At 50.3% G+C, this 260,252-nt stretch overlaps 76 protein-coding genes across 76 annotated transcripts in view; 45 read left to right on the top strand and 31 right to left on the bottom strand.

Moving 5' to 3' along the window:
• IWZ02DRAFT_1750 (uncharacterized protein) overlaps positions 1-1,358 on the bottom strand; it is a 2,167-nt gene extending 809 nt beyond the window's left edge. Inside the window, exons 1-4 of the mRNA XM_066762228.1 lie at positions 1,185-1,358; positions 450-1,038; positions 244-291; positions 1-6 (exon numbers count right to left, since the gene is read on the bottom strand). The exon at positions 1-6 is cut by the window's left edge and continues 27 nt beyond it. Of these exons, the coding sequence (XP_066626742.1) occupies positions 1-6; positions 244-291; positions 450-1,038; positions 1,185-1,189 (648 nt within the window). The 5' untranslated portion in view covers positions 1,190-1,358. The remainder of the gene's footprint in view (positions 7-243; positions 292-449; positions 1,039-1,184) is intronic.
• Positions 1,359-2,006: 648 nt separating this feature from the next.
• IWZ02DRAFT_1891 (uncharacterized protein) lies at positions 2,007-2,685 on the bottom strand. Its single transcript, XM_066762395.1, has one exon. It carries the CDS (start codon positions 2,548-2,550, stop codon positions 2,194-2,196), a length of 357 nt encoding a protein of 118 aa, XP_066626741.1. The 5' UTR covers positions 2,551-2,685; the 3' UTR covers positions 2,007-2,193.
• Positions 2,686-4,803: 2,118 nt separating this feature from the next.
• IWZ02DRAFT_1621 (uncharacterized protein) lies at positions 4,804-6,427 on the top strand. Its single transcript, XM_066762076.1, has 2 exons — positions 4,804-5,206; positions 5,254-6,427. Exons 1-2 carry the CDS (start codon positions 5,090-5,092, stop codon positions 6,184-6,186), a joined length of 1,050 nt encoding a protein of 349 aa, XP_066626740.1. The 5' UTR covers positions 4,804-5,089; the 3' UTR covers positions 6,187-6,427.
• A 1,460-nt stretch (positions 6,428-7,887) lies between these two features.
• IWZ02DRAFT_1611 (uncharacterized protein) lies at positions 7,888-8,709 on the top strand. The gene has a single exon (XM_066762067.1). It carries the CDS (start codon positions 7,991-7,993, stop codon positions 8,627-8,629), a length of 639 nt encoding a protein of 212 aa, XP_066626739.1. The 5' UTR covers positions 7,888-7,990; the 3' UTR covers positions 8,630-8,709.
• Positions 8,710-14,284: 5,575 nt separating this feature from the next.
• IWZ02DRAFT_1586 (kinesin family protein) lies at positions 14,285-17,889 on the bottom strand. Its single transcript, XM_066762038.1, has 4 exons — positions 17,401-17,889; positions 17,086-17,322; positions 16,803-17,037; positions 14,285-16,754 (listed from the first exon to the last, which is right to left on the bottom strand). Exons 1-4 carry the CDS (start codon positions 17,592-17,594, stop codon positions 14,487-14,489), a joined length of 2,934 nt encoding a protein of 977 aa, XP_066626738.1. The 5' UTR covers positions 17,595-17,889; the 3' UTR covers positions 14,285-14,486.
• A 2,309-nt stretch (positions 17,890-20,198) lies between these two features.
• On the top strand, positions 20,199-21,203 carry IWZ02DRAFT_369385 (uncharacterized protein; the record flags this gene model as incomplete). Its single annotated transcript, XM_066764427.1, has 1 exon — positions 20,199-21,203. A coding segment is annotated over one exon (1,005 nt), but the record flags the coding sequence as incomplete, so codon positions are not given.
• A 1,703-nt stretch (positions 21,204-22,906) lies between these two features.
• Positions 22,907-24,042, bottom strand: IWZ02DRAFT_438253 (uncharacterized protein). The gene has a single exon (XM_066766717.1). It carries the CDS (start codon positions 23,692-23,694, stop codon positions 23,059-23,061), a length of 636 nt encoding a protein of 211 aa, XP_066626736.1. The 5' UTR covers positions 23,695-24,042; the 3' UTR covers positions 22,907-23,058.
• Positions 24,043-24,113: 71 nt separating this feature from the next.
• IWZ02DRAFT_370023 (proline dehydrogenase) lies at positions 24,114-25,857 on the bottom strand (the record flags this gene model as incomplete). The annotated part of the gene is made up of 4 exons (XM_066764479.1): positions 24,114-24,278; positions 24,330-24,569; positions 24,612-25,098; positions 25,163-25,857. 4 exons carry the CDS (start codon positions 25,855-25,857, stop codon positions 24,114-24,116), a joined length of 1,587 nt encoding a protein of 528 aa, XP_066626735.1.
• Positions 25,858-27,409: 1,552 nt separating this feature from the next.
• On the top strand, positions 27,410-30,140 carry IWZ02DRAFT_438251 (C6 zinc finger domain-containing protein). Its single transcript, XM_066766716.1, has 3 exons — positions 27,410-28,437; positions 28,486-28,742; positions 28,875-30,140. The coding sequence occupies exons 1-3, from the start codon at positions 27,602-27,604 to the stop codon at positions 29,852-29,854; spliced, it is 2,073 nt and encodes a 690-aa protein (XP_066626734.1). The 5' UTR covers positions 27,410-27,601; the 3' UTR covers positions 29,855-30,140.
• Positions 29,965-30,780, top strand: IWZ02DRAFT_1508 (uncharacterized protein). Its single transcript, XM_066761924.1, has one exon. It carries the CDS (start codon positions 30,075-30,077, stop codon positions 30,597-30,599), a length of 525 nt encoding a protein of 174 aa, XP_066626733.1. The 5' UTR covers positions 29,965-30,074; the 3' UTR covers positions 30,600-30,780.
• A 1,221-nt stretch (positions 30,781-32,001) lies between these two features.
• On the top strand, positions 32,002-33,909 carry IWZ02DRAFT_1468 (6-phosphogluconate dehydrogenase). The gene is made up of 2 exons (XM_066761852.1): positions 32,002-32,854; positions 32,903-33,909. The coding sequence occupies exons 1-2, from the start codon at positions 32,174-32,176 to the stop codon at positions 33,713-33,715; spliced, it is 1,494 nt and encodes a 497-aa protein (XP_066626732.1). The 5' UTR covers positions 32,002-32,173; the 3' UTR covers positions 33,716-33,909.
• On the top strand, positions 33,910-36,128 carry IWZ02DRAFT_1493 (putative peroxisome biosynthesis protein). The gene is made up of 2 exons (XM_066761895.1): positions 33,910-34,406; positions 34,466-36,128. Exons 1-2 carry the CDS (start codon positions 34,104-34,106, stop codon positions 35,738-35,740), a joined length of 1,578 nt encoding a protein of 525 aa, XP_066626731.1. The 5' UTR covers positions 33,910-34,103; the 3' UTR covers positions 35,741-36,128.
• A 155-nt stretch (positions 36,129-36,283) lies between these two features.
• Positions 36,284-37,372, top strand: IWZ02DRAFT_486301 (uncharacterized protein; the record flags this gene model as incomplete). The annotated part of the gene is made up of 3 exons (XM_066769245.1): positions 36,284-36,421; positions 36,476-36,898; positions 36,950-37,372. The coding sequence occupies 3 exons, from the start codon at positions 36,284-36,286 to the stop codon at positions 37,370-37,372; spliced, it is 984 nt and encodes a 327-aa protein (XP_066626730.1).
• A 1,404-nt stretch (positions 37,373-38,776) lies between these two features.
• IWZ02DRAFT_438235 (uncharacterized protein) lies at positions 38,777-42,412 on the top strand. Its single transcript, XM_066766715.1, has 6 exons — positions 38,777-38,907; positions 38,972-39,135; positions 39,205-39,503; positions 39,555-41,246; positions 41,298-41,607; positions 41,669-42,412. Exons 2-6 carry the CDS (start codon positions 38,998-39,000, stop codon positions 42,197-42,199), a joined length of 2,970 nt encoding a protein of 989 aa, XP_066626729.1. The 5' UTR covers positions 38,777-38,907; positions 38,972-38,997; the 3' UTR covers positions 42,200-42,412.
• Positions 42,253-42,944, bottom strand: IWZ02DRAFT_1395 (uncharacterized protein). The gene has a single exon (XM_066761733.1). It carries the CDS (start codon positions 42,829-42,831, stop codon positions 42,331-42,333), a length of 501 nt encoding a protein of 166 aa, XP_066626728.1. The 5' UTR covers positions 42,832-42,944; the 3' UTR covers positions 42,253-42,330.
• Positions 42,945-45,342: 2,398 nt separating this feature from the next.
• IWZ02DRAFT_486299 (uncharacterized protein) lies at positions 45,343-47,844 on the top strand (the record flags this gene model as incomplete). Its single annotated transcript, XM_066769244.1, has 4 exons — positions 45,343-45,559; positions 45,619-46,137; positions 46,229-47,230; positions 47,753-47,844. 4 exons carry the CDS (start codon positions 45,343-45,345, stop codon positions 47,842-47,844), a joined length of 1,830 nt encoding a protein of 609 aa, XP_066626727.1.
• Positions 47,845-48,668: 824 nt separating this feature from the next.
• IWZ02DRAFT_466806 (Bax inhibitor family protein) lies at positions 48,669-49,836 on the top strand (the record flags this gene model as incomplete). The annotated part of the gene is made up of 4 exons (XM_066768520.1): positions 48,669-48,964; positions 49,018-49,257; positions 49,305-49,428; positions 49,480-49,836. 4 exons carry the CDS (start codon positions 48,669-48,671, stop codon positions 49,834-49,836), a joined length of 1,017 nt encoding a protein of 338 aa, XP_066626726.1.
• Positions 49,837-52,151: 2,315 nt separating this feature from the next.
• IWZ02DRAFT_438207 (uncharacterized protein) lies at positions 52,152-52,639 on the bottom strand. The gene has a single exon (XM_066766713.1). The coding sequence runs from the start codon at positions 52,594-52,596 to the stop codon at positions 52,384-52,386; it is 213 nt and encodes a 70-aa protein (XP_066626725.1). The 5' UTR covers positions 52,597-52,639; the 3' UTR covers positions 52,152-52,383.
• Positions 52,640-87,534: 34,895 nt separating this feature from the next.
• On the bottom strand, positions 87,535-89,018 carry IWZ02DRAFT_438201 (putative RNA-binding protein 8A). Its single transcript, XM_066766712.1, has 2 exons — positions 88,336-89,018; positions 87,535-88,232 (listed from the first exon to the last, which is right to left on the bottom strand). The coding sequence occupies exons 1-2, from the start codon at positions 88,624-88,626 to the stop codon at positions 87,978-87,980; spliced, it is 546 nt and encodes a 181-aa protein (XP_066626724.1). The 5' UTR covers positions 88,627-89,018; the 3' UTR covers positions 87,535-87,977.
• Positions 89,019-89,144: 126 nt separating this feature from the next.
• IWZ02DRAFT_438198 (Endoribonuclease L-PSP/chorismate mutase-like protein) lies at positions 89,145-90,196 on the bottom strand. Its single transcript, XM_066766711.1, has 4 exons — positions 89,974-90,196; positions 89,899-89,912; positions 89,502-89,669; positions 89,145-89,443 (listed from the first exon to the last, which is right to left on the bottom strand). Exons 1-4 carry the CDS (start codon positions 90,131-90,133, stop codon positions 89,282-89,284), a joined length of 504 nt encoding a protein of 167 aa, XP_066626723.1. The 5' UTR covers positions 90,134-90,196; the 3' UTR covers positions 89,145-89,281.
• Positions 90,197-90,668: 472 nt separating this feature from the next.
• IWZ02DRAFT_1239 (phosphoribosyltransferase-like protein) lies at positions 90,669-91,678 on the bottom strand. The gene is made up of 2 exons (XM_066761510.1): positions 90,916-91,678; positions 90,669-90,862 (listed from the first exon to the last, which is right to left on the bottom strand). The coding sequence occupies exons 1-2, from the start codon at positions 91,460-91,462 to the stop codon at positions 90,705-90,707; spliced, it is 705 nt and encodes a 234-aa protein (XP_066626722.1). The 5' UTR covers positions 91,463-91,678; the 3' UTR covers positions 90,669-90,704.
• Positions 91,679-92,717: 1,039 nt separating this feature from the next.
• Positions 92,718-95,229, top strand: IWZ02DRAFT_438192 (P-loop containing nucleoside triphosphate hydrolase protein). The gene is made up of 3 exons (XM_066766710.1): positions 92,718-93,929; positions 93,998-94,623; positions 94,678-95,229. Exons 1-3 carry the CDS (start codon positions 92,744-92,746, stop codon positions 95,038-95,040), a joined length of 2,175 nt encoding a protein of 724 aa, XP_066626721.1. The 5' UTR covers positions 92,718-92,743; the 3' UTR covers positions 95,041-95,229.
• Positions 95,230-95,556: 327 nt separating this feature from the next.
• Positions 95,557-97,716, top strand: IWZ02DRAFT_369486 (glycosyl hydrolase-like protein; the record flags this gene model as incomplete). The annotated part of the gene is made up of 2 exons (XM_066764439.1): positions 95,557-97,328; positions 97,590-97,716. 2 exons carry the CDS (start codon positions 95,557-95,559, stop codon positions 97,714-97,716), a joined length of 1,899 nt encoding a protein of 632 aa, XP_066626720.1.
• A 3,131-nt stretch (positions 97,717-100,847) lies between these two features.
• Positions 100,848-101,234, top strand: IWZ02DRAFT_428836 (uncharacterized protein; the record flags this gene model as incomplete). The annotated part of the gene is made up of 1 exon (XM_066765944.1): positions 100,848-101,234. One exon carries the CDS (start codon positions 100,848-100,850, stop codon positions 101,232-101,234), a length of 387 nt encoding a protein of 128 aa, XP_066626719.1.
• A 125-nt stretch (positions 101,235-101,359) lies between these two features.
• Positions 101,360-102,973, bottom strand: IWZ02DRAFT_1180 (uncharacterized protein). Its single transcript, XM_066761437.1, has 3 exons — positions 102,611-102,973; positions 101,673-102,560; positions 101,360-101,620 (listed from the first exon to the last, which is right to left on the bottom strand). Exons 1-3 carry the CDS (start codon positions 102,707-102,709, stop codon positions 101,486-101,488), a joined length of 1,122 nt encoding a protein of 373 aa, XP_066626718.1. The 5' UTR covers positions 102,710-102,973; the 3' UTR covers positions 101,360-101,485.
• Positions 102,974-105,887: 2,914 nt separating this feature from the next.
• On the bottom strand, positions 105,888-107,044 carry IWZ02DRAFT_1152 (uncharacterized protein). Its single transcript, XM_066761422.1, has 2 exons — positions 106,860-107,044; positions 105,888-106,776 (listed from the first exon to the last, which is right to left on the bottom strand). The coding sequence occupies exon 2, from the start codon at positions 106,579-106,581 to the stop codon at positions 105,985-105,987; it is 597 nt and encodes a 198-aa protein (XP_066626717.1). The 5' UTR covers positions 106,582-106,776; positions 106,860-107,044; the 3' UTR covers positions 105,888-105,984.
• Positions 107,045-107,097: 53 nt separating this feature from the next.
• Positions 107,098-108,643, top strand: IWZ02DRAFT_411377 (uncharacterized protein). Its single transcript, XM_066765719.1, has 2 exons — positions 107,098-107,228; positions 107,292-108,643. Exon 2 carries the CDS (start codon positions 107,321-107,323, stop codon positions 108,155-108,157), a length of 837 nt encoding a protein of 278 aa, XP_066626716.1. The 5' UTR covers positions 107,098-107,228; positions 107,292-107,320; the 3' UTR covers positions 108,158-108,643.
• Positions 108,644-109,354: 711 nt separating this feature from the next.
• IWZ02DRAFT_486287 (uncharacterized protein) lies at positions 109,355-112,039 on the bottom strand (the record flags this gene model as incomplete). Its single annotated transcript, XM_066769243.1, has 1 exon — positions 109,355-112,039. The coding sequence occupies one exon, from the start codon at positions 112,037-112,039 to the stop codon at positions 109,355-109,357; it is 2,685 nt and encodes an 894-aa protein (XP_066626715.1).
• Positions 112,040-112,524: 485 nt separating this feature from the next.
• IWZ02DRAFT_438180 (maintenance of telomere capping protein 1) lies at positions 112,525-114,570 on the top strand. The gene is made up of 2 exons (XM_066766709.1): positions 112,525-113,141; positions 113,256-114,570. Exons 1-2 carry the CDS (start codon positions 112,595-112,597, stop codon positions 114,209-114,211), a joined length of 1,503 nt encoding a protein of 500 aa, XP_066626714.1. The 5' UTR covers positions 112,525-112,594; the 3' UTR covers positions 114,212-114,570.
• Positions 114,571-115,559, bottom strand: IWZ02DRAFT_438177 (uncharacterized protein). Its single transcript, XM_066766708.1, has 2 exons — positions 115,183-115,559; positions 114,571-115,108 (listed from the first exon to the last, which is right to left on the bottom strand). The coding sequence occupies exons 1-2, from the start codon at positions 115,242-115,244 to the stop codon at positions 114,892-114,894; spliced, it is 279 nt and encodes a 92-aa protein (XP_066626713.1). The 5' UTR covers positions 115,245-115,559; the 3' UTR covers positions 114,571-114,891.
• A 277-nt stretch (positions 115,560-115,836) lies between these two features.
• IWZ02DRAFT_1023 (uncharacterized protein) lies at positions 115,837-119,602 on the top strand. Its single transcript, XM_066761263.1, has 6 exons — positions 115,837-116,584; positions 116,678-117,504; positions 117,552-117,590; positions 117,642-117,746; positions 117,800-118,341; positions 118,389-119,602. The coding sequence occupies exons 1-6, from the start codon at positions 116,083-116,085 to the stop codon at positions 119,413-119,415; spliced, it is 3,042 nt and encodes a 1,013-aa protein (XP_066626712.1). The 5' UTR covers positions 115,837-116,082; the 3' UTR covers positions 119,416-119,602.
• IWZ02DRAFT_438173 (DNA photolyase, FAD-binding/Cryptochrome) lies at positions 119,599-122,318 on the top strand. Its single transcript, XM_066766707.1, has 2 exons — positions 119,599-121,341; positions 121,396-122,318. Exons 1-2 carry the CDS (start codon positions 119,750-119,752, stop codon positions 121,943-121,945), a joined length of 2,142 nt encoding a protein of 713 aa, XP_066626711.1. The 5' UTR covers positions 119,599-119,749; the 3' UTR covers positions 121,946-122,318.
• IWZ02DRAFT_438169 (NAD-dependent malic enzyme 1) lies at positions 122,296-124,989 on the top strand. The gene is made up of 3 exons (XM_066766706.1): positions 122,296-122,573; positions 122,694-123,649; positions 123,705-124,989. The coding sequence occupies exons 1-3, from the start codon at positions 122,511-122,513 to the stop codon at positions 124,507-124,509; spliced, it is 1,824 nt and encodes a 607-aa protein (XP_066626710.1). The 5' UTR covers positions 122,296-122,510; the 3' UTR covers positions 124,510-124,989.
• Positions 124,990-125,262: 273 nt separating this feature from the next.
• Positions 125,263-125,807, top strand: IWZ02DRAFT_438168 (uncharacterized protein). Its single transcript, XM_066766705.1, has one exon. The coding sequence runs from the start codon at positions 125,399-125,401 to the stop codon at positions 125,621-125,623; it is 225 nt and encodes a 74-aa protein (XP_066626709.1). The 5' UTR covers positions 125,263-125,398; the 3' UTR covers positions 125,624-125,807.
• A 7,013-nt stretch (positions 125,808-132,820) lies between these two features.
• IWZ02DRAFT_954 (uncharacterized protein) lies at positions 132,821-134,128 on the bottom strand. The gene is made up of 2 exons (XM_066771469.1): positions 133,513-134,128; positions 132,821-133,387 (listed from the first exon to the last, which is right to left on the bottom strand). Exons 1-2 carry the CDS (start codon positions 133,898-133,900, stop codon positions 133,008-133,010), a joined length of 768 nt encoding a protein of 255 aa, XP_066626708.1. The 5' UTR covers positions 133,901-134,128; the 3' UTR covers positions 132,821-133,007.
• A 1,222-nt stretch (positions 134,129-135,350) lies between these two features.
• IWZ02DRAFT_369228 (uncharacterized protein) lies at positions 135,351-136,183 on the bottom strand (the record flags this gene model as incomplete). Its single annotated transcript, XM_066764416.1, has 2 exons — positions 135,351-135,983; positions 136,049-136,183. Coding segments are annotated over 2 exons (768 nt in total), but the record flags the coding sequence as incomplete, so codon positions are not given.
• Positions 136,184-136,867: 684 nt separating this feature from the next.
• Positions 136,868-138,427, bottom strand: IWZ02DRAFT_428826 (UTP-glucose-1-phosphate uridylyltransferase; the record flags this gene model as incomplete). Its single annotated transcript, XM_066765943.1, has 2 exons — positions 136,868-138,235; positions 138,290-138,427. The coding sequence occupies 2 exons, from the start codon at positions 138,425-138,427 to the stop codon at positions 136,868-136,870; spliced, it is 1,506 nt and encodes a 501-aa protein (XP_066626706.1).
• Positions 138,428-140,443: 2,016 nt separating this feature from the next.
• Positions 140,444-141,389, bottom strand: IWZ02DRAFT_369829 (Dihydroneopterin aldolase-domain-containing protein; the record flags this gene model as incomplete). The annotated part of the gene is made up of 2 exons (XM_066764462.1): positions 140,444-140,662; positions 140,712-141,389. 2 exons carry the CDS (start codon positions 141,387-141,389, stop codon positions 140,444-140,446), a joined length of 897 nt encoding a protein of 298 aa, XP_066626705.1.
• A 152-nt stretch (positions 141,390-141,541) lies between these two features.
• IWZ02DRAFT_438154 (armadillo-type protein) lies at positions 141,542-145,470 on the top strand. Its single transcript, XM_066766704.1, has 6 exons — positions 141,542-141,793; positions 142,143-142,243; positions 142,292-143,198; positions 143,249-144,001; positions 144,046-144,469; positions 144,519-145,470. Exons 1-6 carry the CDS (start codon positions 141,629-141,631, stop codon positions 145,295-145,297), a joined length of 3,129 nt encoding a protein of 1,042 aa, XP_066626704.1. The 5' UTR covers positions 141,542-141,628; the 3' UTR covers positions 145,298-145,470.
• Positions 145,471-145,851: 381 nt separating this feature from the next.
• On the top strand, positions 145,852-147,361 carry IWZ02DRAFT_438152 (uncharacterized protein). Its single transcript, XM_066766703.1, has one exon. The coding sequence runs from the start codon at positions 146,031-146,033 to the stop codon at positions 146,901-146,903; it is 873 nt and encodes a 290-aa protein (XP_066626703.1). The 5' UTR covers positions 145,852-146,030; the 3' UTR covers positions 146,904-147,361.
• A 105-nt stretch (positions 147,362-147,466) lies between these two features.
• IWZ02DRAFT_438150 (mitosis protein DIM1-domain-containing protein) lies at positions 147,467-148,791 on the top strand. Its single transcript, XM_066766702.1, has 4 exons — positions 147,467-147,867; positions 147,956-147,967; positions 148,090-148,119; positions 148,209-148,791. The coding sequence occupies exons 1-4, from the start codon at positions 147,687-147,689 to the stop codon at positions 148,415-148,417; spliced, it is 432 nt and encodes a 143-aa protein (XP_066626702.1). The 5' UTR covers positions 147,467-147,686; the 3' UTR covers positions 148,418-148,791.
• Positions 148,792-150,051, bottom strand: IWZ02DRAFT_438145 (60S ribosomal protein uL14). Its single transcript, XM_066766701.1, has 5 exons — positions 149,951-150,051; positions 149,785-149,832; positions 149,415-149,661; positions 149,237-149,314; positions 148,792-149,180 (listed from the first exon to the last, which is right to left on the bottom strand). Exons 1-5 carry the CDS (start codon positions 149,962-149,964, stop codon positions 149,148-149,150), a joined length of 420 nt encoding a protein of 139 aa, XP_066626701.1. The 5' UTR covers positions 149,965-150,051; the 3' UTR covers positions 148,792-149,147.
• A 150-nt stretch (positions 150,052-150,201) lies between these two features.
• IWZ02DRAFT_438142 (FMN-dependent dehydrogenase) lies at positions 150,202-151,841 on the bottom strand. The gene is made up of 2 exons (XM_066766700.1): positions 151,441-151,841; positions 150,202-151,378 (listed from the first exon to the last, which is right to left on the bottom strand). Exons 1-2 carry the CDS (start codon positions 151,681-151,683, stop codon positions 150,374-150,376), a joined length of 1,248 nt encoding a protein of 415 aa, XP_066626700.1. The 5' UTR covers positions 151,684-151,841; the 3' UTR covers positions 150,202-150,373.
• IWZ02DRAFT_438140 (lipase B) lies at positions 151,842-152,740 on the bottom strand. The gene has a single exon (XM_066766699.1). It carries the CDS (start codon positions 152,659-152,661, stop codon positions 152,113-152,115), a length of 549 nt encoding a protein of 182 aa, XP_066626699.1. The 5' UTR covers positions 152,662-152,740; the 3' UTR covers positions 151,842-152,112.
• Positions 152,741-155,888: 3,148 nt separating this feature from the next.
• On the bottom strand, positions 155,889-157,097 carry IWZ02DRAFT_369418 (uncharacterized protein; the record flags this gene model as incomplete). Its single annotated transcript, XM_066764432.1, has 3 exons — positions 155,889-156,257; positions 156,307-156,797; positions 156,830-157,097. The coding sequence occupies 3 exons, from the start codon at positions 157,095-157,097 to the stop codon at positions 155,889-155,891; spliced, it is 1,128 nt and encodes a 375-aa protein (XP_066626698.1).
• An 845-nt stretch (positions 157,098-157,942) lies between these two features.
• On the top strand, positions 157,943-158,929 carry IWZ02DRAFT_714 (Alpha/beta hydrolase fold-1). Its single transcript, XM_066771117.1, has 2 exons — positions 157,943-158,464; positions 158,522-158,929. Exons 1-2 carry the CDS (start codon positions 158,048-158,050, stop codon positions 158,855-158,857), a joined length of 753 nt encoding a protein of 250 aa, XP_066626697.1. The 5' UTR covers positions 157,943-158,047; the 3' UTR covers positions 158,858-158,929.
• Positions 158,749-161,074, bottom strand: IWZ02DRAFT_685 (uncharacterized protein). Its single transcript, XM_066771068.1, has 3 exons — positions 160,846-161,074; positions 160,161-160,796; positions 158,749-160,109 (listed from the first exon to the last, which is right to left on the bottom strand). Exons 1-3 carry the CDS (start codon positions 160,928-160,930, stop codon positions 159,001-159,003), a joined length of 1,830 nt encoding a protein of 609 aa, XP_066626696.1. The 5' UTR covers positions 160,931-161,074; the 3' UTR covers positions 158,749-159,000.
• Positions 161,075-162,256: 1,182 nt separating this feature from the next.
• IWZ02DRAFT_428816 (serine carboxypeptidase S28-domain-containing protein) lies at positions 162,257-163,872 on the top strand (the record flags this gene model as incomplete). Its single annotated transcript, XM_066765942.1, has 2 exons — positions 162,257-162,573; positions 162,627-163,872. 2 exons carry the CDS (start codon positions 162,257-162,259, stop codon positions 163,870-163,872), a joined length of 1,563 nt encoding a protein of 520 aa, XP_066626695.1.
• Positions 163,873-164,255: 383 nt separating this feature from the next.
• IWZ02DRAFT_368437 (uncharacterized protein) lies at positions 164,256-165,067 on the top strand (the record flags this gene model as incomplete). Its single annotated transcript, XM_066764377.1, has 3 exons — positions 164,256-164,299; positions 164,388-164,644; positions 164,739-165,067. 3 exons carry the CDS (start codon positions 164,256-164,258, stop codon positions 165,065-165,067), a joined length of 630 nt encoding a protein of 209 aa, XP_066626694.1.
• Positions 165,068-166,645: 1,578 nt separating this feature from the next.
• Positions 166,646-167,020, bottom strand: IWZ02DRAFT_428814 (uncharacterized protein; the record flags this gene model as incomplete). Its single annotated transcript, XM_066765941.1, has 1 exon — positions 166,646-167,020. The coding sequence occupies one exon, from the start codon at positions 167,018-167,020 to the stop codon at positions 166,646-166,648; it is 375 nt and encodes a 124-aa protein (XP_066626693.1).
• Positions 167,021-168,315: 1,295 nt separating this feature from the next.
• On the top strand, positions 168,316-169,173 carry IWZ02DRAFT_369557 (uncharacterized protein; the record flags this gene model as incomplete). Its single annotated transcript, XM_066764442.1, has 4 exons — positions 168,316-168,490; positions 168,566-168,733; positions 168,791-168,975; positions 169,027-169,173. The coding sequence occupies 4 exons, from the start codon at positions 168,316-168,318 to the stop codon at positions 169,171-169,173; spliced, it is 675 nt and encodes a 224-aa protein (XP_066626692.1).
• A 670-nt stretch (positions 169,174-169,843) lies between these two features.
• IWZ02DRAFT_369066 (3-hydroxy-3-methylglutaryl-coenzyme A reductase) lies at positions 169,844-173,529 on the top strand (the record flags this gene model as incomplete). The annotated part of the gene is made up of 4 exons (XM_066764408.1): positions 169,844-170,194; positions 170,242-170,625; positions 170,673-173,122; positions 173,172-173,529. The coding sequence occupies 4 exons, from the start codon at positions 169,844-169,846 to the stop codon at positions 173,527-173,529; spliced, it is 3,543 nt and encodes a 1,180-aa protein (XP_066626691.1).
• Positions 173,530-174,324: 795 nt separating this feature from the next.
• IWZ02DRAFT_369121 (alcohol dehydrogenase) lies at positions 174,325-175,557 on the bottom strand (the record flags this gene model as incomplete). Its single annotated transcript, XM_066764411.1, has 2 exons — positions 174,325-174,441; positions 174,481-175,557. 2 exons carry the CDS (start codon positions 175,555-175,557, stop codon positions 174,325-174,327), a joined length of 1,194 nt encoding a protein of 397 aa, XP_066626690.1.
• Positions 175,558-188,164: 12,607 nt separating this feature from the next.
• On the bottom strand, positions 188,165-191,545 carry IWZ02DRAFT_428810 (uncharacterized protein; the record flags this gene model as incomplete). The annotated part of the gene is made up of 1 exon (XM_066765940.1): positions 188,165-191,545. One exon carries the CDS (start codon positions 191,543-191,545, stop codon positions 188,165-188,167), a length of 3,381 nt encoding a protein of 1,126 aa, XP_066626689.1.
• A 1,352-nt stretch (positions 191,546-192,897) lies between these two features.
• Positions 192,898-195,930, top strand: IWZ02DRAFT_486262 (uncharacterized protein; the record flags this gene model as incomplete). The annotated part of the gene is made up of 7 exons (XM_066769242.1): positions 192,898-193,193; positions 193,233-193,299; positions 193,349-193,666; positions 193,714-194,321; positions 194,371-194,654; positions 194,702-194,923; positions 194,972-195,930. The coding sequence occupies 7 exons, from the start codon at positions 192,898-192,900 to the stop codon at positions 195,928-195,930; spliced, it is 2,754 nt and encodes a 917-aa protein (XP_066626688.1).
• A 1,356-nt stretch (positions 195,931-197,286) lies between these two features.
• IWZ02DRAFT_370097 (protein SSU72) lies at positions 197,287-198,369 on the bottom strand (the record flags this gene model as incomplete). The annotated part of the gene is made up of 2 exons (XM_066764483.1): positions 197,287-197,944; positions 198,254-198,369. 2 exons carry the CDS (start codon positions 198,367-198,369, stop codon positions 197,287-197,289), a joined length of 774 nt encoding a protein of 257 aa, XP_066626687.1.
• Positions 198,370-200,019: 1,650 nt separating this feature from the next.
• On the top strand, positions 200,020-201,797 carry IWZ02DRAFT_466781 (uncharacterized protein; the record flags this gene model as incomplete). The annotated part of the gene is made up of 3 exons (XM_066768519.1): positions 200,020-201,397; positions 201,450-201,541; positions 201,765-201,797. 3 exons carry the CDS (start codon positions 200,020-200,022, stop codon positions 201,795-201,797), a joined length of 1,503 nt encoding a protein of 500 aa, XP_066626686.1.
• Positions 201,798-203,197: 1,400 nt separating this feature from the next.
• Positions 203,198-204,218, top strand: IWZ02DRAFT_466780 (glycoside hydrolase family 43 protein; the record flags this gene model as incomplete). Its single annotated transcript, XM_066768518.1, has 2 exons — positions 203,198-204,077; positions 204,133-204,218. 2 exons carry the CDS (start codon positions 203,198-203,200, stop codon positions 204,216-204,218), a joined length of 966 nt encoding a protein of 321 aa, XP_066626685.1.
• Positions 204,219-206,374: 2,156 nt separating this feature from the next.
• Positions 206,375-207,417, top strand: IWZ02DRAFT_369525 (glycoside hydrolase superfamily; the record flags this gene model as incomplete). Its single annotated transcript, XM_066764441.1, has 2 exons — positions 206,375-206,858; positions 206,918-207,417. The coding sequence occupies 2 exons, from the start codon at positions 206,375-206,377 to the stop codon at positions 207,415-207,417; spliced, it is 984 nt and encodes a 327-aa protein (XP_066626684.1).
• A 1,342-nt stretch (positions 207,418-208,759) lies between these two features.
• On the top strand, positions 208,760-211,066 carry IWZ02DRAFT_369767 (chitin synthase-domain-containing protein; the record flags this gene model as incomplete). The annotated part of the gene is made up of 6 exons (XM_066764457.1): positions 208,760-209,561; positions 209,630-209,943; positions 210,025-210,198; positions 210,248-210,430; positions 210,482-210,791; positions 210,900-211,066. 6 exons carry the CDS (start codon positions 208,760-208,762, stop codon positions 211,064-211,066), a joined length of 1,950 nt encoding a protein of 649 aa, XP_066626683.1.
• A 9-nt stretch (positions 211,067-211,075) lies between these two features.
• On the bottom strand, positions 211,076-212,931 carry IWZ02DRAFT_422 (UDP-N-acetyl-D-mannosamine 6-dehydrogenase). The gene has a single exon (XM_066765855.1). It carries the CDS (start codon positions 212,444-212,446, stop codon positions 211,193-211,195), a length of 1,254 nt encoding a protein of 417 aa, XP_066626682.1. The 5' UTR covers positions 212,447-212,931; the 3' UTR covers positions 211,076-211,192.
• Positions 212,932-214,185, top strand: IWZ02DRAFT_421 (uncharacterized protein). The gene has a single exon (XM_066765840.1). It carries the CDS (start codon positions 213,417-213,419, stop codon positions 213,960-213,962), a length of 546 nt encoding a protein of 181 aa, XP_066626681.1. The 5' UTR covers positions 212,932-213,416; the 3' UTR covers positions 213,963-214,185.
• A 1,343-nt stretch (positions 214,186-215,528) lies between these two features.
• On the top strand, positions 215,529-217,757 carry IWZ02DRAFT_503675 (laccase; the record flags this gene model as incomplete). The annotated part of the gene is made up of 6 exons (XM_066770344.1): positions 215,529-215,651; positions 215,718-215,922; positions 215,971-216,096; positions 216,150-217,127; positions 217,185-217,358; positions 217,410-217,757. 6 exons carry the CDS (start codon positions 215,529-215,531, stop codon positions 217,565-217,567), a joined length of 1,764 nt encoding a protein of 587 aa, XP_066626680.1. The 3' UTR covers positions 217,568-217,757.
• An 86-nt stretch (positions 217,758-217,843) lies between these two features.
• Positions 217,844-219,316, bottom strand: IWZ02DRAFT_428799 (uncharacterized protein; the record flags this gene model as incomplete). The annotated part of the gene is made up of 1 exon (XM_066765939.1): positions 217,844-219,316. The coding sequence occupies one exon, from the start codon at positions 219,314-219,316 to the stop codon at positions 217,844-217,846; it is 1,473 nt and encodes a 490-aa protein (XP_066626679.1).
• Positions 219,317-219,502: 186 nt separating this feature from the next.
• Positions 219,503-223,077, bottom strand: IWZ02DRAFT_438094 (uncharacterized protein). The gene is made up of 2 exons (XM_066766698.1): positions 222,396-223,077; positions 219,503-222,338 (listed from the first exon to the last, which is right to left on the bottom strand). Exons 1-2 carry the CDS (start codon positions 223,037-223,039, stop codon positions 219,629-219,631), a joined length of 3,354 nt encoding a protein of 1,117 aa, XP_066626678.1. The 5' UTR covers positions 223,040-223,077; the 3' UTR covers positions 219,503-219,628.
• Positions 223,078-223,173: 96 nt separating this feature from the next.
• On the top strand, positions 223,174-223,798 carry IWZ02DRAFT_438093 (molybdopterin synthase small subunit CnxG). The gene has a single exon (XM_066766697.1). The coding sequence runs from the start codon at positions 223,462-223,464 to the stop codon at positions 223,720-223,722; it is 261 nt and encodes an 86-aa protein (XP_066626677.1). The 5' UTR covers positions 223,174-223,461; the 3' UTR covers positions 223,723-223,798.
• A 258-nt stretch (positions 223,799-224,056) lies between these two features.
• On the top strand, positions 224,057-226,870 carry IWZ02DRAFT_404 (major facilitator superfamily domain-containing protein). The gene is made up of 5 exons (XM_066765649.1): positions 224,057-224,344; positions 224,398-224,704; positions 224,761-225,025; positions 225,079-225,396; positions 225,581-226,870. The coding sequence occupies exons 1-5, from the start codon at positions 224,302-224,304 to the stop codon at positions 226,625-226,627; spliced, it is 1,980 nt and encodes a 659-aa protein (XP_066626676.1). The 5' UTR covers positions 224,057-224,301; the 3' UTR covers positions 226,628-226,870.
• A 353-nt stretch (positions 226,871-227,223) lies between these two features.
• On the top strand, positions 227,224-229,571 carry IWZ02DRAFT_376 (FYVE zinc finger protein-like protein). Its single transcript, XM_066764862.1, has 4 exons — positions 227,224-227,991; positions 228,152-228,362; positions 228,418-229,329; positions 229,381-229,571. Exons 1-4 carry the CDS (start codon positions 227,354-227,356, stop codon positions 229,456-229,458), a joined length of 1,839 nt encoding a protein of 612 aa, XP_066626675.1. The 5' UTR covers positions 227,224-227,353; the 3' UTR covers positions 229,459-229,571.
• A 9,839-nt stretch (positions 229,572-239,410) lies between these two features.
• On the top strand, positions 239,411-243,177 carry IWZ02DRAFT_438082 (uncharacterized protein). Its single transcript, XM_066766696.1, has 2 exons — positions 239,411-240,775; positions 240,826-243,177. The coding sequence occupies exons 1-2, from the start codon at positions 239,507-239,509 to the stop codon at positions 242,707-242,709; spliced, it is 3,153 nt and encodes a 1,050-aa protein (XP_066626674.1). The 5' UTR covers positions 239,411-239,506; the 3' UTR covers positions 242,710-243,177.
• IWZ02DRAFT_466773 (beta-lactamase-like protein) lies at positions 242,982-244,141 on the top strand (the record flags this gene model as incomplete). The annotated part of the gene is made up of 4 exons (XM_066768517.1): positions 242,982-242,996; positions 243,224-243,607; positions 243,646-243,695; positions 243,748-244,141. 4 exons carry the CDS (start codon positions 242,982-242,984, stop codon positions 244,139-244,141), a joined length of 843 nt encoding a protein of 280 aa, XP_066626673.1.
• A 678-nt stretch (positions 244,142-244,819) lies between these two features.
• On the top strand, positions 244,820-245,245 carry IWZ02DRAFT_290 (uncharacterized protein). The gene has a single exon (XM_066763770.1). It carries the CDS (start codon positions 244,930-244,932, stop codon positions 245,149-245,151), a length of 222 nt encoding a protein of 73 aa, XP_066626672.1. The 5' UTR covers positions 244,820-244,929; the 3' UTR covers positions 245,152-245,245.
• Positions 245,246-246,198, top strand: IWZ02DRAFT_334 (cytochrome P450). The gene is made up of 3 exons (XM_066764209.1): positions 245,246-245,547; positions 245,602-245,730; positions 245,780-246,198. Exons 1-3 carry the CDS (start codon positions 245,340-245,342, stop codon positions 245,986-245,988), a joined length of 546 nt encoding a protein of 181 aa, XP_066626671.1. The 5' UTR covers positions 245,246-245,339; the 3' UTR covers positions 245,989-246,198.
• A 108-nt stretch (positions 246,199-246,306) lies between these two features.
• IWZ02DRAFT_486246 (cytochrome P450) lies at positions 246,307-247,058 on the top strand (the record flags this gene model as incomplete). The annotated part of the gene is made up of 3 exons (XM_066769241.1): positions 246,307-246,311; positions 246,363-246,429; positions 246,480-247,058. The coding sequence occupies 3 exons, from the start codon at positions 246,307-246,309 to the stop codon at positions 247,056-247,058; spliced, it is 651 nt and encodes a 216-aa protein (XP_066626670.1).
• A 558-nt stretch (positions 247,059-247,616) lies between these two features.
• Positions 247,617-250,051, top strand: IWZ02DRAFT_503643 (long-chain fatty acid transport protein; the record flags this gene model as incomplete). The annotated part of the gene is made up of 4 exons (XM_066770343.1): positions 247,617-247,644; positions 247,682-248,136; positions 248,214-249,163; positions 249,213-250,051. The coding sequence occupies 4 exons, from the start codon at positions 247,617-247,619 to the stop codon at positions 249,715-249,717; spliced, it is 1,938 nt and encodes a 645-aa protein (XP_066626669.1). The 3' UTR covers positions 249,718-250,051.
• Positions 249,785-251,425, top strand: IWZ02DRAFT_59 (taurine catabolism dioxygenase). Its single transcript, XM_066770930.1, has 2 exons — positions 249,785-250,243; positions 250,293-251,425. Exons 1-2 carry the CDS (start codon positions 250,189-250,191, stop codon positions 251,312-251,314), a joined length of 1,077 nt encoding a protein of 358 aa, XP_066626668.1. The 5' UTR covers positions 249,785-250,188; the 3' UTR covers positions 251,315-251,425.
• On the bottom strand, positions 251,360-252,658 carry IWZ02DRAFT_438068 (uncharacterized protein). Its single transcript, XM_066766695.1, has 3 exons — positions 252,386-252,658; positions 252,106-252,330; positions 251,360-252,039 (listed from the first exon to the last, which is right to left on the bottom strand). The coding sequence occupies exons 1-3, from the start codon at positions 252,543-252,545 to the stop codon at positions 251,537-251,539; spliced, it is 888 nt and encodes a 295-aa protein (XP_066626667.1). The 5' UTR covers positions 252,546-252,658; the 3' UTR covers positions 251,360-251,536.
• Positions 252,659-260,252: the final 7,594 nt, after the last annotated feature.

Raw genomic sequence — 260,252 nt, 5'->3', positions numbered from 1 at the left:
CATGTCCTACAGCGTGACGGCGACACAGGTCAGTAACGTTGCGCGAAGAAGGGCAAGCCCCATCTCATAGTCTGTGTGTATGTGCCCGTGTGCCCGTGTGAGAGAGAGTCGAGGTTTCCGAGACTTTTGCTCAGCTCTTTGGCCGTTGGAACTGCGCCAATGGACGAAATGGGAAATGGGTGGGGGGGTGACGTGGAGATAGGCTCATAGCAAACAGATGAGGAGGTCATGAGGGTAACGTACCTTGTACCAGTGCTTCTTCACACTGCCCTCGGTCCGGGTGGGAAAGGTCTAGACGCGCGCAGCCGTCAGTCCCCACCGTGTAAAGTCATGGGTCACTTGGTCCGCATTTCTCGCTGTCTTCAAAAACCCGCATCTGTCCTCCTCTTGACCACGGTCGCTCTCATCTTACGTCTTCCCTCACACAAAGAGGGCGGGGTCCGCCTTACCTTTGCAATCTCACTCCAGCTGTTTCCTGCGTCCCTCATAATCTTCAGCCGCTGCTCCTCGGCCGCAGTCCAGGGCGTATTCGTCCTCCCCTTTTTTGGCGGCGGCGGCTGTACTGCCCCAGCGCCCGCCACCGCGCCCCCCTCTGCCATTACCGCCGGGTCCCCTCCTGCTGCTCCCCCTCCTCCACCCGCCGCCCCGAGCCCCGCTGGATCCGTATACGCTGTTGTTGCTGCTCCGGTCGACGTCACGCTCGCCGGCGCAATTGTCGCCGTGTTGGGCGCGAGTTGCGTTGTTGTACCGGTCGCAGCTCCGGACGCGCGTCGTTTACGTGGGTTCGTCGGTGATCCGCCTGCTGTTCCTGCCGTTGAACCGATTGTTGCAGGCTGCTGAGCGTAAGCGGTGCCAGCAAAAGGGTCGACCACAGCGAGCGCCGCCGTGGTGTTGCCTGCCCCTGCTGCCGCAGCAGCCTGTTGAGATGGAGCAAAAGCGCCGGGCCCAGGTGCACCAAAGGAGTCGCCGGAGACGGTGAGCTGGGAGGGAGAAGCAGAAAGGGGTGTTGGTTTGAGATTGCGTTTGGATGATGACGACCTGAGAAGACATGCCAAGTTAGACCTGTTGGCGATCACACAAGAGGTACAGTCGAATGCGTGGTTACTTGTAGCGCAAGGTAAAGAATTGTCGTGAATAGATTCGACTCGAGTCATGCTGAAGAGTTGTAGACCGAAAGTACTCACGACATGGTTGTTTGCGCCGCCTATTGGTCTGTTTGGTCTCTTCTTCAACGTTGGCTTGGACGTGATTCCTCTTCCTCGCAATTTCTTGGTCTTCCCCTCTTTCAAAAAGATCTCACGATAGGGCTGCTGCTATCTCGGCGCTGCACCTCGTTAGTTTTCGCAGCTCATACTGCGCGTACAGCCAAGTCTTTTTTTGATTTTTGATTTTTGATTTTTTTTTTCAATAGCCTACCAAGCCCGTAATTAACGGGGCGGGCCGGCTGCGGTTGAGGAGTGGATTTTAAATATGCTTGGTTGGGACCGTTGTCGTCGGATTTGACTTTGTTCTGTTTTGAAACACGCCGATGAGGAAACAACTGGACTTCGCCAGTGCTTGGACCTTGGTTGGCGGCGCGAGTGGAAGAGCACCCGGCTTTGCAACCCGGCAAGTGCTGGTCGTTGATGGTGTCCGGTGTGGAAATAGTAACTGTCGTTGGCCAGTCGAAGTGACTGTAATTCAGCCTTGTAATTTTGATCAACTGCGGCTCTTTTCTTGTCCGTCCAGTCGTTTGCAGGACAGGGAAGTTTCAAAGCGTCTCTTCCTGGTCAAAGAACCAACATGTCGACTGCGCAGCTGCAGCAGGATGAGGTGGTAGCGGGGATAAGGATGTTTGGTTGCGTTGAGGGCGCAACACGTACGGAGTCAGCAAGTCAAAGGAGGGGAAGGGACAAGGGAAGCTGCTGCGATTCGGCGTCTGGAGGAGAAACGTGACCGACAGGGTAATTGGACTGGCAAAAATGACGGCTACAAGCGGGTAGGGTATCGGGAGGTATTCTTTCTGGCCAGTAGCGGTAGAAGATGGCGCTGCCGAGACCAGCAGCAAAGGCGCTAGACGAATGTGCGAGTGCTGCTATGGTTGTCGTGGATAGCGTTGCTGGTAGCGCTGGTAGAGACGTTGGCGGTGATGGACCGAGTGGTGGTGATCTTGGAACGACGGTCGATCAGTGATGCACTGATTTCGACTGCTTCTCATGCGGCAAGGGGGCGAAGGGACGTCAAATGCAAGCTAGCCGCCGGGAGCAAGTCAAAAGAGGTTGAGAGGCAGGCAGCGGAGGCGTAGAATAAAATCAGCAGAAAGACGAAGAGACGCGCGCGACACTTGGGCGACAAGGCCAGATGAAAGCAGGTATGTAGAGACCAGAGGTCGCCGAGAGCAATCATCAGCAGCAAGCAGCAGCGGGTGCGCACGCGAAGATCCAAGCCCGTACGCGCAGCCAGTTGCATTTTGCGAGCAAGGGTAAGGCAAGTAGGCCTCATTGCTCTCCTCCCCTCTGACCTCGAGACCGGGGGCCGGCGACAGTTGGACAGGGCACGCAAGCCAAACATGACAAGCCATGTTCAGGCCCCTTCCGCACTCATTCACCATATCATTCATCATTCAAGAGGCGTGTTTCGTGTTCGGAGCACCTCCGATGTTTTTTGGACTGACAACTCATGCCTCAGGTTGCTGTCTCTGCCCGCCGGACCGAACTCGTATACAGAGTTGATGCTGTCGGGGAATGATACAACTTGCTCTGTCCCTACCTACCTGCTGCTGTGCGATCCAGTCGCTTTGTCAACTTACGGATTTTGCCTTGAGGGCACGCGGGTTCCGGCTAGCCACGCACGCGAACGGTGCGCCGGCGCATAAGCATGGCCCGCGAGCAGGGCCTGCCACTCGCCGGGCGCAATAATTGGACATGGTAGGGTCTAAGTGTAATTGAGCGGACGGTGCGGAGACTCTGAGAAGGGAGGGGAAACGAGGAACATGTGTTGTGGGCAGAGACAGACACAGGCAGAGTGTTTCCCTTGGCGGTCTTCGGACAGCAAGAAGTCGATCGGATGCGCGTCAACAAGTGGCGCTCGACTTTGGACTGCTTCTGGCCGCCAGTCGTGGCTTGGTCGTCTCGTTCCCAGGATGCCGGGGCGCCGATAGCTGCTGATGTTTCTACCGAACAGCAGCAGTAACGGATACGCGGGGTTCTGGCTGGCAGAAGCTGGGAAAACGAGGTAGACGGTACCGCAGGCCGACGTCTTGGGATGTGTGGTTTTGGATTGTGAGGGGTGGGCGTGCGGGGTAGCTCTTGGAGGGCGCAGCTGGCGGCGGCTGGGGACCTATTGGTTGAACGGAGCAAGCGATAGGACGGCGGGCGTTGTTGCAGCGACGAGGCTCGTTTTCTCTCTCGTGAGCATGCAGGCCAAACTTGATTGTCGTCACGCGCGTCCGCCAAAGCCGCGGGCGTCGCCGAGCCGTGAGATTCTTCATGCAGCGCGACAGGCTGGCTGAGGTTGTGCGGCATCGGGTTGCTGAGGTCAGGCCAGAGAACAGCCCTACGAAGACGCAAACAGAAGCAACGGGCTGAGTGGGCGCGTCGTGTGTCGCAGAATGCGAGTAAGTGGACGAAGTTTGGGGTGGGAGAGAGGGAGTGATGTTTGGAGAGGTGAGGTTGGCTCAAAGTCGTGGCCGGTCACTTGCTTGCTTCGTTCGGTTGGCTCCCAGCTGCGCTGCACCTCGACCTACCTACATCCACCTCGCAGCGACACCGTCTCGTCGACGCCATGTCTCTTCCCGTCGCTCCTCGCTCCTCGCTCGAATCATCATGCTCTCCAGCCTCGTCCAAAATACGCGTCCGTCCATTGGCTGTTGCGCCACCGCATCTGACCCTTCACATGTCGACCAAACACGCCGACGTCTTCGCCATGGCACTGCTGACCAATGCCTCTCTCGCCTTTCGTCGCAGCGGCAAATAGCGCCTTGCTTCGTCAACTCTGTCGTTGGCCTTGCTTGGTGACATTTGACGTCTTGTTTCCCGTCGCAACACCTCTCGCCGACCCTTGAGACGGCCGTGGTGCCACACGTACGTTTGAGCCTCGTCGCTGCCAAGAAGGTCGACTGTACGCCGTCGAAGGAGCGGACAACGAGACCGTCTGCCTATTCACCTGAACCAAAGAGTGTCTGCAGTCGCGCAATGCCATCGGTCGAGACATGTCCGACGCTTCTCGCTTGCCGTTAAACTTTTGGCACGCACGTTGCTTTTTCGCCTATCCCGTCTCCCCCAATGCAAACAGGACCTCTGCACATCACCTCTCCCCGGCGACAGTGACATGCCTGAGGTTAAGAAAGAGACACAGCGCGGGCCGCAATGCGGCCAGGCTACCAGAGCATAAGATTTCAGACAAGGTTATCTTCTGGCTGCACACGATCCACACGCGTTTCTCCATTCTGCTAGCGCCCGGCGCATCAAGGCTTGTTCATCGTCCCAGGGTCCGCAATCACTTCGCTCGCATGAGGTGGGATACGGAGGCTCTCTAACCGTTTAGAAACCGCCTCCAGCCCTCCTCAGAACAGCGACACCCTCATGCGCCCGTGCTTCAGCTTGCCCACGCTTTGCTGCCCGCGCTTCCCAGGATGCCCCCCAGCCTAGCATTCAACCGCCTCGCCCTACTGCCGGGACCCCCAGCCGCACTACTCGAAGCGGAAGTGCGAGAGACACAGCTTCGTCGACTGCGCGCCGATCCCGAGGTTTGCAAATCCTTGGTTTTGTTGCAGCTCCTGGCCGCATGGCTGTTTTGGAACTTCAACCTACATCAAGTCCTTTCTCCAATCATGATGCGCCTAGGACGCTCTTGAACCGGCCGTCAGAACAATCTTAGCTTGCTTGGTTCGCCGCCGAGACTTTATACTTATATATGCACCCACCTTTGCCCGAGTCTTGTCTTTCCCTGAAGCGACAACTCTATACTATCCCTCTGTCGGTTCAAGGTTTCGGCTCCAATTCCACCTCGCGCTCGTTACACACCCACTGGTTGGGCTCATCAACGCACATTGCTGGCCAATCGACACTTGTACCGAGACATACATCCAGGACCTTGCCGACTTGATCAGATGGCGCTTCACCGCAGAAATCCTTCTACAGCCTCTTTCAATGACATGGAAAACCCCTCAATGTTGAGATCCCGCAAAATATCCACCGGAGGCAACAGGTCGTGGTCTGAGGAGGAGGTCAGTGCAGTCAATTCCCTCTTACTACCGTCACTGACTTGCATCAGGAAACCTATTTGCTTCAGACACGTATGCAAAAAATGCCCTACAAGCACATTGCCCAACATCTGAAAAAGACTGAGCTTGCTTGTCGTCTTCACTTTCATCAACTGAGCCATGGTTCGCACCGCCGAAAACGAAATCCTTCTATTTCCTCCTCTGGCACTGCGGTATCCATGGGCTCCACCGCGGACAACTCCCCTCGCTCGCAGTTTTCCCTCCCCAACGACTTGGTTGAGGAACCGCAGAACATTACCCCTCCTCGACAGCAAACTCCTATGACGAGGCAAAGTCCCTTGCACCAACATCGCATGGACATGTCACCCGTCCAACATCAAAAGATAATATTGCCACGTCTACATCCAAGACTCATCACCCCTCAGCAATCTCCAGAGCCTAGAGCTGCCCTTCGCGTCGACACTGGCGTTGGTAGTTCTAGACCTGGATTCCCCTTCCACCACCATGGTTTCGCTCCTTCAGGCATGCAGCCGATGCGCATGTCTAATCCCAGTTCTCTCAGTATGGACACGAGACTCTCCGACTCGCGCTCACACAGCCCCATGTCATCGGCTGGACCAATTGACACTGCTCGCCTCCGCTCAATATACGAAGCTCACCGCTCCGCATTTTGGGCTACTATCGCGGCAGATTATGGCCCTGATGTATCGGCTGCCCAGCTTGAAGACATTTGGAAGAGGGGTGGCATGAAGAGTCCTCTCGTTCCCCATGTAGGTATGGGCATTCACGTTCCACGACCACCGACGCCTCCTGACGCAGAAGGAGTGAGCCCGTTGGAGTCGGGCAGACAACTACACGTTCCACCAGCACCAACACGATGGGCGTCGGTGAACAGCGCAGACCGAAGACCGCTCGAGCGTTCATTGAGTGAGCAAAGCGTTCCAGTAGCTGCGCTCCTCACCGAGGACAGGAATCCCCGATAACGAGTCGTGGAATGGGAGGGATGGCGAAGGGCGTTCTGGTGCAAAGGAAGGCTTTCTCGTTGCCGAAATGGTCACAATGGGGTTTCAGGAGTTGGATCTGGCTGTCGTTTTTGGAGACTCTTTTCCGTCTCTCTTGACATTCTCTCAGCAGCTGATGGTGACAGTCTTCTTCCACAGCTTGTCGCCGCTCGCTTGGGCTTAATTTCCATCTTGTATAATTTTTCTACAGCATTGTGGTTGCACTCCGACGAGCGGCCAATTCAATTTGCGAATTTACTCACGATTGACGAATTTTGGGTCCAACATTCAGCGCACTTCAGACTGGAAGATGGATGAAAGCGGATAAGCAGTCGTCATGGATTCGAAATTATTTTCAAGCTTCGCTACACTTACCTACGAACTCCAGGCTATCTTGGTCTGGGAAGAATTGAAGATGAGGGCCTGCAGAGCAAAACCAAAGAGACGGGAGCAGATGTGACGCATGAACGAGGCGATCAAGGCGTTTCCCTCACTCAACCGAGTATTTCATCAGCGGTTTGGGGGACGGTTACTACAACCGACGGCCTTGGGGATCTTTTACCGTCAGCTAGTCGGCATGCCGGACTTTCAGACTGTCCCGTCATCACGACATCTGACAACGTCAACAATCCCTCAGCACCTACAGCGGCCTGCCTCTGTTGCCATGTACGGCACGCTTGCATGGTCGGCCGGAGTCGTGCGTCATGAAACGATCCGCCAGCCACGCTCCGTTTTTAGTCGAGTCGTCGGGCTAGCTTTTCTCATCCTTCGTTCGTTCCTTTGACACAGACGCCATCCCGCGAGCCAAAACGGCGACCTGCGCGAGTGGGCCATTCACGACAGCCGCATAGTCAGCGCGACGTGCGGCATGTCAAAGCTAAACGTAACGGTCTCCATTCGTACTTGCGAGGCACACTGGCACATACAAAGCATCATGACGGAAAGCTCAGCCAAGCCTTTCCGGAGACTCAAGCACTCCAAGACGAGACAAGCTTTTCTTGCCTGCCAAGAAGAGCTTGATGTTGGGAGTCTTTGAAGATAAGGGTCTAGCCAATTGCCGTGCAAGGCTTCTTCCAGCGCACCCAATTCAGCCCCTTTCACAAAACCCTCCAGAACACGAGAGCGAAAACTACGGAACCTTGCTACTATCTCGCCGCTCCCCCCACTCACCGCATCTTCGCAACCAGCTTTCCCCACGCAAGCCCGGCGGGAAGACCACACTCTCGCCAAGCTTTGTTCTCCTCTTGGCATCTCCCCAGCTAGAAGTTAGTGCCCGCAATCTAAACCCTCCCACCCTGCCTGCCCGCTTCCGCTACCTTAACGTAACCCTGCTAGCGTCCGCATTCTCGTCGACCAACCGAGCTGGGTTAGTAAACAGGCTCCCCATTGGACAGTGGTTGGCTGTCGGCGCATCGGACTCTGCAAGACGTACGAGAAGTCGGGACAAGGGGTCGCACGAAGGCCGTCTCTCTGAAACGTGGAAGCGTGGGAGAAGCAGAGCGAGTGGACCTGCTGCTTTGGGTTCTAAGGCCAGTCCGCGTTGGTCGTGTTCATGGCGTGCATGCGAGGATCAAGGCTGACTAATGGTACCTTGATCCTGCAAATCCGCTGGCCACGAACGAAGACGACCACAGACCCAGTCCCTGACCGATACCAACCGGTGGGCCCAGTCGCCGTGTCAATGTCAGATGGGAGGTTCCGCTACGAGCAAATCTTTCTTTTGTGGTCGAGATGTGGAGCTGAAAGAATGACTCGTACTTGTCGCTTCTGACAGTGCTTCCACCCGATGCATGGCCTACAAACACGCCCGTCCACATTACTTGCAGCAAGACGGCCTCTGCCCCAGGCACTCTGCGCGTCAACGCGTGAACACTTGCGTGGCAGGCAAGCGAGCATATCCAACGTTGCGACTGTATGCGTAACTGAAGTGTCCGGAGTGGGTCGACATAAACTTCTGACCCATGCATGCATCCAACGGTACGGAAGATCCCTCCCTCCTGCATATCTGCCCCCTTCGCAACCACCATCACGATGCACCCCACAGACAAGTCGTAGTCGCATGTACCACTGCACCTGGACCTCATGGTTACCCGCCCGCCCGCCTGCGCGCATCTACACCGCACCCGTATCCTTCGTAACACACCCTCTCTCTATCATACGCACACACAGCTCTGACGACATAACCACGTGCCTTGCTGCCCTGCACACCCCGTCTGCTCTGCTGTCGAATCCTCCCACGCGCATCCTTCACTCCTTTCCCTGCCACCTTTGCTGCCGCGGCAACACCAACCTGCTCAATCACACGCATTGCATCACCTTCTTCATCCTTCGAGCGCTGAATCGGGTAGGCGAGTCGAGTGCGCACGTGGACACTACACTGCTCGCGCGCAATCGCGACATGTGTGGACATGTTCGCGGAAAGTGAGCCGAAGAGATGACACACAAGAATTGGCAAGGTCGGCATGCGAGTGACGTACATTTGCTCCTCAGGAGGGGCTGGAGTGCGTGGGAGAGGGGCTCGTGCTGCAAATCTGTCTCTCGATTGATCGGCGATTTCCAAACTTTTCGGCCGACATGAAGAAGAAATGAATGACGGGAGGGGATCGGGGTTGCTGCAATTACTGGCGGCAGGTGTGTTCGAGAGATGCGGTGGAGGCGGGCTGTCAGTAGCGGGAAGTGTCGTTGGGGGTCCACTTCGCTTCAGCCCGCAAAAGTGGTTTTTTTTTTTTTTTTTTTTTTTTTTTTTTTTTTGGTGGCACCACGAAGTGGCTCTTTGTTTGCTTTCCTTTTTGCTTGGGCCATTCTTGAAGAGCGGCAATGGGCAACTTGGCAGAGCTTGGTTGGTTGGTTGCTGGCTTGCGTTGTTCTACGGCCGGCCAGCCATGTGGCCATTCACCCACGCACGAACGCACGCGTAAAACCGACAAGATAGAGAACCGGGCACACCTGTCCACACCCAAGAAGCAGCAAAAGCCGTTCCCTCGTACACCTTCACCCGGCACCACATCTTGGCTCTGCTTGAGGTCAGCTTTGCGAGAGCTCCAAGGTCGAACGTAGCGTGCGCATCAAGGTTTAGGTGCCGCTGCCGATACTCAACGGAGAATTCTTATCAGGAGCCGTTCTCGCTCAGGAGCACTGGCCTGCCTGTCTGCTTGCCTGCTCGTCTTGGCTCTCTTGCAGCTCAGACGGTTGAGAGGTGTGTTGAGCCTCAGCAAGGGTTTCGCGCCGTGTCAGTCTTCATTCCCCTGAGCAATAGTCTGCCGCTCATAGGCTCGCGGTGGTGGACCAGTCGCAAACGACGTAAAACAATTATCAACCCGTCGTCGGTGGTCGGTCACTTAGCTGATACTTGGCTTTTTGACGGCTAAAATAATGGCCAAGGCTTCTCACGTCTCGCGTATGAAATATAATGTCTATGGGGCTTGGTGCAATGTAAACTGCCGTTTCGCTGAGAGATGGTCGAATGAGATTTGCTGGACTTGGCGTTGGAACACCTTGGCGGGATTGAATATTTGAAATCCTGCGGGAAAAGGACTAGGTGGAACGCGGAGTGAGGCTAGAATAGACGACGGGATCTTTGCTGATGATTTCACAGATGTTGCGAATGAGCAGAGTGGCTGGGAGAATCGCAAGGTGGTCCTCTTGGACCAGCCACTTCATCATCACCACCAAGCTTTTTCGAATTCCACTTGGGATGATCACCCTTGACAAGATTGATAATCTGATTTGGTTCCTTCTCGTATGGTTCAATTTGAGCTTGGTTTGGGGGTGTGACGGCAAAGTGAAATGGAATCACCCCCACCGCATGGAGAGGGCGACTCGCCCCCTGCCAACAAACAAGATGCCCTCAACCAACTTTTCCAGAACAAACCAGCCCTATGCAAGCGGGTCTATGGGCAGATCATCGAGTCTGCTCGCACTAAAACAGCGGCATCTTGCCTCCTCGACCGACGATCCTGTCTCCAAGGGGATAATGGATGCGACTAGCCTGCCTCCTGAGCGTCCGGAAGTCGGCGAAGAGAGGAAGCACGCCGACGCTTTGACGCCAAACAGCCGACGGCGGCGACGACACTACCACTCCGTCGACTACTGCCGCCAAGCGTTTAGAGTCTCTGCAGTGGAAGCGCGGGTTCTGTGTCGACGATGGTGCAAGACGTGTCTCGCTTGGCCCGCCCGCATGTACCGCTTTCACCACCACCACCACCACCACCACCGCCGCCACCACCACAGCCACTACGCACACCGCCGCCGACGCTCGACGACGCAGCTCCCGCAATATAGGCATCTCACTGCTGCTGCCAAGTGTTTCGAGCGGAGCTCCAGCGCGGCAATCAGGCCACTCAGCGGGCGCATAAAGTCGCTGATCGCGATCTGGGCGAAACGACGAGCTTTGAGGAGCCACCGCCACCTCTACCACCACCCACCGCTTTGGTGATTTGCATATCCCGGATCTGAGGGGATCCTGTTACGGCTCGTCCGCCACACTCTCGATCCTTTTGGCACTACTGCTGCCAAGTCTTGGGAGAGGATGAAGTGCCATACGGATATGGCGTTTTGCTCTGCCTGGCTGCGTCTCGAGTGACAGGAGGAGATATGTGCCGCCGCCACTTACGACCGTTGGATAGTGACGTCGTCGACCAGACTCGGCGGGACTTTCGAAGACTACCATCCTCTGCCGGGCGAGCTGCGGCTGGGGAGAAGCTGCTCCGAGTTGTTGTCGGGCAAATTCCCAACCAAAGCAGGTCGGAATTGCAAAGTGATGAGAATCTCTGCTCGGATTCAAATAAGCTTTCAAGCCTCGTCTAGGCCACCCTTGCCCTGAAGGCAATATGCACCAACGCCCGACCCAGCGAAAAAAGAAGAGACCCACCCCTTCAGCCTCACAACCCTTCAATCACAGGCAGCGTTTGGCGCAGAAAGATGCATGTTTTACTGTACCGGGTGAGAGGGGCCAGGGCTACCCATCCTCCATCAGACAGACACCCCTCGAACAGAACCTCGACCCGATTCGCCCTCCCGCTAGCGCTCATTCATGCCCCCATGCCTTGCGGCTCGGTGGTTGAGCCAATCGTCGCGCTGATTACCCGGTCGCTGGCTGGCTGCTGCGCATTGAGCCGCTGCTGGCGATACGTATGTCGTCCATGGGAAACGCGCCGTGCCCTTTTGCCATGTCCGTGCGTGGCAAACGCCTCACTTGTTGGGCTGGGGATTTGGATGCATGTATGCATGCATGCATGCATGTGCGAACGCATGAGAGGAGACAAAACGATTGACTGGTTGGTAGTGGCGCAGTTGGCAGACACGAAGAGAGAGATAGAGGAGCGGTCAGGAGTTACGGCACAACTGCGTGCGCGTCTCACTAGGCAGCTCTGTGGACGTCTCCAACCCACGAAGACTGCTAATCCGACTGACGCGTTTGGTGGGTGCGAAGAAATAGGTAATTTTCGGTAGGGGTTGTGGTTCCCACTCTTGACCGAGCCGCGCTGAATTCCCCCCTTTTCTATCCCTCTCCTTATCTCATCCGCTCCCCTCTCGACGTCACCAAGTAAGCTCACTCCCTTACCTGACTGACTGACCGACGCATAAATCACACTGCCGACCCGACCCGGCAGGCATGATCTGCACAAACACTGCAGCAAAGCCAGTGAAGAGGCTCGACGACGACGACGTCACCGTCATCTTCCATCAGCAGCGGCGGCGGCAGCAGCAGCAAAAGCAACCTACAAATCAACAAACCAACTAAAGCTGCAGCCGCCTCGTTTCCCTCGGCTCAGCTCAATTCATCTCAGCTCATGCCAAAATCCCCCCTCTCCCCTCCCTTCCCTCTGCCAACACTTTCTACCAAGGTACCCCAAGCTCCTCATCGTACGAGCAAACGCGCGGCACCCAATTGACTGCAGATTCACCCATCCATCCATCCATCAATTGCCCGAAGCGAAGCCCCGAAGCGAAACGTGCCGCGGCTGCCTGTCTGTCGTCCTGTTTGTCTGTCGGCTTTTACGGCGTACGAGGGCCATCTGCGTCAGCTTGCCTATTGCTGGCTGAGCCAAGAGGGGCTTGCGTGAGCGGGTGGCTAGTGGGTAAATGCGTGGGTTGTTCGTGGATGGGCGTGTTGATTGGGTTGGTCGGCGGTGAGGAAGCTGGGTGGCTAACTAAGATGATGAGGAGGGGGAGGGGGGATCAGGGCTCAGGGGAACTCGCCCATGGAGAGAAAAAGACCACGGAGAGAAAAAGTGAGTCGGAAGATACATCCCTAGCTAGCTGTAAGGCATGGATGCATGCAGAGAGGTACGTCGGAACTCTGTTCTCCTACCTACCTAGTGATTAAGGTCAATACACTCACCTACGTTTATGCCTGTGTGCCTCTCGTGGCAGATGGTCGGTTAGCACATGACAGACCACCTTGCGTTCGCCACCTGCACCTCTAACTACAGCCGTGACCTCTTCTTCCATGTAAACAAGCAGCACTTTGGGGTCTGTCGGCCAACTCCCTCCCCCCCCTCCGTCCCTCCGTCCCTCTCTCCTTCTCTCCTTCTCTTCACTCCCGCGTCCCATCGCATTCCACGTGTCCTCCCTCCCCTGCTAGTTCTCGTACCATACCGTACTCGCACCTATGTCCCATGCCCTAACTATCCATGAATTGACCTGACCTACCCCTGTCCCTGTCTCTGACCCTGTTCCTCTCACACAGCCACATACCTACCCCTACCTACCCACGGACGTACCACAGCAACATAGTAGCACAGAACAGCCACACTCAAGCACAAAGCCTAAATCATCCATCCACCCAGTGCCTCAGCTCAGCGGCGCAGCATCGCGAAGTAAAGAAAAGCAAAGTGAAGCAACATAACACAACGCAACGCATTTTCTAGGCCAACGGTGCTTCATTCATGCGTTTGCAATGCGGTGCGTATCTTCGCTCAGTAAAGCATAGTAAAGCGCAGCAGCGCAAAATCGCATAGTCCACCTAGCCTCTCACATTGTTCTTGGGAGTGTAAACGCATCCATCCATCCGTGAACTGACTGACTGACTGTGACTGGCTGGCACGTCGAGTCAGCGCGGAGGAAGAGGGATGAGCTGAGTGTTTGTGTGCTTGGTGGCCGTAAATTGCATGTATGTGGCCAGGGGTACGTGATTAACTCCTTGATCCCTTGATTTCTTGGCATGCCTGCCCTGCCTGCTTGTGCGCTTGGTGGAAGATGTTGTTGCTGCTGGCGGGGTTCAGGCACATAAATTTTTATACGCATGCAAAGCACACGTCAAGATAAAAAGACAAGTGCATCAGCCAGTGGCGCAAGAGAGGAGAAGATGAGCGATGAGATGGCGCTCGAGGAGGCTGAGGTGGCTGCAGACAGCTCGTGTCTGCCACCACCATACGTACATGCTTGAAAGCAAGCAATCAAGCCTGAGCCAGCGCATTCATTCACACAAACGACGACTATGATAGACCATCACAATTCAAAATTCACAACATGCGAAACCGTTTGAAGTTGTAGCGCTCCATTCAACTCGACGTGGCTCGACTCGACTCGACTGCCAAGTCACTTGCTCACTCAGCTAGCTAGCTACCAGCCATCCAGCCAGCTCAAAGGGCAAGCAATCTCAACCTCACCCTCATATCAGTCTCAAGAGAAGAAAAATCAGAATAGAAACCCCAAGAAACACCAGAGAAAAGCAAGCAAGAAGACAAGAACCCGCAGCAAACCACGCAACCACCAGAAAAAAAACTCCCACCGCCTGCCTGCCAGACCGATCGACCGACCGACCACGGACGAACATACTTCCCAAATGCGCCATCCACCCACCCATGGCCGCGGCCGCGGCCAAACCGAACGATGTGACCTCCTAAATAACGACGACAACATGAGTATAAGCATGCCAGTCAACCAGCCAGCCAGTGCCCCGAACGTGCGTCCATACTACTACTACTCCTCGAATAGCATGCAAATACGCGCTATCTCAAAGACGCCCCAGGCAAAAAGGTGTATTGAAGAAGGGGAAGAAGCGCGAAACAAGAAAAGACAAGAAGAAGAAAGGAAGCGAAAAAGTGCAAGAAGATGAAGAAGAAGAAGAAGAAGAAGAAGAAGAAGAAGAAGAAGAAGAAGAAGAAGAAGAAGAAAAAGAAGAAGCGTCCGACGTGACGTCCACAAGGGCCGTCCAAAAAGCCGCAAAGGAAGGAGTAAAAGAAAAGGATTGCACGACAGTAGACCGGCGGCGGCGGGTACACTTCATCCTCCTAATGAAAGTATGTCGTATCTACCTCAGCTTAGCTCACCTCACCTCACCTCCAAACGCCCTTCTCCGCTCTAACACTGCCCCCAGCACCTGCTCTCGCCCCACCAATCCGGAGCGCTCTGGAATCCAAACCCGGGCGCCCGCGATCTTCGCTCAGCGTGACGCGCCTAGGCGCCGGGCCAGGCGCGCCGTTTTTGCTAATACTACTGCGGCGCGTCTGCGGGGGCGACTTGACGTTTCGCGTGCGAATAGTACCAGTCGAGGCAGTCTTGTGGTGGTGGAGGTGGTGCCCGGATCCGCCGCCGGGCAGGCCGCCATTCGAGCTGCGGCGCATCGACGTCATGGCGGAGCGGATGCTGCGCGCGGCGTTTTGGTCCTTGGAGACGGAATCGAGCCACGACTTTTCGTCTTCCGAGCTGGGCGCTGAGCCCTTGTCCGAGTCGTTGGGCGTGTTTTCGGCTGACGAGGTGGTCGGCAGGGCGACGTTGTGGAGGGGTGAGCGGCCGTGGGTCTTGCCGCCTTCGGCCTCGCGGAGAGGAGATATTTCTGAGTCGGATGAAAAGGCGGGGAGGAGAGATTGTGGTGACCCGGATCGAACTTTGGAGAGGAAGCCCGTTTGAAAGCGGCTGTTGCGGCTGGGCTTGATGTCGAGGGTCCCAAGTTCAGGTGGTGCTGGAATAGGCGATGAATCGAGACTTGTGCGGACCGGTATGCTCGAGAGCGGAGGAGTACCGGCGCGCGATGAACTATTGGATGGAGTATAATCAAGAGCTTGTGGCGTGGCCTGAAAGTCTGCAAGAGCGCCGTCCTCGACATCGTCCCGCCATCGCACTCCGCGTTTTGCGACCTTGATGGGAGACTTTTTGGGCGTGACTTTGACACCTTTCCTGGGTGCACCGTACTTTTTCCGGCGAGGAGAAGACATGGGCTTTGATGGTGATTGGTTCTCACCCCAGACGGGTACAGGGAGCTTCATTGGTGACGGTCCCATCAACTTGGTCGGATTCCTCCTCTTCGGTGTGCCCTTGCTGGTTGGCGGGAAGGCCTCTATGACGGGGAGGCCCCCATCCGGTTTTATGACCTGAGATACTGCGTCAGAGCAAGAAGCGATGATCCTGCCCAGCATCTCCTTGGCTGCCTTGATAGCGTCTTCCTCGCTCATAATCATGATTTGACCGAGAATTGCGACCGTCTCGAAATGCGCTTGGAGCAAAACCTGGACGACGGCGGCATCGCCCCCTCTCTCTTGCTCCAAGACCGTCATGAAGGCCTCTCTTTCAGCGCATGACCTCAACAATTCTGCCTCCCTCATCAAGCTGGAAACATCGCTGCCGCAGTTAGCGGCGTCGGTCTCCTTTAGCTGTCGGATGCCAGTCTGCAGGGCCGTGTCGAGCGCGCGATCCCACGCGCTTCTTGCGAGTTTTTGGTGGTAATGTTGTCTGCTCGCCTCCAGCTCAGCCTGGATCCCAAGGGCAGTCTTCCTCATAGCGATGAGGCTTCGAGGAGGCTCCTCGTCCTCTCGTTGTTCGCAGACCGTATCAAACCCAGCAATCCAGGCCGAAATAATTGAGATGCGGCGTTCGACTTGCCGTAATTTCCTCATCGTACTGGTGCGCTCTTGCTTCTCGGCAGTGCAATTCTCGAATGCCGTGCGGATTCTGGCAATGCCGTCCTTTGCAATACCTTCCCTCTTCTCGCTCTGTTTCTTGAATTTGACGAAAGCGGCGCCTTCAAAGTCCTTCATCTTTTGCTGCATCTCCTCGATCAATTGTCTCTGCTCGTCAATCTTCTTGAGGTAGTCCTTGACGTGGCGGTTGACGTTGAATACATTCTTGGTGACCTTAGTCTGAATGTTTTTGGCTCGGTTCGCGTACCGCAAAGTATTTTGACTCTCGTCAAAATGTGCGCTCGACGGACTAACACAGACAATCATGACGGTTTTGCAGTTGCCGCCAAGTGAGAATTTCAAGAGACGCGTGAGCTTTGAGTTTCGGTACGGGACGTGGCTGTGTTTGCGGACATCGCAGAGCGCATTGATGCAGCTTCCAAGCGCCAAAAGCGATTTGTTGATGTTGGCACCTTCGACAAGACGCTCGCCGCGGTTCTTCGTGGCACTAGCACGCTCACTACCGGCCAAATCGATGATGCTGAGAGTGGCCATGGTGTGAGGCTCGTTGACTGCGGCATTTCGGTCCTTTGTTGACACATTGATCTGGAGAACGGCATGCGAGCGAGAGGATGTTGCGTTTGCTTCGGTGGGAGACATTGTGCGCCACTGGTTTCCTTTGATAATCATTTCCATGACTTCGTTGACCTAGTCAACAGTCAGCGGCTGAGCGGGGATGTCTCTGTGGCTTCTCACGTTGTTGGGGTGGTGGCTCGAGAGCCCTCCAACTGACACGGATGAATTTGCATCCTCTCGTAGCGTCAGCCCCTGCTTGCTGCCACCCGGCACCAGTAAGTCTCTAATCGTCTCGTTGTAAATCTCCAAGTACGAAAGTGAAATCTCCGTCTTTTTTGTCTCTTGAAGGTCGTTTATCCTCTCAAAAAGCTCTTGCATGGTCAAGAAAATGATACCCGGCTGTTGTGGTGTGCCACTACCCTCGTTAGACGGCCCAAAGATTCTCAGCTTGTCAGTCACCTACGTGATTGTGTGGGTCTTTCCGCATCCAGTCGCGCCGTAGGCAAAGACTGTCGCGTTGTATCCGTCCAAGACATTGTCGAGCAGCGGTTTCGTGGTCGCTTCGTAGACGTCACCCTGGGTGGTATTCTGATCAAAGACCTTGTCGAATGCAAAGGTCTGGTCCTTGACCTTTTTGCCTTGAGGAACGACGGAGCGAGAAAAGCGGTGGACCGGGTTGTCTTCTGGGGGATCGAAAACTCTGAAGGTAAACAGAGCAGTCAGCATTTGGAAGCCAAGAGAAAGACGCGATTAAAGAGGTTGCACAGAAAGCACGTACAGACATCTATCGTCGACGACCCTGATGACGGATCGCAGGCCTTTGGAATGGAGCTTGGGCGTGGGCGCAGCTGCAAGACTGCCATCGCCGAGAAACAGCGGACCATCGTCGGCCTTGACGAGCTGAGCAGCCTCTCTGATGGTGAATGGGCGGACGCGGACGCAAACGGATATGGATGAAGCGCCGTCTGCCATTTTGTCGGTGGGTGGGAGGTGGGATGACAAAATGAGGCAGCTGTCGTCGTGTCCAGTGCAGCTTCAAGAGTCGGTCGTCGCTGTTGAAGAGAACATCGGCCAGCGCGCTGTCGGACCCCTGTCCTTGCCTAACGGTTGCCCCGGCATCCATCCACCCACCCACCTCGGCCCAACCCGGCGGCGGCTTTGCCATGCTCTACGTAACTCTGTCTGACCTCGAGTCTGATTAAAAGCCTGTTTTCTTGCCCCCCCTTTTGCAGCTTTCTGATTCTCTCGAGGCCGCCTGCCGCATGGCGACAATCAGGAGCGACCGAAGAATTCTCCGGGGAACAGAACAAGCAAGCTTCCGCTTTGGGTTTAGCGCGGGGGACCTGCGTTAGCGCGCTTAGACCCTGAGACACGTTGCTGGAGAGAATCGTCATCACCGCTCTCCGCGTGATTTATATCACGAGTTGGCCATGCAAGGAACATCTTGGCCACCACTTCGACCACTTTTTCTACAATGCCATTGACGACCTGAAGCCAAGCCAGCGTCATGACAAGAGACGACATACCGACGCCGCATTGCAGAACCACCAACAAGACAAAAAGATGGAAAGGAAAGAGTCTAGGAAAAGACCAATGACTACTGAGACGGTTCGTGATGAGCACTTAAAAACCTTGTCGGATCGTAAAGGCGAGCTCTTCATCGATGCGGGCGGTACTTGGTCAATTGATCTCGTGAACGGGTCAGCCATGCTCTTAACACCACCGGGGACTTGTGAAAAGAGTGGTGAAACAGGAAACAGAGTTGACCACCTCTGCGAAAGTCGTCCTGTTCCCAAGGACAGAAACAAGGGCATAAGCGCTGTCCGCGAGAACAATCGCAATCTCGATGTTTGACATTTCAAACGGGTGTTGCCTCGGGAAGATATACCACTTCTCTTTGGTCGGCCTGCAAACGTCACAACAAGAGGCGCGGGAAGGGAAACACAGGACATGGAGAAGATGCTGTGGGGCTTAATCTGTTTAAGCGCTGGGAATCCCCGGGGTGCCTGTCCTGCGAGAAAAGCTTGACTGTTTCCCGTGCCTGTCATGCGCGCATCCCGAATCCAAGAGGAGGCATCCGAGCCGTCTGGTGTATCTTAAAGAAAATGGCCATGGCAGGCCGGCGCCTACCTGCCCGGCGGTGGTGCTCTTGCGACCCGCTTGGAGAACGTAGGACAAAGAGTGGACGCCTTGGCGGCAACGGCACCGCGCCGACGCGGGCCAAAACAACGCATGCTGCTATTTTAGACGCTGAGCTTGGGCGGTGAGGGTGTTGATGTTCGAGACTGTCTTATTGCCCACGTCGACGATGGTGGTGGATGTCTATTCAGTCGGCAGCCTGCACGTCTTGATCCTCTTGGAGCCAAGGTTTTGGGCTTCAGAGACCAACAGCAGTGCAGGATCTCCCAGAACGGCCTTTGATGGTGGAGCTCTGCTGGTTTGGACAAAGTCCAGGAAGCCTGGAGGTTCAGTCGATGAGTTCAGAGGAGGCGGCGTGGCTGCCACGAGCGACTGGTGCTCCCGTAGCCAATCAGTGCAAGCGAAAACTACCCGCTTGAAACCACGGCGGCGGCTACGCGCTGGTGCCACAGCCAACCTCGCTCCCTCAACACCACCTGCATTCACCACGTCCACAGCTTCTCGCTGCCAATTCTGCCCGTCGCTCGTCTTTCATACACTTCTGATACGCGAAAGATGATCCCCACGTACCCTGCAGCCTGCTGTGTCTTGACAACCGCGCCAGCTCCTCCCGCCACGACGTCCTTGACAAACACTGACGGCCACTGGTCCTGAGCCCACCCGCGGCTTCTTCCAGGATGATGCTACTTTGACCACTCGCTTCGCTCGGAGAGCCTCATTTTCGTCGAGCCTGGCATTGAGCCAACCTGACAATGCTCAAGTGTATCCATGGCCAAGTAAACCGGGCCGCATATTCCTGGTCGTGAACCTCCAACATCAGCCGACCCGGAGCGCCGTTTCACTGTTTCTGTATGTACCAGGGTCCATGTGCAGCTTTTCCAACAAGAGCAGAGACTGCGCGTCGTCTTTGGCCAACCACTGCGGGGCCGGGGTAATGTCCCTGGCGGCGGTCGTCGGGCTGTCTCGTGGTCAAAGAAGCACTTCACATCAGTCGACAGTCGCACCGCATGCTCGGCTTTCATTGGCCCCCATGACTGTCTCTCCGACAGGCGTGGTTCGACGGGCGGCCTTTGTCCATTCTTAAGCCTCAAAGACCCGCCCCATGAGGCGCAACCGCCCTTTGTCCTCGGCCGTTTGTCTCCCTCGGCCCTGTCTCGTCAGTGCCAAACAATGCCACTGCCCACCTAATACACTTTGTTTCTTTCTCTTTGTTGGCATTGTTCCCTTTCTCTTGTCGTGCTGGCTCTCGACGCATATATTGACGTGAACTGGATTTTCACTTTTGCTGTTTCACTTTTCACTTTTCGAACATTCACAGTATATCAAGAATAGTCTACCCACGACACTCTAGAACTTGGACAGAGCTGGCTCTCTTCCACCCGACAACAACTTCAAACCAACCCTCGAGCTCTCTTCGAGTCCCTCAAAACCGCCATCATGCAACCACCCTCTCTCAGCGCCATTGCAACTTCTCTCTTCGTCGCCCAAGCGTGCGCCCACACCTGGATTGAGCAGCTGGCTGTCATCAGTACCAACGGTAGCTACGTCGGCAACTATGGATACCCTAGAAACTACATGGCGCGCACCGACCCCGGTTTCAGTGGCGACAAGGCGCAGTACCTCCTCCCCACGGCGGAATCTGGTAGAACCCGCATCAATGGACAGGACCTGCTCTGCCGTGATTCACAACGCAAGCAAACCCAGTCAGAAAAATGGCCCCGCTTGAATGTCGCTCCTGGAGGCTACGTCGCCATGAAGTACGCAGAAAACGGTCATGTCACGCTGCCAGACAACCAAATCGGCAAGCCGAAAAAGGGCGGCACCGTCTTTGTCTACGGCACGCTGGAGCCCAAGGACGACGAGAAGATTATGGATGTCCTGAAGTGGACCACCGACGGCAGTGGTGGCGACAAGCGCGGAAAGCTCCTTGTTTCACAAAACTTTGACGACAACCGCTGCTATCAGATCAACAGCAGTCCCATTTCGACGAAGCGCCAAAAGGAGTTTCCGGACCCTATTCCCGGCCAGCCCGGCACGAACAACGAGCAGTACTGCGAGACGGATGTCCAGATTCCCGAGGACGCTTCCAACGGCAAGTATGCACTCTACTGGGTCTGGCAGTGGCCGACGGCTCCCAACATGGACCCTGGTCTTCCGGACGGCAAAGACGAGTGGTACACGACGTGCTCTGATGTCAATGTCGTGTCGAGCGTAGCCAAGGTCAAAACGTTTGCCGCCAACAGCGACCAGCAGCAGTACAAGCTTGAACAGCAGGACCCCCAAACCACGGCTCCGGGCTGGTTCAAGGAGCGCACTGCCCTCACCACCGACGTCTGGAAGGGTATGGTCGTCTCGACATCTTCTGGCTCCTCGTCCGCTCCGGCCGCCACGACTCCCAGCAGCGCCGCTTCATCGTCTTCTAACAAGAGCACCCCAACAGCTGGTAACGGCGACGCCAACGGCGGCGACAACGCTGGCCAGGCTACTGTCACCGTCATCATGACCGGCAGCCCCGTCCCCGCCGCCACCGAGTACATCACGCAAATACTGACTGTCACGGCCGGCGCGACACCCGGATCCAACAACACGCTCGTCGCCGCGCCCACGCCCAACCCGGCCTCGCCTAGCCGCACCCTGAAATCGCGCATCGTCGGCCGCCGCCCGCAACCACAGCCCGGCGTCCCCTTCCTCGGCGCCGAAATACAGGCCTCGGGCTCGGCCGCGGACTCCAGCAGTTCCTCGTCGTCTTCGTCGTCGTCGTCGTCGTCTTCTTCTTCTTCTTCCTCTTCCGCTCTCAACGGCGCCGGCATGAGCTACTTGTACCCCGTCGCGCCGCCCGCTTCGGCTTCGAATGGCGCGTGCGACACAGCGGCGTGCATCGGTGCGGCGCAAAAGGCTTCGATGACTGCGGACGTCGATCCCGATGGTGAGAAGAGCGCGGCGCCGCGTGCTGCTGCGTTGCCTTCGACGCTCGTCTTGGTTGCTTTAGCTGTTGTTGCTGTTTTGGCGTAAATGATTCGACAGCTGTGGCACTCCTTTGCTGCGCTGGATTGGGCTGGGCTGGATAAAGTCTTTCTGATTGCTTTGAGCATTTGCTTGCATGCATAGCGCGCGCGCGTCTCCCTTCTTTTCTTTACTCTACTTCATTGCCTTGAAGTGGTTTGGCTTGGCTTCACTTTGTTTGGCGCCCGTCCGCCCCGTCACGTTTTGCTTTGAGGCGGGCCCATCGATATCTGTCTGTCGGGTTGATGGGCGGGTTCAGCATGAGGTGGCGTCGTCGTTGCAGCAGCAGCATTGAATGGCGTTCATTCGTTACTTCGTTCCTCGCTCCATATTTCCTCGTCGCACTTTGTCCTGGCGACACATGTCACACAAACACACACCCCCCCCCCCCCCCCCCCCAACACACACATGTTTCAGCATCCTCTCTCCCTTCCTTTCCCTTTCCCCTCTCTTTCCCCGCATCATCATCATCATCATCACCAGATTGGAATACCCGCAAGGGCAAGCAGGCAGGCAGGCGGGCAGGCAAACAGATGGCACATAGCACACACAAGATACAGGACACGGGGGCGGGGCACATCTTTCTCCTACTACATTCGTTTTCTCGGTTTCTTATGGGCGGGCGATGGAGGAGCATTTGCGATTGAGGAAGGCACAAGGTTCAAGGTACATAGAGACGAGTGATGGCACGAGGGCATGAATGACATTTTTATGACCATATTTACTAGGTACCTTACTTATATGGTGCATCGCAACACAATTGGCGTTGGCAGGATGAATCCGAAGTCGAGAGGTGTAAGCGATTAGAGATGTTTTCCCTCTCCGACATCCGCTACGTTTGCTTGCTTACTTGTGGTTTGTGGAGTGAGCGAACCTGAGTTTGCCTTGGCCAGGCCTTTCGAACCACCAATTCCACTCGGCCCATTGGACCGGCAGCAGCATGCGGGTGCCTGCTCTCTTCTGCCTTCCACCACCCGCCAACAGGCGCACCACCATACCCTTTTCGCGTTGGCGCACCCGACCCGGACCCCCCGAACCGCAGCCAGCGCCCGCGCACAGACCACCTCCCACATCCAAACCTACCTATATAAAAGCGTCGCCCACGACCTCTCTCCTTCTTCTTCTTCTTCTTCTTTCCTCTCCACCGCTCTTTGCCTTTTGGCTCAGATCAAGTGTAGTACCTGTTCTGTTCAGTCTGACCACTGAACCAAGGCTACGGCCTTCATTCTTTTGGTTGACCTCTTTTTGCAACTCGATGCGCCCTGCGCCGCTGGGCTTGCTCATGCGTGGCGCGTCACTGTGTCGCTCCTTTAGCACTACCGGGGGCTGACGCGACTCTTGTCGTTGGTTCTTTTTTCCGTTGAGTCGTTCGCCTGAGGCGGGCGCTTGGAGGGGATGAGCTTCGGGTTGGTGGTGGGGTGGAGGGGTTTGGTGTTTGCGCCGCTCGCGGACGGATGTCTACATTTGTCCAGCGGACGTGTCGGCATTCGCCCTCTCCTTCGACATGTACAGCGCGAGGAGCTTCTGGGGAGCTCAGGCCCAAGACAGTCAAACGGCAAGCAAAGACTGGTGGCAAGAGAAAAGAAAGCGAAGGATGGAAAAGAAGACTGATGGCCTGTCTTGACCTCTCCACCAGAAGGAAAACAGCCCGCCCATCCAATGCAGGCCGGCATGCATAGTCGGCACGCGCTGGACAGACAGCTTGCCCGGCGGCGCGACATGCTTGTTTGCTTGCTTCGGCTGCTCTCACACGACGATTTCCTGCCTGTCCCTCTCCGTCCCATGGATGGCATAATTGACTGGCCGGCCAATCAGCAAGACACACTGTGTGGTACCTAGGTAAGGTATGCAGGTACCTCGTGGGCGCTAGGTGATAGGCAAGTCTCTCGGACCCTGCACTGCACCTCTCTTTCTCTCTAGGTGTCTCCATTTCGTACCTCGTGTCCGCCACGCCCACCCACTTGCTTCGCCGGTCGGTAAGGTCGCCCTCGATTGTCCTTCGTTTGCCTCTTTTGCCGTCTTCTTTTTTCCCCACTCTGTGTACGTGCTAGCTTGACGATACTGCGGGCCCGCTGAGAGAGCGAGGATGAAGGGTGGTAGGTTGGTGGGCCGGAGAACAGAGGTAGGTTGGCAGGTCATTGATTCAGAAATGGAAGCTTCCAGAGACACCGCACAGCACGAGTACGGTACACGCCAGCAGGTTGATTGATTGATTGATTGATTGATTGACCAGAGAGCATTCCTTTTCTATCCTCCCCCGTCAACGCTGTGCTGAGCTCCAAGTCTCAACCCCACGCCATCTCCTCTCCTCACCAAAAGAACCACCACCGAAGAAACCCCTTCACCTCCTCACCTCCTCATCCTCAACCCCTTCAACCCCTCCCAAACCCTCCTCCCAATCTCCTCCCGCATCGCCGCCCTCGTCCCCTCCGTCCTGCCCACCGCATCCCTATTCTCCTGCGCCCGCCGCAGCAAAAACTGCAAACACTCGCCCGGCGTGCCCCACACGATGTTCTTGTACGCGCGCGGCACGTCGAGCAGCGGCCGGCGCGAGGGTTCGTCGACGGGGAAGTAGAGAGGCGGCGAGGCGTTGGTGGCGCGCGCAGAGGACGCCGTGGCGATGATTTCGCAGCCCACTTCGTCGGCCATGCCTTGCAGTTGGGCGAAGGCGAGGGGGATGGGTTCGGAGTTGGGGTTGGGGAAGGAGGAGGAGGAGGAGGAGGCGAGAAGGCGGTTCCGCAGTGCTTGTGCGCGCCGGACGGAAGTGATGTTGTGAGTGGCGAGCATGAGGGCGAGCTGTGGCCACTCCTCTGCTACCTCTTCCTCCTCTTTATCCTTTGCTGCAACAGTAGCATCGCTGTCTGTCGACGCTGACATCTTCAACCACCGCCCCCACCTCCGCTGCAGCATTTCCGCTGCCAGCCCATCATACGCCGCATCCGTCTGCTCCTTGGTCGCCCAAATAGCTCCCCGTGGCTCTTTCGCCAAATACGCGCCGCGCACAAGCTTGACGCCTACCACGAAGCCGCCCTCGCGCGCTAGCCGCAGGTGCTGCGCCAGCTTGGCAGGCGTGCTGCGCAGATACGCCTGGTACGTGTTGTACATGACAGGATGGGCGGGGGAGGAAAATGGCGCCCGGTTGTACTTGGCCATGAGCGCCAGCGTCCACGCGTCGATGCCAGGGTTGGTGATTTCCTCTTCGGCGCCCGGCAGCAGGGAGACGCGGCGCTGGGAGGCCAGCGTGCACACGGCGTCGAGCGCGGATGCCATGGCGGGTGTGGGCGGTTGGGTCTGCTTGAGGAGGTGCAGCGCGTGGTGTCCTAGGCCAGACCACCTGCGTGTGTGGTGTGAGTTGGGGTCAAAGCAGTACAGTACGTGTGAGCAGAAGTTGCACTCACTTGAGCGCGGCAAACTCGCCCTCGCGCACCATCTCGACCGTCTGCAGCGCGCCGGTCCGCCACATCTCGATCTGGCGCGCCGTCTCGTCGCTGTCGGCGCCGGGCGTCTTGTCCGCGCTGCTGCACTCAATGTCGTCGAGCAGCACTTCGAGCGCAAACTCCAGCGAGAGGCCATCGTACCCAACGCTTCTGACCGTGGCGGCCGTCCGCTCCACCTCGGCCTTGCTCTGCCCGGCGCAGAATTGCGAGTAAAACGTCTTCTTCAAAAGGTAGCCGAGCACGCGGTTCTTGTCTGGATCGAGGACGGGGTGAGGCGGATAGGCCAGCAAATGGAGAGCAGAGAAGCAGAGACGATACAGAATAGGATTGGACAGAGCGAGCGTTACGAGATATGTTTTTACTATCTGAGAAAAGGGAAGATAGGAGAGCACGTGTTGCGGCAGACTGGGAGAGGGAGGCTCCACGGTTGGTGGTTGGTTACCAAGGAAGAAATCATGTTCGGGGGATGTCGCGACAGTATTGGACTTGGATTTGCTGGGCTTGACATAGAGTCTGCGGCCGTGATGTACCCGTCGATTGAGCTTTACAGGTGCCGTGTAGACCCTGATGCGGCTGCGGCGTTCCGGGCCGGCATGGAGCAGCGATTGCCGAGGCGCAGGGCAGAAGCGACATGCTTGAACAGTGTGAAACGGCATTGAAGGCTCTTTGGCTTTGGATGAAACAATTCTACGCAGTGTTTTTGCAGTTTCTGGCTCGTTGTAGCTCGGTCCACCAGGACGACGTTCGTAAGCGCAGCAGCTGTCGTAGGGTAAAGATAACCTATCTCGAGCTACCCCTCACGCGGCTAAAGCATAGGGGCGTGACGACATTTTATGGTTGGCGACTACCTAGGCTAGGGAGCTCCAAGTCATGCCAGGCTGCCGTAGCGAAGCTTGATAGGCCTCGCGAACTGTGGAATGCACACGAGACGGCGAGTGATGGTGGTTGTCGAGGCAAAGAGGGTCTGGAAATCATTCCTGCTTTCGGAATCGTCGGTCACGGACGGTGGCAGGTCAGTTGGACGCCTGGCGTCTTCTGCGGGACATCCTGAAAAGAGTTGATCGTCGCAGGACGAGCATCAATGGAGACGCGTATGCAGGCAAGCCAAAAGTCGCCGAGTCGCGGTCTTGAGAGGGACTGGAGAGAAATGGCGGAATCGCGGGCGGATTGGATGGCGTCCGAATCTCCGCTCGATCTCCGAGGCGTTTTAGTAAAGCCGTTTCATTCATGTAGGCGGGCGAGACCTCTCTGTCCACTTTTTAAAAGTCTCGGATGGCAGCTCTTTTGCAGGCAATCCACCTCAAGGCGACGGCATGTTCCACTCGCGTATGCATGCCAAAGCCAGCTCGTATCTCTGTGGAATTGAGTAGAAGCGGGACAGTTAAACTGATACGTAAAGCGACGGCAGAGTGACTGGGTTAGGAAGTGAGGTGACGTAGGGAGGCCATGTTGTTGCAAAACGTGCTATGGATGGGGTCCGCGGCCCAAGCGTAAAAAAAGTTATCTGATCCGTGTCGATCAAATATCAACCAGGGAGTCTGATGGCAGCAGCATCGGCCGCCGCAAGTGCGGTGTGGCGAGCCGAGGCGAGGCGTTGAGGGCGGACGAAGGGAATGAGGACAAGGGTTTGGAACATGTCGTGCACTCTGAGGATGCAGCGGCATACACGTAGGTACATGCAACTCGGTATTGTCTCTGCTTGGTGTGTAGACTGGCGTGGTGCATGCCAACTACCTATGTATCCGGTGCAATAGAGTCATGGCGTCGCAAGTTACGAACGCAGCTTGAGCTATGGCGATTCCGCGAACCCAGTCTGGCAATCCACCAGGGCGCCGGATGCTGTTGCTGGGAATTTCTTCAAGCAACCCCTCTGCCGCGTTGAGCAACATTGTTTTTGTCCGTCTCTGCATGAGCCTCGCCCACCAAACCCTCGACCTTCTGCCTCGACCCCGCGATCCGCGACCAACAGTGGCCGCCAGACAAAACCCTCCTCGCGGCAGGCAGCCATGGCTCACGGCACCTCTCCCACCAACGGCACCCACTTCGCCGCCTTTCACTCTCACTCGCACTCGCACAACAGCCCGCCCACCCCGCGCCATGGCCTCAAGCGCTCCCAGTCGACCGCCGGCTTCGAGAGCTCGCCTGGCAGCCTGCACGACGACGACGACGGCCAGTCGAGCGTCAAGAAGCAGGCCCAGAAGCGCGCCTGCAACGAATGCCGCCAGCAAAAGGTGACTCTCCCTCTTCTCTCTCTAACCTTGCCCCGCTGACGCCCTCCAGCTGAAATGCGACGTCGTCCAAGACCCCTTCACGCCCTGCTCGCGATGCAGGAAGCAAAACCTCACATGTCAAGTCTCGGCCAATTTCAAGCGCATCGGCAAGCGCAGCCGTCACGCAGAAATGGAGCGTGAAGCCATAGATCTCAAGGCCAGAGTCAAGGAGCTGGAGGACAGGGAGATGCAGTTGCGCCAGCAGCTCGCGTCGATGGGTGTGAGTCTGACTCCGTCGTCCGGTTTTTCCGCCGCACCACCACAGGCCATGGCCGCTCACGACAACCCCCAGCCGTCAATGTTCCAAAACTTCCTCGGCTCACAGCAGCAGCAACAACAACAACAACAGCCATACCATGGAGGGTCACACGACGAGGCCGTCTCATCGCTCGTCAGCCTCAAGCACGGCTTTGGCGGCGGCGGCACCTATGAGTCCGCCGGACGGAACCACGCGTACAACTTGGGGCCCGTGTACGTCACCGCCGAACAGGCCGAGGACCTCTTCGCCGAGTACTTTGCCAACTACCACCCGTTCCTGCCGCTGCTCGATCCGAACCAGAGCGTCGAGACGTACATGACCCAGTCCAAACTGTTGTTCTGGACTATCCTCGTCGTCGCCGCACGCCACTACCCCAAGGACCGCAACTTTCAGGACGACCAGAGACTGATCCACAAATTGACCCCCGCCTACCGTGCGCTCGTTTGGACCAACATTTCTGAGGTGCCGCAAAACTACCATGTTGTCAAGGCGTTGTGTCTCTTGTGCACGTGGCCGCTGCCAGCGAGCAACACGACCGTTGATGAGACATTCATGCTCTCGGGCGTCATGATGCATGTTGCAATGCACCACGGCCTGCATCAGCCTTCGCACGCTCAAGACTTCTCAAGGACTCATGTCCAATTGAAGGATGAAGAAATCAAAGATCGCCTATCCACGTGGGCCGTGTGCAACACTGTCGCTCACTGGTAAGTCGTTATTCCCCATCTGCAGCCACTGGTGCCAACGTGAAACAGTGTCTCGGTAGCCAGCGGGCAACCGTCGACCACCCTATTTGACTCGGCACTGTCCTTTGAGCACGATCACATGGACAGACTGCCCGAAAGCCTCGTCAATCACGTCATGCTCGAGCGCTCGGCCGCTAGAATTACCAAAGCGCTGTACAGCGATTCGGGGAGCCGATCTTTTTACGATGACAAGTCCATCCTCATTAGCTACGAGACAACCAATCTCAACGACCTCGAAGCCCGGCTGAGACATGTCAATTTTACTGGTAGGTATTCGGAGTATTTTGCAACCCCTGCCAGACAAAATACCAGTCTATTCATTTCCCCGAGTCTTCTCTACGTCATGCCGCGCAGCATTACCTCCTTGTACAAAGCCAGATATTCGACTGACCAATTAGATTTTGACCTGCTCCATCTCCGGGCCGTGCGGCTTAACCTGCAGCTCTATGCCTTCTTCAACAAGCAAGAGCATGGCTGGCATCAGGATTTGCTCAATCTCCTCCTGGCCACCAACGTATTCCTCGAGTCCATCTTCAGCCTCGATGAAGCCGGCCCCCTGCCTTATACCACCAACTACGTCACGCAGATGATGGTGGCATCCGGCTTCACGCTGCACCGCCTTCTCAACTCCAACTTTGCCAACACGATCCCACAACCTCAACTCTCTGCCTCTCGATCCAACTTTACGCGGCTCATCAACTGCATTCGCAACACTTCTGTGCGTGGCAACGACCTCCCGCAGCGTCTCGCCGAAGTCCTGGCCCAGCTGTGGAAGGCCAGCGGCTCAGGGAACCCCAAGCATGCCGACGTCGAGGCTTTCCGCTCAGCACACGGCGGCAACAATGGCGCAGGCGACATTCAGCTCAAGGTGCGGTGTCGGATGAGCATGTCTGTCGTTTTCGACTCGCTATGGCACTGGCGCGAAAAGTTCCGAGGCAAGGTCAATAACCTGGACGCGGCAGTCGCCAACCCTACCGATCCCGACACCTCATCATCAACGACACCCGCTCCACCAGGACGAGGATCAAACCCATCTCTCTTGGGAAGCGAGCAGCATCAACCGCAGACGTCAGCACATACACACCAACCGACGCCTCTCGGTGGTCCGTCGATCCTCAGCACCGTCTCCTCCTCCACACCCACCTCTTCCATCGCCGTCCCCAGCTCGGTACCTACATCGCTGGATCCAAACTTGCCAACGCTGTCACTGCCGACCATGAACAACAGTCTGAGCATGGGCAGCGCGGACCTGTCAAGCAACAACGCGCCAACCGGGCCTGGGCCCTTTGCAGACTACACGACCGACTTTTTCGACCCCATGAGCAGCATCCTCAACGACCCCATCTTCTTTTCCGACTCGGCGGGATACAGATTTTAACAGGTTGCGGCAGCGAGGGCGACAATCTTGAGGGGACAACAAGTGGAAAGACTTGAGACGGATTGGGGTGGGATAATGAACAAAAGGGACGACGAATGGACGGTTGGTTGGTTGGTTGGTTGGCTTGGGAGCTTTGATGATACCATGACTTTCTCTTCTCTTTTCTGCTTCTTCTTTTTTCGCTGCACCTACCATTATTCGCCAAGACGATTGTACATTGATGGATGGCGTGCTTTTGTTGTTTGCTTTACATATGCCACGGCCTTCTTCTTCTTCTTCTTCTTCTTCTTCTTCTTCTTCTTTTTTGCCCTCTCGTGTGCACACGCTGCGCTTCTCTCTCTACTCTGCTCTGCTCCACACTCTACCACCGTACTTTTTCTTGGCAGCAGTTGCTTGCTGGCTTCTTTGTTCATGCTTTTCGGGTGGGCTGACTGGCTGGCTTTGGCTTGCTTTGGCTGGCCTGGTCTGGCGGTCGGTGGGAAGGGCATCGATGTTCAGGTGCAACCTGTCCAATGTTTCCCAAGCCATCCAGCTCCTCTTGAATCATCATCATTTTTCGGCGTTTTTTGGTTGGGGTATACCTTGTTATCTGTTTCCCTTTGGTTTGTCTTCCAATTACTTGGCTGGGGCATGCAGTGAGGTAGGTGTGGGGGGACAAGCGGACGGGCGGACGGACTCTCTTCGGAGCAGATACCTACAGTCCTCAATGATGGAACGGCTGACTGGTGGACGTCCCTCGTCTTGACGCTCCAGGAAGGGGACTCTTTCGATTGAAATTGGGAGAGGGGAATATGGGAGAGGATGGAAAACAGAAGGATGAAGCGAGGTAGTCGCTGCTGCTGGTAGACTGGTAGGGTGTTAAAAAAAACTCTGGCTGCAAATGAGAAATCAAATGAATTGGAACTAAACGTGTCTCTGTCGGCTGACTTGTTCGTTGCTCACTTGTCTGCCTGCTGCTACTTGATGCTTCACGTTTGCGGGCGGTGATTTGGAGGTAGGCGCTGGAGTGTCGTTTAATGTCGGTCAGTCAGAATTCGGCGTGTCCAATCAGTTCGTGGTCCAGACTTGTCGCCATCCACCCCAGCTACTACAACCTACACATGTCCGTAGATCAGGTACCACCTAGATACCCCACCGACTGACCATCCATCCATCAACCACCCCCTCACTCGCTAACCACCACCAATTCTCCCCAAGGCCCCGCACAAGGCGAAGCACCCAGCGAAAAAAAAAAAAAAAAAATCCAAGAAGGCGCCATCCCGCGGTAGTGCTAGACGAGCGACACCATTTCAATCCAAAAAGCGCAGGCAAGGCCCTTCACAGAGAGCCAGCCAATATCAAGTCCCCCGGGGGAGAAGGGGCAAGCAGGGCAAGGGACAAGAGGGAAGAGGGGGCGGCGCGAGGGGGAGGGGGGGAAAGGGGGAAAACCGAGGGATTCCTTCTGCGGGTGCGCAGGAAGAGCATCTGCGGGGGTGCGCTATACGCAGGAATGGAGAGGAAAAGATATCGTGTTGGGGGGAACGGCTGCGGCTTTTTATAGCGTGCTGTCGTCGCGCCCGTGCCTTGGGACGACTCAGCGATGCGGCGCGTGTGGTGTTGCGCCTAGGATTGAGGGATTGCCTTTTTGGGTCGTTTTGGGTCGTGTTTGGGTTGTGAAAGCGCAATGGGCGGGGAGATAAGTGCAGGTATGGTGTTCGCCTGGAGGATTTCACTTCTCGTCACTTTGTTTGCGGATTGAATTGTTGTTGTTCTGAAGATAGGATGGGTCAGCAAAGTGGTTCATGTCATTGAAGCTGTGCTTGCCACTCGCAAAAGAAGTCCCGAGCCATTTGTACCCCATGTCTCCAAGCGAGAATCAGTCTGCTGGTCTGGATCAAACTCAGCTGACGGAATTTGTCTTCGAGGTTTGACGCGGGCAAACGTTGCTAACGTCGTGTCGCCCCAAAGTGGAGATCGCATAGCCGAAAGCGGCTAGCGCGGGCGCGGGTCGAGACGGGAGGCGTGAGCTTGGTGGGTACGGTAGACCTCTGCAGTCAGCCCTACCACCACGGCCGGTTACGTCACGCTAGCAAGACCGCCGTCGTCACTTGGGCATCATGGCAAATAAACCTTGCTACCTCGCTCCTCTCGCGCCGGACATATCCTTTCTTCATTCATCTCTTCCTGGAATTGCTTTCCTAATTTTGCTCTGTCTGTATCCTACGTTGTCTGTTCTCTGTTGCTAGTCACCATGGTGCAACCTTTGGATATCAAAAAGGTGAGCGATCCCCCAAGATTCTTTTTCTTGCTGGACCGTCACTGACTGTTGGGTAGCTCGCCATGATCGGCTGCGGCAGCATGGGCGGCGGCATGGCCCTGCTGTTTGCCGAAAACGGCATTAAAGTCTCGCTCAAAGACCCCTCGGAAGAAACCATGGACCGCGTTGTCGAAACCGCCAAAAAGGCCCCCGCCATACCTTCAGGCGCCGTCAAGAAGTTTATCGATTACAAAGATCTTTGCGCCTCGTTGGGCAGCCCCAAACTCTTCGTCTTCTCCCTTCCGCACGGCAATGTGGGCGACATCGTGCTCGGGGACTTGCTGCCGTACCTGGAAAAAGGCGACATCATCATCGACGCTGGAAATGAGCACTGGGAGAATACGCAGAGGCGGCAAGGCAAGTGTGTGACCCGCGGTGTGCGCTACATTGGCATGGGTGTCAGTGGTGGATACCAGGCTGCGCGGGCGGGGCCCAGCATGTGTCCCGGCGCTGACGACGAGAGTTTGGATCTGGTGATGCCGCTGCTGAAGAAAGTGGCCGCCAAGGATAAGATTGGAAACCCGTGCGTGGGCAAGGCTGGAACTGGCGGTGCGGGACACTACGTCAAGATGATTCACAACGGAATCGAGCATGGCATGATGAGTGCCATAAGCGAGGCCTTTGCCATAATGCAAAAGGGACTGGGAATGAGCGACGAGGAGATTGGAGATGTGTTTGAGGCGTGGAACAAAGAAGGAGAATTGGTAAGACTTGCCCGTGTAGTGGATGGAGAGCCATGCTAACCAGCGTAGCGCGGGACGTTCCTGATATGGATTGGTGCCGACATTTGCCGGGCAGTCGACAAAACGCGCAACAACGAACACATTCTCGACACGGTGGAAGACAAGGTCGTCCAAGACATCACCGGCGAGGAAGGCACTGGCGTCTGGAGCAACGAGCAGGCCGTGTTCCACCACATTCCGGCTCCCACCCTCACAACGGCCCACTATTTCCGCCTTGCGTCTGCAGACCGAGGCCAGCGTATTCGCGCCCAGAAAACGTTTGGAGGCGAGATTCAGCCCCGTCCTTTGAAGCTCAGCGGTCAGGAGAAGAAGGACTTTCTTGAGGCGCTGCGTCAAGCCGTGTTCGTGAGCTGTCTCGCCAGCTACATTCAAGGCCTCAATGTCATCGAGCGGGCAGACAGGAGAAACCACTGGAACATCGACTACCCGGCAGTGCTGCAAATTTGGCGCGCGGGATGCATCATCCAGGCTGACTACATTGCCGAGCTGCTGCAGCCCATCTTCAACGAGTACCGCAAGCTCGACTCGATCAACCTGCTGTACCAAGGCTCCGTCATGGCAGAAATCAGCTCGAAGCTCCAGGCCCTGCGGACCGTCGTGGCCAAGGGCGTAGAGAATGATTTTGTGATTCCGGCCATTAGCGCCAGCTTGGAGTATGTCAAGTACCAGACTGGCACCCACTTGCCGACCAGCTTCTACGAGGCTCAATTGGATTACTTTGGCGCGCACATGTATGATCGCAAGGGCGAGAAGGGAACCGACCTGCCGACCGAAGGCAGGTATCACTATGAGTGGAAGCCGGCGAGAAGCTCCAAGGAGTAGACCAGCGCTTGGATCTCAACAGTGTTTTGTGCGGAATTCGGGCGCCGAAGGGCGATTGGGGGGGTTTTGAGCAACACAATGTCTAATGCAGCGAGTTTGTTTGGCGTTGCGGTGCTTTGGATCTTGAGGCGCAGGTAGAATAGATAATTGGATAGACACGGAGAGTTTTGTTATGCTTCAGTGCTCGCCATTCATGTGGGACGAGTACATGTAGTATGGGAGCCTCGGCTCCGCGCCGCGCAAAACGAAACCCGCGGCAACGTCACTCCCGTCACATTATCGCGCGACCACCACTCCACCTCTCTTTTCCGTCGCGCGCCCAAGCCTTGAAGAATGCCCCCAGATCCTTAGGACAAGACATCAATGGTTCAGTCACATCCGCCTTGACATGTCCTCTGCCGACTTTGCCGCCGCGCAAGCCCGCCTGCATGCTCGGCGACAGCAGCGCGAAGCCGAATACCGCGCCCGAATCCAAGCCCAACGCGAAGCTCTCAACACTGCAAGCATCTCGCGACTCCCTTACCCGCTGAACCGAGTTGGCACCGCGGGATTGTCCATATGGGAGGATATCAGAGGGAGAGAAGGCACGCGGCCGGCGTTTCGCGTCGGCCAGGTCGATGCGGAGCTCTTGGATGAGGAGCTTTTGGAGCTGCTCAAGGGCCAGGTTGGTGAGGGGCTCAAGCACTTTGGTGTATGTACCGTTGCAGATTCGAATGTTTTGGGATCTTTTGAAAACTGACTGGGTCCTAGAATCACCTCGCCAGCGATTACTCGCCCGAGATCCTACTCGCCCTTCGCGCTATCTTGTTCAAGCTCAGCATCTGGGACCATAACGCCTCGTATGGTGCCGCGCTACAAGGTCTCCGCTACACCGACACGCGTTCCGATGATCTGGCACGTCCACCTCCAAGGCGATGGCAAAAGAGTGCATACGGCCTGTTGACCGTGGGTGGAAGATATGCGTGGACAAAGTGGGAGGAATGGCTTTCAGCGCGAACATCCGACTACGAGCTGCCATCTGCACGCGTCCGCCTCGCCGAGCGATTGACGGATATTCTCAGCACGACGCACTCCTTTGCTGCCTTCATCTCCTTCCTCGTCTTCCTGACCAACGGCCGTTACCGAACTCTGGTCGACCGTTTGCTTGGCCTGCGCCTGACTCCCGCCTCATCCTCCATCTCCCGCGAAGTCTCGTTTGAATACCTCAACCGCCAACTCGTCTGGCACGCTTTTACTGAATTCCTCCTCTTTCTGCTCCCCCTGGTCGGCATCTCGCGCTGGCGCCGCATTCTCGGCCGCTCCTGGCGCAAAATCAAGACTTTCTTCTCGCGCTCCTCCTCCGGCGCCGACGACGACTCCGACGCTGGCAAAGCGGGTGAGCTCGGCTTCCTCCCCGAGCGCACCTGTGCCATTTGCTACAACGACCAAAATCCCACCGGCGGCACCGCCTCCGAGTCTCAAATGATGGCGCAGTCGGCAGCATCTGGCGGCGTTGTGGGATCCACGGCAACCGACGTGACCAACCCGTACCAAGCCATTCCCTGTGGCTGCGTATACTGCTTTGTTTGCCTGGCGCAAAAGATTGAGGCCGAGGAGGGCGAGGGCTGGACGTGTCTGCGCTGCGGCGAGCTCGTCAAGTCGTGTCGGCCATGGGACGGCGATGTGCTTGTCGACCACGGCCGGCCCACCTCTTCCTCTGGAAGTGGTGGCAAGAGCGTTGGATTTGCTGCCGATGCTGACCTGGATGCCGATGAGAAGGCGAGTCTGCTGCAGATGGACCCGGCGCCCGTCGACGACGAGCGCGAGATTGACGTCAGCGCGACAATCGAGACGCTTGACTCCGTGGACGGCGATTCGAGAAGCAGTTTCATGGAAGATAGCAGGCGTGTTGGGCTAGGAGAGAGCGAAGAGTGGACTAGGGCCAGTCGCTATGTCTCTGGCGAGGCTGGAAGAGACAGCTCTGATGAAGATGAGCAGAGCGAACAGTTGGATGAGGAAGAGGAGGAGATGGGTTTTGAGGATTAAGTCTTCTGCTTGTCGGTGATGTGCTAGCTGGTTCTGCGTCGCGCGCCTTTGCTTTGGCGTTCTGTTTGGGATACCCCCTTGAATATTTACGTCGTTTCGTCTGAATATCTCTCGAGCTCATTGCTGACCATCGATCCTCCCTGTCTTTTCACCGTCGCAGCAACGTCTAACGGCCGATGAAAAAATAGTCAAGGATGCGAGAAAGGCTGATGCTCTTCTAGCGACTGCCCAAACCCATTGCTTCGTGGTCCCTCCTTTTTGGCCCGTCGCCAGCGTACATGTACACTACCACGCCTCACACGGCCAAAAATTGCAAAGACAGATTTTTTACTTGCGCCGCCGCCCCCGCCATCTTCTACGCAACCCCATCCATCATCACCCGTTTCACGAGAAACGATGGACCAGGCCGTGACCCCCAAAGAGTGCATGCAAGCTCTAAAACCGACCGACCGACCGACTCAACAGCACCGTCGCAAGGTTAAGGACGTATAGGGGGCGTGATTGGCCTGGTCTGGGCAAGTTGGAGAAGCAACAGCACTCGAGATGTCCGGGCTTGAAGGTCTTAGCATTGTGGCCAACCTGTTTCGGGTGATGGGCTTTGCTTGGGAAATTGTCAAGGAGCTCAAAAACGTGAGCCATGGTGTGGGTGAGCTACTGGAAGGAAACAGCCAACATCTCAAGGTATATTTTTTTTTGTCGTCTCTTGGTTTGTCCACTGATATTCAGAGTTTGCAGATTCGGGACAGTTTGCGGAAGTCGCTCAATGTGTTGTCTATCAAAGACGCCACCAAGAACAAAAATATCAAGAATGGAGAGACCAGCGGCGAAAAGACCAATGGCGGAAAGACCAACGGTGAAAAGGCCAACGGCAAAGAGACCAATGGCGAGAAGGCCAATGACCAAAGTACCAAGGACGAAGAATTCAAGGGTGAAGAGGACCTGGAAGACGTCGCTGGCGTGTTGAAGAAGTTCTTGAATGACGCCGATTCAAAGATGCAGAGACTCGTCGTTCGTACCAGTGACCGGCATCAATTTCCCCAGTATGCCAGAAGTAGCGCCCGCACAACTCTCAGAAGAAATAAAATCGATGAAGTCGAGAGAAACCTCAAAAAGGCGCAGGAAGGCGTTGACACCAGGCTATTGGCCATGATGAAGTGGGTCGATCACACACACCTTACAAGCAAGGAAGATTGACATATTTGGGACAAGAACGAAAATTTGGAGTTTTTCAAGAAGCTCGACGAAAATCGACGGCTAGACAACGAAATTCATTTCAAGGCCTCTGCAGACCTTTTTAAAACAGCGAACGAGATCTTGAAGGCCATTGAGGCAAAAGCGACCGACAACGGAGCGATTGCTCAATTGTTCAAGAAGCTAATGGAAGAGAACAAGAAGGCGAACAGGATTCTGGATGTTCTGAGGCACCTCCGAGATGACCTGTTTACCACGCGATTCAACAACATCGAGAGTGCTCATGAGCGCACGTTTGATTGCATCTTCCAGGACTACAAACTTGAATTTTCTCGTGGGCTCGAGCATGAAGGTAATTCGTTCATAGACCTTGGACCCGTCTTGAGGCAGGAAGTGGAAAGCTGGAAAACAGAGTTGGAAAAGGTCATCACCACACAATGAAGGGACCTCCTCTACAATTCGCGGTCCAAAACGACCAGCGAAGGCGCAGCAATCTTTGATTACGACGTGAAGTTCATGCACCGCACGGTCAGGGACTACCTCAAGGGGCACCAAGAATCTTAGACGCCACCTTGGAGCTTGCGCGAGCGGCTCTGGTGACGCTAAATTGCTGCGATCTTCCAAGGCTGATTGGGAACCAGACAAGACACAAAGATCCGAGCGTCTTGCTCCTGGTGCAAGTTTTGATTTGTTACGCTCGCCAGTACGAGGATGAGCACCAGGAACCACTGACAGAGGTTGTCGACGAACTGGACCAACTCATCTTTGGCGAACAGCTTTTTCACTTCCACAGATTGTTCACGTCTCAGGTACGCGCCGAAAAGCGGCGCAGAGAAGTGTTTGGACGTCGTCCTTTTCGACCACGGCGCAGATCCAGACATCCGCGTGCGGATTGCAGGCAAGTATGGCTTGTTTTACGGGCTCGAAGCCGTGCTGAGTGAGGTGCTTGGACCGGCTCAAGTAGATAGGGCTTTGCGTGTGCTAATGAGAAGGAGAAAGGCGGCCCGACAACTGAACAATTTGCACAGCAATCCATCCGTAGCAGGGGTCAGGGTGGAAAGAGAGGCTGTAATGTTCAATGTAGAAACAGGTAACGTAAATGTGGGCAGAGACATCTTCAACATGGCCATACGGGACGCGAATGTGGAGAGAGAGATGTTCAACGTCGACATGGGGACACGCAATATGGGAGCATTTCAAATCAATCAGGAAAAAGAGGACAGTGGTATCGAAAGACTGGAGGTCCAAAGAGTGGCAGTCGATGTTGGAGGAGGACTGCTCGACACGGAGAAGGGGGAGACCAACATGAGAGGTTTGGATGACGACTCCGAGGCGCGGAAGGCTAAGCGTCCGAAGCTCCCACGTCTGCTTTGCTGTATACGTTGAAGGCCAGTCGTTTTTGGTTTGCTTTGTTTGTCTTCCCATGTTTATTCCGCACACTGCAATTTAATATGTACAATCGGTCTTGAAGGCGGCCGAGTCCTTCCTTTCTTTCCTCCTTCTTGTTGTCACGGTGGCCTGTCATGTATCGATTGACCAGAGGGCCTCGGTGAGGAAGGCGAATGTTGTGCCTATGCTGCATGGCGGCGGTGTTCATGCATCTGCACCTTGTCAGAATGAGGCTGAAGGCGCCAGTCCTGACCGGGGTTGATTGATTGATTGATTGATTGATCGTTTTACGTTCCGCTGGGACCAGTTGGCTATCCAGGACGGAGCTATCTACAGGGGATGCCTCGTACGTTTGTGAAGTGAGTAGGGATGCCCAGCTGATCTGACCGGGGTTGGGGTGGGGGCTGGTAAGCAACGACGGGCTTTACTGTCTCAAGAATCTTCAGTGCACGTCAACGAAGTTTTCCTCAAGAGAACGCTCTTCAGAGAAGTCTCGCACCGGTCTTCTTGACCGTTGCGACTCCCAACTATCACATCTTGCCTTGGCACAGCGGCTTCCCCACTTGTGTCTGCAGCAGTCGCGCCCAGTATTTTCAGCCTTGCCTCCCCTCTTCCGAACACCCCACACTGAACCTCATCTTTCACGCATAGCGCTCTTCCTTGACCCCGGCTCCAACATGGATCCGATATCCGTCCTCAGTCTTGCGGCCAACATCATCCAGGTCGTTGACTATGGCTTCAAGATCGCGAAAGGAGCGAAAGAGCAATACCAGTCCATCGATGGGATGGTAGGTTGCAATCGTGAGTCATTGGAGGTAAACATCACATCTGAACCTCCGAAGTTGGTCAAGAGAAGAGAAGAGAGCGGCCCTAATGTCCTGCAGATTTTACGCGATTTGCGTCGAGTGCAATCCTCGCTCATTTCAGAGCTCTCGTCCCAAACCCATCTTACTGCAGATGCGAAAGACTTGCTCAGAATCTCCGGACTATGCGACGAAGTTGCAGAAGAACTACAGTCTGAGCTGCAGAGTTTCGTCATTCCAGCGACCGCGAAGCATCGAAAAGTGCAATCTCTTAAGCGGTCTTTCCTTGTGATCTGGAAACAATCAACGATCTCTGAAATCGAAGGCAGACTTGGAAAAATACAGAGAGAACTGGATACCAGGCTCATGTCAATGGCTAAGTACGCGTCAATTTTGTGTACATGTCCACGAGCAACATTGACAGAATTCAGGTCCGACACTTCTTACTTGAGGATCAGGCTGGATGAGGAAGCAGCTACAAACAGAAGCCTGCATGCAGACACCTCTGTGCAAATCTCATCGGCAAAAAGCCAAGTCATCGACGCCATCACCGCGCGAACCATTGACTATGGACGAGTCGCAGACCTGTTCACTCAAATCGTGAGTGAAGAGAAGGATGCAGACAAGGCGCGAGCTATCCTGAAGCGCATTTGGTATACGGAATATCTAAGTCGATACAACAACATTACTGAAGCGCACCAAACCACTTTCCGATGGATCTTCGACAATCAAGAGCATGGATTCCCTGACTGGATCGAGAATCAGAGCGGCATCTACTGGATAAGCGGAAAGCCAGGCAGCGGCAAATCCACTTTGATGAAGTTCGTCGCGGAGCACGACCAGACTACTCAACTGTTGGAATCATGGGCTGGGGACCAGAAGATTATTGTCGTAAGCCATTACTTCTGGATATCTGGATCCAGTATACAACGCTCTCGCGAAGGGTTCCTCCGCTCTGTCATCTTTCAGATCCTGCGACAACACCCAGTTCTGATTCCAAAAATCTTCCCAAAACAATGGGCGGAACGTGACGAGCGGGAATTTGGGAATACATCACCCAAAATGCTGGAAGCTGCGCTGTGCAGAATCGTGGATCGATCCGACAGGCCAAAAATTTGTTTCTTCATCGACGGACTCGACGAGTACGATTGCGGACAGGATGAAATTGTGGGGCTCCTCAAGATACTCGAGAAAGTCCCTTCAGTCAAGCTTTGTGTTTCGAGTCGACCGTGGGACGAATTCGAGCACGCCTTCCGCAACAACCCCAAATGCCGAGTCCATGAGCTGACTGAGGACGACATCCGAGAGTTCACACGTGACAGCATTGGTCAAAGCCCGGATCTGTCGGCTTTGATAGGCTCTCATCTCGACAATATGATCGAGCAAATTGTGCGGAGATCTTGTGGAGTATTCATCTGGGTATTCTTCGTGGTCCGAATGCTTCTGAGAGCACCAGCTGAAGGTGCAACTTCTCAAGACCTGCAAAAGAAGATTGATAGCTACCCGACTGAGCTGGACGCACTCTTTGATCGCATCTACAAAACGATAAAGAGCGAGTATCGTCGCGATACCGCGCGCACGCTGAGAATAGCCTTGGAACACTGGTTAGGTTTTCCAACACTGGCGACTTTCCTGGCAATGGAAAAACATGAAGATGCCGAGTATGCGTTCAGCCAAGATTTCCATCCCGTCTCGCTATCGGAGATCAACGAATGGAGAGACACTTTAGGAAAGCGCATTAGCGCACGTTGTAAAGACTTTGTATGCATTGTCCAAATGGCCGACAGCGCGGTCGAAGGAGCCGAAGTTTTCAAATATCACCTGGAATTTTTGCATCGTACGGTCAGGGACTATCTTCAGAATGAATTGATGCCGAATCATCTTGAAAAGGAACTTGGTAACGACTTCGACGTCGACCAGGTGCTTATGAAGAGCGTTTTGGTGGAATGGAAGTTCTCAGACCCTTTGCTGCTGTTGAGGAGCAAGGTTAACGAATACTTCGTCGGCTATCGTCTGTTGAAGGTGCTTTGTCTCGCCAAACAGTACGAGTATCGATGGGGACGGCCAATGACGCGACTCATCGACGAGATCGATCTTCTTTTTTCAGGTGCCAATGCAGACGAGGTAAGAAACAACCTATTCGTCGTGACAGCAATGATTCTACCACTAATGTGGCTTATGAAGCAGAATAAACACTGGAGTTGCTCTGTATCACATTACTTCTACCATGTTGGGCCAATTGACATGATCGATCTAGCATCCTACTACCACCTAAGCTACTACGTCGTGGAGAAGCTCAAAAATTCCAGTGTTCAGGACAAGGCGAGATGGAATCTCCTATGGCATGCGCTGACGCAAGTGGTAATCAGCTCTGGAAAAATAAATCATCGCATGATATTGGACGAGCTTCTGAGTCACGGAGCAGACGTAAACCAAATTGTGCCCGAAGATGGGAGGACGATTTGGGAGACGTTTCTACACGAAGTATGTGATTGTCTCATTACTACACTGTCTATAAACTAACAAGAGTCACAACTGCCAAAAGCTCTATTGTGCAACCACCCGAACCACCTGGGAAAAAGTAGACGAGGTCGTCGGCGACGTCGTTGTGCAGCTTCTCCGCAGCGGCGCGGATCCTGACATTATCATACAACCCCACCGTCACTACAGATTTGTCCTGGATCCTGAGTATTCAGTCGGCGCATTCAAGTACGACTGCGATCAAATCATGCCTTCAGACCCCAAGACGATCGAAGACCTAGTGCGATGTGCACTGCCAGCCGAATATGACAGAATCCTCCTTGTACTGGAACAAAAGAGAAAAGAGCGAGCCAAATCGAGATCCCAGGAGACCTCAAACCCAGGCGAAGCCTTTGACTCGACCCCACAAGCGACGAACTCCCTCAGATCCGCGAATCCGCATCAAGGCCCTCTGGCAAAGATTTTCAGCTCCTGGAATCCCTTCAACCTCTGGCCTAACGCATCGACGCAACGACGAATGCTGGAAGACAAACCAGAGGAAAATGAAGAGGCGTCGGCATCTCAGGTGAACAATCGCGTTGTCTCGCACACCTGACGTTGAGAAGGGCGGAATGGTCTTTTTCCTTGTACGAATTTCATCTATTTTCGGTTTTTGGGATAATTCGTTGACGCAACATTGGCTGTACATACTGCTAGAATGAATCTTGAGATGAGCACTCCCAATTTTCAAATGGCGCTGCAAACGATTCTTGGCCTGGTTTTCACCGCGCGACTGCTTGTTGTGATGTGCAGGCATTTGAGTGTTTCTGAATTAGTGATTGCCACGTGGGTGGGCCGCAATGGAGGTGTTTGACGTGAAGTGATGGCGATGACTAGCAGCAGCGGTAATGGTGAAGACATCATCCTGAAGATAATGGCAAGGAGACACCGAATCCAGGTCATGTCCTGCGGCCCGGCAAAGTGAAAGTAGTGACGGGAATGAGGTCTGCCAGGCGGACAAAGTGCGGCACGTTCACCCCATTCCACCCCTACAGGGCAACTCTTCTTCTTAACCTTTCGGCGTCCGAGTGGGTCGGTGGAGCTCCAGCCGAAAGGCATCTCTCCTGGAGGAACAGCAGGAGGGCTTGTATACGTGGGCAGAACGAGCACATGCTCTGCTCCTGCACTTGACGCTGGCTCGTGGAGATGAATCACAGGCGTTCGCATCTTGCTCGTGACATGACGCATGTGCTGAGCGTCGCTCCTACGGGAAGATCCATTTAAGATTGCCTTGACTCTGGTTGTTCAACTTCTCTCTCGCAAGCCCATCCGCGCGCTCGCTGAACAACGCAACAAATGACCTCGACGACCATTGTCTCGGTACTTGGTGTTGGGGAAGTCGCGGGCGAGCGTCTATCTCTTCTGAACTAGAAGATTCATCGACGTGGTTGAGTTGCGCTACAGTGAAGGCATTCAACAAGGAAAGATTATGGTGACCGACGGCATTATGTAGTCAATGATGTCGATTCTCAGGGGCTGTCTGGCTGGGTTGCGGAAAAGATGAGAAGAGTAAAACCCTGTCTGACAGGCACGGAGAAACGAGCAACCAGTTGATCCGTGAGGATCACGGCGAGAGTCACTGCTTTGATCGCTGCAATAAATTCTCCCCGCTGCGCTTCGAGCTGTGTCCGCCTTGCAGTGAACCAGGAGAGAGAAGGGTGTGGTTTTTATGCGTAGAAAGGAGGGCACGTGTCGAGCGGAGGGGATGAGCATGTGCCCCTTGACGTCCGGCTACTAACAGCCGCGTGTTCATGATGATCGACACATGCCCAGCGCTGCTGCTCGTGTTGGGTATAAAAGACCTTTCGCTCTTCGGTCTGCATACAGCAAGCCCATTCACTCACAAATCTCTACGACTGCCTAAGAAGGCTCTTAACACTGGGTCGGGCGGGAGCAGCATATGGCGACTCTACTACTTGCTCTTTGCTTGGTGAGCTTGTTGGCGGTTGAATTAAAGTGTGACGCAGAATCGGCGTTGTTTCGCTCAAAATGTTGGTGGAGAAGATCTAGCAATGATGTTGATGCTTCTCACCAACAACCACAACTTAATTAGAGCGAAAAGAAGAAATTGGATGAAGTAGAGACTTGGATAAAAAGATGAAGCAAAATGACAACAGTGTCTTGTAACTGTCTGGGCGGGATACCAGTAGTAACATTCCTGTTGGAGGGTGTGAATTCAGGCAAAACCTCCACTCTGGCTTGAGTTAGATAGTGTCTATCAGGGGCGACATGGGGCGTTTAAATACTTTTGCCAGAAGAGTATATGCATCACGCTTGTGCCCTAAGGCCCTGTGCCCTGCGCCCAGAGCCTCCCAACACGTGGCGGTTAGTTAGAGTCACTCAATCATGACCTACATGTGCAAAGCACCTCACTCCGTGGTAATGAAAGCCTTCTGACGTTCAAGCTCTGCTTACTCACTTCCAGGCAATCCCAGACTGTCCAAAGATGGTCGAGACAGCGGCAATCGTACCGGAGCTTAGGAAAGTTGGAGGGTATACCAAAGAGATCGTGTCAAGCCGACGAGAGCAAAACAAAATGGCGAAATGCAGAAAGGAGACGTGATACCCACACGTACAGCATGATACTTGACCCGAAAGACTGGCCTCCATTTAAGCAAGTGTGTGGCAAGATGTGGCGCCAATCAAAGCATCAATTCATCTTCCCCACAGTCGCAAGAGTTGTCTACGGCCGAGTGCAAGAATCATGACCAGAGAGCTGGAGTCACAGGTGGATGACCTGCGCGTAGTGTTCCAGTGTTGGCAGTGACCAGCCGGTCGCTGCCGTAGCCCACGTTGACCATGTGCTCGCGCCGACGGCCAGCCAACTGGATGGACACGCAGATGGAGGTTTTGCCGCCGCTGCTGCTGCTACGGCCGCAGCCGTCGCCACGCTTGCTGAGGAGAGTTGCCGCCTCAGGCAGAAACGGGTCGTGGCTGGTGGGGTGAGTTGGTGGAATGCGAGTAGTCGGGGCAATTCCACGGCGCTGGAATTGTTCAAAGCCAACGCGACAAGAGTTAGTGAATGAGCGCTTGAACTACAGTCGTGGTCAAGAAAAGCTATCGCGTACTTTCCTTTATGCAACGTCCAGTGGCCTCCGGCTTCGTCTTTTTGCGGCCGCAGAGAGGAAAAGGAGTCTCCACGCCCTTGGAACTGTCGTTGCCCCGTCCATCCAATTTCCACCAAGGAACAGGAAGTAGGGTCCTCATTCCGCTGCTGGTTCGCACGCATGATTGGCACCCGACGCAGCTATCGCGCACCATTGCCCCCCCGAAATCGCAAAATGTGGCGGCGAGCTGGGCGGCGCGAGCTGCTTAGCCTACCAGAAAAGCATCCAGTCTCCATCCACACGTCCTGGCTAGCCGATGCTCCTGATTGGACCGCTACCTGACATGATGGTCGAGATTGCGTTCCTGTTTCCTGGGAGGAGCTGTCGTTCTGTCGCCCTGTCAGCAGCCAGAAAGGAGATGCGGGTTTCTTTTCGATCGCCGGAGGCGCTGAAGATTGTCTAGCGGGAGCAACCAAGCGGCCGGCTGGCCGCCCGTAAACACACGGGTCTCGCTTGCTCGTCGCCGTGCGCCGGTCCTTTAAACTTGGTGTTTCCCTGAGCACCGCCTTAGAATCAGTTTTTTGCCACTCCCCCTTACACAGCCTGCCCTCCGTCCTCGCCCGCGAGCTCTTTCCTATACTGCTGCAAGAAAATGAAGCGCTTGATCGTGTGCTGCGATGGCACGTGGATCAGTTCCGACCACGGCGACGATAGCCTGCCGTCCAACGTGGCTCGCCTGGCGCGCATGATTGCACACGAGGGCGAAGACGGGCACAGGAGGCCCGTCCAGCAAATTGTTCACTATCAGGCCGGCAACGCGACGAGCGCCAGCGAGCTGTTGACCCTGCCTGTCTTTTACATCTTGCCAGGTACCGACACCGTAAAGTTTTTGCGCTCAAGGCGCGGCGCTGATGTCGCAGTTCCGCAGGCGTGACAAGTGCGACGCTCGAACCAAATGTCGCCGCGGCGTACCAGTTTATTGCCGCGAATTACTCCCCCGGCGACCCCCTCGCAAAGCCCCCTATTCCAGCCGACGAAATCTTCATCTTTGGGTTCAGCCGTGGCGCCTACACTGCGCGCACAGTCGCCGGGCTCATCACGAAAATGGGCCTCTTGCGCGGCGAGGAGCTGTCCCTGTTTCCGCGCGCATACGAGATATATCGGAAAAAGGACACGACGGCTGTGAGCGTCGAAAACCACGGATACGACAAGAGTAGACATGTTTTGAAGAAGCTGTGGATGTGGGCGGGAGGGGTGAAGAATGTCGAGAGTGGACCGGAAGAAATTTGGCAGCTGCGCAATGCCATGCACGACGGCCCTGTTAAAGTCAAGGTGGTGGGGGTGTGGGATACTGTTGGTTCAAGAGGTCTTCCCGAGAGTTCCTTGACCAAGGTTGCGCCGTGCGTGAATGAAGAGTTCAAGTTCCATGACACTGCGCTGAATGAGAGTAAGTCGGACGCCTCTTGATTGATCTGCGGACGGTCGAGGCGCAGTCAATCGTCTTGAAGGATTGCAAGACTGACGAGTCTGGAAAACAGACATTGAGCACGCCTTCCATGCTCTTGCACTGGACGAACATCGTGGATCTCTACCGCCGACGCTTTGGCATTTGCCAACTTCAAACGTCACGACAGACTTGAAACAATGCTGGTTCCCTGGTTATCACAACAACGTTGGCGGTGGTACCAGCAGAGTCGATACTTGGACAGAGGACTCAACCGACATCGACGAGCTAAGCCTGGCGTGGATGTGCGACCAAGTGGACGGGATGCTTGCATTCAACGACCGAGCCGTTAAAAGATTCCTGGGGCGAAAATGCGAGGCAAAGAGCAGCTGGGCAACGGGGAAAATTGTCGACACCACGACCATGGCGTCTCGCTGGCCCATGTCAGGAGGAGATGCTGTAAGAACACCAGGAGGCTATCATTACGAAAAGACAGAGGGAAGACTGGTACGCCGACCTCGATTCCCTGTACCGTACGAAAAAGTCTCCACCCCAAGCCACGACGACGTCAACTTTCTCATCCAAGAGGCCACGGGGATGCCGGTGCTGTACAAAGGACAAAGCTTTCGCACAAACGAGACAATACACCCGTCCGTCATACACCGAACCACCGAAATGGACCATCCACAGTTTGGATATCGCTCGATCGCCTTTAGTGAACGGATAGACTGGCCATATTTACGCCAGTCGGCGCCAGAATGGGAATGGAATGACACCAAGACTGGAGATGGTGCGTACTGGATGAGGCCGACAGTCCCAAAGCTCAGCGGCTGGCTGTGGACATATCCCATGGAAAAAGAAGTGAGAATTGAAGAGTGGGCGATTAAAGAAGTCAAGGGCCGAAACAATTTTGAAGCTAGATTGCTCCCGAACGAAGCCATGCTGGACCAGTACACCCGCAACAAGACCCGCTTAGAGGCATCTGAAGAAGAAGCGGAGGGCCTTGGGCAGGTATTTTGGACGCGAGTAGGTCCGCACGATCCTCAGATTTACAAGAGGAGGATAGCAGGCACCGAAAAGCCACCACGGCCTCTGAGTATGGGCGCAGCGTCGCCTGGAATCGAAAAGTACCTGGAAAGCAGGCCCAGGTCAAACACCACAGGGGCTGGAACTGAAACCGGGGCGGTTGCTCGAGGGCTGAATCGCACAAACAGTGCTCGGGAAAGAAGCACGCCAAGTCCGCTTCAAAGACGACCAGTGCATTCCAGGAAGCCGTCGATTCCGCTTGAAAAAGGCAAGTCTATGAATTCAACAGAGTCTAGTCGAGCTCGGTCTGCCTCGTAGGTGTACTTGTCTTATCATCTCATCGTATTCGGTTTCCACAGCCCGAGGAAGCGGGAAGATGGCACACTTAACTTGAACGAAACTTTTGGATTTGATTTTGGAAGTTTTCCCCGAGGTGACGATTGCCTGACTGGAGGTTGTGCTGAGACATGGTGTCGGATTTCACTCCCATCCCTCCTCTTTCTTGTCCAATTTTGCTAAATACAGTCGTACATACCCTTCAAATCATTTTGGTCATCCAGCCTGACAAGAAAGCCTGCTAACGGGTAGGCAGACCATTTGACCCTACTGCGGTACCTGCATGCAACGATGCAAATCCTCGGGACTCCGCCTGAAGAAGTGCCCAAGAACGGAAACTGGAACTGACGGGAGCTAGCGGGCGCGGTGCATCTGCACGGGTACTCTTGCACATGTGGTGGCTTGGATGGTGTGGCAATCTTCAAACGAAGGCGAAAATTTCCGGGGATTGTAGATTGCAGGCAGGTACGATTCGATCAAATACATTTTGAAACCAAGAGCCTTTTTCTGGGTAGTGGTTTGGAGTCCGGTGCCTGCATTTTGTATGTTCGTGCGGTTGATGTCCGGGCCTGGCGGACAAGTGCTTAGCGGAGATATTTCTACCACCGCATTTCCCACTGCTGTATGGCTTGGCTAAGGATTTTGTTGGAAAGACGTTGCGCGTCAAATCAAGCCTGGGACATTAGGCGACGAGTTCTGTTCACACCCGTCGTGAATCCCCAGCTCTTTTCAAGAACTCAGTCCACTGGCTCGTCACCAGCGTTGTTGGTGTACGCAAGGGTGCATTGGAAGTGACCTCAAATGCTGGTGAGGTTCAGCGTGGCGCAGTATGTAGTCGTGCTCCAAGACGCGGTGGCTCTCCATTCGAAAGCGAGCGCTTCACATAGCAGATACGCAAAGCTGTAACGGTGCGTTGGATGATCAGAGCTAGAGGGATCTAGGCATTGACTGGGCCTGTCCGTAGAATCGGATTGCGATGACGGCGGCGATGAAGATTCGACGCGCTTCTGTCAGCTGGAGTTAACTTAACCCCGCCGAATGGTCCAAGCTTCCCAGCACGTGATGAGTTTTCTCGACGTCACCTCACTGGTTACCTAGCTTCCTCCATCTCCCGCCGCTCATCTTCATCCAACACCTCAATCCACCTCTCCTTTTTTGAGGGATCATCCACAATGGCGTTTATACTAAGGCGACCGTTCGCCATCACCTCTGCGTTGAAGCAGGCTCCCGCTGCTTCGTCGACCACCATCCGCGCATTCCACCACACGCCACTCAAGTCGGCGCCGTCCAACTTCTTCACCTCTCGCGCCACGACCGGCTCCACCTTTGCTCAATCACGAAATGTCTTCCGTAACACCTTCCGTCGTACCTACATGCAGGGCACTCCGAGCGTGCAGACCGGCAACCTCAAGCAGCGTCTGTTGTATGGAGCAGGAATCTTTGGCGGTGCCATCTTGGCCACCAACCTGTAAGAGTCACAGCCACAAAGGCAAAGAGGATGATACTGACATTCATACCCAGGATATTCAACCGTGAGACTCGCGAGGATGGCGGCATGCCCATTTTCGAACGCGCGTACCTAAACGAGACTTTTCTCCACACTGGCCTTGGTATCGGAATCATCGGTGTTGCTGCGAGTGCTCTCCACCGCAGTGGCTGGAGCTACAGGCTGATGGCCACCAACCCGTGGCTCGTCGCTGGTCTTGGTCTTGTTGGCTCCATTGGCTCCATGTACGGCTGCATGGCCATCCACCCGGACAAGCAAGTTGGCTCCACCAAATGGGTCGATCCAGGCTGACCCGGTCTAGCTACATTCCCAAATACGCTCTCTGGACTGCCTTCAACTTGACCCAGGCTGCTCTGCTGTCTCCGCTCTTCTTTATGCAGCCTGCGCTGCTCGCTCGCGCCGGTCTCTACACTGTTGGAATGATGGTAAGCCAAGACTCCGCCTTACATTCTCTTACACACTAACACATTCATCAGGGCTCCATTGCCTTCGTCGGTGCCACGGCTAAGCAAGAAAAGTATCTCTACCTCGGCGGTCCCCTCCTCGCTGGTGTCGCCATTGTTGCGCTCTCTGGACTCGCTCCCCTTGTTCTGCCCGCCACCGCCACCCGCACGCTGATGTGGACCGAGAACCTGTGGCTGTACGGCGGCCTGGCCGTCTTTGGCGGCTTCACCCTGTACGACATTCAGAAAATTCTGCATCACGCGCGCCTGTCCGAGCGCGGCCTGCTTCCCCGCGACCCTGTCAAGGAGAGCATCAGCCTCGAGCTCGACTTTATCAACATCTTCATCCGTCTGGTGCAGATTCTGGGCATGCAGCAGAGGAGAAAGTAGAGAAGTAAAGAATGGAAGAGTTTTCGAAGCAGGAGTGCCATCAGGCTTGACTTGAATGGGAGACGATGTCACCATCATCGGCGTTTTCTATATTTTCGACCAGGGTTTCCCTTTTTTGGCGATGTGACTTGTGTTCGCACGCGCGTTTTTCTCTCCCCGCTCCTATAGCGATTCTTTGCTTGTTTGAGAAACGGCAGTAGGGAGGAACTGCCCACAGCTAGGCATTGAGCCGAAGAACACGATACAAACAATGGAATTGCTGATTTGGATCTATCATGTCATGCATCCTTCGAAAGATGTCATCGACGCGGATAGGCTTGTACATCAAGTGTGACTGTAAGTCGCGCACAAAGAGCGGCCTCCTTTACGTTGACTGATTACCATGAAGATGCAACACGGATAGCCAGCGCGAGCGCACCGATTAAGGATGTTGCCAGCAACCACCTGTCGATTACAATGCCAACGCCAAACACATCTCAACCCACGCCCCCACCCACAACCAACTCACCAGACCGACCAACAACCACAACCAACCCCTCTGGCACCCCCTTCCCCTCCCTACGGACAAGCCGCACCCCTACACGGCGCTACAGGGGGATTACAAGTTGCAATTACCCAAAACGCCGCCCTCCCCTTACACTTCTCACATTGCCTCTGGAAACTACCACCGGGGTTTGGGTCCGCGACGTCCTTTGTGTCGCAGCAGATTGTGCCCGGTTCCTAAGGAGGGGAGATGAGTAAGCGAGTTTCTAGAGGGATGGCGGGAGGGGCATTCAGGAGGCGGGAGTGGCTGAGAAAGTGGAGGAAGGGGAGGAAGGGGGTGTAATTGGAGAAGGAGGGAGGCAAACGTAAGTACAAAACAGCGCGCCGCCGACCGCTTTGCAGGCGCCGCAGGTGCAAGCTTGCGTCAATAGGACGTTGGTTTCTAGGCCGTTTGGGCCGTTGGGGCTGTTGTCGAGGAGGCGGCATTGCTCGGCGGCGACGAGAGTCGTGCTTGTGGGAGTGTCAGTCGGCTTTATTTCGTGAAACAGAGGGAGAAGAGGATTAAGGGGGTAACATACTAGGTGAGCAGGAGGATAAGGAGGGGTAGAGGTGTGTGGGATTTCATTGTCATTATTAGCAAGATGATGTCCACTCCAGGTATTCTGGGTAGTAGGTACATATAGATAGCGGATAGATGAGGTGTGAAGGTTATTATATGAATATGGTACGGCTAAGCATGCTAGTAGTTTATTTTAGGCTTCTAGCGGCTCTTCGCCAAGGTTCTTAAAAGCTAATTAGGAGGTGTGAAGCCAAGTTGCGAATTACAATCCCAGCAGTCCCATGGCCGGTGAAGAAACAAAAAAGTATCGTTATTCAAGTTGATTGTATTCGAACGTGAGTTGTTAATCTATCAAGAGAGGCAGGGGTTGGAAGCAACTATAGCCGGGCCTTCCCCAGCGCTGACTAATGCCAAACGCTCGGGCCAACACCGGTCCTGCCTAATGACGGCCTCCTTCATCCTCCCGGCGCACTTCATCCCAGTGCTGTCTCTCATGCCAGCTACAGTGTCTCGGGCACCCGTGCCTTTTCCCGCTCTCATGATGCCCCTCGAGTGGGAAGCTTGACCAAAAGCAGAGCCTACGCCGACGGAGAAAATTGCCTCGTGGTTGTTCGCTCCCTGGCTGTCCGCTACATGACGCTACACCACATCATCATCATCATCATCATCATCAACGAATCCAGCAGAATATCTTAAGCCACAATCAAAGCACCCTCACGCACTGCTGCCCCTCACGCGACGGGACGAAGCGCTGTGCGCGGCTCGGGGTAAAAGCAGCTCGACTCCCTTGCTCGCGGCAAAACAGACAAGTAGGGTAAGGTAGGTGGTACCTAGCAAACAACCGCTTCCAGCGGCGCAGACGCGGCCTGCCCTCTCTGTCCCCTCCTGCTGACGCTGTAGCCGCGCAAAACAGCCAGCCAGCCAGCCAGCCATGGAGCTCCGGAGCGGCCCGTTTGGGCGCGGGTTGGGTGTCGAGCCAATCTTGTTGTCTCAAGGGGTACCATGCCATGCCACTGGCTTCTCCTCACTTACTCCCTCCTGTTTTGCAGTGGACGTTCTTGCTCCCTGTAGTGCGTCATTAATCACATCATGATAGAATACCCCGGACGCTTCTGCTGCTATTTGGTTTCGTTTTGCTGAAGTGTGTGGTGAGGATGCTGCCTTGCTGCTGCTGACCACCATTACCACCACCCAGACCGGCCGCCACCATCATCACCGCATCTTCATTCTATGTGCACTGACAGGGCTGGCTGGCTGGCTGGTTTACTATATACCCTACCTACCAACCTACCCATCCGCCTGCCTGTAGGTTCTCGGGTTGAGTTACTCCGCGAGTACTTACCGTCCATCGCCTGTCTCTGCGGCGGGTCTTTCTTTGTGGACTGCCAGGCTGCGCCGCTGGTGTGGTGCGGTCCGTCTGCACGTGCGCCCGTCTTGAGCTACCTGTGTAATTTCTTTTCTCCCCTGAGCGCTGGCGGGGAGGCCGCATCACCGGACTGACTGACTCACGGCGCGCTTGTTGGGTGTCCTATACCATCTGTTTCGTATTTACCCGTCGAAGTCCTTGGCAAGGGGAAGCGTTTATCGTTTCGCGCATGGGTCGCTTTCCCTGAGAAGCCACGAACGGTGGGATGTAAATGGAACCAACTAACCAACCAACCAACCAACCAACCTATTGTCGCCGTTGTCGATCCAGTCATGCCAACTTGGAGACGCATCGTCGATCGATGAGGCTCAACATCGTCTTCTTCTCCAGGCAGATAGGCAGGCAGACAGACGTGCATGCAGGAGCCCCCTGAGTGCCAGCTCTTGAACCTATGTACAGAAGACAGGCGAGAGCGAGCAAGCCACACTGCTACGCCTCGAGTCGAGGCAAGGCAAGGCAAGGCAAATCAAGGCTTCAACATGTCTGCATGCTGCCTAGGCAGAATGGCCGAGAGTGAAACACGGCAGGACTCGTGCACTAGGGTACAACAAAGTCTCTGCCGCATAAATGCGTATGTGGCTGAAGGTACAGTACAAGGAAATGAAAGGAGAGGTACCTACGTTTTGCGGTGTAAAATAAAAAGTATCGTTATTTAAGTTAATTATATTCTATAGTGCGTTATTTTTCTATTAAGAGGGGTAGGGGTTAGAAGTAACTATAGCCGGGCCTTCCCTAGCGCTAACTAATGCTAAACGCTTAGGCTAACATTTCTACCCCCTTTTTTATAGGTAAACTATATAATAGTAAATGCCGTAATTAAGTAAAAGAAATAAAGTTAGAAACTAACGCTAAATAATAACCGTAACCTAGACTATAAGCTAAGCCTATAATCTACTATTTCTAGCTAAATTTCCTCTAGACTAGCCCCTACTAGATAACTCCTAATTATTATAAAACTAGGGCCTACTCCTCCTAAAAGGAATTAAGTAAACTCCTACCTAGAAGTAGTAATATAGTATTATCTATAAATAGGAAGGGTAGTAAAAGAAAAGAAATATAGTAACTAATCTAACTATAGGTTAAATAGTTAACCGTAATTAAAGTACTAAGTCGTTAACTATAGCTTTTTTTTCTTTTTTTTTTTTTTTTTTTTTTTTTTAGGGGGGGGGCATTATCTATGTAAAACCTAAGAAATAAAGTACTTTTTATTCTTCCTATTAGGAAGGGTCCTTTAACTAATTACTACTACTAGGTAGTAGAATACTAAAAGGTTAACTATAGATAAAGTTATCTATTATAAATTATTAAGTAGCTAATATATAGGCTTTTACCTAGAGGCTATCTACTTAGTTAGATATATATAAAATTAAAAAGAACTTAATTAAAGTTAAGTAGTTAAAAGATAAAGTTAAGTAAAGTCTTCTTAATTATTATAAATATAGAAGATACTATATACTCTTCTATCTTCTATATATATTTATATAAGAAGTGAAATAAGAACTAAACTCTCTCTTTACTACATAAATTACTACTTTAGTTACGTTATTAAAATAGATAAGAAATTAATCTTCTTATTACTATATAAAGTTTTATTAGCTATTAAGTAGGCTATATATTCTTAGTAGTATTTATTATCTATTAGTACTACTAGCTTATATAGCTTAGCTAGTTTACGTAGCTTAGTTATAATTAGCTTTAGCTTATTAAGTAATCGCGTAAGGGCGTAGTTATAATATACTCGCGTTACTAGTATCTAATATATGCTTACGTTACTAGTATCTAATAGCTATTACGATATTATCTTACTTAACTTAGATAGCATAAGGGTTAAAATTATCGTAACCGTTATAGCCGTTATACTTATTATAATTAGTATGCTTATTACGCTTATTCTTACTAGTAGTAGACGCTATTATAGCCTTTAGCTTTACTATAACCTTAGGCTTTATTACTACCTTTAGCTTTATAGTCTTAGACTTTAACTTCGCCTTTACTATAGTTTTAGTAACCTACTAAGTAGCTTTCTCCCTAATATTACTTAAGACTTTATTTAACTTCTTACTAGTTTCTTTTATAGCCTTCCTCTTATTCTCTTTATCTATACTCTTCTTATTAATATACTCCCTATTAGTACTCTTCTTCTTTAACATCTTAGAGTTTTATAGAGCTAAGCTATAGAGGATATCGTCTAAGTATTCTTTATTAATATCCTCTTCCTAGTCTAGGTTAAGAGCCTCGTATTCTAAGTAGTCTAAAGGCTAGTAGTTCTCTTTAATAGTAGGCTCTCTAAGGCCTATTCTACTTACTAATCTACTAATAGTCGACTCTTTAACGCCTAAATCGGCCGAGCGTAAGCGTTTAGGCAATATATTATTACCTAAGATCTCTAAGAAAGAGTTATTAATCTTATTAATAGGTCTATCTAGTCCTATACTTAAACCCTAGTAGGTACTCTAATTACTACTAGTATTAAGTCTAGTTACGGCTATACGCTACTATAAAGTTATTAAGTATTAACTATAAACGTCTAGCCTAGGTCTAGGTAAGGGTTTAAAGAAGCGTTTAGGTAATACCTTATAATATTCTAGGGTAAAATCTAGTAGGTTATTATACTACGTCCCCTATTACTTAAGTAGGCATTCTAACTAATAATTCTATTATTCTATAGCCTTTTCGCGTTAAGTACTCTCTACCTATATCTTCTCTAGGTATTATTTAATCGCCTATTACTACTCTATAATTATATACGCTCTATTAATTACGTCTTTTATCTATTAGCTTAACCTCTTTTAGCCTAAATCTATAGTAGTAATAGCTCTAGGCTTAAGTATAGAGATAATAGTAGTAGCTTTTTCTAATAGATATAACTTAGACATATATACTCGGTCTTTCTTAACTACTACTTTAGCTACTAATAGTTAATTAGACTATTTTCTATTCTAAGTTCTATTTTACTATACTAGCCGACCCTTACGTTACTTAAAAGTGCCCTTTTACGTAGTAATATAAGGAGTAGTTTAGTAAAGTTCACCTAGCTATTCCTTTTTATTATAGTATTACTAAACTCCTAGATTAATCCCTAACGCTATATAGCTATAATTACGTATTTCCGATGTATTAGTAATGTTACCTCGCTTTATAAAATAGTATTATATAGCTATATAGGGAGGGTAGTATTTATATATTAATAGGACATCTAGCTAATAACTATAAAGGTCCTTTTTCTTCTACTTCTATCTTATAGTAGGGGTCCTATTAGATTTATAGGTAGTCTCGTTCTTTATAAACGTTTTAAATAGGTTAACGACCTTTCGTACCTCTATAGGGAGTTCTACGATTTATTTCTTAGTAGCTAGCTTCGTAATAAGGCGAGGAAGCTTACTATCTTCTCTAATTTTAAATGTAGCGTTACCTATCGGCCCTATTAACATAGTATACTAATTTAATAGGCGACTATAGTCGTTATTAGTATTATCTTTCCTAGAGTTTCTCTCTTTCCTAGAATCTTTCTCTCTAATAGCTCTAGCTAACGTCTCCTTATTAACTATCCTTAAAGCTACTTACGCATTATGTACTTTTAATAGTACCTTCTTATCGACTACTTCTAAGCCGCTACCCCTTAGCTTCTATTTTCTAAAATACGCCCTATGCGGTAACTAATTAGCTATATACTAAAGCTTCCTTACCTATTTATATATCTCTTTAGTATAGTAGATCGTCTATTAATTAAAGGTATTACTATGTTTAAAAACTTTACTAGAACTAAAATGTATAGTAATAGTAGCTAAGCTTATAGAATAGTAATATATTAGATCTAAGACTATAGCGTAATCGATAACCGCTTATATATATCTAGGGTTATAGTAGTCCGGAGTATAGTAATACTATAGCTCGTCTATAAGCTCGTAATAGGTCCTTACTCTTATAATTAACTACGGAACTTACTTACCTATAGCGCCCTATAATTCTTTCTCCCCTTCTTTAACCTTAAGCTCTATACCTCCTACCCCTATTATTACTTAATAGGGATATCTCTATAGCTCCGGTTTAGATAGAAGAGGTTATTCTTCGCTAAGGTTAGGGATAGCGTTAATATTAATTACCCTATTATTATTAGTAACCTTAGAATGCTCTATTAAAAGGTCGGTTATAGGCTTAGTACCCTTATCTATTCTAAGTAAACTAGCCTCTAGAAGATCTAATACTACTAGATAAACATCTACTTCTATATTATCTAACGTAGTAGAAGCCTAGTTAATATTACTACCGTTAATAAGATTTAAAGTGTTAACCATAGGTAGTAAAGGGCTTCTACTTATTACTAAAACACGGTATTCGTTAAAGGGTTTAATATTATCGCTTATAAGAAACGAACTATCATCCGTAGTAGAAACATTATTCTCTTCTATAGATTCATCTAAATCTATTAAAGCTATTTCCGTTATACCCTTAGTAACGTTATAAATGTTACTATTAGTTAGGTTACCCCCTATATTAATATCTATACTATTACTAGTAATGTTAGTACTTTCTAAAGTATTATTACTACTAGCTTCGTTACTAAGGTTATAGCGTAATTAAATACTTCTCTTATTCGCGTCTATACTACTACTCTAGTAACGTTTAGCGTTAACGAGTATCCTTATATAAGGAACCGTAGTAGCTACTAGTAATGGTTTAGATAAGTAACGCGCTATTATAGGTAAGGTGCGACGCTTTAGCGATAGTAATCTAGTATAGCGTAATATAACGACTAACTGATCGATTACCTAAGGATTAAGGAGAGGGTAAAAAAAAAAGTATTAAAGTAAGATAGTAGAACCGTAAAGTTAAAAGGTTAAGAGTAAAGTTAGAAGGTTAAGAGTAAAGGTTAAAAGGTTTAGGTTAAGTAGTAAAGAATATAAAGCTAAAATTAATAACCGCGACTAGGTCGTTAAATAAAAATAAAAAATAAAATAAACTAAAATAATAAACTAGTAAAATAATATTCTCTATATAACTACTCCTTCCCCCTAAGGCTTACGCTAATAACTAAATATTACCCGTAAGTTAGAAGTCGTTTAGTTCTAGGACCGGATTATACTTAATATCCTAGGTTCTTCTCTACTAATATTCTAGGTTATACTTATCCCTTAATGTTAGCGGTATTCTATAAAGATAAGTAATATCTTTATTATATACTGTATGGTAGATGGTTTATAGTAGAGAATGTAGTAGATTCTTTACTATAAGAGAACTTCCTTAAAGGACTAACTAGTAGGCTACCTAAGGGTGTTTATATAGAAGAACCTATAGATTCTAGAGAGTTCTATCTCTAGGTAATTAGTAATAGGTTCTTCTATTAATAGAAGACGATTTCTAATTAATCTAGGCTAGAAGATTCTAGGCCTTAGTAATGAGACAATCTAGAATAAGGGCTAGAATCTGAAAGAACCCGTAGGAATAAGTTCTTAGTAATAGAAGAGGTCTAGAAGAGTCTAGAATAGTCTAGACTTATTCTTAGGCCTCTAACACTCCCCCTAACTTATTACGCAGGGTAATAGAGAGGAATTTAGTAAAGAGAGCCTTAGTAAGTACCTTAGTTAAGGCGTCTATAGGCATCTCTTTAGTAGAGATATAGGAGAATCTTATAAGATTTTCCTTAACTAGCTGCCTTAAGAAGTGATACCTTATGTCTATATTCTTAGACTTTTTAGTAGCATCTTCCGTAGTAGCTATAGCCGGTATGTTATCCCCTTTAAGGACTATAGGAGTAGGTATAAGGTCTTTATAACCTAACTCTTCTAAAAATCCTTTAATATAAAGGATAACCTTAGCTAGTATACTATAACCTATATATTCTACCTCTATAGTAGAAATAGAGACATAGGTTAGTCTACTAGCCTTCTAGGCTATAGGCCCATTAGTAGAGTAAATAATATAAGCTGCTAGAGAATGTCTATTAAGCTTATTCCCTAAGTTAGAGTCGGAGTAGGATTTTAGATTAAAACTAGTACCCTTATAGGTAATAGTATAATCTTTAGTTCCTTTTAGATAGGATAAGACTCTTTTAGCAGCTCTAAGGTGCTCTACTAGAGGGCAGCTTAAATACTAGCTTAAAGAAGCTAGTATATAAGCTATATTAGGCCTAGTATAGACCATAGCATATAGAAGAGAGCCTATTAAAGATCTATACTCTTTAATAAGGTCTTCACTAGCCTAATAGTCCGCGGGTGGTCTAGGAAGCTCCTTATATAAATAAGGAGTCTTAGAAGGCGTAATAGAGCTTAGAGAGAAAGTCTCTAAGACTTTAGAAAGATAGCCTTCCTGTAATAAAGATATAGTCTTTTTAGACCTATCCCGGGTGACTTGAATTCCTAAATAATAGGAAATAGGTCCTAGGTCCTTAATAGTAAACCTAGACCTTATTAATTCTTTAAAAGAATTAATAATAGACATATCCTTACTAAAAAGTAGGATATCGTCTACGTATACTAAGACCCATATAAATAAGCCTTCTTTAAAGGTCTTAGTATATAAGTAGGCCTTAGATAGAAGCTGTTTATAGCCATTCTCTTCTAAGAAGTGGCTAAAACAGGCTGCCCATGCCCTAGGGGCTTATTTTAGGCCATAGAGAGCTTTCTTTAATTTATAGACTTTATTATTAAGCTTAAAGCCTGTAGGTTGATGTACATAGACGTCTTCATTTATTTTCCCATTTAGGAAGGCGGTTTCGACGTCTATATGTACGATTTCTAGGTCTAAATAGGCAGAAAGGCTTAGTAGTAGGCGTAAAACTATAGGTGAGACTGTAGGACTAAAAGTCTCTTTATAGTTTATACCATACTCCTGATTTTAGCCTTACACTACCCATCTAGCCTTATAGCGGGTAATATTTCCCTTATTATTAGTTTTAATCTTATAGACCCATTTGCCTCTAAGAATTTTATTATCCTTAGGGGGGTCTACTAAGATCCAGGTTTAATTCTTAATAAGGGAATTATATTCTTCCCGCATAGCTCTCTGCTAGTCTAGGCTATTAGAAGAATTAATAGCCTAACTATAAGTAGTAGGTTCCCCATTACTATAGAGTAAGTAATAAGAGATATCTTCCTCTATATTACTTAGGCCTTCTATAGTAACATAGCTGCTACTACTAGGGATTCTAACCTCTTTAAAGGTCTCTCTAAGAGGATGAGGTACTTCTTCTATAGGGCTATTAATAGTAGCCTCTATAGTAGTCGATTCCTTAGAGGATTTTTCTCTAAGGCGCTCACTTCTCCTAGGCTCCTCCCTACTAGTATCTATAGTAGTTATAGACCTAGATCTTAGTCTATTAGGAGGGCTAGTTATAGAAGAAGGAAATATAGGCTTAGTATAGTCTATATCTTCCTTATCTTCTATACTTTTAGTATAGGGAGAAGGAAATTCATCCTCTTTAAAGGTAACATCCCTAGTGCGTATAATAGCTTGTTTTTCTATATCCCAGCATCTATAAATATGCTCCCCCTTAAAGCCTAATAATATACCAGGCCTAGAGCGTGGAGAATACTTAGAGGATATAGTACGCTTTTCTCTAGGGATGTTTATAAAGACTTTACTTCTAAAAGTCTTTATATAAGAGAGATTTATAGTAGGAGACCTGCCCTTAGCTATATTTAGCCGGGCTAGAGGCGAAATACCCTCTAGGGACTTCTTAGGGGTCCGGTTTAGAATATAAGTGGCGGTTTTAATAGCCTCTAGCCAGAAGGTAAGGGGGACCTTAGAATTTAAGAGAAGGTAACGGGTAATAGTATCTATTAACCCATGTGTCCTCTCTATAAGCCCGTTTTGCTCTAGGCTATAAGGAGAACTCTTTTCTAGAGTTATTCCTTTATTTTCAGCTAGTAAATCTAGCTGAGTTCCCCCATATTCTAGGCCATTATCTAGCCTTAAAGACTAGACTTTACCATGCGGCTCTATAAGTTTAAGATAGTAAACTATCTTATTATAGGCTTCTCCTTTAGTAAATAGGGGGAATACCCATGTAAACCTACTATAATAGTCTATAAAGGCTATATAGTAGGTGTATCCCCCTATTCCCTTAGGAGTAATAGGTCCTACGACATCTAGACCTATCTTCTCATAAGGTTTAGAGACCGCTACTAGTATAGTAGATATAGTACGCTTAGATTTAGCTAAAGGGCATATAGAATAGTCTATTTTACTACCCTTAATAGGTAGTAGTGCCCTAAGAGCTTCTAAGTTTATATGCCCTAACCTATTATGCCATAGGTTTAAATCTACTATATATGAGTGATTTATAGTAGATTCTACCTTAGGTAGTATAAATAGGTTATTCTGAAGTAAAACTTCGGCATATATCTGCTCTCTTTTATCTATAAGTCTTAAGTTCTTTATATCTAGATATATACCATGTGTATATAGCCTAGATATAGAGATAAGATTTACAGATAAATCGGGGATATAGAGAGCGTCTAGAAGGGTTAGATTTATCCTTCTATTAGCGTACTTAAAGGTAATAGGTATAGTACCTATTCCTTTAGCATAGATCTCTCCTTTACCTAGTTTTATAGGTAAATTTACTTCTTTTAAAGAAGTAAAGAGATCTTTATGTCTAGACATATAGGCTGTAGCGCCGGTGTCTAGAATCTAGTCATTTAGGCCGGGACCCGCGGTAAAATAAGAGGTATAACCCGTAATGTGTAGGGTATCCTCTAAATCCGTAGGACTACTATTATTTTCTTTACCCTTTAAATTCCTAGCTCTTTTATAGCAGTCCTTTTCTAGATGGCCATTCTTTTTATAATAAGAGCACTTCTTAGTACTCTTATTATTATAAGTAGAGGCGTTCTTTTTAGAAGAAGATTTCCCTTTATTACTAGTTGTAGTAATAAGGGCAGTATTGCTTTCTTCTTCTAGTTCTCGGCGCCGAGACTCTTCTACTAGACGCTCTATAAGGTGGTCTAGAGTAGTCTCTTCTTTTAGCCCTAGCTAGGCTACGGCGCTCTATGAAGAATAGCTACTAGGTATATTACTAAAGAATATACCTAGTTTCTGCCTCTCCGTTAAGGCCATCTTAGTCTGAGATAATAGGGTTATCTCATCTAATAGATTAGCCACCTAGGTATTAATATCTCCCGTATCTTTAAGGATTAGTAGCCTTATAAAGTATGAGACTTCCTATGAAAGTCCCTTAGATTCACATCTTTTTCTAAGGGCTTCTCCCATAGAACTTGTAGTTCTATAATGGGCAATGCTAGAATAAAGTTTAGGATCTATAGAGGTCCTAATGAAAGTCCTTATTCTAGCATCATTAACCTCCCAGGTAGGATCTTCTACTTTAGGTTAAGATTTAGAGTCTAGATGGGCTTTTAGCCCTTCTACAATCACTATATCATTTATAGTAGATTGCCAAGACTCCTAGTTCTCAGGGCCTTTAAGTTTAGGAATGCTAGGGAATTCTTTTCCCATATTTCCTAGTAGAAGATGTTCCTTTCTTAAGGTATATTAAAGATTTTATACCTTATAGAGGTCTTTAGAGTATAAAACTCTATGTACTTATAGTTTTAAGCTGAAACTATAAGTGTATGAAGTCTCGAAGTTTATTAGGTGCTAATGGGCCTGATGCACCTAATAGAAAGTGGGGAGATTATTAGAGTATCGATGTTTTCTCTAATAACTTAGCCGGGAGTAGAGATATAAGGAATCTGATTTCAGATCCTTGTCCGCCGAGTTTTTCTCTTCAAAACGGTATACTACTTTGCTTACTAAGCAAAGTATTCGGGTCGATGCGGGTCGAAAACGTTTCGAAGTGTCGTGAAGTTTTAGTGTTCCTCATGCCAAGACACTAGCGGGAACTAGTGTAAACGGGTAACGCTTAGGCCTAATATGGTATAGAGGCCGCGCAGCCACACCTTATATCAACGTAGTTGATAGAAATGTAAGGAAATCCGGAGAAAGGCGGAGAAAGGTAAAGAATAGGTAGCGAATAAGGTTATTCTAGACTACTAGAAGGTTCTAGAATAAAATCCTAGGTAGATATAGGCCCGACGGTCCTAGGAAAAATTCGATAGGCTAAGAGCCTAAGGATAGGGCTTAGGATACTAGTCCTTACCCTAAAAATGCCTTACTTATATAAATAAGTAGGCTTTCCCTAGACTTCTTTATAAGTTTAGCTTAATAGCTATCCACCGAGATAGTCTTACTAAGCCTTACTTATAAGAGCGGTCTAGTATAGAAAGAATAGTATATTCTTTCTTATAAGTAGGGAAGGAAGTAAAATCCTACTTATAAATTATAAGGCAAGCTATATAGTAATCTATAGATTACTATTAGCCGGGCTCATAACCTGTTAGCGGTATTCTATAAAGATAAGTAATATCTTTATTATATACCGTATGGTAGATGGTTTATAGTAGAGAATGTAGTAGATTCTTTACTATAAGAGAACTTCCTTAAAGGACTAACTAGCAGGCTACCTAAGGGTGTTTATATAGAAGAACCTATAGATTCTAGAGAGTTCTATCTCTAGGTAATTAGTAATAGGTTCTTCTATTAATAGAAGACGATTTCTAATCAATCTAGGCTAGAAGATTCTAGGCCTTAGTAATGAGACAATCTAGAATAAGGGCTAGAATCTGAAAGAACCCGTAGGAATAAGTTCTTAGTAATAGAAGAGGTCTAGAAGAGTCTAGAACAGTCTAGACTTATTCTTAGGCCTCTAACACTTAACTTATCTAGGAACTCTACTAACTCTTTTAACTACTCCTCTTTCTTAGGACCCTCCTAATCGATATTTAGAGGAGGCTTAGCATTTACATTAGAACTACTAATAGCTACTTTATCCTTTACCCTTAACTAAGCCTCTTTAATTTTCTTTCTTATCTTTATAAATCGCTAGAAGTTACCTACTACCTCTTCTTTTATAGGAATATATATCTTAAGGTTATTAACGTAATATCTTCTAATAACGGAACTACTATATAGGTTAACTAGAATTATAGATCTTTTATTACTAGAGATATGGGTAACCTTATAAATCTACTTCTAGTACGGTTAGAACTTCCTTCCCTTCTATATATCTAGTACGAAATTTCGGATAAGTACTAGATCTCCTTTCTAAAATTCCCTACGCCGTAAGTTTTAACGCTTTACTTAAGCCTTCTACTATTATATACGTCGTTCTACGGATAATTATTAAATCTCGTCTAATCGCGCTATCTAAACCTTATATTCCGCCTATATAGTACTATTACTATAGTTACGGACGATATTTACCGTAGTATCCACTTAAAGATAATCCTATATTTATATAATTTTATAGAATTCCGGGTTAAACCTAAATATAAGCTATACTAGGGTATAGCTAATATATTTTAACGCGTAAGTATTAATATTTTAAACTATAGCTTTAAGATAATCGTCCTATCTCTAAATTACTCCCTTATTTTCGGCTAACGCTAGTATTACTCCCCTCTTAACTAGTTTAATATAGCTTTTAGCTATACCTACTAAGAAAGGGGCTCTAGTAGGTAGAGTAATTATAGTAACCCCTTTTAACTTTAAATACTCGGCGTAAACTCTAAGTATAAACTATTTAGCGTTATCGTAATATATTAACTATAGGTAACTAAATACTTAGAAGATGTACTACTCTAATACCTCTAGGACTTACTAACCTTTTAAAATTAGTATTACCTCTACCTAGAGGTATTAGGTTATATAATTAACTATAATTAGGATATACTAATTCCCTCTTATAGTAATAGGAGATATAGGTCCTAAGAAATTAAATCCTAATATATCTAATAGTTCTAGCTTTAAGATAGGTAATACCCTAGTAGAAGGTTAAAGAGGACCTAAACTCTAGTATATATTATAGGCGCGATAGTAATTAGAAATATCCTTAGAACGTTTAGGCTACTAGTAATACCTAATAGCGGCTTTATACATAGTTTAATCTACCTAATATCTATAATAATTATATAGTTAAATTAGGGTAACCTTTACGTCTTTCTTTTAAACGTATTAGCTAAGCTACCTATCTCTTTTCTAATAAGCTAGTATAGGCGGCTTCCTAGCTATAGTTAACATTAATTAAAAGTTATAGGCTTATCGACGTATTTTCTAAGCGTAAGTACGAGAGTATTCCCCTAATAATAGGTCTAAGGGTACTATACTAGTAATTAAGTAATATATAATTTCATTATACTAGGAGTCTAATAACTATAACTTCTACTCTTTAAGCCTTACCTAAATGTTTTTACTAATATCTTTAGCGGTAGGTACGTTATTAGGTAACATTTCGGACCGTATATTAGAAGCTAACGTCTCTATTATATAATTAAGAAGCGTAAACGGATCCTTATTCTAGGTTAGGTATATCCTAGTACTACGTAATTAAGATAGGCTATCTACTATAGTAACCTTTACCCTAGGGACATATTAAATTTTAACATAATACTTAGTAAAGCGGTACTACTAGCGCGAAATATAACCTATAGCTAAGTTACTTTATAATAATATAAGTAACGCCGCATAATTAGTATATAGTTAAACCGGGAATTCCTATCCTATAACTAACTATTATACCTCCTTAAGATAGTAAAGAACTATATATACTTTAAGTTCTATAGTATAATAATTCCTTTCCGCTAGAGCTAATTAGAATAATATATATATAACTAGCTCCTACTTCCTAGGAGAGATTAGAAAGGCGTCCGTACTAATAGGAGCATCTAGAATCTAGAATAAGAAACTATCTAGACCTATAGATAATGCATCTATTAATAGATAATACTATAATTTTTTATTCCTAGTAGATACCGTGTTTTCATATATAGCTTTCCGCGTAATTTTAAAAGCTTTATTATAGGCCGGAGTCTACTTAAATTTATCTATAATCTTCTTCTTCCCTTTATTAGACTTAGACCTAGGGTTACCTCTAATAAACTTATACTAAATTACTCTCTTTATAATAGTTAATAAGTCGGAACGGCTAGGAAGGACTTATTAAAGGAAAGGAAGTTTATATAAGAATAATTCTAGCTCTTTAACTATTAATAGGGTCGGCTATTCCTAGAATGCCTTAACTTTATCTACTAATAGCCGAAGCCTATAAGGCCCCTTTTTCTAGCTAAGGATACGTATTATATTACTAAAGAATATACTTTTCTTTAGGTTAAGGGTTAACTTAGCCTAAGCGACCCTAGAAAAGTAGTAATAATAGAGGAACTAGTAAAGCTTCTTATAAGTAATAGCTCCTCTACTATTATCGTCTATAAACTAGGAAAAAGCTACGTTAGGGTCTACTAAATCTAGGGAGTCTTTAGGATAAGGGCCTAGAATAAACCCTATTACTAAGTCTTTTAAGTAGCTATAAGTAGTATATACTTCGGTAAGTCCTTAGCCTATACGTTTATAATATAGTTATCTAAGAACGGAATGAAAAGCTATCTTATAGGCGTTCTCTAGATCTAAAGGTATAGCCTAATAACTATTTACGGCGTCTAATAAGAATATCTAATATATATCTTTTCTCCTATACTACTCTAATATAGGTTTAAGGCGGTAGGACGTATATATAGAAATAAGAGTAATAGAATTAAGGGGTATAAAATTCTAAGTTATCTATAGCTAGTCCTTTACGGCCTTCTTATTCTTAGCTCTATACTTAGGAATGAATTAAATATAGGTAGCCTAAGGACTTTTATATTACTCTAAAATGCTAGCCTCTATTAAGGTGGGTAGTACCTCTAGCTAATATTACCGCTTAAGTAGTAACGCTAACGCTATACCTATATCTTTTAGTTTAGTATTAGGATACGTAGGGATATAGTATATAATAAGATCCGTTAAAGGAATATTATATACTAAGTTAGTAAAGAGATCGCGATACGTATATAATAACTATACTACCTCCTTTACCTATAATTTATTAAGTAGATTTCCTAACATCTAATATTCTTCTAAGATCTATTCACTAATAGCTTTATTACTTATAGTAGATAACTTACGTCGAAAGAACTCTAGCCTATACTAGGTTAGAAACCCTAGAACTTTTACGCTAAATACTTACTTCTCTAGATAGTCTAGCTAATATATAAAATTTAAAAGGATTAGCTTATTATACCTAGTAGTAGCGTAAATAGAATCGGTACTACCCCCTTTTTATTCCTAAGATAGAGATAAATAGGCGACTTCTATAGGAGTAAATAATTATTAGGATATTACTTCTTCCTTATTAGTAGTATCTTCTACTATTAGTTATAGAGGGGTAAAACGTCCTAAGTTTTCCTACCTAGCTTACGTTCCGTTAATAGCGGTTAACATTCTAGACTACTTAAGTACTAGAAGGTCTTCCTAATACTTTAGTCTACTTTCCTTAGATAATAATAAGCCTTCTACGCTAATACTAGCGGCGTTAATCTTAACGCTCGCTACCTATAATAGCTCGCTTACGGCTAATATTTTAGACCGCTTAATAACTAGAAGGCCTTCCTAATACTTTAGTCTACTTTCTTTAGATAATAATAAACTTTCTACGCTAATATTAGCGGCGTTAATCTTAACGCTCGCTACCTATAATAACTTACTTATAGCTAACATTTTAATATTATTATATCGTTATCTAGCATCCTATATATAGGATTACTTATAACTATGAATTTCCTTAACGCTAAAATCTAATACTCTAACTACTAACTCTTATACCTTATTAGTTACGGCTAATATTTTAGAATTATTACCTAACTAGACTACTTCCTATCCTATTAACTAATAAGAACGGTCTTCTAGTACCCCTACTAGGGCTAGCGCTTTAGATTCTATTTTAATATCTACTCCTAATAGTTTAGTTCTAGTAACTTACGCGACTTTAGTTACGATTAATATTTTAACCCTATACGTTAACTAAGGCTTTTTTAGATTAGGTACGGCCGATATTTTAATTCTACTAGATTATCGTGTATTTTCTTCTAATTATATAGGCGGTAACCTTAATTCCTACCTAGCTAGTAAGCGCTTAGACTAGATTTTCCTTACTAAGTCTAGATCTATAGACCTAACTCTACTAACTTACGTCCTTATAGTTACTAACGATATTTTAAGAACTCCCTAAGTACGATTTAATATAGATGCTCTAGTAACCGCTACTAAGACTAGAGTCTAGTAAAGTAACTATCTAGGCTTTAGGGGAGAAATATAAGGATTAATTATAGTATATTCACTATTAATAACATCTCTAGTAGTATAATACTTAGACTTAAAAATAAGACCCTCATTAAATAAATTTATACTACTAATATCTAAGTCCTAAATCGGCTCCCTAGGAGGGTTAAGTTAGGTAGCCGCATGAATTTCTCTATATATATAAAACTTATTTATATAGTACGACTTCTCTAACTTAGTTCCTACCGTATAGTCGACTCTTAGGCCTAGTAAGGAAATAGAAGAAACGTAAAAGTGTTTTAAATTAGGAAATATAATACCTACTAAGGAATAGGAATAATTAAACTCTAGATAATCGTCTAGTTTTAGGTTATAGAATAGACTTAACACGTCTACTATCTCTATAATAATAGTAGACTTAATTAGTTTCCTAGCTTAGTAGAATCGCCGTTATTAGACGCTATACTACTAGACGCTTCATCTAACGCATTATCGTTACTATTAAGCGATATATAGGCCGCTTCTTAGACGAGTTCGTTTACCTATTAAACTTTAATATCTAATCCCTAATTAGTATTAGAAACCTTAGAATCTAATTCTATAGATTTAACCTCTAACGCGTGCCCTTTCGCCTTAGGTATTACTTCCCTATAGTAGATAGCACGAGTATCGGCTAATATCTTCTTAACTATATCTTTAGGGGGAATAGGACCTTTAATATATCGTTATAGCTATAATTAATAACTATTATCGGCCTAGAACATGATAGTTTTACTATAAGTATCGCGATAGCTATTAGATGCTAGTAACGCGAGCATATTATAACTACGCCCTTACGCGATTACTTAATAAGCTAAAGCTAATTATAACTAAGCCGCATAAACTAGCTAAGCTAGGTAAGCCGGTAGTACTAATAGATAATAAATACTCCTAAGGATATATAGCCTACTTAATAGCTAACGAAACTTCGTATAGTAATAAGAAGATTAATTTCTTATCTATTTTAATAATGTAACTAAAGTAGTAATTTAAGTAGTAAAGAGAGAGTTTAGTTCTCATTTTACTTCTTAAATAAATATATATAGAAGATAGAAGAGTATATAGCATCTTCTATATTTATAATAATTAAGAAGACTTTACTTAACTTCATCTTTTAACTACTTAACTTTAATTAAGTTCTTTTTAATTTTATATACGTCTAACTAAGTAGATAGCCTCTAGGTAAAAGCCTATATATTAGCTACTTAACGATTCATAATAGATATAGAAGATTATTCTAGGTATTATCCCTATCCTACTTTTTTATCACCTAAGGGAGGTATTAGAATACCTAAACTAGGCATACTATATATATAGCCTAAGCCTTATATATGACCGTCTATTATTTAAGAAGGAAATTTAAGTCATCTTAGTAAGGTATATTAGTATTATCTAAGGACTAAAGAGCATTAAGTATATATTAACTATAGAAGTCTTTATAAGGCTATAGTATAGTATGTAAATATTAAGGAGGTATCCTCTCTATACCTACTTATAAGAAAGTAGAAGACTATTCTATGTGTGGATAGTATAGCTAAGAATTAAGCCTACGTGACTAGTACTTAAGAGGAGTCTAGTAGTTAATAATAAATACCCTCACGTAGAGGTACTAAATTACCTTATAAATTAGAGGAAGGAAGAGGATAGGTACTCCCCTTCTTATTATAATCTTTTTACTCCCTATTACTAGTTAAGCTTAATATATAAGTATAAGAGAAAGGTCTTTTTTACGTAATATAATTTTAGGTTAAAGAAGCTTTTAGGCATATTCTACTAGAAGAAGCTAATAACTATTAATCTAAGATTACTCCTCTTATAAAGGGATAAACCTAGGATATTACTATTTATATAAAGATATAAATTAAGACTCTTAAATAAGTTATCCTTAACTTAGTAGAAAGGATTTTAAGTCATTAAACTTCATCGTATGAAGATACTATTAAGTTAATAAGCTTATAGTATTTAGAAGAGAACGGATCCTAGAAGAAGAAGAAATATATACTAAGAGTACCTAACCTACCCGAATTAATAAATAGCTAAAACCCTACGTATAAGTACTAGTAGCTTCTTATAAATAATAAAATCTATAGTAATAAGGACTACTTTAAAAGAGGTACTACTATAGATACTAAGGAAGCTATTATAAGTTACATTCTCTCTAGGATATAGGGTAAGGTAGTATAGTATTTAGTACTATTTCTTCATGCCTATACGAAGATAGATAATCTAATCCTTAATACTAACTTATATTACTAGCTTAAGTAAGTATTTAAGAATCTATACCGGTAAAAGGATGTAAAGAAGAAGCTAAAGGACCTTTATTATAAAATTCCTATAGATCTTTAGAAGTTCTAGTTAGAGTTTATATACCTAGCTTTAGAAGCTAACCTTCTATATAAATAATAGAAAGAGGATTTTCACTCTTTATTAGATCCCCTACTATAAACTTATTTAGTAGGAATTAAATAAGACAACTCTATTTCATTTAAAGAATACCTTTAAAAGGTATACCATATCGCATAAAGTATAATTAAGTACTAAAATAGTTAAAATGTATCTTTATTATCCTAGAAAGACCGTATAAAGAAATAATAATAGGAATAAGTAGGTAAATCTACTCTTTTAATAGGTAGAAGTTTAAGAGAATAGCCTTTTTTAAGGTCATCATAGAGATCTACTCCTTACGTAATAACGGAAAATCTAATACGTAAAGGAAAAGCGGAACTCTAAGGTAATATTAGACCCTACTATTAATATAGAAAGTTTAGATACCTTATCTAATAGTGCCTAGAAACTAAAGTAAAGATAGTTAATACTATAATAGAAGAAGAAGGAGAAGAGCGTACGATATTAGAACCGTACTCTTCTTTATTAGAAAATAATAAGTCTTAGGGGAAGTCTCCTCCCTAAGATATAAGCTTAGAGCTCTATAAATTACTAATTTATAGGTAAACGTTTATAACCTTATTAGAGGACACCTATTTACTATATAAACTATAATTATAGCTAGTAGTTATACCGTACCTATTTATGCCCTAGTTAATACTAGTATAAATAGATCTAGCTTTATCTATCCTTAACTTCTTCTATAACTTAGGGAATTAGGGATTAAGAAAAGAAAGATTACTAGTAGGAACCTTAAAGTCTCTAGGTTTAACTAACGCATAAATGAGTAACTTAATTTTATTTATTAATTATAATTCCATTTCTAACATTAGCTAGTTATAATATACGCCTTTATACTAAATATTAGGCGCTATAATATTATTCTAGGCTGCTAGTTCCTCATATATTATTATATTCTTCTAGATTACCGTAACTAATAACTCGTTTAGTTAGATCCTCTAGACCGAATTTCTTTTTTAAATCTTTTAAACATTCTAAAATTATCCGTATAAAGTAAAGTTTTACGGATAAACCGATTAATTTCTTTAATATATATCTCTAACGATATTAAAGTTAATAACTAAGAAACCTTTTTTACTTCTCTTATAGAAATTAACCTACCTATAAAAATACTAATAGAAGTAGTAGATCTTTATTCTATTATACTAGATAATATTAACGAAGCCGATAAAGATAAAGCTTTTAATGAATACCTTAATAATTATTTACCCTCTAAGTATAAGAACTACCGTAACGTCTTTTTAAAATAAGAGTCTAACTAGCTACTACTATCGCGATAGCTATTAAATGCTAGATGCTAGTAACGTAAGCATATTATAACTACGCCCTTACGCGATTACTTAATAAGCCGAAGCTAATTATAACTAAGCTATATAAACTAGCTAAGCCGCGTAAGCTAGTAGTACTAATAGATAATAAACACTCCTAAGGATATATAGCCTACTTAACGGCTAACGAAACTTCGCGCGGTAATAAGAAGATTAATTTCTTATCTATTTTAATAACATAACTAAAGTAGTAATTTACGTAGTAAAAGAGAGAGTTTAGTCTCATTTTACTTCTTATATAAATATATATAGAAGATAGAAGAGTATATAGCATCTTCTATATTTATAATAATTAAGAAGACTTTACTTAACTTTATCTTTTAACTACTTAACTTTAATTAAGTTCTTTTTAATTTTATACACGTCTAACTAAGTAGATAGCCTCTAGGTAAAAGCCTATATATTAGCCGCTTAACGATTCATGATAGATATAGAAGATTATTCTAGGTATTATCCCTATCCTACTTTTTTATCACCTAAGGGAGGTATTAGAATACCTAAACTAGGTATACTATATATATAGCCTAAGCCTTACACACGACTATCTATTATTTAAGAAGGAAATTTAAGTCGTCTTAGTAAGGCGTATTAGTATTATCTAAGGACTAAAGAGTATTAAGTATATATTAACTATAGAAGTCTTTATAAGGCTATAGTATAGCATATAAACATTAAGGAGGTATCCTCTCTATACCTACTTATAAGAAAGTAGAAGACTATTCTATATATAGATAGTATAGCTAAGAATTAAGCCTACGTAACTAGTACTTAAGAGGAGTCTAGTAGTTAATAATAAATACCCTTACACGGAGGTACTAAATTACCTTATAAATTAGAGGAAGGAAGAGGATAGGTACTCCCCTTCTTATTATAATCTTTTTATTCCCTATTACCGGTTAAGCTTAATATATAAGTATAAGAGAAAGGTCTTTTTTACGCGATATAATTTTAGGTTAAAGAAGCTTTTAGGCATATTCTACTAGAAGAAGCTAATAACTATTAATCTAAGATTACTTCTCTTATAAAGGGATAAACCTAGGATATTACTATTTATATAAAGATATAAATTAAGACTCTTAAATAAGTTATCCTTAACTTAGTAGAAAGGATTTTAAATTATTAAACTTTATTACGTGAAGATACTATTAAGTTAATAAGTTTATAGTATTTAGAAGAGAACGGATCCTAGAAGAAGAAGAAATGTATACTAAGAGTGCCCGACCTACCCGAATTAATAAACGGCTAAAACCCTACGTATAAGTATTAGTAGCTCCTTATAAATAATAAAATCTGTAGTAATAAGGACTACTTTAAAAGAGGTACTACTATAGATACTAAGGAAGCTATTATAAGTTATATCCTCTCTAGGATATAGGGTAAGGTAGTATAGTATTTAGTACTATTTCTTTATGCCTATATAAAGATAGATAATCTAGTCCTTAATACTAACTTATATTACTAGCTTAAGTAAGTATTTAAGAATCCGTACCGGTAAAAGGATGTAAAGAAGAAGCTAAAGGACCTTTATTATAAAATTCCTATAGATCTTTAGAAGTTCTAGTTAGAGTTTATATACCTAGCTTTAGAAGCTAACCTTCTACACGAATAATAGAAAGAGGATTTTTACTCTTTATTAGATCCCCTACTATAAACTCATTTAGTAGGAATTAAATAAGACGACTCTATTTCATTTAAAGAATACCTTTAAAAGGTATACCCTATTAGATAAAGTATAATTAAGTACTAAAACGGTTAAAACGTATCTTTATTATCCTAGGAAGACCGTATAAAGAAATAATAATAGAAATAAGTAGGTAAATCTACTCTTTTAATAGGTAGAAGTTTAAGAGAATAGCCTTTTTTAAGGTTATTATAGAGATCTACTTCTTACGTAATAACGGAAAATCTAATACGTAAAGGAAAAGTAGAACTCTAAGGTAATATTAGACCCTACTATTAATATAGAAAATTTAGATACCTTATCTAATAGTGCCTAGAAACCGAAGTAAAGATAGTTAATACTATAATAGAAGAAGAAGGAGAAGAGTATGTAATATTAGAACTATACTCTTCTTTATTAGAAAATAATAAGTCTTAGGGGAAGTCTCCTTCCTAAAATATAAGCTTAGAGCTCTATAAATTACTAATTTATAGGTAAATGTTTATAACCTTATTAGAGGACACCTATTTACCGTATAAACTATAATTATAGCTAGTAGTTATGCTATACCCGTTTATGCCCTAGTTAATACTAGTATAAATAGATCTAGCTTTATCCATCCTTAACTTCTTCTATAACTTAGGGAATTAGGGATTAAGAAAAGAAAGATTACTAGTAGGAACCTTAAAGTCTCTAGGTTTAACTAACGCATAAATAAGTAACTTAATTTCGTTTATTAATTATAATTCCGTTTCTAACATTAGCTAGTTATAATATATACCTTCGTACTAGATATTAGGTGCTATAATATTATTCTAGGCTGCTAGTTCCTTATATATTATTATGTTCTTCTAGATTACCGTAACTAATAACTCGTTTAGTTAAGTCCTCTAGACCGAATTTCTTTTTTAAATCTTTTAAACATTCTAAAATTATCCGCGTAAAGTAAAGTTATGTAGATAAACTAATTAATTTCTTTAGTATATATCTCCGATAATATTAAAGTTAATAACTAAGAAACCTTTTTTACCTCTCTTATAGAAATTAACCTACCTATAAAAATACTAATAGAAGTAGTAGATCTTTATTCTATTATACTAGACGATATTAACGAAGCTAATAAAGGTAGTACGCTAATATAACGGCTACTAGAACGCGTACGCGAAGGTAAAGTAGGCGAATTAGCTTACGTAACGTTCGCGTAAGGATTTATAGGTAGAATAGTAATATATACTAGCTCTTAGGAGCTAGGTACTATACCTAGACTAGTTAGCTTTACTTTACCTTTTTAAAACTCTAGATATATAGATAATTAGCTAACTATATATAACGTCTTATATAATAGTCTTAAGTTACCTTAGCATCCTCTTAAGGTATCGTATTGCCTTTAGGATGCTTAGAGCGATGACGTTAATTAGATACTATCACGTAATAATTAGTTAAGCGTTTTTAGACCTACTATAATAGGAGGACTTACTATTATTACTAGAGCTAGTTACTTAAGTAAGAGATAGGCTAAAAGTAATAGGAAGATATAATAATAGAAGTAAGGTCTATTATTATTATTAAGGTAGTAGTAAAGAAGGTTAGTTAAACTATAAACCTAATAATAAGATATACCTAGTAGTCCTATACTTTACGCCCTTACTAAAATAGCGCTGGTTAGTTATCTATATAAGTACCTAATAAGCTAACTTAGGCTTCCTATTAGGGGGGGAATATCGTAATAGCTATTAGACGCTAGTAACGTAAGTATATTATAACTACGCCCTTACGTAATTACTTAATAAGCCGAAGCTAATTATAACTAAGCCGCGTAAACCGGCTAAGCCGTGTAAGCTAGTAGTACTAATAGATAATAAATACTACTAAGGATATATAGCCTACTAGATAGCTAACGAAACTTTACGTAGTAATAAGAAGATTAATTTCTTATCTATTTTAATAACGTAACTAAAGTAGTAATTTACGTAGTAAAGAGAGAGTTTAGTTCTTATTTTACTTCTTATATAAATATATATAGAATATAGAAGAGTATATAGCATCTTCTATATTTATAATAATTAAGAAGACTTTACTTAACTTTATCTTTTAGCTACTTAACTTTAATTAAGTTCTTTTTAATTTTATATACGTCTAACTAAGTAGATAGCCTCTAGGTAAAAGCCTATATATTAGCCGCTTAACGATTCGTAATAATAAGACGATTCCATTAATAGAGCTAACTATAGATATAACCTACTTATTAATAATAAGTAACTTAGGTCTCCTCTTAACATAAAGAATAAGACTCGATAAAAAACGCCGGTAATTTCTAAAATAAGGGTTACTATTATATCGACGTAGTTCTAATATCTAAGAACTTACTTTATAACTAAACGCCTAACTTTATATAGCTTAAGGCCTAATAACTTTATAACTCTAGGATGAATAAGGTTTCCTTCTAAACTACTATCTAGTAAGATTCGTTAAATAAGGTAAGTAGGTAGTTAGTCTAGATAAGTAGGGTTATTAGTATCTAGGTAAGTAATTCCTATTATATAAAAATTATTAATATAGCTATAAGCAGGTACGTTACTTAGACTACTAAAGCTTAAGTACGTAGCTAATAGGTTATACGTTTATATCTTCTTTTTCTTCTTTAAATAGGGATCGTTAAAGCCTAAGGCGATAGCTATAGTTATCTCTTACTCGTAGTTTTTCGTCGTCTTTATTTTCTTTACCTTAAAGCTACTTATAGAAAGATTTAGCCCTACTATAGTAGCCTTAGTCGCTTTATCTCTAGATTACTTCTTAGTTTTCTTATGGAAGGGCCTTACTAGATCTCTAGTAACGTTATAGGTTTTAGAATAAGAGGCGTTTAGAATCTAACTAAAGGTAATACTATCCTCCGTAGTAATAGTTTTACTAAGTAATTTCTTAGAGAGGTTAAGCGGCCTAACGCCTTCTATACCGCGGATATTATAAGGTATAGCCCGTACCTAACACTTCTTTACTTATTTTATAGTCTTTACTAGAGGCCGCGCTAATTTATTAGCGGAATTAGAGACGCGTTCCTACTTCTTAGTAACGTTAACGTCTACTTATATAGGAATCTCTAAGCTATATTATGCTAAAGCTTTAACATTAACTTCTATACCCTAAGTAGTTAAGGTTCGACTTCGGGTACCCTATAGAGGAGTAGTATTAGAAGCTAGAAACTCTCCCTAATTATTCTTAACCTCTATAGTATAACTAGAGGGAATTTCTACTATATTAGTACTAGTAGCTAGATTATCGCGTACCTAACGGCGAACTTTTATAGGATTCCTTACCTATAGTAGTAATAGAGGATTTTAGGGGTTAGTTACGTATTTAGTATAGCGCCGTTCCTATTCGGCCTTACTTAACGGTAGAGGCTAATTCTAATTATAGATATAACCTTTACTAAAGTAGCGGAAGTAAGTTACCCTAACTAGGAGGGATAAGTTTAAAGATAAAGAATTCTCCTTATTTAAATTAGTAGAGGATGATTTTATAGGGGTAGTAGGTAATAACTTAGTTAAATTAGGATTAGTAGACCTTAACCTATTAGCTTATATACGGGCAGCATTTAATGCTATCTATTAGATAAAGGTCTCTAGAGTCTTATTAACTTTTTCTATGTTAAGCTACGCTTTAGAGGTTTACTTATACTAATCATTTCCTTTATTATCCTTGTTATTAGAGTCGATAGATTCGCCTAAGACTTTACTAATAATCTTAATAGCGGTTATTAGATCTAGAGACACTATATAACTCCGTACTAGTAAAGCTATACGAAGTTCCTTTAAGTCTAAATTGTTAATGAACTTTTAAAGGAGCTACTTCTATAAGCTTTCTAATAATTAGACTCTAATTAATCTAGTTAACGGCTTAAAACTATTATGAATCTCTTAGGCCTTCCTATAGTACTTACGGCTAGATGTACTATTCTAGTAAAGTTTAGCTAACTTCTAAAGAGTAGTCTCTAGACTTATTAAGATATTACTAGTTTTATACCTTTTACGGAATAAAGCTATAACTAAAAGGAAATTAGCTTTAGCGGATAGACTAAGGCGCTTAAAGTATTATAAAGCTAATCTATATAATACTAACTATAAGGTTATTATCTATATTTCATCTAGTAACTCGTTCTATTTATTAATTTCTCCCTAATTATTAATAACTATAGGTAAGTTTACTATAGTAAGAGTTATAGCTAGCTTATACTACCTTTTAAGCTAATTAACATCTTTATTTTATACCCTATCGAATAGGTATAGGGTAATAGAGGAGGATATTATAGTTATTAGAGATTAATACTACGGTTCTTCCGATATAGAAGGTTAGTAGGAGGAGTAATAAGAGGTAAACACTAGTAGGAATTTAAGTACTAGGGAAAGAGGTAATGTTTTACTAATTAATAGAGTCTTAAATAGTAATAAATTACTAAAGAGCTTAAGAGCGGTAGGGAGGGTAGGTCTAATAAAGTTATTAGAGTTAATAAAAGGTAGAGATAAACGACTCTTAATAGCCGTTAAGTCGTTACTAGTAAAACTTCTATAAATAGTAGTTTAGGGGGTTATTAGTAGTAGCACCCTAGAGGAAGAGGTAACTTAACGAAGCGCTTCTAATAAATCTTAGAGCTATAGGATCTAGTCCGCTTCGGCGTTACTTAATACTATACTATCTTAATTCTAACTAAAGGGTAATTATCTTAGAAGATTTAATTATAAACGTTACATTTAAGGGTAGTAATACTCATTAAAATATTAACTATAGTAGTAATAATACTTACTACTTTAAATAACTACTTATAGTTCCTTCTACTAGAATACTATTCTAGCTACTACTTATTTTCTAAGCTCTTATAAACTCTACTAATAACTATAACCGATGCTTCTAGGTATAAATACTTTTCTAGTAACTTCCTAAAGTAGAATAACTATATTCTCTAGCGAAGTATATTAAAGGCTATAGATGACCTTTTAGAGAAGAAGGGATATAGAGGGCGTTAATTTAGGAAGTTAATATTTCTTAGAGTTACTTCTTTAAAATGCTTAGGATGTTTCTAATTAATAATAAAGGCCTATTACCTATAGGTAATGTTTTAGTAACTAGGAAATAGTAGTAGGTAATAGTATAGAAAAGTAGGCGTAAAGGGTAATTTAGTATCGTAATAACTAAAAGAAGAAGATGCTAAAGGGTAATAGATAGCCCCCTACGTTAGGCTCTAGAATATAAAATAAAAGGTATTATTATTTAAGTTAATTATATTCCGTAGTACATTATTTTTCTATTAAGAGGGGTAGGGGTTAGAAGTAACTATAGCTAGGCCTTTCCTAGCGCTAACTAATACTAAACGCTTAGGCTAATAGTAGCTCTTCGCTTAGCCTAAGAAACTCGTCTATCTATCTACTATTCTACCTTACGGTAGTAGCGATACATGTCGTAGTTATAGTCGTTTATAGTTTATCCTTATTATAAGGCGCGGTAGTAGTTATAGTATAGCGTTAGTAAACGATTAGACGATAATAAATAATAGGTAGTAAGCTAGGTAGATACGGGCTTATAGCGTTAAATAACGCCTTAGTATTTATCTTCTTCTCCTTCTCCTTCTTCTTAACTATTCTCTTAGTTTTATTATTAATGCCGCTACGGCGCTATAGCCTATAGCTTTTTAGATAGAAGGGAAAGGTATAGGATATAGGCCTTAGACACGTAAGGACTACTTATTATCCTATCTATCTAGTTTTATTACTTCTATACCGTAGAGATTAAGGTATATAAAGAATAATCTAGAGTCTATAAATAATAGCGTTATCCTTATACTCTTCTAATATTAATTATTATAAAGTAATAACGGCGGTCCTTATCTCTATCTATATAAGCTCCCCCTTTCCTCTACTATCCTATCCTATTAATACTAAACCCCTACTACTTAAATCTAATAGGTAGTAATAACGCCCTAAGAACGTCCCTAGTATACCCTCTAATTTATTTACTACTAGTACTTAATACTAGCTACGAACGTAGATAGTATTACTAAAGTTTTAGGTTTTATATTTATGAAGCTAGTAGTACGTACCTTTTTAAGTCTTAGTATTAGGGGTAAAGGCGACATTTATATACCTAGCTAGCATAAGTAAGCATGTATACATTAATGGAAGGGGTTAGAAGATGGTAAGACCACGTGACAGCCCGCGTGTATGATAGTCATCACGTGGTTAGGGGGACTAAGTCACCGTGCCAGCGTGCGTGTGCGAGTATGATGGCATGTAAGATGCAGTAGGTAGGTGGGGGTATAAATCGATGCTCCTTCCCCCTCACACTAGCAGTTTCAAAGCCAAGCAGTGCGATTAATGTGGTTGCTCCATGATTATCCGAGGTATTTACTTGTCTCTGGCTCGTTTTTGCGCTACATGTTACAGAAGACTGGGCCAGCATGAGAGTGCATGGTAGAAGAATTTATGACAGTAGCCGCGTGCGTGTGAGGAGCATTCATGGTGTTAGATTATGCTAGTCTACAGCATTTTTTAAAAGTGAAGTTGAGCGTGTGTGTTTTAGGAGCATCCATTAGTGAGGTTAGGCGCATACGCACCGGGAGCACTCATAAAGCTGACAGCGTGCGCGCTGGAAGCATCCCTGAGAGTAGCTGCGTGCTTATTGGGAGTATTCAGTTTTAATGTGAGGCGTGTACGCACTAGGAGCATTCGTGAGGCTAGATGTGTACGTATTTAGAGCAGTCATCCCATTTAGTCGACCGCGTGCGTTTTGGAAGCATTCTGAAGTCAGGTGTATGCGAATCAGGAATATCTGTAAAGTGCAGGTGTATAAATCCCCTAGTAGTTGCTTTTGCAGCAGTGATTGCAATATGGAAACTATCAAGGATATTTGCACCATCCACTTTCGATGGAGAGCTTCATCATGGCTGAACGAAGGCCTTTGCCATTCAAAAGCGGTTCGAATTGGATTCTATCACACACAGAGTATGGGATGAGGGAGTAATTCGTTCCAGTCTGTCGTTGCTACCCCTCGTGTCCACTCGTCCAAGCCAGAGGCTCAAAACTTACGCTGCCGAATGTCAAGTGAGCGAGGTTTTTACATCTAGGGGGAAAGATTTGCGTATAGGGACACGAGTGGCTTCTCAGGTCAGAAGCCCTCGCGAGATGCCTGTAACCGAGGTTTTGAGCGTTAGAAGTTCAGACCGTGTAGAGGGGTCAGCGTGACAACGCGGGGACCACATCATGTGCGCTCGTCTGCAGGTGCTTAAACACCTTCGCGACAACAAGGCTTGCTTTAGCAGGAACTGCTTCCACACTATTCTAGAATTGCGACCTGATCAAAAATCGAACTCCTACGGGGAAGTAGTCCTACCTACCCATTTCACAATCCTCTTTGCTGTGGGAATTGAGCCGGCGGGCGAGCAAACCGTGACTAGTTTCGCCGCACACTTCGACCGCATCCAACCAGTGTAGCATTCTGCGGTATCTGAAGACGATGATAGTTTTTACCGGCGTGTGAGTAAAACGAACATCAAAAGGCTTAGTCACTGAATTTTGTTGCTATCGCGCTGTTGGCAGGTGTTAGACGTCGGATAGCAGGAGTCGGGAGAAAAGGATTTGTTGGTTTAGAGATTAGAATTTGGTCGCCTGTTACTTCGCCCTGAAATTCTGCCTCAATTTTCGAATTTATTCTATTTAGCATCGCGGAAGACTTTCTCGGTCTAGACAGGATTGACACTCCCATGACATTAGCAGATACAGAAGTCATCAAGCCGGGAGGGATACTCAATCAACATTGAAGCAAAACCTGGGAATCGACTAAAGGTTTATGGATGATGTCTGAGCCGAAATGGTAGGTAAGATTGTTGAAGTGACTGGCTTGGTCCATGACGCAACTTCGAGAAGTGACCTGGATGGATGTGTCGACTCGACGGCAGCACTGGCACACCACGCGGACGGCCCGCACCGCCGCATCACCACTTGCGCCTACTTGCGCCTACTTGCGCCTTCTGCACCTTCTACGCCTTGCCAAACATGGCGCGGGCGCAACCGGCGCTCGCTTAATCACCACCGCCTCCGCAGGTATAAAAGCTTCCTCGCTCCCCCCATCCGGACCTTTCCTCTCCAGTATCGTCCAACTTCCCTCTCCCTAGTCTTCGCTCTGCCCTATGTTTTGCGCTTCCCCTTCCCACTTCCCCCTGCATCGAGTCAAGGATGCTCGTCAAAATCCTGGGCGGGCGGGTACTCAGTGGTCGGCCTGCCTCCGGGTTGTGGCCGACCCTGGGGGTTATTTAACACAATTCTTTCTTTCTTTGCTTGATCTTGAGTGCTGTGACATCTCTGTGCGACCTGCGTCAAATAATATCCACTAGAGTGCATGACTACTTTTCAGAAGCGTGTTGCTATATCCTTCTCCTGCTTGGTGTTGTAAACATGGGGAGTGGTGCCGAAGTCAACCACCGATTGTCAGCCTTGTTCGACGGCAAAGCCGGCCCCGAAATTCCTGATCCCGCTAGTCAAAGCCATTTCCGACGCCTCTAGTGGTTTCGAGGCTTCGCAACTGTTGGATATAGCTTCCTATCTCCAGTCGCATTAGCGCGGCGTCGCCTTTTGTTTGTTAGCAACTCTTTGCACTTCGCCGGCATACTTCATGGAACTCCAACGCGTTACTGCTCAAACAAAGCAATGGGGAGAAAGAATTTCGAGACGGCTAGTCGTTCAATCAGCGCCTGCCCAACTTGTGACAAGGTTACGGTGTTTTTTGATCTTGAATTGAGGCTGCAAATGATCCGATGAATGACACGTCGCTCGACCGTCCTTTATTTGACTGTCTGTCGATCTGCGCGCGAAGACGAAGCATTCATCTAACACGCCCCGCCCCATCGCATCAATCTAGTTCTAACAAGACAAGACACCTTCCTACCTACCTGCATGCCCATTTTTCTGCCCTCTGCTCTCTTACTCTCCTACTTAACCCGTCCCTTATCATCCATCCACCACTCTCCCACCCCTTCATTCCGCTTATCGCTGCGCTTTGAGCCGCATGACGCGCACTGTGGTCTGCTGCTCAGAATCAGCATGTGCTTCCACGTATGGGGCATGTTACCTCACCCTTACAGCTATAAATGCCTTATGCTGTTCAGGTCCTGGCTGTCCAATCACCACTAATAACCCTTAGCTGTTAGCTAAACATCGTTGCACGCGCAATGGCACTTTACTGCAATCCACTTACAAAGATCTAACTTAGCCCCTTTGGTTCCTCTTTTCACTTCGCGGAAAATCTTGCTTTTGATCCACACATTTTTCTATCTTGATGTTTGTGTGATGGAACTGAGCAGCAACTCTAGGAAAAAATGCTATCGACCAGTGTTTCTTGATAATGGTGAATGAGCCATATAGTAGGATGACAAGCCCGCGATAAAGTAGTGGCTGTAGAAGATGGAAGGCAGAGGAAGAAGCAAGAACGCAAAAGTTGCATAAGCCGCACTAAGGAGACTAAGTAGAAGTGGCTGACCTGGCAGAACAAAGTGGAACCTTTACTGGGTAGGTTCTGACTAGACCGAAGTTTCTAGTTAAGAGAGAAAATTGCAGGAAAGATGGCGGTAATTTATATCTATAGAAAAAGATACATGCACGGCAGTCATGACCAGAGTGCTAGTCTGTGACATCGCTCTTGCAATCACATAATACACGTGATTGTTGTCAGCGAGGGTGTTATGTGAGTATATAACATCTACTTCACTTCCTCCTTATAAGATATTAACTTCTCTCTTTTCACCGGGCATGGATAACTTTTACTTTCCAACGGGCGGGATCGCTGTGCGGGACCAACATCTAATCATCAACCCGAGACTCTCTTATCTCTGGGAGTCGGTCCAAAATCATCACTTCTCTAAGGTAAGGATGAGGTGTTCTAATGTATTTTCCGCAAAGAACCGAGACGGTGCGTTTTTTCAGCAACCATAAATAGTGAAGACCGATGAATTGATATGCTCACGATGAATTTAGAGCCATTAAAACGACATTTTGGATAAACAAAGCGTTCTTGGCAGAGATTTCATTTTCCTGCGACAAGGAACCCTAAGTACTTTCTTTGTCTCAAGGTTGAGCCTGCGATTGGGAAGCCGGACAGTCAGGTTACTATTTTGACAGAATTTGTAGCTTATGAGGTCTTCTTTAATACCCTGGCGGCGTTGCCTATTGGTCCACCGACGCATGATCTGGAGCCCCTGACCTCTGAATTTCTCACACATCGGTTTTCGCCGGCTTCGCGCTCATGAAATTGCTCCGCATGTGAGTGAACTCTCGATACAAAATCTCAGACCTCGCCGACTACTTTCAAATTGTCCAATATCCTTCGCAGCTCCTAGAGCTGCTTTGCTTGACGCATATTCCACCCAGTTTCGCACTGGTTGGGAGAGAGAACTCAGGCCAGCGTGCCATATTACTCTCGTCACTTTGGGAGAAGTTCTGGAGACGTACTGCGACTAGAATTGTGCCGGCGTTGTTCTTCAAGCCCGGCTTTGTCGACGGAATCTTGCGGAGGTGATGATGGGCAGGCGGAGTCGCCGATGAGGACCACCACAATTTCGAGACAGCGACGAACCAGAGATGAACTGTCCTCTCGTTAGGCAGGTGAGCATATGGAGCAAACCCAAGTGTCAAAGAGTAGTCCGTCGAGGAGCAATGCAACGCCGAAGAAGTGCACTCGAGCACAGCTCTTCCGTTCAGGGGCTTCTAAAAGCCGTACGATGCAGAAGCAACACTGCGGCGGTAGAGGAAATGCCTGGTTACATATCCCAAAATCACGTGGAAACATCTGGCAAATCGACTCAGATTTTGTCAGCTGACCCCTGAATTTCGAATCCCTGACAGCGCACCGCTGGATTCCGGGCCCGGACTCGTGGCTATGTTTCATTGGTGCAACTGTAGGTTACGGACGCAGTTTTTTGTCTACAAAAACAAGGGCAACTGCACTACAATCCATTTGTCGTTCAGCTCAGCACCGCTGGCAGTCAATCGAAAAAGCGGCCAAGAATTACTTGATGGAAAACCTGAAGCAAAAAGGACACTGGGCTTGCGCTTTTCAGGTTTCTAAATCTTCATTTCTTGGATTGAGAAAGTCTCTAGACAGTCACGAAACACTGAATGGATACAGAGCAGCATTATTCATCGATAGTGACAGTTGTCGTCAAGTCTAGTTCGTGCTGAACAGCGAAACCTACCCCTGAATCTGATCCGACAGACGAACAAAGCGAAGACTCGGCTGAGAAGTCAACCAAACAAAGAAAGAGCAAAGAAACGAAAAGTGTACCAGAAATGGTTTGGACCTCTCAGTGCGTCAAGCTGAAACAGTCGGTACTTATCCAAGCTTCGCTGGGTAGACCGATGTGTTGAGCAAGCCAGCTCGCGTAGAGATGAGCGTTTATTTATGCCTCAATCACGAGAGAAACAGGCTCAACACGTGTCACCGACATCGTGATCTCTCCAGCAGCCCGCTGGTGTCCAGTGACCGCTTCGTCGCCTGACCCCTGAACCCCCTGACCAGAGCAAACTCCGCCACCGCACCTGCAAGTCTACAAAATGCCACCGGTTGATTGACCATGAAACTTGCCGATGAATTTCTCGACATTCGCAAAATTCCCACCCCTCAGCATCACGACTCGGGAAGAGAGCCTCAAATTGACTTGCTCAGCTTGCCGACCTGCCGGGACCAACATTTTGTGCGCCGAAAAGAATCAAGAGTTTTTGGGCACCGCTATCAGCACTCAAAGCTCTACATCACCAATGAAAGGGAGCGAACATGATTATGTTGAAGACATGGTGGTTCGGAACAAAGCGCGCGATGCTCGGTTGGTGGAAAGAGATGGAAGCTGGCGAAGCGATGAAGAGCGGACGCCGCAAAGGGAACGCAGAATTAGTCGCACTTGGGATCTCAGTCGACACCAAGTCGACCCGTCGCAAAATATCGCATCTCACAAAGTAGTTCTTTGAAGTCCCCTTTTTACAAAGGTGGGAGAGATGACTGGTACAGAGAAGAACCACAGCAGCCCGGGCAGACGCTTTTATACTCGTAGAAGGACAGCGGAAGCAGAGGCCAGACGTTCAGCAGCTTGGCATCTTGACCTGCTGACCCCCTGCTTCCAATTTCCATGTGACACATCCTCTACACGCCTGTCACGCTGCCCGCCTACGCGCACCACACGGACCAACCCCTGAATCCAACTAGCCGGCCGGTCAAGGCGCGTATAAAAGCCGGCCAAATTGCTTCCTCGTCAACTCATCACCGATCCTCGACTTTCCAAGACGTCTCTTTAAAGGAAATTTCACTGCGTTGGGACGTCGGGCTCGCTGCGGATGCCACTCGTTCACTCGCTTGGAGGGATGTCCTCACTTCTCCACCACGTCCTCAATTCCAGCAATTCCGCGACGAAACATATTTTCCAACAACGAAGCTACACATCCGGTACGCGCTCATGCTGTTCGACATCACCCGAAGACAGCAAAAAGTCTTTGGCGCCGAAGTGACAGCGAAGACATGCCGTCTGACGGAGATGCGGAGGCGGACGACAAATGTTCTTGTTTGGGAAATTGAATTTCGCTACACCAGAGCGACAACTCTGCACATGCTACGGTTTGAAAGTAAACAAGGGAAGAAGGTTTCATGCACACGATAGAAAAAGCAGCGGCACATGCGCCGTCGTTCTGACCTCCGATGCCGCTATCACGAGCGCCAGTGACGCCTAAGACTGGGATTACCATAAGCGAAATGATGCCATTGTGCGTGTGCGGCGTTGAAAAGCATGTGCGCCACGAGCTATATAAAAACCGCTTCACTTCCTGGCTCTGGAGTCTGCATCAGCTCCTGACCACCTCGACGCGCTTCACAGAAATTCAGCCCATGGAGCGACCGCTGTTCTGGTTGTTGTACTAGTTGCACTTGCTTTTTTGGCGGAGCCCTTGGACCGACCTGACTTTGGTGTTGTGTCCAGGTCGTTCGAAAAGTCGCTTGCTCGAAGGGCGTTTCGGTGGGGGGATGATGTGGGCGGAAGTCACTGCTTGATGGTGACGCCTATGGACTTTGCTGTGTGATAAGACTCCCTCTAAGTACAGCAGAAAAAGAGCAACAAGTTACAGGAAAGTCTGCCCAGACATGAACGACGCAAAGTGCGTTGAAACTTGCCTCGCAGAAAGCAAGTAAGATGTAGTCATCAAGGAATGCGAACAGCAATAGCGGCCATCGCTGGTTCTCTGTCACTGCGAACATTGTTGGCACTGTTCTGGTCCTTAGAGAGGAAGAGGAAGTAGAGGAAGCGGTCTTTATACCCACGCCCTCCTCGCCTCTCAGCCTGCCGGTGTTGCAGACACGCAGTTAAAGCGTCATCACAAGCCCGCTACATGCTCGTCTCTGGATGCCCCTGGACTTCCCTCATGACTCCCTCCGCACACTTCCCGCTGATCCGCCAGTGCGAGCTCCAAACTTCCTGTGTATAAAACCCCGTCTCCTTCCCACCCCCCAAAAGCCCTCATCCACTTCGCCACCAGCTCCATCCACGGATGCTATACTGACGGTACACTGCGGGAGCTGGCGGCATAACACTGTCGAGACGCACAAACTGGGGAGGGAAGTTCTTTTGGAAAGTCTATATGCGCGCTTTATTCGCACAGCAACAGTACTAAAACATGGTCAGCGACATGGCCATGTAGCAAAGAAGATGTGTGATGAGTAGGCGCAGCCAACAGTGACAGCGCGGCAAGATGCGAACAAGAGATCAGAAAGAGAGGATTGCAGAGGAAACCGGGGAAAAAAAAAAGAAAAAAAAAATAACAAGACAAACAAAGTGTCGACTTCCAAACGGAAGCGAAACAAAGTAGGCAGACGACGCCTGCAGCCTTTCCTCAGCTCCGCAAGCAAGTGAGTGCCGTCGGGAGTTGCTCTGCGTGCTTAGGCTCGGCGGAGTAGCTGGTTTATATATATTCCTTCTTACCTTAAAAACCTTACTACTATATCACCTTGTTACTCATCACGTCACACGCGACGGGATGACCAGTAAATGTGGCCTCCCGCCCCGTGACGCTAAGGTGTTTGTCTAGAGGTTGGCACGAAACCTTCCCTTGCTCTTCCCTCTCCAGTCTCTTGGGTCAAAGTGGCAGCAACCAACGCGCACAGCACGCCCGATGGGACAATGTGGTCGGTGTTTCCTACTGCTGTCTGTGTGACTGTGTGTCTGTGTGCGTGGGCTTTGTAACTTCACGTACACTTTTCGTGTCTATGCCTTTTTGGTTTTGTCTGTGGAAGCAGAGGCTACGCGGCCTGCAGAGAGAGAGAGAGAGAGAGAGAGAGAGCGCTGTGATGGAGAAAGGTGTCAGGGGATAATGGTGTTAAGTGCTAGCATGCCGTGATGATGTTGATGGCCATCACAGGCACACGTGATATGTAACACTGTCGGTCCGGCCGCCGCGCTGCCGCCATCAAACCTCGTTTCCACCACTATACCCTCTTCTCGCGTCGGGGGAAAGGGGGAAAAAGAGGCGATAGGACAAGACATCTAGGGGGAAGGGGAGGGGCGCAGCGTGTATGCATGGTGATTGGCGAGAGTGTTAGGGGGGGGAGTGGTGTGGAGGCAGGGATGGCGATGGCGTTGTGATGTTAGTTTGTTGATTATCTCATTGCTTTTGTTGTTCTTGTCATGACAGGCAGGTGTAGTAGCGTGTCTACTGAGAGAAGATGGGAATGGAGGAAGAGAGGAGTGAGAAGTGAGCAAGGGCAAAGACGTGCCGCTTTCTATTCCGTGTCGACGACTCTCGAATATGCGTGCTGTTCGCTGCAGATGGTGGAGAGACGAAACATGCACGCTTGTACGCATGCACATCTTGCAGAGGGATCCTGGCCTGGACGAAGACCAGCAGGTACCTCGACTTCTCTCCCCTGTACCGCTCTTCTTCTCTCCATCTCATCATCGTCTCCATCTCCAATCCTGCCACAATTCCAACACAGTCCCACGGCATCCCAAGACGCGCCATCTCGTCCATTTCACTGCATACCATCCTCTGGCCCTCCCTTCCTTCCCTCACGCTCATCCTTTTACTCCACATCACTCTTGACCTCCGGACTCCGACTGCGCGCCCTATCCTCAGGACTGCGACTCCGTCCCCTGCCACCAGCACCGCCGCGCCCTCCACCACCGCGTCTGGGTCCACCGCGCGCGCCCTCCTTCGGCGGTGGCCGCACAAACGCATAGTCGACTGCAATCGTCTGGTCGAGCAGCTTCTTGCCGTCAGCGCCCTCGATGGCGGCGCGGGCTTCGGAAACGGTCGGGTATTCGATGAGCACGTAGCCCTATGAAATCGAGATCAGCGAATTACAACCAGCACAGCGCAGAGAAAGACGGAGGATAAGTAAGAGGGAAAAGGGAAGAAGGGGAAGAGGGGCATCAGCGCACCTTGACATATCCCGTCCTCCGATCCAGATTCAAATGCAAGTTCTTGATCTCGCCAAACTCGCCAAACAGGTCCGTCACGTCTTCCTCCGTCGCCTCCTCGTGCACGTTGGTGGCAATGATGATCCAGCCCTCGATCGAGCGCACCGCGACCGCGCTGCCGTCTTTGGTGCGCGCTTCCACTGCAGCGCCCGAGTGCGGGTGCGAGGTTTGTTTGCTGTCGCGCGTCGGCGAGCCCGGTGATGCTGGTGCCGGGTCGAGCTCCATTTGTGCGTCGTCGTCGGCGACGGCCATGCTGGGCTCGTGGGTTTGTGGAGAGAGTGTAGGGGAGGGACGGTTGCACGGACACTGAGGTCTAGTTTGCGGCGGCGGCGGCGGCGGCGGCGGTCGTAGTTGGTGTTCTGGAGGAGGCTGTTTGGTCGCGGGCTTGGTTGCGGTGACCGTGAAGAGGAGAAGTCGTGAGCGCGGTGGAATCGGCCGAATGATGAGCAGTCGAAGTCGATCTGGGCTTGTGACGCGCTCCGCGGTGCTTGGATGGTGTCAATGACGCGAGTGGGCAGTGTTGCTTAGGTAGTTTAATGTCGGAGAGCTCCAAAAGCTGTGGTCGAAAGGCGCGCGCAGCAGCCGGGCAGGCAGGCGGTCAGAGTGGCTTGGCGTCGGCGCCGACGCGCGGAGACCCTGTTCCCTCTCAAAAAAAAAGAAAAAAAAAAAAAGAAGTAAAAAAAAAAGAGACCCGGCGAGGGGTAGCGAGACAGCAAGGTCTCTTCCTTGTGTAGGCACTCAGGATGTTCAATCATTCGTGTTGGAAAAGATTCAATTCCTTAAGCATTTTTCATTCTATGTGTCAATTCCTCGAGTGTATTTCATTTGACGTGTCATTGATGACTATGCTGTAGAAAGCTACATTGCTACTAGCATAGCTAGCATCCTCCAACTGGCTTCTGCAACCTTAAGCCTTGCCCGCGAGAGCAATGCACTCGATCTCAACGGGGACGCCCTTGGGCAGCGTCTTGACGGCGACACAGCTGCGGGCCGGCTTGTGGGCAAAGAACTTTTCATAGACACCGTTCATCTCGGCAAAGTTGTTCATGTCGTCGAGGAAGACGTTGACCTACCCAACATCAGCCACTCCACCACCAACAAGGAAACATGGTAAAGGATTGGCGCACCTTGAAGACGCGCGAAATGTCGCTGCCAGCCTCCTCGAGAATGGCAATGATGTTCTCGCACGACGCCTCGGTCTTTTGCGCAATGCTGCCCTCAATCAGGTTGCCCTGCGCGTCGGCCGGGATCTGGCCCGACACAAAGACCTGCGATCCGACAATGACGGCTTGCGACTGTTGTTGCGTGTCAGCTCCAGTTGCATCGAGAATGGCCGAATGACGCGAAATGGCGCGTCGGCATGGCTGATTGATGTTGATGACTAGGTACTATGACGGCATCGAGCTCCGGAGCTCGACGGCTTCGCTGCGTGGTGTGATAAGGGCTGGCAGAGATTGGGCGGTGGATTGCAGCGGCGATGATGGCGGCTATTGCACTGGGGTGGGAAATGTAGGTCAAACGTACGTAGGGGCCGGCGGCTAGAGGTCGATCGTTAGCTGCGGGCACTACGGTAGACGCGGTTAAGCGGCGGTTGCTTACGGGGGCAGGCTTTGGCGGTGAAGATCTTCTGCATGTCAGACATGTTTCTGGTGGTCGAAAACTGGCGAAGAGGCGTGGTGCGCGGCGAGAGAGTCAATCGCGGACGGGCAATGCGAGAGAGCGACGTGGTGAGCTGGCGGACTGGAGCGCGGGCGAGCATGGTGGAGGGCACAGTAGGGTTGGAATGCAGTCGGGTCGGGTCGGTCCAGTCACGACTAGCCGGCGGCCATTTGACTGCTCGAGAGCCAATGGTGGGGCGGAGCTCCTATGGCCATGGCGGGGTAGCACAGCACGCCTCTCGACCGACTCTGCCATTTGACAGTACATCTACGTACGCCCTGGATGTTCTATGCAGTGGCAGGCAACACATGTCCCCGAAATTCTATGCCAAGTTGTTCCAGGCCTCGTCGTCCAGTGGCAGAGAGATGTTAAACAAAAAAAAGAAAAAAAAAGAAAAAAAGAAAAAGAAAAGAAATCCGTCACTCCATCCATGCCATGCCATGCAGATAAGCATCATCCATGTGAAATGTCAAGGTCCGGCAAAGTTTCCTGCCCAATCGAGCACCCCCTTCAGCCCTGCACCGCAATCGAGATTTTCTTACCGTCTACGCAGATTTTTCCACGGTCCGAACTCCACTGCTCGCCTCGACGCACTGTGATGACGCGGTCCGGATTCCATGCAGCAGCAACCTTGGGCGCCATCCTGCCGGCCAATCGCCAGAGGGGCACATTTACGCCGAACTCTCCTCCTGGCCCGATAGAAGCGTGTACACGGGCGCGTCGAGCTTGTCGCGGCCCTTGAGGAACTCGAGCTCGAGGATGAAGATGTAGCCGAGCAGCGAGCCACCCAGTTGCTTGACGAGCTGGCCTGCAGCTGCCGCAGAACCGCCTGTTGCACGCCGTTAGCTACCCCAGCCCTGTGTGACGCTTTTCATGACTCACCAGTGGCGATAATGTCGTCGACGATTATGATCTTTTGTCCCGGCTTGATGGCGTCGGCCTGCATCTGGAAAAAGTCCTCGCCATATTCCTTCTTGTAGCTGGCCGTCTGGGTGGGGCCCGGCAGCTTGCCCTTTTTCCTGACGGGGACAAAGGATGCGCCCAGGGCCAGGGCCAGGCTGGGACCGAAGAGGAAGCCTCTGGCCTCGAGGCCGATGATGACGTCGGGCTTTTGGGCGTAGTTGGACGAGACGTGCAGTTCGAGAGCGCGCAGGAATTGCTTGTGCAGGTCGGCGTTGGCAAAGATGGGGAGGATGTCTTCAAAGAGAATGCCGGGCTCGGGGAAGTCGGGAAACTGGCGCAGGGCAGCCCTGAGGTTTACTTTAAGACTGGCGAGTTCGGAGGAGCCGGCGGCAGCGGAGGCGGAGAGTCCTCCTTGGGAGGCATGGGAGGTGGAGGTCGGGTCGGGGGCGCTGGCGGGCGGGTGGGACGAGGTCGAGGGCTTCTCAGCGTGGAGCTGGGTGGCGGCGGTCGAGGTGGGCGAAGACATGGTGGAGCGAGGAGAGGAGGGGGGAATTTATGCGGCGAGTTATCTGCACGTCGGCGGTCGAGGGGAGGTGGTGGACGGGAAGCGGTATGCAGAGCCTGTGGGATGGTCGAAGTTCGCTAAGCCGGGGATGGCAGCTTGGGCGGGCCGACCAGCGCAGACAGAGTCAATTGTGGAACCGTGGGCGCCCCTTTGCTAGCGGCTTCGTGATGAACATTTGGTCTAACTTGGGGTTGGGACACGCAATGCGATAGGTAAGCCACGGCCGTCTCGTCTCGTCTCGTCTCGTCTCGTCTCGGGTGACTGACGGTGCGGTTGTGATTGTGATGGCCACAACCGCCACGGACCGGTCCAATACACACCCACCCACTGCAGGACAGCCAAGGTAGTTCACAAGGAGAAGGACAGCCGGCTGTGGTCCCAGGTGTTGGCTGACATGGAGCCCCAGACGCCCAGACGCCCAGACGCCCCACCATCACACAGACACGTTCGGGGCTTGAGACACGGCCAGAGCAATGCAAGCCATCTCATGTACCTAAACACCTACAGTACAAGAAAGAGGTGGACCTCTGACGGGCCGAAGACGCGAGCTGACTCTGGGTGCCAACGGGCGGACGAAGCGGAGGCGGAGGCGGAGGCGGAGGCGGAGGCGGAGGCGGAGGCGGAGGCGGACAGCAAAGCCGACGGCGGCGAAAGCGGCGGAGCGGAGCGGGAGCAACGAGCCGAGATGGACATCCTCTCCGTGCAAATTCGGGGCGAGCCTGTTGTTTGTGGAAATAGAGCCAGAATCAAACTCGCGCCTCGCACCTTATTCTCATGCACCGCCACACCATGCCCGCCCTGTCCTGCTTCCAAGCTCATCCCAGCCGTTTGCTTGCTTGTTCCTGAATGCCATGACTCTGTCAACTCCATATTGTCGCTCAATCTTTCCTCGTCTCTCCTTCCCCACCATCTCAATATGCGCGAGCCTCGTGGCCACCATGACTGACGCAGTCGTCCCTGCCCTTTTCTTCACGAACAGCGCATTGCTGAGACCCAAGAACGAGGGCTGCAAGCGGTTGAGAAACGCCCTGCCGTCTACTGTATTCAGCCTTGTCCATGTGGGACGAGCGCCGACTGAGTGCCAGCGCAGGCAGCGGCGCGTCTTTGTGATATATCGGCGCGTCACTGAACCATCAACTCACCCCCAACTGTTTCTCTACCCTCCATCCTCCCCTCATAACCCCCCCCCCCCCCCCCCCCCCCCCCCCCCCCCCCCACCCAACACTCACCACACCCTGGACGATGCACCACTTTGAACCACCAAGTTTCCGTGGACCGAGAGGAGGCTCTCGCGGACGAGGCCAAGCCGTTATCTACCTTCCGCCAGACGGTCCACCTTCTGGCTTCATGTCCCGTTACTCGCGACTCAACTCCATGGTAGATCCTTCAGGTGCCTCGATGCCCATGCGGCCCTTGTCCAACGGCGACCACATCAACGGCGCCACAGAATCCCTCGAATCTTCGCTCATCGGCATGCAGGCCGGCATCAAACATCTATACAGCGGCAAAGAAGACAAGCGCGGCAAATTTGAGTGGCAGGACACTCTTCCCGACGACCTCAAAGAGCCCGTCGAAAATGCAGAGACGGCCAAGTGGGCCATCGTCGCCCGCAAAATTCGCGTCTACAACGACCCTCGCAAAGTCCTCAAGCTCCATTCGGTCGTCATTCAGTCTCCGCTGCTCAAAAAGCTGCTTGAAAAGGTCCTCCATGGATATCCGGGCGTCACTGTCACCTTGAAGCGTCTAGAGTTTGGTGGGCTCTTCATGCCATTGGTCCACCGCTGGTCAGAGCTCATGACTGCCATCGACGAGCTGAACCCTGACTCTGAAGACGAAAACGAACGCACGACCAGGGAGCATTCGCTGTTGCTCAAGGAGGTCCTGGAGACGGAATTCAAAGATGTTGTCGAGGCTACCTTCGATATGCGGTTGAACAATGTCACAACATTTGAGCACCTTTGGACGCTCTTTCAGCCAAATGACCTCATTTTCTGCCGCCTCCATGGTCAAGATGCGACCTTGAAGGTGGGCACCTCTCACTATGGCAAAGATCCATACGGCAATTCTTTCTTGACCATAAATTGCAAAAATGTGGAATGGGACGGCAATCGCTTCGGTACATCTCCCAAGACCATGACCATCCCCAGCTTTAGCGGCACGCGCAAAATCACGGACCTTCCATGCTACCCGGTCGGCTTCCATCACGACCAAGAGGTGTTGCACTCCAAACTGATTGAACGCGGTGCCAAGTTCGAGGCGCTCGCTGGAACTCACTACAAAGCGTACCAAGGAATGGCCTGGCAGGAAAACCACCTTCAGAAGAAGAAGGACAAGTACAACGTCAAGGGCCGCGTCATGATTGACACGTACGGCTGGAATCAGTTTGTTCCAGACGAGGCCGTCTTTACGGCGCCCTTGTCTTCTCCTGGTGAGACCTCCTCAAAACCCCCGGGCTGGGATGGGACTTTTTGAACTAGCTGCTGATGCTCTTGCCAGGTTCCGATGAAATTGTCGAGGACGATCTGGGTCTGGACGCAGATGGTATGCCGAACGGTGGTGATTTCCTCGAAGAAGAATCTCGCGAGGCAAGCCGTGCTCCGTTGACCGAGGAGCAAAAGTTGATGACTAGTCCTATTGTCCGCGGCTATTCTTTGAAGAACAAGCAGTGGCTCAAGTTCTTTGTCAACTCGGTCAAGGAGATCGAGTGGCAGGAGGATGCCTTTGAGTCGCTTGTGCTTCCCTCCAACCAAAAGGAGCTGATACTTGGCTTCACAGACGCTCAGCGCAGGCACATTGATGCGTTTGACGACGTCATCGAGGGCAAAGGACGTGGCATCATCCTGTTGCTGTGCGGACCACCGGGCGTTGGCAAGACGCTGACTGCAGAAAGCGTGGCCGAGGAGATGCAGGCTCCGCTAGTAGTGATGAGCGCCAGTGACTTGAGCATCGATCACGGTCTCATGGGAGTGGAAGCCAAGCTGCAGCGCATCCTCGAAATGTGCACGATGTGGGATGCGGTCCTCTTGCTCGACGAGGCCGACATATTTCTCGAAGAACGCTCTCTGCACGAACTCGAGAGGAACAAGCTCGTCACAGTCTTCCTGCGCGTCTTGGAGTACTATGTAAGTTTCGACTTGGCAACAGGGGGCGTCTGCAATTGCTAATGGGACCCGCAGGAGGGCATCATGTTCCTGACCACCAATCGCGTCAAGACTTTCGACCCGGCATTCCAGTCGCGCATCCACATTTCGATCGAGTACCCGGAGCTTTCGATGGAGTCGCGCCGCAAAGTCTGGGAAAACTTCTTGGCGCAGTCGACGCGGCCTCACAGCATCAAGGACCGGGAACTTCACATGCTGTCCATGATGGACATGAATGGCAGGCAGATCAAGAACGTGCTCAAGACGGCGCAGCTTCTGGCTGCTCGCAGGGAGGACGATCTCGACTACCACCACATCATGCAGGTGCTGGAAGTTACGCAGCATCTGCACAATGCAAACATGGAGACGGAGCGGGCTCGTTCGAGCATCTTTTGCTAGACTGGGACGTCTCCGTGTCGGGCGTTTTGGGTACTTCACAGACGGGTAGATTTGCCGCTTGGACACTGCATGGGAAGAGGTTACTTGGGGCACGCGACCGGAATGGATAGATGTTGTCGCACTTGACTGGTCCGGGGGGTAGATCGAGTAGAGTAGACTGCTTGTTAATGGTCAACTTGGATATTGCTGCTTCGCATAAGAGGTGAAACATGTCGATGATCAATACGACTCCAGCTTTATTTTGTGACATGTCCAAAGATGTGGAGAGTGGAGACAGTTTAAAGCCGAGAAGATGGCGGGGCAGCTGATCCCGACCACGGGGATCCTCCATCGACACTGGACTTGTTCTAGCTTGTCCGCCTCCAAATCGCTCTGACAACTAACCTCTCTCTTTTCCTGTCCAATGCGCTCTCTTTGATGCTCCTCCTCCTCCTCCTCCTCCTCCTCTGCGCCGCTCCCATGTGGTTTGTTTCTCGCCATCGTAACCTCCGCCAAGCCTAGGTAGTCGTCAGCATCATGGCCCCAACTCGACGACGTCTCGTGCTCTCTCCAACTCGCTCCGTTTGGCTTCTTTTCGTACTTGTTGCCCTTTTGATACTTTCATCGAGCGTCAATGCTTCTTCCGCCGACCTCAATTCGCTTGCATCGCCAGGAATTCAAAAGCATTCGCATTCTGGAGCTCAAACCCCACTCGCGTCCACGGACGACGTCACACCTCACGATGCGCACGGTGATGCCCAACGAGACGAGTCGACAGCGCAAGATGACTTCGAACAGTCGGAATGGCCTCTCAACCCGCTCGAACAGCTGCACCACGCGCTCGAAACCATGCAATCGCGCTACTTTGAGCTCTGGCTCGGGCAATGGCCGACTGCCATTGACTGGACAGCCGCCGTCATGGCCACCTTTGTCTCGGCCACGCTGCACTCGCTTACGCGCTCGCTGGAATACATCATTGCGGGCAGCGAGCGGTGGATGAAGGAGGGGCAGCGCATCGAAAACGAAATCAGCCTATACTTTTCGCAGGTGGTGGCATATTACTTTGGAGAGGACGCCTTCAGCTTGCGCATGGAGGCCTACGACGACATGCTGTGGGTAGTGCTTGGGTGGCTGGAAGCCACCAAGTTTGTCAACCTGCACGCCAGCCGCCACTACAAATCGCTGGGGCCCGACACCAACTGGTACGGGCGCCAGTTTGTCGACGCGTTTGCGCACCGCGCGCACATCTTTTATGACCTAGCGAGCGAAGGCTGGGACACGGAGCTCTGCGATGGCGGCATGATCTGGAACCCGCGCCTTACGCCGTACAAGAACGCCATTACCAACCAGCTCTGGATCTCGGCCTCGGTTGGCATGTATTTATACTTTACCGGAGACTCCAACACGTCGCCATTCATGGCGAGTGGGGATCTACCCTATGCCCGGCCTCACGACTCAAAATACTTGCAAGCCGCTGTGGATGGTTATGCTTGGCTGCGGTCCTCCAACATGACCAATGCGCTGGGCCTTTACGTTGACGGCTTCCACATCCACAACTGGGGCAAGAATGGCACAATTGGCACGGGAAAATGCGACACGCGCAACGAAATGGTCTACACATACAACCAAGGCGTCATCCTCTCCGGTCTGCGCGGCCTGTGGGAGGGAACCGGCAATATTTCGTACCTCGAAGACGCACACGAGCTCATCCGCAACGTCATGAACGCGACAGGCTGGCGCGGGACGCCCCCACCTCGCCACTACCCAGACGACCCAACCCCTCCACACGCCCCACCGGAATGGGCCGGCCTTGGCCGCGGTGGCGTCCTCGAAGACCTGTGTGACTCGCGCGGCAACTGCAGTCAAGACGGGCAGACGTTCAAGGGCATCTTCTTCCACCACCTCACCACCTTTTGCACGCCTCTACCCCCAGAGCCGCTGGTCCCGGGCCTCACGTACGCCGCCTCGCCGGCCGTCGCCAGCCTCCACCGCCAGAGCTGCAAGCTATACTCGCCGTGGGTCGCATACAACGCGCGGCGCGCGCTCAAGACGCGTGATGACGAAGGCCGCTTTGGCACGTGGTGGGGCGCGCCGGGCGGCGGTGCGGGCGCTGAGAACGACGGCCAACCACTCACACCATGGGAGGATGCGTTCGACGTCCAATTCCCCGTCGGCGCCGTCGATTACAGAAACAACAAGACTCTGCTCCTGCAACCAGACGACAACAACAGCAACGGCGGCAGCAGGGGTGAAAGTATCTGGATCTCACCCCTCGACGCCCCCTCCTCCTATCTCCCTTCTTCCCCCTCGTCTCTCCTGCACCCTCCGCCGCTGCTGTCCTTTCTACATTCCGGTGCTGGCAGCACACCTGGCCCTGACGTCCGCGGCTCCATTGCCGACGCGTCGCGCGCCCTGTCGGCTGGCGCCATGCGCAGGCGTTTCGGCACGACTACGACTGAACTCCGCAAGCGGGGAGACGAGCAGCTGAAGCAGCAGAAGTCGCACCAGAGAAAAGGTACCAGTAATGGTAATGATGGTGGTGGTGGTGGTGGTGGTGGTGGAAAGAGGAGTCCCCTCGCCGGCGTGCGCGACGCCAATGATCGCGGGCGGGGGCGCACGGTTGAGACGCAGGGAGGCGGCGTTGCGGTTGTCAGGGCCATGTGGGAGTTTGTTGATATGTACAAGCGGGAGTCGTGAGGCGGGGTTTTTGGACGTGTAGGTGTAGCTGTGGGTGTAGCTGTGAGCTTGAGTGTGAGAGTGACTTTGAGCAGAGAATAGCGGAGCATATGCATGGAATGATGTCAGCTACCCATCCTTCACCGAATGATAAATAACACTGGTGACGAACCTACCTAGACCATGCGTCAGGAGATGTAGATGTGGATATGGAGTCATAGCTGTCTTCTTGATAGGAACGCTCGCCCAGCTACCCACCTACCATGTATATATAGGTACTAAAGCTCGACATCCTCACAAACGAAACATCTACACCGTCCGAGGCCTAGCCACTCACTCGATCCTTGCCTTCCCACCCACCCGCGCTGCTCAAGTATGAAAGTAATCCGTGCCTCGCTTTCTCGTCCATGCGTCGCGCTGCGCTGCGCTGCGCTGCGCTGCTTTTCCGACCCGACCCGACCCGACGCGAGACCCCTCGGATCTGTGCTTTGCCGAAAGGGGCAGGCATGGCAGAAACGATGGAAAAGAGAGGAAACCTACAAGATGTGTGGACCGACGTTTGTTTCTAATGCTTCAGAATGTGAAGAAGTGGAGAAGGCGGGGGGGGGGGGGGGGGGGGGGGGGGCGGTGGATACGGAAGAAGAGGAGGAGGTGTACTAGGATGTTAGGTAGAGCTACCAGCTACCTATCTACTGAGTACCTTATCCACGGGTGGTGACATCTATACTTAGCACATTAGGCAGGACCGGCTGTGAGACTATTAGGATTATATGATTCATGACCTGACTTCACACCTCCTAGATGTAATTAGCTTTGTAAAACCTTAGCAGAGAGGGGCGGAAAGCCTAAGATAAATCAGTAGCATGCTTGGCTATGTATGCCACACTGATATAAAAATTCCTACACCTCCGCTAAAAAGTTTGTTTAATATTTGCCCACTCACTACCCATGACGTTAGGAATACACGATATCTAGCCAATAATGATGATGAAAACCCACACTACTCTACCCCTCCTCCTCCTCAGTCTCTTCCTCACCTAGTACGTCCTCTTCTTCCTCTGTTTTACTAAAACACGCTAACTAACGACTTCCATAAGCACGGCAACTCTCGTCGCCGCCGAACAGTGCGCCATCCACGGCCGCCACATGAAAGTTGACGACGCATCGACGCACGCCTGCACCTGCAACGTCTGCAGATTGGCCTACGGCGACCCCTTTTGTCCCAATGTGAATTTCCCCCTTCTTCACTTTCTCACCCACTCCCGCCTCCTGAGTGCTCCCCCCTGCCCGCCCGCCCGCCCGCCTGCCTGCCTTCCAGAGACTCGCTAACGCTCGTCTCCCCTCCATAGGTCATGGGTACAGTCTGCTGCGACTTAACAATGAGCATGCACCAAGACCCCGTCGGTACGTTCAGGACTGAATGTGAGTCGTGTGCTAAAGGGGCGTATGTTGCGGATTGTGTTCCCCCTGGGCCGGAGTGTAAGCCTTCCGTATGTAAGGATGGGTAAGGGAAGGTCGATGATGCGGTGGAATTGGGATTTTCTGTGTGTTGTGGTTGTTTGGTTTGTCTGGTGGGTTGGTTGTTCGTTCGTTTGGTGAATCGGTTGGTTGGTTGGTTGGTAGGAGAATGGACTGTGTGATCTTAACTGCGCTCGCGTAAGCCATTTATGATTCCTACCTCTACATTCATCGGGGAGTAGAACTTTTGCTGTGCGCAACTTATAGTCATGCTCAACACGCAAGTTTCAGTCTACGTCAGACACTGAGGGGTGAAAGGCTTCGATGACGCATAGATCGACGTGTGTGGTTCTATGCTTAAGAATGTGAAGCAGCCTCGACCGTATAATTCGCGTCTATTTAGGTCATCCGTCTCTGTTGAAGCAGCCGCTCGGAGCGCAGCCGCAGAAATGATGGCAAAGTGTTTGCCTGCGCCAGTGCCAGGCCAGGCCAGCGGTGCCAGTAGGTAGGCTATGACGTGAAATCTTCTGCTGAGGTAAGGTAGGTCGCTTGATCCAGTGTTTGCAAGGGTCTGGGAGATGCGCTTGATGTTTGTTTGCTTGACGACGGGAGCGATGGAGCGTTGGATTGGATTTTTGAGTTGCGCCGTGTTGTTGCCTTCCCTCCTCTTGGCCAACTTGCTCTGGCTTGATCGAGAGCAATCACCTCATGGCCTCAGTGAAGAACGAGCGCGTAGCTTGATTGCGTGATGAGCAAGCTCTCGGGCATTTCTGCAGCCGATGTCCGCGCCTCAGTCCGCGCCTCAGCAACGACAACATCCCGGTTCATTTTATCTCCCAACTCAATTCCCAAGCCAACGCGCCGGAGCCGAGGAAGGGCCCAGGCAGCGGCAGCGGCAGCAAGCAACAATCATGCTGCTCACCAACACGCGCATCGTCATAATCTTCATGCCGCGCCTGACCCGGAGCGGCTACAACCTAACCCCTTCCCTCCTCCAGGGCCGTGACTCACAACAGCCAACACAACCCAGGAAAGGGCTTTCCCCAACAACCGGGACACCAATGAGGACAGCGTCCTTACAGCTAGGATCCACACCAGTGGCAAAGGTGACAGACAGAGCCCGCGCTGGATCCTCCCGTCCCGAGAAGGATGGCGATCACGGCTCGCGGCGTGGCGCAGAGACGAGTGAGCCCCAAGCAAGCAGGCAAGCAAGTACCTAAGACAAGAAGGGCGCGGCGGCAGAATGACCACGTGCCACCGCCGCATCGAGCCGAGCAGAGCAGCCTTGCTTGGGTCTTGCGCGCGGCAAAGACGCCAGGGTTTCGGTGAGAGGCGCGCGCTGGGGGGAGGCGTCTCGTTTGCGGCGGTGCGCTGAGCCTGGGCGTACTCCATCACCACAACTTCGCCTCTCTTCGCAGCCAAGCCAACTCATGCGGGGCAGACCAAGGTTGTTGTTGTCGAGACGGAGCATTCAGACCGACCAGAGCGAAGCAACCAACCAGCCAGTCAGCCTCAGCCGCGCGGAAAAGAAAAGTTCGAGTTCCGTTGGCGATGCAGGACGAGATAGACAGACGGACGACGGAAAAGAAGAAAAGCGCAGATAAGAGGCAATGGAAGCGACAGGCTCCAACAGTTGGACGGCCCAGTCTTCAAATTGAGAGGCGCGGGACAGCGGTAGAATTTGGACTGACTGAATGATTCCCTGCGAGCTGGGAGGGGGGCTGCACGCCCTGCTGCTGCCAGGCACCTCAGTAGGCAGGCAGGTAGAGCTGAGACGGCCGCCCGTGGCCCCCTCTGTGCAACGCGACCTCGCACCCGTCAATAACCCCCTTTCCATGTATGAGTCTAAAGATAGCACGCCCATGGTGATGAACGCAGCAGCAGCGCGCACGCTCGCTGAACGCCGACGATGCGCAAACAAATCCCAAAACAAAAAGGCGAGCTCCAATATAGATAAAACTCCTCGATGCAAATTGGCCTGCCGCAGTACACAACCAAAACCTGATCCAGTAAGACGCACAGGCTTCCATTTAGTGACTCAAAGGACTAGTATGAAAAGAGAAAAACAGCCACAACCATGACTGCGCAAAGATGCAGTCGAAAAGGATCAATCAGGGTATCCAACGAGGGTATTGATGTGTAGAAAAGTAGCGCGAAATGTCAGACTTTTAGCGAGTGGTCGGGAGACGCGAACATCTAGCGATTGTAGGAAACGGGAGTGTGGGTATCGACGAAACCGAGATTGAGAGTGAGACGAAAAAGCCGAAAGAGATGTAGGTGTGCGCCGGCACTCCTGTTGTAGTGGTGTCAGGGCTGGGCGAGGAGACCCAGCTCACTCACTTGGTAACCATGCCATGCATTGAGCTTCCTCTGCCGACGGCGTCCTCTCCATGGGAGGACCCGACAGCACTTGCGGGAGAGGGGCATAGGGGTTGCCCAATTTGGACAGGATCTGAGTGTCGTGCATCTGGTCTTGGGTCAGCTCCGACGCTTTGAACGACCACATATGTTCAGCTTACCCTCTCCTTGATAATGGCAAACTTTGTCATGTTGTACTTGCCCTGCTTGAGCAGCTCGTTGTCCTCTTCGGTCCACAGTCCCGTGTCTCGGCAGAACCTAGTGAAGCGCATCTGCAACTGTTCCACGGTGCAGTCTTCTTCTCTCTTGGCAAGAAACGCCTCTCGGACGTCTTTCCAGGGCACGTCGTTTTCCACCTTGACTTCGAGCAGAAATTTGGCCATTTTCTCCTTGGCAATCGCGTCCTCCGTCTTGGGCTGCCTGTAATGTCCTGGGCCGAAAGAACCGGACCGCCTGATTGTCTGGCGCTTTATGGATCCGATTCCTGAGCCCAGTTTCTTTGGTTTTTTTTGCTTGGAGGCTCCTTTTTCTCTCGAATTGCTCCGCGATGCTGCCCTTGTGGCCAGGTTGTTGGTTGCGTTGGGCGCCGGATATGGCCGCAGGGGGACTGGCGCAGCAAAGTGGGTCGCAGTAGCGGTACTGCCCTGAGAAGCTGTCGCCGCGGGCTGACTGAAGTTCACTTGATGATTGTTAGGAGCGCAGAGGCTTCCCTGTGTCGGACTGGAATATCCATGGACCAAGGTCGAAGGCCAGCAGTCAAACGATTTGGGTCCACCTTGGCTCACTGGGCTAAAGGCACACGGGCTGCTGCGTGGGCGGACCGGAAGACTGCTGTTGGGAAGACTGGGCAGGTCGTGGGTGGTAATTGAAAGCTCCGGCACTTTCGCTGAAGGGCGGATCCAGTCAGTGTATGTCTCGAGGACGGTTTCGAAGGCGGCCAGATCGTCAGCGGTTGTCGGAAAGTCCATGGCCGTCGACGCTGATTGATAGGGCATGGAGGAAAAGGCAGCGCCAGTGCTGTTGATTGGACCCTGATAGGTAAAGTTGTGCTGAAAGCTGAGTAAGTTTCGGTGAGAGATGTACATTGGAAGAGACGTACGAGCATGCTCGAAGGCCACATGGTGTTTTGCATGTTGATTTCGTCCTCACGGTGTCTTGCCAGAGTGGCAAAGGGCATGGGTGACTCTAAAGGAGACATGATTTCCAGAAGGCGTGAAGTCTATGTCCGGATATGCAGGCACCTTGGGGCGGATATGTAGATTCGGCTAGCTGAGCCAGGTTGTTATGAGAGCAAGTGGTGCGACTCACGGGGCTGGCGCCATGGACAGTTTGTCCAGCAAGTAATGACAGAAGGGCTGAGCAGCAAGGCTGAAGGGACTCTTCGAAATTATTTGAAAGGATTGCAGAGGCGGCTACGGGTAAAGAGGGCTTGCGAGAGCAGAAGCTTGGGCACATGGCCACACACAGAGAGTGAGGTCAGACTGGGACGCCTGCGATGGACCAGGGTGGGCGAGGCACAGGCCCGATTTAGAAAGGGTGGTGGAGCTGTAGAGGGTAAGGTTGCGTCTCGCACACTGGCGGCGCATTGGAGCTCACCCAGAGCCCCGGGCTTCATTTGCAGCGCCGCAACTGGACGACGGGCAATGAACGCACGGCTTGACAAAATCGTGCCTGGGCAGAGCAAATGACGGGTTTCGAGATCGACGCTGGGGTTGCGGCGCTGTCGAGCAGTTGCCCTACGGAGCGTTGGGTTGCGCGAAGGATGGGCATCCCGGAGGATGAAACGGCCTCTTGGTTCGACAGCCGACGCGTGCGTGCCCTTTGCACTGAGATCAAGTCGAGTATCGAGTCGTCATCAGTCAGTGTCATTGACGGACTCTGACCGCGTTGGGACCCGCGCCTCAGGTCGGCGCGGCGCTCGACAGTCCAGGCACACGCACAAACAACGGTACGATTCTTCCAGCTCTTGCATGGCTCGGAGGCGGCGTAGATATGGCGCAGGGTGGCTCCGAAGCCGACAATTGGCGGTCACCCGATGCGTTTGATCAGAGAGGCGGCGCCATCCCCTCCAGCGCAGCCACGGCTGAAGAGAACAAAATGAAGAGTGCAGAGCAGAGCGACGGTCGGACAGGCATATCGATCCTACAACGGGGCAATGGCTTATTGGCGTCGATGATGGCGGACAGCGAGGGCGGTCAGTTGAAGAAGCGAAGCGTTGATGGTGGAGAAGAGAGAGATAGAGAGAGAGAGAGAGAGAGAGAGATGGGGGGGGGCGTGGGGGCGTGGGGGCGGGCAGAATCATCGAGTTGCGGTGCGCGCACACAGCCCCCGGTGATTAAGGCCCTTTTTCTGATCCCATCTGGCTCATTTTGCCGAATTCCACCCCCAAAAATAGACAAACACGTACAGTTTTGACATGGCGTCAGACGAGCCTGACTCGCGCCCGATTCGTCACCTCAAGTCCCAGACTGCATGTGGCCTGATGGCCAATTACCCCGCTTGTCATGTCGACGAGCATTCCAAAAACAACAACATCACGTCTGTCGTGCTCACTTTCGCTGCTGCTGCTGCTGCTGCACTGCACACCCCGACACCCCGACGCCATGGCAGCCAAGGTAGCAGTAGTGCCACCCCGCAATCTCCAAGCTCGTGGCCTGCCCGCGCTGGACCTACAACCTCCCGAACTCATCATGCATGCTGTTGACAGGGACTCCTTCAAATAGCACGTTTTCTCCACGAGAGGTTGCTCATCAGGTCCCGACAAACTTGCATCTGCAGATTCGTCAATGCCATGCCCCGGCGAAAACCAGACCCAAATGGCCATCTCTAACAAAAACAACACAGCTCGCGAAACACTCGCACACGCATCAAACACCAAACACGCTGGGCGGCTGCTGCTGCTGCTGAAGCAGCTGTTTCATAAACGCTCCGCTGCCTCAATCTAATGCCACCCACAATCAGAAAAAACAAAATGCCACAATCAAAAGTAGCAGCAACGGCCCACCCCGTCCCATCCGCACCTACGTGCCACCACAGCAGCTGGCGCACCTCCGTTCGAGTACATGTAGTTAGTTACTTACTTGGCCCCGCCGCCGGAAGCAAGCGCCTGCCGACATGTACCTTAACGCAAGGCGCCGGCCGGCGGCCACAAGTACAGCCGATTGACGGACTGACTTCCTTACTACCTAGGTACCTGGCCTGCAGGCCTGACAGCGACGGCTTCTTCAATCCTTTCCAGAAGATGACGATGACGATGAAGATGAAGATGATGATGAAGATGAAGCTGATGATGGTTGACTATGTGCCCATTTGCTCGCTTCACACGTGGATGGTGGATGGCATCGAAACATCCGGATGTGCATATATATATATATATATGTGTGTGTGTGTGTGTGTGTGTGTGTGTGTGTAGGCTGACATCAGACGTCAATTAATCCTTCCATCTATTTTCTCCCACTCCACCATATCCACACATCTATTTCTATTTTCCACATTCAAAATGTCCCACATCAGATCTGACTGTCTCCGATCCCTTACTCATTCACTCATTCACTCATTCACTGACCAAAGCGCATTGACTAGATAGGTATATTTACACGCTTCCCTCTGCACCGGGCAACTGACTGACGTGTCTACCAATCTCACCGCTCACTCATACATAGGTATGTAGTCGCCCATGCACATGACGACGACAGACACAAAAACAGAACATTGGAATGGAAGCCCCGCCGTCGTCGTCATCGCCATCATCATCATCATCATCATCATCATCGCCATCGTCATCTCCACTGCTCCTCTTTCGTATCCCTCCGCGCTACCACTGTCGATATATTTACACACACTTACCTACTGGCCTGTATCAACTCACTCACTCACTCACTCACTCCAATTCCATCCATTCTCTCTCCTCCACACGAGCGACTGATTGACTGACCGACAGCATGGCCCCCACCCATCTCACAGCACGCACCCACCCACCCTGCATGCGTCGTGCCTGTGCTCTGCTCTGCTCTTTCTCCGCTCTTTGCCGCTCCCTCCCTCCCTCCCTCACTTCTCGGTCTATGCTTCAAGTTGTGTGCTATAATTGGCGCTCGCCACCAATGACACGTACGTTGGTTAAGTGGAGGCGAGAGAGGGGTTACAAGGGAGGTAGGTGGTGGAGTAGAACAAATGGACGCGATGGGAAGAGAAGAGCGTTGTTTTGCTTGGAGCAGCAAAGCAGAGCAAGTGTTGTTGTTGTTGTTGTTGATTTCATTTTCCATGTCTCTCTCGTCTCTTGATCTCGTTTGTGTTGTGTCTGATATCGCTTCAAGCATGCGTGCCAGTCGCGCAGACTAAGCGGATACCGGTGCCACCGCCGCCGATTCCCATGCACATGTGCCTTTTTCCTTGCCTTGCCATGCCTCGCGGCGCCCATTGTAATGCCCAGCAATAGCTTCTTCCCACTTGTCCTCTCTTGCTCTCTGGCAACCCTCACTCAACGATCCCCTCATCCTCCAGACCATACGTATCCTCGTAGCGCGGCCACACGACATCCCACTCCTCCCACTCCAGCACCTCCGTCTCGCCATCATCGCGCTGCACCTCGCCGGCCCAGCGAAACGCCAGCACCATGCCGTCCTTGACCCCGAGTTCCTTCAGACTCTTGCCGTCTCCACCTGCACCTGCACCTGCACCACCACCTCCACGTCCCTTCTTCGCGCCCTTGCCCTTCGGCCTACCAGGTCCCTTTTTCTTCGGTGGCGCCTCATCCATCTCATCCAGCTCGTCCACCTCATCCTCGTTTTCGTCATCGTTTTCGTCGCTGGCGCCGCCAACAATTTCGACCCACCCTTGCTCGGCGTCCGTCGGGTCGACCAGGCGCGCAATGTGCAGGGCGGAGGGCGAAGACGGCAGAGGGCGACCATGCAGGAGACGCGTAGGGTGCGTGTCGTGCAGGGCGTGCAGGAGGTCGGATTGCAGGGCGCGCGAGGAGAGGAGCGGGTCGGCGTGCAGCAGGACGGTTGTGCGGTGGAATTTAAGGCGGAGGGTGAGGGTTGTCGGGGTGGGTTTGGGCGTGGAGATGGTCATTGTGTTTTGTGGTCTTTGTAGTAGTAGTAGTAGTTGTTGTTGGTGGTGGTGGTGGTCTTGTTGGCCACGCTGAGGCTGTTGGAAGATGGACGGTGGATAGAGGATGGACAGGTGGAGTGATCGAGAGGATGTTGCCGCGATTGAGGATTCAATGATGAGGTCCTGTGCTGTTGAATGCCACACAAGGCAATGGAGCTGAGGAAGAAAGCATGAGTGAAGAGCTCAATCGCAAACGACGGGAAGGCGCGCGTCAAGACGCGTAAAGGCGCGTCACTCACACTCGGGAAATGGCAATTGGAGAAGGTGATGGGAGATTTTTGGCAGGCGAAAGAAGTCGAGGGCGTCTTGACAGGTCCCTGGACCAGGATATAAAGCAGCCTGAGGCAAGGGTGCGAGAAGGAAAACAGCAATTGCTCTGATGGTTGGCCAGTCGGCCGCGGGCCCTAAAAGGCTTGGCGATGCATTGTACGGCAACTGCGTTTGAAGTTGCAGGGATCGCATCGAGACTGGAGCCATGCCCAGGTAGGTGGGCGAGTCAGCCTCATGGTGATGTAAAACATCAATCGCCATCCGACCACCGCCTGCTCGCCCGCCCGCTTTTTTTCTCTGTACCACTACAACACCCGCCCGCACTTGGCACTACCGCCGTAAGTTGTGCGACCTCGAACCGATTGACTCTTCCTGCTAATCTGTGCTGAGAATCTTTGCAGTTACCTACCGTACCCATCTCCAGCCAGCCATGCCACCGCAACCACCACCGCTCCGCCCCTCCGCCCTGCTACGGCCCATCTACAGACACCTCTCGCCATGCTCCTCTTCGCATGCCATGCGCGTCTCTCCCATCCTTCCATCCCACCCCTACAGCACCAAACGCACGCCCTCGCCCACCCTCCGCACAACCAGATCAACTCGCCCACCCAGCAATAGCGAAACCAGCGGCGGCAGCAGCAGCAGCAGCAGCATCAAAAAAGGCACAGCCGACCGCGGCCCCGCCAGTAAAGAACCAACGCAAACGGATTTCGGCGCGCTCGACGTACTGGCGTCGATGCCGCCGCCCACCACCGCCATCGACGCGACGCTTCCCGACGGCTTCAGCCTCAACTCGGGCATCGAGGTCGCCGGCGCCGGCGTGCTGCTATACGGCGGCGAGGCGTTCCGTTGGAGGCCGTGGGTGCGGGAGCAAGAGGAAGATGACGAACACGACGGCATCCATGATAGTAAGAAAGAGAGCGGTGGCAGTGGCAGCGGGAATGGTGGTCGCGGCAGCCTCCGCGACGTCTCCGGCCTCCTCTGGGAATGCGGGCGCCGTGCGTGGGGCGTTCTCGACGTCGCGTGGCCCAAACCGGACTTGCTCATCATCGGGACGGGCGCGACGATTGTGCCCATCAGCCCGACGACGCGCCGGCACATTAACGATTTGGGCATCCGGCTCGAGGTGGCGGATACGCGCAATGCGGCGAGTCAGTTCAATCTGCTGGCGACGGAGAGAGGCGTCAATCAGGTTGCGGCGGCGTTGGTGCCAGTGGGATGGAAGGAGGAGGTTAGGGGAGGTGTGAGGGCCGGGAGGAGCAGGTAGAGGGGCTGTGGGGAGCGGGTCGGTTCGGGTTCTTTGTAGAGGCATGGCATCGTTTTGTAGGTGCGCCGGAGTTTTTGGTGGGGCTGGGTGGCCCACGGTTTGACGACAACATGGTACGGACCTGTGGATACATACATGGGCAGGGAGGGAGGGGTCTCTTAGGCAAAGGCACGGCGCTAGATGGATGGACGGGCGGACGGACAGACAGACGGATGGAGCACACCACACTCTCAACTTCACACACAAATTCCAATGAATCAATCAATCAACGCAAACACAAAAGCAGAACCAAGCGGCAGAACCACCTACACACATTAGACATCCACAACAAAATCCACATCTCCCACGTCCAAAGGTCTGACCCCCTCGTCTTCAAAGGCCCAAACTTCACGTTCGAAGACGAGGGGTAAAAAAAAGAATACTTTTAGATCGATGGATGGATAGATACCAGTGTGTGGATACATACACACATACATGTATGGGCAAGCAGCCAAGGTATCGATCTATGTATGTATATCGAACATATGCCTGACTACCTAGCTGCTACCTAGGTCGAGGTAGGTAATGGGATTTGCCACATCATCATCATCATCATCATCATCATCACATGTCATCCGATCCCATTTCTTCGCTCCATCCATCCATCCTTCATGTCTAGGTACATATCCAACGCATATCCTCAGCGACTGATCCACGACGCATAATGGTGTGTTCCTGACACGCCTTGCCACGCAACGGCCTTGTCTCCCTCCTCTCGACGCCGCGCAGGCTCTACGTGGGCGGTACAGTGCAGGGCGACGGACCGCATCGTCTCAATGACTATCCGCGTTTCCTTGTTCTTCGTTCTGACGCGAATTTTTGACGACGTTACCGCGTCGTCGATGTGGCGGCTAGGGAGGCTGCTTCGACGAGCGTGTTACCTGCACTTGGCTCTTGAGGCATGATGGCGGCCGTTCAACCCCACGCTATGGCCGAGTGAGTAGGGATGTGTATGGTGACTTTTTCTGGTGGCTGCGGCCTCGCAGACTCATACTCATACACCGATTGCTCAGCTCGCCAGTCGTCTTTTCTGTCGTGCATGTGTCGTATCGGGCAAAAAGCGGCGGCAGCAGTAGCAGCACCAGCAGCCAGTACCACGAGACCGTACAGACAGAGCATAAATGAATTGAGTCATATACTCCACATTGCACCTCTTGCTCACCCCTCGCGCCCATGCTCCAGCCGCCCCCTCAGCCCCAGAATATCCCGCCGCACATCATCCGGAACGTCCGAGTCGACGGCCGATGGGCCCGGCGGCAGTGGCGGCGGCGGCGAGCCCGCGCCATCAAAGCCAAAGGGGCTATGACTATGGGCATGCGGACGACGGCCACCAGACGAGGAGGGCGGAGGAGGAGGAGGAGGAGGGGCCTGATGATGGAGCGGCGGGGCGGCCGAGGACGTGGGCGGAAGAGGCGGCGGCGGAGGAGCATGGTGATGATGGTGATGGTGGTGCATCTGATGTTGCGGTTGTGAAGAAAATGGAGGTGGCGGCGCTTGGTGAGGTCCGGGGGCGATGGGCCGAAAGGTTTGACTTGCAGGTGCGCTGCCGTGGCCGTATGCCGTCACACTGTATGCGCCGTTGTTGGGCTGGCCTTGGGGAGGGGGATACGGCCCCGTGTAGCCATTGACGGCACCAATGCCCCCACCGACGGGAACACCGTACCCAGATGGCGCTGGGGGCACCGCGGCATTGAGCTGCGTCATGCTGCCAGCTGCGACTTGTCGTTGTTGCTCGGCTTGTCGTTGTTCAGCCATTCGTGCCTTTCTTTCTGCCCACCATTGCGTCATGCTCGCGCTGCGCTTTTCAGACTTGACGGCTTTAAGAGTCTTTTTCTTGCTACCTCCGCCTGTTGCTGTGCTGCCTGAAGGTCCAGGCGCCGGTGATGATGTGGAAACAGGCATGTAATGACCATGTGTTGGAGGAGCGAGCGACGCGTGTCCAAATGGATTTTGGTGCGATGTATTGCCAGGGCCGCTCATGTAGCTAGGGTCCAGAGTGATGCCGGGCATGGGCGACATGGAAGCTGGTGGAATATTGGTGTTTGGTGCATGCGTGTATCCCTGGACCATGAATGGTTGCTGCTGTTGTAGATGATGGTAAGTGGGTGTTCCAGAACCTGCGCTCGGGGCAGGATACGGGGATTCATGACGTTGCTGGTGTTGCTGCTGCGGCTCCTTGTTGCCATGGTCGTTGGGCGGAAGAGCAATATTTTTCTTGTTGCGCGGGCCTTTCTTAATACCCGCGTCTTTGCGTTGCGCCAGATTTTTGCTGCCGGGCGGCCTTCCTCTTCTCTTGCCCTTGGGTTCCGGAGTACCGTAGTTGTCGTCTTGGTCATCTTCTGAAGCGCTGGTGGTCATCATGCTTTCCTCCCTCATCTCGCGAATACGAGCAGGAACATAGCCTTGCTTTTTGGCTGCATTGGCTGCCCTCCCCTTCTTCCTAGGCCGAGGGGATTCGGGCGTCTCAGACTCGACGTGCTCGCGTTTTCTCGACCCTGCAGCATCAGCTGCACCCTCGAATCTCTGAACAATCCGTCTCTTTCTCTTCCCAACTTCTTCCTCGCTTTGGGCCAGATCGTCGGCCGTGACGTCTCTTGCGCGGCGGTGGCGCAATTCGCGACCTCCCACATAGTCGGTCCCGATTCGCTGGCTGAACGGATCCTGAGTTCCTGGAGCTTTCCTTGGGTCAAAGACGTAGCTGTAGATGTCTGCTTCTTTTTGATCGTCAAAAACCCTGGGATCAGTTGGCTGGCGGCCGCCGTTTACGGGCTTGCGCGGACCATTGTTAGCGTGGACCGCCACGCGCTTGTCAATAGTCAGGTACTCGTCTTGCCATGCTTTGAGCGCGGCTTGGGTATTTTCGGCAAGTGCAAAGAGAACGTCTGTCCTGCGTTCTGCCGGGGCGTGCTTTGTCAGTGCGGCAACAAATTTCTGTGCATCCGTCATGGGGGCGAAGCGGGTTTTGAGGACAAAGTCGGCTTGGTCCTCAATGTCGGATTCGGCTGGACTCGCCTCAGTCGAGGCGAACGGCGGAGGAACATCATCTTCATCTAGCTCTTCATCAAGGTAGGTTGGCTTCACTCTCGGCCGGGGTGGAAGTGGCTGTTCAGTGGGTCCCGTCTCCGCCGCAGGCTCGACAGCATCGACGGCAGCGTTGTTTGAGCTGCGCGAAGATTCGTCGCTTGGGAGCTCTGCTGCAGCTTCATCATGATTTTGTGTTTCCCAATCATGGTCAGGGGATTCTTTAGCGGGAGCGTCTACACGACCGCGATTGTTTGATCGCGTCTCGGTCTTGTCAGCAACATAGTCGTCGTCTGATTTGGCGGCGGGTGACAATGCACGAGAAGCGGTGCCATCATCATCGGCGGCATTGGAGAGCTTGTGGTGGCGAGTGCGACGCTTTTTGGGGGTGAGCTGCTTCTGAACTTTGGCTGGGCGACCCCTGCCACCTCGCCTGGGTCTTTCATGCTCGTGACCCTCGAGAGTAGGAGTTGAAGGGTTGGAGCTCTCGCGCTCGATTTCAAGAAACTGCTCGTAGACAGTCTTGGCGCGCGGAGTGTCGTTTTTGCGCGAGCGTTCCTGGTCCTCATGTGCTAAAAGGATGGTTGCAGGGACGTTGTAGATGGTCAGGATGCGATCTCCGTAGTAAGCCGTAACGGGCGGAGGGGCATCATGGTTGGATTGTGAGAGCATGGAATTGTTGGAGGAGATGCGGGTCAGGCGACGGGAAGATTTTGAGGATGAAGAGGACGAAGTTGTGTTGTTGTGGTCATAGTAGTGGTTGGCCTGAGGAGAGGGCGTGCCGGATTCGGAGGTTTTGCCTTTGCCGCTGCGCGTGCGCATGGTGGACGACGGCCAGCCCGAGCGTCGCTGAGGAACGAGCGAGACGAACAAAACGCACACGACAGCAAAAGGTCGGCAATTGTGCCGGGTCGAGTGCGGGCTGGCTTGACTGGGCCTGGAGGCTCCGTCGTGAGGCCGTCGCGCTGGTGATGGGCCCCGGCCAAACCTCGCAAGACTCGGGAATAATAGGAGTTGGAGACCACGGGTCGCGCAAGCAGCAACCCAACAAAACGCAGATGCTGCCAGCTCAATGGATGCGCCGGCGGCCGTCAAAAGATCAGAGGGCCCGGCTTGGAGCGGCGGCGGGCGTGAGGGTGGGCGTGGTGATGGGTGTGCACTGTGGCTCTCCATACATGTCCAGCAGGCGAAGCATTTCGTGTCGTTGATGCTCAGCCCGCCGCAGCCAATCACATTCCCCGCCTTCGTGCAGCCTCCCAGGGATGGTGCAGCGCCCGCTGTTGACACCTCCCAGCTTCACTTGCTCTTCACTCTTCTCCATCCCAACCAACCCTTTCCACAGCTCCACTCCACTCCACTCCTCCCCTCCCCGCCATCATGTCCAAGGCCCTCTCCAAGGAGGAGCTCCTCGCTCAGTTTGACGACCTCGGCGACGACCAGCTCGCCGCTGCTTCCCCCCAGAAGCCAGCGCCCGCCGACCAGTCCAAGCCCGAAGCTGAGGACGACCCCGTTGCTGAGCTCGCCGCCTTGGCCGCTGCGCGCCCGCCCAGCAGGACTGCCACTCCCAAGCTCTCCTCCTCCACCACCAACAGCCGCTCCCCCCGCCGCACGGGCATCGTGACGCCATCGTCAACTGGCTCGCCGCGAAACAGCGAGGACAAGGGCTCTGCTCAGAACCCTCCGCGGAAGTCTGGCGAGGGCACGCGTCCTTTCCACGAAGGCACAACTCCCCCAGCTGAGAAACAAGCTCAAGAGTCCGAGGCCGCCAAGTCGTCTGGCGGAGGATGGTGGGGAAGCCTCACTGGCCTGGCCTCGGCCGCTGCCAAGCAGGCTGAGGCGGCCATGAAGGAGATTCAAAAGAACGAGGAAGCTGTCAGATGGGCCGAGCAGGTCAAGGGCAATGTTGGCGCCTTGCGATCCTACGGTAGGTGATGCGCGGCTACTTTGTAACTCGAACTCCAGTTACTTGACTTTGACCGACAGCTTCGAAACCGCGTCAAGATGAGTGTACGAGTTGTGACTAATGAAATTGGTGTAGGAGACGAGCTACGCTCTCGTGCCCTTCCCACTTTTACGCATCTCCTTCACACCCTTGCGCCACCTATTTCTCAACATGAACGCCTCCAAATTCACATCACTCACGACCTCCGCAACTACCCCTCGTTGGACCCCATAATCTACGCAACTTTCTCCCGCGTCATGTCTCAGGTCGAGGGCGGTGACCTCATGGTTATTCAACGTGGCTCTGAGTCGCAGCACCGTCGCTCATCCGAGGCTGGCTACACTGGCGGCAGCACCGCCGGCTGGAACGACGGCCCATGGTGGCGCGATGTTGGAGTGCAACGTGACATGAGTGCAGTCAAAGGACTTGTTGAAGGAACAAAACTTGCCCGTGTGAGCGCGGAGAGCTATTCCAACGACTTTTTCGCGGGCAAGGGCGGCGTGGAAGAGGCAGCCAAGGCCGCCAGTGAAGTTCTGTCGGAGACGAATCCCGTGCGGAGCAGCGACATCTTTCTCTCGTTGCAGGCCGTCAGCCACGGGGCAGCAAAGGACCTGTTTGCCAGCTCCACTGCCGATCAGGAGAAGAAGGACGCGGGCGGCGTTGAGGAGCCCGACGAGACGGACGACCTTGTCTCCTTTGCGGTCTACCTGCACGACCCTATCCACAGCATCTCCTTCCACAGCCTCTCGCAATCGTTCCCGCAGAAATGGGCCGACTGGCTCGACGCCAGCACGCCGCCCGTCGAAGAGGATGACAACGATCCCGTCGCTCGGCTGCCCCCGCAAATCAAGGAAATCATCGAGACGGGCGGTGTCGATCCCCGCGAGTGGGTCGCCGAGTGGATCGAAGAGGTCATTAGCCTGGCCGTCGGCGTCGTGGCCCAGCGGTACGTCGCGCGCCGGATGGGCGTCGGCGAAGGTGGCATTGGACGTGGCAAGGCGCGCGAGCGCGTCGAGGAAAGCGGCGGAGGCGAAGCAGCGCGGGCAATCTAATAAAAAATGGCAGAAAGGCAAGGGGATCCCGTTCTTGTTTGACTGATTTGGTACGCGCTCTGTGTTATCCGGACATGAGCACGGTTGTACGGCATGGATTCGGGGGAAACTACGGTACCCCTTGGTGTTTTGGTTCATGATTGATTTCGGCTTCTCTCCTTGGTGCCTTTTCTCACGTTCGAATTGGCAATAAGCCACTGAAAGGAATGCTTTTTTTTTTTTGGTATGGGTTTGGGTAGGGGAGAGGTTGGACATGGAAGCTGTACTTTGCAGTAATCCTGGTGGATTGGTAGCCACGCTCTTTCTATGCTGCTGTTTGATTGAGTTGTGCTACTATCTTCAAATGATGAAGTTGACGATGCTCACGTCTTTTTGGCCAGTGCTTGGTCATGAGTGGAAAGAATCGATGGGAAAAGTCAAAAACTGCTTTTCTCATCTTTCTAAGGGTCTCGTCCAATCCGGCAGCTTGCTCCTGGGGAACGGTTCGCCCATTGCGCCTTGTCCACTGATATATTTGACGCCAGCCCACAGAAAAACCCCAAATAACGCCGTCAACATGCCTGTACACCGTCCATCCATCTATCCTCCAACGACCGTCCCCGTCTCAAATTATCCCGTTCTCTCTCTCTCTCTGTGTGTGTGTGTGTGTCTCTCTCTCTCTTTCAGCCCACCACCTTCACCTATTTCTTCCCCTTCGCCCCCTCCTTGCCGCCCTCCTTATCCTTATCCTTCTTGCCCCCCCTCAAAATCTCCAGATGCCCCGCCCGCTGCGCCAGGCTCTTCTCCGTCAGCGCCGTCAGCCCGCCCGTGTGCTTCTTGAGCAGCTTTTTCTGCGCAATCAGGGACTGCTTCTTCGGTGCGATTTGCCGCGTGCCGCGCGGTTTGAGGGCCGTGGGTCTATGGGGAGGAGAAGTGTTAGTGGGTGGGGATTGGTTGGGGTAGGGAGCGGAGAAGGGAGAAGGGAGGTGTACTTTTTGCCTTTTGCGCTCGTCGTGGCGGGTTTGGCTTTTTGCTTGATTGTGCCTTGGGCCATTTTGTGTGTGTGCGGGTGGCGGTGATGTGGGTTGTTGCGGATGTGGTGTGGTATCTCCCGTTTTACACCTTCGATTTTCTTCTCAGTGGTTGAAGCGGCGGAAGTGAGAGTGTGGATAATGTGGTGTGGTTTGTGTAGAATGGTTGTTGATGGCAGCTGGGAAATTGTCGCCGTCGAACATACTGCCGCCGCTCACCGCTTGGTCAGTGCTTTTCTGGGGTCAGCCCAGTTGACGCGAGTCAAGACGCTAGCTGCATTGGGTACGTGGCCAGGATTTCCGCTTTCCCCGCAACCTGGTTGTGTGTTTTCAGCTGTCTCTCGAAGACAGAAAAACAACGACAACTGATATTTTTATTTCGTCGCTAAGTCATCTGTCTGAAGTAATCCAAAGGCTCTGTCGACTCTCTTCTTGACGCACTAATGGCTCGGGTCAAGTCCGCAACAGCCAAGCTCCATGCAGCCGAGTCCGACTGACAACTCTGACGTCAACCGCCCCAAACGGCTATTCAAAGGGCAGGTGACAAGCCCAACGCACCACCGATCGCAGGGCTCTGCGGGGGTAAATGCAGCATCCGCATACTGACCGCCGAGCAAGCACTTTATCCAGCTGAATAACCGGGCAGCAGACGAGTGGCTGCGCCAGCCTGACGAATGGCCGAAGCGCGTTGCGAAGGTGGAGACGATGCGGAGTGAAGAGATGGACGGTCGTACCGCAGTGGTACAGGATGCCGATTGTGGGTCTGGACGGTGAATCGTGGGGGAGAGAGAGAAGTCGTGATATTTATCCCACCATGCGGTCTTGTGGGTGGTCTCGCTGGGACATGTCGGTCTCGCTCTCATGATGCTGCTTTTGCCCTTGTTATTCGCCTCTGCGCTGTTGATTTGTGGAGTAGTGGAAGCTCTGGGTCAGCGACCAACCATAGCCTTCAATGGCACCGCCCACGATTTTCTCCTCGCCAGCTCGTCTGCTTCGGTGCGTTTGCTGCTCGATGCTGCAGATTGGCCTGGGGTCCTCCGTGCTGCGGATGATGTTGCGCTCGACTTTGGCCGCGTTACCGGTGCAAATGGCTCTGTCGTCTTGGATGAGAGCAATGGACATCGCGGCAATGCGTCTGCAACTTTCAATGTCACGGGAAAGAGCAATTGGGATGTTGGCAGTAAAGGTGTGATGACTGCCGGTTTAATGATCGCTGGGACTGTAGGGAAGAGCAGTCTGATTGATGGATTGGCAAGAGAAGGGAAAATTGATGTTGCCAGGATTGAGGGACGGTGGGAAGCATTCACTTCGAGCGTCGTGCAAGCACCAATTGAAGGTATAGACTGGGCGCTTGTGGTCGCAGGTATGTCTGTTCACGTCGAAATGTCCAGGGCTGTGGACAAATTTGACGACTCGGGTGTGATATTACCCTCTTAATTGATGCTAACGTAAATAGGCAGCGACAAACGTGGAACCATCTACGGTCTGTACGACATTTCCGAACAGATTGGCGTCTCGCCCTGGTACTGGTTCGCGGACGTCCCTACCAGAAGCCAATCTGCCATTTTCGCCTTGAACACGACGAAGAAGCAAGGCCCACCTTCTGTCAAATACCGCGGTCTATTCATTAACGACGAAGCCCCGGCGCTGACCGGCTGGATGAACGCCAACTATCTCAAATCAGAGTACGGCTCTGCTTTCGGCGCCGACTTTTATGCCCACGTCTTCGAACTTCTCCTAAGATTGCGGGCAAACTACTTTTGGCCGGCCATGTGGGGAAGCATGTTCAACGTCGACGACGCCCGAAACCAGCCGCTCGCCGACGAGTTTGGAATCGTCATGGGGACTTCGCACACAGAGCCAATGATGCGAGCGACAAATGAATGGACAACGTTTGGGCAAGGCGCCTGGCAGTGGAATACCAACAACGCATCCATCTACCCCTTCTTCGTTGAAGGTGCCGAGCGCGCCAAACCCTACGAGGGTATCATGACCATGGGGATGCGCGGAAGTGGAGATACGGCGCTCAGCCCAGGCATCGAGACTGCCATGCTGGAAAATATCGTCGACACGCAACGAAGTATCTTAGAAGACGTCTATGGGAATGTGACAGCCGTGCCACAGATGTGGTGTCTCTACAAGGAGGTGCAGGGCTACTATGAAGCCGGAATGAGGGTACCGGACGACGTCACTTTGCTCTGGTCAGACGACAATTGGGGAAATATGAGGAGACTGCCGACGAGCAACGAGACTGATCGGAGCGGCGGCGCTGGAATCTATTATGTGGGTGGATGCGATACTCTGTACGTGAAAAGCTGACAGAAAAGCAGCACTTCGACTATGTTGGAGACCCGAGGGACTACAAATGGGTATGCTGACACAGAAAAACGAGCATGGTTGCCTTTTGCTGACCTTGTCAGATCAACACAATTCAGCTGGAAAAGACATTAGAGCAGCTTCGCCTGACGTATGAGAGAGGAGCAAGGGATATTTGGATCGTCAATGTGGGAGATCTCAAGCCTCTGGTAAGTACTTGTTGAGCGCTTCTCCCAAGTGCAAATGTTGCTGATAGGCGTAGGAAATACCCATCAGCCATTTCCTTGACCTTGCCTACAACATAGATCAATGGTCCACTGTCAGCACCGAGCACTGGCTCACGCTCTGGGCTACTCGAGAATTTGGAGCAGCCGTAGCAAAAGATACTGCTCGAGTCGTAGACGTATACGGAAAACTAGCGGCCAGGAGAAAATACGAACTTCTTAACTCCACCATCTACAGCACAATCAACTACGAAGAGGCGGAAACTGTCCTCGATGAATGGGAATCACTGGCAAAAGAAGCCCAGTCTATTCACGATACTTTGTCAGAAGAAGCTCAACCTTCCTTCTTCGAGCTGGTGCTGCATCCGGTGCTGGCAGGCCTGACCGTCTATGACATACACATCAGCTCTGCTAAGAACTTGCTCTACGCGTCCCAGGGTCGGACGAGCGTGAACGCTTGGGCAGACAGGGTTTTGAAAAAGTTCCGGTACGACCACGAACTGACGGCCAGATACAATTCATTACTCGACGGTAAATGGAACCACATGATGGACCAAACCCACCTAGGTTATGTGTACTGGTAAGTAATGTCTTCAAAAGCTCCCGGAACGTCTGCTGATGAGCAAGGCAACAACCAATGCGGCAAATCACTCCTCCTCTTCAGTTCGTCCAGACACTGGAAGGAGGTCTGAATGGTGATATGAAGGTGTCAGTCGAGGGAAGCAATGCGAGCGTTCCGGGAGACGACCAGTGGCACGATCTTTCCAGCGATACTTTGACTTTACCCCCTATCGACCCATTTGGGTCTCGACGCTGGATCGACATATTCTCCACGGGAACAAGTTTCTGCTTGTGGAACATCTCAGCCGACCCGTTTGTAAAATTGTCACAGAGCTCTGGAATGCTTTCGGCGTCGGGCAACGCGACAGACACTCGCGTCTACATCACGATCGACTGGGACGCCGTCGCTGACGCTTCAGGCACGACAACAATCAACATCACATCCAGCACCGGCTACGGGACGCAGTACACGGCTCCCAAAGTGATAATCCCTTACAACCGCACGACGATCCCGTCATCATTCTCAAACGGCTTCGTCGAATCCGACGGCCACATCTCCATCGAAGCAGCGCATTACAGCACCATCGTCCCCGCTACGACAGCCAACACGAGCGCTGAATGGACCGTCCTCTCCTCCTACGGCCGCACACAAAGCGGCGTCACGCTTTCACCTGGCACGCTCCCCTCGCTTACCACGTCCACCGCGCCCGCACTCGAATACAATATTCTTACCTTCTCCCCCCTCTCCGCCAACGCCTCCTCCCCCAACGCTAACATCACACTGTACCTCTCGCCCAGCCTAAACACGGACCCTTCACGGCCGCTTCGCTACGCCGTCACTGTCGACGATCAAGATCCGCAAATTGTGCAGTTCGTGCACGACCGGCCGGACGGCGCGCTGCCGGTTGGCTGGGAGGACGCGGTGGCGGATGCCATCTGGAAGAGTCGCACGGATTGGATCGTGCCGCCGGGAGAGCACGTCGTTAGATTGTGGGCGCTGGAGCCGGGCGTGGTGGTGCAGAAGATTGTGCTTGACTTGGGGGGTGTAAGGGAGAGTTATTTGGGGCCGCCGGAAAGTAGGTGGGTTGGGTAGGTGGTGGAATTGGCGTGGCTGAGTATACTGTTGCAAGTAGACAAAGGTGGAATATTTGAGAGTGTTCATGAGCACAAAGTGCAGACATTGATGTATGCTGTAGACGGGAATCTAGGAATCTATGACGTCAGTAGTAGAGAGCACTGAAACTGCAGATAGCAAAAACAGAATTGGCTGAAAACTCCTCTAAATCTGATGATACCTTTTCATCCTCATCATGAAGACAGAGAGGACAGAGAGGAAATGTATAATTAAGTTGGACGAAGTGTAGTCCAAATAGGCGGTACAGCAGCCAAAGCAACCAAGGCGCACGGTCCAAGCAGCGACAGACGTCATGGTTCCCTCGATCTCGCCCGCAGATCGATTGCGCGCGTTACAGATCAGATCCAACAGGGGTAGAAGCCACCAGGCGCGCCCTTGTTCCTGGCATGGGCATGATGCTGTCCTCAGCAGAGCATCCGAAGGCCAAACCGTTCGCCTCCTTCTCACCTCACAGACGCGTCTTGCCCTCATGCGCGTCCTCCTCTACCATCTCGCTCGCTCTTCTCGATCTTTGGTCCAGAAAACAAAGATAGTCAGCCGCGGGTCAGCTGTTGTTCACTCCATTGCTTCCGTCAGACATCTCAGCCATTCGCGAATCACCGCCATGCCCGACAAACGCAAAGCCCCACCCGCCTCGACCGGATACTCTGATTCCGCAGGCGCAGCATCCAACAAACGCTCCGCCGAATCGACACCGCGCAAAGCCATCAAGACCGAATCATCCAATGGCACAAAGAAAGAGTCGCCGTCCGCCTCTGCCGAACACGACGCTTCGCCGCGCGTCGAAGAGCGCGTCGGCATCGTGCAGCGCGAGTTCTACCCCGCCGAAATGTCGAACGAGCGCTGCGCGCAGTACAACGCCAACGAAATCCCGCGGCCGATCGAGCAGCTGGAGAAGACGATTCAGGCGACGCAGAAGGAGCGCGAGAGGATTGGCGTCGGCGACGCGGTTGTGCATTGGTTTAAGCGCGACTTGCGGGTTAAGGATAACAAGGGGTTGAGTCTGGCGGCGAAGAAGGCGAAGCAGGGGAATGTGCCGCTGGTTTGCGTCTTCGTTGTTAGTCCGCAGGACTATCAGGCCCATTTTACGTCGCCCATGCGGGTCGATTTTGACCTGAGGACGCTGGAGGTGCTGAAGCGCGATTTGGCGGCGTTGGATATACCGCTGTTGGTTGAGACGGTGGAGAAGAGGAAGGATGTCCCGGCTCGGTTGATGGGCAGGTGTGAGGAGTGGGGCGCGAAGCATCTATTTTGCAACATTGAGTACGAGGTTGATGAGCTGCGGCGCGAGACGAAGCTCACCAGGTCTTGTTTGGAGAAGGGCATCAATTTTTCGGCGGTACATGATGATGTCGTTGTTGCGCCTGGAGCGCTGAGTACTGGTGCTGGCAAGCAGTATGCCGTCTACAGCCCCTGGTATCGAGCGTGGGTCGCGCACATTCACAAGCACCCAAATCTCCTTGATGAATGGGAGGCGCCTGGCCAAAATCCCGGCGACGCGCGGAAGAAGTTCAAAGAGCTCTTCGACAGCTCAATCCCCGAGGCACCGGCAAACAAACGTCTCTCGGCCGAAGAGAAGAAGAAGTTTGCTGCGCTGTGGCCCGCGGGCGAGCATGAAGCGCACGCTCGTCTCGACAAGTTTTTGGAGTCCCGGATCAAGTCGTACAAGGACAAGCGGAATCTTCCAGCCGTAGACGGCACGGCCAAAGTCAGCGTCCACCACTCTGCTGGTACGCTGGCGGCGCGGACAAGCGTGCGCATGGCTCGCGACAAGAATGGATCGTATAAGCTGGACTCTGGCAATGCGGGAATCATGTGCTGGATCAGCGAAGTGGCATGGCGGGACTTTTACAAGCACGTCCTGGCGCACTGGCCGTACATCTGGTGAGTTTACGGAGCTTGATTTATCGGGGCTGATCCAAACTAACGGTTCGACAGCATGTTCAAGCCATTCAAATACGAATACACCAACGTGGAGTGGGAATACAACGACGAGCACTTCAAGCGGTGGAGCGAGGGGCAGACGGGGTTCCCCATCGTCGACGCCGCCGTGCGGCAGATGAACGACATGGCGTACATGCACAACCGGTGCCGGATGATCGTGGCGTCGTTCCTGGCCAAAGACCTGCTACTCGACTGGCGCATGGGCGAGCGGTACTTCATGGAACATCTCATCGACGGCGATTTTGCGTCCAACAACGGCGGGTGGGGCTTCAGCGCGTCGACGGGAGTCGATCCGCAGCCGTACTTCCGCATCTTCAACCCGCTGCTGCAGAGCGAGAAGTTTGATCCTGACGGCGAGTACATTCGCAAGTGGGTCCCGGAGTTGAAGGACGTCAAGGGCAAGGCGATTCACGATCCGTACGGTAGAGGAGAGGGTAAGAAGGCGGAGAAGGCGGGATATCCGAAGCCCATGGTCGATCACAAGTCGTGCAGGGAGAGGGCGCTGGCGCGGTACAAGGAGGGAGTTGGGAGGAACACGGCGTGAGCGAAGCGTTTCCGACATGCGAAGGTTTGGTTTGAAGAACAGGCGCCTGATATTCGTGCTTTTCAACATGTGGAACAAGCAGCAAGGCGTCGAATAAGAGAGTCGAAACGAGGTTCCGCGGATCGGCAACGACAAAGCGACAGCGACCGGGTCGGGAAAAACGGCAGCGCAAGTGACGATGGGCGTAGCTGAGGTGTCGGCCCAAGGCTTGATTCTTCGAATTAGGTTGTCTATGGCCGCGAAATTGGGTTGTTGTGATGCGGGACGTCGCTACGTCATGGCGGGGAGCTTCCGTTCAGGAGCTATAGCCACTTGCCTGTCACTCTGCGCCAGTCATTACTACCTGCGCGGCATCTCATCTCCATATCGCATCACATTGATAAAGCTTGATTGAAGCGCGCAGCGTCTCACGGCCCCCTGTTCATTGCGGCCCTGGAAGCTTTTCGAGGTCTGGGAGCTTCTTCCTTGCTCTGCCCTGCTCCGACCCCGCCTGGTCCCTTTTGGACTTCGTTCATTTCTTCCTTTACCGACCGTTGAACTACTTCAACACCACAAATTCGCCGCCATGTCTTCCAAGTTTGGAAAGCTGACTTTGTCCACGTCCGGACCCATAGACTGCGCGTTGACGGTAAGTTTGCAAAGGGTTTTGTGTTTGTCTAGTCCCATGAGCAAGCACACGCACCAGATCTTTCATCATTCCTGGACCTATTTCCAGTTCCTCATGCCGTTCGATACTAACTTTACCCAGGGATCCGCCCTCCTCAACGACCCCTACTTCAACAAAGGCTCAGCATTCACGCCGGAAGAGCGCGCCGAATTCAAGCTGCACGGGCTGCTGCCACCGAACGTGCAAACGCTCGACGAGCAAGTCAAGCGCGCGTACCAGCAGTACCGCAGCCACAGCGATGACCTGGCCAAAAACACGTTCATGACGAGCATGAAGGAGCAGAATGCCGTCCTATACTACCGCCTGATCCACGACCATCTCAAAGAAATGTTCAGCATCATCTACACGCCGACCGAGGGCGACGCCATTGCCAACTACTCGCGCCTGTTTCGGCGGCCCGAGGGCTGCTTCTTGAACGTCGAGGACCAGGACGGCATCGCGGACGACTTGAACCAGTTCGGCTCGCCCGACGAGATTGACTTGATCGTCGTCAGCGACGGCGAGCAGATTCTGGGCATTGGCGACCAGGGTGTCGGCGGCATTCTGATCTCCGTTGCGAAGCTCGTCATTTACACGCTCTGTGCGGGGATCCACCCCGCGCGCACGCTCCCCGTTGTTTTGGACTGCGGCACCAACAACGACGAACTTCTCGAGGACGACTTGTATCTCGGGCTGCGCCGGCCCAGGGCTCGTGGCAAGGAGTACGACGAGTTTGTCGACAAGTTTATTCGTGCCGCGCGAGAAAAGTATCCCAGGGCTTACATCCACTTTGAAGACTTTGGCCTGCATAATGCTCGCCGCATCCTGGATAAGTATCAGCCGCAGTTTGCGTGCTTCAATGATGACGTGCAAGGAACCGGATGCGTCACGCTGGCAGCCATCATGGCCGCGTTGAAAGTGGCGGACGTCAAATACGAGGAATTGCGGATTGTCCTTTACGGTGCTGGGACTGCTGGAATGGGGATTGCGGACCAAATCAAGGACGCCATTGCCATCAACACATCGCGATCCAAGGAGGAAGCCGGCGAGCAAATCTGGTAAGCCCCAACACACAAACGTCCATTCAGCCAACCCAAGACTGACCACCTCCAGGTGCATCGACAAACCCGGACTCCTCCTCAAATCCAAAGAGAAAGAGCTGACGCCCGCCCAACTCACCTACGCCCGCCCGGACGCCGAATGGACGCACAAACCCCACGCCTCCCTCCACTCCATAATCAAAGAAGTAAAACCGCATATCCTAATCGGCACGTCGACGCACGCCGGCGCCTTCACCGAACCCGTCGTGCGCGAAATGGCCGCCAACGTCCCACGCCCCATCATCTTCCCCCTCAGCAACCCCACCAAACTCCACGAAGCCCAGCCCGCCGATCTTTTCAACTGGACAGACGGCAAATGCCTCGTTGCAACCGGCAGCCCGTTCGCCCCCGTCGAGCATGGCGGGAGAAACTTTGAGGTTGCCGAGTGTAACAATTCGACCACGTTCCCGGGCATCGGTCTCGGCGCCGTGCTCTGCCGCGCGCGCCTGCTTTCGCCGGGCCTCCTCGTCGCCGCGACAAACGCGCTGGCACAGCAAGCGCCAGCACTGGATCCGGCCGCGAAGGGCACGCCGCGCGAGCTGGCGCTGTTGCCGGATGTCACCGACGTGCGCGAGATCAGCGTGCACATTGCCAAAGCGGTGATTCGGAAGGCGGAAGACGAGGGACTGGCGACGCAGGACGGCATCCCGGCTGACGATTCGCAGTTGGAGCAGTGGATTCGGGTGCAGATGTGGGATCCGGTGTATAGGCCGCTGAGAAGGGTTAGGGCGGAGAAGGCGAGTCGGTTTGCGAGGGGCGAGGCGGGGAGTGCGAGTACGAAGAGGCCGGCGGATTATACGGAGGAGGAGGAGGAGTAGGAGGAATAGTTGTGGGTGAGGTGCGTGTGCTGTAGAAAGAGGTGGGGAATTGATGTAGAGTGAGTGAGTGGCAGGTCTGTAGGTAAAGAAAGGTTTGCTATTCATCCTTTCCTCTGGTTGGTTGGTTGGTTGGTCGGTAGAGTGGAGTCTTGAGTCTCGAGTCGTTTTCAGTCTATCTATCTCCATCGGTCTTGTCTTTTTTTTTCTGGATTCCATTGTTGTACAATCATCTCCCCCTATCCTCCATCCCCCTCTCCTTCCCCCCAATCACCCCCTCCCCCACTCCTCGTACCTCCAACCCTGCGGCTTCTTCTGCGCCCTCCACGCCATAAGCTCCTCATCGGCGTGCGGAAACTCCTCATCAAACTTCTTCTTGCCCCTCTCCACCATCTCCGTCCACTCCCTGTCCTGCCTCCTCCTCTTCTCCTCCTGCTCCTCCCACACCCGCGCCATGCGCGCAAGGAACTGCTCTTTGGACTCGCGCGGCACCTCTGCGCCGTGTGCAGCGTTGGCGGCGTTGTAGGTGGCGATGCTGCCCGTGGGCGAGGACGAGGAAGAGGTGATGGTGCGGCGGTTGCTGGTGGTGGTGGTGGTGATGGTGGGCTGCTGCTGGCCGTCGTACGGGTACAGCATGGCTGGGCCCGGACGCTCAGAGGACGGTCTGGGGCGAGCGGCGGCGCGAGCGGCAGCACGCTGCTGGGCGAGCGTGGGAGGTGGGAGAGCGAGCAGCTCTTCTATGGCGGTGGTGGGAGCGGGAGCGGGAGCAGTCGTACTGGCGTCCGCGGTGAGGTTGGCGAGACGCTGGTGGTGGTGGTGGTGGTGGTGCTGCTGGCGGTGCTGGCGCTGGTTTTGCTGCTGCTGGGGCTTCAAAGCTCCCTGGGAGTTGGCCATGTTGACCAGAATGTGGGCGGCTTCGATGTCTGCGGCCTTGAGGTCAGCAGTCATCTCCGCGCGCGCGGCTTGCTGCTGCTGTTGCTGCTGGTGCGCCTGGGCCTGGAAGGCTCCGAGGGCGTTCGTGGTGGTGGTGGGCTGCTGGAGCTCGCGCTGGAAGGCTCCGTCGTTGGCTGCCATGTTGGCGCTGGCAGGGCGCGTCGTTGGAGCAGCCATGGCTTGACGCTCGTTTGGCTGCTGCTGCTGCTGCTCACGCTGGGAGGCTTCGTCGATGAGGGTCATGCTGGCGAAGCTGTTGGTGGTGGTGGTGGTAGCAGCGTGCGGGTTGGGAGCAGTCGTGGTGTTGGAACCACGGCCTGCGACTTGACCCAAAGCTGGAGCAGTCGGCGCAAAACTACGACGGAGACCGGAAGACTCCGACGACACGAGAGGACGACGCGCGCTGAGAGCATTCGACGGGCGACGGCCAGCCTGCCGAGAAGCATTCGTTGGCGGTGCACGCGGCGGCAGACTGGGAGCAGCCATCTCCCCACCCATCCACGCACCACTCCTGTCTCCAGGAGCAGCCGTGCGCCTCTCCAAGTCCTGGGGCACCGACGAGCGCAGGCGCATCGGCGAGGTGGATGGCGGCAGCATTGGCTGTGGCGACGGCGAGCCAGCCTGCTGATGACGAGCACCTGGCTCTCTGGCTCCAACGCCCCAAAAGTGCTCCAGCGCCTCGATCCGCCTCTCCATCTGCTCCGGGGTCGGGATCTCGCTGCTTGGGTTTGCGACGCCGACGATGTTGCTGGGTCGCAAGGGGAGCTTTGCAATCATCTTTGGTCGGGGAGGGACGGCTACGGGAAGCACAACGACCAGAGAGGGCCTGGGCTCAGCTAACTCTTCAGACTCTGGAGCCTGATGTCCCCGGATAGGAGGCGAGCCGGGAGGAGTGTGCGACTCAGCATTGGGGTCCTCCTTGAAGGCAACGGACTTCCCATTCTTGTTGCGAGTACGCGCCATTGTGTCTGACGAGGGGCTGATTGAAAGAGCTTGGGACTTGATTGCTTTGTCGCAGAACGGTGTGCGAAGCGGAGGCTGGACAGACGCTTTGCGATCTCTTTCTGATGCTGCTAGAGTTTTGTCTGTCAGTCGCATCGTTCTGAAGCCAAGAACCTGGGAATGTGCAACCTTACCACGTCAAACCTGGATGGAAATTCAATTCAAAGGCTTGCCGTGCTTGTCCCTGCTTGTGATGGGGGCAGAGCTGCTTCAAGGTGGCTTGGGGACTTGGGAGCGAGCTTGAATACCAGGTGTGGAGTTTCAACGTTTGACCGTAGCTTGCCGCCGTCTGAGGTCTGGGAGTCAAGCCCCGTAGCTGCTCGCAGAAGCTGGTCAAAGAAGAGAACTCGAAAGGAGAGGATGAGTGCGGTGCGGGTGCGTGTCAAGTATTTCGAGAGGGCCAGAGGGAGAGGAGGATTTTGTGTGCTGCCTCAACGGCGGGTCACTTGCTCCCGCCTCGTGTCGCCGTGCCGAGCCCCAGCATCACTTCGCCGTCAACGACGACACTGGACCAGATAAGGACACAATTAGGGCGCATTTGACGGCGAGTGATGGATATAATCGACGCATCGTGTTCAAAAAGGATTATTTTCCGAGGTTGGTGGGTATACAAGCACTGAAAGGGTAGGGAGAACCGTCTGGTGAACTCCCTCCTACAACAGACTCGGGAACGTTTCGTTCCCGCGTGTGAAGATCTCGAGAAACATCAAAACCGCTGTAGAGGATCTTTTCCGATTGAATAGAATAATCTGGACTCCTCTCGGTGTCGCTATCTCTATTTCTTTCGAGATGCGCTTCCACACGGACGGAGCCTTCGAGGAGGCAGCCAGCCAGCCAGCCAGCCAAACGACCAGAAATGGGGCGCATGCGCAGCGCTAACGGAGGTTCCAGCACTCAAAAAAGACTGATAATGGCTTCATGACATTCCAAATCGGCGGAACAAGCTTGCAAGCAAACCGCTCGCTGAAAAGGAGTCAAAGGTTTGGACAATCGCCAGTAGGCCGCGATCAACGCATCCTCGCTTTGCCAACTTTCGCATTATGGATCCATGCTGTTCTCTCGCATTGGCGAAAATCAAGGCAAAGCCTTTCCACATTGTCGGCAGCCATCCCGTGACTGCTGCTGGACCGGAAAAGAGGCAGCGCCGAAGCAGTCCTCTCGGACCATATTGGGGGCAACAGCAAAAGCGCCATGTCTGAATTCGATGAAAGATGTGGCAGGCAAGATGGAGGTCTACAGATGAGAAGCTGACGGCAATTGGGCTTTCAATAGATGGACGGTTGGGAGATGGACATTGGAAAAACCGTCAGGACACAGCACCTGAGTAGCTTCCGGCATGAGCTAAGTCAACAGGGTATTTACGGCGCAATCATCTCTTGCTGACCAGGGTATGTGCCCTGTGTTTCCACATGCCCCAGTTACAAAAGACCCGCGGGTCTTTTCTCTCCTTTCTGCCTTTGCAACAACTTAGGACCATACTTGATTTCGGCAATGCTCAGGCTGTTGCACCTGCAACAAGTGACTGCAGTGAGCCTAGATCATAGCAAAAATAGCGATCCAATTTTTGCTCTTCAGTTTATGGAACTGCCGTATTTCTTTCGCCGCGATGTTCGCCATCAGTTCAAGATACTGCCATCTTCAGAAAGCAACTGCAGATTCTTTGAGAAATTGGAAAAAATGCAGGACCTCTCCTCGTTCGAGAGAGCAATAAAGACGCAGAAACCGCTCAGTAAGTTGACTCTCTAGAGCAGCTCCTCGTCACCGATCTATGATCCAAAGCTAAGTATTGTTCTGGAGACTGTGCACAGATTTGAACGACATGGTGCGGCTTTTATTAGCCGCAGGCTACATACAGCCAGGAGGATGGCCGGTGAGCCGGTCTCATGAGCCAGACATATGCCACGAGCACATCGAAGCGGCATCGGCCTGAAGGCTCGAGCTCAGGGGCCACGAGACTCTGAAACCTGCTGACACTTCGCAGGTGCCGTCTTCTTCACCAATGTAAAAGACCTGTATTTGCAACTTTGCCGCTTCTTTCTCTTTTCGCGTCCTATGCTTCAACCAAGGCACCATTAATGGCTCCGAGGCCTACTGCGGAGGATTGCCGCCACAGAAAACCACAAAGTTGGCGTGTTTAACCAGGAGAGAATCTCCAGCTTGTTGGAAAACAACATCATGTTCCTTTCACAACGCGATTCGTCATTATCCGTCCTCGTTGCTACACTGCAACACGCAAAGGGGGAACAAATGCCCCTGCCGCAGCATCTTTTGTTTAGGAACAAAGACTGAAAAGACAATCATGGAAGAGAACGCGCTCCATAGTAGCAATTTTGATAATCACTAATGGACAGTGCACTCTGCTCCAGACATCGTTTCCAAGAGTCAACACGCTGCAGTTGATCGAGAAATCTGAGGTCGCAAGGCGCTGTTCAAGTCCTTTTTCGACCGGAGCACTTCACAGGCCTCAGGCGACAAACACGTGCGACAGGCGTCATTATTCCACGGGTCTGGGCTCAGAGGTCAGAAGATCGGGAATCAGAAGCGCGAAAGCACAAGGTGAGCATGTGTCGTCCACCGCGCCTCCTACCTCATGACTATAATATACTTACTTCAAGCCAGGTTGGATATCCTCCTTTCCTTCTCTCCTGCACGCTCTTTGTATTGCACAATACTCAGTGAAACATCTGACTTGTCTCGAAACCTCCTGAGCCCGGCTTTACTTTGCTTTGGGCAGAGGGATAGACTTGAGCTCTATCTCCCTCCTGCTGCTTTCGTTTTCGCCAATTAACTACCGACTTCAGCCTTCGCCCTGTTCGCCATCTTTATTCCTTGCTGAAGCTGCTCGTCGCACCAAGGCATAACGTGCCAAGAATGTATTCTTAGCTGGCCGCTCCTAAGAATGAATGGCAAGAGGATGAAGAACAAAAGACAGTCAAGTAGGACTTCGTCTCGTGGGAAAGACAGATAATCGACAGGCCTTACAGAGTCGTGAAAATTCGCCCAGCTGTCTGTCTGGCTGATCGAAGACATTCGTAGGTTAAGTGGACGGGTTTAAAAACTCCAGAGAGTAAGTGACAGTACGGCGCCACGGTGTCGACATACTCCTGAAAGCCACGGGTCACGAGGAACGATGCGCACGCACGCCCCTCTCGCAACCTCTTTCGCGTGTAAAACTCCGCACTCTTCGCTGCCTCGTCTACACAAGTCGCGGCTTGCAATGACTACCGAACAAGTAGTGAGCAGGCGCTATTGTTAGCAGGCGCGCTGAAAACTCGACAGACTTCTGCTCTTAGTAGGGAAAGAAACTATCCGATTGATCCTTTTAAAGCAGACTTTGATGAAATGTTAGTATATTTCTCTCTGATATCGCCATCCTCCATCATCAGTCCTCGCTGCAAGCATGCACTGTGACAAATCATGACGAAAAAGACTTTTGTGTTTTCCAATCGACCGCTCTCATAAATAAAGACAAGAGAAAGAGTACGGGTTCATGTTATCCAGCAATATAGAGGCAGACAAACGGTTGCTTCGGTGTGAATCCTTTCGACGCTGGCTGGTTATCTGTCTGCTTGACAGAAGACTTCTAGCGGGAGGAGTGGACAGTTTAAATACTCCTCGGGAAAAGCGCAGCACGGGCGACAGCACGGGCGACAGCACGAAGGCTGAGAAATCACGAGGAGAAAGGACTTTGTGCAACTGACCCTGCGCCCTTCCCCGACATCTATATGAGGCTCCCCACCCTGTCCCACTAACCGGTCTGCAAGCCTCTCAGCTTTTCATGGCTTAAGACATAGCAGCAGGTCTTCCTGCCTGAAGAAGCTGAATGACCACGGTGAATCTATTATGTTGCCGCTGCGGGAAGACACAGGATTGCATCTCCCTTCCCACCGCTCTCAAATCAGGACAGATCATTCACTCTTCTCTACGCCACCATCTACCATCATCGGTCCTCGCCGTGACACCTTCACTGGGCCAAGGCGCCCAGAAAACAAAACATCGTCGCAACCGACCAGCCGCTCTCGTGAGCAGTCAAGGAGTGAGTATAGCAGAGAGAGCACCAGTAACCTGAAAGTGCTTCATTGCAAGGGCTTGCGGCTGTCCGTCTGGACGATGCATACCTCTCGAAACATGGAGTCGCGGTCTTGAATAGTCTGCAGGAAGCAGAAGGTAGCACATGCGACGCCGTTCCCATTCAAAAGATGCAGAACAAGTCGTCACGAGGTTTGTTGCACGCGCAAGCGGCCTCCGTGCTCTCGCTCTCGCGTATAAAATCTCTCCTTTCTCTCTCTTCTCCCTTCTTTCATCTGCATTCCAGCGCGCTGGACAGATTGGAAGATCAATCGGAGGAGTTTCTCAATGCCGGCGGGGCCCACGTGATCATAGTTCTACTGTGGCCGCAGCGGTCATTGGGCGTCCCAGCCGTGCTCCATTTCCATCTCGGACTTCCCTCTCGCGCTGCACACCTTGTGGAATCGCCACTTATTTTGCTTGATGTTGAGTTGCTTCATCACGCGGTGTTGCTCATGGACATTGCGACTGTGTGAAGGGACCCTTGAGTTGCGGTCTGTCACTTCTTCCCCTACGCTGGCATTGCCAGAAGAAGAAGACAAGACAAGGAGCGGACAAACAGGCACCAGCAGTAGGTACGCAATCGACTTTGGTTAGTCTCCTTGATAGTTTTTGACGGAGTAAGTGCTGGATTTCTGGGAAGCTCAGGCACTGTTGATGGGTCTGGGAAGAAGCTGCGAAAGAGTTGCCGCTTAAATATCTCTCGGTGCCGGGCTCGGACCGTCATGGTGTCAGGAGAGAGAGAAAGAGGATAGCACATGTGATGCCCGCCGCCTTGACACGTAGCGGGATAGTCACAAGACTTACGTCGCACGCGTAAGTGGCATCTGCGCCATGTCTCGTTGAATGAAAGCCTCTCCGTTCCATCAACAATCTTTTCCCTCATACACGACACCAGCGCTGGGCAGCTCTGAGTCTTCAACACTGTCGGAGGCATCAGCAACGGCAAAACAACCTCTAGACTTCGCGGTCTCATTCTGCGTTCTACCCCGCACTCCGAATCGCTCTTCAAGCCTTTTTATGTCTAGGTGTCTTTTTTCTCTCACAATGACGGTGTTGTTTGCGAAGAAGATTTGTTGGCGGACAGCACCATTCTACGACGAAGCCCATGAATTACATTCGGCCTCTATTTCGAATCACTTGCCGTGAGAGAAAGGGAAGAAACGAAGGGGCAGACACTATCGGTAACTATAGAACTATGGTCGACCATTCGGTTGTCTCGCCGACAGTGCATAGGTGAGCTTCATCTGCGAAGTTCAGCAGCTGCGACTGCCCCGGAGCGATGAGCTAGTCGAAAGAAAAGAGAAGAGGATTTATATAGCTCTTAACTTGAAGCTCGAGCCACCAGTCACGCCATCAGAAGACAAACGGACAGACGGGCACGTGAAATGCGCATGTCGACTCGCCTGCCTCGCTCCTGATCCAGGCGTCAGGGGCATATGGTCAGGGGGATGACCGCAAGACACCGAACGACTCACTCACAAGACCAGTGACAACGAGCATTTAGCATTTGTCTACGCCCGGCCCTTCTCCCCCCTCCATTCTTGTGCTTTTCACGTATAAAACCCCGGCCACCTCTGCTCCATCGCTGCCTACACACACCAGGCAGGCATCTAGCAGCTCAACCCAAAGATGAGCGAAGAGCACTACTGTCGGTGGCCCTGCAGAGATCTTCAACGTCCACCATTTGTTCTTCCTTTCCTTCCTTCCTTCCTTCCTTTCATCTACACCTGTGTAGAAAAGTAGCTTCCTCTAAGGACAAAGAAACACACCACTTCCCAATCACAATGTTCGCCATCGGCACTCAATAATGCTTCCACAACAGCAAGGACAGGAAAGCCCCACCTAATCACACATCCACTTATATCCCACATCAGCAGCACACGCACGTCAGGAAGAGCCTAGCCCGTGACGACTTCCTCAAGCCCCGCCCCCCCTAGAAAACCCTACCGCACACCGCCAATCCTCCTCTCCCCTCTGCCTTACCTCTCTAGAACGCGTGCGCCGACTGAAGCGCGTACGTCGACGACTCTTTCGCACGTACTCTCTACTGCTACTGCTGCTGCTGCTGTGGCTCTGGGCTTTGGGTGATGGAAGTATAATTACTGGCTTCCTTCGTCTCATGCTGTTTTGTCTTTTCTGTTCTATTTATTTTAGTGGGATCACGTTAACAAATAGAAACATAGGTGGAGAGGTGGTGTTGTTATTTGTGTACCGCCGTAATGTAATATTGACGACGATCATGATGGCGGTGATGACGATGACAAGGAGCAAGCATACAGTAGTGTTGGTAGCAGTGGTGACAAACGAGCCGTCACTCAGGTAGCCGTCCACTATTCGATTTGATCATCTGTCCATCAGTAGCGCGCGAAGACGATGTATCCATCTCATCTTACACGCCCGGCCCATGACATCAATTCAATTCAATTCCGACAAGGCGCTCACCGACATACCCATCCTTCTCCTCTCCGCTCTCCTCCAACTCCCCTACTCACCCCCTATCCCTCATCATCATCCACCACCACTCTCCTTCTCCCAACCCCGCCCCCGCCCCTAACGCCCGCCTCTCCCTCGTCGTCGTCGGTCAAAGTGCCAATGACGAGAAGACCCTTCCATCCGCACCTCTCCCGCTGTCCTCCGTGAAACAGCAGTGCCAGACGTGAGGTAGTAATCTTGAACAAGGAGAACGGGGCGAGACGCAGACGCAGACGCCGATGCCGATTCTGACTCATCCGACCCGGCGGCAGCGCGGAAGCGAGGCGTAGGAGCCGCAGCCTCAGCCGCAGCCGTCGCGCCGGCGCTGACGTTTGGTGGAGCGGTGGGAAAGCGGTGGAGTGGCGGCTGTGGTTGCGATGGAGGATATTCGCGCGGTTTAGAACTGCGGGAGAAAAAGGGTTGGCGCGTTAGCAGAAGAGGAAGTAGAGGACATGGTTAGGGAGACAGGTTGGTCCACAAGGATGATGGTTCAGTTAGATGTGGGCTGGGTTGGGCTTTAGGACAAACATGGAGAAGGACAAGTCATGGCGAGAGATGGGAGGCTGATACATGTGGGACTCCCATTGCAAGACAGATGAGTAAGTGGAGACCAGCACTTTTTACCAAGAGGATCGAAACGAGAGAGACCGAAGGGCTGTGAAGGAGCTCGGAGAAGTGGTTGAGTGAGGAAATAAGATAAATGGCTCAATATCTCAGAGTATGACAGACGTGGATGACACGACACCGACATGCCCGAAACAGCGACGACAACAGCAAGAGTGAAGTGCTTCGCAGAGAGAAGAGAGATCCACCAAACATCCACAACCACATCAAACGTAAACGCAAAAGAGGAAAGAGGCAGGCACTCAATACCACGCATCCCCGGCATATCGCCTGACTCCTCCGCCACCGCCATCTCCTACCGCCACGCCCGGCGGGACGTACCGGTGCGGCTGTGCTGCTGCTGCTGCTGCCGCCGCCGCCGCCGCCGCCAGCCGATCGCGCTCGCGCTCGCGTTCTCGTTCGCGGCCGCCTCCGCCGCGCTCAAGGCTGCTGTTGCGGCTGCCCCACGGACTGCCACCGCCTGGGCCTGCGTATCGCAGACTATGGCCGCGACTGGGTGGCAGTCCGGCCGTAGTGTTGCGCTCGCTGCGAGGCGGGTAGCTGGGCCGCCGCGCTCCGCCATGGGACTGCGCTCCTTGAGCGTGCGGGCTGTAGTATCCCTGAGGCATAGGGGCGTTAGCAGAAGCCGGTACGCGAGGGTCGACGCCTGGCTGTGCGTTGCCCGCAGCTGCTGGCCCAATGGGCGCGGTAGGGTGCATGTGCGCAACTTGTGTGGCAAACAGGGGTCCGTTGGTTGGGCGGAAACCTGGAGGCAGCTGGCCTGAACTGGATGAGGAATTATGCGGCGTCATCATGGATGCGCCGGGGGCGTGGGTTTGATTACGGCGGTGGGCGCCATGGCCAGAAGTGCGCTGACCGGGGCCATGACCAACGCCAGCGAGCTCGCTGAGATTGGTACCGGAAAAGGTCTTGATGGGAGGGGGAGTTGGCGGTGCACTGTTGGTGGCCAAGGGAACATTTGAGGGAGCTGGCATGTAAGACTCGCGAGGACTGGGACGCGCGGAGGCAGCCATGGGAGAATCAGCCAGCTCGCGATCTCGTTTGGGGGAGTTCTGAGCCTCGTGGGTCCAGTCGCGTTCGACATATCTCTCCCTCACATCTTTTGGTGGCCGCGATGGATCAGAAGTGGCGTGTCTATGAGGGCTGTGAACTTTTGACGTGTGATGATGGGTCGAACTTTGCTTTTCTTTGTCGCTGTGACGCCTGCTATGCTGCGCGTGTTGTGTGTACTCGTGGAATGGCGGAAAATATTCTCGGGGCGAGCCTGGGGGCGAATGCGATCGACGATGACGTAGAGGGATGTTTGGGTTGTAGGCTTGCGAATGTGTACGCGTCGGACGAGGGCGCGCGTACGCCATCTGTGGACCATCATCCTCAGACTCGGAAGACGGCAGGCTGCGTGCAGAACGGCTGCTGGCGCGTCTGTAAGCCTGTGGACGTGGGCGTGGTGGTTGCTTTGGAGGCGGGGGGCTCGACGGCTGACGCGAGTGACCGCCGTGGTGTGGATGGAGGTGCGCATGGCGATGAGGAGTAGGCGTGGGATCCAGATCATCACCTTCGTCGTCGAAATCCGCGGCTGCGTCCTCGGAAAAGGGCGAGCTGCTGCGACGGTGGGTCACTGGGCTTCTCCGGCGCGGTTCCTCCCTCTTTCCCCAGGGCGTCCAAAAGTGCTTGCTCAAGGTGTTAGCGACGACACGGCCGCGGTCCTGCACAATCTCGCGCGGCGTCCGCGTCTTGTAGTCGGGAACGCGTGTGTAGCGACGGATGATGGTAGGACGGCCCTCGCGATTGCGGTAGAGAGGGTTGCGAAAGTATGCGGCGGCGGCGGCATGAGTGCGGTCTTCTGGGGAAAACTCTTCAGAGCCGTCACTGTCGACGATTTCGATGCGCGGGCTAGCAACGCCAGGCTTGGGTGGCTCAACGGCTTTGGCAGCCTTTTCGGCTTCCTGGCGCAGACGCTTGGACACGTTCTCGTACCATGTGAGCATGTCATCATCGGGCTTCTCCGGAAAGGCGTCCTTTGGCAGCTGCTTGGGAAAGATCTTGGACGTGGCCGGGTCGACAATGTCAAACTGGGCGACGGCTTTCTGCATGAACGGAACGTGCTCGTCTGGACCGAGCAGCAGCTGGATGGTCTGCCATGTCACGAATCCCTTCGGCTTCAGCGCGGGTATAGAGGGTATGGCGTAGCCGTCCAAGTCCGGGGCGGGCTGGAGCGAATGCAGACATCCGAGAGACTTGTATATGAAGCCGATGGAGGACGAGGGGGTGTCGAGGAAGAGGATGTCGTAGTCGCCGCCGACAGCCTTGTAGAAAGCGGCGAGTTGTGTGGGGGTGATGTCTGTGCAGTCCTCGGCGGGGCCGAAGTTGGACGCCTGTGTGGGGAAGCGGAGGTCAGTGGAGACGGTGGTGATGCGAGGACGAGAGCGGAGCGTACCACGTAGTTGGCGATGCCGGCCAGCAGGCGGTTGAGCAGGTCGGTGCCGCACTTGTTGGGCTTGAAGAGATAGCCCCAGAACTGGTGCGGGTCGGAGGAGGGCGATTCGGGCTTCGCGGTGCCAGTCGTCTCTGCCATGCCGGCTCGGGCGGTGATGCGACGGCTGGCAGCATGCAGGGAGGCCAGAGGGCCAGAGGTGATTCTGGAGAGGAGAGGAGGAGGTGGAGAGGAGAGGAGAGGAGAAGGGGGCAGAGGACGGGCAGACTGTGGCAGCAGAGCAGAGCAGAGCAGCGGCGGCGGCGCGGGTTGGCAGAGGTAGGTGAGCGAGTCGACTTGGGCGGTGGTGGTTGGTTCGGGTGATCAGCAATCAGGCAAACCAAACCAAGCTCGACGCCTCGCACAACCAACTCGCTTCCTTACTGACCCCAGCCTGACGAGTCTGAAGCTGAAACAACCCTCGATATACTCTGATCCCCTACCATCACCGATCGCCTCTCCCGCCAACTCAGCCTCAGCGTCGCCCCGACCCCGTTTCTCCCTGTTCGTACCTCTACCGCTGACATCACTGCCGCAACTCACATAATCGTCCCTGTTAGAGACCGTGGTGCTGCATTGCACCGCATGAGAATCGCCCAATCATCTTCCATTGTTCCTTCTATTACATGGCACTGGCTGCGCCGTTCCATGTCCCCCACCCTGTCTTGCAGACCTGTAGCTCGCTCATTCCATGCATCTACCGTCTTCCTTGACTATTGTAACATGTGTTTGGTCACCGCCTCATCCTCCACCCTGCTTCCCCGCCATTCTCGCCTCGCGCACCCCTTAGTGCTCAAGCAGCCTCAGGCTGCCCTGCACGACGACGTTCTCCAGGATCGATCCCGGAGGAATGTCGATCGTCTGGCCCTCGGTGGCCACAATGATGACCGTGCCCTTGAGCGTGACACCGCGGCCAATGTTGACCGCCCCGGTGATTGTGAGGTGGTCCAGCTCGCGGATCTTGGGGATCGAAGGAATGCGCGACTGGAAACTCGAGACCTTCTTGAAGTCGGAGCCGAGCTTGATGAGGGGAGCAGGGCCGAAGCGGTTAGGGTCCATGACGAGCTGGCCGTGCTGCAGGGTGTAGAGGTCAGACTTGACGAGCATGAGGTCGGAGCAAGTCTTGACGGGCAGGAAACGCCTGCGGGGCACGTTGACACCGTGGGCGTTGTTGAAGTGGCGGATGGCAGCACCAACGGCCGTCTCGAGCTGGATGACCGACAGGTCGGCCTCGCCCTTCTTGTCCGCCGGGATGCTCTTCTCGTTGGGAATGATCTCCATGGCGAGCTCGTTGTTCTCAACAACACGCTTGATGGCCTTGAGGCTGAGCCAGATGTTGTTGGTGTTGAAGTACTTGAACTTCTTGATCGACTTGAACTCGTTGACGTGCTCCTTGGGGACTTGAGCGATTTCAAGAAGACGGACCGAGCCCTCGTAGTCGATGATGGTACCACCCTTGACATCGGCCTTGGTCTTGTCCGTCAACTCCATGATGTACTCCGACTTGGTGTCGGTCATGTGCTGGAGAATGCGGAGGTCGACGACGGCGCCAAGGTTGTCGGCGTTGGAGAGGAAGATGTACTCAATGCCGCGGTCAATGAGCTTGTCGAGGATGCCAGAGTTGTACATGGACTCGAAAACGTCGCCGTGACCGGGAGGGTACCAGTCGGAAATCTGCGACGAAGCGCTCTTGGGTGCGGGGAGAAGCGAGTCCTTGAGCACACGGGGGTACTTGGACTGGTTGAAGGTCATGATGTCAATGTTGTGGCCCTCGTACTTCTTGATGATGTTGGCAGTGTCGGCGTCCGTGTTGAACGAGTTCATGAGGACGAAAGGAACGTTGACATCGTAGGTGCGGTTGAGGTACTCGATTTGACGGACCGACAAATCAAGGAAGGACATGCCGTCGCGGACCTCGATGACGGACTTGGGACCAACGCAACCCATGGAGGTACCCAGACCACCGTTGAGCTTGACGACGGCAAGCTTCTTCAGGTACTCCTGGGACTGGGTGTCGGCGAGGTCGTGGTAGTCGACGACCTGCTCGGGCTTAGGAGGAGCGATGCGGGACCACTCAATGGCGTTGCCCTTGGCCTTGTCGTTCAAGTAACGACGGAACAGGGCGAAAAAGTTGTCCATTTCCGTCTCGAACCTCTGATTTGGTCATTGATATGTGGATCCATCGTATATGAAGTGAAGCGTGCTTACCTGCTTCTCAGCAGGGTCCTGGACGGTGTCGACGAGCTGGTTCAGCGCATTGCGCATCTGAGAAGCGGCGACAGAGGTAGAGGTGTTCTCGAAAGCCTGATCACCATTAGTATTGCCACTGATGTGAATTTCTGACATGATAGCCAGCAGCGTGCCACGAGCTTGCGAGGTAAGGTCCAGAGCCGATTGTCAGTATTTGAGGTGGCAGCCACATTGGGCGGCGAGAGCATGAGACGGGCCGGTGGGCGGGACTGAAGCACCACCAGGGTCAAGGGGCTGTTACAGGTTTCCACGTAGAATGTGGGGCCAAACAACTGGTCCCGTGCCGAAAATGGTGTCGTCAGACGGTATGGTGACGATGATCCGTCTTGCTACGTCGACCTGCCATGGCCGAAGGCCGCCATTGGGTGTTTTCAACTGTTGCTCCCATGGTGCGTGTTCTTGGTCCAAGCCGCATGGCAGCCCACGCGGGGTGGCGGTGGACAAGGTGCAAGGCGGTGTTGCATGTGTTGATGGCTCGTGCTGTCATGATCGACGATAGTGTTGAGGGGCGGCGGTCGAGGAGTGGGGTGGGTGAGGCGGTAGTTGTTTACTCGGAGGCGAGCCCGTTTGCGAAAGTTTCGATCGGTTTCGAGCGGCCAATGCAAGTCCCACGGCGTCGGCGGCGCACGGAAGGCAACATTGTGTGCACGAGAGTCGGATGGCATGCTGCTGGCTTGCGACAAGGCAAAGGGGAAAAAGTTGACTTACCATGTGAGACTGGGTCTTGCCATGGTGCCTGGAGAAACCGTCGGCGTCACCGTCGGAGGTGGAAGGCTTGAGGCGATCGGGAATGATGCGCGAGGCCATGGTGATGAAGGTGTGATGCAACGAAGTGAACTGCAGACCGAGGGGCAGAAAAGTCAGTAAGGGGGTGGTTTGGAATGGTCAAGAGGAGCCAAGGCGGGGCCTTACATTGAGCGAGTGGTGCTGGAGTCAGTGAGGCCGAGCCGAGGAGTTGGACGTCGGTCTCTTGGGAAGATGGGTTGGGACGGGAGTGATGTGTGAGGAGAGGAGGGTGTGTGGAGGAGAGGGAGAGGGAGAAGAGGGAAGATGGCAGAGGGCCTTAACATGTACGTGGTGGGTAGAGGGGGAGAGCTCCGCAGGTGGCCAAAGCTCCAGGGCGAGCGGCGGCCTGGACACCATGAGGCAGGCAGGCAGGAGCGAAAGTGGTGGCCGGTTGTCGCCCAAGTGCCAAACCATTGAGTGCCAGAATTCAGGTGCATCGTCTCGTCGACCGCCCATTGAACCCACCCACACGAGCAGGGAACGCTAATTATGGCGTGCGGCCTCCATCCACGCGCCGAATGCTCCACCACTGCCAATTACCGACCGCAACACTGCTCGGGATCCCGCAGTCACTTTTTCACAGTACAGCAGTTACAGCATGGCTGGCGGGAGGCTTTGTTGAGCGCAGAATCATGACGCCGCCTGCATCCCACCTGGTAGGTGGCTGTCAACGGTTCCTTGTGCCGCCACTTGACCACGCTACCGTCAGGCTACCTGACTGACCGCCATCGGATTCCCTCTCTCTGGCAATTCGAGCGCGCGTCGGCGGCGGCGGCAAACCGCTGATCGCAGCCCATGGCCCCCTGTCCTAATGGCTGGGATGCTCGTCGCAAGTAGACGTTTCTCGTCGACATGCAAGCCGCCGTGCACCCCGAAATTGTTGGACCGAGACGCAGCGCCCATTATTCGCTGCGGCTCTCACACGTGGGGGTGTCAAGTCTGATGCGCGGGAGATCGCCATCTTACGCTTCCGCCCGACTCGACCACCAGCTGATGTCGTGCGCGTCGTCGGCCATTTATGTACCTGCGACCACACACCCATGCAGACACGACCTGAATGCCTGGATGCCTGCTGCCGCCCGCTGCCCTAGAAACCGGCCTTGTCGCCCTTTTCGTCGCCTCGCCTCCATTTTGGGATACCGTTTGCCATGGTGGCTTCGCTTGCTCACGCCCACAAATGTGCCACTGTCTTGGTCGTAATTGCTCCCTATTTCGCACAAAAGGATCTAGAAATTCAATCCTTTTTCATGGAATATATCGAACAAGAAGAAAAGAAAAAAAAAAGAAAAAGAAAAAACAAAGATTGGGGTCCCTCGCCCACAAGCCCTACTGGGATGCGGCCGTTGCCCAATATCCCCAAACCCTGGAAATTTCAATCATGGGAGCATCCGCCAAAGACACAGCTGAAGGCTTCTCCAAACGAATGCGAACGCTCGGATATCCTTCTTGAGGGTTTGGCAGGGGTACCTCAAATCCAGAGAGACATTTCATAGCCAGCTGCTCCGCCAACGCTTCCAGGGTCTCGAAAGAGCTCTTCTCCATAAGCTGCGCCATGGTGAGCAATTCTTCATCAAATCAGGATGCGCAGTCTCACCTCCACGAGCCATGACTCCATGTCGTAGTATCCCTCGAGGAGGTCAAACGCAAAGTTGTCTACCCAAACATTGAGCACGACCACCTGCTTCTTTTCACGCTCGTTGCTGTTGACCCCAATCAACGTCGGAACGCGGACGTCGCGCAGGTGCAGGCAGGGCGCGACTTTGTCAATGATCCTCTTGTCGTCGACCTGCTCCGGCGAGCGGTAGAAGATTTTCCAGCTCACGCCGGCCCCAGCACCCAGCGTGCTGCCCTTGGGAAAGTGAACTTCAATGGCACTGGCTTCCAACGTCTTGTTCTTCTCGGCTGCCGTTTCAAGGATGGCAGCACTAATGACTGAGCCAAGCGTCCACTCATCCAGCCAATTCTTGCTCGATGCGCTCGAAACGGCGTGTAGAATATTCTTGCTGAGGGTTCCGTAGTGAACGGTGCTGGAATCAACCTTGTCGCTACTGGCGGCAGTCTTGAACGGCGCCCTGATGGCCAAAGTGACTGATATCTGCAATGGCTGCTCCTTTTTTCTGCCCCAGATATCGAAGCCCGCGTTGGCAACCAAGCTCAGGTTGCGGACGGCCACCTTGTCAGCGGCATGGGGCCAGAGAGCTTGAGCATCGAGCTCGGTGATGAAGTCTGGCGCACCAAGATTGGGGCCGTGTATGAAGCGCTCATCGTCCATGCCGTCCGGGTAGACGTTGTTGTTTTGGTGTCGAATTTCCCGCCGACTTTGCTCCGCCGGCATTACATCATCAACACGCTAGCCCCAGAGGAGCTAGTTGCCGACGCGTGAGTCGCGACTTGGGTTCTGCCTTATGCTTGTCCACTTCTTGACCTGTACTGTACCTCCAGCTGCATCACCAATACATTCCGCAGTCGATAATTGAATCCACCCATGTCGCTCTGAGCTAGTCGCCCACCATGCAAGGCAGCGTCGAGCTTCCTGCTGAAGCAAACCCGCTCACCGAAAACATCCTCTTCCACGTGCTTCGCTCCGCCGCCTCCAGCGATTCTCACCAAATCCAGACGGGCACCAAGCAGCTGCAGCAGTGGGAGAAGAAGGGAGGCTTCTTCCCTTTGCTTCAGGTAGGTCAAGCTTCCCTGATTTCTGGCTCTGTGCCAATTTTCCACGTGTCGAGTAACCCCTGGGCCTCTTCCATGCTCTCCCTGCAGCTTGGAGGGTGAGGTCGATTGGCTCAAGGCGCCTTTTGCATTGCACCGATGCTTGACAAATCTTCATTAGCCACATGCGTTTGCTTTCAACAGATCATGAAGGGACTCGTACCATGTGCAACCACCGGAAAAAATCAAAGTGCGACGCCCATGCTCCCACTACCAAGAAGCCCTGGGTTACAAAACTCGCACAAAATCGGCCATGTCGACAATAATGAAAAGTCTTTTCTCTCAAAGGTTCATTCACTAAGATGCGTGTTAGACAGTTTTCATCGACCGATCTCTTCCTTTTGAAGTCCGCTACCTTGCAATCATCCAGCTCAAGAATGGCATAGACAAGTATTGGCGCAAGACTGCCACCAAGTACGCACCTTGTCCACCTACACCGTCAAGTCGCTAAATCGAAAATAGTGCTGTGAGCAAAGAAGACAAGACCGTTATTCGCTCAAGACTTCTTGAGAGCGCTGCCAACGAAGCCGACCAACGACTTGCCCTGCAAAATGCCTTGGTCATTTCCAAGATTGTCAGATTCGAGTTTCCCAACGACTGGCCTGACGTGGTCAACGAGCTGCTGAACCTGTTGCGAAACTCCGTTGCTCCCGGCGCGAGCCCCCTCTACTTGCACCGCATCCTTCTTGTCCTCCTCCACGTCATCAAGGAACTCGCCACAGGTCGCACAATCCGAATGCGTTCAAATCTCCAGTCGATAGCGCCAGAGATATTCCGCACCCTTGGCCACATCTACGTCGACAAGGTCCAGCAATGGCAAAGCTTCCTTCAACAAGGAGGTGACGACGAAGGCGGCGCGCTCGAAAACATTGAGCAGAGTCTGATCGCAATAAAGATTCTGCGTCGCATTCTGGTAGCTGGCTTTGACTTTCCCAACCGCGAGAAGGATGTCCAGGAGTTTTGGGTCGTCGTTCGCGACCAGCTGGGTCAGTTTCTCGCCTTGGTCACGCAAGAACCAAACCCCTTAACACAACCCGTGCGAGATCTCGTGGAGAAGCACCTCATGCAACTGTCCAAGCTCCATTTGGAGACTGCAAAGGCGCATCCTGCTGCTTTTGTACTACTTCCAGACTCCATGGACATGACAAAGGCGTATTGGGGCTTGGTACTGCAATTTGGCGAGGCGTTTGGTGCCAAAACTCCATCTGGAGACGCCCAAATTGGAACCGAAGGCGACGCAGATGATGAGGAAAAGTCGATCCTGGAGAGGCTCAGCTTGAAGGGTTTGTTATTGATCCGCGCCTGTCTGAAGATGGTTTTCAACCCCACTCAGACTTTTAAATACCGCCATGACCAGGAAAAGCAAGAGGTTGGTTTCTCTACGTCTCCCTCCCCTTACAGAGTACTGACTGTTTGCAGCAAGCGCAAGCCAAGGAGATAGTCAAGCAGCAGCTCCTGGGCGAAGACTTTGTCAAGGAGATGATGGAGACTGTCGTCACCCGCTACTTTGTTTTCCGCCGCAGCGATCTTCGGCAGTGGGAGGAAGAGCCGGATGAGTGGGAGAGGCGCGAGGACATGGAGGGCGACGACTTTGAGTTTTCTGTCCGTTCCTGCGCCGAGAAACTCTTCCTTGACCTGGCCATCAACTTCAAAGATCTTCTAGTCCAGCCTCTGCTCGGAGTATTTTACTCGGTCGCTTCCCCTGACAATGAGAATATTCTCTTCAAGGATTCTGTCTACACTGCCGTTGGACTGGCGGCACCTGTCCTTCATCACCAGCTGGACTTTGACTCCTTCATCCGTTCGACTCTGGTCCAGGAGGTGCAAAAGCAGAAGCCCGGCTACAGTGTTTTGCGCCGGCGCATTGCAATTTTGCTTGGGCAGTGGATCACAATCAAAGTGTCTGAGGAAAGCAAACCGCTTGTTTACCAAATATTCCAGCACTTGCTCAACAAGAATGATCCACTGAACGACCACGTTGTTAGAGTCACTGCTGGGCGCCAACTTAAGAACATTGCCGACGACTGGGAATTCAGCATCGAAGCATTCCTTCCCCATGCTCCTGACACTCTGGGCCATTTGATGGCTTTGATCGGGGAAGTCGAGCTCACCGAGACCAAGATGGCACTGCTGAATACCATCAGTGTCATTGTCGAGAGGCTTGAACACCATGTACGTCCTGTCTCTTTCCACAACGTTTGCTCTAACACTGGTAGATTACACCCTATGCAAACAGCATCGTCAGTTTGCTGCCGCCGCTGTGGGATCAGTCGGGAGAGCAGCACCTGATGAAGCAAGCCATCCTCACCATCTTTGCCCGCTTGATCAATGCCATGAAGGCCGAGTCTATTCCCTACCACTCCATGGTTATTCCCATCATCCGCAACACCCTTGAACCCGGATCGGACACGCAGGTGTACCTTCTTGAAGACGCTCTCGACCTGTGGCATGCCGTTCTCGTCCAGACTCCAGCCTCGGCATCCCGAGACGTTCTTTCTCTGGCCCAGTACCTTATTCCGTCCCTCGAACTCGGCACCGACAGCCTCCGCAAGACGCTCGAGATTGCAGAGACATATCTCTTGCTTGCGCCAGCAGAAATGTGCTCCGATGACATGCGCACCTCGGTGCTCAAGTCACTCTGTAAGCATACACCCTTATGGCCAAACTACCCAAAACTGACGTGCCGCAGCCTCCCTCCTCGGCTCCCTCCGACCCGAAGCCAATGGCCTCGTCACCCACATCGTCGAAACATTCGTGCGCACCGCGCAACTCCTTGGCGGCGAAGCCGCAGTCGAAGTCCTGACCAGCGACATACTGCGCTCGGGCCTGCTATCAAAGCTAGTTGACGGACTCAAAGGGGCGTGGGAAGCGCACCAGACGACGGGACCCAACGCGCGCGCCTCGGCCGTCGACGGCATCGTCGAGACGGACTACTTTTCGGTGCTCGCACGCCTCGCGCTGGCGTCGCCGCGCATCCTACTGGGCGCGCTGTCGAGCATTCGACCAGAGGAGCCGCTGCCGCAGCGCATGGGCTGGCTACTGACAGAGTGGTTCGACCACTTCGACAACGTGGCGAGCCCGACGAACAAGAAGCTCATGTGTCTCGCGCTCACGTCGCTGCTGGACACGCACGCCGACTGGATCCTGATTCGCCTGCAGGACCTCATGACTCTGTGGACGGACTTGTACGTCGAGCTGACCGAGGGCAACGAGGATAAGTCCGTCGACTGCCTCGTCTGGGAGCAGGAGCCCCCGCAGCTCACCTCCCCCGAGGCCCCTGACGATGCTAGGAGACGCGACTTGGTGTACTCGGATCCCGTGCATCGGGTTAATCTTGTCGTGTGCGTCCGCGAGACGCTGCAGCGCGTTGTCCAGGGCTGCGGCGGCGGGGATAGGTTTAGAGATGAGTGGCTCGTTAATGTGGATAATGATGTTGTGGCGGCTTTTGGCAGGCTGGGCCTCATGTAAGAGGGCCCGTCTGCCTGCATGCTCTGGGTTGAAGGGCACGGATGGGGTTGAGTTGTGTTGCGAGCGGCTGGATAGCTCGTTTTTGGTGAGCAGCGAATGAGCAGCGTGGGGAGTGGCTACCTTAGATAGATGGGTCGATAGGCAGTCTCATGAATGCAATCAAATACCTGTCAGGTTTCCACAGAGGGAGATTCGTGGTCGACTAAGATTTCGTGAAAGGGGGGTTGCATGCCGTCTGTCTATCCTGACAGATATTGCATCAGTTGTCTTTCAGGGCGTGCAGGTACGCCTCGTCTACATGTACTTTCCTTGTGAGTGTCGTGTGTGCCTGCCCTGATTCAACTTTGGCCCAGGGCTCGTGGCCGTGGGTTTGATGGGGCCCTTGGGGATACAACTCTGGTACTGAACCAACTCAACACCAACCACTCCAAAATTGACCGCAATAGTTCACCCATGGATTCGACTTTTGACCAGCGGCTTTCCTGGACGAGTATAAAGGTAGTTACTCGCTGCTCCATTGATATGTTCCATCCATCGTCTGCATTCTACTCACACTGTCAACTCGATCTGCTCATCGCTGGATTGCACTCATCTTCCACTCAAGCTCATACCAACAACAACAATAACAACAACAATAACTCCTCAACCACGCACCATAATATGTCGTCACCAAGAATCAACTTCCAGTCTCCTGCCTCCTCCACCCGCTCCGCCGACCAGCAGTCTGCGGAAGATGGATCCCGCCCCATGCGGTACCTCTCGCAGGAGAACGCCCTGCGCCTCCAGTGGGATGGTTTGGCGTCTCCGGCCATCAGCAACCGACGCCACATCTCCCTCGAGGTGTTCTCCAATGCACGCCACGGCGCCGCTTGGCTCAACACCCGCAGGGCCTGTCGATTTGACATGCACCCACAGTCCGGAGGCACGTGGCCCAACACGGTCACCATCCCGCACTCCCCTGGGCCCTTCGCGTACGAGTACCTCGGGTTTACGCCCGAGGTGGCCCGCAAGCTGTGGGCCGAGTACGCCTCAATGGCACCAGAGCTCGAGGAGCTGTACTTCGAGGGCGAAATCCAGACGGCACCGTTCATCAAGTGCGCGCTCCTCCACATGTGCGAGACGGGAGCTCGATGGGAAAAGGAAAGGCAGCATCAACGCCGACTGGCCAGCAGCTACGACCACAAGTTTTTCATCGTCGGCAAAGACCTCCGGTCCCGGTACCTTCTCTGCGACCCCAAGACGGAGCCACAGGATCCCATACGCGACGGCAGGGACCTCCTCACGACCGTCGGCATCAAGCCGGCCATCATCGACATCATCATGGACGACCGGTACGTCACCGAGCGCGCGGACCGCCCCGTCTTGGATTGGGCTCGCGATGTCGTCGTGCTGCGCAAGCGCTTCTTGCTGCGTATGGATGCGATTGTTGAGGATTTCTATGCGGAGCTCGACATCGCTCGCTTGGAGAATACCACGGTGCATCTTTACCTCCACGAGGACGTCATGTGACGCGTTTCCGGACAGCCGCTGCATGGAGGTGACGATGAATGCCCCGAGAGGCAGGGTTAGGATTCTTGGGCGGCTGCGGGTGAATAGTTGCTGTTAGTGTCGATTGGTTTTCCGCTTTTTCCATTGCCCTCTGATCCTCTCTTTTGCTTTCCCTCTCATGTTCTCATTTTTACGTCTTGCTACGCACTCGTTCGCTTGACATTCAAAATGTCTTTTTGTCCCGTTTCCTCTCGGTTCGATCTGTCGTCCTTCGTTAGACATTCAACACCCTACCCTTTCTTCTCTTTTCTGCTTTTCATCTTTGCTTTTCATTTTCGTTTGTTATGGCGTTGGTTTGGCACTGCGCTTGCATTGGGGTTTTTTTTTCCTTTTTACAATTATCCTTCTTTCCTCGATCGGCGTGTGGTCGTTTATAGCGATGGAAGATACCCGACAGTTTGATTCCGACATAAACAGTGTAGCATCATCTTCAATTCAAATAATTCATGAATGCCATGAAGCCGCGAGTACATGACGGGAAAACAAAGTGAGGTGGATGTCGCGTGCGAAAAAAACATTGACAGGATGTCGTCGAGGTCCTCAAGACAGGCCTTGCCGAGATAAGATAAGATGGCGGGCGATCTACCAGCCCAGCGTCTTATCCGATATCAACTCTTCCACGCGCTTCTCCACAGCCTTCACCCAGCCCACCACTCGACTCGTTGTGCGCCGTTCTCGCCCTCGAACCTCAGAGCCTCGTCCACGATTCTCCTCGCAGGCCACAAACCCAACCGCCCTCCGCACCTCACGCGCCGCACCAAAAACTCAACCCACACGGCGCCTCTCTCTTCACCACGGGCACCCCAACTCCCACCACCCCGCCAAGACAACAGCAACAAGCATGGGTTCCGTCGTGCTCCCGCACCTGCGGACCGGCTGGCACGTCGACCAAGCCATCATGAGCGAAGAGGAGCGGCTCGTCGTGATCCGCTTCGGGCGCGACTACGACCCGGACTGCATGCGCCAGGACGAGATCCTGTACAAGATTGCCGACCGCGTCAAGAGCTTTGCCGTTATCTACTGTGAGTGCTGTTACCTGCGCCTCATGGCGTGTGGGCTTGGGGATTGGGATTGGGATTGGGATTGAGCTGACTTGATTGACATTGGCAGTGTGCGATTTGGGTGAGTCCCACCTAGCTCGATTGAGGTGGGGAGGCACGCAGCGTCGAAACCGCGCGCGTGCTTCAGCTGACGCCTTTTGATGCGTACGGACGGATATGCTGACTGACGTCGTCGTGCTGTAGACGAGGTGCCAGACTTCAATCAGATGTACGGTGAGTAGTACACTTACGCCGCCGCGCTGTCCTTTCCTTCTTCTCCGCAGCACACCCACCCCGCTAACAACCCCTCCTCCGACCAACAGAGCTCTACGACCCCATGACCATCATGTTCTTCTACCGCAACAAGCACATGATGTGCGACTTCGGCACGGGCAACAACAACAAACTCAACTGGGTCCTCGAGGACAAGCAGGAGTTGATTGACATTATCGAAACCATCTACCGCGGCGCCAAGAAGGGCCGTGGTTTGGTCGTCAGTCCTAAGGACTATTCGACGAGATATCGGTACTAGAAATGTTGGTGCTCGCAGAGGGTGGTGGCGTGTTGGCCGTGATGAGTGGAAGTGGAGTGCCGGGGCTGGCTTTGATGGTTTTCTGGGGATTAAAGGCATGGACGGTGCTTGTGGTGTTTTGGGGTTCTGGGGTTCTTTAGGTCTGGCTTTGGGATTGTGCTTGCGAATGAGGCATTTCGATGGCATCATGGCTGCCGGAGAAGCGGCATCCGAACAAACGAGCTTGCGGGGTTAGTAACGGATTCTCGTTGGCTGCAAATCAGAAATGCGACGGCCACGGATGGCCAGTCGAAAGTTCGTGCAAACCATGAGTGGCTCATGATTGATTGAAAATCACACATAGGATCTCTTGAGCTTTTCGAATAGAACATGCAAGGCCATTGATGAGCGATGTCTTGAAACTTCTCTGGATTCTTGTCGCAAACGATGCGCTGGTCGTGGGTGTTGGTGTTGGTCTTCCAGTCGACGTGGGATTCATTGCGTGCGCTCGAAGCATGTGAGACTCCCACCCAAACTCCCAACTCCCACACCGATGCGCGCAAGACCAAGCTCGAAGCGGTTGGTTGGGTGTTGTGAGTTCATTCGTTTCTTTCGATCGCTACCGCGTAGTAGAAGTCGTCTTCCGTCCCACTATGAACCCCCCCTGGCGACCAAAAACGCACATGTTCGCCTGATTTTGAATTCCCACGAGAACCGATGAAAGGAGCCCCCCTCTAGCTTTGATCGACGTTTACATGACAACACCCGAGTTGGAGGCGATACGCTGTGGGTGCGGTTAGAAATTGCGGTCCTTCGAGACGTGCGCGTGGAGTGACTTACGGGCCACAGCTCAGCAGCCTCCTTGCCGACGGGGCCGGTGATGGCCGAACCCTTCATGTCACCCTTGGGGTTGACAATCTGCGCGAAAATCCGTCAGCAAACGTTCGCCCCAAAATTCCAGCCTCCAGAGGCAATTTTTCCGTTTCCTCTGGCCCCTCCAGATTTCGATTGTACGTACCACACCAGCGTTGTCCTCGAAGTAGAGGTAGATGCCGTCGCCCCTCCTCCAGGGCTTGCTCTGGCGGACGATGACGGCGGGCATGACCTTCTTCCTGAGCTCGGGCTTGCCCTTCTTGACGGTGGCCATGACCATGTCGCCGACACCACCGGCCGGCAGACGGTTGAGGCGCGCACCGAAGCCCTTGACGGAGATGATGTACAGGTTCCTGGCGCCCGAGTTGTCGCAGCAGTTCATGACGGCTCCGCTATTCCACAGTCAGCCCAATCCATCCTCGCTCGGCGTCGTGTTGCGCGTCTTGTTCGCTCCGGTCGTTCGGGCCTTTGGGGGGTTTCTGCTCGTCGACAGGTGTTTTCGGTGGGAAACGTACACAGGGAGACCGAGGGTCATCTTGAGCTTGTTGCCGGTGGCAGCGCGACTGCAAAAACGTCAGCATCTCATGTGCAACGCCGTTTCCACGTCCTCAAGTCGGGCGATCCGCGCATTTCGGTGGACGGGCATCCTCGAGGATGGAATTTGCGGTGAGGGCAACGTACCCGCGGGAAGCCATTGTGTCGGTTTACGAGGATATAACGGTCGGTGGGGGAGGAGGGTGGTGCGTCGTCGCGGGGATTGTCGTCGTCGGCAGCTCCAGTCGTATATCGAAAAGTGTTGGGTGCGAAGAAGCCTCGCTCGGCGCCTCGCTTATTCTGATTTTCCGCCGCGCTAACCCGTTTGGGTGTGGGGTGCCAGGCCAGGAACAAGCAATCCTCTCGCCTCATCAAACTACTCAGGTCGAATGCGACTCATTTTTCAGTTGCATTGTTCAAACTTCACCTTTCCACCTCTTGCCCTCATCGTCGACACTTGAGTTGAAAATCGCCAGGCAACATCACAGCAGCCAAGCATCCTCACAACAACACCATGACGGCTGTTCTCTTTGATCTATCTTGTCTATATCTGGGTGACCCTTATCCTATTCAACTGGATGATGCCTTGTCGCCCGGATAATCAACCTTCCTCAGCATTTCCCGATTGCAGCCGTCGATGTTCTGGATGCCTGCCAGCCCCATGCTCTGATCCAGGTCTGCGAGCAGTCCTTGCATCACGCTTTTAGCCCCAGCTTTGCCTGCAACTCCAAGGCCATAAACCCATGGCCTCCCAACACAGACACCCTTGGCTCCTAGAGACAAAGCCTTGATGACATCAACAGCTGTCCTGGCCCCGCTGTCAAAGAGCACCGTCAACTTGTCGCCGACTGCATCGACAATCTCTGGAAGCATCGTCAGAGACCCAATGGCTCCGTCAAGCTGCCTTCCACCATGGTTCGAGACGATGATGCCATCCACTCCGACCTCTGCTGCCTTCACTGCGTCCGCTGGATGCTGGATTCCTTTGAGGACAACTGGGCCGTCCCAGTGCTTTTTGAGCAATTCAATCTCATCCCAAGAATGCGAGGCTCCTGAGAAGGCCGTCGCCGCCCACTCTCTGCTGGCCATGAGAATATCCTCATCAACTTCTTTCCCGTGCTTTTCCTTGAATTTGCGCCTGAACACGGGATCCGAAAAGCCGACCGAGTTGCCAAGGCCCTTGACAAACGGAACATAGCCATTATCTAGGTCCCACGGCCTCCAGGCAAGTGTCCAAGTATCGAGTGTGACGACCAATACGGAAAAGCCATTTTCTCTTGCGCGCCGCAGAATTGATAGGGTGATCTCGTCGTCCAGAGGCCAATACAGTTGAAACCATCTTTTGCCATGACTACTCGCTTCCGCGACCTCTTCAATGGTTGAGCTCGCTGCTGTGCTCATGATATACGGCACTCCGAGCTCTGCGGCAATCTGTGCGACGCCCGTCTCCTTGTCTTGATGAAAAATAGACTGCACACCAATCGGAGCGAATAGAACCGGGCTATCGTACTGCTCCCCAAAAAACGTGACCCGCATGTCACGCGGTGTCGTAGGCACAAGCATGCGAGGGACAAGCTACAACACCATGGTCAGCTGCATCCATGCGAGCTGGACCTGAGGTCAAGCCAGAAACGAACCTTCCAAGATCTGAAAGCAGCCCGATTCGCGTCCATGGTGGCACGTTCCCCAGCTCCGCCACCCGCATAGGCATAAGCCCGCGCACTCGAGACTTCCCTCGCTTGAGCTTCCAGCTTGTTCGGATCAGTCGTCACGTCGGGAAATTGGCTTTGAAACATGCCCTTGGCATATATCTCGTTCTGATATTGGCCATATTGGCGCTCCGGCGGGCCAGACGCCTCCGGAGCTATCCTGGAAGACATTAGGAGCTCAACGAGAAAGACTGGAGGTTGATGCGAGTTCAAGGTTTGCGCAGGCGTTGCTACATGAGCATCGAGGATGATTGCTGATTTCAATCGGTTATCAGCCGTCCCTCGAAATTCGGCAGCTAGCTGGTCTCTCGTAATGCGCGTATCAAGTTTCCGCTGTCACTGCATGGGTGGACGAATCGGAGCATATGACGTATTGCGGGGAAGATCGGCATCTGCAACAAGCTCGCCGACTTCCTCGCTCTCACATGCAACGCGCAGCTCTCAACAAATCTTCAGGAAAAATCCAATTGATCAGTGAGTATGGAATTTAATTGCAGTGAAACGAAAATCTACAGGTCAAAACGCAATCAACATTCATCAAACAAACAACGCCAAGCAACTCCTCGCTCATGTACTCCCTTTTCCGTAGAATGTGAGTCATCAGGCAATGTCGTTGTTCACATATGCCATCAAAGCTGGCTCCGTCACGTACTTGGGGAAGTAAGCCAACACGCGGATACCAGCTAAGATGATTGTTCCAGAGGTCAAAATGGCGTCCGTCAGCGAAAGCTCGGGAGTGATGTAGAGAGGGCAGACCTCGTCCAGATCAATCCTCTTCACTTGGCCCGGACCGCCGTTGATCAAAGCATCCTTGACCAGAGCAAATGTGATGGGGTTGTACAGCATGGCAGCGTGGCCATAGAAACTGCCAGCTAGCTTTCCAGGACAAATGAGCTGCGGCTGGTTGTTTGTCACGCCCACGTCGCGGATGTCGAACCTGTATCCCGAGCCGCCCGAGCCTCCCTGGGGCTGGACAATCTCGTCAAAGAGGCCTGAGTAGAAGGTCGTCGTGGGCACCCAGGCCGAGCCCGAGTCCTTCTTGAGCATAGCCTGGACGTAGTCGGCCGTGTACTCTTGCTGTAGGACAGACGGGTCGCAGGGGCCGATGCCAGTGGAGCCGCCCAAGTTGAGGCAGAGGAGGTTGGCCATGACGGTGCCGTGGAAGTCGGGCGAGACGCCGAAAAAGTTGGAGACGACGCTGCGAGTGGACGGCCAGAATGTGAGGGCCCACTGCGCGTTCGGGCCACCCTGTGAGTAGGTGAGGATGCTTACGTTGCGGTTCGTGATGCTAGCGACGTAGTTGATGGCGTACGCGACGTACTCCGAGTTGACTTGCGCGTCAGGGAGCGAAGCCTGGGGAATGTTGAGCCAGAGCGGATCTGCATAGTCGACGTCTTTCAGCAGCTTTGCCCAGTTGTGCTCAAAGGTCTCACCGCCGTAGACGCCGGTGCCCGGAATGAGAATGACGGGATGCTTCTGGCCGTAGGTGAACTCCTCGGGGAAGAAGATGATTTCCCGCAGCTCGGCCTCGCTCAGCGAGTACGGCGCGTCCTTGGAGCCTTTCAGCGGGAACACGGGCTCAGACGGCTCCCTGGCGTTGTCGTTGGCAACAGAGCTAGTGCCGGTGGTTGGATCGACAATAGTCGTCAAGCTTCCCAAAGAAATGTCGGGGATGACGCCGGCCAAGATCTGCGCACCGAGCGCAGAGTACCAGTTGGACGGAGCAGAGCCCCAAATCGATTGGAGAGTCGACACGAGAGCAGTCACGTTGGTGGGAGCCGCCGTGGCGGGGACGGCAGAGACCAACAGATTCAGAATGTCGTTGGTGCTTGTGGCTTTGCTGATCTGCTTGGACAGAGTGTCGACTACACCGGTGAGAGCCTTGACCAGGCCCCTCTTTTCCATGGCGTCGACATCCTCGGTCGCTCCCATCAAGGCATCCGTGTTAGTCAGAGAATCGATGCCGCCAAAAGCTTCGGGGGTCTTGAGGAGATCGTCCGTGGGCAGAATGCCTGATTTCAAGAGATCACGGGTGAGGATGTTGAGGTTCGGGATACCATCAGTCAGAGCATTGGTGTCGGCCACCGAGTGGAGGTCGGGCGTGGGAACGAGTCCTTCACCCTTGGTCGGCAGCAGCGCGCTGGGCAAAAGACCCCTGGTAAGGATGTTCAAGTTTGGAGTCTCTCCCAGGGCATCGGTATCGACCACTGAATGAAGGTCCGGGGTGGGCACAAGTCCCTCGCCCTGAGTCGGCAGCAATCCAGCTGGAAGGAGACCCCTGGTGAGGATGTTGAGATTCGGAGTCTCACCCAGCTCATCAGTGTCCACGACCGAATGCAGGTCTGGGGTAGGAACAAGACCCTCGCCGCTGGTTGGCAACAAACCGCTGGGCAAGAGACCCCTTTCGAGGATGTCGGAGTCCGGAGTGCCTCCAGTCAGGGCGTCTGTGTTGGCCAAAGAACCGAGCTCTGGGGTGTCCAGGAGTCCCTCGCCACCGCTTGGCAAGATCACAGAAGGCAAAAGGCCCCTCTTGAAGCTGTTGGCGAGCTCAGTGACGCCGGGAATTGCATCGGTCTCGGAGGATCCGGTCAAAGCACCAGGAGCGGCGACGAGCTCGTCGAGCGCAGGCAAGAAGCCTTTCTTGACGACGTTGAAGCCTTGAGTTACTCCGCCCAGGGTAACGGTGTTGGCCAGCGAATCGACGCCTTTGGTCAGGTCCGGGGTGGCTCCAGTCAAGGCGTCCGTGTTCGTCATCCCGTCTGTGCCTCCCAGGGAATCAACACCCGCGATGTCCGGGGTGCTGGTCAGTCCATCGGTAGGCAAAATGGCGGATGGCAGAAGACCCTTCTTGACGATATTGAAGCCTTGGGTGACTCCGCCCAAGGTGGCAGTATTGGCCAGAGAATCAACGCCCTTTGTCAGGTCTGGGGTCGATCCAGTCAAGGCGTCGGTATCCGCCACGGAGCCCATATCCATGTTCTTCAACCCATCTGTACCTGCCAGAGAATCAACACTCGCCACATCCGGCGTAGTTGCAAGCCCGTTCGTGGGCAGAAGTCCCGAGGGCAGAAGGCCTCTTTTGAAGCTGTTGGCGAGCTGGGTGACTCCGGGAATCGCGCCATTGTCCAGTCCAGGTGCCAGGGAACCAGGAGCGGCGACAAGCTCATCCAACGCAGGCAAGAGTCCTTTCTTGACAATGTTCAGGCCATCGGTAGCGCCGGTCAAGGAATCCGTGTCTGTCAATCCATCTGTGTTGGTCAGGCCATCGACAGCCGTCAAATCGGGAGTGTTGACGAGCCCGGTGGTAGTAGGTAACGCAGGCAGGAGACCTTTCTTGACAATGTTGAGGCCATCAGTGGTTCCAGTCAGAGCGTCAGTGTTTCCTAACGAGTCAAGGGCCGAAAAATCGGGGGTAGCGATGAGTCCATCAGTGGGCAAAGATGGAAGGAGTGCAGGAGCCGCGTTGGCCGAGTGGAGAAGCAAAGTGCTAACAGACAGAACAGTGCCGAGCGAACGCATCTTGGAGAAGTGATGCAATGCAAGAACTGTGTGAGAGATGGAATCCTGCGAGGAATACCAATCTCTTTATCGTACCTACTCCTATGCACACAACTGCCGTCGCCTTTCGCACGAGGCATCGATCATGAAACTCTCCATGGCCGACTCCAGCCATGTGATCTGGCTTCTAGTCCAGCCCCAGCGTCGCCGCATCGTGTATCCAGGACTGGCCTCGGCCATCCGTGTTGCCAGGCAGCTGCGCCTCACCCCGAGAGCAAACTTGCACAATCTCATTCTAGACGGCAAATGGTGGGGAGGCTGCCATGGCCGTTTGACGTGTAGAGACGAGCATGCAGACTGGACTGTGGAGATGGTGTAGCGCTGACGAAATGGGGGACCAAAACAGCACCGGCGTGCGCCACATCGACCACTGCGCTTCCAGCCCTGTCCCCTTTCATTTTTCAATTGCGCTCAACTCCTGTTTCTTTCTCAAATCACTGTGCCATGAGCACAAATTTTCGTCTGCGCGGTCTTGAAGCTAATACAAGTCTTTGAGGCCGCGGTCTATCGTGAACTCTTTCTGCCCCCTGCACAACTCTTGAAATACCGCTTCGACGCCCTGGATTGGACTAGATTCCAGTATTTTCATTTGCAGCAGCGCCGGTCGTGCCTCTAGTCGAATTCAACCTTGTTACCTCAGCGACAACACCGGACTCGATTTCGAAGACGAGACTCGAATTGAAATCAATCACTGTAACATTTTTACTCATCACCAAAAATTCATTTGATGCTTCAACGACAAAATGGCGCCCATCTATTTACAAGGATCTCGAGCATTCAACAGGTCACATCATCGTCCGCCATTTTTCATTCCGACGTTAAATGCTTCCATTTGCACCGTTTGCGCCAAACCTCTTCCTGATCTCTGCCTGCACGGCCGCAGTGACCTCTTTCGTCTTGGCGTTTCCACCAAGGTCCTTGGTCACGATGCCGCTGGCGCAAACATTTTCAACGGCCAGCAGCAGCTTGTCGCTGGCGTCTTTCTCGCCGAGCCACGCAAGCATCTCAGCGGCCGTCCAGAACGTTCCGACGGGGTTGGCGACGCCCTTGCCCGTGATGTCGAACGCGGAGCCGTGGATGGGCTCGAACATGGATGGGTTCTCTCTGCTGGGGTCCAAGTTTGACGTCGGCGCAATGCCAATTGAGCCGGCCAGAGCGGCAGCCAGGTCAGACAAGATGTCGGCGTGCTGTTGACTCTTAGCGCAGGGGTTTGGAACAGAGACGACCAAGTCTTACCAGGTTTGTGGCGACAATCGTGTCCAGAGAAGCCGGGTCGAGCACCATCCGCGTCGTCATGGCGTCCACGAGCATCTTGTCAACCTTGACGTCAGGAAAGTCCTTTGCAACGTCTTTGGCGACTTCGTCCCACAGCACCATTCCGTGGCGCTGAGCATTGCTCTTGGTAACGACGGTGAGCAGCTTTCTGGGTCGGCTTTGCGCAGTTTGGAAAGCGAAGCGCATGAGACGCTCTACGCCGTGGCGAGTGAAAATGGAGACTTCGGTGGCAATCTCCCACGGCTTGCCGCGATGCGATCGTCCACCCTGACCGGCGTACTCGCCCTCGCTGTTCTCGCGGATGATGACCCAGTCAAGGTCGCCCGTGCCGCAGTTGCGCAGCGGAGACTGGGTGCCGCGAAAAACCTTGGTCGGTCTGACGTTGGCGTATTGCTGGAATGTTTGGCAAATTGCTAGACGCAGTCCCCAGAGCGAGATGTGGTCCGGTACGTCTTATGGGAGTAAGCGATTGGCCTTCGGAAACTGAAGCAGCAATTTAACTTGCCGGGTGCTCCTACTGCGCCGAAGAGAATAGCATCGTGCTTGCGCAGGTCGTCGAGTCCACCCTCGGGGATGTACTGGCCAGTCTTCTTGTACTGCTTGGAACTCCAGTCAAAGTTTGTAAAATCAAACTTGAAAGACTGCAGGGTTTCGGAGAGCGTTTGCAGGACCTCAATGCCCGCCTCAACAACCTCGGGACCAATGCCGTCGGCAGGAATGGAGGCGATCTTGTAGGTCTTGGCGGTAGACATGGTTGAGTGAATCGGTAAGTGAGTGTTCTTTGAACCATGACCAAGGAGTGATGGGTTCAGGCTGAACAAGGTGCCGAAGCGGGCGAGGTGCAGCAAACAGCGGCTGAAAGATGAGCCGAGAGAAAATGCCACGCACTGGCAGATCATTCTGTCGCTGACGTCACAACAACGACCGACCTCTCCTCTCTGGCGTCCTGGACACCCTTATGCATACCAATTCTCGTCTTGGACACGATACAGGCTTTCTCGCAATGGGTCGGAGAATCAAAAAGACTTGGCCCGGAGAGCTTGACCACCCTCAGTCAGCATCCTTGTCCGCATCTGTTGTAATCTTGGCAACGATGAATGAATCATTGAATCTGTCTAGCTACCTGCTGCTAATATATAATCCTGATCCTGGTCACGCTAGCTGTATTGGATCAGGTGACTTCGCTTATCGTTGATTCGGATGTCCTGAAGCCGGTCCGGCCAGATATCGGATCGTCTGCTGCCGATGCCCGCCCTCAGGCACAACAGCATCTCCTTGGCTTTCTTCAGTCAAGACACATCATTTTTTCAACACCGCCATGTCACCAGGAAACTCTGTACTTGCAACACAAAATTCGCTACGGTGGCAGTATGAGCGGAAACACTTCATCGGGAGCAGTGGGCCTCCCTGAGCCTTCCTGAGCTTTCCGTCGCCATGCGGATATCCCCGAGCCTGGTGTTGTTTCTCTGCGGGGAGACTTCCCAACTCCATGCGAACTAACGACAGAGGCCGAACTTGCCGACGCGACCTGCCGCTTCCCAACAAGGCACCATCCGAGAGGCACAGCTTCCGAGAATAAGCGGTGCAGGCTTTCGACAATAAAAGAAAGTGGAGTGGCCATCCCAATGTTGTCGGTACGCATCTGCTCTACAAGATATTGTCACGTGCGCAACTGCAAGAACCTGGATCTCGAGAAACCACAATGGCTTCTACACCGGAAATCGTCTTCGTCCCGGGTGCGTGGCAGCCGTCAGACTGCTTTGATCCGATCAGAGCCATCTTCAAAGAGAAGGGATATGTGACTCATGCCGTCGACCATCCGTCTGTGGGGGCGGATCCGCCTACGGGGACGCTGGAAGGCGACGTTGCATCTTTGAGACGGCTGCTCGAGCAGCTGATTGATGAAGAGGAAAAGGAGGTCGTTCTGCTGATGCACTCTTACGGCGGTGTGGTTGGATCCTGCGCCAGTGAAGGTCTTGGTCTCAAGCAGCGCCGCGCAGAGTCCAAGAAGGGTGGAATCCTCGTCCTCATCTTCCAGGCTGCCTTTGCCATTCCCAAGGGAAAGAGCCTCATGGACATGCTGCCCGGCGGCGAGCCTCTACCGTGGATGCGGAACGATGTAAGTCCCTTGGCCCCCCTCTCGTGTGTCTGAGCGCGGCAGCTGACGGTCGACCAGAACGGCCGCGTTTCCATTGAAGCTGACGCCTCTTTCGCAATGCCCGACTTGCCGCCCGCCAAGCAGCAAAAGTGGCACGCGCGTCTCACGCACACGTCGGCGGGCGTCTTTATCGGCAAATCGACATGCGAGCCGTGGCACGAAATTCCCACTGCCTACTTCATCTGCGAGGGCGACACGATCCTCCAGCCTGCTGTCCAGGAAATGATGGCTGGCTCTTTGGGCAATATATCGATCAAGCGCAACCCCGGCGCTCACAGCGCTTTCATTAGCTACCCCGAATTGAATGTTGAGCAGATCGAAGAGGCCGTTAGAGAGGCGCGGGAGAAACTCTAGAGCCAATGAGCAACTGCGATGAGCAACCGTGTAAAGGACAGGCGCTGGCGGACTCTTGTAAGCAAGACTGAAGAAGAAATTTCACATTGCGTTCATGTCTATTTGGTCTCCAAAGCGCTATGCAAAATGCAGTCCTATCCCGCCTACAACAGCGCAATACCAGTAAACGTGCAGGTGTCATCCAACAGCAGCCTCGTCCTATCACTTCCATCCAGATTGACCCTGTACAGACTGCCGCCCAGATCCGATACATAGACATGGCCATTAGCCGCATCTATCCGCAATCCGATCGCCTCGTTGAATTTCCTCGCCACAATCTGATGCTGGAAGCGTGCCTCAGTCAGCCCCTCAAAAGGCACAGCCGCGCCAGACGCACCAATCCGAATGCGGTTCAGCGAGTTGCCAAACGGCAGCTCGCCGCGGTCCGTCCAGTAAAGCGAGCTGCTCTCGGCGTGGAAATCCAAGTCGATGGGCTCCGGCAGGCCCTCCAAGACGCAATGGACGTCGGAGCGGGCGCTGGGCGACTGACCAGGCGGTGTGGCGATGTTGGCGCAAAAGATGCGGCCCGTGTTGCTCTTGGGCACGCCCTTTTGCGTCCAGAAGAACTTGCCCATCTGCGGCACTACCGTGATGCCGACGCACCAGCGGCTCAGATCGTTGCGCTGCGCCGCGTCTTTGCTGTCGCCGTTTAGGATCAGCGTCTCCAGGTCTGACCCGTCGTAGTTGCACCGCATCACGCGCAGCCCTTCGCGGTCGCTGAAGTACAGCTTCTGTGACGCGTGCTCGATCACGAGCTGCTTGGGAGTGTTGATGACGCCGCCAGAGACGAGCGTGCGTCGGTCGCTGCCGTCCAGGCTGGCTGAGTAGATGGCGCCGTCAGGAGCACCGGGCATGCCCATGCATGTCCAGAAGATGCGGTTCTGGGAGGGAGAGACGTCGACGCCGTCTGGCAGCAGTTCGTTCTCGAACAAAGTCCGCAGAATCTTGCCGTCAGATGAAACCTCGACCACTCTGCCTTGAGCGAAATTGGTTACTGGACCCGAAAAGCCAATGTCGAGAGCTATCAATTTGGGGGATGGAGCGGGTGGCTGCAGGGCGACAGATTCGATCAGACCACCCTTAGAGCCAAGCTTCTTCCCCAATTTGCCTTGCTCGAGGTAATGCTTGCGCAAGAAGTCTACGGGAACTGAAGGCAGACCACGCTCCTTGATGTAGTGCTCCTCAATCAGGGCGACAGTGTCGAGACCAACGACTTTGAGTTGTCAGTTGCCGAAATCGACCGAGAGAAGCAGAGTGAGCTTACTGTCCATCATCTTGCAAGGCTCGCTCTTCGGATCGAGGATGATCTGCTTCCACATGCCGTCCAGCTCCTCGGGAACAGAAACGCCCTCCGCCAGAATGGTCAAAACCTCGCGCTTAACGGCCGCCCACAAGCGATTGAAAATGAAGCCGCTCGACTCCTTCCTCGCAACATACGGACTCGCGCCGGTCTCCCTGAAGCGCTCAACGAGGAAAGGAAAGATTTCGGGCGCAGTAAATCCGCACGTCATGAGCTCGACGGGCATCATGGCAGGAGGCATAAAGTAGTGAGTGTTGAGCACGCGTCGCTTGGTGACATCGCTGATCTTTCCTACCAAGTCGGCGGACTTGTACGAAGAAGAGTTTGTGGCCAAGATGCAGTCTTGAGGAGCGAGAGCTTCCAGCTCAGCAAATGTGTCGATCTTGAGCTGTCGACTTTCGGGCACGCATTCAAACGCCAGCCAGGCATTTTGCAGGGCGGATGGTAGATCCTCGTGACCAGAGGCTTTGCCGGGCGTCCTGCCTGTGAACTTGACGTAGGTCGGGAGGTTTTCTTCAACGTACTTTAGCGCGGCGATGCGCTGCTGCTCGCTTGGCTCCCTGATGTTCACGGTGTACCCAGCGGCCACCCAGCACGATGCTTTCAAAACGTCAGACCGAGCTTGTAGAAGGAGTAGGGATTTGCCCACCGATTCGACGGCCGAGGACACCGCCTCCAATGACGGCAATAGGTCGCGTCTGATACTCTCGAGGAGGAGTCCATGATTCGGACATTTTGGCGGGCGACTTGTAATGATCGATGCGTCAGGAAGTGTGTAAAAAAAGGGGCGCGAGGAAAAAATGTGCTGGGATCCCACGTCGGCAGACGGACGCTTCGGCGCTTTCTTTTATACGGACACACCGAGCAGACGGAGATGCGATGATTCTACAGCTCCTTGAAAGAGCTGGTCACAGTGACGACTATCGAAGAGCTAGCAACTGGAGCAAAGGAGGATCTCGGAACTGCGCTCCGTCTCGCCTCGGACTCGGGGGCACCAAGGTTGCACTGCGTTCACTGATCAATCATACCACATTTTTTCTCGGAGGCGGACTCTTCCTGAGATTCAGGCTGGACGATGGCCGCGTGCACAAGTCAACTTCGGCCCGACGTTGGCGTTGATTGGTGGGGGTGTTCGAAAGACCCCTTTCCGGATGGTCAGAGCTCCCACTGAAAGCTCTGGACCGATGTCGAAGAGAAAACGAGCTAAGTTGATGACTGTCATCTTTGATACATAATTTTTCTCTGCCGTGATACAATTCTCGACGAACATGGCTCGGTGAAGGGCGATGTTGAGAGTGATCCTTGGAAGTGAGGGTGAAAGACTTGGGCGCCTGATTATTGACAGACCGCATGTTGGTATATCCTCGGAAGTTTCTCCGCGCGCAAGGGACCTAGAAAAGCAGCTGGAGAGCACCTCTCTGTGGAAGGAGCCTCGAAGCTTCGTTTGCGTCCGACTGTCAGCGTGCTGAAAGTGGTATCACGACTGCCTCGTGTCCCTCCTGCTACCTACAACCGACCGCCTCATTCTTTGGAGTCATGAGTCGACCTGATTCGGGCAGTCTCAATGTGAAGACGGCAGAGCAGTGCAGAAGCCAACATGGACATTCGTTCATTCCAGATTGTCCACGGATTTTGTCCAAATCTGCTCGTTGCTGCTTGCTTCCCTTGCAATATGATGTCATTGACTTGCTGAGGGAGAGCGCAAGCTGCGAATGGAAGGAGCATCTTTGACGATGCTCTTGAGCTCTTCGTGGAATCTCTGTCTCTCTCTCTCCCCCCCCCCCCCAACTCTTCATCACCCAATACCATCATCCATCTTACAACTCCTTGCATCAATCAGCTGGCTCTTTCTGGGCTGTCCGCATGTTGAAGGGCTTCATCATGTTTTTCACAGGCAGACTCAGCGTATTCCTATTTATCCTCTCCATCAATGTCCTCCATGCGCACGCTCACAATCGGGACTTCCACGGGTCGGCCAAATGGAAGTTGGCGCAGATTGCCCGGCAGGGATCCTCTCTCAGTTCGATCCCTCCGTGAGATGGCATGTTTGTTTCTTCAGAATGCTGATGCGACGTCCAGACGGAAGTGCAATGCCCAATGCTCAAGCTGCACCGCTCGGTGGAGTTGGAGAGACCTTTCGTGTTCAAGGCAGCGATGAATTGGTTGAGCCGGAGTACGTCGACATGCCCCTGGATCACTTTTTCGGCAGCACAAATGGCACATACAAGAACCGCTTTTGGGTTTCTGAAGCCAGCTACGTTGGTCAAGGGCGTCCAGTTTTCGTGTACGATGCTGGAGAAGCAAACGCAGAATCCTCTTTGCCATTCCTCGAGAGGGAGTCCTCCTTCTTCAGGAAAATGGTGGATGAATTCGGAGGGTAAGCAAGGTCCTTGACAATATCATGAAAGCCGGGGAACTGACTGCAGATAGCATTGGTATCATCTGGGAGCACCGCTTCTACGGAAAGTCTTCGCCGATCAGCAAGACAGACCCGACAACCGATGAGCACTACCGTTACCTGACAATAAAACAAGCTCTGCACGACGTTGCGGCTTTTGCTGCCAACTTCTCCCGTCCCAATTTCCCGACTTTCGACTTGACCCCGGCGTCAACGCCATGGGTGTTTGTTGGAGGATCTTATCCTGGAAGCCGCGCTGCCTGGATGCGGCAGTTTTATCCCCACATCATTTTCGCCTCTTACGCGTCGTCCGCCCCTGTTCAGATCGATCGCGACCTTGACAATTACTACGACCAAATCTACCGCGGAATGAATGCATATGGCTTCGGGAACTGCACCAAAGACATCCACGCAGCGATTGGTAATGTGGACAAGATCTTGAAAAAGAAAGACCGCAAGAAGAAGGCTGCTCTCAAGCAGCAGTTTCTAGGTCTCAAGGGGGACAAAATGATCGACGGTGACTTTGCCTTCTATCTCGCAAACATATTCAGCAGCTGGCAAAGCAGTGGCATGGACGGTGGCTTGCGCGAGTTTTGCGATTCGATCGAGACAGACGAGAAAGGCAGAATTGCTGGCCCAGAAGGATGGGCACAACGCCGTGGTGCAAAGTTCGCTACGAAGCAGTGGGCTATGGCTCCACGGCCACGGCAAGAAGGAGATGATGACTCGGCAGATTCTGAAAGTTGGGGTTTTCAGTCATGCACCGAGCTCATGGGCCGGCCAACTCCAAACAAGGGATCGATGCAGTTAGTGAGCTCCTTCTTACCACGGCCTGGACAGGACGCAATCGGATGCTGGCCTTTTTGGGTGCCGCAGAATGACACAAACAAACAATATGGTGGATGGAACATTCGACCCAGCAGAACTTTTTGGACAGCTGGAGAGTTCGATCCTTGGACGCCTTTCACCCCATTCAGCAAGGAGTCTGCTGCGCCACAGCCAAAGGTCACTTCCGAGATCCCGGATTGCAACGCAAGAGAAAAGGGTGAGATCTTTGGCCAATTAATTAAAAACGCAGAGCATGCCTTCGATTTCGGTTCATCCCCGGAGGCAGCGAAGACGACGGATCTCTTCACGGGTGCTTTGAAGCACTGGCTCCAGTGCTTCCATACGACGGGGCGGTACCCAAAGCTTGTGCATGACGATCATGAGCAGCATGAACATGACGATTCGGTATTTGAGTGCGGTGTGGAGTTGAACCCGAGTTGTGTCCGATGAAGACGATGGAAGACGTGGAATTAACTTGTCCTTGACCTAGAACCTGGCACCGATTCAGTGGTAGTTGTTTGTTTTCAGGGTGGTATCGTGGCGTTGGTTTTTCCTTAACCTCGAACCTGGCATCAATCCGTTTGTAATCCAGTCAAATGAAAGTATTATTGCAATGAAATGAAATGGTTCCTGGTGGCAAAGCTGTGATGTGTAAGATTGGAGGCGGAGAGCGGAGAGAAGGCGGAGGAATGGCAGCGGAAAGCTTGGCGCGTCGGCGTTTGTCAGCACGGACCGCATCGTCGCCCGCATGGATCCAGCGCCTCATCCGCCTCCACCACTTCTACTTCACGCGTTGCCTCTTCCACTCGACATCCTCAACCCAATCCGCAATCATGGCGAACTACCTCGCATCAATCTTCGGTACCGAGCAAGACAAGTAAGCTCCAACCTCTCACTGCTGCGAATCCCGCGCGAGCGCAGCAGTTTCGCAAAGTCCAGCCGCTAACTTTCGTGCTCGATCGCAGGGTCAACTGCTCCTTCTACTACAAGATCGGGGCATGCCGGCACGGGGACCGGTGCTCGCGCAAGCACGTCAAGCCGTCGTACTCGCAGACAATCTTGCTGCCCAACCTGTACCAGAACCCGGCATTCGACCCCAAGAACAAGATGAACGCGAGCCAGCTGCAGAACCACTTTGACGCGTTCTACGAGGACTTTTGGTGCGAGATGTGCAAGTACGGCGAGCTGGAGGAGGTGGTGGTGTGCGACAATAACAACGATCGTGAGTGCTTGCCCTGCCTGCCTGCCTGCCTGCCATGGAAGCAATGTTTGGATAGACAGACAGCAGTAGACTGACAAGTCTGGTGTGCTTGCAGATCTCATCGGCAACGTGTACGCGCGATTCAAGTACGAAGACAGCGCGCAAAAGGCGTGCGACGACCTCAACTCGCGGTGGTACGCGGCGCGGCCCATCTACTGCGAGCTGTCGCCGGTGACGGACTTCCGCGAGGCGTGCTGCCGACTCAACAGCGGCGAGGGCTGCGTGCGCGGCGGCTTCTGCAACTTCATCCACCGCAAGATGCCCTCCAACGAGCTCGAGCGCGACCTCACCCTCAGCACCAAGAAGTGGCTCAAGCTGCGGGGACGCGATGAGCGGAGCGTCACGCGCAGTCCCAGCCCCGAACCGACCAGGAAGAGATATTGAGGCGTGCGGTGCGTGTCATGTGAAGTGAAGAGTGGAATTGGGTTGTTCGCTGGCGAGAGAGAATGGAAGGAGGAACAAGCGCCGGGGGGCTTGGATACGCTGCGAGGACCGTCAGTCCCGGCCCTCCCAGGGCGTCGCTGTGAAGAGGCGCATCCGTCAGCAGCAGGAAGAGACCTGGAAATATGATCGCAACAGCGGCGTCGCCCCGGGCCCAGCCTCTCGGCAACGGCCTCCATCTCCGGGAGCCGACGGTCAATGAACAGCCCGACTTTGGCGGAGCACTTCTCTCTCCTACGAGCTTTTTACTTTCTCAAGGCATAGATGATCTGGCGTTTTTGGCGAACAGCGACGGATTATAAAAAAAGCGGAGCTAGCGGGCGGTGGTGGTGGTTGGAGTGACGCGCAGGATGGATGGATTGACCGATCGATCGATGATGAAGCAGTTGTCAGATACCTTTTCCAACCGACGATATTTCGAGTTCATTTGATTCAACTGAGCTTGTCTGATCAACGACGTGTCTTTACGGTACCCATGTGAAACAAGTGTGTAAGCAAGCATGTCTACCTCTCTCTTCAGCTGTCTGTCTGTATTGCAAGCAGCGTGTACTGCACAACATGGACGTATTACACTATACATGAAGCTCTCGCCCTCCCTTTGTCACCTTTTCCCCTCGCCCATTCATCCATTGCTCCCTCCATCTCCATTTCCCCGTCCTAACAATCCATCCTCTTCGCACCCGTTCTTTGCACATTTGCCGCGGGCCTGTGCACGTTGCTTCTTCTAGTGTGTTTTGCACCCTACTATACCACAGCAGCATACCATACCCGCATGCCCAGCCTTCCCTGTCGTGAGCCTGTCCTGGAGCTACACGCCCATCTGACAAACACACGCGCGCAAAGAGATATTATAGCATTCCACAAGCACACAAGCTCGCCCCGCCAGCAGGCACTCGCCGGCAAAAAAAGGAGAAAAGGAGAACAAAAAAAAAAAAAATTTTTTTTTGAAGAGTCGTTCCCTCCTATGCACGAAAATTGGAAACTGGAGAGTAGAACGACGAAGAAGCCAGAATGAGAAGAGGAGGTAATCAAGGAAGAAGGGGGTGGAGAAGTCAACGCATCTGACTGCGTAGTCGGTTGTGGTTTTTTTTTTTTTTTTTTTTTTCTTTTTTTTGGGGGGGGGGGGGGGGGGGGGGCTTTGTTTGGGTTTGATCGAGCTTTGGAATTGAACGTTGGACGTTGAATGTTGATGCGGGATGGATGGAAATGCGCGAGAGCGAGGCGCGCCGGCCGTTTGACGCGCCGGTTCCGTTGGTTTGCCAGGTCGCTTGGTTGGTTGGTCGTGTTGTCTGTGATTGAATCGGACGCGATGGTTGCGAGTTGGATGCAAGGTGGAGGTCGATGGACAGCGGTTGTCGACTGCCAGCCATTGAACTCCTCCCCACTCCATCCCTCATGTGCATCAGTAGCAGCGCCAGCGCCAGCGCCAGCGCCGCTTCTCCCCACTACTTCCCCTTTCTTCATCTCTCTCTCTTTCTTTTTTTCTCTCATGACAGACTGCCTGTCTTGCCGACACAACCATCACTTAATAATACCCCTCCCGTGCAGCACAAGCAACACGGCAACAACAGCACCGACCAGCCCGGCAAACAGCACCCAAAAAAGCCAGCAGATGAGCGTGCGCCGCGCCTTTTTCGCGCGTTGGCGTTCGAGCCAGGACGGTCTGTCTCCCCGTTCCATCAGCACAAAGACATCTATGGATTTTGGAAGGGAGTGGATGTGTGCCACAATAACGTACGCTTCTCTCTCCTGCGACGGCGACGGGAAGACCGATTTGCGTTTCTCCGTGTCTGCCTGCGCTTGCGCTTTTGCTTCTGCTGCTGCTGCTTGCTCGACTTCGCTCGCGTGCACGGCGGCGCTGAAGCGCTTCCAGAAGTAGGGGTCGCGGATGGCCATGTGTGATTGATTGATTAAACAAACTACCAACGTTGATGCTGGACGAAGCAAAATGATTGGATGCAATGGATGAAGTAGGTAGAGTCGAGTGAATGGTCCACCGGCCAGCGCGGCGACGGCTGCTGCTGCTGCTGCTGCGCGCAAGTGCGTGTTTGGTCGTGGTTGTGGTCGAATTGTAATTTGACAATCAATCAAGCAATCAGAAAGCGAAAGACTGTGAGATCATCTGCTCTTCAACACCTCTCTTCCTTCTCGAATTTTGCAGTCCTCAAGCCAGCGAGCTGAAGAGAAGCGGGAATGGCCGGCGGAACAATCCGCGATGATGGTCGGCCTAAAGCGGTGATGAGGCAAGGCAAGTAGCGAGCGAGCGAGCGACGGGCGGACAGATGGTCGATGTTCGGGATCCGCGCCGGGGTACCTGACGATGCGATGAGATGCGATTCGACGCGATGATGCGCTACGACGGCTTTTCTATGGACGTCCTTCGGTTCGGTTCGGTCCTCGGGTTGGGTCGCCTGAGGGAGTAGACAAGGTGCCAGGCAGGTGTGTAGATATTTATGTGACGCTTGCTGAGGTGCGCTGGGGGTGGGGTCCCGACTAAACGAGACCGCTGCTGAAATTCAGGGTACGTGGATGGGCGTCCGGTTGCGCTTCCTCGACGGATGTAAATGAACGTGGAGGTGGGCGCGTGGATTGGGATTTGGATTGGAAACGAGCGGATGCGGGTCGGGACGTGGGCAAGTGATGCTGGAAGCGGAACGAAGGAAATTGCCGTGGTAGGTATGGTATGTGTGTGGTATGGATCAAGGCGACTTCATGGTGGAATTCAACGTCCTCGAATCGCGGGCAAGGAATGAAACGGCAGCGCGGGCAGACGCCGAGAAGGCAATGCGAGATTCGCTCGCTGGGGGAAAAAAAGAGAGAGTCGCTGGCAAAACAGCAGCAGCACGCAATTGGTACATACTCACACAGCATCTAATATCGGTCGTGGCACAGGAGTGGAAGTGGACTACCGGAACGGTAAGATGGCAGGCTGATCAGTGAGTGGACGGAGAGGTTTCGAAAATGGCCAAATGCAGCCTCTCTCGTCCAGGGGCATTGCCTGGGTCATGGACGAGCTACTCCAACAGTTGAGGGCACGATGGGTAGAAATGAGGTTTTGTGTGCGCTGACGGGGACATCAGGCGTCGGGATGGCGTCGGATGCGTTGCTCGATTCAGCCGGGCCACCGCCCAAGCTCCGTGGTACTAAAACAACGTGAGAGACAGCTGGCAGCATCAACGGCAATCAACACCATGGCCTCGACGTCGAACGCGCTGCCCTGGTGGCAGGTCAACGTCCCCGAGCAGCTGCGCACCGCCGATTGCCCCGATTTTCTCCAGGATTGCAGCGAAAAGGACCGTCGCATCATCGGCACCCCGAACTCCGAGTACCAGCCTTATACGTGGGAGCAGGTCAAGGATATTGTCGGTACGTACCTGTAGGCATACCGCATGGCATCATCAGGCCTGCCCCTTTGCCGCCGTCGCTGAGAAGTCCAGACAGCATCCAACCGTCTCGGCGACTTGGTGCGCAAGCCCAGCGAGCTACGCCGATACAGGCATTATACGTGGGAGCTGATCAAGAACCACGGGTCCATTGTCAACTTTGTCCAAAACGAGCGGCTGAAGTGGCATGACCTGACGCCCCAGGGCCCGCCATTTAGCAAGCCAGGTCTGACGCTGCTTTGTTTAGTTGTTGGTGATAATGCTGACCACTCTGGACGTGCAGCCGACACCAAGGTCCTGCACAATGACTGGCCGTACGGCATCGACGACAAGATAGTCCATCTCGTCGTCTGGACCAAGTTTGAGCTGGAAGAGGACCCGGCGACGGGCGACCTGACGGCGCAGGGGCGGCAGGCCATCGACGACTACGTGACGCAGACGTTTAGGACGCACGTTGGCGCTGACAAGGTAGGGCGAAGGTCTGACGTTTGATGGTGGCACTGCTGAAGCAAGGCGCAGGTTCTCTGGTTCAAGAACTGGAGGTCGCTGAAGAGCGTGCATGCCGTCGAGCACTTTCACGTCATGCTGCATGACCCGGACTTGGCCTTTGTCGACGCCATTACCGGTGGCGACGTGCCTTTGTCCAAGAAGGCGCCCGACGTCTAGAGCGGGAGAGGAGGCGGAGCAAGGCAGCAGCAGACAGGGAAGATATTGTTTGTGTGCAGATGTGCTACGAGATGGAGATGGAGACGGACAGGGGGAATGGGCGCATGGTTGTCGGGTGATTGCATGGCCGCCGTCGACCGAGAGCGGCAGTTTTCTGGCCCATCTGTTTCACGACTTACTGCACTCACTCACTGTACAGCACTGCTGCCGTGGCTTCAATCCCGATTGTGAAGATGAAGTAAAGTGAGTGGCTCGGTTGCCGATGCAAGATCCGATGCAAGTCACCGACGTGGCTTTGCGACAACAACACAAGCAGCTCAACAACAAAGAATCCACGTACGTGTGGATGAAGTGTGCAGCAGAGGCAGGCGGTGTAGCCCCCCGCCCAATCAGCGGCGCCAATGGGCCGACGGAGGTGATGATGAATTAATTCATGAGCTCGCGGCCGCGCGCGCCCCTAGCTTCTGCCGCTCTGCTGTCCTCGAACGCCTCCACAGTCAAATCCCACAAAGGACCCTCCAGATGCCACAAGACGACCCGAGTGCCCCATCCCATCACTGTCGGCTGCAAAACTTCGCCCGTTGCTGCGAGTCCTAGGTCCTCCTCCCCAGGTCTCCCAAGACGAGCGAAGCCTCACCCTCACCCGCCCCCTCAACCACCACCAACCACCATGCTCGGTGCGAAACTGCTGCCCTCGCGCGTCTACGGCGGCAGCGATTCATCGCCGCGCCCCAGCTGGTACGACCGCCAGGTCTCTCCTCTCCTCCAGGCCGTGTGTCGTCGCGCCTGCACCCACCCCATCCACACCATTGTCTTTACCGCCCTGCTCGGCAGCACCACCTACCTGAGCGTCATTGAGAGTAGCCTGTTCAATGGCCCCGGCTCCGTCACCACGACTCTCGGCAAGGCCGACTTCAACACCTTGTTGGCCGGCAGCAAGGTCCTGAGGACTAGTCCCGCTACCGAGTGGAAATGGCAGGCCGACGACGACCACCACCACAATGCCACGACCACCGAAGAGGTGCGACGCATGTCACGAATCTGCAATGCCATGCTAACATTCCCCAGGACACTGACCATGTCGCCCTGTTGACCCTCTTGTTCCCCGAGTCCACCCCCGCCAACGCGCCCCAGACTGCGCCTCTGAGCAAGGCCATCCCGCTGCCGCGCAACTCGTCCGCCGAGCTGCTGCCCAGCTCCTCGACTGCCTTTTCGCAAATCTCACACGACACCACCCTGGCCTTTTCCATACCCTACGATGAGACGCCCGAGTTCCTCGCCGCCATGCAGGAGATTCCCGCCCCCGTGGGTGCCTCTGACGCCAAAAAGGCCGACGACGGCTCCGTCGAGGAGAAGAAGTGGATCATGAAGGCTGTCAGGAACCCCAGCAAGACGGGTGGCGTGAGCGAGCGCATCAACGACGCGTGGACCTCGTTCATGGACCTTCTCAAGGTGCGTACTACGTCGACCGGAAGCGAAACGGCGCTAACCGCTGCCAGAATGCCGAAACGCTCGACATTGTCATCATGGCCTTGGGATACCTGTCAATGCACCTGACGTTTGTTTCCTTGTTCCTCTCCATGAGACGTCTGGGCTCAAACTTTTGGCTCGCCGCCACGGTGCTTTTCCAGTCCGTCTTTGCCTTTTTGTTTGGCTTGACCGTCACCACCAAGCTCGGCGTGCCTGTCAACATGGTTCTCCTCTCCGAGGGTCTGCCATTCTTGGTCGTCACCATTGGATTCGAAAAGCCCATTGTCCTGACCAAGGCCGTCCTTTCTGCGTCCCTGGACTCGCGCCGCCGCGTCTCCAACAGCAACGAGAATGCCCCGCTTACCATTCAGTACGCGGTCCAGACGGCCGTCAAGGAAAAGGGCTTCGAGATTGTGCGCGACTACTTTGTCGAGATTCTCATCCTCGTCGCTGGCGCCTTCTCCGGCGTCCAGGGTGGCCTGCGCCAGTTTTGCTTCTTGGCCGCGTGGATCCTGTTCTTCGACGCCCTCTTGCTGCTCACCTTTTACACCGCCATTCTGACCATCAAGCTGGAAATCAACCGCATCAAGCGCCATGTGGCGTTGCGCAAGGCGCTGGAGGATGACGGTGTCAGCCGCACCGTTGCCGAAAACGTTGCGTCCAACAACGACTGGCCCAAGCTCAACGGCTCTGCCGACGGCGACGGTGGCACCAAAACGTCCGAAATTCCGGGATTCGGCAAGAAGATGAGGGAGACGACCATCCCCCGCTTCAAGGTGCTCATGGTCACTGGATTCGTCGTTGTCAACGTCTTGAACTTGGCGACCATTCCTTTCCGCAGTGGTTACGGTTCCAACATTGCGTCCTCGGGACTCTCGAGCATGGTCAACCCTGCTGCCATGGACCCCTTCAAGGTTGCGGGCAACGCGCTCGACACCATTTTGGTGGCTGCCAAGGAAAAGGACACTCCTACCCTCGTGACTGTGCTGGCCCCCATCAAATATGAGCTCGAGTACCCTTCGATTCACTACGCTGCTCCCAAGGCGACCTCGGGTCTGTTTGCAGGCGAGTACAAGGACCAGCTCATGGACGGCGTGGGTGGTCGCGTGGTCGAAGGTGTTCTCAAGAGCCTCGAGGACCCTGTTCTGAGCAAGTGGATCATTGTCGCACTGGCTCTCAGCTTGGCCTTTAACGGCTACCTCTTCAACGCTGCCAGATGGTCCATCAAGGAATCCCACCCGCACCCCGACAAGCCCCCGGCAGAATACGAGGTCATGGACAGGTCGCCTAGCAGTGTTAGCCTCGTGGACCGCCCTGACAACATTCCGCCTACCCCTCTTCTTCAAGTCGTTGAGCCAAAGCTGCCGGAACCTGCCCAGAATGGATCAATCGCCAATGGAAGTGTTCCCCAGCCGCCTATCCACATGCCGACTGGCCCCAGCCGCCCCATGGCTGAGCTGGAAATCTTGCTTAAGCAAAAAAGGACGGCAGAAATGACCGACGAGGAGCTTATCGAGCTGTCTCTCTGTGGCAAAATTCCTGGCTACGCTTTGGAAAAGACGCTGGAAAGCAAGACTCGCGCCGTCAAGGTTCGCCGTGCCGTTGTCTCCCGCACTCATGCCACCCGCCACACCTCTAGCCTGGTTGAAAAGTCGAAGCTGCCATACGAGCACTACAACTACGACTTGGTTTACGGTGCTTGCTGCGAAAACGTCATTGGTTACCTGCCTCTGCCTGTTGGTGTCGCTGGTCCGCTGATGATTGACGGCCAAAACTATTTTATCCCCATGGCCACTACCGAAGGCGTCTTGGTTGCCAGCACCAGTAGAGGCGCCAAGGCCATCAATGCCGGCGGCGGTGCCGTCACGGTCCTCACCAACGATGGAATGACTCGCGGCCCTTGCGTTGGCTTTGAGACTTTGGCACGCGCGGGCCAAGCCAAGATCTGGCTCGACTCTGACGAGGGTCAAAAGATTATGAAGAATGCCTTCAACTCGACTAGCCGCTTTGCTCGTCTCCAAACCATCAAGACGGCGCTGGCCGGTACATACCTGTATATTCGCTTCAAGACTACGACTGGTGACGCCATGGGTATGAACATGATCTCCAAGGGTGTTGAGCACGCCTTGAACATCATGCGCAACGACAACGGATTCGAGGACATGGCAGTCATTTCTGTCTCTGGCAATTACTGTACAGACAAGAAGCCTGCGGCCATCAACTGGATTGATGGGCGCGGCAAGAGTGTCGTGGCCGAGGCCATTATCCCGGGCGACGTTGTGAGAAACGTCCTCAAGAGCAACGTCGATGCACTTGTCGAGCTCAACGTGAGCAAGAACCTGATCGGCTCGGCCATGGCGGGCAGCATCGGTGGTTTCAACGCTCACGCGGCCAACATTGTCACTGCCGTTTTCTTGGCCACCGGTCAGGATCCTGCGCAAAACGTCGAGAGCAGCAACTGCATCGTCGTTATGAAGAAGTAAGTTTTGCATCCCCCCCGTTGCACTGCAAAAGCTGACCTGGAGCAGCCTTAACGGGAGCCTTCAAATCTCCGTCTCCATGCCGTGTATCGAAGTCGGCACCATCGGAGGCGGCACCATCCTTGAGCCGCAAAGCGCCATGCTGGACCTGCTGGGCGTCCGGGGCGCGCACCCGACCAACCCTGGCGACAACGCGCGACAGCTGGCCCGCATCGTGGCCGCGGCCGTGCTAGCCGGCGAACTGTCGCTCTGCAGCGCCCTCGCTGCCGGCCACCTCGTCAAGGCCCACATGAGCCACAACCGTAGCCAGGCGCCATCGCGCGCGTCGACGCCCGCCCCGACGGGCACGCAGACGCCCACGTCGCTGGCCATGACGAGTATTCAGGAGACGGCAAAGCGTCGTTAACCCATTATCTTTCTTCTCCCGTCGTCTTACTCCTCTTCCTCCTCCGTTCCTCGACCGTCGCTTTCCCGTCTTCATTTCTCCGCCCTTGCTCCTGTTGCGGTACTTCGTGGCGCTCCTCCTACTCGTCCTCCTCCTCCGCCCATCAAACATGTCTCTCTTCTCCTTTTTTTTTTTTTTTTTTACCCCACGTCTTTGCATTGCTAGATTCTGATTTCTCTTCATTGGTGGCCGTGGGTTCATATAGAAGGGCGTCGAGCGGTTCCTTTCTTCGGGCATCCGCGTCATGTTTGTTTGACACAGCAGAAAAGGGAAGCCTTCTTTCTACCGTGTTGGCAATGGTGGCTTGGTGTTTCTCTTTTCATTTACAGATGTTGTGATCTTGCATGCATGAGACTGGAGAGACGCATGGACGGACGGTGATGGAGTTTGTTTGGTGGGAGAAGAGGAGGGAGACAGAAGTGTGGGTTGGGCTCGCGCCTGATTGGGGTCTTTATTCATGTGTGTTTTGATAGCATTGCGTCTTGTGGTTTTCAGCATGCATGCATAAGACCGGATGGATGGCTTGGACGAAATGGGACAGGATGGAGGCGAGGGATTGGTGGTAGTAGTCTCGTGGTTTGATGGTACCGATACAGGGCAAGGCAAGGCGAGGCTACATGTCTGTGTAGGCTTAGTGTAATATAACATATGCATATCAGGCCCATGTCTGTCTGTCTTCGTTGTCGGTGTTGTTGACGCAATAGTCGTAACGAAACTCTTCACCCATCTACTTTCGCATATTCCTACCCAACCACATCACGGCACCGTCACAACAACCTTGCCCCGACACCTCCCCGTATCCAACCGCTCAAACGCCGCCTTGACATCCTCAAACCCATAAACCGAATCCACAACGATCTTGTCCTCCACCCCCTTGCCATCCCCTCTCTTCGCCGCCGCCGCCGCCTCCACCACCCTCACAAACTCCTCCAACCACTCCCCCCTCGTCTCCAAATTCACACACGCATACGCCTCCCGCCCCATCCCCGTCCACCCAGCAACCGTCCGCCGCATCCACCCGTCAGCGGCCAAATACGAACTCACCAGCGCCCGCGCCGCCATCCGCGGGTACCACAGATACGTCGCCGCGCCGCCCATGGCGCTGCGCGCCGTCTTGTCGCCCACAATCGTCACGTAGCGCCGCACGCCCTCTATGCCCAGCATGTCCGTCCCGCCCACGCAGTCGACGATGGCAACCGGCTTCGTCGCCGCGACCGCTGCCCGCAGCGCCGCGCCAGATGAGAAGGCCGTGTAGTCGATTGTGCGCGCGGCGCCCATGCCTTGCACGAGGGCCGCTTTGGCCGCGCTGCACGTCGCGACGACGCGCCAGCCGCGGTGCGCGGCGAGTAGGGTCGTGTAGAGCCCGGTTGCGGAGGCGCCGCCGAGGACGACGAGGGTCTTGTTTTTGTCGTTCTTGTCGGCGTCGACGCCGTCAACGTGGCCAATACACCTCTCCACACACGTCCGCGCCGTCAGCGCAACCAGCGGGACGCTGGCCGCCTGCACATCGCCCCACCCCTGCGGCGTACGCAGCACAACATCGCTCTTCGCATCCAGCAGCATCGCCTCGCTCAGCGTGCCGCGCGCGCCGCCCGGCGTGAACGCCAGACCGAACACTTTGTCGCCGACGCTGAAACCGCAGCCATCTTGCGCCGCGACGACTACGCCCGCGTAGTCGGCGCCGACGCCTTTGACGCGCTGCGCCGGCGCGTCGAGGGGCCAGCGGGAGAACAGCGTGGAGAGGGGGAAGGGCAGCGCCGAGGGTGTGAAGAGGGGCAGGTTCATGAGTTGGATGTCGACGGGGTTGAGGGAGGCGGCGGTCACGCGGATGAGAAGTTTAGTTCCTTTTTCGCTGGCCCCGGGTGGAGGGAGGTGTGGTGCTGGGATGTTGGATAGCTGGAGGCAGGAGGGGTAGCCGCCGGTTGTGTAGGTCCAGGCGCGGATGGAGGGCGTGGTGGCGGTGGTGTTGGTGGTGTTGGTGGAGGCCATTGTCGGCTCTGTCTTTCTTTCTTTCTTTCTTCCTTCCTTTCTTTCTTGTTTCAATAGATAATGTTACTGCGAGGTGTCGTCGTTCCAGCTAGACGTACACACAAAAAGGCGACACGCAAATCTAAACAACTCGTCAGCCTTGCACGCTCCGTTTTCCCATGTACAGTGCAATCAATTATTTACGCAAATCCAGTCCAGTCCGTCTTCCACCTTGCCCAATCAATCAATCAATCAATCAATCAATTGAACAGCAAATGAAGCCAAAGTGAGGAGCGCGGAGAGAGATGGGGGGGGGGGGGGGGGGGGGGGGAAAGAGGAGAGGGAGCAACTCCACAGTCCTCCCTGCATATATATCCTGATTTCAAATGTCGTCGTGTCGCGGCACCGCATTTCCGCCCTGATGGCGTCACTGGGTGCGGAAAGGGCGGAATCCCGACCAATGAGCATGCGCGCTAAGAGTCCCGCTGAAGCGGATAAGCTAGGTAAGGCAGCTACCCGTTATTACTATTAATCTCTTACCTATCTTAGTCTATTAGAGAGGTAGCTAATAGAGCCTATAGCCTTATCTTATAAGTTAGACCCTCTTTATTCCGGTTTATGCTATCTAAATTAGGACTAGTAAGTAGTACTTAGATCCCTAAAGACCCTAAGGACTAATTATATTACGCGTAGTATAAACCTTAAAGAGGGTCTAAGAGTAACTCGGCCTATTTTATATAAGAGATATCTTTAACGCTATAATAACTTTATTTAAAGCTATATATTACGTACCTAACGATATTAGATTACCTTAAGACTACCTATAATTAAAAGCCCTATTTTATTACTATATAGGAATATATCTAAGTACTCCTATCTCTTAACGTTATTATTAAGATGCTAATAGTACTCTACCTCTATTAAGCCCCCTTACTAAAATTAAGACTAGCCCCCTTAAATATATAGAGTAGTACCTTAAGATGCTAGGAGAATCGTATATAAACTAGATAATAAACCCTAATTATAATGATATAGATAACGACTCTAATAGTAAAGAGGAGGGTAATAATAGTTCTAATAAGGAGTTTAATAAGGACGACGTAGAGGATATTTTAGAGGATAGATTATAAGATAGACTAGAATTAAGTCTAGTAGATAAAGACGTATAGGACTATAATAAAGCCTATAATAGAGATAATATCTAGTTAAATAAAAATATTAGGAGGAAGGATAAGCTTCTTAAAGTAGTAGAAGTAATAAAGTATTACCGCCTTAGTTTTAAGTAGTTACTTACGGCTTAGGTATCTAATAATATTAAAGTAGGCTATAGGCGTTACGCCTTACTATTATAGTAATAGAGTATATTACGTGCCGCCTTAAATTATCTAGTATTCTAAGACTATACTCTAGACTCCTTTAAGCGTAAGCTTAATTACCTTATCTATAGCTATAGCCTATATTTTAATAAGATTAACCTTAACATAGAGTATAGAGAAATTACATCTCTTAACTTAGCTAGTACTTATACTATAATCTAGAGTAAGGTACCTACTTAGTATAACATGCTTTTAAGAGTTATTTAGAACTACTAGAGCTATTAGGAGAGTTATATAAAGGTAAGAGTATCCTAGAGTATAGTGGAGCGTAGTAAATAGAAAAGACGTAAGTAGATATTTATAATTATAAGTATAGTATACTATAGACGGTATAGATAGAGGTTAAACTTCCTCTTAATAGCGCTTAGTATATATCTTCTTAGGTCTAGAATAAAGTAGTAAGTTATCTAAGTCCTTTATAGCCTTAGCGTTAGTCTATTATATTATATATTAAAAAGGGCCTTAGATTAGGTTACTCTATATAGTAAGGTAATAATATCTATAGACCCTATAGACTATAGAAACCCTATAGACCCTATATACCCTATATACCCTATAAACCCTATATACCCTATAAACCCTATAAACCCTAAGAGCTAACTAAAAATTAGGATAAAATAACTTCCTACTAATAATTTAAGTAGGACTACCTAAAGTAGCTTATAAAATCCCTTTAGATTATTATTATATATAATAATTTTAACTACTAAGACTTAAAGTATAATAAGGTTCTTAGTAATACGATAAAAATACGCTTAAAGATAATAGCCGCTATTATTAATTATCTATATATACTAGATAATAGATTATACTAGGATATATATAATCTATCTATCCCCCTTAACCTTAAAGATATTCTTAAATCCCCTACTATATTTAGTAGAGAGGAAAATAGACTAGGCCTTATATTAACTAGGTTCCTAATTATTAATATAGTATAAAGGATCTACGGGTTAGGTATTAAGAAGGTATATAGGAATAATATAGATAGTATCCTCCTAACTATACTAGAGGTTAAGCGCCTATAGCCCTATAAGATAGACTTTATATAGCTTAGAATAATTAACTATAATGAAGGGTTAATTACTAGGACCTATAGGGTATATAAGAATATCTTCCTATAGTAGCTAGGACTTAAGAACTCCCTAGGTAAACTAAACGACTTTACTAAGTAACTATACCTTATACATAGTAATTAGCTTACTACGTAATATATTTAAACTATTAAAGACGAGTAGGAGGCCGTAATATAGGCGTATAATAAGTATAGATAGCTACTTAGTATATTATCTTAGTTCTATATATAGATGAATCTTATTAATACTATTATTCATATATATTAGGGGCTAGAGGGTAAATAGGGGGTAGAGGATATATATACCCTCTAGAGTAATATTCTTACCTATAACTATAGTTAAACTAATAGAAGTAACGCTAAATACTACTAAATATAGCCCCTATTTACGTAAAGCTTTACGTCCTATATAGTTACTCTCTTATATACCGCTATACGGCATAAAGGGTATCTTCTTAAAGGGAAGAAATTCTAGATACTAGAGTTTATATCCGGCGTTATTAGTATTATAATACCTAATTAACTCCTTAAGCTTATTAAAGACGTACGGCTTACTACCTTTATAGAGTAAGTATAGAGTAGTACTAATAACTAAGGACGTCCTATCTAGGATATTAGATTCCGTACTATATATTAACTACTATAAGAGATTAAGATTTTCCTTAGTATATACTATACTATTAAGCACGGTAATATTAGCCTCCTACGATATCTTATTAATCCTTTAATTATCCTATTCTTTAGTTCCGGGTAGTATAGATACGGGAAAGAGATATTATACTTCTACTAGAATCTATTAAACGTTAATACCCCTAAGCTCTAAGATATAATCCTCTTATCTAGGCTCGTTAACTAGCTTAGAAGAGCTAATACCTTTAAGCTAATTAACCTTATATTAGAACACCTTAACGCTAATATGAAGCTTAAGATAAGGAACTTTAAAAATTCTACCTATAATAAGGAGGAGATACTTAATTAAATCTATCTATTAAATATATAGGTCTAATTACTACGCTTATAGCTTAAAGGAGCTTTTAGTAAAGAGATATCCGGTTACTATATAAAGAAATTAGCGCTCTATAACATGTTTAATCTTATAAAATCTCTCTACTCTTTTCGTCTTATTTAGTAAAGGAGCTACCTAGACCTAGTTAGTAAGAAACCCTTTAATTCTAAGGACATTTAGATAGCCGGCTTAATATATCTTAACTAATAAGTTAAGTAATTTAATAAGCTCTATATAAGATAAGGTAAGTATTATACTTAAATTATATATCCTATACTACTATAATAGGGTATAGATATAGGAGGATTTAAAGAGTTTATTAATAATAGTAATATACGCCTAGATAAGATTAAGATTAAGAGATTTATTAATGATAGTAATAAATAGCTTAATGTAATTAATAATCTAGTAATTAACTTACTTACTATACTAAATAAGGAATAGGAATAGTAGAAAGCTAGGGTCCCTATAAACCCTTACGACCCTATAAATCCTAAAGACCCTATTAACCCTACTAACTAATCTTATAAAGGCTATATTATAATATGCCTATAGATAGGTAGACTAAAGTACTAGAGACTCCGTCCCGCTTTATCTAGTACTAATAAATTAACCTTAATTAATAATCTAGTACTCTAGTATATTTAAAACTTATCTCTTATCCTATTTCTTAACTTTACTTATCTCTTTATCTTCTAATACTATAACTAACCCTACTCCTATCCTCTTTCTAGTAAATACTATAAAACTATATAAGATGCCGCTTATCCTAGATTAAGACTTTATTCCTTAATTTATTATTAAACTCTAAAATAGGCTAGCTAAGGTTTTTCTCTAGTTCTATTAGGTTGTCCGTGCTATTAGTATTCTAATATAAGGCCTTAGTTAGAGTATTTATAACATCTAAGCTATCTACGTTATAATTAAGCGCGCTAGTAGAACTCTAGATCATGTACTATTTATAATTAAATACTCTTCTCTTCTAATAGGTTAGATGTTACGTTCTATCTATAAGCTTTAAATACGCGCGGTTACTATAGCTAGCTAATAGTACCCCCTTATCCTCTAATTATTTAACTAAATAGCCTATTTTTATTTCTACGCCTTATATCTCGTAATTAAGGCTATCCTATATTAGACCTATTAGTAATGCCTAGGGATACTACCCTATACTATTATTAAGGACCTAGAAAACCTAGGTTACCTTTTTAGTAGGAATTATACGAACTATAGGATAGCTAGTAGGGCGTATATATAGCTAGATAATAGGCTAGGGGCTCTCTAGGATAATAGTAACGGAAGTAACTCCTATTAGATAGGATCTAGGCTACTAATTAGTAATTATATAGAGAACTAAGTTAGGGTAATTATTATTAGTAGTAGTATTATTAAGGAGGAGGATAATAACGATAACGATAACGATAATAATAACGATAATAACGATAATAATAATAATAATAATAATAACGATAACGACGATAATAACGACGATAGTAATAATAGCGATAGCGAGAATAAAAATAATAATAATAGTAAGAATAAGGAGTTTCGGACTCCTATCCCTATTACTAGGCTAGTATAGGTAGTAGGCTTAGTCTCTTTTCCTATATTATTTAGAGTAGCGTTTAGGGAATAAAGTATAATAAGAGTATTATAGAAGATTAATTATTTAAATGATATAAGTAGATTAACTACCTAAGGTATCTACTAGATAAGATAATATAGGAGTAATAACTCTACTTATATAGTAGTATTATTAAAGAGATAAGGGAAAAAGGGATTACTTAGGAGGGTAGAGTAGATATCTATTTTAAGGATAGTAGGTTAAGAGGTTTATCTAATAGGATTATAAAGTAAATATCTAGTCTAATAATAATATAGCCGAGATAGCTAATAAGTACCTTATAATTCTTAGAGTAAGACTTAATACTATCTCTTAGGCCTTATAAGATGTAAGTAGCTATAATATATCTATCCTAGATAGCCTAGATAACCTAATTAACTCTTTTAACCCTAGGATCTAGTTAGGGCTTATAGGATCTATTACGTAAATAGTATAAATAGTACTAGTTATATATAACGTAATCTCCTCCCTTTTTACTATTTAACTAGCTATAAAGCTAACCTCTTAATTAACTTAGGCGATCCTATTATCTTAATTAACCCTATTAACCCTAAGATTTAATTAGGGCACTTAGGATCTAATATACTAGCTATATATAACGAAACCCCCCCTTCTATTTACTATTTAATTAGTTATAGAGCTATTCTCTTTAGTAACTTAGGCTACCCTATAAACTTAACTAACCCTAGGAACCCTATTAACCCTATTAACCCTAGGAGCTAAATAGAACCTATAGGATTTAATATATAAGTAGTATAAACGATACTAGCTACTATAAATAGCTTATATAGTATAAGCTATATTATAAGATAGGACTTAGATTATAGCTACTAGAAATATAATTATAATAGGATATATAGTACTTTATAGTATAAAAAAAAAACTAGAGAGGAGAGAGAAAAAAAAACTATAGGTATCCTAACCCGGTACCTAAACTAAATAATACTAAACCTAAATACTAAATAACTAGACTAATACCCTAACTAACTAGCTATACTACGATACTAGACCCTCCTACTTCTAGTAGTAGACTACTAGGGGGCCCCTTAGGCTTAAGGGGACGATAACTAGAATATAGGGGTAGAGGCTACTTCTACTTACGCGGTACTAACTCCTTCTTCTAGTAGACTAGAGGATACTTCCGGATTTTATTACGGTAGTACGTATAAGCTTTACTAGCCTTACTAATCTTATTAATAGCCTCCTACTAGTAAACCTAACATTTATAGCTAGTATCTTAGTAGGGCTAGTACTAGGTATTACTAAGTCTCTCTATACCTGCCTAAGTCTCTATAATATAGGAGATATAGCTAACCTAGTACTAATAGTTAGTAACTATCCTATTACCCTATACCTCCTATTACTTAGACTTAGGGGTCTCTAAGGTAGCTAAGCTAGCTAACTACTATATATTACGGTCCTAGGTAGTATAGAGCCCTATAACCTAACTAGGCTAAAAGAAGTTAAAGGGGTAGTAGGCTTAGCTATAGGTAATTTACTAGTAGGTAAGCTCTACTAACTACTTCCTAATATTATTCCTAGCTATTAGGCTAGTAGGAGCTAGAGTATTATTATTCCTATAGTATATTAGTCTTTCTATACCTATATCCTAGATAGTTTATACTTACTTAGTAGCTATAGCTACTAGTAAGGCTCTAAGGGTAAGAAGTAGAAGTAATACTAATAGGGTTCTATACTATACCTATTAGCATTACTATTAAATAATACTATAGTATATAGACCTATAGTAATAGGGTTAGTAGTAGTAGTAAGTAAGGGCTAGGGGGGGGGAGGAGTAGGGGTAGGGAGGGATAGGGTAAGCGTAGTAGTAGGGGAGGTAGTAGGAAGCTACTATCTAAGGTTAGTTTTTAAGGTATTTAAGTCCCTAGAGTTAGAATAATTACTTATATAGAGGGCGATAACGGTAGTACGGGTAGTAAGGGTAAGCGTAAGCGCGGGGGGGGTAGTAGGGAGCTACTATCTAAGGTTAGTCTTTAAGGTATTTAAGTCCCTAGAGTTAGACTAATTACTTATATAGAGGGCGATAGTAGTATAGATAGTAAGGGTAAGCGTAGGGGGAGTAGTAGAGAGCTACTATATAAGGTTAGTCTTAAGGTATTTAAGTTCCTAGAGTTAGACTAATTACTTATATAGATAATAGTAGTAATAGTAAACTACTAAACTATAGTAGTAGCGGCGACGACGGCTACTACTATTACTACTACTACTTACTAGGTAGTATAGGTAGGCTACTTATACTAGAGGTTAGTCTATATATAAGGTAGTAGAGTTTAGTTTAGCTTATAGTAAGTAGGTAGGTAACGACGTAAGTAAGGCTACGTTTTACTACTACTACTACTATAGTAGTAGTAGCCTATTATGACATAGTTTAGTAAGTTAAACTAAATCTCTAAATAGTCTATATATACGTAATAATAGGCGGGTATATACGGCTAGACCTAAGCTAACCTTAGTTAAAGCGGCTAATAAGATAAGGAATATCCTCCTTACTAACCTAACTAAAGTTAGTAGAGGTAGTAGGCCGGGGCTATATACTACTATAATAGAATAAGAGTACTCTATTATATTAGGCCGAAGCCTATAGGAGAGGGGGGAGGGTAAGATAGGTAAGGTATATATAGTATAAGGGGTAAGTAGAGTAGTAAGTAGGCATGTTATTATTATTATTATTATTATTATTAGTAGTAGTAGTAGTAGTAGTAGTAGAGGAGGATAAGGAAAGGTAATAGTTATAGAGGAGAGGTAGATAAGAGGTTATAGACGATAATATAATACTAGAGTACCTAGCCGCGCGCCTACCCTCTAGTATGCCTACTCTCTAGTATGCCTACCCGTAGAGCTTAAGCTAATAATAAAGTATATAGACTCTCTTTAACTATATTTAAACTAATTAGCTACTAGGGTTCTTTAGGTTAAGTAGGCGCTTTAATTTACCCTCTAGATTTATAGACGTTTAGTAATAAAGCATATAGACCTTTAGCTATACTTAACTAATTAGCTAGTAGGGTTCTTTAAGTTAGGTAAGCGCTTTAATTAGCCCTTAGGGGTTATAGGCTTCTATAATCTTAGACCTTTACTAAACTATCTACTAATAATACTAAATCTTACGCTAGACCTACTTAGGCTATTCTACTTAGTAGTATCTACTATATCTTACCCTCTCTATTAGAGTACGCGAACGCCTAGATACCCTTAATTTTAGTAAGAATCCTACTACTAGCTATAAGGACTACGGCTCTAAATTTAGTAGTTCCTATTCTAATAATAGACGCCGCCTCTATAGTATATAAGTTATAGGAGTACTAGGTCTTAAACTATTTAGTAGACGACCCTATAGCCTTAGTATACTTAGTATATAGGGCTCCTAACTACCCCCTCTTAGCCTCTACTTTAGTATTCCTCTTAATTCTACTAGCCTACTACCTTATTATTTCCGGCCTACTTTCTCTAATAGTATAGGAGAGTTAATAACCTAGGCATCTTAGACGTCTCCTAATTACGTCTCTAGTACTTATTATAAATTAGTAACCTTAACCTATCCTATAACCTCTAATTATATCTCTAGTATATACTATAATTTAGAGATATTAGAAAGTAAGGCCCCCTCTCCTATTTATAAATCTAGTACTAGGACTTACTACTACTACTACTACTACTATTATTAGTCCTCTCTTACTTAAATAAGGAGCTATAGAGAACTAGGCGGCGTTCTATATATCTATATAAGGTTTTACTTAGTAATAACGCGAGAGAGTTAGTTATTATAGGCGTAAATACACGCCTAATATATCTTATACTCTAATAGATTCCCTATCTTATAGGTTCCTTTACTCCCTAGGGTTAATTAAGTCCCTAGGGTTAATTAAGTCTCTAGGATTAATTAAGTCCCTAGGGTTAATTAAGTCTCTTAAGCTACCTACTTAGTCTACTTCTTCTTCTTACTCTTTCTCTTCTTCTCTTATCTAGCCTTTTCTACCTACTCTTCTATATATTAGATAACCGGTCCTTTAAGGTACTTAAGTAGTTACTAACCTATTATCTCTAGATACTTCTACTCCTTTAATAATAGGACCTCCTTATATAAAGTATCTAGTATTAATAATTCCTAGAACTCTATACTCTTACGCCTACTAAAAAAATGTGCTATTTACTAGTACTAGGCGTCCCTTATAATTAGTACTAGTATTAACCGGAATTACCTTATATATCTACTATACTTCTCTTCTACGACCTCTAATAACTACTTATTAATAGACTCTAAGGTAAACCCTAGCCTATACCCTACTTTTAGATACCTTAGCTTCTTTAGCTATAGTAGGGCTAGTATAAAGATTAGGAATAGTACTAGATTATAGTAACTATAGTAGCGTTTAACTAGTATAGGAGGTAGTCTAGCACTATATAGTAATTTATTCTCTCTAAGATACTCTAGGAATACTCTCTAGTAGTATCTATTAATTATATCTTTCTAAACCTTATCTAGTTCCCTCTAGTTTACTATATCCCGTTTAGTCTATAATAGGACTCTAGATAAGTTAGTCCTAACTAGAGTACTAGATATAGTAGCTAACTACTAGGATAAGTTATCTATAGTGTTACTAGTAGGATTACTTAACTATATAACTTATCTTAACTCTCTCTATACCTACTAGGTTATGTTCCTAGTCCCTTTTAGATATCCTAGTAATAGGACTAGAGCCTTTTTTAGAGACCTTATATCCTCTTTTAGCTAATCCTAGCCCTAGTTATTAAAGGCCTAGTATAGAAGAAGTATAATGCCTTAGCTTATTTATCTAAAGCTATATCTACTATAACTAAGTCGCTACTAGACATCTCTAAGAGATTATTTAGGTAGGATGTCCTATATAATAATATACTCTATATCTAGAATATTAATACCTATTCTAAGAGAGGTTATTACTACTATAATACGTATAGCTAAGTCTAGCTTATAGAACTCCTTATATTAATCATCCTTATTAAATTCTATAACCCGTAATATAAACTTACTAATAATATTTATTATGTATCTACCTTTCCTATTACGACCCTAACTATATTATTTATTAGTAGTATAGTCCTTTATCTTAGTAATAAGAATAGATTAAAGGTAAGTTACTATATTCTAGACTATCCTAATACTATTAATAAAAATAATCGTCTTTAGTATCTACTTAGGGGTACTTATCCGTATAGAGGCGCTAATACTTATATCTAGTATAAAGTAGAGCCCCTTAAATAATCCTTTCTAGCCTCTTAGGATTAGATATACGTAGATAGAGATATTAGGGCGATTAATTAATATGTAAATTACCTATATCTAGCCCGGCTATAGCCCTTTATTTAGGAACCTAGCGTCTCTTTTAATAGCCTACTTAGTCTTATTATCTATTATAGCTAAATAAGTAAACTAGATAGTCTCTAGGCTAAGGAAACTATATAGCTCCTTTAAAGTAGTAAAGTATAGCTAGAAACCTACCTACTACTTAATAAGATGATACTTATTAATAGTAAGCATGCTAATCTTAGTCTTAATAGACCGTAATGCTATATAGACCTCCTCTTCTACTACCTACTTAGGCCTAAAGAGGATATAAGTATATTTCCCTACTTAGACCTCTACTAAGAGTCTTAGGTTCTCTACTTTACTCTCTAAATTAATAAGATAGGGCCTATATCTACTTAATCTTCTAATATTAGCCCGCTATTCATTACCTAGTTTACTAAGTAGGATAATCTAAATAGTTACCTAGCTAGTTAAGATAGTATACGTATATAAGATAAGGCTTTTCCTAAATCTAGTCTAAGTAATTAGAATTATATAACCTTTCCTAAAGATTAACCTCCGTAAGGTATAAATCTACTCCTAATATAGCTAGAGGTTTACCCTAGGCTTTATCTCGTTAAGGATTCTTATAAGATAGAGTTATAACGTTACTTCTTAGAACTCTATATTATCTAAGTAACGCGCTAGGCTAATAACATCTTTTAGGGCCTATAGCCTTATTTATAGAATCTAACTAAAATAACGCGTAAGGTTATACTCTACTTTAGATATAGCGTTAAACTAGGGCTCTAGGATAGTTATTTAGGTTAAAAGATTATCCCCTAACTATAACGCCTTATTACTAATACTAGATCTAAAACTTAATGTAAGGTTAGAGCCTATACTAGATTATATATAAAGTTAATTATATTAGCCCTTAGGCGTAGATTTTAGGGTACGCGGTATGTAACTACTACTATATTAGCTATTAAGAGCGGCCGTCTATTTTAGTAGTTTAGGTTATAGTTCCTTCTACCTATACGCTTATACCTAAGATTACTTACCCCTATAATTACCTACTATTAGCTCTTAGGGTTCCTTAAGTTTATAGGGTTCCTTAAATTTATAGGGTTCCTTAAGTTTATAGGGTTTCTAGGGTCTACTAATATAGACTTAGCTACGTATATTTAGTATATACTTTAGAAAGGTAAGTACTTTAATATCTATAACATAACTAGTACTAATACTAATATTTATAATGTTCTAGTAAACTTTTATAATGCCCTTACGTCTTTAATTTAATGTCTCTTAAAATTCTAACTACTAGTTACGTACTATAACTAACTAAATAGGATATATAGATACTACCTAGAAACCTACTAAAACTTAGCCTAAGTTATCCTCTTTTAACATAATAGGATTTAGAATCTAAAGATAAAATAGTATATATATAATTTAATAGGGGTTTATATTATTATTATTAGATTATACCTTTAATCTAGAGGAGGGTCGCCCTATATACTTTAGGAGGGCATAACTTTTAATACTTTAATATAAATTAACATGAACTCTTAAGACTATATAGCTAAAATAGATATTCTATAAAAGTATAAGCTTTAAAGAATGTAGGAAAGTGTAAAGTAAGGTAGTATAATAATATATTATGGAGTTATAGCGTAGTAAATTCTAGCCTCCTAAAACCTTACATATAAATAAGTTTAAGTTACTCTTAGACGCGTTACTAAGGGCGCTGCCTTATATAGGTGCTAGCTAGATATAGCTTAGATTAAGCCTTAATACTCTAGAGGCCCTAGGGTTATTTAGTAATCATAACGCCTGAAGCGACACCCGTCTGATTCATGAGATAACCGTGGCCTTTGAATACCTTAGAGTTGAGGCTGTCTGTCTGTCTGGGAGGCGGTCTGATTCTGAGAATCCGCACCCGCCAATTAAACATCAAAAAGTTTCAAGCCAACACACTTCTCGCCATGCTCATAATGAATATTTCTGTCTCGATTCCGCTTCCATCCCAAATGCCCCCAGCTACTTGACGCTATTACGCTAAGGCAAGAGGAGTCCATCGTCCATCACCTTTTTCCCAACAATAGTGTACCCCTACCCCACTCGGGCCCAATAAGAGATCCCCAACTCCCAAATGAAAATCCCAAACCCCACAAGTCTACTTGTTCTTAAAGAAATTACAGCGAAAGGAAAAGCCTCCAGACCTCAACAACTCCTCGCTGCCCTGCGTACTCGGCCGTCAACGACGCGGCGAGCTCGAATCCTGTACAAACTCCGCTGCGCTCTCCAGATGCGTCCCCGCGTTGTACATGCCGGGCTGGATGCTATCCGATGCCTTGTGCTGGTGGACGTAGCCCGTGCTCATGGGGCGCTCGCTACCACGGCTCGACGCGCCCTGCCGCGCCGTCGTGCTGCCCTGGCCGCCCTCGCTGTAAGCCTCGCCGCCGCCGATGCTCGATGCCGCCGAGCGCTCAGGCGACGGCGACGGCTCCGATGACCCGAATGGCAGGCTGGGCACGCGCTCAGCCGTTGACGGGCGCAGGTAGTCGGTCGTGCCGGATTGTTCTTGGGCGATTTCCGTCAGCTGGTTCTCGCCGTACGACGACTGCCGCTTGGAGCTCTTACGCGGGATTTCGGGCGCCGTGTGCACCGAGGTGCCCGTTGAAAGTCTAGAGCTGGCGTTTGATGCCATGCGTGTCGGCAGCTCTATGCCTCCCGCCGTCTCGACTGGTGCTGATGAGGGCGCCATGCCTGACGCTCGCGGATCGTCCAGATCAAATGGATCGCTCTCGTCTCCAATCAAGTTTTGGCGCTCCGCGATGTCACGCCCCCTGGCTGGCGGATGGTTCTCAGAGGATCTCGTCGAGGAGCCGCTGGATGAGGTCGAGTTGCGGTTCGCGCCAGCCGTGGTATCTGGGTCGTCGCGATAGGGCTCACGCCGGACGTCACCTATGTTTTCATCGTCTTCCTCCAAGGCCATCATGCGAGGAGCGCGCGTGCTCCGCACCACTTCGAAGCCCTTGCCCCTGTCTTTTCTCTTGCCCCCAAAAAGACTCTTGAACCAGCTTCCTGCCGAAGCCACAGGTCCCATGGGATCCGCAGGTCCAGTCTTGAGCTTTCGAGTGGGTACACCTTCAGCCAAAGGTGGTCCTCGAGTCACGCCGTAGTAAAAGTCGGATTCTCTCACGGCATAATCTGTTATCGGTCTCCGCGTCTCGTTGACGTTTGGATCAGAGTCGTCCCTCAGATTCCGGAGATACGCAGGAGTGAGATTCCCTCCAGTCTGTGCGAGTGAGGGCCCCTCTCCTGCATCGGCATTCTCTGCACCCTCTGGGAATCTGTTTGACCAGTCCCCGCTTCCCCACGAGGCCCGACTGCGAGCTCCTGGGGTGTAAGCCGCTGGATTCTGCTCCTTTCGCGGCCTAGGAGGGCGGTAGTATGGATCGGAAGAGCCTAGGACAGTAGGTGCGCCAGCCAAGGTTATACGCCGAGATCCGGCGGCCGTCGATGCGCTGCCGCTTGGGAGAAACGAGTGCGGAGTGGCCATGCCACCAGAGGCCCCAAGTTCCGGACTGGCTTTCCCGAGGCTTATCTCGCCTCCTTGGCTGAATCGATCAAATACGCCACTGATACGGCCATCGACACCAGCGCGACCAAGAAGAACCGTTGAGCTTGCCGACAAGCTTCGCGATCGACTGGCTCGACCCCCGACGAGATGCGCGGACTTGCCCTCTTCCCCAGCGAGCATGGTGGCGGTCGAGTTGAGGCTGCTGCGCTGCTTTCGGTGACGCCTGGACAGTTGCCGCTTTCCAAACACCTTGGTGAGACCTCCTCTTGTATCCCCTGCCCCGGCCAATCTGGCTCCAACCTCGATGATGGTCTGAACAGCGTTGAGGAGGAATCCGAAAATCAAAACGATAGCATGCAAAATCAAAATGACATAACCCAACCAGCCTTTGGATGATTCCGAAACTCCCAAATTAGGAACAAAGGCGACCATTAAAAGCGTGGTCACCAGACGAATTATGGAGAAGAATGTGTGGTACGCGTTCATGGACGTTGGCGCCTGGAAGGGACGGAACGCGTGCAGCGTCAAAATATAAATGACTTCGCAAATGGCCAAAATGATGAGCTGAGCAATGCCAGAGGGTTGGATCGCGCCAATGGCCACTCCACGAACGAAAGATAGCAAGACGGGTATAAAGGCAAACGGAGCCGCGTCGTCAGAATATGTATTGTACAACGGCCCGTACATGAGGACCGTTGGCAGGTCATCGAAGAGGTAAGCGCGCGGTTTGGTCGTGAAGATGAGGCGGAAAATCCAAGCTGCGAAGCCAATGACGGCGAACAATAGAACAACAGCCATGGCGACGACAGACGCTGGAGAATCGGTCGCCACGACCAGCTGGAAAAAGGACAAGGCCACAATCGGAAGAAGAAAATAGTTGAATGTCATACGCACAATGATGCCGGTTGAGAACGGTGCATTCTTGCTCCGCAGGTCCTCCTCTTGCGTGTTGGTCAAGAAGCGCTTCAACCATCGCAGCATGAACCACCCCTGGCAGAGAAGTACGGCCGCGACGGTCAGGCCCAGGTACCAAACAGCCATGGTGGCCCAAATGTCGCTGTCCTCGCGCATTCCGACAAGCTCCCCGAGACGAGAGAGCCCGTATGTCCCGTTAATGGCATAGATTCCATCCATGAGGCTACGGTAGCTTCCGGTGCCATGGCTGACGAAGCTCTCGTTGAAGAGGAGGCTGGACCAACTTGCCTGGCTCACTACTGGTTGGTAGAATCCGGGATAAGCCAGGTTCAGACTGCCGGCAAGCACAACGAACTGGATGTAGGCCAAGCAGTCGCCAAAGCCGGGGGTCACTAGTCGCAGCAAATCTTCATCTCTTCCGTAGTTGCTGGTCCACCTGAACGGATCTGAAGAACCCCAAGGACTGTACATTGCCGCAAAGACGGTTGCAGCGGCGACGAATACGAGGATGGCTACCGTGACAAAGCAAAGTGCATTGGCAATTGTGCTCCCCAAATCGGGAGTGATGTTGGCCGAGATGCAAGCTAGGTCAGGTGCGCCGGCATCTCCAGACTGGATACGAATAGTAGTGGCCAATGTCGAAAACGCATACGTGCTGTAAAAATTGTGGGCCACCGTGAAAGCCGGGAGGTCGTACGGGTTGCTCCGATTCATGTAAAAGGCAGGTCCAATAGGGCATGTTGTATTGACAGTCGCTTCGCAAAACCGAGAGGCCTCATCAAAGGGTGTGTACGAAAGAACCTGGGACTTTGCGAACAACGTGGTGAGCTTGTTGTTGGACACGCTCAGATCCACAATCTTGCCAAAGGTGTCATTGGGGTTGGTCCAGTACGATGTGTTGTCCGCAGACGGAAGAGTGCCTTCGGTTGCCTGGCCCGAAACATTGCCGTAGATGGTGACGTTCAAGTTGTGGTCCGGCGCAGATGTGTTGAAGCGCGCGTTGAAAAAGTAAGGGGTAAACTGCAATTGCTTTGGGTTTGAGTTGACAATGGAGGGGTCCAGACAGTTGTCGAAGACTATGAAGGCGGCATTGACGGCGCGGGAGTAGAGGCAAAGGAGGACGAGGAGCGTTAGCATAGTACTGTCATGGACTAGACAGTGCATCTTCCGGCGGGCGCGAGGACGGGGCGAGGCTGGCTGGCGCGAGGGCACATGCGACACGGAGCTGCTTGGCACTGGAGCGCTCGAAGCTAGCTGGTGAAGCAAATCTTCATTGCTGTGCGAGGCATGAGAGGTCGGCGGGCTGGGTGCAACGGGTTCCATCCAAGAGTTTGTGCGAGGAGCAAGCGCCGCTGCTCAGGGCCACCAGCTTGGACGTCAGCGGCCTCAACGCCCTGGCGGGGGTACGCCGATCAGTCAAAAGGGCTTGGGTCCTGATTGTGCGAGTAGCCAGCAACAGCGAAGATGCCTGTTGGGCCAAACGCCGACTTCCCGGGGGAGACTGGCGCCGCAGAAGCAGCAGTGGAAGCGTGCAGAGGGCCTTTAGCAGCAGGGAAGGAGTCGTAGCCCAGTCGCTGTGTCTTCGGGTTCAGGGGCCGTGTCAGGGCGCGCGCGTAAGGGTTTCGAGGGCGATGCTGGGAATCCGGCGGAACCGAACTGTGGTAGCGTAGTACCCGAAGGGATTGCAGGACAGAGGATCGATTTAGAGAGGGCGGGGGCGGGGGCGGGCGGCGGAAGTGTAGGCTGGCGCGTCAGGACGAGCGAGGAGACGACGAGGAGGTACCGGACGAAGTAGATGCTGTCGAGGTTGAATCAAGGCGAGCCAGATGACGACGTGAAGCCGGGAGCGGCAGTGGAAGCTGAGTACAGTACAGTACAGTACAGTACAGTACAGTAGTGAGGTGACGGCCGGCGGTGGGCGGTGGCATCATGATGATCCCTGTCTTACCTTGGTGCAAGTGGCAGTGCAGGCAGCTTCTATTTTGATCTCTCCGTTGTTGACATCAGAACACTCCATCTGCACCGCGATAACGTTCATCCTCTGCAGCACGCCCAGCTGACACGGCTCTCGGGAACGCTGAGACTGACGTTGGTTGGTGGAGTCGTCGTGGTTGTCGCGATGCGCTTAGGTTGGCTGGACGCGATGCTTCGTGCCTCGTAAGCGCGTCGTAAACAGCGTCCGATGCAGTGCTTGGCCAGGGCTCTTCATGAAAGATGAAGCTCGCAAGCTCAACCCCGGCCGTAGACTGTACGAGCAGCCACTTCACTCCTGCAGCGCGTTTGGAGGAGAAGAACAAGATGATGCGACGACGGTCAGTCTGGGTGAAGGGCTGGCGGGCGGGCGGGGTGTGGCGTGTGTGGCGCAGGCAGGCGTTGCTTACATGTAGGCCGACATGGACATTCCATTGTCGGGACCCGGACGTGAACACCACCGACCGCCGACAACGCTCGCGGACCCATCACCTGCTTGGCCAACCACACTCTCGACAATGACAGCCCCAGGTCCAAATCCCCCAGTGGTTGATCCGGCCCTCTACTCCCAACAGGATCGCCCAGACCAAGACATTGCTTCCCGTCTGCACGACCAATTCTTCCCCCGACCCTCCGCCGGCTACTATCCAGCCTATCACCCCCAGGACCACGCCCATCCCACCGCCGACAACACCGAGGCCGCCCTCCAGGCCATTGCGACGGCTGCTCAGCATGACCGTCGAGCTTCTTCGGCCAGTTCCGCCTCCGCCGGCGGCGCCGTCAAGGCCGATGGCCACAGGCACGCCACTCCAAAGTCTCCCACCGCTTGCTTCTGCTAATCTATGTACCCCAGCAGCCAGACGAAGCTCGGTCCAGATGGCAAGCGCCTACGAGCTTGCGACCATTGTCGCGCTCTAAAGGTACCCATCATTCCCACCCGTCTCAATTCGCGTCTCTGACGTCGCGTAGGTGCGCTGCGACCCTCAAGAAGAAAATGGCCTCATCTCCGAAATCTACCCATGCCGCCGCTGTTTAAAGTCCAAGAAGACTTGCATCACCACCGCGCCCGCAAAGAAGCGTACTAAGAAGGCCGATACTCGTGTGGCAGAACTGGAGAAGAAGGTCAATGAGCTCACAGCTCGTCTCGGTGATGCTCCAATGCCACCATTCGCTTCTCCCGGCCCTGCTGCTGCTGCAATGCCCGAAGGCCACTGCCCAGTCGACTATCTCGAGTCGCCTGCGCGGCCAGAGAAGCGGCGCCGAATCAGCGAATATACAGATGTCGTGGTATGCTGTCTGATAGGGCTACCAAGAAATTGGCTCACACTGAACAGGGTGGGCACGAAATGCGCAAAGACCTACTTGCAGCATCGCAGCATGGAACAGACACCCGAGTGCCGCAGTCGGACCCGTCCTACATTTGCTACGAGATTGACCGCTGCCTCTCACCCGACACTGTCGACCGCATTCTCCACCGATACGTTCACGTCATGGCTCCTTCATTCCCCGCCGTTCCGCTGCCCCTCGACACCACTGCCTCCAAGCTCCGCGAAGAGAAGCCGTTACTCTTGCTGTCCATATTAAACTCCGCGTCATATGGCATTGAGCCGCTGGTCCCTGCTGAGACGCAACGACACCTGTCTGAGGTACTACAATCTTGGTTCGCGGAGCTTATCTGGCGCAGACAGGACAAGAGTTTGGAGATTGTTCAAGCTCTCCAAGTCTGCGTACTCTGGTATCGCCCTCCGCCGGTATTTGACCGTCATGCCTTTTACATGATGTCCAACGCTGCCACCACAATGGTTTTGGAACTTGGCCTGGGCAAACGGGCCGGCAATGCGCAGGCGAAACTCGGACTGGCGCCATATAGAGTGACGCTCCCAAATGCGGGGGCAGCAGAGGCCCGCAGGGCCTACGCCATGTGCTACTACATGGGAACAAAGTGAGTCAATCAGGTCATTGCCATCTTTATCGTCTTACATTGGTTTTAGCATCTCAATGGTTCTTCGACGTCCCATGATGCTTCGTTGGAACAAATACATGGATGAGTGCATTACCGAGCTTGAATCAGCCCCGGACGCCCTGCCATCGGACAAAATTCTATGCCATCGGCTCAAGTTGGCTGCCATTTCCGAAGAGGTAGCGTCGCAGTTTGCCATGGATGATCCCGCTGAAAGCCCCAACCTCTTGGACAAGTCCAATGAGAATGCGCTCAAGGCTTACGAAGCCAGATTGGAAAGTCTGCGTCAACAACGCCCAGTGCATGCGGATCAAGGTTTGTGGTGCTTGCTACCGTTGAATCTGCAAGCTGACATGACATAGCTATGTTGAAGTTTTATGAGCATGTGCTCAGTCTCTACATGCATGAAATTGCTATGCAGCACAACCAAAACGTGGACGAGACTGCTGAAGAGGGACGACCGAATTCTTCAGATCCCGCCCAAGTAAAGTGCCTGCAGGAGGGCATTTCGGCTTGCCATGGCATTCTGGACAACTTCTTGTCCTTTACCTTTGATGAATTCTACATCCTACCATTGATGCATTGTGAGTCCCATCATAACCCTACGATTCTTCAGATACTGACCTAGTTAGCTGTCCGTGCCCTCTACGCGCTAGTCTGCCTGGCCAAACTGTGGATAGAAGCCACGGCGCGCGACAGCGAGTTGGGGACTGTCGTCGCGCCGGGATCTCTCCGCCTTGAGGACTACTTTGGCAAGCTGATGCGTCGCTTCACGGCTACCGAAGAACGAGATCCACAGAGCCCGCATGCCAAGTTTCCTCGCATACTCAAGGGAATGCAAGCCCGGTTCCGGCACTTCAAGGCTGAAAAACGCCCGGAGCTGGTGGCAGCAGCCGCTGCACCAGGAGGCGTGGCAGGGGCACCATTAGCTGTCCCGTCCAACACTACTGGAAATACTTTTCATGACCCCACGCGTCATAACGGCACCAGCAACTTCCAGAACAGCAATCAGTCCGGCGGTGTTGGTCCCCAAGGCCAGGCGGCCCAAACACAGACACCGCTCCACCTGCTCTCCGAAGTTGCACAGCACGCGCAGGCTCCGCCAGCCGTCCAGCAACACCATCAACCGCAAGCCCAGCACCAAGGCACCAGTTCCTACACGTACGACGCCGCGGCGGCAGCAGCGGCAGCTGCAGCAGCGGCAGCGCAACAACACCAGCAGCAACAGCAGACTCTCGGCACCGGATACAATTGGGACACGACATCACTTAGCGAATTCGACATTTCGGGCATGGCGCTGGGCGTCGATTGGTCCAGTCTCTTTGGTGGCTGGTCCTTCGGCAGCGGCCTCACCACTGACTTGGTGGGCTTTGGGCCCACTGCTTGCAATGCTGGAGCAGCGGCGGCGGCGGGCCCGCCTGCGCCGCCGGGAGCAGAAACGCATCCGCATCCGCCGCCGCCACAATCAAGTCATCATCACCCGTCTGGCACGACGCCGTCGCATGCTGGGACGGGCTCCGGGGTTGGTGACGCGCAGGCGCATCAGCATCATCACCAAAATCCGCACCATCAGCACCAGCATCAGTATTGAGGCGGCTTGGTGGGTTGAAATGAGAAAAACGAAGCCGAGAAACGAGAGCCAGAAGAATGGCACTGCGCGAGGCTAGTATTGTTGTAGCAGCTAGGCAGATGCGCGACGAGAAGAGATGAAAGATGATTGCGAAAAGACCAAAAGACAGGCAGGCGTCCCAAAACTCGAGAGCTGGGATCCGCAAATCTTGTCAGGAGGGTAGGCAGGCAGGTGATGGAATTCAGCTACCCCAAAGGTAGTGTACGTGTGGTGCGGAAAAAGTGTGCGTCTGCGATTTTAAATACCCCCCTTCAATTTTCGTCCTTTTTTCTTTTCTTTGCTTTGCTTCCTTTGCTTTCTTTTACTCTCATCCTCCCCCTTCCACCGCTACCTCCTCGCGCCATTGCTCCTCTGATTGCGCCCTGCAGGGCAAGCGATGCGTGCGGTGTTGCTCTCCTTGCCTTCCTGCCTCCCTCCATGTACCGCGGCGCTCTATCAGAACGAGTGAAATGAGTGACGTCCTGATTATGTTCTGCTGCTTGTTGTTGACGTCATTGCAAGAGTCATCTTTGTTGTAGTCGTTGTACTGTTGTCATGGTATAACGTAGTGTACTGTTACCCCAACTATTAACAGAGGCGAGAGAAGCGATTCAGAGCGGATGAGAATGGGGGGGGGTAAGGCACTTTGATTTGCGGTGGTATGTGGTAGTTCGCTGTGGTGGCAGTTTGGGCGGTTTGGCAGACGTGGGGAAACATTGGCGGAGCACTGCATAGCAGTTGTGGTCGTCATGGCGTACGTTGTACTCGACGCGGCAATGGAATGGGAATCAGATCAGAGCGAGGAATCAGAGCACGAGTTCTCCTCGAGGCTTTGTTGAATTGCAGTGTTGTGAAAGCGTGGATGAGTAGGTCAATCTTCGTCGCTCGCTTTTATTCGCTTTTCCCGCTTCCTCATGTTCCCATGTTATCTTGCCTTCCCAGCCTCCCTCCCTCCCTCCCTCCCTCCCTCCACCTCTTGGGCTCTTTGCTCAAACAGATGAACTGATTATTGCTGCGCCTGGTGTGCTCCATTCGTATAGGCATGCAGGTGGTGATCTGAGGGGAGAGGAGGGGTGGGAGCAGGACAGTGCGATAGTACAGGGTAGGTTTATTTCAACTTTTCAATGATCTACCAGTTCCTCGTAGTCAGAGGCTGGGTTTTACTAGGTAGGGTATGCCGAGTCTCTCTCGTCTGTGGGTTTTGCCATCTATCTTTTGCTTGCTTCCTTGCCTGCCTTCTCTTGGCTAGCTGTGGTGTGGCCGTCTGCCCAAATCAGGTTGCGCTTTGTGCGTTCATGCGTGAAGGTCTGCCGCCACGCCGCTCCTCTCAGTGCCCATCTAGAACCACGCCAGCGTCCACAACGCGGGCAGCCCGGGCCACTTCTCCTGCCAGTCGCCCAAAATATCCGGCACACGCTCGTCAAAGCCGACCCTCGCAGCGCCATTTCCGCTATCCCAGCCCTGCGGGCTCTTCAACGCGCGCTCCTCGTTCGCAGCGTCGTTGAGCCGCGTGGCGAGGTCGAGGATGGCCTTGCCGCCGACTAGCGCCTCCTCGTGGTTGTCCTTGATGTCGACGTTGAAGACGTGGACGGGCCGGTTCAGCGGGCTGCCGCGCGAAAGCAGGTCGTCTACCACGGCGTCCCAGCACCGCTCCTCGCACGTGATGACGACGTCGACGACGCCGCCCTCGACCCCGTCGGCGCCTTTGTCTTCCTTGTGCGATGTGCGAGGTGCGCCCACCCGCCAGTCTTGCCACCGCTCCGGGTACCGCTTCGTGTGTCGGTTACGGTCCAGCATGTTCAGGATGCCGTTTGCGCGGTAGAGCCGCGCGTCTTTGGATTCGAGCTCGCGGTACATGGCGTCGTATGTTGTGGTGTTGAAGGCGTAGACGTTGGGTTGACTGATGGAAGGCCCCGGTAGGCGCACAAGGGACCCAGTGCCGAAGGATATGACGGGGTATTGGGCGCTGGAGAGTTGGAGGTGGGCTTCCATGGATCTGTGAGTGTCGGCGCGTCAGTCGCGTGTGGGGTGTAGATGTGGGCGCATGGATGATAAACACTGGAACGATCGACTGGATGCTTCGACACGGTATGGAGCTGGAGAGAGATATAGAGAGAGAGCAGGCAGGGCCACAGGTAGATTTTGCATAGGCAGTAGTCGATTAGAATGATGTATATTTTACACGGTGTCATGGCACAATAATTACGTGGGTCATTGGAGTCGTCGCGCTTGATGTGAGACGGGAGATAAAATAGTAGAGCCACCAGAGTCTTTGCGCATCACGCGAATCAGTCCTCGGACTTACCTGTTGTTGTTACTTGCGCAGACTGTGCAGAATTTGAGCTTATAGCCGCCATCGCTAGATTTTTTGTCGCCTGGATCTGGGACTGCATCATTTGCGCCGTCGAAGCCAACCTGCATCTTCTCCGGGGCTTCTTCTGGGGGAGGCGGCGGTGGCACGGGTACGACTTTGGATCGTAATCTTGGGTCGGCAGACATTGTTTGTGGTTGTAGGGAGATGAATGGAGGATCTTGGAGAGGGGATTGAGGTGAGATCTGCCTTCAAGTCAGTTGGCAAGTTGAGGCAATGGTTGAGCGACAAGCAAGGCGTTTGATGGCAGGATCAGAAAGTTGCGTATACGGTTTAGTTGTCTCCTCAAAGTCGATAGGACAGCTCCAATAAGGATAACATCATGGAATTGAGACTGGGGCAAGATTGAGGTGCACGTACCTTGCAGAGGGTGAGGGGCGTGAGGATGGCGCTGGGAGTGCCCGGGTTGTGTAGTGTTGACGGAAAGCTGTCAACCGAAAGAACAGACAACGGAGAAGTTGACGCGCTTGGCGGGGTTCCCGTCGTCCACCGAGCGGAGTCACGTGTGCTTGGCACCGCTGCGCGGCGTGCCCATGCGATGGAACCGGAACGAAGTCGAAAAGAATGAATGCCTGAGGAAGCAACATGGACCAGACATGGAATCAAAATATTTGGTGTCTTGTTTCAAGAAGCGCCAGAAGCACAAGCACCTCAGCAGGCCACGTCTCGGGCTCCTGAGCGACCGTAATACAGTCTGCGACCGGCCGGGCCTCGGGTGCCGCCCTGTGCGTAGGCCAACTTGGGCTGGGGACGCAGTAGGTATTTTGGCTAAAAGAGTATGTTGGTCTACAGTCTGCAGTACATGTACCTAGCCAACAAAGTTGAGCGCGGCACGATGAATCTTTTCTAGAGGATTGCAGTTTGTCAGGTCGGGGCCAGAATTGTTTTGTTGTCGTCTTGTCGTCTTGTCGTCTCGTCGTCTCGGCCCATCTGAAACGACTCGGTCTATTCTTAGCCATGGCCGAACAACCCTCGATTCTCTCCATCACCACCCACCGCACCGCTCCCCAAGAAGCACGCACCTTGACCGTCGGCGAGAATCCAGCCCACCACCACCACCACCACCACCACCACCTCCTCCTCCTCCTCCTCCTCCTCCTCCTCCACCTCGCGCCTGCGCCCGCGCCTACTACACGACTTCGCCCTCCTCTTCTCTCCCTCCTTCCTCCCCCGCCGTCGAGCGAAGCGCAAAATACCTTCCTTACCCTTTGCGCTCGCTCTCGCAGCTGACCCTCGCTCCTCCCGACCCTTGTCAGCGCCTCCCGCCAGCCCATCCGCGCTGCGACATTCACTCAAGTCGACCGTCTTTCTCTTCTCCACCACCACCTGCGCCCATCTCTCCACCCTGGGCCTTCTCTACGGGATACCGGGCCCGCTGGCCGCCACTCTGTACTCCATTGGCTATCTTGATCGTCTGTCTGCCCTACGGCCAAACAACACCCGACCCCAAGTCGCGACGCTCCCAATCACCACCTCACCGCCACCCTTCTGCCCAACAACGAGCGCCCTGTGCCGGCCGACTCGACTGCCCAAGGCCTCATCACCGGGCTCCTCTGCCTTCTCGCACACGCTCGTCGCATCCTCCTCCACCCGCCGCACTTCTACCCGCAGGAACGCGACGTCAGTGTTGCTGAACCACCACGACACTTTTGCGTATTGGTGCGCACACGGCATAGCTCTGCGGGAGCACATAAATCACCATGGCGGCGGTTGCGGTCGACCAAAAGTCCGAATCCCAGTCTCCTCCAGCCAAGGACCCATCCCACTCACCACCAGTCTCCACCTCGCCGTCGACGCTGCCCCCGCTCGTCACCTCGCCCGAGTCGCGACCTTCCAACAGTGCGCGCGCAAGCTCCTACGCCAAAAATCGCCTCTCGACATTTTCTCAGGCTTCTGCTGCGCATCGCTCCCGCCCAACCTCGACGGCCTACCCAGTCTTTCACTCCAGCCTCAGCTACACTCTTGTCCGGGACTTTGCCTATCCTCCGTACAGCCCTCTGTTTTACGGCCCGCTACCTGAGCAACATTCTGAGATTTCCACCCCCGTAAGCGAGTCGCAAAGCAGGCGTCTTTCTGACCCCCCTCTATCATGGGATGGCTCCAGGATTTATTGGGGAGCTGGCCCATGGGAGAGTGCAGGCGAACAATTACCCTCCAGTTCCTTTGGTGATGGACCGCCTTGGAGCGAAGATGAAGACTTGCATAGTCCGGTCGTGACTAGCGCGAGACACAAAAAGCACAAGTCGAGCGCTGGAGAGTACGACACTCGCGGTCGCTCCACCGAGCGCGACGCTGGACCAAGGCGGGGATCCTACACGGGCACCAACGGCGACGGCAGCCAGACGTACTACGTCAGCGACCTAGACGAGGCCAATGGTCCTGGCGGCGAATTTATCACCTACCCCGCAAGCGACGACGAGAGAAACCTAGCTCGGCGCGCGTCCGAGGGCCTTCCGCGCAGAAAGTACTCGGACCAAGATGGACTCTTGTACTCAGAAGATGACACGTCGGACGCGTCGTCCCAAGGTGGTCACAATGAGGAAAGCAGGTTTTCGCGCGACTATCAATTCACCATAGCCTCTCCAGATGAAGAGATGCACGGGAAAGCCGTGGCCTTGTTTGATTTTGAGCGCGAGAACGACAATGAACTGCCGTTGACCGAGGGCCAAATTATCCTCGTCAGCTATCGACACGGACAGGGCTGGCTCGTTGCCCAAGACCCTCGCACTGGCGAGTCGGGGCTCGTGCCTGAAGAGTATGTGCGGTTACTTCGCGACATTGAGGGCGGATGGAACGGCTTGATGAATGGCAACGAAATCGCCCAGGAGGCATCCTTTGACGAGACCAACGAACCCGAAGTAGCCCCCCCCAGCTTGGCCAGCCCCGGCCTGGGCGAAGCCCTCACGCCGACACAAAACAACCACCGACGCGCTACCAGCGGCCTCAGCGGAACCAGTGGCCATTCTGCCAGCAACAGCGAGTTCTACACGCCCGTTGTCAGCACTTTTTCCACCAGCTCAAAGGATTTGGAAAGGTTTCCTCAGCACCTCCTCGGCAGCCAAGTGACGACCCCTGTAGGTGACGGAACGTTTCCCCGGAGAGGCAGCAAAGCGTCGACCCAGACGAACAGCCCCAGGAAGGAAGACACGGATCAAAGAATGGAGGAGAATGGCCATGGAAAGGGCAGCAGCAACAGCTGAGTGCCCCAGTTGGCCGACGGCGGTGATACCCAGAGACCATGTCCAAGCATGTCGGGCATGTCGTGTATGTTTTCCTAAAGTTGGCTTGCATCAGTCGGAGTATCTACTTGTAGTGTGTCTTGCCAGTGTCAAGATCAGTACTGCTCCAAGTTTTCTTTTACTCGTTGCACTTGTTCAGTTCCCCCCCCCCCCCCCCCCCCCCTTTTTTTTTTTTTTTTTTTTCGACGACCCTGCTCTTCTTCTAGCATGCGGAGTGGTTCTTCGATTCCCACTTTTGAGACGACAGGCGCGCATTGCGTCGTTGGAGTTGTACACTGGTCTTGATGATCCATTCGTTTCTGTGCCGTGGATCGGTTTTGGATCAGTGCTGATCGAGGGGAGCGTGTGTTGTTGTAGCCATAGTGCGAAATCAGACTGGGTAGAGACTGGATTCCATGTGAGTCTCCAGGCAGATTATGAAGCAACTTACCTTGCCATCTTTTAGATTCGCGTGAAGTCACTCGGGAAGCACTCGTCGGCCAGGCGCATTTCTGCAGGCATGGGCGCATCATACACGCTTTGGGTCTCCCTCTCCCAACGGAAGGCCGCACCGTTTTATAAGGGCGGCATTAATGTATAAAAACATGGCGTCGCGTTCCTCGCAGCACATCAAGCTCGCGTAGTCGCAGCTCGACTCGTCCTGTTCAAGACGCTCCCACGATCCTTTCCCAGGCCAGGTGGATCTGCCCACGGGTGGTCGTGCGGCGCCCGAAAGTGGACGACGAAAGAGGACAGGCCAGGTGGGTCTCATGTAGAGGGACACCACCGTGCTTTTGCTGCTCCCGCAATTTCTGGCGTCGCCTGCAGCTACGTCCTTATTTCCCATGGATTTTTCCGCAAGGTGCTCCTCCCACAGCCACACTAACCAAGTAGGCACCTGATGACCAGGGGCCCGGCCATAGACAGCATCCTGGAGTGAGATGTCCTCTACTGCGCGCGCAACGGCCCGAGACAACCGACGACGGGAACCGACGGTGGAACTCCCGTGCACCTATCACCTATCACAGCCGCCCCATGCGGCCAATCGCACGTATAATTCCTCCAGTACCGTCATCCCACTCTGATATCAGCCGCCAGCGGCAGCAACAAACACGACAGAAACAAAACCACCTTCCATCGCAAGACTAAGGCCGGCGGGTCGAAGACTCTTAGCCGCTCACAGTGGCGTCGACCTTCGCCTTGGGCCGGATGACAGGCCCAAAAGAGCATGAGCGAGAGCCGTCCAACACTTTTTTTTCCGAAACACGGCGTTTACCCCTGGGACGCGATGCGTGCACAACCGGTTGGCGGCGTCTCAGCTGGGCGACGCACCCACCGGGCGTCCTGCGCGCTGTTTGCGACGGATTTTGATTTCCAAGCGTAGCGAAGAGACACCAGCCCAACTGTCGCCAGCAGCCGTGTAAGGATAGGGTTGGAGTATATGAACAACATGGATGCGTCAGAAAGTGCCCCCTTCCTGCCCCAAGTTTCTATACTGCGTCTATCCCCCGGCCGCCTGTAGCAGTACCGGACCAATTTCTCCTCTCCGCTACAACTTCGCTTCTCCACATTGTTTCATTTGCTTCTCGGTCAATTCCTTCATTCTCTTTTGACGCCCGACAGTCCAGTCCAATCCAGTCCTTGAAGCACAAAGAGAAAGATGAAGTTTAGCAAACTGTCCTTCAGCGCCGCCGCGCTGCTACTGCCGGGCCTCGCGCACGCCTACGCCAAGCCAGGCGCCTGCTCAGGCACCTGCGTCAACACCCACGACCCATCCGTCATCCGCCGCGACAGCGACGGAACCTACTTCCGCTTCTCGACCGGCGGCAAAATCGCCGTGCACACGGCGCCCTCGCTCGAAGGCTCATGGACATACCTAGGCGCGGCGATCCCAGCGGGCTCCAGCATCGACCTGACCGGCAACGACGACCTGTGGGCGCCGGACGTGGCCAAAGTCGGCGACACATACTACCTGTACTACAGCGTGTCGAGCTTCGGATCGCAGGACAGCGCCATCGGCGTGGCCACGTCGAGCGACCTCGAGACGTGGACGGACCTGGGCAGCACGGGCATCCGCAGCAGCAGCAGCAAGTCATACAACGCCATCGACCCCAACCTCATCAAGGCCGACGGCACGTATTATCTGACCTTCGGCTCCTTCTGGAAGGACATCTATCAGGTTAAGATGGAGGCCACGCCGACCGCTGCCACCGGCTCCGCGGCGCAAATTGCATACGACCCCGTCACGACAGCAGAAGAGGGCCCGTTTGTCTTCAAGAATGGCAACTACTACTACCTCTTCTACAGCAAGGGCCAGTGCTGTGGCTACGATTCGAGCAAGCCGGCCGCCGGCAAGGAGTACAAGATCATGGTGTGCCGCAGCAGAACGGCGACGGGAGGCTTCGTCGACCAGGACGGCACCTCGTGCACCGAGGGCGGCGGAACCGTCGTCCTCGAGAGCCACGACAACGTCTACGGTCCCGGCGGCCAGGGCGTCTACGATGACCCGACTCATGGCCCCGTTTTGTATTACCACTATGGTGAGTCTGGCCCTCTCGTTCTTGCTATGCTGCTTTATCTGATCAGATTACGCAGTCGATACCACGATTGGCTATGCCGATGGCGACAAGCATTTTGGCTGGAACAAGATCGACTTCTCGAGCGGCTGGCCCGTCGTCTAAATGCGCGAGACGGGGATGGCGAGAGGGAGGCGCGCGGTCAGGATGAGACGCGACACGACGAGAGCATACGAGCATCAGGAGCGGCACGTCTTGCAAATTTCCTTCGTTGTATATGTTTTCGGCTATTTCATGCATTCATGACTTTACTTTGATTTGCTTTGCTTTCAGTAGCGTGATGTCCATGTCTCGTGCCTTGTTTGCAAGTCAGTAGCGAATAGCATAACCACTCAGTGTGCTGGCAGGGGCGTGTTGTGTCGGGGATGCTTCAAGCGTTCTTGAGGCACTGGACCGGACGGATGTCATGGACCCTTTATTTGTGGATTAGTATCGCTAGGAAGCCCCTGAAGTACCAGGCTCTACTTCTTCCACGCGGTCCACTCGCCCCAGAAATGCAGCCTAGCAACTTTCTGGTGTGTTGTAGTGGTCTTGTATATGGAGCACAAGCTTGCAGTATGGTCTTGTTGAGAAGAGAATGCGGCACGCTGATCAAATTGTGCGCGGGATTCTGTGACGCGATATGGAAGCATAAGGGGCACGTGTAGACAGGTGTTGGGGTGCAATGTCGCGTAGTCTTAGACAGTGGCTGGTGGGGGAATGACGACTGACTTTCGCTAACCTTTGCACACGACATGGAGAATTCAGGGACGTGGGATTAGAGACTAGTTACATCAGAGCCAAAAAGTTCATTCAGAGACTTCAGTGGAGGAGCGCGATGGCAAAAGTGTACAAGACCGGCGTATCAAGGGGCATCTTGGGATAATAGTATGTGGCGTCATCGCCCAAAGCAAAAGGTGGAAGAGAAAAAAGGAGCAAAAAACAAAAAGTCAGGGGCTTAGCTAGGGAATCGAACAAGGACCTCTGGACAGTGCAGGCCACTGTACCCCGTGTGGTAAATTGGGTGAGTAAGAGCGAGCACCAAGGTATTATATGCTTAGTCTGGCAACCTTTTGCGAACCCTTCTTGGAATAATACCTCTCCTTGTACCGGTGCGCCCGAGTAGTCTGCCATCACGGCAGGTCCGATCGAATCGTCCGTTAGCCAGCTGCCGAGCTAGGAGGGCCGCGTTTTTGGTTTATATAGTAACCGAGTATGCTCAACCATCTGGCCCGCACAGCACCTTGTGCACACAGAATGGCTCTCCGATCAAGGGCCCCAGCACTCCTTATCCCCGTAGGTCGCTCCAGTCTGCTAAAAACCACGCCCTAGTCTGTTGGTGGTGGAGTGCGAGGAATAATCGCAACATACACGTGACGTCCACGATATGACGTGCAAGCTCGCAACCCAACACTGTAAGGAAGCAATTAGCACAGTCTGCACAGGAATTCGTCATCATCCATTGGTGATATACCTTTACTCCTTCCACCGACTTGCGCACTAGCACGACCCATTCTGGTACAACGCATCCACTTCCGAGTACGTTGATCCCCTGCGGGCACGCTCCGGATGCAAATGAACAACAGCAGGCCCCTCACCAACGCTCGCTTTGGCAATCTTGGTCGCCATGGCCAGCAACTGCTTAGTCTTCTCCGCCGCGACACGCGCCGTCTTGGCGATTGAGGGCGCAACGGCGTCGCGGAGGAGCTCGAGAGAATTGCGGCGCTTTTGCTGCTGCTGCTGCTGCTGCTGCTGCTGCTGTTGCTTTTGTAGACGATCGCTCCTCCGCAACTGGCCTGGGTTTGTCTTTTGTCGCGCCATTAGTGTGTGTCTGAGGGATCAGATTGCAGGGACGTGTGAGTGTTGGCTCGTGATCGGTGGACCCGACACAGACGACGGGGTCAATGAATGAGATGTCCGCGGACTGCACTCGACAGGACAATGCTCATATACCGCGGGCCTCGATGACGTGCACAAAGGATCGCAACCAGATGGCCTTTGAATAAGATGGAAAGATTAGGCGCGTACCCCGGTCTGCGGGATCTGTTTGAATCTCAATTGGTAGTCAACTGATCAATCCGGCGACGTTTGCGGGGAGTTGACAAGATATGCCAATGCTTCCCAATTGAGAACAAAGATTGTGCGGACGCCTCGCAATCTGCGTCGACGTCACTCGTGCATGGCAGAAGATAGGAGTGCGGTACAGCCAGCGTGACTACAGGTGTGAGACGTAAACCGACAACATGTTTCTGCCCTATCTCTTGTACGGGGTAGCAGCCATTATGGGAAACTTCGCGGTACCAACGCTGGCACACTTCGATGTCAACAGCACGCAGAATCTCTTCGTCTATTTTGCACAGTCCTCAGGCCGTAATGCGAGCCTCTCCGCTCTCTGCAGCAATGCAGCCATCGACGTTGTCATCCTTGGATTCGTTCGGAGCTTCACGGACACGGCCGGATATCCGACAGTCGACTTTGGCCCGTGGGCTTGCAGTGACACAAGACCGTCCAACGCGACAGTGGCTCCGGGCTTGGCCGTGTGTTCGGAGCTTGGTCGGCAAGTGAGTAAGTGTCAGGAGTTGGGCAAGAAGGTTTATGTGAGCATCGGCGGCGCTACATCAAACACGTCGTTTGGGATCGGTATCGAAGGACGCCAGGCAGCCGAAGAGGCGGCAAAGTCGATGTGGGAACTCTTTGGAGAGGGAACGACAGTGCCGTATTTGCGCCCTCTAGGTCGCAATGTCGTCGTCGACGGTTTTGACATAGGTAACTCATCTTTGAGCAAGACGAAGTTTGACAACAGACTGACTGAGCAACCATTACAGACCACGAAGTCGGCTCTCCTGCCAACTACGACACCTTCGTGTCAGCTCTGCACTCTTACCTTGCATCTGCGTCCAAGCCCATGTACATCTCCGCCGCCCCGACCTGCGCTACGACCACTCGAACCATCTCTGGAGCAGCTCTGGCCGTCGTTGACTTCATTTTCATCCGCTTCTACAACAAGGCCTCGTGCTCGCTCGGCACCCCGGCGTTCCGCAGCTCGTTGCGGAACTGGTATGAGGACCTCGTTCCATCGCCTCTATCGCCACGGCCCAAGGTCATGCTGGGAGGATTGAGCTTCGACAACAACAATCTAGGGTTCGTGTTGCCGGAAAGCTTTGGTGACGCAATCAGACTGGCTAGGCGGCCGGATTTGCTGCGCTGGAACGAGGCCAAGTTTGGAGGAGTGATGCTTTGGGATGGCCCGAGGGGTTTGGATGTCAAAGCGGAGAATGGACTGGATTTTTTGGCCTACACCAAAGCTGTCTTGGCGGAGGGGTAAGAGCCTAGGGCGAAGCGCGCGGCTATTGAGTTTGATGATGAAGACTCTGGTAGAGTGGCGTCGGTCAAGGTTGGCGGTTGGAGAGTGGATTGCGTCTTGCCATTCTCATCCAGGAGACAAACAAGTTCTTTGCGAAATTTTTCTTTTGCTGCCAGCTGAGTTTCAAACAAAGCACTGGCTTTGTTGCACCGTCGCTCCGTCGATCTCGCGCATTCCTCGCGTTTCACACACTGACCGGTGTGATGAGAACACTTGACAGCTCGATTGACTTGGTTCAGAGTGGAAAAGCATGTTGCGATATTGGATATGAGGGATTGAGAGATGACAAGATGCGGGCTGGAATGGTGCTGTCGAGGGAGTGAGGTCAAAGTAGAGGTGGAGAGCTAACTACTTTCAGCTGCATAGGCGAGGCGGCTGTGAACAACTCCTGCCTGTCAACAACGAGGGAGCTTCCTTCGCCTTTGTTCATTGCGACCTCGAACTTTCAGAATGCACTCCATCAACAAACTCTATTTCCGCAATGAGAACGACCACGGGCCTCCCCCTTCGCTGCCTTTGCTGGCATCCCGGGGTGATTTTGTCTCCACATTTCTCTACGTGCCAATGCTTGGATTTGATGATCGATTCATTGTTTTGCGCGTGCTTTTGTTGATTTCGCGGAACTAATGTTTTTCTTTGTGTTTTCCGGAAACGGGATATTCTCCACACCACACTGCCTTCGCAGTGTCAGTGATGAGGACTACTCCAATGTATCTCGCTCATATGTACGGACGGAACGTGTGGTGTCTCATTGCGACGGCCACTCTATAACGGCCGAGATGCATTTATGAGTAATTTGGCAGGTGTTGATGACATCAACTCCAACGCTGCCGCAGAAACAGATTTTACCCCGCAAGTCTCGTCTACGTCCTGTGTTATCGACAATGTTGCGCAACAGCCAGGCCTGGATGTTGCATCGACCGAGCAAGTTATGTTCGAAGCGAACGGCGCTCCCAGAAGTTCGGCATCGAGCTGGATCACCATCGAGCCATCAACTGCTCGAGTATCTGCGGGACAATCAACATCAAGCCTTGTCTCGGACCTTTCTTCAACCCTCACTGTTCTTGAAGATTTTCCAACCGAACACGTCGCATATCCAGTACGGGCAACCAGGAGCGCGGCATCAAGCTGGGCGACTATCGAGACTCCTCCAGACCCTGAGAGCTCGAACAAGCACCACGAGAATGATCGCGCGATTAGAACAACCGTGTGCCCGGTGCCGACATACTTGCACAAAAGTCTCAGAGACATTCAGCCTACGCCAACACCCTCAATCGTGTCTTCCGTCTACTTCGACGTGGAGATGGCTGCGAGTGCCAATGAATCAGCTCGGCCAAGCTTCGACTCGTATTCCACGGCACCGTCCACCAGACCTTCACTACCCACCGTCTCCTTCGTCACTTGCGCAAAAGATGGACTTTCGCGTACAAACACACTTCACAGTACCATCACCAGCAAAGAAAGTCAAGGAGGATATGTTACAGCGCAGGAAGATGCCGAAGACGAAAAACCGGAGAAGGAGCGAGTCCGACTGGAGGACACGGTTGAAGGATGCGGATATCCTGAGATCCCAGACCCCGAGGACCCTGCCCGAATGCTCGGACCCAAGGACCTACGCAACCAACGCATCTTTTTCTTCAGCGTGATCCTCTGCCTCAACATTGGCATGGCCATGGTGGCTCTGTTCGCCAACCAGGGAATGGTTGTTTTCTGCTTCATTCTGTTCATCAAAAGCAAAGACTTTCTTTCTGTCATTATATCAGCAGTCGGCCTTCTCATCAGAAAAATTTACCGTTTCTTCAAGCCTCTTCCACCTGTCCCCACGCAGTGGATTCTCACACTCATTCCTGCCTACTCCGAGAGCGAGGAGCAAATTGTCAAGACCATCTACTCGCTTCGCGACAACGATGTCGAGCCGCATCGTCAAGTCATGGTTGTCTTGCTTGATGGCAGGCCGCGTGATGTACGCAGCCACATGACCCGCTTTGTGCGTGAGTTTCAGAGGCCGTACATCTCGCTGAAGCACAAAAGAGGTGTGCTCAAGATCACAGCGGGATTCATGGAGGACGTTCCTGTCATTGTGATTGAGAAGCTGAAGAACAGCGGTGAGAAGAGCTGCCATTGATCCAGAGCATTTTCAAAAACAGAGATACTAATGCAAACCAATGTCCAGGTAAAAAGGATTCACTCATTCTGTGTCACGATCTTTTCAATGTGCCGCGCCACAACATTCCGCTATACACGCGACTTTTGAGGAAGGAACTCTGGACAGACATTCTGCCCAGGTTGACAGAAGGCCAGAATTTCAAGGACTTTGACATGGTCTTTTGTACAGATGCCGACTCGACCATCTACAAAGGGGCAGTGGCAAGTCTGGCAAACGCTCTCGCAAGGGACAAGAATGCCATTGCGGCTTGCGGTCTGGTACTGGTTGAGCTAGAGCCAGGTTTCGAGTGGTCCTTCTGGAACTTGTATCAGCAATTCCAGGTAAGTCTTCTCCTACAACAGCGCCACGGACTCTTGTGCAGACTTGAATGTAGGCGGCAATCATGAACTGACAGATCATAGTACACCTTTGGACAGTACGTTCGCAGGCGAGCAGAAGGCTTCATAGGCAAAGTTACTTGCCTGCCGGGTTGCATCACCATGATCGCCGTTCGCGAGGAAATGGCTGGCGCTATTCGAAAGTATGCCGAGCCCATTACCATTTACCCGGTCATCCATCATCAAGTACAATATCTCGTAAGTCTCTGTAAGTCTTGTTTTTCGTTCAAGTCTGCTGATAGTTCAGGGAACTGACCGTCGGCTCACCTACTCGATGCTGTCTCAAGGCAAGAAACTACACACTCTCTTCGTTCCGGAGGCTGTTAGTGAGACAGTTGCACCGCAATCTCTGCAGCATTATTTGTCCCAGAGACGACGATGGGGCTCCAACGCGTACTTCAACAACTACTTCTACTGGATGGGCGAAAAGGTATGACTACGAAGTAGACTCTCTACATGTGGCCAATTGACGTTGCCGCAGATGATAGTCATTACCCGCATTGCAGCCTCCATAGAAGTCGTCCGGCTTTCCATGGTTTACTACCGCATCTTCAACACCTCGCTTTTCCTCAAAGGTCTAACGGAAGGCGTAACATTCATGGAGCTCCTGCCGCTGATCATAGTCAGCCAGCTGCCAACCATGTGGTTCATGTTCTGCGTCTTCTTTCTGGAGCATGAGTTGCGGAAGCGAGCGCACAAACTCGTCATTGGCTTTTGCATCAACAAGATTATCAGCCCATTCATCTCCCTTACCGTTTTCACAAAGGTAGCCAAGAATTTGGGGAGCCAAGGTATGTTTGTTCCCGGTCGCACTTTTCCCAGTACGCAGATACAAAGACTTTTCCCGCATTCTGTCGCAAGCCAATTTGAACAATGAAGCTGACCCGACCGAATTGCAGTGTGGGGAATGTCGGGTGTGACTGCCTCATCGGCTCCAGCTGCGACGTCGGTGGCAGAACAAGAGGCGGACAAGCTGGAAGCAGAGAAGAAAGCAGAAGAAGGTCTGGCAGGCCTGCAACCGTCAGAATCAGAGGGGGAAAATGCGCATCAAACAGAAGTCATGTAGAAAGAAAGTTATGCAATGTTTTGCTCAAGGGTCATCACTTTGCTCTCTGTCCAGTGGACGAGACAAAATAAATTTTCAAACTGTCAACAATCCAGAAAACAATTGACTTTAAACAAAGAAATCCAATCACTTGAATTCCTGCACCTTGATCTTGTCCGTCTGCAATTTTTCAACGACGCCAAAATCCACGCCCGCCTGCCGCATGCAAACAGCGACGGCGTCAAAGTTCTCCTCGAGATACTTCGGGTTCCACGAGGCATCATCAAGCTTCTCCATCCAGTCGACGGCCTCGTGCTGGACGAGAGGGTCGTAAAATGCGAGGCGGCGACATCCCATCTTGTGCAGGCGCTCGGCAAAAGAAATACCGGGCGAGCACGACAACACCGACTGGCCGGGCTTGAAACCAAGCCCGACGACTAGAATGCGCGGGAGGTGGTCCGCAGACGCTGAGCTGGTGCGGCGATGGAAGCTTTTTGCCTTGGTGCCGGGGCGCTTCCACATCTGCGCCGTTGCCTTTTCCAGAACGGGGAGGTTCTTGTTGTTGGCAAAGAGGTAGAAGGGGTTGACTGGGATGCAGTGACCACCAACGCCGAGGCCAGGCGAAAAAGACGTGTAGCCGTACGGCTTGCTGCTAGCCGCACGAATCATCTCGTCCGGGTCGACGCCGTGGCTGCGGGCGGCGTCGGCCATCTCATTGACGTACGCAATGTTGACCATACGGTAGCAGTTTTCGAAGAGCTTGGTCATTTCGGCCGTCTCAGGTGATGAGACGGGCACGACGTGGTCGAAAACTTGACCATAGAGGCTTTGGATGAGGTTCAGTGCCTTAGGCGTCAAGCCCGAGACGAGCTTGGGGATGGCCTTTGCGGTGGGAGCGACACGTCCTGGGTCGACGCGCTCTGGCGACATGCCGCAGTGGTAATTGTCCTGATAGGCGGCGAAGAGCTGGCGCGTTGTCCCAACGCACACGGAGGATTCGAGGACGATGGCTGCGCCAGGCCGCGCGCATCCCATGACCATGCTGACGGCGGAGAGGAGGTGAGACAGATTAACTGAGCGGTCCTCTTTGAGCAAAGTCGGTACGGAGATGAGGTAGTGCGTTGCTCGGCCCAGCTGCTCCTTGTCGGCCGTGAGGGTGACGTTGGGCAAGTCTTTGAACGCCCACTTCAGCTCGTCGATGCGCTTTTGCGAAATGTCGAAACCAATGGACTTGAAGACATGGCCGAACTCGCGGAGTAGCGATTCGCCCACGAAACCGACGCCAACGACGCAGACGCAGGGCTCGATCTTTCGAATGTCGATTGACTCCCCCCGCGGAGTAACACGCCCCAGAGCCGGCGTGATCTCATTTGAGCGGTTGCGGCGGTGCGTATAAGGCATGATATTTTGACGGCAAGGAAACGAAGCCTTGCCAAAGACCAGACAGTGACACTATACTAATGACAGACTGAACGGAGCACCCTGGAGCCTTCGACACGCCAGATCAAAGTGATCTATATAGCTGCTCCGGATGCAGTGAAGATCTCGTCTTGCCCGTTTGGTAAAGCCTTTGCCGAGTCCAAACCTTGGCAGCGTGCTTTCATGTTAGATCTGGAGGGAAGGCCAGGAGATTGAAGCGCGTAGAACAAGAGAGGTGGAGATCGTGTTCTGCCACATTCAATACCGGCAAGGCGAGATGGAGACGCATTCAGGTGCCATCAAAGACTTGAAAATGTCGTGATTGGGCCGTGGTGTTCGAAGAACAGATCGTCAGGTCGTCTGCGTAGTGGTGTCGTGGGTTTCTTTGGAGCCGCGTAGTGATGCCAGAGGGTCCAGAAATCCCAAAACAAGAGAGTTGAATGATAATATGCTCAACTCTGAGCACGAGAACCCAAGCGAGGTCATTGACCTGGGCAAAAGGGAAAGCTGAAGAGGAGAAAATTGACAAAAACGGGTTTTCAAACGGCTTGGGTCGTCTATTCCTGCCCAGGAGAAGACGCACAAAGAGCGCCAGTTGTTTAGACTTGGGATTTGTTCCTGCATGAACAACGTACGTCAGCGCTAGAGCCCAACCCCAAAGAAAATCCTCAGACGAGTTTTGGAAAACTCGCGACCCAACAGACAGACGGCCTGTACCGGATGACAGGTACCGATCAATGGAGACAACAATTACATGCAAAGAAAGAGGAGCGAATTCGAAGCGTTCATTGTCGCTGTCCGTTCACGGATCAAGTGGCTTCGCGCCAGGTCGGCTGGACGTCTTTATGAGAGCCACGGACCCATCGCATATTGAGGTATCTCAAGCCTTCTGCGTTGTTTTTTGCTCCGGGGGCTGGGACCTAGAACTCGACCACTTGCCGCTCATCGCATCATGAGACTTGCTTCCTTTCTCGTATGGGCGGCTGGCGCATTTTGCGCCGGCGCCCAGACTACTGCGACATCGACTAGCACTGCCATGGGCCGCGGGAGTGATAGTGCGCTGGCATCATCGTCGCCATCGGCATCATCGAGCAGCCCCAGTTCCGCACGCCTGAAGAACTCGACCGTCGCGGCACCAGTCGCCACTGTAACAGAGACGGTGGCTCTGAGTCTCGTCCTCGACATTCTAGACATGTCGGTGCGGGTTGTGACCTCTTCGTCCAAGTCGTCATCCAAGAAGAGCAGCACCTCGACCAAGAATTCGTCCAGCTCCTCCAAGCGATCCAGCTCGACTTCCGCCTGCTCGACTGTTGTCACGACTTCCCCTGCGTGCTGCGCTGCTGCTGTTGCGCCGCCACCCGCGGTGTCCAACGTCACGCTGACTACGACCGTCACGAATATCCAGGCTTCAACCGTTCACAACACCACGTCCGCCGTTAAAGCGTCGAGCAGCTTCAATTCGACGACAGTCAAAACGACTATCTCCTCGTCGGGGTGATGATAAGTCCGAAAAGACGCTGAGTACCCCGTGCTCTAAATATAGCGTCGCTACAAGTCTTGGGAAGAAACATGCGTGCTGGGTGGTAATGTGGTGCGGTTGGGGGCCCCATGGTGGCGAGGGAGGGTGGGCTGATTTTGGAAGCTTCCACTTGTAGCTAAGAAGAGTGCGGGTTGCGAATGGACATAAACAATGATTGGACTTGCAGTCGAACATGTCAATAACGTGACGCGGGCGATTGAGCCCGCCTGTCGAATTCGAGTGCGGGTGAATGTCGATCAGCTTGCCAACAACGTAGGCGTACAGCACAGCCGCAGCAGCTAGAGGCTCAATAAGGGTCCACGTTCGGTGGAGCTGCGGGATCGGGTAAAGGAGGCTGGTGTTGTTTTCGCATCAGTGGGATCCCGGGCCGCGCCAAGGGCACCAAGTCGATACCGTTCTGACGAATGACCATATCACGAGAAAACATGTACCGGAGGAACAGTCGTCGTTTTGTCTTTTGCGTGAAAGGTGGTCTTGATGTTTTGATCGGCTTGCATAATGACAGTTCATTGTCATTTCCTTCATTTTATCGCGCCAAAGAGGCTGAACGGTGTAGCCGCACCATGTATGTGACCGGGTTTCGCAGGACAATGGTGTTGCATGAGCCCGAGAACCAGGGATCAGCTTTGGGCTCAAGTAGGCCTTGGCTTGGCTGGGCCCAAGGCGGCGTGCACAGCGCGGGAAGAGAAAGGTAGTTCGCAGTTAGCAGCGGTCAATCCACATTAGAGTTGACAGATTTCCCGGTTCGAGGGCTGGTGTTAGTGGCCCTGTCAAAGCTTGGCTACAACGTTCTTTTGCACTGCACTGCACATGGTCCATCTCTTTTCCTCCTTTTCCCTTTTGCAAACACTCGAGAGAAAAGGATTCCTGAAGCGTCTAGGGACTGGAGTACTTGATCAAAAGTCGCCGTTTCGTCAGCTCAGCGCCCAGGCCCAAGTGACAGCTGGATGACGGGCGCACCTGAGCTGGAGCCAAGCAAAGCTTGTCTACGCGATGTGCACAGGGTTTTGGCGCAGGACACGGAGCATCCCAGCGCGGCTTCTTTGCACAGTGCTGCTGTAAATAGCGACAACAGTTGCCCGTTTCGGCAAACACGATGGCCTGGCGGCTCTGTTTCATTCCCATCAGCCCTGCTGCTGAATCCTTGACAGCGGCCCGAATCTCGTCTCTTCACCTCGGGACCTGATCTTCCTCTCTGCCGGACCACCATCTTGCCCTGCAGACATGGCCTTGCAGGCTTGTTGCCAGTACGCCAGCCTGCTGTTTGATGCCCACTGGTGCTCTGATCCTGGAAAGACTTTTTTCGGCCAGATGTGGCCCTGCCCTGCGCGTAAATGTACAAGCATCGAAGGCCTGTATTACTTCCTGGATCAGAGGAAATTGGACATCCAGTCGAGTTTTTTTTAAAACGCTGTTGCCGTCGGTGGCGAGGCTGCTTCAATAGCTTTGTCCCTCGCTTGTTGATACTGCACATAGTGAGGCTGTCCGACGGTTCCTCTCGTGTATCGTACCGTGGATCTGAACATGTTTCTCTTTCGTTTGAGTGCATGCCTTTTGGCGCTGTGCTCCTTCTCGCTCGCGGCCTCGCTACTCCCTCGCTCAAATGATGTCACGAACGGTCTTTCATCGCAGTCTTCAGGAGGACTTGTGTCGAGGACCCTGAAGCAAATCAAATCCTCTTTCAAACTCAAGTTGGACCTTCCGGTGCCTCAGTTGGGATGTCTTTTTTCCAGTCATTCGCGGTACTGCTGGAAAGACCAGTACAATATCTTGACCGACTTTGACCAAGACTTCCCCGACGAATCCAATGTCGTGGAGTACCATCTAGAAATCACCAACATTACACTGGCGCCAGATGGATTTGAGCGCCTGGTGCTGGCAGTCAACGGACAGTATCCGGGTCCCGTACTTCAGGCTGGTACGTCCTCTAGGGCTTCCCTGACCAATAGAAGCTGACGACAAGCAGACTGGGGCGACACAATGGTGGTCCACGTCAAGAACTCCATGCAAGACAACGGAACAAGCATCCATTTCCACGGTCTTCGGCAGTTGAATACAAACGGATATGACGGAGTAAATGGCCTGACCGAGTGTATGAACCCTAGATGCGTCTTGTCCAGCATCAGCACTGACAAACAATCAAAGGTCCAATTGCGCCAGGAGATTCCAGGACTTACAGATTCAAGTGCTCGCAATATGGAACGAGCTGGTACCACAGTCACTTCACGGCGCAGTACGGCGATGGCGTCGTTGGCGCCATTGTCATCAGGGGTCCCGCCAATGAAGACTATGACGTCGATTTGGGATCGTATATGCTGACTGATTGGTACCACACGCCCGTCGGTACGCTCAACTGGCGCTCGATCCATAGCAACCTGGGGACTGGGCCGCCAACAGCCGACAACGGGCTCATCAATGGGACAATGGTCAACCCAGACGGGCCTGGCGGTTCCTACAACAGTATAACTGTTCAGCGGGGCCAGAGATATTTGCTGCGCGTCATCAACTCGGGCGTCAACGATTTCATGCACTTTTCGATTGACAACCATATCATGACGGTGATATCAGCCGATTTCACCCCCATTACGCCCTTCGACACCTCGTACATCTCGCTCGGCGTGGGCCAGCGTTACGACGTCATTTTCGAGGCGAACCAAGATGGTGACGCATTTTGGATCCGCTACGACCCGGATCGGACGTGTACGCGCAACCGCAACGCAGGCAATATTAAAGCCATTCTGAGCTATGGCGGCGACGGCGGCGAGCCGAACACCCAACGGCACAGCGACATCCCCGAGGGCTGCAGCGACATGCAAAATTTGGTGCCTCGCGTTGCTAATCAGGTGTCACAAGAAGGTTTGCTGGAGTCGATTCGCTCGCTCGAGTTGGACGCTGGTGTAGTGCAGACCAACGACGGCCAGCTCTTCCACTGGTACCTGGACGGCACTGCCATGCGCATTGACTGGGGCCGTCCGACAATGCAGTACGTGATTGACGGCGACTTCAACTTTCCTCGCGAGATCAACCTCATCGAGCTACCGCAGAGGGACAGGTGGTACTATTTCGTCATCCAGGAGGCACCCGAGTTAAACATTACCATACCTCATCCTATCCATCTGCATGGTAAGTTTAGTGGTTGACGTCGAATTCATTTGCTTCAAAGATGCTGACAATTTCTAGGCCACGACTTTTACCTCTTGGGCGTTGGAACAGGGCAATGGGATCGCTCGTTGGCCGGCCTGCAATTTGACAACCCCATTCGTCGAGACACGGCAATGCTGCCAGGCCAGGGATACATGATCATGGCATTCCCAGCCGACAATCCCGGCGCGTGGTTAATGCACTGCCATATCGGTGAGTAAAATCGTTCATAGCAGTTTGGATTGACACTGACACGATGAACAGCCTGGCATGTGGGGCAAGGCTTCAGCTTGCAGTTCCTCGAACAGCGGGATCGGGTACTCAGCACGCTTGGAGACAGAGGAGAATATGAACGAATCTGCGCCGGGTGGAACGACTATTACAGAAATTCGGTGTACCGCCAGGAGGACTCGGGTTTGTAAACGGAAAGAGGAAAGCGGAAGAGATACTAGGGCTGACGGATTCCTGCGGATTTGTCTTTGTGTTATGGGTCGGGTCAAAGATACCTTCACGCTGAATTCTTGAAAACAAGTCGAAATGCATGTGATAAACGGCGCGCGGCGGACAATATTCCAAGCATTAATACCATTTGATCAAACTTTCTTGATCCCTTTACTGGTGATAGGTCGATGCTGGTGTAGCTCCCAAATCCAACGGAGCCGAGATGCTGACAGTGCTCTGTACAATGATGCTTTTGATTAATCTCGCTTGGACTGTTTCGTCGGTGACTGCTCCACGGGGACGTTCTTCTTCATCTTGGCCAACTTTCTCAAGGCGATTCCTAGAGCAAACAGGGAAGCGGTGACGATATCCAACACGTGAACTCCCCACCAAATGTGCTGTACGCCCAGACTGCACATTTCGACCTCGTACTGCCATTCGCCACGGCCTTGGTCGAACCAAATGCTGATGAGGCCAGCATAGCCTCCGTACTCGCCCATCATGCTTCGCAATGTGACTTCTCTGATGCCCGGCAAGTCGGCGTCGGCGGTGCGATTGCCAATCGACTCCCACCGCACGGCGTCCCATTGGCCGCCGCGGTGGTGGTGGTGGTACACGTCGCAGCCCGCGTGGTCGTGGCCTGTCACAATCATGCCGTTGCGGCCCATTCCCCGCGCCGGTGCAAACTCATTGCCACTGAGGCCAAAGAGACCTTCGAGGACTCCGCGCGACGCGTCCTCGGACAGATGGTTTTGTTCCTTGACGCCGCCGCCGTTGTCAAAGTAGGAGAAGAATGGACCGTCCACGCAAACACCCTCACGCTTGTGCAGGGGGATGTGCGTGAGGAGAAGCGTGAAATGGTCGCGCGACTCGACGGGCGAAGAGCGGGAAATGACGTCGTTGATAAAGTCGTACGTCTCCTTTTGCAGATTTCCGTCCTTTGCAGGGGCATCCAGATTCATGCTGTTGAGAACGACCACGCGCAATTCGGGCGCATTCGCGTCTGATTCGCTTGACGTCGTATTTGGCAGGCGAAAGACGGTCTGCCAATTGACCGGCCCAAAGTTACGCTCAAATCGTGCGATGCGGTTCTCGTCAACGTCTCCGGCGTACCCAATGTCGTGATTACCGGCAACGTTTATTATCCTCCGCGCCCACAGTGGATCTGCTCCAAGCTCTTGTGCGAGAGGCGCGGCAGTCATGGTGTCCTCGACGCGATGTCCATGCTGGAACACACGATTCCAAAATCGCCAACTACGCCATTCAAACTCCTCATCGTTTATCCATTGACTTCCCAGCAAGTCACCCAAGACCGCGACGTGTGTTGGCTGTGTCCACCAGTGCAGGGTGCGGTATATGTGGGCGAGGTAGTAGTCGTTGCCGAAGAGGTCAAGGCGCTTGCGGTAGCCCTTAAACAGGCGAGGAATGTCGTCGTTTACGAGCGCCGTGCCAGCCTGGCGTGCCGCGAGCAGCAGACCGAGCTCGTCGACATGGCTTCGAAAGTCGCGGAGACTGGAAAATGGCTCGTCCTTGGAGTCTGGCAACGACGTGTCGCCTTCGATTTGGGGGTCCCCTAAGGCCAAGAGTCGCAAAGGGGCCGGACGTGAATGTGGCGGCGCTGGGAAAGCGCAACCATGGAGTAGAGGGTACAGGTAGAGGTAAAGGGTGGCTAGCAGGGCGACAGATAGGAGGCTGCGGCCCAGACCGAGGGCAAAGTCATGGACTGGCATCGAGACATGGCCAAAGGTTGAAAGTTGAGCGGACATGCAGGGTCGCCCGAGGTTCTCTGGCGTCTTGCAGCCGTCCCGTTCGCCGTATTCGGCCGCAGCAATCTACGGCTCGCGCCGCGCGGACCAAACGCAGTACCTTGGTAGAAACCAAACAAAATACTACGCCGAAGTGAAACTTCACAAACGCGGAGGGAAAGGCTGAAATGTTTTCTATGAAACGTTTTGGATGATTTGTCCTTGAGAAGAGTGAAAAAGTCTACCGTTACAAATGATGCACCAAATCAAACGCCTCCATTTTTTCCTGTCCATGAATCACTGCTCAAAGTATGGTGCGAAATCTTTCACCGTGTCGCCAGGGAATCCGTCTGGGATATTTAATCGGTCCAACAGGCGGATTGGTCTCGCCTGTATCCGCCGAGAAAACATGTTGACATCTCGGAGCTCCATCTCCCAAACGTCGCCGACCTGGACTACATCGTCAATCCCAACTAACTTCGGCATATCCATGTGGACTTCGAGGGAGAATTCGGGCCAGACTGCTCCGACATACGGCGCGTCCTGAGCACTCATGTTGTAGACGATACCCTTTAAATTACGAGGGCAGTCCCACTCGCCGTGGTGGAGGCCTCGCTGGAATACATGCGACACCCACAGCTGGATGGCCATGCGTTTCGTCTTTGTGATAAGGCGCTCGCGGGGACTCATGCGCGTCAGAACGCTTGCCACGTAGTCCGAGGTGAAATGGAATTCCCTGTTTTTCTTCTTGTTCGTCAGATCAACGCCCTCGGCCTCTTGTCGCAGTGCTGACTCGATTTGCCAATGCACCATCATGTCGCCATAGCGGCGGAGCGGCGACGTGCATTTGGTATAGCCCGATAAACCCAGGACCTTGTGTGGAACAATCTTGGTGTCGACAATCGAGTAACCTGCCGACTTCATGAAGTTGCCCGCCCACACCATGGACGCATTTGGTCTTGTGTCGGCTTGCATGTCACCAAATTTTTGCAAAAGCTGATCCCGAGTATAGTTGTTTGGATTCTGCCGCGTCCCACGGTAAATGGTGGGGATGTTGCGGGCCGAACACCATGCGGCAGCGCTTTCTCCAGCAAGAAGCATCAACTCTTGAACGAGGAAGCCCGCGTCAGCTCCATGGTCAAACATGGACTCGGACGGAGTGACGGTCATTTTGATGACAGGATCACCTTCATAGAAGCGGGCACGATCACGAGACGGCAGGATCCATGGAAGCCCTGTCAGTTCGTACTTGTTGAACACCGAGATTTCAGGAGGCGATTGGTTGTAAGAGACACCACCAGCCTTTTGTCGCTTTTTCAAAAGGCTGTAGGCAATCTTGTGAATCTTCTTCAGCTCCATGACATGACGAGGCGTCAAGTCATTGAGTGACTTCATGTCCCTTGTGGAGGTTGGCGGCACTTCTCCGCCAACAATGACGTCGAAGATCCGTGTCGATTGTGCATCCGGGCTCAGCAGAGAAGCCAATGTTTCGGGGGTGATTGAGACCACATTGCGAATGAACCCATTTTGGATCTTGATGTCCTTGACAGCCGCATCCGGGCCCACTCGTGAGCTGATGGTCAGACAATTTGTGTTAGGACCGAGACTAAAGCTACCTTCGACCGCCCACTTCGGAAGCATGGCAAACGTCCTCTCGGGGAAGTATATGGACTCGGTCATGTGGGCAGCCATTTTCGCCATGGGCGAGTCGCTCTTCAAAAACGCCGTTGGATTAGCCACATGGACATGCACCCAGTGGTCATCAGACCCTGGAATGCTCTCCACAGATATTCCGTCGTCAATCTCTTCGGCGTGTGCAGAGTCGACACAAAAGACCGTCATGTCTCCCCAGTCTCTTCGCAGATCCTGCATTGAGTCTTCCCCGATCGCATTTGCGCGGCTTGGCTTCGACAGCCATCTGTACATGGCGTCCAATGGCTTCGAGTACTGAGCCGTCGGTACCAAGAGATGTGGGTCATACTTTGATCGATTTTCGAACGGTGGGATGACGCCAGTCTCTATAAGGAAAGAAAACGCCGTCTGGTGCTCCACCGTCTTAACCTTGTACATGCCTGAAGCGCCAACAAGGACGGGGGGTAAAGAAAGCATTTGCGTGGATCCAGATAGAGTATTTGACAGAGCGTAGGCCTCCAAGTAACGGATGAGCACACCATCTTCCTTTGTAAACTGCTCAGACTCGACAACTTTGAGGGCGGTCACCTGTTCGGTAATCTTGTGCTTGATCTTACTTGGCCCAGGTGACCCTCCGTCACTCGCCAAATGGGGATCACGGTCTTTGCGACTCTGTAATATGAGTCTGCGGGCCTTTTCAAGGTATTTTTGGACGTGGATGGCGCCCGGAAGCCTCTTCATCAACTCCTTCTCATCGGCTTGGCCGGTGGCCTTCTCCGCTTCATACTCCTGCCACTCACGAATCCACTCGCGAGCGGTCATGACCGAGTCCTTGAACTCTTGGGACACGATTTGATACATTCCAGTAAGGCGATGACTTCTCCTGTCTGTAAGGAAAGACATTTGGTGGTGGTTGATGCCTTTGCGGACGGCGTAAAGGTGTTCTGGCTGAGGACTTTTAATTCTCAGCAAGGTTTGGGTGATCCTTTGCAGTGAACCAAATCTCAAATCGGTCGGGTGAGACAGCAGCTGGTGTGCATTCTCCAACCTTGCAGCATTTTTGCGATAGATGTCATGTGCCTTTGTGGAAAAGTCTCTAAGCCTATCAAGGATCGGAGTCGACTCCTCGCGGGGTATGTTGACGGGATGGTCGAAGTCCACTTCAGCTGCCTTGGCGTTGACAAATTTCTCAGGGAGATATTTGAGCACAGGATCGATCACAGAGCGAGGCAGGAAGTTTGGAACGGCGAATTGGATCTTGACCTGGTTGACGTTGCCCCATTTGCCATCTTCGGCGAAAACCTGTATGAGCGACGCGTTGTTGGTGTATACGCGCATGATGACACCCAGAAGTGGATCGCGTTCTCCAATCCTAGTGATGTAGGTCAGTAAGTCGGGAACGACAGAATGACCAACAGGCGACACTCACAAGATTTCGACCATGTCACCGGGGTTGAAGTGCATTGCTCCGAACATATGCTCGACACCCTCGGCTGGCGCGGCCAAGTCTTGAGGCTCGTCTAGGTCCTCCTCGGTGACATTGGACTCGTGTTCGTCCTTGCCAGGAATTCCTGATTTGACCAAATTGCCGGGTCCTGTCGAGACTCCCGGATATGCCTGGAGACCGAGCTCGTCCAAAATATCTTTGTTCGGCACGCCGTATTCTTCTTGCCATCGGGTAAGGTATTCTCGAATAGCGAGTCCATCAGGTCTGAGCTCGGCTTTCATTTCGGGTTGGACGGACAGCTTCTGTCGAGACGTGTGAAAGCTGCGCGCACCAGAAGCAGTGCCAGGAGTAAAGCGGACGTCTGCATTGCGTATGTGTTCGGTCGCGCGATCCCTGTGACTGATAATCTGGGAGGAGAGCCGAGCTCTTTGGCCCGCATTGTAATTGGCAATGGTAGTCTGCGGACGACTTGGTGTCTTTCGTTCCGGGGGCGGCTTGGTCGAAGCGCTGGATGTAGTGCTGGCGAGGCGAGCGTTGCGCCCAATCAAGCAGGACGCGCAGAGGGGGGAGAGTTCATGATGACGAGCGAGGGGGTATTTCAGTGCAGCCCTGATTGCGGCAGAGGGCATGGCGGGAGTTGGGTGGAGAGAGGAATGGTTGTCGTGGCGTTAGGTGCAGGCAAAAAAAATGGTCAACGGCGACGGCGACGGGAGCTGCCTGAGGCGAGGCGTCGCGTCGGGTCGCGCCACAGCAGAGGCCCGAGCTCCACCCGCCGCGACAAATATCCTCGGCCTCTCCCTCGACTTCTCCCCATCACCTCCTCCATCAACAGCACAGCATACCTATCCCATGGACAACTACACACAACAGGTATGCTCCATCCCTCATCTCTCTTCTTCCTCGCATGATGAGATTCAACCAAAAATAGCATGTATTATCCGAGGCTATGCCTTTGTGGACCTTTCTTCACTTTCTGATTCCGTTCTGACCCTTTTGCTTTCCTGCTCGTCGCGTCAAGACAATTTCGCTGACCAGCCCATCTCTAGTGACAATGTCGACGTTCAAACTGCTCTACTTTGCTGCCGCTTCGACGTACACGGGCCGTGACCACGATGTCTTTACCGCCCCCGTCAAGGCCTCGGAGCTGTTTGCGCTGCTGGAGGAACGCTATCCTGGCATCACGCAAAAGGTCTTGACCACCTGCGCCGTGACTGTGAATTACAACTATGTCGACTTGGAGGATGCCGACGCCGCTCTGGTTCTCGGCCAAGGTGACGAGGTGGCTCTCATTCCTCCAGTTAGCTCTGGTTGAAGGCCTTGTGGTCCTCCGCCGTCTGAGCCTGCGCTAGACTGCAACTGTTCTTGTGCTCTTTTTTTTTTTTTTTTTTCTCACCGTGATTCCCCACTTTTACAACAAGAAGTAGTCGAATGGACAAAATTGAGCAAAATTGAGTGTGACAGGCATGGACATGGGATGCCGCAAAACGTGAGCAGCGCACCCGCAGTCGACATCCGAATCAACGCTACTTCCATGCCATTTGACAGTAAGATTCAAGTTTTGGAGCTTTGATTGATCCATCCCACGCCGCGTCAGACCCCATGGGACTACCATCTCTTTGACAACCATGAACAGGTCAGTTGGATCGAATAGGACAGCAGACCGGGCAGCAATCTCGACAGGCCAAGGGCGCAGCAAAAAACGAGCCGACACAGCAGCGGGAGAGGCAAAAGTGGTGCCGACATCCGGGTCAAGCGCCATGCTAGGGATCCCTAGCCGCTGACATGCTAAGTGCCGCCCATCCCCGCCCGTGCGCGTTCGACTACCTTGGGTATAGAAACAACAACTTTCCTCCTCGCGCACTTCTCCTCTATTCATGCCCCTATCCCAGCCATGTCCGAACGCAGACTGCCCTGGCGGCAGTTTATCATTCTCTGTAAGCCCCCGGGCCGTTCCGGACCTGCGCGATAGAACTAACAGACTCGGTAGCACTATGTCGCTTCGCCGAACCTATTGCGCTGACCTCGGTCTTTCCCTACCTTCCAGAAATGATTGAGAGCTTTGGAGTGGCCAAGGACGAAATCGCACAGTGGGCGGGCACGGCGTCGGCAATATTCAGCATTGGCCAATGTGCAACAAGCGTGTTCTGGGGACGCGCATCAGATAAATATGGCAGAAAACTCATTATACTGCTGGGGCTTTTGAACACCATGATCATGAGTTTGCTGTGGGGGTTTTCTTCGTCGCTTCCCATGGCAATGACTGTACGTGCGCTGCAGGGCGCCGGTAATGGCAAGTGAGTGGATTTCGCCGTCATCATGGTATCTGTCGTTTTTCAGTTAACTTTTCAAGTGTTGGAATCCTCCGAACGATGGTGGCGGAGCTGTGTCCGTGGAGGGAGCTGCAGCCACGCGCTTTTAGCATCATGCCATTGGTTTACAACATCGGTTCGGTCTTTGGGCCAGCAATCGGTGGCGCCCTGTCCAATCCGATGCGTGTCGACATCTCAAAACCACGGGGAGACTCCTTTTTCGAACGATTTCCGTACGCCCTGCCAAACATCGTCTCCGCAGCCCTGTTTCTCATTGGCATCATCACTGGCACTTTGTTCCTCCAGGTAACCTCCGCCAGACGGATTCAAATTTGACTCGCTTTCTCACCCGTCGCTAGGAAACGTTGACAAGCAAAAAAGATCAAAAGGACTATGGCCTCATTCTTGGGCACAAGCTTACTCTCACGACGCAAAACTATGTGCGCCGCATCAAGAACGTGTGGAGACAGGCGAGGGGCGAAGAGACGGAGCCCCTACTCACCAAGCAAGCGGACGGCGCTGCTTCACTGGGGACGACGGTGCACGACTACGACGAGGGGCACCAGAACAAGGAGGAGCCCAAGCCCGTGACGGTACGCGAAGTACTGACGGTTCAGTCGCTGGTCAATCTCCTGATATACACGTTGCTGGCGACGCATTCGCTGGGTTACGATCAGGTAAGCATCTTGCCCGCCTGAAGCATTGCAGCGAAAGCCGTGGTACACCCAAGGAGGTGCACATCACTCGACTAGCGGGGACAGAACGCATTGGACGGGAGCAGTCAAGCGGTAGTGTGCCGTGACTGTCTCTACCCATCAAGCCACAGCACAGTGAACAGTCAGATGTACTGACATTTGCTAGCTCCTCCCAGTCTTTATGCACCATACAGCGCATCCCGGATCCGGCAGCTCGTACAACGCATCCAACCCCATCAAATTTTCCAACGGCTTTGGCATCAATTCGTCGCGCATTGGAGTCATTTTCACGCTTTACGGTGCGCTAGGCATAATCTACCAACTCTTCCTTTTCCCGCCCATTGCGCGACGCTACGGCGTACTGCGCTGCTTCCAAATCATCTCCCTGGTCTACCCTTTGCTCTACATCATCACGCCATTCACGGCGCTGCTGCCGACGCGGAAATCACAGCAGGTCGTCATGTTCGCCATCATGATGGTCAAGGGCGCTTGCACGACGTTCGCATTCCCTTGCAGCACCATCCTGCTGACGAACAGCGCATCCTCGTTGCGCGTTCTCGGAACGCTGAATGGAATCGCGACGAGCGTCAGCGCCGTAGGTCGCGCTGCTGGTCCCGCGATTGGCGGTGCGCTGTTCACCGTGGGCGTCAAGCGCGGATACGCCATTGTCCCGTTTTGGGTGCTTGCCGCCATCTCGCTGGTCGGCGCCGTGCCGGCATTCTTTCTCGTTGAGGGCAAGGGGTTTAGCGCTGATGAGGATTCCTCCGCCTCATCTCCATCGTACTCGGATGTTGAGGATAACGAGGACGACTACGCGCAGGGTTATGAGGATGACGACGGCGGTCGCCGCGGCCGCCGCGCTGCTCGATCAGGCGACCCCGAGACTCGTGCGCAACGAGACGAAGACGAAGACACGTACGGTGCCCCCTCGGCTCTCCCCCTCTCGCGCACAACGACCGTGTCCAGCTCTGCCGCCAGTGACACGGCGTCGGTTCACTCTGCCTCCCCCGCGGACGTGACTTCCCCTCTGTCTGCCTCACTGCCGCGACACCGGCCGCAGAACTCGAGGGGCAGCGTTGGTGCTGGCGCTGGGAGGAGTGTTCGAAGGAAGACGAGTGTTCCGATTGGCATGGGGACCGGGTTCCGGCGGCATAGCTCTAACTTGGGCATAAGTCGCGATGGGTACGGGACAGGGCAGAGCTTTGGTGGGTAAAGATGACTGTTTCCTTTTTGCTTGTTCTGTTCGTCTTTGATACTGATGTTGTACTTGGTGGAATTGTTGGGTTCTGTCGAGATTGTCAACTTGTGTTTGTGGCCACAGCGTTTGACAGCAGCTTTTGGGCTTAGAGGGCGTTGTAGACGATTTCCACACAAAAAAGGATAACATATGGACTTCAACCATTGCCAAGGGCCCTGTGGCCCCGAGTGCTGCAGGGCCGGGGGTACGTGCGGTGCCTGCGCTGATACGGTAAGGTCTCGGAGGTGTTGCACGGCCTGGCGGGGCTTATCAGGCTCCGTTGCGGCCGGCCGGCGGCGCCGTCGTCATTGCTGCTACGGCTGGGACCGACCAAGGTACTGTAGGTACTCTCGCCCAAACCTCACCAATTCATCCCACGAGACCCATTCCCTCGCCTGGACCAACCGCTCAAATCACCCACCTCGCTCGATTACCCGACTGATCCTCATCCTATTGCTTCATCGTTCCTTCGGCCCATCTTCGCCTACGACTGTCGCGGCCTCCTGACCACCATTGCCACCCCGCGTCTCTCGCACAGATTGTCGAATCTGACCTTGCGCGCATGCCGTGACTTCTGCAACGCTTTCTGCTCGACGACACTACCAGTACTCGTAAAAACTCCCCACGATCCGCTCGTTCCTGTTCTCCTGCATCCGCTCGCCCGTCCCTGGCTCCACAGCCATCCGAGACGCCGCCAGGTCTATGGATACCTCGCCTGCTACAGAGTCAGCTCCCCCAGCAATCGACTCCAGCAATCGCAGCTCTTCAACCGAATTTTTCGCCACTGGATCTGGTTCCTCGGATACCGCCTCGCAGACCCACGTCTCGCACGGCGAGACTGAAACACCGAGATATCGCAGTGCACCTTCAGATGCCTCTCGTGGCGGGGAAACATGGATGGACTTTTTGAGGTCAGATAACGACAATGAGTCTGGCGAACATCTGTTGCCGCGGAATGGACCCGGAAACTCCGAACCATATCTGCAGAGGAGCAGCGCTCAGGCTGAAGGGAGCACGGCGGACACGGCGAGGCTAGCGGACAGAAAGAGGCGCTTGAATGTGCCAGAACCATCAGGTAGACGCGGTGGATATCGGTCTTCTTCGAGCCATGAAGGGACGGAGCATGCGACTGCTGGCGCATCGGCATCCAACGCCATAGATCTTACGGGGAGTAGCCCGGAACGACCAGCTCAGCCTTCTGCGACCTCGCCGTCCCATGATGGAGAAGGCCGGAGAGAAAGTGACATTGTGATTCCCACATGGCAGCCTGACTCCGCTGTTTCGAATTGCCCGGTATGCGGCACGCAGTTTAGCTTTTGGTACAGAAAGCATCACTGCAGGTACGTGATTACAGTCGTCCCCGAGCGACGTTCTTCTCGTAGTCATTTAGCCTGCCGTATTCCAATCTTTTCAATAATGATCTTCCGCAGAGGCGTTTTCTGCAGCGGGCCGCCTTGTGCAATGTTTCTCAACAGCTTCGCTTACCATTAGTCGACACAGGAAATGCGGCCGCGTTGTTTGCAACAACTGCTCGCCACATCGCATCACGATACCCCGTCAGTACATTGTGCGAGCACCGGAAGAAATAAAGATGCAGCAGGGCGGGAACTTGATCGACCTCACCGGAGACAGCGAAACCGATCGCCCCTCGGCTCCGCCAACCTACAATCCAGCTCTTGGAGGCGGGGAGGAGGTGCGCGTTTGCAACCCGGTAATCACCCTGTGCATCAAAGAAGACCAAGTTCGATGAATCTGACAAGTGGTAGTGTGTTCCTGATCCCAATTTCAGCCCGCCGCCCCAGCAAGACATACAATCACGCTTTCCCGATTTCTTTTCCGCCGGGTTCAGCGACTCCTCTGCTCAAGCATACACTCCACTCTCACCCGGTGGACGATCCAGGAACTTTACCATTGACAGCCAAGGCTTCTCACGTTTCGCCCCTGCCATGTCGGGTCACCGGCCCTCCCTGAGCGATGTGAGCTCGCGAAATGCAGCAATCGGCAGTCGCAGCGACGACAACTCGTCTCGCGCTCGAGGTGTCGGGCTCGGAAGTCACCAGCAGCAGTTTTCCTCGACGCCACTGGGCTCTGCTGGAAGTAATGGCGCAGGTCGTTCGCCTTATTCATATCCTCACCACCCAGGTTCCTTGTCTTTCCTTTCTCAGCATATGCGCAGTAGTCGTACCCACAGCGCAGGTTCAACCTCGACCGCCCATCAGTCTCGCTACCGCCAGTTCGCGGCTCCCACGTCCTCCCAACAGCCCTCACCGGCCCCAAGGCGCCGAGTCGTTCCAGAGGAAGACGAGTGTCCAATTTGCCACGAAGAGCTCCCGCCCAAGGGTCCCGACGGCAGCACAGCTCAGCGGGAGGCGCACGTGGAGGACTGCATCGCAGCAAACTTTGCTGGCCGCCCTGGACCTGCTCAAGGAACTCCTGGAAGTGGCGGCGGCACTCCGTCAGCAATATCGGGACATGGATCGCCGGCGGGAACTCCGCCCGTCGTTGCTGAGGGATCGCGCGGACGGCGCAGGGCCACTCACGGCATGCTGCGGTATCGTGCCACGGAAAAGGACTGCATTGATGAAAAGGGCGAGCCGCAGGAGTGCATCATTTGCTTCGAGGAGTTTCATGAGGGTGATGAGATGGGGCGGCTGGAGTGCTTCTGCAAATTCCATCGGGTAAGTTTCAGTGGTCCTGCCAGGATTTCTGTGCTAACGATGACCTTGTAGGCTTGCATTCGGTCGTGGTGGGATACTAAGGGCGATGGCAGTTGTCCAACGCATCAGGGCAGCGTGACACTGGGATAGGAAAATGGCAGAAAGCTTGGGTTCGGTGGAAAAACTCGCCATCCATGCCAATCCTACCCTTGACATCCCTTGGACCTGTCACCTAGTCTGTGTTCCTTCTCTTTTGCCATTTGGTCTTTGAGGCACAAGTTTCCAAATACATGCGGCGCCCAGGAGTTCCGGCGCATCATCACCACATCCATCCATTCATCCATTCACCCATCTTTGAGCTTTTTCTATTCGCTTCTCATCGCTTCTCATGACGGACGACGGCTTCTGCTGCAATTTTCGGCCTACATGTTGGTGGGCCAAGGTGGGCATAATAGAATGGCGTTATGCTCTCCTGATCTGGCGCACGAGTGCTGCGTTTACGTTTGCTCCGTATTGACAGTTGGCGGTAATTGCACAAGCATTCTTTGGTCGACATGATTTTCAAAGAACATTTGGAGATGGTAGGACAGCCTGAGCTGCCATTTGCAAAGCGACTTTGACCTAAGACATGTAGAAAGTGACAACTAAAATGCATCATGAGCTCCCGCCGTCCTAACAAATGAAGAACCTGGTAGCTGTGCGAATATCCCAGCGCGCAAAGGAAACACGACTTCGCTCCCAAGGCACGATGCGGTCACAGCACCCAAAATAAAAGCTTCCGAGACCCTCATGGACTATCCTCTGCCGCGTTCATGCCATTCTACGCAACAACGAAATCGCACGACCCGACTTCCAAAATGCGCAGCCGACCTTTGAAAGCCGCACAATCCTCCATCTATGACTTGTCTACCTAGCCTGTGAGGCTCCAAGGGAGTCCAAAGATGCCTGCGGAGCGCAGACTTGGTTGAAGTGATCCGAGGACGAGTAGCAGTGTAGGGAAATACCTATTTTTCGTCAGCTTCAGGGAAATGGGGAGCTGGTGTTCGTGCTTTAACTTGAAAATTTCCAATGTCCAACAGAATGTAGATGGCCGTGGTGTATCTATCCTCTCTAATTCGAAGTGTTGATGTCGAATTACTTTGTGGGATCAGTGTCAAACACCTTTCAGGCACTGTCTTAATGGCCCCGGAGCAACTCCTTTTTCTCGAAATTACTTCTGTATAATTGTAATGACACCTATTTGCGCCTGACGTGCTATTCTCTCGCCTTTGATTGTTACCAAGAAAGGCTCGCTGCAGTCTTTGTTCTGAAAGCCTCGCATTCTAGAAGTGGCCAGCTGCATCACTTTTGCTTCCAGCAGCAGGGAGTCGAAGATCTTTCGGCATGTGAACTTTTCAATCGTGTAGACAACATGGTCGTGAAGAGACAGCGCCGTGATCGTCTTGTGTTGTCTTGCTGCATTGCACTGCTCTTTTCCATCGCCTGCTCTGCACTCCGACTCATCACCACGCTTTCACCCCAAAGCTTCCTCCTCTCAAAGATATCTCGTTGTCTCCACTGTTTGCCACGGCCAGTTGCCCGAGCTCACTGTGCAAAGTCTCAAGGCAAAGCTGCGCGCGGGTGGCTCACGCTGACGGATCAAGCTCAAAGACGAAGCCCAGCAATGTCGCCGTCGTCCAACCTCTGCCTCAGCTAATTCCCACTGCCGTCGAGCTTCGACGACGTCTAATTCACTTCCCTCGACAATCTGCCCAAAGTAGAAGCTGGTCACCGCTCTGCTCTCGCCAAAACCTCATCACCGCTGACACCACCGACCTCCACGCCCTCAACCTCCTCCACCAAAGCTCCTTCACGACACGACAAGACCCACTGCCCTGCTCAAGGACAAACTGTATGCCTGCGCCCTCTCCATCTCCCTCGCAAACTTTCCTTCATGATGTCAAGAAATACAGCTACTACACACTGACTACAGCGTCTGCCAACGAGCTTCGGGCTGGATCAGCGATGTCGCAAAAGCCCTGTGAACGCGTTCGTCGCACGTGTGGTCTTTGTGGCGCGCGCCGCCTGGCTCGTGGGTAGGTGAATTTGATGATAACGGGCCTGAAAGGATATTGGGGCTTTGGTTACGATGGCGTGAGATCGGTTCGGGATGTGGACGTTTGCTGACTTGATGATATAGGATAGTTTGAGGTCCTTGAGCGACAAGGAGCGCCTCAAGTTACTCTCTCGTCTCCCTCGTGCGACTTTTGCGGAGCGATATCCCTCGAAACAACATCGCTTGGCGCAGAAGCCTTTGTGGCTGCGCTCTGAAGATTCCAGTTCCGTCGCGAGCAGCTTCGGCAGCAGTCCAGATCGAAGGAAGAAGCAGAGGAGCGGGCATTTACAGAATGGATTGGCTTGAAGATGAACCTATGTGAGTTGTTCTGGACGAGCCGTGGGACCATGGACCGCTCAAGAACAAATCTAACCAACCTCCAGAAACAATGTTCACGAAAGACTCGAGTCTCATTAGTGAAGTGAGAAGGATCTTATTGAAGAGGCGGAGCTTTCTAGGCCGATCCAGGGAAAAGTCACGTTTGTTGCTTTGCACAAAGCCAGCTCATCTTCTGCAATTCTTAACGGCCTTGCCGCATATCCGGACATTACTGAGAAACTCTTCGAGCACCTCAATCCAGAGGACCTGCTACAGCTCCATCATGCGACGGAATCGTTGCGCAAATTAGACAAAATCGGTCGGCTTCTCCCTGGTATTCGTGAGCTTCCGTATCTCAGACTTGAATCCTGGACGGCGAAAGTAAAGCTTCTGCCATCAAGTCGACAGCGCGCCAACAACACGGACAAGCCGAGTCATGAAGCGAACAAATTTATGAGTTGCAGCGGATCCTGGCACCTGGAAAAATTCATCCTTTGAACGAAGACGGACATCGAGAAATTGACGTTCGTAAAACTGAAGGACGGAATCATGAGGGGCTGGCCGGTTAAAAGATTGGATTCGTGCGCTGAGCAGAGTTGGAGGATTGTAAGATTGGGCGATGAAACCTTGCGACAAATCCGGCTGTTGAAGAGAATGAGAACGAGGCAAAAGATTGATGATGAGGACGAGAGAAAAAGACTCGTGGCCGAAGAGTGTGCCATTAGCGATGCTTTTGGAGAAAGAATTGACGCCATCAGAAACTGAAAGTACCCCCTTGCTTTGCCCTCTATGGTTGATGGATATGACTCGCCTCCGGAGGCGAGATGCTGTCGGAAGAGGTGCAGATCTGAGCTCTAGTGGCAGCAAACGAGGCACAATCCAGGGGCGGCCATGGGGATTGATGGCGTTTCAGGATGGAGGGACGCAAGAAACCTGATGTCCAAAAAGTTAGGTGATTAATGCTCCCAGCCAGCTAGTGGTAGATTCTAATCAAAGCTGATGCAGATGAAGCTATTGAGTGTTTGTCCCGAGATCAGCAGGTCTTGCAAACGGCCTCGTAGAAGCTGACTCGATGGAGTGCGGTGTGAGAGTCGAGACAGACTGTTTCTCATTAAGTCAAACTTCAAGTCCCACTGATCCATTGATATCCTGAATTCCGGGCGGGGAAGACATTCAATGTCATGTCGTTGAAAGTCGCGGTAGGATCAGCTGAGTTCGCGAAGACGCTTGGACTAAACGCGCACAGACTAGTCGCCGTCAACACCTCTCGTCGCGCTGTCGCGATAGCTAATTACGGATTAGAGGGTACGTCTGTGTACGTAATCAGTTATGTGATAAGGGGAAGATATTATCTTATCTCTATAACTATCTACTTATATAACTACTTTATATAATTAGAATTAGGTAATTATAAATGTATCTTATTAGTTTAGTACTAATATTACTACTACTACGCCTTAAGAGATATTAAAGATATTATATTAAGTACGTATAGTAGAGTTATCTTAGCATAATTTACCCCCCTAGAATAGAATAATTCTAAAGCCTAAGAGATATAAGAATATTATAAGATAAAGTTATAGTCTAGCTAAAATAGGAAACGCCTTAGTAATACTAAGGGAGGGTCCCCTAGGCCTCTTAATCATCTATTATAAGGTCTATAAAGCTAACTTTACCTATACCCTTATCCTCTTATTTAATACCCTTAAAGTAGCTAACTACTACCTAGTATCTAGTCTAGATATAGGGCTAATAGGTAAGAATATAGCTTATATAGGCTCCTTTAAGGAGAAGTATCTTATTATTAGGATTTAAGAGATAGCTATAGTTAATCTTACCTAGATAGTTATTATAGTATAATCCCTTCTAAATAGGGTTAAAAACTAATAAGGTATATAGATATAAGATAATAAGATTATTAAATAAGCTAGCTTAATAGATACTACTCCTAAGGACTTATATATAGTTTAGTTTCTTATTATAGTAAATAGACTTATAGAGGATAAATACTAAGTTAAAGGTATAGCTAGTCTTATAGTTAAGTTTAATAAAGGTAGGAAGGACTAAGGAGAGGATATTATATATCTACTTTAATTATATAGGGTCCTAGTAGGCTCTACATAGCTAGATATAGTATTTTCTAGTAATAGAAGTAAAGGTAGCCTAGATAGCTACTCTATATTTAAGTATTTAGCGCTTAAGAGGTCTAAAGATAAGGTTATTAAGGTTATTAAAGAGGCTACTACTCTAGTAAGAGGATATTATTAGTTTAAAGGAAGGGAAGAAATAAGTAAGGATAGTCTTAATATATAGAAGATAGTATATTTAATAAGAGGGTTATTAAATTATTAGTTATAGGGTTACGCGTTAGCGCTATTAGGTTTAGTATTAATCCTATATAATAGGATAAGCTAATATATTATAAGTAGTAGACTACTACTCCTAAAACTCTATTCTAGCTAGAGTAAGTCTAGCCTATTAGATAAAGGCTTTATAGACTACTCTATTAAGTTATTTAGTAAGGCTATTAGTAGGTATCTCTTTAGTTAGATACTATTAAAACTAAATAGAGCCGTCCTAGTACGCTTAGTATAGCTAATATTAGTAGATATCTATATATTAAAGAGATATTTTTAGTTTAGGAAGATCTTTAGTAATAATCCTAAGCGTTTATTAGTTATTATACTAAAGAATTAGTAATAAGTCTAATTATAAGTAGAGATTCTTAAAGAATTACTTCTACTAAACTATCTTAGTCCTAGCGTAAGAGAGAGATAATAACTTAGCTTTAGTAGTAGATTTTATAATAGTAGTTTAGCGCGTAGCCTTCTAGTCTACTAGGCTACTAAATAGTATAAAGATCTATCCTTTAGACGACTTATAAGTAGCTATATTATCGCTAAATAAAGCGTCTAAAGCTCTAAAGAACTCCCTATATAGGGTACTAAGTACTACTCTATTTAGCCGTCCTTATCTATACTATAGGCTAAGTTCCTTAGTATTAAGTAAGTACTATAGGATATAATTAGTAGCCTTTAAATAAGCCTTTATAGGGTTTATAAGGTATCTAGCTAGCTAAGATATAGTAAAGGCGACATCTAAGTATATAGTAATAGCTACGAAGTTAATTAAGCTAATATAGCCTTAAAACGCCTTAATCTCTTTAAGTATAGTAATATAGTCCTTAGGTATAAAGAGGTCTAATCTTACTAGGAGTAGTAATTATAGAGGCTTAGTATTAAGTTTAATTATGTACTAGGTAGCTATCTTCTTAATATATACTTCTTAGTCTACCTAAAGGACCTACTTAGCCCTATTCCTAGTAATCTTTATATCTAAGAACTAGTAGATAGGAGCTCTATCTATAATCTTAATCTTCCTCTTAAGTTTAGATTTAATAGCTACTATATATACTATATCTTTATAAAAGTAAACTATATAGAAGTTATCTACGTAGAAGAATATATATATAAGGCTATTAGAGAAGAGATACTTAATTCCTAGTACTTATTTAAAGCTAAGCTTCCTTAGAATACCCGTAAAGTAGGTTTACTAGAGAAGGAGAGCCTCTTTAAGACTATATAATACTTAGTAAATCTTTAATACTATACGGCCTAGATATTTAATCCCTTCTAGAGGCTAGGTATATAGCGCGTATAGGAGTCTAGTATTTAAAAAGGCGTTAATAATATCCTATTAGTTATACTCTATATTAAACGCTATAATAATAGCTATTAAGGTATAAAAGATTTATATAGTAAGGGTAGACGCGTACATCTTATACTTTATGCTTTATAAGTCTCCTCTTATATAAAGGCGAGCCTTATAACGCTCTAGAAAGAGGTCTATATTTAGCTTATATTTAAATATCTAAGTAAGGGGTATTATTACTATATCTAGTAGCTTCTTAACCTACTTAAACGTCCTAGTATCTATTACCTTCTAAAACTCCTTATTAATAGTATCTATAAAGAGGTCTTTATATAGGTATTATAGTATCTACTTATATCTATAAGGTTCTAGAGGAAGATTATTATAATAGAGCGTAGCTTACGTTATAATTTACGTAGCTAAGGTAAGGGTAATAGCTAAGGTAAGTAAGGGGTAGAAGCTTTAGTATAAGAGATTAACTAGATAGATTATTAGCTTATTATTAAGTCGCTTTACTAGATACTTAGGTTTATCTTTAGCTAAGCGTTTAACGCTAATAATAGGTAGGAATATACTATCTATATTTAGTAAGAGATATAGTTTAGGCGTTATATTTAATATAAGTAGCTAATCTTAGTATATTAGCGCGTCTATATTAAGTATATAAGGAGGGATCTTATTAGTAATATATAGTTCTCCTATATTATTAGTAAGATTTAGCCTCTATATTATAGGATCTATAAGAGTTAATAGGAGATTTAATAAGTCTAAAACGCTTTATAGTATAGCTAGGACGTCTTAAATAGGAAAGATTATATTATATTAAAAGTTATCCTAGTTAGTAGGCTTCTAATCTTCCTAAAATAGCTTATTTAATAGGAGCTTTTAAGGGTTATAATAGGGCTCCTACTAGTTATAAACTTTCTCTTTTATATTAAAGAGTTCTAAGGCTAAAAGTAGCTTATAGAACTAGTCTAGTAGGTAAGGATTAAGTATATTTAGCGTATTAATAGCCTATTAGTCCTCTAGCTAGCCTAGGTAATATTATTAGTATTTATTAAAGAGGACGTTCTTAGTCCTTACTACCTTATTTAATAATAGGATCTAGATTTACGTAATTATTATTAAATTCTAGCTAACTAAGTATCTAATATTAGTATATAACTCTAGCTTATAAGTCTTACCTAGTTAGTTCTTCCCTATCCTATAGATATACGTCTTATAGCTAAATAGCCTAATATAAGTAAGATTTAGCTTATAGCTAGTAGTAAGCTTAAATAGGGTTTTCTACTTTAGTTACTATATTAGGAAGTAATTAACTAGATATACTACTATAGCGTAAACTTCTAGCTAAAGGTTCTCTAGTAGATTAGTATATAAATATAGGGAATATACTACCTAAATAATTACCCCCCTAGCTCTCTTAGCTAGATCTTATACTAAAGTATATAGTACTATTAGCTTAATCTTAGTCTTATTATTAAGAACTATTAAGTAGAACTCTAGGCTAGCTTTTAGCTTATTATCTATCCTTAAGATATAGATATCTTACCTAAGAGTATAGATAAACGCTATAAGCTTATTCTATATCTTTAGTTAGGTCTTAGTATTATTAGTAGGATATAAGCTTATAAAGTATACTCTAGTCTCTAAGTTATAAGCGTAGAATAAGTATAGGTCTCTATTATATATAGGCGTAAAGTATATAATATCTACTACTATCTCTCCTAATAGGGTAGGGAGATAGGCTATAGTATACCTATTATTTATTATAGAGCTCTTAGATCTTATATATATATTATACTTATTTATATGTAGGATATCTTTAGATAGTATTATAATAGCTACTCCCTCTATATTATACTCTAGGTATTTAATTTACTTACGGCTAATATAGCTAAGGAGGGTATACTAGGCTAGAGATAGAAGAGACCTTATTAGGTTTATACTATAGTAGGTAATAGCTAGGGTAAATAGTATAGTATTACTAGATTAAGTTTACTATTATTACTAGAGAGTTATAGTTTAAAGATCTTAAATAATAGAGGCGTAAGCTTATTACTTCTATACTTTAAGGACCTAGTCTACTAAGAGAGGATTCCCTTATTTATTAGCTAGCTAGTTAAGTATCTAAGGTATTTACTAGGCTAGAGTATTAATTAGGAAGTATAGAATACGTCCTTATAGCTAAGAGAGTTAAAGTAATAGGTCTCTATTATAGAGTATTATATTATTCTATAAATACTAAATAAAGCTAGCCTTCTTAAGGCGTTCTTTAGATATAATATTAACGTAAAAGCCTAGGATATATACTATATTATAGAGGTTTAAGTTATATAGGAGGCCTTTAGTATCCTTTATATAGAGTTTAACTCTTCTATATATAACTACTCTAATCGTTCTATTTCTAACGTTAATATTATTATTTAATAGAAGTCTAGTTAGTTTAAAGCTTATATAGGAGTAGTAATTAATAATATAAAGATCTAAGCCTATATCTAGGATCTATCCTTTATTAAGAGCTATTTAAACTAAGTAGTTCTACGGGTTTTAATTAGAGATAGTAATATATATATTCCCTTTATATAGTTTTATAGATTCGTTATTATCTAGTAGTTTAAGGACCTTAGTATTATTAAACTACTTAGGAATAGCTCTCTAGTAAGGCTTAGCCTTAAGTTAGTCTATATAGTATAATAGTTAAGCCTTCTTCTCCTTTAAGTAGTTATTAAGTAGCTTATATTTAGCTAGGTTAATAATATTATAGGCTATACGCGTAGGGTACTACTTATTATCTATCTTTCTAGTTAAGTCTCCGTAGGGATAGCCTTTAGATAATATAGTAGAACCTTTTATTATTATCTAGTCCTTATCTATATAGCTTAAAACGTCTTAAAGAACCGCGGTATTACTACTATAGCTACTTATACTAAAGTCTTATCTATATACTAAAAAGGTATTAATAGTAGTAGAAAGATTAAGGTAAGCTAAAAGGAGCTTCTTTATCTAGAGAGTAGATATAGCCTACTTATTAGACTTATAGATAGCTTATATAAAGTACTCTACTATCCTACCTACTTTAGGAAGCTTTAAATCCTCTATATATTATTAGAGATACTCCTATTTACTTACCTAATTTATAGGGTCTTATATCCTTAATCTCTTCTAAAGCTATCTTAACTCTTTTAAGAGTATCTTTTCCCTATAGTTACTTATTAGCGTAAACCTATCCTTTAGGGCGCTTATCCTTTCCTTAATTATAGGTTTTCTATAAGCTAAGCATTTAGTAGTTAGGGAGTAGGTATCTATAATCTTATTAAGGGTAAGGTACTTCTTAGTTATAAAGTCCTTATATAGTAGGAGGAGTAGTACTTATTATTTATAGGTTTTAAGGTCCTTTTTATTAGTAAGGACTAGTCCTTTAAGGAGAGGCTCTTAAGGCTCTATTTTAGGAAAGAGAGTAATAAGACTAGTATATTTAAGTAGATTATATTAATTAAGGAGGGAGATAGTCTAGTTAAGCTATCTATCCTAGTCTTTAGCTATATTAAGAATAATAGTAGTATTAGTAGCTATAGTAATTTTACTAAGGTATAATACCTAGAAAGTTCTTAAAACTACCTAATCTAGAAAGGTATAAGTCTTTATAGGGTAGAGTACCCTAATATTAAAAACTCTATATTTCCTATAGGATTATCCTAATCTAGTATAGTACTAAGCTTTAATATATAGCTAGGGGGGGCCTACTTAAGTTATATAGCTCTAATTAGTTAACTAGGTATATATTAGTAATTCTAGGCTTATAATAATTACGGATTAGAGGGTATATCTATATACGTAATTAGTTATATAATAAGGGGAAGATATTATCTTATCTCTATAACTATCTACTTATATAACTACTTTATATAATTAGAATTAGGTAATTATAAATGTGTCTTGTTAGTTTAGTACCGATATCGCTACTGCTGCGCCTTAAGAGATATTAAAGATATCGTATTAAGCACGTGTAGTAGAGTCGTCTTGGCGCGATTCAGCTCGTGGTTAACCATCGACACCATCTTCAACGCCACGGACCTTTTCACGTCTTACTTTCTCTCACGCTGGCTCCTCTGATATCCGCGACCCAAATGGATGCACTTCCCCCCGGTTCGCCGCCCGCTCCTCTTTTCCACTGCCATGGCCGCTGCGCGTGAGATTGTTATTCTGTCGTCTTCGCCGCCGCGAACCATTCCAGACTCGGACATCATCGTCACTCCGCCATGCCTTCGAGAGAGAGTCTCGGCATCGCCACCGTCTCTGGAGCTTCCCTCTCTCCCAGATCTGCTCAAGAGCAGGCCGAACGGCTTGAAAAGTGGCTCACACGCCGCTGAGATCCCAAATGGCGCCACTATGGGTTTTGGCAGTGTCGCCTCGCTGCTCAAAGAGAGGCAAATTTCGCTAGGTGAAGACGACAACGAAGATCTGCCGGAGGTCCCCGTCGAGAAGAAATCGCCCCCGAAGCGCATCAAAGGCGTTCGCAAACCTCGAACCACTGCCCCCGTCGACGACGACACTGCCGAGTCCGAGAAGTTTGCTATGCAAGAGGAGAATAAGGATGGCACCAAGGCTACCAAGAAAGACAAGGCTCCGAAATCTAGGCAACCAAGGACAAAGAAGGCAAGGGCATTGGAGGCAGTTGCCACTGAGGGCATGGAAATAGCAAACGATGGTTCAAAGGATCTTGCTGATGCGAATCGGGAATCTGGCGCAGTCAGAGCTCTCAAAAAGAGACGCGCAAAATCGAAAGCTCAAGTCTCCGATCCACTGTCTGCCCAGGTCGATGCACTGTCGACAAAGGACGTGCTAGCAACGACCGAGCCTGCCGTAGCTGTGGACGGAGTTCCTCACGGGAATGAAGTCGCGAAGCCCAATAGATCTGTCGGAAGGCCCAAAAAGGCAAAAAGCGACGAGGCAGTTGAGGCCAAGCCGGCAGGAGCACCAAGGTCAAGGCAGAAAAGGACGGCATCGGATGGACAGCAACAGGTCAAAAGAGCACCCAAGGCCAGGAAAGCGACAAGCGCTGTTTCCGAGCACTTCTCGCGCGAGACCTCGCGGGAGATTGGCGCAGAGCAGGTGCCTGACAACCCTAAGAACAAGCCCATCGATGGTCCTCTCGACCTAGACCATGCCACGGAGAGGCGAAGAAGTTGGACTCCTCTCAAGGACACAACGTCAAATGCATCTATTGAGATCATTGACAGCCCATCGGAGTCTCTGGTCTCTTCTGGCCAGCGTGCAAATCAAAACCAATTCGCCTCTCTTCTTGGTGGTTTCGGATATCAGAAAAGCCCTCCAGGTGGCGCCAATGTGGAACCCCGGGCTGAGACTGGTGAGGCCTTCACCAAGCGGAGAAAGCTTGAAGTAAGTATCGCGTGGACGCTTGACATTAATGTTTTAACAATTGCTTCTAGATGATTCCGAATCATGTACCTACAGCAGACAACACAAAGAAGAAACCTGAATCAGTGCCTGAGAAGCCTGCGAAAGAGAAAATACCGCCCAAAAAGAAACCAAAAACAATCACTGAACTTGCCACGGCTGCATATCGTGCTCCTCCAGCAGAGACCGCAATGCAGGTTGATGCTCGAGTTTCTGAATTTTGTGCGCCTCGACACAGCGATCCTCCATCCGAAAAGCCAACAGAGGCAGGGTCCGCTCCTCCAGACAAGCCAAAACGTGCTCGTCAAAAGAGTCAGTCAAAAGCCTCGGCAGAAAAAGCCAGGAAGACGACAGAAAAGGCCAAAAAGCAGGCCAAGCTGGCTGCAAACAAGCTATTGTCTCCTGGAGCGGCGTTGCTCAAGTATAACAATCAGGAGGTTCTGTTTGGAACTTCATCGCAGCTTGTTCGCGAAGAATCGCCGAATTTTGTGCGCCAGATACAACAGGCCTTGAAAGAGTCTGAGGCGGCGTCAATAGAAGCGACAGGCCCAGAACCACTTCACTCGAGGCCCGTTGCTGAAGGTGAAGAATCGTCATCCTTGGGCAAGAGGAAGGGACTTTGGACTGCAGCGGCAAGGAATCTTGTCGGAGAGAGCTTCGACGTGTATGATCCTGCAGCCGAGGAAACCCAAACAGCCGGCGACGATCCTTGTCCCCCATTCTCGGAGGATATAGCAAACGGTGAGGCCCACCCGAGTGCGCAGCCTCAGGATCCATCTTCAAGTTTTGTGGATATTGACGAGTACGGTGGTCTTACAAAGCGTTGCAGTGAGACATCCGCCACCGAGATGAACGTCGATTTGCCGGCCCAATCTCATCCGCGTCCATCTGCTGGCCCACCAGTCGTTCAAAAGCAATCACCATTGTCTTCCACAGCTAATGCTTTATCGCATACCGCACCGAGAAAACCCACTATAGCAGGGCAGAAAAGTCTCAGTCCCAAGCAGCTCACTGGTGCCCGTGCAATGTCGACCTCGACTTTCGAAAAAGCCCTTGTCGCTGGGCCGACGACAGGCGGATCCACGAAATCTCGTAAGACACGGAAGACTCCGGCTTCATCAAGCACGACTAGGAAAGGCTCAAAAGCACCACAAAAATTCCCTCAAGGACTCATCAACATGCCAAACATGCTACCGGAGAAGACTCATTTCCCTCAATCCCGAAAGTTAAGCCTGGTCGCAACTCCCAGTGAGCTTCCGCAGGGCTTAATCACACCATCGAAGACAGCTGGGCGTAAAAAGGCGAGACGGAACGAGGGCTGGGTCCACATTGACGAGATCGAAGACCCGGAAGAGGAAGTTACCCCCTCCCCGCCTCGACGTCGAAAAGTTCCCTCGGAATCTCCTAAATTACAGCTGAGCGTGCCTGGAAGAGAAGAAAATACCAAACCAATCCCAGCGGCAACGCGCGCTGCACTCTCAAAACGGGTTAGCAGTGTGCCGTCCGACGAGCAACTTGCAGAGGTATTTCCGATGATTACGGACGCGATCAAGGCTGATCCGCCTTCGGTCCAGCCCGGCACTCCGACTTGGCACGAACGAATTTTACTCTATGATCCTGTCATCGTGGAGGACCTATCTGAGTGGCTTAATGGGAGAGGCGTCCGGATACTCATGGAAGTGGCTGTGAAAGAAAAGAAAACGAAGAGAAAAATAGGCAGGAAGGCAAAGGCAGACCCCCCTGACGAGGCTAAGAGTGGTGATGAGGCTACCGATGCGCAGAGCGAGAAGTTTGAGGTGAAAGAAGTGCCTTTGCAGCCTTGGATTGTGCAGCGATGGTGCGAAGAGCACAGCGTTTGTTGTATTTGGAAAGACAACGAGCAGAAGAGGAAGGGTTGGAAAGCGAGGACTGGTTGAGTGGTTCTTGTCTTTGCGCTTAACGGGTATTCCAAGCAAATGATCAACAGGACAGATTTCTTCTCGATCTTATCTTCTGATTGACAGAGCTGCTGACTGGCCTCCAGATTCTGCTCTCGGGGCCTCGTGAGGCATTGGGAGTTTGAGTCTTGTATTGAAAGAGCTGGTTTCTCAAGTCCCGGCATCATTCGCCCTCGCAGATTCTAGCGTCGTCTAATTTGCAGCATACTCGCGTTCTACAACATCGGAGCATCCATGGCTTGGTTCTGCCCATGGCTTGTGTGCATGTACTTCCAGGCTGAATCTATATCCGACTGAGAATACCGAAGGAGAGTTTTCCACATTAGCCGACGCGTCGATCGACAGAGCTGGGGGTCTTGCGAGGAGCTTGCAAAGACATTGGATGGCGTCTTTTCATCGCTTTCGTTCTTCTTCTGACGAACATCTGAATTGGCGACTTGATTCTGGCTTTCACGAGAACCAGGCTCCATGTGCATGAAAAAGCAGCAGTGAGCGCGGTCTATCTAGCGTGACTACTCTCATCACCGGCCCATCCCACTGCGCGCTCATTGACCCTCCCTTCCTCATTCCCGATGCCAATTCAGTTGTTTCCTGGATCCGCGAAATCACGCCCAACCCGCTCGTCGCCATCTTCATCACGTATCACCACCCAGACCACTACTACAGCGCCAATCCCATCCTCGACTCCTTCTCCGTGGCCAAGCTTTATGCTGCAACCTACGTCTGCACCGCCATTGACCGCGAGTACGAAGAAAAGATCCAGTATTGGCCGGCGAAGCTGGGAGCAGACTTGGTGCCAACGCAGCCGCGCAAGCCGGAACCGTGTCCCTTCAGCTTCTTCAGCCTGGATGGCAGCGTTGTAGTTTTGCAGGGACCGGTTCACTCGACAACACGCTGTTTTGGTTGCCATCCGAGCGGACTGTGATCGTGGGAGACGTCATTTATGCGCGAAGTACGCATGCGTGGTGAGTGCGCTGTGTAGCCAGGAAGTCGTGTCTGGTGTTAACTCGCGAGCAGGGCGGAAGAAATCGAGACGCCAGCCATCTGGGCAGGCTGGATGAGCACGCTCGACACGATTGAGGCACTCAATCCAGTGACGATTGTTCCAGGCTATCTTGGAGAGGGCTGGAAAATGGATGCCAAAGCCGACTTGGCGCACATGAGAAACTATCTCAAACTGTTTCGAGAAAAGATTGCAAATGCTCCTAAGAAGATGAGCGTAGATGAGGTGTACAGGACATTCAAAGATGCATTTCTGCAAGCGGACAAGAACTTGGATTTCTTCCTCGGTCACCTTTTGAGCCAGTTTGGAGAAGGTGGCCAGGTTTGGGAGGCAAACAGATATCACAGGGTGGAATTGAAAGAGCGAAAAGAGCTGCAGGGTTACATTCTTCCATTTCCAGAAGCCTGAACACTATGCAAGCAAAGAAAAATCGACGGCATTTGAAAAAGCGAGGCTCTGTTGAGATTTCTTCGAATCGAAGCATCGACGTTGCTACACCCGAGGCGTCGTCATCTCTGGCGTCTGAGCAAGATTGAGAGTGGAGTGTGTCCAACACTACATCATGTGCGGCGGAAAAGCCCTCGACAACACTACGTTACCACTGAACAGCTGACAAGGTCTTCGATTTACTGGCTTCAGCTTGAATGATCAGTCGTATACTCGGCGATGAAGAGCTCCTTGGACAAGCAAAATCACGCCATGGCGATGGCTGGTGCTGAGGTGATGGCCCGCTTGCACGACATATGGAGCCGTGCCCATCAAAAGGTGTTTCCAATCACCGTAGTTGCTGCTGTCGCTCATGGTGGAAAGGAGCTTGGGTTGCTTACCGGTAGTCTCATGAAAGAAGCAGCTGATGTCCTTCCATCAGTCTCCTCAAAGGCGCGATGTTGCAGATTGTGTATGTCAAACAGGTGCAGAGGGGGTTCCCGCCGCTCTCACTTGCTTGATGCTCGAAATACTTTTCAAGAAGTCTAATCGCCTACTTTTGTCTAAAGAAGCACAAAGAGTGGAATGGCGATTGGCTGCGTGAACAGAACAAGGCGGATGACCGATGAAAAAGAGCACTCACGATATCGCCACGATCTGCAGAAGGTAATTGCTGCAGTCATTGTCTTCAAACTTGATCACGATGAGGAGAGAATCCCTGCAGATTATTGAGTGCCTAGAGCGCACAATACCCTGCTCTCTGCTTAGACATGCGCTTTTTCATATGGTCGTTGTTGCACGGCGGCCTCGTTGGACTGGTGCAGGTCCATGATTGGCCTCGTTCGCAAAACATCGTCGGACAAGAAGTAATGCTGGCTAGTCATATCGCAGATGATCTGTTCTTTTGTCAAATCCTCCTCATCATCCTAGAACGAGAGTCACTGACAAGTTGTTGTGCTGCCGTCAGAGCAGAGCGATGGGCGTGTTTCTGACGTCGTCGCAAGTGATTATCAAGAAAAAGGGCCCCCGCAGACGTTTTTTGGATGAGCCAGGAAGCTAATACCCTTGCAGAAGATTCCTCGTCTGGACTGACGGCAATTTTGTTATGGTATTTATATGTGCCCCAAAGCCTCTGTCATCCTGACGCGTTGTAGAACTATCTACTCGCGAGCGATTCAGCATGGCCGAGATCTCGTCCTACTTCTTCTTGGCTTTTGCAGTGCTTGGGTACATTGTCTCCAAGATCGTGTACCGTCTTGTCTTTCATCCGTTAGCCTCGGTTCCGGGTGACAAAATCGCTGCGGCGACTTTGCTCTATGAGTTCTTTTGGGATGCGGTGATGGGAGGGAAATACGTCTTTCGCATTGCCGAGATGCAGGAGAGACACGGTTCTTGACGGCCTTTGTCGGAGTCGAAATGGGTTTTGCTGAGACCCCGAACAGGTCCTGTTGTACGCATCAGTCCTCGCGAGGTCCACGTTAACGATGCCTGCTTTTTCGACGTTCTGTACACATCTAGAGATGAAAAAGACGAGTGGTTCTACAATTTTGACGGAACCAATACCTCAGTTTGTACGCGCGTTGCCCTAGCTATTCCTCCCGAGTCTGACCGCCTGTGAAGTCGCCACTGGCCCTCATAATGCCCATCATCGGCGTCGCGGCGCTTTCGCCAGATTGTTCACCGTCGCGAATGTGGCCAAAGTCGAGCCAGCCTTGTTGCTGCATTTGCAAAAGCTCTTCTCGCGAATGGACGAAGCGAGACAGACCGGTGAAGTGTTCAACTGCAGCGATGCTTTCCAGTGCCTGACAATGGATACTATTTCGGGATGACAGAGCCCTAATGCCGCAACGCTCTTGATTCTCCAGACTTTGCTCGCTCTTTCCACCGAACTGTGAGGGTCGCTTCGGCTTCCATGACGTGGCAGCGATATCTTCCTGTGCTCACCGTTCTCAAGTACACACCGCGTTGTCTTTTACGTGCCATTGACCCGAACATCGCCGGACTTTTGGAAAAAAGAGAGGTTTGGGTACTCGTTCGCAGTCAAGGGCAAAGCTTCTAATTGTAGTTGTAGGAGTTGCAAAATCACGCAAAGAGAGAGCTGGAGGCCGGCCGAGAATTGAAGGATGGACAATCTCCGACTGCTTTACATGCTGTAAGCTTGGTGTGGCTCATGGTCCGTTCTGCCGGTTAACCAAACATTTAGCTGGGTTTCAAAGCTTCTACCGCAAGAAGACAGGAACGTCTGGAGAATGGCTATTGAAGCTGAAACTGTGAGCTGCAATAGGATACGAATTCGAGTGCTTACTGACCTTGATGAAAGTTGCTCAATGCCGGAATCGAAACGACGGGACTTAGCCTGGCGATTTTGGTCTACCACTTGCACAAGCATCCTAATGTCTTTCAAGGTCTCAAATCAGATCTCCTGGCGTGTTCATCGCTCCCCAAGGAGTCACCCGTAGACTTTCAAACGCTCAATCGGCTGCCTTATCTTCAGGCAGTGATCCAAGAGACATTGCGCATCACGTGTCCAGTATCAGGACGCCTCCCCCGCATCAATGGCGTACGGCCGTTAGTGTTCGCGAAAAACATACCGAATGCGAAAACGTACGTCTTTCCGCCTGGCACAGTCATTTCAATGTCCATCATGGACTTGCACCACCACGCCTCCATTTTCACCAATCCGAAAGAGTTTGTTCCGGAAAGATGTCTAGATGATCCGGGCAATTTCGCGAGCGAGGAGCAGCGGAGACTCATGCGGAAATACCTCTTGCCGTTCGGCAAAGGCAGTAGGAGCTGCATTGGTCTTGAGTTGGCAAAGCTCGAGTTGGTGCTTTCGGCCGGGAACCTCTTTCGTCGATTCGACCTTGAGCTCTTCGAGACGACGGAGCGAGACATGTAAATGGCGCATGATTGGATCGCTCCCTTCGGACATGCTGATAGCGAGGGGCTGAGGGTCAAGATCAAATGACATCCAGCATGAGAGAATGCCAGAAGTGGGGTATAGCCGAAGGTTGGCGGATTAAAGCGAGCGGACCTGCCAACGATGGTATGGCGCGGGCGCAAAGAGGTCTTGAGAAGTTGAAGACAAATTGGACGTTCGTAGCCTCCGTCTGAGATCACTCTCGAGTAAAAATGCAGTCGTTGCCAGTCTACGTGGAGGCTACTGACGACTAACACAATGCTTTGGCCGATGTGATGGATGAGGAACGGCAAGCCGCCGTCGACCTCCTTGTGTGGGCTGATCGGAGGTTTGCTAGCGCCGTTCCCCGCGTTTTGGCTCTCGCCATCCCCGCCATCCTTGTTAATCATCAACGGGCAGCCGAGGCGTGCTGCAAGCGTAGAGCGGCCGAGGTGTATAATGGCATGACCTCCGCAGTTTGCATTATGCTGAAAAGCCATCCTTCGTTTTGCGCTGTATCGATTTGCGCCGCGCGGTGATAGCTTGGAGTTTTGAAATATGTCGCGTAAAGCCCCAAAATTCCATGGTACCTTACCCATCTCACTGACGTATCTTGCATACAGTCTCTATCGCCGCTGCGGCTGCGGCCGTCTCCGCCGTCGGGGCTTACCTTAACGCCAAATTCCACGTCGTTCATGACATGAGCATCAATTTTGGCTTCCACAGAATGTTTCGAGCTCTTCGGTTTATCAAAAACAGAGTGAAGCAAAAGCGTTTTTTGAACTACCATCTCCTGGAAGAGCAAGCAGCGGCCAGACCCGACCAAATATACTTCATCTTTGAGGCAGGCAGTCCGCAGGAAAGGTCGTGGACCTATCAAGAGTGTCTCCAAGATGTACGAAAAATTGCCAACTGGTTGATGAAAGACCTAGGCATCGAGGTTGGCGAGATCGTTGCCCTCGATGGGCAAAACAGTCCGGAATGGATCCTGCTTTGGCTGGCACTCGATTCGATTGGGGCAGTCAAAAGCTACATCAACTGCCATTTGACAGGGAAAAGTCTTGCGCACTGCATCAAGGTAAGCACCAGACTTTCTATGCAGGTTTTTTTTTTTTTTTTTTCATACCTTGCGATAAGAGTGCTAAGACCTCAAAGCTCTGCAGCTGTCGGTACGTCATTAGTGACTTGGAGACCCGACCGTCAATCGAGGCCAGCAAAGACGACTTCCCCGACGTTCAGGCTGTGTTTGTCGAGCCTGGTTTCGCAGATAGGCTTCATGATAGCAGCCCTATTCCGGCAGAGCGTATTGAGTCAATCCAACCAAACCACACTAGCGGCCTCGTATACACATCAGGGACCACGGGATTGCCAAAGGCGACGCAGATGAATTACGCACGCGATATTGTGACTGGTTTCAGCATAGCTCAGATGTTGGGGCTGACTTCGGAGTCACGCATGTACAATTGCATGCCATTGTACCACGCCGCAGCTCAAATGTTTTGCATCCGGCCGGTGCTGGTCGTTGGCGGCTCATTCGTGCTCAGTCCAAGGTTCTCCCATTCGCGCTTCTGGCCTGAAATCGTTGCTTCCCGCGCAAACATTGTCTTGTACGTCGGAGAGCTCTGCAGGTATCTGATGAACGCACCACCGAGTGATCTGGACCGCAAACATTGCGTCAAGACATTCTGGGGAATCGGTATGAGGCCGGACATTTGGGAGCCGTTCCGCGAGCGGTTCGGCATCGAAAAAATCCTGGAAACGTACGCAGCGAGCGATGGCGTTGGCAGGAGCTCGTTCAATCACAACTTTGGACCATTTTCCCGACATACCGTTGGCTGGAGGGGTCTGCAGTGGAAATTGATGAATAAGACGGAAGCCATCGTAAAGATTGACGTGGATCAAGACAACAAGATAGTTAGAGACGAGAGAGGCTGGGTTGTCAAGTGCGCGACAGACGAGGCAGGCGAGGCCATTTACAAGTTGGATGCAACGCTTCCCGACAATGGCTATGGTGGAAACTTTTTCACTGCAGACGCCGGGTACTTTCGAAACCGAGCTGCCTGGGAGAAGCGGATGATTACCGATGTTTTCGAAAAGGGAGATACGTAAGTTTCGCCTGAAATTCGAGTCAATGGGGACTGATCAGCCGCATAGATGGTTCCGCTCTGGCGACATGTTTCGCATGGATGCCGACGGGCGTCTCTTCTTCGTGGACCGGCTAGGAGACACATTCCGATGGAAGTCAGAGAATGTGTCGACCAACGAGGTAAGCGACGTGCTTGGTCAATTTCCGCAGATTGCAGAAGCCAATGTGTATGGTGTCGAAGCTCCACACGCAGACGGCCGATGTGGCTGCGCTACCGTCACGTTGGCGAATGGTGTGACGGAGGAGACGTTTGACTTTGCAGCGTTGGCTCAACACGCTTTGGGCAAATTGCCACGATACGCAGTGCCAATTTTTCTGAGGATAACAAAGGCCTTGGACTACACGGGGTCGATGAAGATGCAAAAGGTGCGATTGCGGCAAGAGGGCATGGATCTGGAAAAGGTGGAAGCGTCGGGCGACTCGCTGTACTGGCTTCCGCCGAGAGGAACGAAGTACGAGCGCTTGCAAAGGGGCGATTTCCAGAAGATTGTGGGAGGACAAGTACAGCTGTAGTCGGTCGTACAATTAAGCATTCGGTGTGTTGAAAGAGTCCGGGCGGCTCCCGCCGGCGGTCGGTTGAGCGCCTCAGCCAATCAGACAACACGCATCGTGCGACTCGGCCAGCGCCGATGACTGTCGCATCTCCCCCGTCTCTCCTCCGTCTCCCCCAACGCCAGCTTTCGTACGCAACGGACGCCACTGCTGATAAGGAATCGCCTGCTCCTGAATCGACTTAAAATCCGCGCGATCTCCTCTGGCAATCCTCCTCCCCATTACGTCTCGATTCTACAGATTCCACACTTTGCTCCGGCTTTCCTTCCATCAGAGCACTGTCAACAGAGCCCGCCATGCCTGCGCGCGTATCTACACCTTTCCTTCAGCCCATTGACAAAGCGCATGGGTCAGATGTCGACTTTGGTGCCATTGTCACTGGCTTGGATGTCGAAAATCTCTCTGGTAAGTGTGGATGTCTATGAACCGTGAATGGTGATTGGGAAACACGAAAAGGGAGCACTCCGGGGATCGGTAACCTCCTTTGGTAAGTCAGCTACGCCTTGAGACATTGGATCATGTCTGACACGGTGCAGATGCCGACTTTGACTTTTTGCGCGATGCCCTGTACAAGAACAGCGTTGTAGTCGTCAAGAGCACCCCGACGCTGTCACCCAAAGCCCAGTATGAGCTCACTCGCCGCTTCGACCCTTCTGTCAACACATACGGCCATGGCAAGACACTCGATGCCAAGCGTAGCGTCCTTCATCCCGACCTGAAGACTGTTCCACACCAACCGCAAGTTCAAGTGATTGGAAATGGGTTTGTCGAAGAATACGAGGGTCTTGAGAACATTCAGCTGAGGCATCCTCACCACCGGACCTTTCACAAGACGCGGATTCCTGAGGAGGAAGATTTGGACTACACTCGCTTCTATCGCTGGCACATTGACGCGGCACTGTATGACCTCAACCCGCCGCGCGTCACCAGCCTGCTCGCCGTCAAAGTTCCCAAGGGCCGTCGGCAAATTTGCCGCTACGATGATGGCACTGGCGACGAGCTGGAGGTTCCTCTCGGGACCACGGCTTTTGTGTCTGGGAACCGCATGTACGATTTGCTCTCGGAGGAGGACAAGGAATTCGTGCGCACCAGCAAGATTGAGTACGCGCCTCATCCGTACATTTGGATGAGCAGTGCGGCTTCTCGCTCTACTGGGTTGGGCATGGTCTCTGAAGGCAAAGAGGTGCCGCTCTCTGACCTTCCTCCAATTGAGCTGGAAAAGATTCTCATCCTCCCAATGTGCTGGAAGAACCCTGTCACCGGAAGGTTGGCTCTGCAAATTCATCCCGCAGCAGTAGCCAAGATTCACCTCAAGGACGGCACCGTCATTGACGACTTGGAGAAGGTTAGAGACATTGTCTACCGCCTGCAAAGACCTGCCATCTCTCCCAAGTTTGTCTATCCTCATGATTGGCAAGAAGGCGACTTGGTGCTTTTCAACAACCAAGGAGTCATTCATTCTGTCGTCGGTGCTTTTGCAGACCACGAGGTCAGGCTCTTTCGCCAGTGCAACATGGCTGCGAGCACTCGGCCAGAGGGACCGGATGAAGATGAGTAGGGGTCTGTCCTGTCCTTTTCCTCTCATTTTGGATACAGTTTGCTTTGTTTACTTGGATAGACGTAGATGAATACGATTATATTGCGGATCCTTTGTGCGACTTGAGGTTTGTTTTAGTACTGTTTGCATCATCCCGAAACTATTGCACTCTCGCACTCATTCAAATTGATCTAGCGCAAGCGACACCGCCATTCCTCAAGCTTGAAAACACAGCGACTCGGCTCAACCAATCTCGTCCGTCACCGTGAACTCGATTACTTGAAGGTTGTCGAGCATATAGTCAAACTCGTCTACCGACAAATCTGGATCAGGCTGATGCGTCCGCACCTGCTCATCCCACAACGACTGGTCAAGCGCCACGACAATAAAAGCCCGCTGTCCGATAAACGCGCCGCCAGGCACAAAAATCTCGAGCCCAGAGTCAAGCTTGAATTGCGTGGGCAGACGCTGCTCATCCCCCCTCGCGCGGACCTTTTTCTCCAGCTCTCCTTTAGGCCCTCCAGGACCGCCAATACCAGAGCCGGGGTCTTGAGACTTGGGGGTCTTGTCATCGCCGGGTCCAACGACTTGGATGTCTTCCTTTTTGTCGCAGTCACTGCGGTCAAAGTACGCTTCGCAGTACTTGACGCCGCCGGGATTTGAGAAACTGACTGAGAACTCGCAGGGTGCGGGGCGATCGCGACAGTGAGGCAAGTTGTAGAAGGCATTAATTATGCTGCTTTGCTCTGATCTGTGGTCAGTGTTCCGCTTCTGCGGATGTACTTCGTAACGCGGACAGTGCAAATGCATACTCGTGTTCTGATCTCCTGGTACACATCGACTTACACGGTCAGGTCGGTTCGTCGTCGAAACTGTGCTCAAAAATGGATACTGATCACATTGCAGGGGCGGATTGCTCCTTTCGCAGCGGTTATCACCGGGAGCACCGCATCCAGCTGCTTGAGACCTTCGAGCAATTTCTGCGCTGTCCGGCTTGTCGTATCGGAGCCTTTCGCCAATGTATTGACAGTAGGCGCCTGGCGTCATGTATGAGCAGTGTTTCTTGAAGAAGTGACCCGCAGAGAGACGCACCGAAACACATGTTTTTGCAAATTTCGGGAATCTCGTTGCATAGGAAAACGATGAGATCGTCAGGGTCGTTTAGGGGCGGTGTTCGCCGGTTGAGCACATTCGATGATGCAACGGCCATTCCGGCGCTCCCGAGGAGAGTGACGCGGAAGAGCAACCTCATAGTTAGCGATGAGGCTTATTAGCGTGCTGCGGTATGTCGTAAATCTCTAGCGAATTTACTTTCGCGACGTAAGAAGAAACCTTATCTAGTAGGCTATAGGTAGATAATTTTATTTATTCTAAAGTAGATATAGTACTATTAGATCTATTAAAATAAGATCTTTAATTCTATATTTAGAGTTATTTTTTAAGTTAGGCTAATAAAGCTATATAGTTAATATTATCTATTAGGCTAAGTTATATATAGAGATATCTAAGTTAAAATATTATACTTAATAGGTCTAGCTTAGATTATAATAACTTTATAAGATAAGATTTCTCTCTTCTATAGACTCTACTTTAGGTAGTTACTTAGATATAATAAGCTAGTATTATTATACTACTATTCTAGTATATAGACTAAGTAAGATAGTATTATAAATTATTAAGTAGCTAATATATAGGCTTTTACCTAAAGGCTATCTACTTAGTTAGATATATATAAAATTAAAAGAACTTAATTAAAGTTAAGTAGAGAAGAGATAAAGTTAAGTAAAGTCTTATTAATTATTATAAATATAGAAGATACTATATACTCTTCTATCTTCTATATATATTTATATAGGAAGTAAAATAAGAACTAAACTCTCTCTTTACTATATAAATTACTACTTTAGTTATATTATTAAAATAGATAAGAAATTAATCTTCTTATTACTATATAAAGTTTTATTAGCTATTAAGTAGGCTATATATTCTTAGTAGTATTTATTATCTATTAGTACTACTAGCTTATATAGCTTAGCTAGTTTATATAACTTAGTTATAATTATCTTTAGCTTATTAAGTAATCGCGTAAGGGCGTAGTTATAATATACTTATATTACTAGTATCTAATAGCTATTATATTACGTCTAATAGCTATATCTAATAGCTATTATAATATTCCCCTCCTAATAGGAAGCCTAAGTTAGCTTATTAGATACTTATATAGATAACTAACTAGTATTATTTTAGTAAGGGCGTAAAGTATAGGACTACTAGGTATATCTTATTATTAGAGTTATAGTTTAACTAACCTTCTTTACTACTACCCTTTCTATAATAACTAATCTTTCTTATATTAACTTTTCCTATAATAATAATCCTCTATTATTATATCTTCCCTCTCTTACTTAAGTAATAATAGTAAGTTATTATATTTATAGTAAGTTCTTAGTTTAAAATACTTAACTAATTATCGTATAATAGTATCTAATTAATCTTATTACTTAAAGCGCCTTAAAGGTAATATAATACCTTAAGAGGATACTAAGGCTACTTAGAATTATCGCGTAATATATTATATATAATTAGCTAATTATTAGTATATCTAGAGTTTTAAAAAGGTAAAGTAAAGCTAACTAGTCTAGGTATAGTACCTAGCTTCTAAGAGCTAGTATATATTACTATTCTACCTATAGATCCTTATGTAAATATTATATATACTAATATACCTACTATATCTACTTTACCCTTACGTACGCGTTCTAGTAGCTATTATACTAACGTACTATTAAGTATACCTTTATATAAGGGTAATAATAGTAGTATTATTTATCTAGCTACTTTACCTATAGAATTACTAGTATAACCTTTAGATTAGGACTTAGAGGTAGATACTTCTAATAAGATTATAGTCTTTATTCTATATAAGGCCTTTAAAAAACTCGCTAAGGTATATATTACTACTTACTTATCTTTATATAATAGCTAACTTATTATAGAAATCCCTTAGTAGTAATAAAACTAGCTAATATATAATATATATATTAGGTCTTAGTAACTTAGCTTATTATACTATTATTCTAGTTTCTAAGGACTATTTTAATATTATATCTATAGAATCTTATAGCTCTTCGCGTAATACTTACTTAATTTAATATATAGGTATTAATTAAGCTACTAGTTATACTAAGTACTAGGATAATCTCTCTACTTATATCTTCTATAGTTACTATAAGTTACTAGGTTTCTTATAGGGTTATTATATAAACTATATCTAGGGTACTAGTAACCTTAACTATACTATAAGTAACCTTACTAGTACTTATCCTCCTAATTAATATAAAAGATATAAGGATAAGATATAGCCTAGAGAGTACCTTACTCTTTACTATATAATAGATAACTAGGTTAATAACTTTCTCTAGGGCTCTATTAAAGGTATAATAAGGCCTAAACTTAAGAAGTTAGCTCTAATTCCTACTAAAGAGGAGGAAGAGAAGTAGGGGTATAAAAGATAAGGAATAAAATTAAAATAGGGAATAGGATAGATAAGGATAAATTAGTTTATATAGATAAGGGTTATTTACTATAGTATTAGAGGATTCTCTTTACTAGAGTATAGGTAAGTTAGTTATCTAATTACGTTTCTTTCTATAATTCTTATTAGAGGAAGGCTCTTTTCTACTTTTCTAGGTTCTTTAGTAGTCTAGAAGTAGAAGGATTAGTAGTATAGAAGTCCTCTACTTTTTAGAGGGCCCTAATAAAAGAACTTACTATATACTACTTATTATCTTAATTATATCCTACCTATTAAACCTAATACTTTAAAGTTCTATAAGTAACCTTACTTATATAGATAAAGTTAACTTCCTATTCTTACTAGTTATTAATAATCTTAGGTTTTAGTTCTATATATCTCTATTATAGTAATAGGTCTATAGCTACTTTATATAGGTAATTAGTATAGAAAAGGTTTATTACCTTTATACTTTCTAGAAGATCTAGTTTATATAAATAATCTTTTATTCTAGTAACCTAGAATAGTCCTATATTAGGAGTATCTAATTTTAGATTTAGCTAGTCTATTATCTAGCTAGTCTTCTTAATATAAATAAAGTCTCTAATATTAAAGTTAGGTATATAATAGTATTTATTAGCTTATTAGTAGTTCTTTTCTTATAATTATTAAATTAATTTATAGGTATACTTATAGGCCTCTTATCTTCTTTTTTAGAGAGACTAAGCTATAGACTATACTCTACCTTCTAGTAAAGTAATTATCGTTATATGAGTAGTCTAGTTATAATATATATATAGTAAGAAGCTAAGATCTATTTTAGCTAGTATAAGACCTATAGCCTTATATAGAAGAGTAGCCTAAGCTAGGTCTATTAATAGTAGAAGGTTAGACTAGTTATTTTAATAGTAATTAATAAAGGGTCGTAGTTAGTATATAAGAACCTAATTAACTATCTTAGTAATTCTATTTATCTAAGAGTAATAGGCTAAATTAAAGTATTATTTAATACTAGTTAACTTATATAGCTCCTATATAAAGGCTAAAATAAACTAAGGACCTTAATCTAATAGTATACTTTTAGGATTTCCGAAAATATAGTAGATATAATTAAAAAAAAGTTAGGATACTCCTTTAGTATTAATTTTCTTTATATAAGGTAAACTAAAGGTTCTTTAGAATAACTAGTCTATAATAATAAGGATATAATTAAATTCCTTTTAGTCTTATAGTATCTCTTTAAAATCTATAGCTAGGTATTACTAGAGACGGTTAGGAATTAGTAGAGGATATAGAAGGCTAGGTATCTTATTAGTAAATTTATAGTTCTAGTAGTAAAAATAGTAGTTTTAGCTATATCTCTTAATTATATAAGTCTAGCTAGGCTAGTAATAGTATTACTATACTAGCTTTTATATTTTATTAATTCTAGGATAGGTAGTAATATAAGTAGTATATATTACTTTAATTATTCTTACGTAAAGGTTATCCTAGTTAGAAATAACTAATATACTATAGTAAAGAAGTAATCTATCCTATAACTTCTAATATAATTTATTTTCTAGTTAAAGACGGGCTATTTTCCTCTATAGTTTAAGATCTAGGTTTTCTCTATTTACGTAGAGGAGCTTATTAAGGAAAATTATTAGTAGAGAAACTTCTAGCTCTATTATCGTAAGTAGGACTACCTAGGAAGTAGGAATAAGATACTACTCTTATATAGCCTTTAATTTCTCTTTTTAAGTCTTAAGTTACTCTTACTTTCTTATAAGAATATCTATAATAATATTTTCCTTTCCTAGTTAGTAGGTAAACTAGACTTAGTACTTAGTAAGTTACTTAGCCTATCTTACTTATTATATAGATAATTAGCGCTTAGAAGTAAAGTATTCTAATACTTAATAGTCTATAATTATAAGAAAAGGTTTATAAAGGCCTATAAGTATAGATCTCTATTCCTCTAGTCCTTATATAATAGCTAGGAGTTCTTTATTAGGTATTCTATAGTAGAGTTTAGCGTCTAATATTACCTTAGAATAAAAGGATACTAGTTTCTATTCGTAATCTTTTTAATATTATAATAGGACTCCTATAACTACTCTATTACTTACGTCTATTTCTATACGAGTATCTAAAGTTAGATTATAGTTTATAAGTAGTAATTTACTATATATTAGTTTCTTAAGGTTTCTAAAAGATTCTTCCTTAACTAGTCTAAGTTATTACTACTTTACTTTTAAATATAGTTTCTCTAGTAGCTAGCTAATTCGTCTATAGTTAGAAAGGAATCTCTAATAAAAGTTATAGAATCCTAAGAAAGACTAAAGAGATTAAAGGGTTATAGGTAATTACTAGGTATAAATAGGTTTAATTTTTTACGGATCTATTAATATACCCTTAGTAGAGATAATATATCCTAGAAATTTCGTATAAGTAGTTAAGAACTTACTCTTTTTTATATTAGCTTATAGTCCTACTCTATATAATTATTATAGAACTTTAATAACGTATTAAGTATAATTATATAGGTTTTTAGAAATAATAAGAATATTATCTATAAAAGTAATAATAAAATCATCTAAATAGTTAAATAGAACTTAGTTAATAAAATATTAAAAAGTAGTAGGCCTATTACTTAGCCTAAAAGGTAAAATATAGTATTTAAATAATCTATATCTTATATAGAAGGTAGTATATTCTTTAGACTACTTTTAAAGGCGGATTTAATAGAAAGCTTATTAAATATCTAGTTTTATATAGACTTTTCCCTTACCTACTCTCTATAAGAGTTCTAAGATAAGAGGTAAAGGATATAAGTCCTTCTTTATCTAATTATTTAACTATTAGTAGTTAATATAAATTCACTAACTACCTCTAGGTTTTTTTACTACTAATACTAGAGAGGTATAGGGTATATAGCTCTTAGTAATAAATCCTTTCTTTAAGTTCTCTTAGACGTATTTCTTTACTATAGCTAGCTATTCTAGGGATATCCTATAGAGGGGACTTATTAGTAAGTATAGAGAATCCTTATATATAAGAGAAATTTAATAATTAACTCTTATATTATAGGGTAGTAGCTAATTAGATTCTTATTTTAAAAAGACGTTATAGTAGTTTTTATACTTAGAGGGTAAATAATTATTAAGATATTTATTAAAGGCTTTATCTTTATTAGCTTTATTAATATCGTCTAGTATAATAGAATAAAGATCTACTACTTCTATTAGTATTTTTATAGGTAGGTTAATTTCTATAAGAGAGGTAAAAAAGATTTCTTAGTTATTAACTTTAATATTATTAGAGATATATATTAACGAAATTAATTAGTTTATCTATATAACTTTACTTTATATAGATAATTTTAGAACGTTTAAAAGATTTAAAAAAGAAATTTAGTCTAGAGGACTTAACTAAATAAGTTATTAGTTATAGTAATCTAGAAGAACATAATAATATATAAGGAACTAGTAGCCTAGAATAGTATTATAGCGCCTAATATCTAGTATAAAGGCGTATATAGTAACTAGCTAATATTAGAAATAGAATTATAATTAATAAATAAAATTAAGTTACTTATTTATATATTAGTTAAACCTAGAGGCTTTAAGGTTCCTACTAGTAATCTTTCTTTTCTTAATCCCTAATTCTCTAAGTTATAGAAGAAGTTAAGGATAGATAAAGCTAGATCTATTTATACTAGTATTAACTAGGATATAAATAGATATAGTACGACTACTAGCTATAATTATAGTTTATATAGTAAATAGGTATCCTCTAATAAGGTTATAAACGTTTACCTATAAATTAGTAATTTATAGAGCTCTAAGCTTATATCTTAGGGAGGAGACTTCCCCTAAGACTTATTATTTTCTAATAAAGAAGAGTATAGTTCTAATATTATATACTCTTCTCCTTTTTCTTCTATTATAGTATTAACTATCTTTACTTTAGTTTCTAGGTACTATTAGATAAGGTATCTAAACTTTCTATATTAATAGTAAGGTCTAATATTATCTTAGAGTTCTACTTTTCCTTTATATATTAGATTTTCTATTATTATATAAGAAGTAGATCTCTATAATAACCTTAAAAAAGGCTATTCTCTTAAACTTCTACCTATTAAAAGAGTAGATTTACCTACTTATTTCTATTATTATTTCTTTATATAGTCTTTCTAGGATAATAAAGATATATTTTAACTATTTTAGTACTTAATTATACTTTATATAATAGAGTATACCTTTTAAAGGTATTCTTTAAATAAAATAGAGTCGTCTTATTTAATTTCTACTAAATAAGTTTATAGTAGGAGATCTAATAAAGAGTAAAAATCCTCTTTCTATTATTTATATAGATAGTTAGCTTCTAAAGCTAGGTATATAAACTCTAACTAGAACTTCTAAAGATCTATAGAAATTTTATAATAAAGGTCCTTTAGCTTCTTCTTTATATTCTTTTACTAGTATAGATTCTTAAATACTTACTTAAGCTAGTAATATAAGTTAGTATTAAGAACTAGATTATCTATCTTTATATAGATATAAAGAAATAGTACTAAATACTATACTACCTTACCCTATATCCTAGAGAGAATATAACTTATAATAGCTTTCTTAGTATCTATAGTAGTACCTCTTTTAAAGTAGTCCTTATTACTATAGATTTTATTATTTATAAGGAGCTACTAATACTTATATATAGGGTTTTAGCTATTTATTAATTTAGGTAGGTTAGGTACTCTTAGTATATATTTCTTCTTCTTCTAGGATCTATTCTCTTCTAAATACTATAAACTTATTAACTTAATAGTATCTTTATATAATAAAGTTTAATAATTTAAAATCCTTTCTACTAAGTTAAGAATAACTTATTTAAGAGTCTTAATTTATATCTTTATATAAATAGTAATATCCTAGGTTTATTCCTTTATAAGAGGAGTAATCTTAGATTAATAGTTATTAGCTTCTTCTAGTAGAATATACCTAAAAGCTTCTTTAACCTAAAATTATATTATATAAAAAAGACCTTTCTCTTATACTTATATATTAAGCTTAACTAGTAATAGGGAATAAAAAGATTATAATAAGAAGGGGAGTATCTATTTTCTTTCTTCCTCTAATTTATAAGGTAATTTAGTACCTCTATATAAGGGTATTTATTATTAACTACTAGACTCCTTTTAAGTACTAGTTATATAGGCTTAATTCTTAGCTATACTATCTATATATAGAATAGTCTTCTACTTTCTTATAAGTAGGTATAGGGAGGATACCTCCTTAATATTTATACGCTATACTATAGCCTTATAAAGACTTCTATAGTTAATATTAAGGTTAGGGTTAGGGTTAGGGTTAGGGTTAGGGTTAGGGTTAGGGTTAGGGTTAGGGTTAGGGTTAGGGTTAGGGTAGGGTTAGGGTTAGGTTAGGGTTAGGGTTAGGTTAG

Source organism: Phyllosticta citriasiana, assembly GCF_038021145.1.
Source record: "Phyllosticta citriasiana strain CBS 120426 chromosome Unknown IWZ02scaffold_1, whole genome shotgun sequence".
NCBI classification, from domain to species: domain Eukaryota; kingdom Fungi; phylum Ascomycota; class Dothideomycetes; order Botryosphaeriales; family Phyllostictaceae; genus Phyllosticta; species Phyllosticta citriasiana.
Note: the sequence above shows the minus strand (reverse complement) of the source record. Positions and strands in the feature narration are given on the sequence as shown.

Excerpts from the sequence above, each read along its gene's own strand:
- IWZ02DRAFT_438201 (XM_066766712.1), bottom strand. The coding sequence starts at position 88,626 with ATGGCCGTCGCCGACGACGACGCACAAATGGAGCTCGACCCGGCACCA. Across the intron at positions 88,233-88,335 it reads GGAGGACGGGATATGTCAAG|GGCTACGTGCTCATCGAATA; the intron begins GTGCGCTGATGC and ends TCGATTTCATAG.
- IWZ02DRAFT_438093 (XM_066766697.1), top strand. The coding sequence starts at position 223,462 with ATGTCGACGTTCAAACTGCTCTACTTTGCTGCCGCTTCGACGTACACG.
- IWZ02DRAFT_1395 (XM_066761733.1), bottom strand. The coding sequence starts at position 42,831 with ATGCGTCATGTCACGAGCAAGATGCGAACGCCTGTGATTCATCTCCAC.
- IWZ02DRAFT_290 (XM_066763770.1), top strand. The coding sequence starts at position 244,930 with ATGCGCTTTTTCATATGGTCGTTGTTGCACGGCGGCCTCGTTGGACTG.
- IWZ02DRAFT_438140 (XM_066766699.1), bottom strand. The coding sequence starts at position 152,661 with ATGGCCAACCTCCTCTGCCTCAACTTGGGCGGCTCCACTGGCATCGGC.
- IWZ02DRAFT_59 (XM_066770930.1), top strand. The coding sequence starts at position 250,189 with ATGGTGATTGGGAAACACGAAAAGGGAGCACTCCGGGGATCGGTAACC. Across the intron at positions 250,244-250,292 it reads GGGATCGGTAACCTCCTTTG|ATGCCGACTTTGACTTTTTG; the intron begins GTAAGTCAGCTA and ends GACACGGTGCAG.
- IWZ02DRAFT_411377 (XM_066765719.1), top strand. The coding sequence starts at position 107,321 with ATGCCACCGCAACCACCACCGCTCCGCCCCTCCGCCCTGCTACGGCCC.
- IWZ02DRAFT_438180 (XM_066766709.1), top strand. The coding sequence starts at position 112,595 with ATGTCCAAGGCCCTCTCCAAGGAGGAGCTCCTCGCTCAGTTTGACGAC. Across the intron at positions 113,142-113,255 it reads TGGCGCCTTGCGATCCTACG|GAGACGAGCTACGCTCTCGT; the intron begins GTAGGTGATGCG and ends AAATTGGTGTAG.
- IWZ02DRAFT_438198 (XM_066766711.1), bottom strand. The coding sequence starts at position 90,133 with ATGCTCGCCCGCGCTCCAGTCCGCCAGCTCACCACGTCGCTCTCTCGC. Across the intron at positions 89,444-89,501 it reads ACATTTCGCGCGTCTTCAAG|GTCAACGTCTTCCTCGACGA; the intron begins GTGCGCCAATCC and ends GATGTTGGGTAG.
- IWZ02DRAFT_1239 (XM_066761510.1), bottom strand. The coding sequence starts at position 91,462 with ATGTCTTCGCCCACCTCGACCGCCGCCACCCAGCTCCACGCTGAGAAG. Across the intron at positions 90,863-90,915 it reads CGACGACATTATCGCCACTG|GCGGTTCTGCGGCAGCTGCA; the intron begins GTGAGTCATGAA and ends GGCGTGCAACAG.
- IWZ02DRAFT_438173 (XM_066766707.1), top strand. The coding sequence starts at position 119,750 with ATGGTTCCCTCGATCTCGCCCGCAGATCGATTGCGCGCGTTACAGATC. Across the intron at positions 121,342-121,395 it reads GCGCACTGGCCGTACATCTG|CATGTTCAAGCCATTCAAAT; the intron begins GTGAGTTTACGG and ends ACGGTTCGACAG.
- IWZ02DRAFT_438177 (XM_066766708.1), bottom strand. The coding sequence starts at position 115,244 with ATGGCCCAAGGCACAATCAAGCAAAAAGCCAAACCCGCCACGACGAGC. Across the intron at positions 115,109-115,182 it reads ACGAGCGCAAAAGGCAAAAA|ACCCACGGCCCTCAAACCGC; the intron begins GTACACCTCCCT and ends TCCTCCCCATAG.
- IWZ02DRAFT_404 (XM_066765649.1), top strand. The coding sequence starts at position 224,302 with ATGTCCGAACGCAGACTGCCCTGGCGGCAGTTTATCATTCTCT. Across the intron at positions 224,705-224,760 it reads CAGGGCGCCGGTAATGGCAA|TGTTGGAATCCTCCGAACGA; the intron begins GTGAGTGGATTT and ends TAACTTTTCAAG. Across the intron at positions 225,026-225,078 it reads CTGGCACTTTGTTCCTCCAG|GAAACGTTGACAAGCAAAAA; the intron begins GTAACCTCCGCC and ends ACCCGTCGCTAG.
- IWZ02DRAFT_334 (XM_066764209.1), top strand. The coding sequence starts at position 245,340 with ATGGCCGAGATCTCGTCCTACTTCTTCTTGGCTTTTGCAGTGCTTGGG. Across the intron at positions 245,548-245,601 it reads CGAGATGCAGGAGAGACACG|GTCCTGTTGTACGCATCAGT; the intron begins GTTCTTGACGGC and ends GACCCCGAACAG. Across the intron at positions 245,731-245,779 it reads CGGAACCAATACCTCAGTTT|TCGCCACTGGCCCTCATAAT; the intron begins GTACGCGCGTTG and ends CCGCCTGTGAAG.
- IWZ02DRAFT_438253 (XM_066766717.1), bottom strand. The coding sequence starts at position 23,694 with ATGGAGACACCTAGAGAGAAAGAGAGGTGCAGTGCAGGGTCCGAGAGA.
- IWZ02DRAFT_422 (XM_066765855.1), bottom strand. The coding sequence starts at position 212,446 with ATGCCTTATACGCACCGCCGCAACCGCTCAAATGAGATCACGCCGGCT.
- IWZ02DRAFT_421 (XM_066765840.1), top strand. The coding sequence starts at position 213,417 with ATGAGACTTGCTTCCTTTCTCGTATGGGCGGCTGGCGCATTTTGCGCC.
- IWZ02DRAFT_438150 (XM_066766702.1), top strand. The coding sequence starts at position 147,687 with ATGGGTTCCGTCGTGCTCCCGCACCTGCGGACCGGCTGGCACGTCGAC. Across the intron at positions 148,120-148,208 it reads AGACTTCAATCAGATGTACG|AGCTCTACGACCCCATGACC; the intron begins GTGAGTAGTACA and ends TCCGACCAACAG.
- IWZ02DRAFT_438068 (XM_066766695.1), bottom strand. The coding sequence starts at position 252,545 with ATGAGGTTGCTCTTCCGCGTCACTCTCCTCGGGAGCGCCGGAATGGCC. Across the intron at positions 252,331-252,385 it reads TTGCAAAAACATGTGTTTCG|GCGCCTACTGTCAATACATT; the intron begins GTGCGTCTCTCT and ends ACATGACGCCAG. Across the intron at positions 252,040-252,105 it reads ACCAGGAGATCAGAACACGA|AGCAAAGCAGCATAATTAAT; the intron begins GTATGCATTTGC and ends ACCACAGATCAG.
- IWZ02DRAFT_1586 (XM_066762038.1), bottom strand. The coding sequence starts at position 17,594 with ATGGCAGACGGCGCTTCATCCATATCCGTTTGCGTCCGCGTCCGCCCA. Across the intron at positions 17,038-17,085 it reads GGAAAGACCCACACAATCAC|TGGCACACCACAACAGCCGG; the intron begins GTAGGTGACTGA and ends TAACGAGGGTAG. Across the intron at positions 16,755-16,802 it reads CGAGCCACCACCCCAACAAC|GTCAACGAAGTCATGGAAAT; the intron begins GTGAGAAGCCAC and ends ACTGTTGACTAG.
- IWZ02DRAFT_438168 (XM_066766705.1), top strand. The coding sequence starts at position 125,399 with ATGTTGACCAGAATGTGGGCGGCTTCGATGTCTGCGGCCTTGAGGTCA.
- IWZ02DRAFT_1891 (XM_066762395.1), bottom strand. The coding sequence starts at position 2,550 with ATGTTTGGCTTGCGTGCCCTGTCCAACTGTCGCCGGCCCCCGGTCTCG.
- IWZ02DRAFT_438145 (XM_066766701.1), bottom strand. Across the intron at positions 149,662-149,784 it reads ATGACCCTCGGTCTCCCTGT|CGGAGCCGTCATGAACTGCT; the intron begins GTACGTTTCCCA and ends ACTGTGGAATAG. Across the intron at positions 149,315-149,414 it reads TCGAGGACAACGCTGGTGTG|ATTGTCAACCCCAAGGGTGA; the intron begins GTACGTACAATC and ends ATTTTCGCGCAG.
- IWZ02DRAFT_1152 (XM_066761422.1), bottom strand. The coding sequence starts at position 106,581 with ATGACCATCTCCACGCCCAAACCCACCCCGACAACCCTCACCCTCCGC.
- IWZ02DRAFT_438169 (XM_066766706.1), top strand. The coding sequence starts at position 122,511 with ATGTCTTCCAAGTTTGGAAAGCTGACTTTGTCCACGTCCGGACCCATA. Across the intron at positions 122,574-122,693 it reads CCATAGACTGCGCGTTGACG|GGATCCGCCCTCCTCAACGA; the intron begins GTAAGTTTGCAA and ends AACTTTACCCAG. Across the intron at positions 123,650-123,704 it reads GAAGCCGGCGAGCAAATCTG|GTGCATCGACAAACCCGGAC; the intron begins GTAAGCCCCAAC and ends GACCACCTCCAG.
- IWZ02DRAFT_438251 (XM_066766716.1), top strand. The coding sequence starts at position 27,602 with ATGGAGCGTGAAGCCATAGATCTCAAGGCCAGAGTCAAGGAGCTGGAG. Across the intron at positions 28,438-28,485 it reads TGCAACACTGTCGCTCACTG|TGTCTCGGTAGCCAGCGGGC; the intron begins GTAAGTCGTTAT and ends AACGTGAAACAG. Across the intron at positions 28,743-28,874 it reads GAGACATGTCAATTTTACTG|ATTTTGACCTGCTCCATCTC; the intron begins GTAGGTATTCGG and ends CTGACCAATTAG.
- IWZ02DRAFT_438152 (XM_066766703.1), top strand. The coding sequence starts at position 146,031 with ATGGATCCCGCCCCATGCGGTACCTCTCGCAGGAGAACGCCCTGCGCC.
- IWZ02DRAFT_714 (XM_066771117.1), top strand. The coding sequence starts at position 158,048 with ATGGCTTCTACACCGGAAATCGTCTTCGTCCCGGGTGCGTGGCAGCCG. Across the intron at positions 158,465-158,521 it reads TACCGTGGATGCGGAACGAT|AACGGCCGCGTTTCCATTGA; the intron begins GTAAGTCCCTTG and ends ACGGTCGACCAG.
- IWZ02DRAFT_1621 (XM_066762076.1), top strand. The coding sequence starts at position 5,090 with ATGGCGCTTCACCGCAGAAATCCTTCTACAGCCTCTTTCAATGACATG. Across the intron at positions 5,207-5,253 it reads GGTCGTGGTCTGAGGAGGAG|GAAACCTATTTGCTTCAGAC; the intron begins GTCAGTGCAGTC and ends GACTTGCATCAG.
- IWZ02DRAFT_1468 (XM_066761852.1), top strand. The coding sequence starts at position 32,174 with ATGATCGGCTGCGGCAGCATGGGCGGCGGCATGGCCCTGCTGTTTGCC. Across the intron at positions 32,855-32,902 it reads GGAACAAAGAAGGAGAATTG|CGCGGGACGTTCCTGATATG; the intron begins GTAAGACTTGCC and ends TAACCAGCGTAG.
- IWZ02DRAFT_438142 (XM_066766700.1), bottom strand. The coding sequence starts at position 151,683 with ATGTCTTCCAGGATAGCTCCGGAGGCGTCTGGCCCGCCGGAGCGCCAA. Across the intron at positions 151,379-151,440 it reads CTGCTTTCAGATCTTGGAAG|CTTGTCCCTCGCATGCTTGT; the intron begins GTTCGTTTCTGG and ends ATGGTGTTGTAG.
- IWZ02DRAFT_1180 (XM_066761437.1), bottom strand. The coding sequence starts at position 102,709 with ATGTCTCCTTTAGAGTCACCCATGCCCTTTGCCACTCTGGCAAGACAC. Across the intron at positions 102,561-102,610 it reads TGTGGCCTTCGAGCATGCTC|CACAACTTTACCTATCAGGG; the intron begins GTACGTCTCTTC and ends CTCAGCTTTCAG. Across the intron at positions 101,621-101,672 it reads TTGCCATTATCAAGGAGAGG|ATGCACGACACTCAGATCCT; the intron begins GTAAGCTGAACA and ends ACCCAAGACCAG.
- IWZ02DRAFT_1508 (XM_066761924.1), top strand. The coding sequence starts at position 30,075 with ATGGATGGCGTGCTTTTGTTGTTTGCTTTACATATGCCACGGCCTTCT.
- IWZ02DRAFT_1611 (XM_066762067.1), top strand. The coding sequence starts at position 7,991 with ATGCATGGCCTACAAACACGCCCGTCCACATTACTTGCAGCAAGACGG.
- IWZ02DRAFT_1493 (XM_066761895.1), top strand. The coding sequence starts at position 34,104 with ATGTCCTCTGCCGACTTTGCCGCCGCGCAAGCCCGCCTGCATGCTCGG. Across the intron at positions 34,407-34,465 it reads AGGGGCTCAAGCACTTTGGT|AATCACCTCGCCAGCGATTA; the intron begins GTATGTACCGTT and ends ACTGGGTCCTAG.
- IWZ02DRAFT_954 (XM_066771469.1), bottom strand. The coding sequence starts at position 133,900 with ATGGCGGTGGCGGAGGAGTCAGGCGATATGCCGGGGATGCGTGGTATT. Across the intron at positions 133,388-133,512 it reads CATGACTTGTCCTTCTCCAT|TTCTAAACCGCGCGAATATC; the intron begins GTTTGTCCTAAA and ends TTTCTCCCGCAG.
- IWZ02DRAFT_1023 (XM_066761263.1), top strand. The coding sequence starts at position 116,083 with ATGATGCTGCTTTTGCCCTTGTTATTCGCCTCTGCGCTGTTGATTTGT. Across the intron at positions 117,591-117,641 it reads ACCCGAGGGACTACAAATGG|ATCAACACAATTCAGCTGGA; the intron begins GTATGCTGACAC and ends TGACCTTGTCAG. Across the intron at positions 118,342-118,388 it reads CACCTAGGTTATGTGTACTG|GCAACAACCAATGCGGCAAA; the intron begins GTAAGTAATGTC and ends CTGATGAGCAAG.
- IWZ02DRAFT_438207 (XM_066766713.1), bottom strand. The coding sequence starts at position 52,596 with ATGCGTCTCCAAGTTGGCATGACTGGATCGACAACGGCGACAATAGGT.
- IWZ02DRAFT_376 (XM_066764862.1), top strand. The coding sequence starts at position 227,354 with ATGGATACCTCGCCTGCTACAGAGTCAGCTCCCCCAGCAATCGACTCC. Across the intron at positions 228,363-228,417 it reads AGGTGCGCGTTTGCAACCCG|TGTGTTCCTGATCCCAATTT; the intron begins GTAATCACCCTG and ends GACAAGTGGTAG. Across the intron at positions 229,330-229,380 it reads GCTTCTGCAAATTCCATCGG|GCTTGCATTCGGTCGTGGTG; the intron begins GTAAGTTTCAGT and ends ATGACCTTGTAG.
- IWZ02DRAFT_438154 (XM_066766704.1), top strand. The coding sequence starts at position 141,629 with ATGCAAGGCAGCGTCGAGCTTCCTGCTGAAGCAAACCCGCTCACCGAA. Across the intron at positions 141,794-142,142 it reads GCTTCTTCCCTTTGCTTCAG|ACAGTTTTCATCGACCGATC; the intron begins GTAGGTCAAGCT and ends GATGCGTGTTAG. Across the intron at positions 144,470-144,518 it reads CTCGGTGCTCAAGTCACTCT|CCTCCCTCCTCGGCTCCCTC; the intron begins GTAAGCATACAC and ends GACGTGCCGCAG.
- IWZ02DRAFT_438094 (XM_066766698.1), bottom strand. The coding sequence starts at position 223,039 with ATGCCCTCTGCCGCAATCAGGGCTGCACTGAAATACCCCCTCGCTCGT. Across the intron at positions 222,339-222,395 it reads CCCGGTGACATGGTCGAAAT|TAGGATTGGAGAACGCGATC; the intron begins CTTGTGAGTGTC and ends GACCTACATCAC.
- IWZ02DRAFT_685 (XM_066771068.1), bottom strand. The coding sequence starts at position 160,930 with ATGTCCGAATCATGGACTCCTCCTCGAGAGTATCAGACGCGACCTATT. Across the intron at positions 160,797-160,845 it reads TGTCCTCGGCCGTCGAATCG|CATCGTGCTGGGTGGCCGCT; the intron begins GTGGGCAAATCC and ends ACGTTTTGAAAG. Across the intron at positions 160,110-160,160 it reads GCCTTGCAAGATGATGGACA|TCGTTGGTCTCGACACTGTC; the intron begins GTAAGCTCACTC and ends GACAACTCAAAG.
- IWZ02DRAFT_438082 (XM_066766696.1), top strand. The coding sequence starts at position 239,507 with ATGCACTTCCCCCCGGTTCGCCGCCCGCTCCTCTTTTCCACTGCCATG. Across the intron at positions 240,776-240,825 it reads CCAAGCGGAGAAAGCTTGAA|ATGATTCCGAATCATGTACC; the intron begins GTAAGTATCGCG and ends AATTGCTTCTAG.
- IWZ02DRAFT_438235 (XM_066766715.1), top strand. The coding sequence starts at position 38,998 with ATGGATCCGATATCCGTCCTCAGTCTTGCGGCCAACATCATCCAGGTC. Across the intron at positions 39,136-39,204 it reads GCAATCGTGAGTCATTGGAG|ATTTTACGCGATTTGCGTCG; the intron begins GTAAACATCACA and ends AATGTCCTGCAG. Across the intron at positions 41,608-41,668 it reads GGGAGACGTTTCTACACGAA|CTCTATTGTGCAACCACCCG; the intron begins GTATGTGATTGT and ends AACTGCCAAAAG.
- IWZ02DRAFT_438192 (XM_066766710.1), top strand. The coding sequence starts at position 92,744 with ATGCACCACTTTGAACCACCAAGTTTCCGTGGACCGAGAGGAGGCTCT. Across the intron at positions 93,930-93,997 it reads GGCGCCCTTGTCTTCTCCTG|GTTCCGATGAAATTGTCGAG; the intron begins GTGAGACCTCCT and ends TGCTCTTGCCAG. Across the intron at positions 94,624-94,677 it reads TGCGCGTCTTGGAGTACTAT|GAGGGCATCATGTTCCTGAC; the intron begins GTAAGTTTCGAC and ends TGGGACCCGCAG.